General features: G+C 39.3%; 2 protein-coding genes and 3 long non-coding RNA genes across 8 annotated transcripts; 2 read left to right on the top strand and 3 right to left on the bottom strand.

The window, feature by feature from the left end:
- Positions 1-99,269: 99,269 nt before the first annotated feature.
- LOC144984598 (uncharacterized) lies at positions 99,270-101,524 on the bottom strand. Its single transcript, XR_013648396.1, has 2 exons — positions 100,862-101,524; positions 99,270-100,467 (listed from the first exon to the last, which is right to left on the bottom strand). It is a non-coding gene; the product is annotated as an uncharacterized LOC144984598 (long non-coding RNA).
- Positions 99,496-100,235, top strand: LOC144984597 (uncharacterized). Its single transcript, XR_013648395.1, has 3 exons — positions 99,496-99,637; positions 99,717-99,846; positions 100,022-100,235. It is a non-coding gene; the product is annotated as an uncharacterized LOC144984597 (long non-coding RNA).
- A 16,138-nt stretch (positions 101,525-117,662) lies between the features above and the next one.
- LOC105358171 (uncharacterized) lies at positions 117,663-156,642 on the bottom strand. Of its 2 annotated transcripts, none has more exons than XM_023964686.2 (2): positions 156,338-156,642; positions 117,663-119,161 (listed from the first exon to the last, which is right to left on the bottom strand). In XM_023964686.2, exons 1-2 carry the CDS (start codon positions 156,504-156,506, stop codon positions 117,813-117,815), a joined length of 1,518 nt encoding a protein of 505 aa, XP_023820454.1. In that variant the 5' UTR covers positions 156,507-156,642; the 3' UTR covers positions 117,663-117,812. The 2 variants fall into 2 exon arrangements, with proteins under 2 accessions (XP_023820454.1, XP_078789680.1); XM_078933554.1 differs by lacking the exon at positions 156,338-156,642 and adding an exon at positions 145,404-145,594.
- LOC111949010 (uncharacterized) lies at positions 141,584-145,036 on the top strand. Its single transcript, XR_002875029.2, has 5 exons — positions 141,584-141,750; positions 144,213-144,280; positions 144,359-144,438; positions 144,766-144,864; positions 144,992-145,036. It is a non-coding gene; the product is annotated as an uncharacterized LOC111949010 (long non-coding RNA).
- Positions 156,643-165,069: 8,427 nt separating the features above from the next.
- Positions 165,070-259,103, bottom strand: LOC110015767 (uncharacterized). Of its 3 annotated transcripts, none has more exons than XM_078933529.1 (28): positions 258,981-259,103; positions 258,703-258,759; positions 240,989-241,128; positions 240,800-240,904; positions 240,430-240,546; positions 239,231-239,274; positions 237,311-239,114; positions 229,725-229,901; positions 228,616-228,789; positions 227,970-228,143; positions 221,545-221,664; positions 218,741-218,819; positions 217,991-218,189; positions 216,060-217,851; positions 215,785-215,958; positions 208,573-208,746; positions 196,713-196,886; positions 184,553-184,684; positions 182,943-183,116; positions 180,935-181,108; positions 178,110-178,283; positions 174,283-174,456; positions 173,396-173,569; positions 172,357-172,530; positions 170,511-170,684; positions 169,272-169,448; positions 168,608-168,781; positions 165,070-168,381 (listed from the first exon to the last, which is right to left on the bottom strand). In XM_078933529.1, exons 3-28 carry the CDS (start codon positions 241,072-241,074, stop codon positions 168,345-168,347), a joined length of 7,131 nt encoding a protein of 2,376 aa, XP_078789655.1. In that variant the 5' UTR covers positions 241,075-241,128; positions 258,703-258,759; positions 258,981-259,103; the 3' UTR covers positions 165,070-168,344. The 3 variants fall into 3 exon arrangements, 2 of the variants coding, with proteins under 2 accessions (XP_078789655.1, XP_078789663.1); XR_013648386.1 differs by having other exon boundaries at positions 168,242-168,381; positions 168,608-168,701; XM_078933537.1 differs by lacking the exons at positions 165,070-168,381; positions 168,608-168,781; positions 169,272-169,448; ... (9 more) ...; positions 208,573-208,746; positions 215,785-215,958 and having other exon boundaries at positions 216,056-217,851.
- Positions 259,104-288,358: the final 29,255 nt, after the last annotated feature.

The raw sequence follows: 288,358 nt of genomic DNA, 5'->3' as shown, positions 1-288,358 counted from the left end.
TTAAAAATCATTTTGTGAGTCAAACGTGCCAAAAGTGTTAAAAAAGTATGTTTCTTACTGTTTGGACTTTCAAACTTACAATGTAACCATGGATGACACTTGTTTTAAACCACAAATGACAAAACGTGCTTTTGAGAGCGCTTTGTGCTTAAAAATCATTTTGTGAGTCAAAAGTGTGAAAAAAGCATGTTTTTGACTATTAAACATACACTTTGTCAAAGAATAACACTTTATTTAAATTAAAAATGACAAAACGTGCTGTTTAGAGTGCTTTGTGCTTAAAAATCATTTTGTGAGTCAAACGTGCCAAAAGTGTTAAAAAAGTATATTTCTGACTGTTTGGACTTTCAAACTTACAATGTGACCGTGGATGACACTTGTTTTAAACCACAAATGACAAAACGTGCTTTTGAGAGCGCTTTGTGCTTAAAAATCATTTTGTGAGTCAAAAGTGTGAAAAAAGCATGTTTATGACCATTAAACATACAATTTGTCAACGAATAACACTTTATATGAATTAAATATGACAAAACGTGCTGTTGAGAGAGCTTTGTGCTTAAAAATCATTTTGTGAGTCAAACGTGCCAAAAGTGTTAAAAAAGTATGTTTCTTACTGTTTGGACTTTCAAACTTACAATGTAACCATGGATGACACTTGTTTTAAACCACAAATGACAAAACGTGCTTTTGAGAGCGCTTTGTGCTTAAAAATCATTTTGTGAGTCAAAAGTGTGAAAAAAGCATGTTTATGACTATTAAACATACACTTTGTCAAAGAATAACACTTTATTTGAATTAAAAAATGACAAAACGTGCTGTTTAGAGAGCTTTGTGCTTAAAAATCATTTTGTGAGTCAAACGTGCCAAAAGTGTTAAAAAAGTATGTTTCTTACTGTTTGGACTTTCAAACTTACAATGTGACCATGGATGACACTTGTTTTAAACCACAAATGACAAAACGTGCTTTTGAGAGCACTTTGTGCTTAAAAATCATTTTGTGAGTCAAACGTGCCAAAAGTGTTAAAAAAGTATGTTTCTTACTGTTTGGACTTTCAAACTTACAATGTAACCATGGATGACACTTGTTTTAAACCACAAATGACAAAACGTGCTTTTGAGAGCGCTTTGTGCTTAAAAATCATTTTGTGAGTCAAAAGTGTGAAAAGAGCATGTTTTTGACTATTAAACATACACTTTGTCAAAGAATAACACTTTATTTGAATTAAAAAATGACAAAACGTGCTGTTTAGAGAGCTTTGTGCTTAAAAATCATTTTGTGAGTCAAACGTGCCAAAAGTGTTAAAAAAGTATGTTTCTGACTGTTTGGACTTTCAAACTTACAAAGTGACCGTGGATAACACTTGTTTTGAATTACAAATGACAAACGCGCTTTTGGGATCGTATTGTGCTTAAAAATCATTTTGTGATTCAAAAGTGCCAAAATGTGCCAAAATGCATTTTTGCTGGATTTCTAACAGTTTTGACAAGGTGACATTGAACTACAACTACAGATCACAAGATGTTCTTTTGAGGGGATTTTGGGCTCAAAATTCCTTTTGTGAGTCAATAGTGCAGAAACTCTGAAATCAAGCATCTTTCTGACTGTTTTAAAAAAGTGTTGTTTTATTTATCAACTTATGACATGTAACTCTCATCAAAGTGTTTTACTAAGTCAGTTGATGATGCTAATAGCTAAGCCAGCACCTTTAGACATACTAACATAGTTAACATTAGCATTTTACTTAATGTGTTCTTCTAAAAGAGTGTTTGGGATGCTAATCGCAATGTTAATATTTTAGCCACATTAGCATACCTAGCAAGAATAGGATTAGAATTTTAGTTAATGTGTTCTAAGAGAGTGGATGATGTTTATCGCAATGCTAGCACTTTTAGCCATAGTGCTAGCATTGTATAAATAGTAATAGTAATAGCATTTTAGTTAATGTGTTCTGAGAGAGAGGATGATGTTAATCGCTATGTAGCACTTTTAGCCACATAAGCATAGCAACGACAATAAGCATAATATGCATTTGCGCAATGTTTTTTTCTGAGAAAGTTGATCATAATCAACGCAACCCATACACTTTTAGCCACATTAACATAGCTAGCATAGTTAGCATGATCAGCATAGCCAGCATAGTTAGCATGATTAGCAATTGGAGCAATGTGTTTTTCTGAGAGAGGTTTTTTTTTTTTTTTTTTTTTTGAACAATTGTGATGATGCTAATCGCAATTCTAGCACTTTCGCCACATTAGCATTGCTAGAGTAAATAGCATTAGAATTTTAGTAAATGTCTTCTGAGAGAGTGGATGATGTTAATCGCTATGCTAGCACTTTTAGCCATATTAGTATAGCTAGCATAAATAGCAATAGCATTTTAGTTAATGTATTCTGAGAGTGGATGATGTTATTCGCTATGCTAGCACTTTTAGCCACATTAACATAGCTAGCATAGTTAGCATGATCAGCATAGCCAGCATAGTGAGCATGATTAACAATTGGAGTAATGTGTTTTTCTAAGAGAAGTGATGATGCTTGTCGCAATGTTAGCACTTTCGCCATATCAGCATAGCTAGCATAAATAGCAATAACATTTTAGTTAGTGTTCTGAGTGAGTGGATGATGTTTAACGCTAAGCTAGCACTTTTAGCAACATTAGCATATCAAGCACAGTTAGCATATTATGCATTTGGAGCAAAGTGCTTATGAGAAAGTTGATCATAATCATCGCAACCCTTGCACTTTTAGCCACATTAACGTAGCTAGCATAGTTAGCATGATCAGCATAGCCAGCATAGTTAGCATGATTAGTAATTGGAGCAAGGTGTTTTTCTAAGAGAGGTGGGATGCTAATCGCATTGCTAGCACTTTCGCCATATTAGTATAGCTAGCATAAATAGCAATACCATTTTAGTTCGTGTGTTCTGAGAGTGGATGATGTTTAACGCTAAGCTAGCACTTTTAGCAACATTAGCATATCAAGCACAGTTAGCATATTATGCATTTGGAGCAAAGTGTTTTTCTGAGAAAGTTGATCATAATCATCGCAACCCTTGCAATTTTAGCCACATTAACGTAGCTAGCATAGTTAACATGATCAGCATAGCCAGCATAGTTAGCATGATTAGTAATTGGAGCAAGGTGTTTTTCTAAGAGAGGTGGGATGCTAATCGCAATGCTAGCACTTTCGCCATATCAGCATAGCTAGCACAAATAGCAATAGCATTTTAGTTAATGTGTTCTGAGTGGATGATATTTATAGCAATGCTAGCACTTTAAGCCATATTAGTATAGCTAGCATAAATAGCAATAGCATTTTGGTTAACGTGTTCTGAGAGTGGATGATGTTTAACGCTATGCTAGCACTTTAGGCCACATTTTTGTAGCTAGCATAGTTAGCATGATCAGCATAGCCAATATAGTTAAAATGATTAACAATTGAAGCAATGTGTTTTTCTAAGAGGGGTGATGATGCTTAATGCTAAGCTAGCACTTTTAGCCACATTAGCATATCAAGCACAGTTAGCATATTATGCTTTTGGAGCAATGTGTTTTTCTGAGAAAGTTGATCATAATCGTCGCAACCCGTGCACTTTTAGCCACATTAACATAGCTAGCATAGTCAGCATGATCAGCATAGCCAGCATAGTTAGCATGATTAGCAATTGGAGCAATGTGTTTTTCTAAGAGAAGTGATGATCCTTATCGCAATGCTAGGACTTTCGCCATATCAGCATAGCTAGCATAAATAGCAATAGTATTTTAGTTAATGTGTTCTGAGTGAGTGGATGATGTTTATCGCAATGCTAGCACTTTAAGCCATATTAGTATAGCTAGCATAAATAGCAATAGCATTTTAGTTAATGTGTTCTGAGAGTGGATGATGTTTAATGCTATGCTAGCACTTTTGGCCACATTATCATATCAAGCACAGTTAGCATATTATGCATTTGGAGCAATGTGTTTTTCTGAGAAAGTTGATCATATTCATCGCAACCCTTGCACTTTTAGCCACATTAACGTAGCTAGCATAGTTAGCATGATCAGCATAGCCAGCATAAATTACATGATTAGTAATTGGAGCAATGTGTTTTTCTGAGATTATTTGATGATGCTAATCGCAATGCTAGCACTTTCGCCACATTAGCAGAGCTAGCATAAATAGCACTAGAATTTTAGTTCATGTGTTCTGAGAGAGTGGATGATGTTTATTGCAATGCTAGCACTTTTAGCCATATTAATATAGCTAGCATAAAAAGCAATAGCATTTTGGTTAATGTATTCTGAGAGTGGATTATGTTAATCGCTATGCTAGCACTCTTAGCCACATTAACATAGCTAGCATAGTTTGCATGATCAGCATAGCCAGCATAGTTAGCATGATTAACAACTGGAGTAATGTGTTTTTCTAAGAGAAGTGATGATGCTTGTCGCAATGTTAGCCTTTTCGCCATATCAGCATAATTAGCATAAATAGCAATACCATTTTAGTTAATGTGTTCTGAGTGAGTGGATGATGTTTATCGCAATGCTAGCACTTTAAGCCATATAAGTATAGCTAGCATAAATAGCAATACCATTTTAGTTAATGTGTTCTGAGAGTGGATGATGTTTAACGCTAAGCTAGCACTTTTAGCAATATTAGCATATCAAGCACAGTTAGCATATTATGCATTTGGAGCAAAGTGTTTTTCTGAGAAAGTTGATCATAATCATCGCAACCCTTGCACTTTTAGCCACATTAACGTAGCTAGCATAGTTAGCATGATTAGTAATTGGAGCAAGGTGTTTTTCTAAGAGAGGTGGGATGCTAATCGCATTGCTAGCACTTTCGCCATATTAGTATAGCTAGCATAAATAGCAATAGCATTTTAGGTAATGTGTTCTGAGAGAGTGGATGATGTTTATCGCTATGCTAGCACTTTTAGCCATATTAGTATAGCTAGCATAAATAGCAATAGCATTTTAGTTAATGTATTCTGAGAGTGGATGATGTTAATCGCTATGCTAGCACTTTTGGCCACATTAACATAGCTAGCATAGTTAGCATGATCAGCATAGCCAGAATAAATAGCATGATTAACAATTTGAGCAAGGTGTTTTTCTAAGAGAGGTGTGATGCTAATCGCAATGCTAGCACTTTCGCAATATTAGTATAGCTAGCATAAATAGCAATAGCATTTTAGTTAATGTGTTCGAGAGAATGGATGATGTTTAATGCTATGCTAGCACTTTTGGCCACATTATGATATCAAGCACAGTTAGCATATTATGCATTTGGAGCAATGTGTTTTTCTGAGAAAGTTGATCATAATCATCGCAACCCTTGCACTTTTAGCCACATTAACGTAGCTAGCATAGTTAGCATGATCAGCATAGCCAGCATAAATTGCATGATTAGTAATTGGAGCAATGTGTTTTTCTGAGATTATTTGATGATGCTAATCGCAATGCTAGCACTTTCGCCACATTAGCAGAGCTAGCATAAATAGCATTAGAATTTTAGTTCATGTGTTCTGAGAGAGTGGATGATGTTTATTGCAATGCTAGCACTTTTAGCCATATTAATATAGCTAGCATAAATAGCAATAGCATTTTAGTTAATGTGTTCTGAGTGAGTGGATGATATTTATTGTAATGCTAGCACTTTAAGCCATATTAGTATAGCTAGCATAAATAGCAATAGCATTTTTGTTAATGTGTTCTGAGAGTGGATGATGTTTAACGCTATGCTAGCACTTTAGGCCACATTTATATAGCTAGCATAGTTAGCATGATCAGCATAGCCAGCATAGTTAAAATCATTAACAATTAAAGCAATGTGTTTTTCTAAGAGGGGTGATGATGCTTAATGCTAAGCTAGCATTTTTGGCCACATTAACATATCAAGCAGAGTTAGCATATTATGCATTTGGAGCAAAGTGTTTTTCTGAGAAAGTTGATCATAATCATCGCAAAGAACAAAACGTGCTTTTGAGAGCACTTTGTGCTTAAAAATCATTTTGTGAGTCAAACGTGCCAAAAGTGTTAAAAAAGTATATTTCTGACTGTTTGGACTTTCAAACTTACAATGTGACCATGGATGACACTTGTTTTAAACCACAAATGACAAAACGTGCTTTTGAGAGCGCTTTGTGCTTAAAAATAATTTTGTGAGTCAAAAGTGTGAAAAAGCATGTTAATGACTATTAAACATACACTTTGTCAACGAATAACACTTTATTTGAATAACAAATGACAAAACGTGCTGTTGAGAGCGCTTTGTGCTTAAAAATCATTTTGTGAGTCAAAAGTGTGAAAAAAGCATGTTTATGACCATTAAACATACAATTTGTCAACGAATAACACTTTATATGAATTAAATATGACAAAACGTGCTGTTGAGAGAGCTTTGTGCTTAAAAATCATTTTGTGAGTCAAACGTGCCAAAAGTGTTAAAAAAGTATGTTTCTTACTGTTTGGACTTTCAAACTTACAATGTGACCATGGATGACACTTGTTTTAAACCACAAATGACAAAACGTGCTTTTGAGAGCGCTTTGTGCTTAAAAATCATTTTGTGAGTCAAAAGTGTGAAAAAAGCATGTTTATGACTATTAAACATACACTTTGTCAACGAATAACACTTTATTTGAATTAAAAACGACAAAACGTGCTTTTGAGAGAGCTTTGTGTTTAGAAATCATTTTGTGAGTCAAACGTGCCAAAAGTGTTAAAAAGTATGTTTCTGACTGTTTGGACTTTCAAACTTACAATGTGACCATGGATGACACTTGTTTTAAACCACAAATGACAAAACGTGCTTTTGAGAGCGCTTTGTCCTTAAAAATCATTTTGTGAGTCAAAAGTGTGAAAAAAGCATGTTTATGACTATTAAACATACACTTTGTCAAAGAATAACACTTTATTTAAATTAAAAATGACAAAACGTGCTGTTTAGAGTGCTTTGTGCTTAAAAATCATTTTGTGAGTCAAACGTGCCAAAAGTGTTAAAAAAGTATATTTCTGACTGTTTGGACTTTCAAACTTACAATGTGACCGTGGATGACACTTGTTTTAAACCACAAATGACAAAACGTGCTTTTGAGAGCGCTTTGTGCTTAAAAATCATTTTGTGAGTCAAAAGTGTGAAAAAAGGATGTTTATGACCATTAAACATACAATTTGTCAACGAATAACACTTTATATGAATTAAATATGACAAAACGTGCTGTTGAGAGAGCTTTGTGCTTAAAAATCATTTTGTGAGTCAAACGTGCCAAAAGTGTTAAAAAAGTATGTTTCTTACTGTTTGGACTTTCAAACTTACAATGTAACCATGGATGACACTTGTTTTAAACCACAAATGACAAAACGTGCTTTTGAGAGCGCTTTGTGCTTAAAAATCATTTTGTGAGTCAAAAGTGTGAAAAAAGCATGTTTTTGACTATTAAACATACACTTTGTCAAAGAATAACACTTTATTTAAATTAAAAATGACAAAACGTGCTGTTTAGAGTGCTTTGTGCTTAAAAATCATTTTGTGAGTCAAACGTGCCAAAAGTGTTAAAAAAGTATATTTCTGACTGTTTGGACTTTCAAACTTACAATGTGACCGTGGATGACACTTGTTTTAAACCACAAATGACAAAACGTGCTTTTGAGAGCGCTTTGTGCTTAAAAATCATTTTGTGAGTCAAAAGTGTGAAAAAAGCATGTTTATGACCATTAAACATACAATTTGTCAACGAATAACACTTTATATGAATTAAATATGACAAAACGTGCTGTTGAGAGAGCTTTGTGCTTAAAAATCATTTTGTGAGTCAAACGTGCCAAAAGTGTTAAAAAAGTATGTTTCTTACTGTTTGGACTTTCAAACTTACAATGTAACCATGGATGACACTTGTTTTAAACCACAAATGACAAAACGTGCTTTTGAGAGCGCTTTGTGCTTAAAAATCATTTTGTGAGTCAAAAGTGTGAAAAAAGCATGTTTATGACTATTAAACATAGACTTTGTCAAAGAATAACACTTTATTTGAATTAAAAAATGACAAAACGTGCTGTTTAGAGAGCTTTGTGCTTAAAAATCATTTTGTGAGTCAAACGTGCCAAAAGTGTTAAAAAAGTATGTTTCTTACTGTTTGGACTTTCAAACTTACAATGTGACCATGGATGACACTTGTTTTAAACCACAAATGACAAAACGTGCTTTTGAGAGCACTTTGTGCTTAAAAATCATTTTGTGAGTCAAACGTGCCAAAAGTGTTAAAAAAGTATGTTTCTTACTGTTTGGACTTTCAAACTTACAATGTAACCATGGATGACACTTGTTTTAAACCACAAATGACAAAACGTGCTTTTGAGAGCGCTTTGTGCTTAAAAATCATTTTGTGAGTCAAAAGTGTGAAAAAAGCATGTTTTTGACTATTAAACATACACTTTGTCAAAGAATAACACTTTATTTGAATTAAAAAATGACAAAACGTGCTGTTTAGAGAGCTTTGTGCTTAAAAATCATTTTGTGAGTCAAACGTGCCAAAAGTGTTAAAAAAGTATGTTTCTGACTGTTTGGACTTTCAAACTTACAAAGTGACCGTGGATAACACTTGTTTTGAATTACAAATGACAAACGCGCTTTTGGGATCGTATTGTGCTTAAAAATCATTTTGTGATTCAAAAGTGCCAAAATGTGCCAAAATGCATTTTTGCTGGATTTCTAACAGTTTTGACAAGGTGACATTGAACTACAACTACAGATCACAAGATGTTCTTTTGAGGGGATTTTGGGCTCAAAATTCCTTTTGTGAGTCAATAGTGCAGAAACTCTGAAATCAAGCATCTTTCTGACTGTTTTAAAAAAGTGTTGTTTTATTTATCAACTTATGACATGTAACTCTCATCAAAGTGTTTTACTAAGTCAGTTGATGATGCTAATAGCTAAGCCAGCACCTTTAGACACTAACATAGTTAACATTAGCATTTTACTTAATGTGTTCTTCTAAAAGAGTGTTTGGGATGCTAATCGCAATGTTAATATTTTAGCCACATTAGCATACCTAGCAAGAATAGGATTAGAATTTTAGTTAATGTGTTCTAAGAGAGTGGATGATGTTTATCGCAATGCTAGCACTTTTAGCCATAGTGCTAGCATTGTATAAATAGTAATAGTAATAGCATTTTAGTTAATGTGTTCTGAGAGAGAGGATGATGTTAATCGCTATGTAGCACTTTTAGCCACATAAGCATAGCAACGACAATAAGCATAATATGCATTTGCGCAATGTTTTTTTTCTGAGAAAGTTGATCATAATCAACGCAACCCATACACTTTTAGCCACATTAACATAGCTAGCATAGTTAGCATGATCAGCATAGCCAGCATAGTTAGCATGATTAGCAATTGGAGCAATGTGTTTTTCTGAGAGAGGTTTTTTTTTTTTTTTTTTTTTTGAACAATTGTGATGATGCTAATCGCAATTCTAGCACTTTCGCCACATTAGCATTGCTAGAGTAAATAGCATTAGAATTTTAGTAAATGTCTTCTGAGAGAGTGGATGATGTTAATCGCTATGCTAGCACTTTTAGCCATATTAGTATAGCTAGCATAAATAGCAATAGCATTTTAGTTAATGTATTCTGAGAGTGGATGATGTTATTCGCTATGCTAGCACTTTTAGCCACATTAACATAGCTAGCATAGTTAGCATGATCAGCATAGCCAGCATAGTGAGCATGATTAACAATTGGAGTAATGTGTTTTTCTAAGAGAAGTGATGATGCTTGTCGCAATGTTAGCACTTTCGCCATATCAGCATAGCTAGCATAAATAGCAATAACATTTTAGTTAGTGTTCTGAGTGAGTGGATGAAGTTTAACGCTAAGCTAGCACTTTTAGCAACATTAGCATATCAAGCACAGTTAGCATATTATGCATTTGGAGCAAAGTGTTTTTATGAGAAAGTTGATCATAATCATCGCAACCCTTGCACTTTTAGCCACATTAACGTAGCTAGCATAGTTAGCATGATCAGCATAGCCAGCATAGTTAGCATGATTAGTAATTGGAGCAAGGTGTTTTTCTAAGAGAGGTGGGATGCTAATCGCATTGCTAGCACTTTCGCCATATTAGTATAGCTAGCATAAATAGCAATACCATTTTAGTTCGTGTGTTCTGAGAGTGGATGATGTTTAACGCTAAGCTAGCACTTTTAGCAACATTAGCATATCAAGCACAGTTAGCATATTATGCATTTGGAGCAAAGTGTTTTTCTGAGAAAGTTGATCATAATCATCGCAACCCTTGCAATTTTAGCCACATTAACGTAGCTAGCATAGTTAACATGATCAGCATAGCCAGCATAGTTAGCATGATTAGTAATTGGAGCAAGGTGTTTTTCTAAGAGAGGTGGGATGCTAATCGCAATGCTAGCACTTTCGCCATATCAGCATAGCTAGCACAAATAGCAATAGCATTTTAGTTAATGTGTTCTGAGTGGATGATATTTATAGCAATGCTAGCACTTTAAGCCATATTAGTATAGCTAGCATAAATAGCAATAGCATTTTGGTTAATGTGTTCTGAGAGTGGATGATGTTTAACGCTATGCTAGCACTTTAGGCCACATTTTTGTAGCTAGCATAGTTAGCATGATCAGCATAGCCAATATAGTTAAAATGATTAACAATTGAAGCAATGTGTTTTTCTAAGAGGGGTGATGATGCTTAATGCTAAGCTAGCACTTTTAGCCACATTAGCATATCAAGCACAGTTAGCATATTATGCTTTTGGAGCAATGTGTTTTTCTGAGAAAGTTGATCATAATCATCGCAACCCGTGCACTTTTAGCCACATTAACATAGCTAGCATAGTCAGCATGATCAGCATAGCCAGCATAGTTAGCATGATTAGCAATTGGAGCAATGTGTTTTTCTAAGAGAAGTGATGATCCTTATCGCAATGCTAGGACTTTCGCCATATCAGCATAGCTAGCATAAATAGCAATAGTATTTTAGTTAATGTGTTCTGAGTGAGTGGATGATGTTTATCGCAATGCTAGCACTTTAAGCCATATTAGTATAGCTAGCATAAATAGCAATAGCATTTTAGTTAATGTGTTCTGAGAGTGGATGATGTTTAATGCTATGCTAGCACTTTTGGCCACATTATCATATCAAGCACAGTTAGCATATTATGCATTTGGAGCAATGTGTTTTTCTGAGAAAGTTAATCATATTCATCGCAACCCTTGCACTTTTAGCCACATTAACGTAGCTAGCATAGTTAGCATGATCAGCATAGCCAGCATAAATTACATGATTAGTAATTGGAGCAATGTGTTTTTCTGAGATTATTTGATGATGCTAATCGCAATGCTAGCACTTTCGCCACATTAGCAGAGCTAGCATAAATAGCATTAGAATTTTAGTTCATGTGTTCTGAGAGAGTGGATGATGTTTATTGCAATGCTAGCACTTTTAGCCATATTAATATAGCTAGCATAAATAGCAATAGCATTTTAGTTAATGTGTTCTGAGTGAGTGGATGATATTTATTGTAATGCTAGCACTTTAAGCCATATTAGTATAGCTAGCATAAATAGCAATAGCATTTTTGTTAATGTGTTCTGAGAGTGGATGATGTTTAACGCTATGCTAGCACTTTAGGCCACATTTATATAGCTAGCATAGTTAGCATGATCAGCATAGCCAGCATAGTTAAAATCATTAACAATTAAAGCAATGTGTTTTTCTAAGAGGGGTGATGATGCTTAATGCTAAGCTAGCATTTTTGGCCACATTAACATATCAAGCAGAGTTAGCATATTATGCATTTGGAGCAAAGTGTTTTTCTGAGAAAGTTGATCATAATCATCGCAAAGAACAAAACGTGCTTTTGAGAGCACTTTGTGCTTAAAAATCATTTTGTGAGTCAAACGTGCCAAAAGTGTTAAAAAAGTTGGTGTCTTACTGTTTGGACTTTCAAACTTAAAATGTGACCATGGATGACACTTGTTTTAAACCACAAATGACAAAACGTGCTTTTGAGAGCGCTTGGTGCTTAAAAATAATTTTGTGAGTCAAAAGTGTGAAAAAAGCATGTTAATGACTATCAAACATACAATTTGTCAACGAATAACACTTTATATAAATTAAACATGACAAAACGTGCTGTTGAGAGAGCTTTGTGCTTAAAAATCATTTTGTGAGTCAAACGTGCCAAAAGTGTTAAAAAAGTTGGTGTCTTACTGTTTGGACTTTCAAACTTACAATGTGACCATGGATGACAATGACAAAACGTGCTTTTGAGAGCGCTTTGTGCTTAAAAATCATTTTGTGAGTCAAAAGTGTGAAAAAAGCATGTTTATGACTATTAAACATACACTTTGTCAACGAATAACACTTTATTTGAATTAAAAATGACAAAACGTGCTGTTTAGAGAGCTTTGTGCTTAAAAATCATTTTGTGAGTCAAAAGTGTGAAAAAAGCATGTTTATGACTATTAAACATACACTTTGTCAACGAATAACACTTTATTTGAATTAAAAATGACAAAACGTGCTGTTTAGAGAGCTTTGTGCTTAAAAATCATTTTGTGAGTCAAACGTGCCAAAAGTGTTAAAAAAGTATGTTTCTGACTGTTTGGACTTTCAAACTTACAATGTGACCATGGATGACACTTGTTTTAAACCACAAATGACAAAACGTGCTTTTAAAAGCGCTTTGTGCTTAATAATCATTTTGTGAGTCAAACGTGCCAAAAGTGTTAAAAAAGTATATTTCTGACTGTTTGGACTTTCAAACTTACAATGTGACCATGGATGACACTTGTTTTAAACCACAAATGACAAAACGTGCTTTTGAGAGCGCTTTGTGCTTAAAAATCATTTTGTGAGTCAAAAGTGTGAAAAAAGCATGTTTATGACTATTAAACATACACTTTGTCAACGAATAACACTTTATTTGAAATAAAAACGACAAAACGTGCTGTTTAGAGAGCTTTGTGCTTAAAAATCATTTTGTGAGTCAAAAGTGTGAAAAAAGCATGTTTATGACTATTAAACATACACTTTGTCAACGAATAACACTTTATTTGAATTAAAAATGACAAAACGTGCTGTTTAGAGAGCTTTGTGCTTAAAAATCATTTTGTGAGTCAAACGTGCCAAAAGTGTTAAAAAAGTATGTTTCTGACTGTTTGGACTTTCAAACTTACAATGTGACCATGGATGACACTTGTTTTAAACCACAAATGACAAAACGTGCTTTTAAAAGTGCTTTGTGCTTAATAATCATTTTGTGAGTCAAACGTGCCAAAAGTGTTAAAAAAGTATATTTCTGACTGTTTGGACTTTCAAACTTACAATGTGACCATGGATGACACTTGTTTTAAACCACAAATGACAAAACGTGCCTTTGAGAGCGCTTTGTGCTTAAAAATCATTTTGTGAGTCAAAAGTGTGAAAAAAGCATGTTTATGACTATTAAACATACACTTTGTCAACGAATAACACTTTATTTGAAATAAAAACGACAAAACGTGCTTTTGAGAGAGCTTTGTGCTTAAAAATCATTTTGTGAGTCAAACGTGCCAAAAGTGTTAAAAAGTATTTTTCTGACTGTTTGGACTTTCAAACTTAAAATGTGACCATGGATGACACTTGTTTTAAACCACAAATGACAAAACGTGCTTTTGAGAGCGCTTTGTGCTTAAAAATCATTTTGTGAGTCAAAATTTTGAAAAAAGCATTTTTATGACTATTAAACATACACTTTGTCAAAGAATAACACTTTATTTGAATTAAAAATGACAAAACGTGCTGTTTAGAGAGCTTTGTGCTTAAAAATCATTTTGTGAGTCAAACGTGCCAAAAGTGTTAAAAAAGTTGGTGTCTTACTGTTTGGACTTTCAAACTTAAAATGTGACTATGGATGACACTTGTTTTAAACCACAAATGACAAAACGTGCTTTTGAGAGCGCTTGGTGCTTAAAAATCATTTTGTGAGTCAAACGTGCCAAAAGTGTTAAAAAAGTATATTTCTGACTGTTTGGACTTTCAAACTTACAATGTGACCATGGATGACACTTGTTTTAAACCACAAATGACAAAACGTGCTTTTGAGAGCGTATTGTGCTTAAAAATAATTTTGTGAGTCAAAAGTGTGAAAAAGCATGTTAATGACTATTAAACTTACACTTTGTCAACGAATAACACTTTATTTGAATTACAAATGACAAAACGTGCTGTTGAGAGCGCTTTGTGCTTAAAAATCATTTTGTGAGTCAAACGTGCCAAAAGTGTTAAAAAAGTATGTTTCTGACTGTTTGGACTTTCAAACTTACAATGTGACCGTGGATGACACTTGTTTTAAACCACAAATGACAAAACGTGCTTTTGAGAGCGCTTTGTGCTTAAAAATCATTTTGTGAGTCAAAAGTGTGAAAAAAGCATGTTTATGACTATTAAACATACACTTTGTCAACGAATAACACTTTATTTGAATTACAAATGACAAAACGTGCTGTTTAGAGAGCTTTGTGCTTAAAAATCATTTTGTGAGTCAAACGTGCCAAAAGTGTTAAAAAAGTATGTTTCTGACTGTTTGGACTTTCAAACTTACAATGTGACCGTGGATGACACTTGTTTTAAACCACAAATGACAAAACGTGCTTTTGAGAGCGCTTTGTGCTTAAAAATCATTTTGTGAGTCAAAAGTGTGAAAAAAGCATGTTTATGACTATTAAACATACACTTTGTCAACGAATAACACTTTATTTGAATTAAAAACGACAAAACGTGCTTTTGAGAGAGCTTTGTGTTTAGAAATCATTTTGTGAGTCAAACGTGCCAAAAGTGTTAAAAAGTATGTTTCTGACTGTTTGGACTTTAAAACTTACAATGTGACCATGGATGACACTTGTTTTAAACCACAAATGACAAAACGTGCTTTTGAGAGCGCTTTGTCCTTAAAAATCATTTTGTGAGTCAAAAGTGTGAAAAAAGCATGTTTATGACTATTAAACATACACTTTGTCAAAGAATAACACTTTATTTAAATTAAAAATGACAAAACGTGCTGTTTAGAGTGCTTTGTGCTTAAAAATCATTTTGTGAGTCAAACGTGCCAAAAGTGTTAAAAAAGTATATTTCTGACTGTTTGGACTTTCAAACTTACAATGTGACCGTGGATGACACTTGTTTTAAACCACAAATGACAAAACGTGCTTTTGAGAGCGCTTTGTGCTTAAAAATCATTTTGTGAGTCAAAAGTGTGAAAAAAGCATGTTTATGACCATTAAACATACAATTTGTCAACGAATAACACTTTATATGAATTAAATATGACAAAACGTGCTGTTGAGAGAGCTTTGTGCTTAAAAATCATTTTGTGAGTCAAACGTGCCAAAAGTGTTAAAAAAGTATGTTTCTTACTGTTTGGACTTTCAAACTTACAATGTAACCATGGATGACACTTGTTTTAAACCACAAATGACAAAACGTGCTTTTGAGAGCGCTTTGTGCTTAAAAATCATTTTGTGAGTCAAAAGTGTGAAAAAAGCATGTTTATGACTATTAAACATACACTTTGTCAAAGAATAACACTTTATTTGAATTAAAAAATGACAAAACGTGCTGTTTAGAGAGCTTTGTGCTTAAAAATCATTTTGTGAGTCAAACGTGCCAAAAGTGTTAAAAAAGTATGTTTCTTACTGTTTGGACTTTCAAACTTACAATGTGACCATGGATGACACTTGTTTTAAACCACAAATGACAAAACGTGCTTTTGAGAGCACTTTGTGCTTAAAAATCATTTTGTGAGTCAAACGTGCCAAAAGTGTTAAAAAAGTATGTTTCTTACTGTTTGGACTTTCAAACTTACAATGTAACCATGGATGACACTTGTTTTAAACCACAAATGACAAAACGTGCTTTTGAGAGCGCTTTGTGCTTAAAAATCATTTTGTGAGTCAAAAGTGTGAAAAAAGCATGTTTTTGACTATTAAACATACACTTTGTCAAAGAATAACACTTTATTTGAATTAAAAAATGACAAAACGTGCTGTTTAGAGAGCTTTGTGCTTAAAAATCATTTTGTGAGTCAAACGTGCCAAAAGTGTTAAAAAAGTATGTTTCTGACTGTTTGGACTTTCAAACTTACAAAGTGACCGTGGATAACACTTGTTTTGAATTACAAATGACAAACGCGCTTTTGGGATCGTATTGTGCTTAAAAATCATTTTGTGATTCAAAAGTGCCAAAATGTGCCAAAATGCATTTTTGCTGGATTTCTAACAGTTTTGACAAGGTGACATTGAACTACAACTACAGATCACAAGATGTTCTTTTGAGGGGATTTTGGGCTCAAAATTCCTTTTGTGAGTCAATAGTGCAGAAACTCTGAAATCAAGCATCTTTCTGACTGTTTTAAAAAAGTGTTGTTTTATTTATCAACTTATGACATGTAACTCTCATCAAAGTGTTTTACTAAGTCAGTTGATGATGCTAATAGCTAAGCCAGCACCTTTAGACATACTAACATAGTTAACATTAGCATTTTACTTAATGTGTTCTTCTAAAAGAGTGTTTGGGATGCTAATCGCAATGTTAATATTTTAGCCACATTAGCATACCTAGCAAGAATAGGATTAGAATTTTAGTTAATGTGTTCTAAGAGAGTGGATGATGTTTATCGCAATGCTAGCACTTTTAGCCATAGTGCTAGCATTGTATAAATAGTAATAGTAATAGCATTTTAGTTAATGTGTTCTGAGAGAGAGGATGATGTTAATCGCTATGTAGCACTTTTAGCCACATAAGCATAGCAACGACAATAAGCATAATATGCATTTGCGCAATGTTTTTTTCTGAGAAAGTTGATCATAATCAACGCAACCCATACACTTTTAGCCACATTAACATAGCTAGCATAGTTAGCATGATCAGCATAGCCAGCATAGTTAGCATGATTAGCAATTGGAGCAATGTGTTTTTCTGAGAGAGGTTTTTTTTTTTTTTTTTTTTTTTGAACAATTGTGATGATGCTAATCGCAATTCTAGCACTTTCGCCACATTAGCATTGCTAGAGTAAATAGCATTAGAATTTTAGTAAATGTCTTCTGAGAGAGTGGATGATGTTAATCGCTATGCTAGCACTTTTAGCCATATTAGTATAGCTAGCATAAATAGCAATAGCATTTTAGTTAATGTATTCTGAGAGTGGATGATGTTATTCGCTATGCTAGCACTTTTAGCCACATTAACATAGCTAGCATAGTTAGCATGATCAGCATAGCCAGCATAGTGAGCATGATTAACAATTGGAGTAATGTGTTTTTCTAAGAGAAGTGATGATGCTTGTCGCAATGTTAGCACTTTCGCCATATTAGTATAGCTAGCATAAATAGCAATACCATTTTAGTTCGTGTGTTCTGAGAGTGGATGATGTTTAACGCTAAGCTAGCACTTTTAGCAACATTAGCATATCAAGCACAGTTAGCATATTATGCATTTGGAGCAAAGTGTTTTTCTGAGAAAGTTGATCATAATCATCGCAACCCTTGCAATTTTAGCCACATTAACGTAGCTAGCATAGTTAACATGATCAGCATAGCCAGCATAGTTAGCATGATTAGTAATTGGAGCAAGGTGTTTTTCTAAGAGAGGTGGGATGCTAATCGCAATGCTAGCACTTTCGCCATATCAGCATAGCTAGCACAAATAGCAATAGCATTTTAGTTAATGTGTTCTGAGTGGATGATATTTATAGCAATGCTAGCACTTTAAGCCATATTAGTATAGCTAGCATAAATAGCAATAGCATTTTGGTTATTGTGTTCTGAGAGTGGATGATGTTTAACGCTATGCTAGTACTTTAGGCCACATTTTTGTAGCTAGCATAGTTAGCATGATCAGCATAGCCAATATAGTTAAAATGATTAACAATTGAAGCAATGTGTTTTTCTAAGAGGGGTGATGATGCTTAATGCTAAGCTAGCACTTTTAGCCACATTAGCATATCAAGCACAGTTAGCATATTATGCTTTTGGAGCAATGTGTTTTTCTGAGAAAGTTGATCATAATCATCGCAACCCGTGCACTTTTAGCCACATTAACATAGCTAGCATAGTCAGCATGATCAGCATAGCCAGCATAGTTAGCATGATTAGCAATTGGAGCAATGTGTTTTTCTAAGAGAAGTGATGATCCTTATCGCAATGCTAGGACTTTCGCCATATCAGCATAGCTAGCATAAATAGCAATAGTATTTTAGTTAATGTGTTCTGAGTGAGTGGATGATGTTTATCGCAATGCTAGCACTTTAAGCCATATTAGTATAGCTAGCATAAATAGCAATAGCATTTTAGTTAATGTGTTCTGAGAGTGGATGATGTTTAATGCTATGCTAGCACTTTTGGCCACATTATCATATCAAGCACAGTTAGCATATTATGCATTTGGAGCAATGTGTTTTTCTGAGAAAGTTGATCATATTCATCGCAACCCTTGCACTTTTAGCCACATTAACGTAGCTAGCATAGTTAGCATGATCAGCATAGCCATCATAAATTACATGATTAGTAATTGGAGCAATGTGTTTTTCTGAGATTATTTGATGATGCTAATCGCAATGCTAGCACTTTCGCCACATTAGCAGAGCTAGCATAAATATTAGTTCATGTGTTCTGAGAGAGTGGATGATGTTTATTGCAATGCTAGCACTTTTAGCCATATTAATATAGCTAGCATAAAAAGCAATAGCATTTTGGTTAATGTATTCTGAGAGTGGATTATGTTAATCGCTATGCTAGCACTCTTAGCCACATTAACATAACTAGCATAGTTTGCATGATCAGCATAGCCAGCATAGTTAGCATGATTAACAACTGGAGTAATGTGTTTTTCTAAGAGAAGTGATGATGCTTGTCGCAATGTTAGCCTTTTCGCCATATCAGCATAATTAGCATAAATAGCAATACCATTTTAGTTAATGTGTTCTGAGTGAGTGGATGATGTTTATCGCAATGCTAGCACTTTAAGCCATATAAGTATAGCTAGCATAAATAGCAATACCATTTTAGTTAATGTGTTCTGAGAGTGGATGATGTTTAACGCTAAGCTAGCACTTTTAGCAATATTAGCATATCAAGCACAGTTAGCATATTATGCATTTGGAGCAAAGTGTTTTTCTGAGAAAGTTGATCATAATCATCGCAACCCTTGCACTTTTAGCCACATTAACGTAGCTAGCATAGTTAGCATGATTAGTAATTGGAGCAAGGTGTTTTTCTAAGAGAGGTGGGATGCTAATCGCATTGCTAGCACTTTCGCCATATTAGTATAGCTAGCATAAATAGCAATAGCATTTTAGGTAATGTGTTCTGAGAGAGTGGATGATGTTTATCGCTATGCTAGCACTTTTAGCCATATTAGTATAGCTAGCATAAATAGCAATAGCATTTTAGTTAATGTATTCTGAGAGTGGATGATGTTAATCGCTATGCTAGCACTTTTGGCCACATTAACATAGCTAGCATAGTTAGCATGATCAGCATAGCCAGAATAAATAGCATGATTAACAATTTGAGCAAGGTGTTTTTCTAAGAGAGGTGTGATGCTAATCGCAATGCTAGCACTTTCGCAATATTAGTATAGCTAGCATAAATAGCAATAGCATTTTAGTTAATGTGTTCGAGAGAATGGATGATGTTTAATGCTATGCTAGCACTTTTGGCCACATTATCATATCAAGCACAGTTAGCATATTATGCATTTGGAGCAATGTGTTTTTCTGAGAAAGTTGATCATAATCATCGCAACCCTTGCACTTTTAGCCACATTAACGTAGCTAGCATAGTTAGCATGATCAGCATAGCCAGCATAAATTGCATGATTAGTAATTGGAGCAATGTGTTTTTCTGAGATTATTTGATGATGCTAATCGCAATGCTAGCACTTTCGCCACATTAGCAGAGCTAGCATAAATAGCATTAGAATTTTAGTTCATGTGTTCTGAGAGAGTGGATGATGTTTATTGCAATGCTAGCACTTTTAGCCATATTAATATAGCTAGCATAAATAGCAATAGCATTTTAGTTAATGTGTTCTGAGTGAGTGGATGATATTTATTGTAATGCTAGCACTTTAAGCCATATTAGTATAGCTAGCATAAATAGCAATAGCATTTTTGTTAATGTGTTCTGAGAGTGGATGATGTTTAACGCTATGCTAGCACTTTAGGCCACATTTATATAGCTAGCATAGTTAGCATGATCAGCATAGCCAGCATAGTTAAAATCATTAACAATTAAAGCAATGTGTTTTCTAAGAGGGGTGATGATGCTTAATGCTAAGCTAGCATTTTTGGCCACATTAACATATCAAGCAGAGTTAGCATATTATGCATTTGGAGCAAAGTGTTTTTCTGAGAAAGTTGATCATAATCATCGCAAAGAACAAAACGTGCTTTTGAGAGCACTTTGTGCTTAAAAATCATTTTGTGAGTCAAACGTGCCAAAAGTGTTAAAAAAGTATATTTCTGACTGTTTGGACTTTCAAACTTACAATGTGACCATGGATGACACTTGTTTTAAACCACAAATGACAAAACGTGCTTTTGAGAGCGCTTTGTGCTTAAAAATAATTTTGTGAGTCAAAAGTGTGAAAAAGCATGTTAATGACTATTAAACATACACTTTGTCAACGAATAACACTTTATTTGAATAACAAATGACAAAACGTGCTGTTGAGAGCGCTTTGTGCTTAAAAATCATTTTGTGAGTCAAAAGTGTGAAAAAAGCATGTTTATGACCATTAAACATACAATTTGTCAACGAATAACACTTTATATGAATTAAATATGACAAAACGTGCTGTTGAGAGAGCTTTGTGCTTAAAAATCATTTTGTGAGTCAAACGTGCCAAAAGTGTTAAAAAAGTATGTTTCTTACTGTTTGGACTTTCAAACTTACAATGTGACCATGGATGACACTTGTTTTAAACCACAAATGACAAAACGTGCTTTTGAGAGCGCTTTGTGCTTAATAATCATTTTGTGAGTCAAACGTGTGAAAAAAGCATGTTTATGACTATTAAACATACACTTTGTCAACGAATAACACTTTATTTGAATTAAAAATGACAAAACGTGCTGTTTAGAGAGCTTTGTGCTTAAAAATCATTTTGTGAGTCAAACGTGCCAAAAGTGTTAAAAAAGTATGTTTCTGACTGTTTGGACTTTCAAACTTACAATGTGACCGTGGATGACACTTGTTTTAAACCACAAATGACAAAACGTGCTTTTGAGAGCGCTTTGTGCTTAAAAATCATTTTGTGAGTCAAAAGTGTGAAAAAAGCATGTTTATGACTATTAAACATACACTTTGTCAACGAATAACACTTTATTTGAATTAAAAACGACAAAACGTGCTTTTGAGAGAGCTTTGTGTTTAGAAATCATTTTGTGAGTCAAACGTGCCAAAAGTGTTAAAAAGTATGTTTCTGACTGTTTGGACTTTCAAACTTACAATGTGACCATGGATGACACTTGTTTTAAACCACAAATGACAAAACGTGCTTTTGAGAGCGCTTTGTCCTTAAAAATCATTTTGTGAGTCAAAAGTGTGAAAAAAGCATGTTTATGACTATTAAACATACACTTTGTCAAAGAATAACACTTTATTTAAATTAAAAATGACAAAACGTGCTGTTTAGAGTGCTTTGTGCTTAAAAATCATTTTGTGAGTCAAACGTGCCAAAAGTGTTAAAAAAGTATATTTCTGACTGTTTGGACTTTCAAACTTACAATGTGACCGTGGATGACACTTGTTTTAAACCACAAATGACAAACGTGCTTTTGAGAGCGCTTTGTGCTTAAAAATCATTTTGTGAGTCAAAAGTGTGAAAAAAGGATGTTTATGACCATTAAACATACAATTTGTCAACGAATAACACTTTATATGAATTAAATATGACAAAACGTGCTGTTGAGAGAGCTTTGTGCTTAAAAATCATTTTGTGAGTCAAACGTGCCAAAAGTGTTAAAAAAGTATGTTTCTTACTGTTTGGACTTTCAAACTTACAATGTAACCATGGATGACACTTGTTTTAAACCACAAATGACAAAACGTGCTTTTGAGAGCGCTTTGTGCTTAAAAATCATTTTGTGAGTCAAAAGTGTGAAAAAAGCATGTTTTTGACTATTAAACATACACTTTGTCAAAGAATAACACTTTATTTAAATTAAAAATGACAAAACGTGCTGTTTAGAGTGCTTTGTGCTTAAAAATCATTTTGTGAGTCAAACGTGCCAAAAGTGTTAAAAAAGTATATTTCTGACTGTTTGGACTTTCAAACTTACAATGTGACCGTGGATGACACTTGTTTTAAACCACAAATGACAAAACGTGCTTTTGAGAGCGCTTTGTGCTTAAAAATCATTTTGTGAGTCAAAAGTGTGAAAAAAGCATGTTTATGACCATTAAACATACAATTTGTCAACGAATAACACTTTATATGAATTAAATATGACAAAACGTGCTGTTGAGAGAGCTTTGTGCTTAAAAATCATTTTGTGAGTCAAACGTGCCAAAAGTGTTAAAAAAGTATGTTTCTTACTGTTTGGACTTTCAAACTTACAATGTAACCATGGATGACACTTGTTTTAAACCACAAATGACAAAACGTGCTTTTGAGAACGCTTTGTGCTTAAAAATCATTTTGTGAGTCAAAAGTGTGAAAAAAGCATGTTTATGACTATTAAACATACACTTTGTCAAAGAATAACACTTTATTTGAATTAAAAAATGACAAAACGTGCTTTTTAGAGAGCTTTGTGCTTAAAAATCATTTTGTGAGTCAAACGTGCCAAAAGTGTTAAAAAAGTATGTTTCTTACTGTTTGGACTTTCAAACTTACAATGTGACCATGGATGACACTTGTTTTAAACCACAAATGACAAAACGTGCTTTTGAGAGCACTTTGTGCTTAAAAATCATTTTGTGAGTCAAACGTGCCAAAAGTGTTAAAAAAGTATGTTTCTTACTGTTTGGACTTTCAAACTTACAATGTAACCATGGATGACACTTGTTTTAAACCACAAATGACAAAACGTGCTTTTGAGAGCGCTTTGTGCTTAAAAATCATTTTGTGAGTCAAAAGTGTGAAAAAAAGCATGTTTTTGACTATTAAACATACACTTTGTCAAAGAATAACACTTTATTTGAATTAAAAAATGACAAAACGTGCTGTTTAGAGAGCTTTGTGCTTAAAAATCATTTTGTGAGTCAAACGTGCCAAAAGTGTTAAAAAAGTATGTTTCTGACTGTTTGGACTTTCAAACTTACAAAGTGACCGTGGATAACACTTGTTTTGAATTACAAATGACAAACGCGCTTTTGGGATCGTATTGTGCTTAAAAATCATTTTGTGATTCAAAAGTGCCAAAATGTGCCAAAATGCATTTTTGCTGGATTTCTAACAGTTTTGACAAGGTGACATTGAACTACAACTACAGATCACAAGATGTTCTTTTGAGGGGATTTTGGGCTCAAAATTCCTTTTGTGAGTCAATAGTGCAGAAACTCTGAAATCAAGCATCTTTCTGACTGTTTTAAAAAAGTGTTGTTTTATTTATCAACTTATGACATGTAACTCTCATCAAAGTGTTTTACTAAGTCAGTTGATGATGCTAATAGCTAAGCCAGCACCTTTAGACATACTAACATAGTTAACATTAGCATTTTACTTAATGTGTTCTTCTAAAAGAGTGTTTGGGATGCTAATCACAATGTTAATATTTTAGCCACATTAGCATACCTAGCAAGACTAGGATTAGAATTTTAGTTAATGTGTTCTAAGAGAGTGGATGATGTTTATCGCAATGCTAGCACTTTTAGCCATAGTGCTAGCATTGTATAAATAGTAATAGTAATAGCATTTTAGTTAATGTGTTCTGAGAGAGAGGATGATGTTAATCGCTATGTAGCACTTTTAGCCACATAAGCATAGCAACGACAATAAGCATAATATGCATTTGCGCAATGTTTTTTTCTGAGAAAGTTGATCATAATCAACGCAACCCATACACTTTTAGCCACATTAACATAGCTAGCATAGTTAGCATGATCAGCATAGCCAGCATAGTTAGCATGATTAGCAATTGGAGCAATGTGTTTTTCTGAGAGAGGTTTTTTTTTTTTTTTTTTTTTTTTGAACAATTGTGATGATGCTAATCGCAATTCTAGCACTTTCGCCACATTAGCATTGCTAGAGTAAATAGCATTAGAATTTTAGTAAATGTCTTCTGAGAGAGTGGATGATGTTAATCGCTATGCTAGCACTTTTAGCCATATTAGTATAGCTAGCATAAATAGCAATAGCATTTTAGTTAATGTATTCTGAGAGTGGATGATGTTATTCGCTATGCTAGCACTTTTAGCCACATTAACATAGCTAGCATAGTTAGCATGATCAGCATAGCCAGCATAGTGAGCATGATTAACAATTGGAGTAATGTGTTTTTCTAAGAGAAGTGATGATGCTTGTCGCAATGTTAGCACTTTCGCCATATCAGCATAGCTAGCATAAATAGCAATAACATTTTAGTTAGTGTTCTGAGTGAGTGGATGAAGTTTAACGCTAAGCTAGCACTTTTAGCAACATTAGCATATCAAGCACAGTTAGCATATTATGCATTTGGAGCAAAGTGTTTTTCTGAGAAAGTTGATCATAATCATCGCAACCCTTGCACTTTTAGCCACATTAACGTAGCTAGCATAGTTAGCATGATCAGCATAGCCAGCATAGTTAGCATGATTAGTAATTGGAGCAAGGTGTTTTTCTAAGAGAGGTGGGATGCTAATCGCATTGCTAGCACTTTCGCCATATTAGTATAGCTAGCATAAATAGCAATACCATTTTAGTTCGTGTGTTCTGAGAGTGGATGATGTTTAACGCTAAGCTAGCACTTTTAGCAACATTAGCATATCAAGCACAGTTAGCATATTATGCATTTGGAGCAAAGTGTTTTTCTGAGAAAGTTGATCATAATCATCGCAACCCTTGCAATTTTAGCCACATTAACGTAGCTAGCATAGTTAACATGATCAGCATAGCCAGCATAGTTAGCATGATTAGTAATTGGAGCAAGGTGTTTTTCTAAGAGAGGTGGGATGCTAATCGCAATGCTAGCACTTTCGCCATATCAGCATAGCTAGCACAAATAGCAATAGCATTTTAGTTAATGTGTTCTTAGTGGATGATATTTATAGCAATGCTAGCACTTTAAGCCATATTAGTATAGCTAGCATAAATAGCAATAGCATTTTGGTTAATGTGTTCTGAGAGTGGATGATGTTTAACGCTATGCTAGCACTTTAGGCCACATTTTTGTAGCTAGCATAGTTAGCATGATCAGCATAGCCAATATAGTTAAAATGATTAACAATTGAAGCAATGTGTTTTTCTAAGAGGGGTGATGATGCTTAATGCTAAGCTAGCACTTTTAGCCACATTAGCATATCAAGCACAGTTAGCATATTATGCTTTTGGAGCAATGTGTTTTTCTGAGAAAGTTGATCATAATCATCGCAACCCGTGCACTTTTAGCCACATTAACATAGCTAGCATAGTCAGCATGATCAGCATAGCCAGCATAGTTAGCATGATTAGCAATTGGAGCAATGTGTTTTTCTAAGAGAAGTGATGATCCTTATCGCAATGCTAGGACTTTCGCCATATCAGCATAGCTAGCATAAATAGCAATAGTATTTTAGTTAATGTGTTCTGAGTGAGTGGATGATGTTTATCGCAATGCTAGCACTTTAAGCCATATTAGTATAGCTAGCATAAATAGCAATAGCATTTTAGTTAATGTGTTCTGAGAGTGGATGATGTTTAATGCTATGCTAGCACTTTTGGCCACATTATCATATCAAGCACAGTTAGCATATTATGCATTTGGAGCAATGTGTTTTTCTGAGAAAGTTGATCATATTCATCGCAACCCTTGCACTTTTAGCCACATTAACGTAGCTAGCATAGTTAGCATGATCAGCATAGCCAGCATAAATTACATGATTAGTAATTGGAGCAATGTGTTTTTCTGAGATTATTTGATGATGCTAATCGCAATGCTAGCACTTTCGCCACATTAGCAGAGCTAGCATAAATAGCATTAGAATTTTAGTTCATGTGTTCTGAGAGAGTGGATGATGTTTATTGCAATGCTAGCACTTTTAGCCATATTAATATAGCTAGCATAAAAAGCAATAGCATTTTGGTTAATGTATTCTGAGAGTGGATTATGTTAATCGCTATGCTAGCACTCTTAGCCACATTAACATAGCTAGCATAGTTTGCATGATCAGCATAGCCAGCATAGTTAGCATGATTAACAACTGGAGTAATGTGTTTTTCTAAGAGAAGTGATGATGCTTGTCGCAATGTTAGCCTTTTCGCCATATCAGCATAATTAGCATAAATAGCAATAACATTTTAGTTAATGTGTTCTGAGTGAGTGGATGATGTTTATCGCAATGCTAGCACTTTAAGCCATATAAGTATAGCTAGCATAAATAGCAATACCATTTTAGTTAATGTGTTCTGAGAGTGGATGATGTTTAACGCTAAGCTAGCACTTTTAGCAATATTAGCATATCAAGCACAGTTAGCATATTATGCATTTGGAGCAAAGTGTTTTTCTGAGAAAGTTGATCATAATCATCGCAACCCTTGCACTTTTAGCCACATTAACGTAGCTAGCATAGTTAGCATGATTAGTAATTGGAGCAAGGTGTTTTTCTAAGAGAGGTGGGATGCTAATCGCATTGCTAGCACTTTCGCCATATTAGTATAGCTAGCATAAATAGCAATAGCATTTTAGGTAATGTGTTCTGAGAGAGTGGATGATGTTTATCGCTATGCTAGCACTTTTAGCCATATTAGTATAGCTAGCATAAATAGCAATAGCATTTTAGTTAATGTATTCTGAGAGTGGATGATGTTAATCGCTATGCTAGCACTTTTGGCCACATTAACATAGCTAGCATAGTTAGCATGATCAGCATAGCCAGAATAAATAGCATGATTAACAATTTGAGCAAGGTGTTTTTCTAAGAGAGGTGTGATGCTAATCGCAATGCTAGCACTTTCGCAATATTAGTATAGCTAGCATAAATAGCAATAGCATTTTAGTTAATGTGTTCTGAGAATGGATGATGTTTAATGCTATGCTAGCACTTTTGGCCACATTATCATATCAAGCACAGTTAGCATATTATGCATTTGGAGCAATGTGTTTTTCTGAGAAAGTTGATCATAATCATCGCAACCCTTGCACTTTTAGCCACATTAACGTAGCTAGCATAGTTAGCATGATCAGCATAGCCAGCATAAATTGCATGATTAGTAATTGGAGCAATGTGTTTTTCTGAGATTATTTGATGATGCTAATCGCAATGCTAGCACTTTCGCCACATTAGCAGAGCTAGCATAAATAGCATTAGAATTTTAGTTCATGTGTTCTGAGAGAGTGGATGATGTTTATTGCAATGCTAGCACTTTTAGCCATATTAATATAGCTAGCATAAATAGCAATAGCATTTTAGTTAATGTGTTCTGAGTGAGTGGATGATATTTATTGTAATGCTAGCACTTTAAGCCATATTAGTATAGCTAGCATAAATAGCAATAGCATTTTTGTTAATGTGTTCTGAGAGTGGATGATGTTTAACGCTATGCTAGCACTTTAGGCCACATTTATATAGCTAGCATAGTTAGCATGATCAGCATAGCCAGCATAGTTAAAATCATTAACAATTAAAGCAATGTGTTTTTCTAAGAGGGGTGATGATGCTTAATGCTAAGCTAGCATTTTTGGCCACATTAACATATCAAGCAGAGTTAGCATATTATGCATTTGGAGCAAAGTGTTTTTCTGAGAAAGTTGATCATAATCATCGCAAAGAACAAAACGTGCTTTTGAGAGCACTTTGTGCTTAAAAATCATTTTGTGAGTCAAACGTGCCAAAAGTGTTAAAAAAGTTGGTGTCTTACTGTTTGGACTTTCAAACTTAAAATGTGACCATGGATGACACTTGTTTTAAACCACAAATGACAAAACGTGCTTTTGAGAGCGCTTGGTGCTTAAAAATAATTTTGTGAGTCAAAAGTGTGAAAAAAGCATGTTAATGACTATCAAACATACAATTTGTCAACGAATAACACTTTATATAAATTAAATATGACAAAACGTGCTGTTGAGAGAGCTTTGTGCTTAAAAATCATTTTGTGAGTCAAACGTGCCAAAAGTGTTAAAAAAGTTGGTGTCTTACTGTTTGGACTTTCAAACTTACAATGTGACCATGGATGACAATGACAAAACGTGCTTTTGAGAGCGCTTTGTGCTTAAAAATCATTTTGTGAGTCAAAAGTGTGAAAAAAGCATGTTTATGACTATTAAACATACACTTTGTCAACGAATAACACTTTATTTGAATTAAAAATGACAAAACGTGCTGTTTAGAAAGCTTTGTGCTTAAAAATCATTTTGTGAGTCAAAAGTGTGAAAAAAGCATGTTTATGACTATTAAACATACACTTTGTCAACGAATAACACTTTATTTGAATTAAAAATGACAAAACGTGCTGTTTAGAGAGCTTTGTGCTTAAAAATCATTTTGTGAGTCAAACGTGCCAAAAGTGTTAAAAAAGTATGTTTCTGACTGTTTGGACTTTCAAACTTACAATGTGACCATGGATGACACTTGTTTTAAACCACAAATGACAAAACGTGCTTTTAAAAGCGCTTTGTGCTTAATAATCATTTTGTGAGTCAAACGTGCCAAAAGTGTTAAAAAAGTATATTTCTGACTGTTTGGACTTTCAAACTTACAATGTGACCATGGATGACACTTGTTTTAAACCACAAATGACAAAACGTGCTTTTGAGAGCGCTTTGTGCTTAAAAATCATTTTGTGAGTCAAAAGTGTGAAAAAAGCATGTTTATGACTATTAAACATACACTTTGTCAACGAATAACACTTTATTTGAAATAAAAACGACAAAACGTGCTTTTGAGAGAGCTTTGTGCTTAAAAATCATTTTGTGAGTCAAACGTGCCAAAAGTGTTAAAAAGTATTTTTCTGACTGTTTGGACTTTCAAACTTAAAATGTGACCATGGATGACACTTGTTTTAAACCAAAAAAAAGACAAAACGTGCTTTTGAGAGCGCTTTGTGCTTAAAAATCATTTTGTGAGTCAAAATTTTGAAAAAAGCATTTTTATGACTATTAAACATACACTTTGTCAAAGAATAACACTTTATTTGAATTAAAAATGACAAAACGTGCTGTTTAGAGAGCTTTGTGCTTAAAAATCATTTTGTGAGTCAAACGTGCCAAAAGTGTTAAAAAAGTATGTTCCTGACTGTTTGGACTTTCAAACTTAAAATGTGACCATGGATGACACTTGTTTTAAACCACAAATGACAAAACGTGCTTTTGAGAGCGCTTTGTGCTTAAAAATCATTTTGTGAGTCAAAAGTGTGAAAAAGCATGTTAATGACTATTAAACATACACTTTGTCAACGAATAACACTTTATTTGAATTACAAATGACAAAACGTGCTGTTGAGAGCGCTTTGTGCTTAAAAATCATTTTGTGAGTCAAACGTGCCAAAAGTGTTAAAAAAGTATATTTCTGACTGTTTGTACTTTCAAACTTACAATGTTACCATGGATGACACTTGTTTTAAACCACAAATGACAAAACGTGCTTTTGAGAGCGCTTTGTGCTTTAAAATCATTTGTGAGTCAAAAGTGTGAAAAAAGCATGTTTATGACTATTAAACATACACTTTGTCAACGAATAACACTTTATTTGAATTAAATATGACAAAACGTGCTGTTGAGAGAGCTTTGTGCTTAAAAATCATTTTGTGAGTCAAACGTGCCAAAAGTGTTAAAAAAGTTGGTGTCTTACTGTTTGGACTTTCAAACTTAAAATGTGACTATGGATGACACTTGTTTTAAACCACAAATGACAAAACGTGCTTTTGAGAGCGCTTGGTGCTTAAAAATCATTTTGTGAGTCAAACGTGCCAAAAGTGTTAAAAAAGTATATTTCTGACTGTTTGGACTTTCAAACTTACAATGTGACCATGGATGACACTTGTTTTAAACCACAAATGACAAAACGTGCTTTTGAGAGCGTATTGTGCTTAAAAATAATTTTGTGAGTCAAAAGTGTGAAAAAGCATGTTAATGACTATTAAACTTACACTTTGTCAACGAATAACACTTTATTTGAATTACAAATGACAAAACGTGCTGTTGAGAGCGCTTTGTGCTTAAAAATCATTTTGTGAGTCAAACGTGCCAAAAGTGTTAAAAAGGTATGTTTCTGACTGTTTGGACTTTCAAACTTACAATGTGACCGTGGATGACACTTGTTTTAAACCACAAATGACAAAACGTGCTTTTGAGAGCGCTTTGTGCTTAAAAATCATTTTGTGAGTCAAAAGTGTGAAAAAAGCATGTTTATGACTATTAAACATACACTTTGTCAACGAATAACACTTTATTTGAATTAAAAACGACAAAACGTGCTTTTGAGAGAGCTTTGTGTTTAGAAATCATTTTGTGAGTCAAACGTGCCAAAAGTGTTAAAAAGTATGTTTCTGACTGTTTGGACTTTCAAACTTACAATGTGACCATGGATGACACTTGTTTTAAACCACAAATGACAAAACGTGCTTTTGAGAGCGCTTTGTCCTTAAAAATCATTTTGTGAGTCAAAAGTGTGAAAAAAGCATGTTTATGACTATTAAACATACACTTTGTCAAAGAATAACACTTTATTTAAATTAAAAATGACAAAACGTGCTGTTTAGAGTGCTTTGTGCTTAAAAATCATTTTGTGAGTCAAACGTGCCAAAAGTGTTAAAAAAGTATATTTCTGACTGTTTGGACTTTCAAACTTACAATGTGACCGTGGATGACACTTGTTTTAAACCACAAATGACAAAACGTGCTTTTGAGAGCGCTTTGTGCTTAAAAATCATTTTGTGAGTCAAAAGTGTGAAAAAAGCATGTTTATGACCATTAAACATACAATTTGTCAACGAATAACACTTTATATGAATTAAATATGACAAAACGTGCTGTTGAGAGAGCTTTGTGCTTAAAAATCATTTTGTGAGTCAAACGTGCCAAAAGTGTTAAAAAAAGTATGTTTCTTACTGTTTGGACTTTCAAACTTACAATGTAACCATGGATGACACTTGTTTTAAACCACAAATGACAAAACGTGCTTTTGAGAGCGCTTTGTGCTTAAAAATCATTTTGTGAGTCAAAAGTGTGAAAAAAGCATGTTTATGACTATTAAACATACACTTTGTCAAAGAATAACACTTTATTTGAATTAAAAAATGACAAAACGTGCTGTTTAGAGAGCTTTGTGCTTAAAAATCATTTTGTGAGTCAAACGTGCCAAAAGTGTTAAAAAAGTATGTTTCTTACTGTTTGGACTTTCAAACTTACAATGTGACCATGGATGACACTTGTTTTAAACCACAAATGACAAAACGTGCTTTTGAGAGCACTTTGTGCTTAAAAATCATTTTGTGAGTCAAAAGTGTGAAAAAGCATGTTAATGACTATTAAACATACACTTTGTCAACGAATAACACTTTATTTGAATTACAAATGACAAAACGTGCTGTTGAAAGCGCTTTGTGCTTAAAAATCATTTTGTGAGTCAAACGTGCCAAAAGTGTTAAAAAAGTATATTTCTGACTGTTTGTACTTTCAAACTTACAATGTTACCATGGATGACACTTGTTTTAAACCACAAATGACAAAACGTGCTTTTGAGAGCGCTTTGTGCTTTAAAATCATTTGTGAGTCAAAAGTGTGAAAAAAGCATGTTTATGACTATTAAACATACACTTTGTCAACGAATAACACTTTATTTGAATTAAATATGACAAAACGTGCTGTTGAGAGAGCTTTGTGCTTAAAAATCATTTTGTGAGTCAAACGTGCCAAAAGTGTTAAAAAAGTTGGTGTCTTACTGTTTGGACTTTCAAACTTAAAATGTGACTATGGATGACACTTGTTTTAAACCACAAATGACAAAACGTGCTTTTGAGAGCGCTTGGTGCTTAAAAATCATTTTGTGAGTCAAACGTGCCAAAAGTGTTAAAAAAGTATATTTCTGACTGTTTGGACTTTCAAACTTACAATGTGACCATGGATGACACTTGTTTTAAACCACAAATGACAAAACGTGCTTTTGAGAGCGTATTGTGCTTAAAAATAATTTTGTGAGTCAAAAGTGTGAAAAAGCATGTTAATGACTATTAAACTTACACTTTGTCAACGAATAACACTTTATTTGAATTACAAATGACAAAACGTGCTGTTGAGAGCGCTTTGTGCTTAAAAATCATTTTGTGAGTCAAACGTGCCAAAAGTGTTAAAAAAGTATGTTTCTGACTGTTTGGACTTTCAAACTTACAATGTGACCGTGGATGACACTTGTTTTAAACCACAAATGACAAAACGTGCTTTTGAGAGCGCTTTGTGCTTAAAAATCATTTTGTGAGTCAAAAGTGTGAAAAAAGCATGTTTATGACTATTAAACATACACTTTGTCAACGAATAACACTTTATTTGAATTACAAATGACAAAACGTGCTTTTGAGAGCACTTTGTGCTTAAAAATCATTTTGTGAGTCAAACGTGCCAAAAGTGTTAAAAAAGTATGTTTCTTACTGTTTGGACTTTCAAACTTACAATGTAACCATGGATGACACTTGTTTTAAACCACAAATGACAAAACGTGCTTTTGAGAGCGCTTTGTGCTTAAAAATCATTTTGTGAGTCAAAAGTGTGAAAAAAGCATGTTTTTGACTATTAAACATACACTTTGTCAAAGAATAACACTTTATTTGAATTAAAAAATGACAAAACGTGCTGTTTAGAGAGCTTTGTGCTTAAAAATCATTTTGTGAGTCAAACGTGCCAAAAGTGTTAAAAAAGTATGTTTCTGACTGTTTGGACTTTCAAACTTACAAAGTGACCGTGGATAACACTTGTTTTGAATTACAAATGACAAACGCGCTTTTGGGATCGTATTGTGCTTAAAAATCATTTTGTGATTCAAAAGTGCCAAAATGTGCCAAAATGCATTTTTGCTGGATTTCTAACAGTTTTGACAAGGTGACATTGAACTACAACTACAGATCACAAGATGTTCTTTTGAGGGGATTTTGGGCTCAAAATTCCTTTTGTGAGTCAATAGTGCAGAAACTCTGAAATCAAGCATCTTTCTGACTGTCTTAAAAAAGTGTTGTTTTATTTATCAACTTATGACATGTAACTCTCATCAAAGTGTTTTACTAAGTCAGTTGATGATGCTAATAGCTAAGCCAGCACCTTTAGACATACTAACATAGTTAACATTAGCATTTTACTTAATGTGTTCTTCTAAAAGAGTGTTTGGGATGCTAATCGCAATGTTAATATTTTAGCCACATTAGCATACCTAGCAAGAATAGGATTAGAATTTTAGTTAATGTGTTCTAAGAGAGTGGATGATGTTTATCGCAATGCTAGCACTTTTAGCCATAGTGCTAGCATTGTATAAATAGTAATAGTAATAGCATTTTAGTTAATGTGTTCTGAGAGAGAGGATGATGTTAATCGCTATGTAGCACTTTTAGCCACATAAGCATAGCAACGACAATAAGCATAATATGCATTTGCGCAATGTTTTTTTCTGAGAAAGTTGATCATAATCAACGCAACCCATACACTTTTAGCCACATTAACATAGCTAGCATAGTTAGCATGATCAGCATAGCCAGCATAGTTAGCATGATTAGCAATTGGAGCAATGTGTTTTTCTGAGAGAGGTTTTTTTTTTTTTTTTTTTTTTTTGAACAATTGTGATGATGCTAATCGCAATTCTAGCACTTTCGCCACATTAGCATTGCTAGAGTAAATAGCATTAGAATTTTAGTAAATGTCTTCTGAGAGAGTGGATGATGTTAATCGCTATGCTAGCACTTTTAGCCATATTAGTATAGCTAGCATAAATAGCAATAGCATTTTAGTTAATGTATTCTGAGAGTGGATGATGTTATTCGCTATGCTAGCACTTTTAGCCACATTAACATAGCTAGCATAGTTAGCATGATCAGCATAGCCAGCATAGTGAGCATGATTAACAATTGGAGTAATGTGTTTTTCTAAGAGAAGTGATGATGCTTGTCGCAATGTTAGCACTTTCGCCATATCAGCATAGCTAGCATAAATAGCAATAACATTTTAGTTAGTGTTCTGAGTGAGTGGATGAAGTTTAACGCTAAGCTAGCACTTTTAGCAACATTAGCATATCAAGCACAGTTAGCATATTATGCATTTGGAGCAAAGTGTTTTTCTGAGAAAGTTGATCATAATCATCGCAACCCTTGCACTTTTAGCCACATTAACGTAGCTAGCATAGTTAGCATGATCAGCATAGCCAGCATAGTTAGCATGATTAGTAATTGGAGCAAGGTGTTTTTCTAAGAGAGGTGGGATGCTAATCGCATTGCTAGCACTTTCGCCATATTAGTATAGCTAGCATAAATAGCAATACCATTTTAGTTCGTTTGTTCTGAGAGTGGATGATGTTTAACGCTAAGCTAGCACTTTTAGCAACATTAGCATATCAAGCACAGTTAGCATATTATGCATTTGGAGCAAAGTGTTTTTCTGAGAAAGTTGATCATAATCATCGCAACCCTTGCAATTTTAGCCACATTAACGTAGCTAGCATAGTTAACATGATCAGCATAGCCAGCATAGTTAGCATGATTAGTAATTGGAGCAAGGTGTTTTTCTAAGAGAGGTGGGATGCTAATCGCAATGCTAGCACTTTCGCCATATCAGCATAGCTAGCACAAATAGCAATAGCATTTTAGTTAATGTGTTCTGAGTGGATGATATTTATAGCAATGCTAGCACTTTAAGCCATATTAGTATAGCTAGCATAAATAGCAATAGCATTTTGGTTAATGTGTTCTGAGAGTGGATGATGTTTAACGCTATGCTAGCACTTTAGGCCACATTTTTGTAGCTAGCATAGTTAGCATGATCAGCATAGCCAATATAGTTAAAATGATTAACAATTGAAGCAATGTGTTTTTCTAAGAGGGGTGATGATGCTTAATGCTAAGCTAGCACTTTTAGCCACATTAGCATATCAAGCACAGTTAGCATATTATGCATTTGGAGCAATGTGTTTTTCTGAGAAAGTTGATCATAATCATCGCAACCCTTGCACTTTTAGCCACATTAACGTAGCTAGCATAGTTAGCATGATCAGCATAGCCAGCATAAATTACATGATTAGTAATTGGAGCAATGTGTTTTTCTGAGATTATTTGATGATGCTAATCGCAATGCTAGCACTTTCGCCACATTAGCAGAGCTAGCATAAATAGCATTAGAATTTTAGTTCATGTGTTCTGAGAGAGTGGATGATGTTTATTGCAATGCTAGCACTTTTAGCCATATTAATATAGCTAGCATAAAAAGCAATAGCATTTTGGTTAATGTATTCTGAGAGTGGATTATGTTAATCGCTATGCTAGCACTCTTAGCCACATTAACATAGCTAGCATAGTTTGCATGATCAGCATAGCCAGCATAGTTAGCATGATTAACAACTGGAGTAATGTGTTTTTCTAAGAGAAGTGATGATGCTTGTCGCAATGTTAGCCTTTCCGCCATATCAGCATAATTAGCATAAATAGCAATAACATTTTAGTTAATGTGTTCTGAGTGAGTGGATGATGTTTATCGCAATGCTAGCACTTTAAGCCATATAAGTATAGCTAGCATAAATAGCAATACCATTTTAGTTAATGTGTTCTGAGAGTGGATGATGTTTAACGCTAAGCTAGCACTTTTAGCAATATTAGCATATCAAGCACAGTTAGCATATTATGCATTTGGAGCAAAGTGTTTTTCTGAGAAAGTTGATCATAATCATCGCAACCCTTGCACTTTTAGCCACATTAACGTAGCTAGCATAGTTAGCATGATTAGTAATTGGAGCAAGGTGTTTTTCTAAGAGAGGTGGGATGCTAATCGCATTGCTAGCACTTTCGCCATATTAGTATAGCTAGCATAAATAGCAATAGCATTTTAGGTAATGTGTTCTGAGAGAGTGGATGATGTTTATCGCTATGCTAGCACTTTTAGCCATATTAGTATAGCTAGCATAAATAGCAATAGCATTTTAGTTAATGTATTCTGAGAGTGGATGATGTTAATCGCTATGCTAGCACTTTTGGCCACATTAACATAGCTAGCATAGTTAGCATGATCAGCATAGCCAGAATAAATAGCATGATTAACAATTTGAGCAAGGTGTTTTTCTAAGAGAGGTGTGATGCTAATCGCAATGCTAGCACTTTCGCAATATTAGTATAGCTAGCATAAATAGCAATAGCATTTTAGTTAATGTGTTCTGAGAATGGATGATGTTTAATGCTATGCTAGCACTTTTGGCCACATTATCATATCAAGCACAGTTAGCATATTATGCATTTGGAGCAATGTGTTTTTCTGAGAAAGTTGATCATAATCATCGCAACCCTTGCACTTTTAGCCACATTAACGTAGCTAGCATAGTTAGCATGATCAGCATAGCCAGCATAAATTGCATGATTAGTAATTGGAGCAATGTGTTTTTCTGAGATTATTTGATGATGCTAATCGCAATGCTAGCACTTTCGCCACATTAGCAGAGCTAGCATAAATAGCATTAGAATTTTAGTTCATGTGTTCTGAGAGAGTGGATGATGTTTATTGCAATGCTAGCACTTTTAGCCATATTAATATAGCTAGCATAAATAGCAATAGCATTTTAGTTAATGTGTTCTGAGTGAGTGGATGATATTTATTGTAATGCTAGCACTTTAAGCCATATTAGTATAGCTAGCATAAATAGCAATAGCATTTTTGTTAATGTGTTCTGAGAGTGGATGATGTTTAACGCTATGCTAGCACTTTAGGCCACATTTATATAGCTAGCATAGTTAGCATGATCAGCATAGCCAGCATAGTTAAAATCATTAACAATTAAAGCAATGTGTTTTTCTAAGAGGGGTGATGATGCTTAATGCTAAGCTAGCATTTTTGGCCACATTAACATATCAAGCAGAGTTAGCATATTATGCATTTGGAGCAAAGTGTTTTTCTGAGAAAGTTGATCATAATCATCGCAAAGAACAAAACGTGCTTTTGAGAGCACTTTGTGCTTAAAAATCATTTTGTGAGTCAAACGTGCCAAAAGTGTTAAAAAAGTATATTTCTGACTGTTTGGACTTTCAAACTTACAATGTGACCATGGATGACACTTGTTTTAAACCACAAATGACAAAACGTGCTTTTGAGAGCGCTTTGTGCTTAAAAATAATTTTGTGAGTCAAAAGTGTGAAAAAGCATGTTAATGACTATTAAACATACACTTTGTCAACGAATAACACTTTATTTGAATAACAAATGACAAAACGTGTTGTTGAGAGCGCTTTGTGCTTAAAAATCATTTTGTGAGTCAAAAGTGTGAAAAAAGCATGTTTATGACCATTAAACATACAATTTGTCAACGAATAACACTTTATATGAATTAAATATGACAAAACGTGCTGTTGAGAGAGCTTTGTGCTTAAAAATCATTTTGTGAGTCAAACGTGCCAAAAGTGTTAAAAAAGTATGTTTCTTACTGTTTGGACTTTCAAACTTACAATGTAACCATGGATGACACTTGTTTTAAACCACAAATGACAAAACGTGCTTTTGAGAGCGCTTTGTGCTTAAAAATCATTTTGTGAGTCAAAAGTGTGAGAAAAGCATGTTTATGACTATTAAACATACACTTTGTCAAAGAATAACACTTTATTTGAATTAAAAAATGACAAAACGTGCTGTTTAGAGAGCTTTGTGCTTAAAAATCATTTTGTGAGTCAAACGTGCCAAAAGTGTTAAAAAAGTATGTTTCTTACTGTTTGGACTTTCAAACTTACAATGTGACCATGGATGACACTTGTTTTAAACCACAAATGACAAAACGTGCTTTTGAGAGCGCTTTGTGCTTAATAATCATTTTGTGAGTCAAACGTGCCAAAAGTGTTAAAAAAGTATATTTCTGACTGTTTGGACTTTCAAACTTACAATGTGACCATGGATGACACTTGTTTTAAACCACAAATGACAAAACGTGCTTTTGAGAGCGCTTTGTGCTTAAAAATCATTTTGTGAGTCAAAAGTGTGAAAAAAGCATGTTTATGACTATTAAACATACACTTTGTCAACGAATAACACTTTATTTGAAATAAAAACGACAAAACGTGCTTTTGAGAGAGCTTTGTGCTTAAAAATCATTTTGTGAGTCAAACGTGCCAAAAGTGTTAAAAAGTATTTTTCTGACTGTTTGGACTTTCAAACTTAAAAAGTGACCATGGATGAAACTTGTTTTAAACCACAAATGACAAAACGTGCTTTTGAGAGCGCTTTGTGCTTAAAAATCATTTTGTGAGTCAAAATTTTGAAAAAAGCATTTTTATGACTATTAAACATACACTTTGTCAAAGAATAACACTTTATTTGAATTAAAAATGACAAAACGTGCTGTTTAGAGAGCTTTGTGCTTAAAAATCATTTTGTGAGTCAAACGTGCCAAAAGTGTTAAAAAAGTATGTTCCTGACTGTTTGGACTTTCAAACTTAAAATGTGACCATGGATGACACTTGTTTTAAACCACAAATGACAAAACGTGCTTTTGAGAGCGCTTTGTGCTTTAAAATCATTTTGTGAGTCAAAAGTGTGAAAAAAGCATGTTTATGACTATTAAACATACAATTTGTCAACGAATAACACTTTATTTGAATTAAATATGACAAAACGTGCTGTTGAGAGAGCTTTGTGCTTAAAAATCATTTTGTGAGTCAAACGTGCCAAAAGTGTTAAAAAAGTTGGTGTCTTACTGTTTGGACTTTCAAACTTAAAATGTGACTATGGATGACACTTGTTTTAAACCACAAATGACAAAACGTGCTTTTGAGAGCGCTTGGTGCTTAAAAATCATTTTGTGAGTCAAACGTGCCAAAAGTGTTAAAAAAGTATATTTCTGACTGTTTGGACTTTCAAACTTACAATGTGACCATGGATGACACTTGTTTTAAACCACAAATGACAAAACGTGCTTTTGAGAGCGTATTGTGCTTAAAAATAATTTTGTGAGTCAAAAGTGTGAAAAAGCATGTTAATGACTATTAAACTTACACTTTGTCAACGAATAACACTTTATTTGAATTACAAATGACAAAACGTGCTGTTGAGAGCGCTTTGTGCTTAAAAATCATTTTGTGAGTCAAACGTGCCAAAAGTGTTAAAAAAGTATGTTTCTGACTGTTTGGACTTTCAAACTTACAATGTGACCGTGGATGACACTTGTTTTAAACCACAAATGACAAAACGTGCTTTTGAGAGCGCTTTGTGCTTAAAAATCATTTTGTGAGTCAAAAGTGTGAAAAAAGCATGTTTATGACTATTAAACATACACTTTGTCAACGAATAACACTTTATTTGAATTACAAATGACAAAACGTGCTGTTTAGAGAGCTTTGTGCTTAAAAATCATTTTGTGAGTCAAACGTGCCAAAAGTGTTAAAAAAGTATGTTTCTGACTGTTTGGACTTTCAAACTTACAATGTGACCGTGGATGACACTTGTTTTAAACCACAAATGACAAAACGTGCTTTTGAGAGCGCTTTGTGCTTAAAAATCATTTTGTGAGTCAAAAGTGTGAAAAAAGCATGTTTATGACTATTAAACATACACTTTGTCAACGAATAACACTTTATTTGAATTAAAAACGACAAAACGTGCTTTTGAGAGAGCTTTGTGTTTAGAAATCATTTTGTGAGTCAAACGTGCCAAAAGTGTTAAAAAGTATGTTTCTGACTGTTTGGACTTTCAAACTTACAATGTGACCATGGATGACACTTGTTTTAAACCACAAATGACAAAACGTGCTTTTGAGAGCGCTTTGTGCTTAAAAATCATTTTGTGAGTCAAAAGTGTGAAAAAAGCATGTTTATGACTATTAAACATACACTTTGTCAAAGAATAACACTTTATTTAAATTAAAAATGACAAAACGTGCTGTTTAGAGTGCTTTGTGCTTAAAAATCATTTTGTGAGTCAAACGTGCCAAAAGTGTTAAAAAGTATGTTTCTGACTGTTTGGACTTTCAAACTTAAAATTTGACCATGGATGACACTTGTTTTAAACCACAAATGACAAAACGTGCTTTTGAGAGCGCTTTGTGCTTAAAAATAATTTTGTGAGTCAAAAGTGTGAAAAAGCATGTTAATGACTATTAAACATACACTTTGTCAACGAATAACACTTTATTTGAATTACAAATGACAAAACGTGCTGTTGAGAGCGCTTTGTGCTTAAAAATCATTTTGTGAGTCAAACGTGCCAAAAGTGTTAAAAAAGTATATTTCTGACTGTTTGGACTTTCAAACTTACAATGTGACCGTGGATGACACTTGTTTTAAACCACAAATGACAAAACGTGCTTTTGAGAGCGCTTTGTGCTTAAAAATCATTTTGTGAGTCAAAAGTGTGAAAAAAGCATGTTTATGACCATTAAACATACAATTTGTCAACGAATAACACTTTATATGAATTAAATATGACAAAACGTGCTGTTGAGAGAGCTTTGTGCTTAAAAATCATTTTGTGAGTCAAACGTGCCAAAAGTGTTAAAAAAGTATGTTTCTTACTGTTTGGACTTTCAAACTTACAATGTAACCATGGATGACACTTGTTTTAAACCACAAATGACAAAACGTGCTTTTGAGAGCGCTTTGTGCTTAAAAATCATTTTGTGAGTCAAAAGTGTGAAAAAAGCATGTTTATGACTATTAAACATAGACTTTGTCAAAGAATAACACTTTATTTGAATTAAAAAATGACAAAACGTGCTGTTTAGAGAGCTTTGTGCTTAAAAATCATTTTGTGAGTCAAACGTGCCAAAAGTGTTAAAAAAGTATGTTTCTTACTGTTTGGACTTTCAAACTTACAATGTGACCATGGATGACACTTGTTTTAAACCACAAATGACAAAACGTGCTTTTGAGAGCACTTTGTGCTTAAAAATCATTTTGTGAGTCAAATGTGCCAAAAGTGTTAAAAAAGTATGTTTCTTACTGTTTGGACTTTCAAACTTACATTGTAACCATGGATGACACTTGTTTTAAACCACAAATGACAAAACGTGCTTTTGAGAGCGCTTTGTGCTTAAAAATCATTTTGTGAGTCAAAAGTGTGAAAAAAGCATGTTTTTGACTATTAAACATACACTTTGTCAAAGAATAACACTTTATTTGAATTAAAAAATGACAAAACGTGCTGTTTAGAGAGCTTTGTGCTTAAAAATCATTTTGTGAGTCAAACGTGCCAAAAGTGTTAAAAAAGTATGTTTCTGACTGTTTGGACTTTCAAACTTACAAAGTGACCGTGGATAACACTTGTTTTGAATTACAAATGACAAACGCGCTTTTGGGATCGTATTGTGCTTAAAAATCATTTTGTGATTCAAAAGTGCCAAAATGTGCCAAAATGCATTTTTGCTGGATTTCTAACAGTTTTGACAAGGTGACATTGAACTACAACTACAGATCACAAGATGTTCTTTTGAGGGGATTTTGGGCTCAAAATTCCTTTTGTGAGTCAATAGTGCAGAAACTCTGAAATCAAGCATCTTTCTGACTGTTTTAAAAAAGTGTTGTTTTATTTATCAACTTATGACATGTAACTCTCATCAAAGTGTTTTACTAAGTCAGTTGATGATGCTAATAGCTAAGCCAGCACCTTTAGACATACTAACATAGTTAACATTAGCATTTTACTTAATGTGTTCTTCTAAAAGAGTGTTTGGGATGCTAATCGCAATGTAAATATTTTAGCCACATTAGCATACCTAGCAAGAATAGGATTAGAATTTTAGTTAATGTGTTCTAAGAGAGTGGATGATGTTTATCGCAATGCTAGCACTTTTAGCCATAGTGCTAGCATTGTATAAATAGTAATAGTAATAGCATTTTAGTTAATGTGTTCTGAGAGAGAGGATGATGTTAATCGCTATGTAGCACTTTTAGCCACATAAGCATAGCAACGACAATAAGCATAATATGCATTTGCGCAATGTTTTTTTCTGAGAAAGTTGATCATAATCAACGCAACCCATACACTTTTAGCCACATTAACATAGCTAGCATAGTTAGCATGATCAGCATAGCCAGCATAGTTAGCATGATTAGCAATTGGAGCAATGTGTTTTTCTGAGAGAGGTTTTTTTTTTTTTTTTTTTTTTTTGAACAATTGTGATGATGCTAATCGCAATTCTAGCACTTTCGCCACATTAGCATTGCTAGAGTAAATAGCATTAGAATTTTAGTAAATGTCTTCTGAGAGAGTGGATGATGTTAATCGCTATGCTAGCACTTTTAGCCATATTAGTATAGCTAGCATAAATAGCAATAGCATTTTAGTTAATGTATTCTGAGAGTGGATGATGTTATTCGCTATGCTAACACTTTTAGCCACATTAACATAGCTAGCATAGTTAGCATGATCAGCATAGCCAGCATAGTGAGCATGATTAACAATTGGAGTAATGTGTTTTTCTAAGAGAAGTGATGATGCTTGTCGCAATGTTAGCACTTTCGCCATATCAGCATAGCTAGCATAAATAGCAATAACATTTTAGTTAGTGTTCTGAGTGAGTGGATGAAGTTTAACGCTAAGCTAGCACTTTTAGCAACATTAGCATATCAAGCACAGTTAGCATATTATGCATTTGGAGCAAAGTGTTTTTCTGAGAAAGTTGATCATAATCATCGCAACCCTTGCACTTTTAGCCACATTAACGTAGCTAGCATAGTTAGCATGATCAGCATAGCCAGCATAGTTAGCATGATTAGTAATTGGAGCAAGGTGTTTTTCTAAGAGAGGTGGGATGCTAATCGCATTGCTAGCACTTTCGCCATATTAGTATAGCTAGCATAAATAGCAATACCATTTTAGTTCTTGTGTTCTGAGAGTGGATGATGTTTAACGCTAAGCTAGCACTTTTAGCAACATTAGCATATCAAGCACAGTTAGCATATTATGCATTTGGAGCAAAGTGTTTTTCTGAGAAAGTTGATCACAATCATCGCAACCCTTGCAATTTTAGCCACATTAACGTAGCTAGCATAGTTAACATGATCAGCATAGCCAGCATAGTTAGCATGATTAGTAATTGGAGCAAGGTGTTTTTCTAAGAGAGGTGGGATGCTAATCGCAATGCTAGCACTTTCGCCATATCAGCATAGCTAGCACAAATAGCAATAGCATTTTAGTTAATGTGTTCTGAGTGGATGATATTTATAGCAATGCTAGCACTTTAAGCCATATTAGTATAGCTAGCATAAATAGCAATAGCATTTTGGTTAATGTGTTCTGAGAGTGGATGATGTTTAACGCTATGCTAGCACTTTAGGCCACATTTTTGTAGCTAGCATAGTTAGCATGATCAGCATAGCCAATATAGTTAAAATGATTAACAATTGAAGCAATGTGTTTTTCTAAGAGGGGTGATGATGCTTAATGCTAAGCAAGCACTTTTAGCCACATTAGCATATCAAGCACAGTTAGCATATTATGCTTTTGGAGCAATGTGTTTTTCTGAGAAAGTTGATCATAATCATCGCAACCCGTGCACTTTTAGCCACATTAACATAGCTAGCATAGTCAGCATGATCAGCATAGCCAGCATAGTTAGCATGATTAGCAATTGGAGCAATGTGTTTTTCTAAGAGAAGTGATGATCCTTATCGCAATGCTAGGACTTTCGCCATATCAGCATAGCTAGCATAAATAGCAATAGTATTTTAGTTAATGTGTTCTGAGTGAGTGGATGATGTTTATCGCAATGCTAGCACTTTAAGCCATATTAGTATAGCTAGCATAAATAGCAATAGCATTTTAGTTAATGTGTTCTGAGAGTGGATGATGTTTAATGCTATGCTAGCACTTTTGGCCACATTATCATATCAAGCACAGTTAGCATATTATGCATTTGGAGCAATGTGTTTTTCTGAGAAAGTTGATCATAATCATCGCAACCCTTGCACTTTTAGCCACATTAACGTAGCTAGCATAGTTAGCATGATCAGCATAGCCAGCATAAATTACATGATTAGTAATTGGAGCAATGTGTTTTTCTGAGATTATTTGATGATGCTAATCGCAATGCTAGCACTTTCGCCACATTAGCAGAGCTAGCATAAATAGCATTAGAATTTTAGTTCATGTGTTCTGAGAGAGTGGATGATGTTTATTGCAATGCTAGCACTTTTAGCCATATTAATATAGCTAGCATAAAAAGCAATAGCATTTTGGTTAATGTATTCTGAGAGTGGATTATGTTAATCGCTATGCTAGCACTCTTAGCCACATTAACATAGCTAGCATAGTTTGCATGATCAGCATAGCCAGCATGGTTAGCATGATTAACAACTGGAGTAATGTGTTTTTCTAAGAGAAGTGATGATGCTTGTCGCAATGTTAGCCTTTTCGCCATATCAGCATAATTAGCATAAATAGCAATAACATTTTAGTTAATGTGTTCTGAGTGAGTGGATGATGTTCATCGCAATGCTAGCACTTTAAGCCATATAAGTATAGCTAGCATAAATAGCAATACCATTTTAGTTAATGTGTTCTGAGAGTGGATGATGTTTAACGCTAAGCTAGCACTTTTAGCAATATTAGCATATCAAGCACAGTTAGCATATTATGCATTTGGAGCAAAGTGTTTTTCTGAGAAAGTTGATCATAATCATCCCAACCCTTGCACTTTTAGCCACATTAACGTAGCTAGCATAGTTAGCATGATTAGTAATTGGAGCAAGGTGTTTTTCTAAGAGAGGTGGGATGCTAATCGCATTGCTAGCACTTTCGCCATATTAGTATAGCTAGCATAAATAGCAATAGCATTTTAGGTAATGTGTTCTGAGAGAGTGGATGATGTTTATCGCTATGCTAGCACTTTTAGCCATATTAGTATAGCTAGCATAAATAGCAATAGCATTTTAGTTAATGTATTCTGAGAGTGGATGATGTTAATCGCTATGCTAGCACTTTTGGCCACATTAACATAGCTAGCATAGTTAGCATGATCAGCATAGCCAGAATAAATAGCATGATTAACAATTTGAGCAAGGTGTTTTTCTAAGAGAGGTGTGATGCTAATCGCAATGCTAGCACTTTCGCAATATTAGTATAGCTAGCATAAATAGCAATAGCATTTTAGTTAATGTGTTCTGAGAATGGATGATGTTTAATGCTATGCTAGCACTTTTGGCCACATTATCATATCAAGCACAGTTAGCATATTATGCATTTGGAGCAATGTGTTTTTCTGAGAAAGTTGATCATAATCATCGCAACCCTTGCACTTTTAGCCACATTAACGTAGCTAGCATAGTTAGCATGATCAGCATAGCCAGCATAAATTGCATGATTAGTAATTGGAGCAATGTGTTTTTCTGAGATTATTTGATGATGCTAATCGCAATGCTAGCACTTTCGCCACATTAGCAGAGCTAGCATAAATAGCATTAGAATTTTAGTTCATGTGTTCTGAGAGAGTGGATGATGTTTATTGCAATGCTAGCACTTTTAGCCGTATTAATATAGCTAGCATAAAAAGCAATAGCATTTTAGTTAATGTATTCTGAGAGTGGATTATGTTAATCGCTATGCTAGCACTCTTAGCCACATTAACATAGCTAGCATAGTTTGCATGATCAGCATAGCCAGCATAGTTAGCATGATTAACAATTGGAGCAATGTGTTTTTCTAAGAGAAGTGATGATGCTTATCGCAATGCTAGCACTTTCGCCATATCAGCATAGCTAGCATAAATAGCAATAGCATTTTAGTTAATGTGTTCTGAGTGAGTGGATGATATTTATTGTAATGCTAGCACTTTAAGCCATATTAGTATAGCTAGCATAAATAGCAATAGCATTTTTGTTAATGTGTTCTGAGAGTGGATGATGTTTAACGCTATGCTAGCACTTTAGGCCACATTTATATAGCTAGCATAGTTAGCATGATCAGCATAGCCAGTATAGTTAAAATCATTAACAATTAAAGCAATGTGTTTTTTTAAGAGGGGTGATGATGCTTAATGCTAAGCTAGCATTTTTGGCCACATTAACATATCAAGCACAGTTAGCATATTATGCATTTGGAGCAAAGTGTTTTTCTGAGAAAGTTGATCATAATCATCGCAAAGAACAAAACGTGCTTTTGAGAGCACTTTGTGCTTAAAAATCATTTTGTGAGTCAAACGTGCCAAAAGTGTTAAAAAAGTATATTTCTGACTGTTTGGACTTTCAAACTTACAATGTGACCATGGATGACACTTGTTTTAAACCACAAATGACAAAACGTGCTTTTGAGAGCGCTTTGTGCTTAAAAATAATTTTGTGAGTCAAAAGTGTGAAAAAGCATGTTAATGACTATTAAACATACACTTTGTCAACGAATAACACTTTATTTGAATAACAAATGACAAAACGTGCTGTTGAGAGCGCTTTGTGCTTAAAAATCATTTTGTGAGTCAAACGTGCCAAAAGTGTTAAAAAAAGTATATTTCTGACTGTTTGGACTTTCAAACTTACAATGTGACCATGGATGACACTTGTTTTAAACCACAAATGACAAAACGTGCTTTTGAGAGCGCTTTGTGCTTAAAAATAATTTTGTGAGTCAAAAGTGTGAAAAAGCATGTTAATGACTATTAAACATACACTTTGTCAACGAATAACACTTTATTTGAATTACAAATGACAAAACGTGCTGTTGAGAGCGCTTTGTGCTTAAAAATCACTTTCTGAGTCAAACGTGCCAAAAGTGTTAAAAAAGTATATTTCTGACTGTTTGGACTTTCAAACTTACAATGTGACCATGGATGACACTTGTTTTAAACCACAAATGACAAAACGTGCTTTTGAGAGCGCTTTGTGCTTAAAAATCATTTTGTGAGTCAAAAGCGTGAAAAAAGCATGTTTATGACTATTAAACATAACTTTGTCAAAGAATAACACTTTATTTGAATTAAAAATGACAAAACGTGCTGTTTAGAGAGCTTTGTGCTTAAAAATCATTTTGTGAGTCAAACGTGCCAAAAGTGTTAAAAAAGTATATTTCTGACTGTTTGGACTTTCAAACTTTAAATGTGACCATGGATGACACTTGTTTTAAACCACAAATGACAAAACGTGCTTTTGAGAGCGCTTGGTGCTTAAAAATCATTTTGTGAGTCAAAAGTGTGAAAAAAGCATGTTTATGACTATTAAACATACAATTTGTCAACGAATAACACTTTATATGAATTAAATATGACAAAACGTGCTGTTGAGAGAGCTTTGTGCTTAAAAATCATTTTGTGAGTCAAACGTGCCAAAAGTTTTAAAAAAAGTATATTTCTGACTGTTTGGACTTTCAAACTTAAAATGTGACCATGGATGACACTTGTTTTAAACCACAAATGACAAAACGTGCTTTTGAGAGCGCTTGGTGCTTAAAAATCATTTTGTGAGTCAAAAGTGTGAAAAAAGCATGTTTATGACTATTAAACATACAATTTGTCAACGAATAACACTTTATATGAATTAAATATGACAAAACGTGCTGTTGAGAGAGCTTTGTGCTTAAAAATCATTTTGTGAGTCAAACGTGCCAAAAGTGTTAAAAAAAGTTGGTGTCTTACTGTTTGGACTTTCAAACTTACAATGTGACCATGGATGACACTTGTTTTAAACCACAAATGACAAAACGTGCTTTTGAGAGCACTTTGTGCTTAAAAATCATTTTGTGAGTCAAACGTGCCAAAAGTGTTAAAAAAGTATGTTTCTTACTGTTTGGACTTTCAAACTTACAATGTGACCATGGATGAAACTTGTTTTAAACCACAAATGACAAAACGTGCTTTTGAAAGCGCTTTGTGCTTAAAAATCATTTTGTGAGTCAAAAGCGTGAAAAAAGCATGTTTATGACTATTAAACATAGACTTTGTCAAAGAATAACACTTTATTTGAATTAAAAATGACAAAACGTGCTGTTTAGAGAGCTTTGTGCTTAAAAATCATTTTGTGAGTCAAACGTGCCAAAAGTGTTAAAAAAGTTGGTGTCTTACTGTTTGGACTTTCAAACTTAAAATGTGACTATGGATGACACTTGTTTTAAACCACAAATGACAAAACGTGCTTTTGAGAGCGCTTGGTGCTTAAAAATCATTTTGTGAGTCAAACGTGCCAAAAGTGTTAAAAAAGTATATTTCTGACTGTTTGGACTTTCAAACTTACAATGTGACCATGGATGACACTTGTTTTAAACCACAAATGACAAAACGTGCTTTTGAGAGCGTATTGTGCTTAAAAATAATTTTGTGAGTCAAAAGTGTGAAAAAGCATGTTAATGACTATTAAACTTACACTTTGTCAACGAATAACACTTTATTTGAATTACAAATGACAAAACGTGCTGTTGAGAGCGCTTTGTGCTTAAAAATCATTTTGTGAGTCAAACGTGCCAAAAGTGTTAAAAAGGTATGTTTCTGACTGTTTGGACTTTCAAACTTACAATGTGACCGTGGATGACACTTGTTTTAAACCACAAATGACAAAACGTGCTTTTGAGAGCGCTTTGTGCTTAAAAATCATTTTGTGAGTCAAAAGTGTGAAAAAAGCATGTTTATGACTATTAAACATACACTTTGTCAACGAATAACACTTTATTTGAATTAAAAACGACAAAACGTGCTTTTGAGAGAGCTTTGTGTTTAGAAATCATTTTGTGAGTCAAACGTGCCAAAAGTGTTAAAAAGTATGTTTCTGACTGTTTGGACTTTCAAACTTACAATGTGACCATGGATGACACTTGTTTTAAACCACAAATGACAAAACGTGCTTTTGAGAGCGCTTTGTCCTTAAAAATCATTTTGTGAGTCAAAAGTGTGAAAAAAGCATGTTTATGACTATTAAACATACACTTTGTCAAAGAATAACACTTTATTTAAATTAAAAATGACAAAACGTGCTGTTTAGAGTGCTTTGTGCTTAAAAATCATTTTGTGAGTCAAACGTGCCAAAAGTGTTAAAAAAGTATATTTCTGACTGTTTGGACTTTCAAACTTACAATGTGACCGTGGATGACACTTGTTTTAAACCACAAATGACAAAACGTGCTTTTGAGAGCGCTTTGTGCTTAAAAATCATTTTGTGAGTCAAAAGTGTGAAAAAAGCATGTTTATGACCATTAAACATACAATTTGTCAACGAATAACACTTTATATGAATTAAATATGACAAAACGTGCTGTTGAGAGAGCTTTGTGCTTAAAAATCATTTTGTGAGTCAAACGTGCCAAAAGTGTTAAAAAAGTATGTTTCTTACTGTTTGGACTTTCAAACTTACAATGTAACCATGGATGACACTTGTTTTAAACCACAAATGACAAAACGTGCTTTTGAGAGCGCTTTGTGCTTAAAAATCATTTTGTGAGTCAAAAGTGTGAAAAAAGCATGTTTATGACTATTAAACATACACTTTGTCAAAGAATAACACTTTATTTGAATTAAAAAATGACAAAACGTGCTGTTTAGAGAGCTTTGTGCTTAAAAATCATTTTGTGAGTCAAACGTGCCAAAAGTGTTAAAAAAGTATGTTTCTTACTGTTTGGACTTTCAAACTTACAATGTGACCATGGATGACACTTGTTTTAAACCACAAATGACAAAACGTGCTTTTGAGAGCACTTTGTGCTTAAAAATCATTTTGTGAGTCAAAAGTGTGAAAAAGCATGTTAATGACTATTAAACATACACTTTGTCAACGAATAACACTTTATTTGAATTACAAATGACAAAACGTGCTGTTGAGAGCGCTTTGTGCTTAAAAATCATTTTGTGAGTCAAACGTGCCAAAAGTGTTAAAAAAGTATATTTCTGACTGTTTGTACTTTCAAACTTACAATGTTACCATGGATGACACTTGTTTTAAACCACAAATGACAAAACGTGCTTTTGAGAGCGCTTTGTGCTTTAAAATCATTTGTGAGTCAAAAGTGTGAAAAAAGCATGTTTATGACTATTAAACATACACTTTGTCAACGAATAACACTTTATTTGAATTAAATATGACAAAACGTGCTGTTGAGAGAGCTTTGTGCTTAAAAATCATTTTGTGAGTCAAACGTGCCAAAAGTGTTAAAAAAGTTGGTGTCTTACTGTTTGGACTTTCAAACTTAAAATGTGACTATGGATGACACTTGTTTTAAACCACAAATGACAAAACGTGCTTTTGAGAGCGCTTGGTGCTTAAAAATCATTTTGTGAGTCAAACGTGCCAAAAGTGTTAAAAAAGTATATTTCTGACTGTTTGGACTTTCAAACTTACAATGTGACCATGGATGACACTTGTTTTAAACCACAAATGACAAAACGTGCTTTTGAGAGCGTATTGTGCTTAAAAATAATTTTGTGAGTCAAAAGTGTGAAAAAGCATGTTAATGACTATTAAACTTACACTTTGTCAACGAATAACACTTTATTTGAATTACAAATGACAAAACGTGCTGTTGAGAGCGCTTTGTGCTTAAAAATCATTTTGTGAGTCAAACGTGCCAAAAGTGTTAAAAAAGTATGTTTCTGACTGTTTGGACTTTCAAACTTACAATGTGACCGTGGATGACACTTGTTTTAAACCACAAATGACAAAACGTGCTTTTGAGAGCGCTTTGTGCTTAAAAATCATTTTGTGAGTCAAAAGTGTGAAAAAAGCATGTTTATGACTATTAAACATACACTTTGTCAAAGAATAACACTTTATTTGAATTAAAAAATGACAAAACGTGCTGTTTAGAGAGCTTTGTGCTTAAAAATCATTTTGTGAGTCAAACGTGCCAAAAGTGTTAAAAAAGTATGTTTCTGACTGTTTGGACTTTCAAACTTACAAAGTGACCGTGGATAACACTTGTTTTGAATTACAAATGACAAACGCGCTTTTGGGATCGTATTGTGCTTAAAAATCATTTTGTGATTCAAAAGTGCCAAAATGTGCCAAAATGCATTTTTGCTGGATTTCTAACAGTTTTGACAAGGTGACATTGAACTACAACTACAGATCACAAGATGTTCTTTTGAGGGGATTTTGGGCTCAAAATTCCTTTTGTGAGTCAATAGTGCAGAAACTCTGAAATCAAGCATCTTTCTGACTGTCTTAAAAAAGTGTTGTTTTATTTATCAACTTATGACATGTAACTCTCATCAAAGTGTTTTACTAAGTCAGTTGATGATGCTAATAGCTAAGCCAGCACCTTTAGACATACTAACATAGTTAACATTAGCATTTTACTTAATGTGTTCTTCTAAAAGAGTGTTTGGGATGCTAATCGCAATGTTAATATTTTAGCCACATTAGCATACCTAGCAAGAATAGGATTAGAATTTTAGTTAATGTGTTCTAAGAGAGTGGATGATGTTTATCGCAATGCTAGCACTTTTAGCCATAGTGCTAGCATTGTATAAATAGTAATAGTAATAGCATTTTAGTTAATGTGTTCTGAGAGAGAGGATGATGTTAATCGCTATGTAGCACTTTTAGCCACATAAGCATAGCAACGACAATAAGCATAATATGCATTTGCGCAATGTTTTTTTCTGAGAAAGTTGATCATAATCAACGCAACCCATACACTTTTAGCCACATTAACATAGCTAGCATAGTTAGCATGATCAGCATAGCCAGCATAGTTAGCATGATTAGCAATTGGAGCAATGTGTTTTTCTGAGAGAGGTTTTTTTTTTTTTTTTTTTTTTTTGAACAATTGTGATGATGCTAATCGCAATTCTAGCACTTTCGCCACATTAGCATTGCTAGAGTAAATAGCATTAGAATTTTAGTAAATGTCTTCTGAGAGAGTGGATGATGTTAATCGCTATGCTAGCACTTTTAGCCATATTAGTATAGCTAGCATAAATAGCAATAGCATTTTAGTTAATGTATTCTGAGAGTGGATGATGTTATTCGCTATGCTAGCACTTTTAGCCACATTAACATAGCTAGCATAGTTAGCATGATCAGCATAGCCAGCATAGTGAGCATGATTAACAATTGGAGTAATGTGTTTTTCTAAGAGAAGTGATGATGCTTGTCGCAATGTTAGCACTTTCGCCATATCAGCATAGCTAGCATAAATAGCAATAACATTTTAGTTAGTGTTCTGAGTGAGTGGATGAAGTTTAACGCTAAGCTAGCACTTTTAGCAACATTAGCATATCAAGCACAGTTAGCATATTATGCATTTGGAGCAAAGTGTTTTTCTGAGAAAGTTGATCATAATCATCGCAACCCTTGCACTTTTAGCCACATTAACGTAGCTAGCATAGTTAGCATGATCAGCATAGCCAGCATAGTTAGCATGATTAGTAATTGGAGCAAGGTGTTTTTCTAAGAGAGGTGGGATGCTAATCGCATTGCTAGCACTTTCGCCATATTAGTATAGCTAGCATAAATAGCAATACCATTTTAGTTCGTTTGTTCTGAGAGTGGATGATGTTTAACGCTAAGCTAGCACTTTTAGCAACATTAGCATATCAAGCACAGTTAGCATATTATGCATTTGGAGCAAAGTGTTTTTCTGAGAAAGTTGATCATAATCATCGCAACCCTTGCAATTTTAGCCACATTAACGTAGCTAGCATAGTTAACATGATCAGCATAGCCAGCATAGTTAGCATGATTAGTAATTGGAGCAAGGTGTTTTTCTAAGAGAGGTGGGATGCTAATCGCAATGCTAGCACTTTCGCCATATCAGCATAGCTAGCACAAATAGCAATAGCATTTTAGTTAATGTGTTCTGAGTGGATGATATTTATAGCAATGCTAGCACTTTAAGCCATATTAGTATAGCTAGCATAAATAGCAATAGCATTTTGGTTAATGTGTTCTGAGAGTGGATGATGTTTAACGCTATGCTAGCACTTTAGGCCACATTTTTGTAGCTAGCATAGTTAGCATGATCAGCATAGCCAATATAGTTAAAATGATTAACAATTGAAGCAATGTGTTTTTCTAAGAGGGGTGATGATGCTTAATGCTAAGCTAGCACTTTTAGCCACATTAGCATATCAAGCACAGTTAGCATATTATGCATTTGGAGCAATGTGTTTTTCTGAGAAAGTTGATCATAATCATCGCAACCCTTGCACTTTTAGCCACATTAACGTAGCTAGCATAGTTAGCATGATCAGCATAGCCAGCATAAATTACATGATTAGTAATTGGAGCAATGTGTTTTTCTGAGATTATTTGATGATGCTAATCGCAATGCTAGCACTTTCGCCACATTAGCAGAGCTAGCATAAATAGCATTAGAATTTTAGTTCATGTGTTCTGAGAGAGTGGATGATGTTTATTGCAATGCTAGCACTTTTAGCCATATTAATATAGCTAGCATAAAAAGCAATAGCATTTTGGTTAATGTATTCTGAGAGTGGATTATGTTAATCGCTATGCTAGCACTCTTAGCCACATTAACATAGCTAGCATAGTTTGCATGATCAGCATAGCCAGCATAGTTAGCATGATTAACAACTGGAGTAATGTGTTTTTCTAAGAGAAGTGATGATGCTTGTCGCAATGTTAGCCTTTCCGCCATATCAGCATAATTAGCATAAATAGCAATAACATTTTAGTTAATGTGTTCTGAGTGAGTGGATGATGTTTATCGCAATGCTAGCACTTTAAGCCATATAAGTATAGCTAGCATAAATAGCAATACCATTTTAGTTAATGTGTTCTGAGAGTGGATGATGTTTAACGCTAAGCTAGCACTTTTAGCAATATTAGCATATCAAGCACAGTTAGCATATTATGCATTTGGAGCAAAGTGTTTTTCTGAGAAAGTTGATCATAATCATCGCAACCCTTGCACTTTTAGCCACATTAACGTAGCTAGCATAGTTAGCATGATTAGTAATTGGAGCAAGGTGTTTTTCTAAGAGAGGTGGGATGCTAATCGCATTGCTAGCACTTTCGCCATATTAGTATAGCTAGCATAAATAGCAATAGCATTTTAGGTAATGTGTTCTGAGAGAGTGGATGATGTTTATCGCTATGCTAGCACTTTTAGCCATATTAGTATAGCTAGCATAAATAGCAATAGCATTTTAGTTAATGTATTCTGAGAGTGGATGATGTTAATCGCTATGCTAGCACTTTTGGCCACATTAACATAGCTAGCATAGTTAGCATGATCAGCATAGCCAGAATAAATAGCATGATTAACAATTTGAGCAAGGTGTTTTTCTAAGAGAGGTGTGATGCTAATCGCAATGCTAGCACTTTCGCAATATTAGTATAGCTAGCATAAATAGCAATAGCATTTTAGTTAATGTGTTCTGAGAATGGATGATGTTTAATGCTATGCTAGCACTTTTGGCCACATTATCATATCAAGCACAGTTAGCATATTATGCATTTGGAGCAATGTGTTTTTCTGAGAAAGTTGATCATAATCATCGCAACCCTTGCACTTTTAGCCACATTAACGTAGCTAGCATAGTTAGCATGATCAGCATAGCCAGCATAAATTGCATGATTAGTAATTGGAGCAATGTGTTTTTCTGAGATTATTTGATGATGCTAATCGCAATGCTAGCACTTTCGCCACATTAGCAGAGCTAGCATAAATAGCATTAGAATTTTAGTTCATGTGTTCTGAGAGAGTGGATGATGTTTATTGCAATGCTAGCACTTTTAGCCATATTAATATAGCTAGCATAAATAGCAATAGCATTTTAGTTAATGTGTTCTGAGTGAGTGGATGATATTTATTGTAATGCTAGCACTTTAAGCCATATTAGTATAGCTAGCATAAATAGCAATAGCATTTTTGTTAATGTGTTCTGAGAGTGGATGATGTTTAACGCTATGCTAGCACTTTAGGCCACATTTATATAGCTAGCATAGTTAGCATGATCAGCATAGCCAGCATAGTTAAAATCATTAACAATTAAAGCAATGTGTTTTTCTAAGAGGGGTGATGATGCTTAATGCTAAGCTAGCATTTTTGGCCACATTAACATATCAAGCAGAGTTAGCATATTATGCATTTGGAGCAAAGTGTTTTTCTGAGAAAGTTGATCATAATCATCGCAAAGAACAAAACGTGCTTTTGAGAGCACTTTGTGCTTAAAAATCATTTTGTGAGTCAAACGTGCCAAAAGTGTTAAAAAAGTATATTTCTGACTGTTTGGACTTTCAAACTTACAATGTGACCATGGATGACACTTGTTTTAAACCACAAATGACAAAACGTGCTTTTGAGAGCGCTTTGTGCTTAAAAATAATTTTGTGAGTCAAAAGTGTGAAAAAGCATGTTAATGACTATTAAACATACACTTTGTCAACGAATAACACTTTATTTGAATAACAAATGACAAAACGTGTTGTTGAGAGCGCTTTGTGCTTAAAAATCATTTTGTGAGTCAAAAGTGTGAAAAAAGCATGTTTATGACCATTAAACATACAATTTGTCAACGAATAACACTTTATATGAATTAAATATGACAAAACGTGCTGTTGAGAGAGCTTTGTGCTTAAAAATCATTTTGTGAGTCAAACGTGCCAAAAGTGTTAAAAAAGTATGTTTCTTACTGTTTGGACTTTCAAACTTACAATGTAACCATGGATGACACTTGTTTTAAACCACAAATGACAAAACGTGCTTTTGAGAGCGCTTTGTGCTTAAAAATCATTTTGTGAGTCAAAAGTGTGAGAAAAGCATGTTTATGACTATTAAACATACACTTTGTCAAAGAATAACACTTTATTTGAATTAAAAAATGACAAAACGTGCTGTTTAGAGAGCTTTGTGCTTAAAAATCATTTTGTGAGTCAAACGTGCCAAAAGTGTTAAAAAAGTATGTTTCTTACTGTTTGGACTTTCAAACTTACAATGTGACCATGGATGACACTTGTTTTAAACCACAAATGACAAAACGTGCTTTTGAGAGCGCTTTGTGCTTAATAATCATTTTGTGAGTCAAACGTGCCAAAAGTGTTAAAAAAGTATATTTCTGACTGTTTGGACTTTCAAACTTACAATGTGACCATGGATGACACTTGTTTTAAACCACAAATGACAAAACGTGCTTTTGAGAGCGCTTTGTGCTTAAAAATCATTTTGTGAGTCAAAAGTGTGAAAAAAGCATGTTTATGACTATTAAACATACACTTTGTCAACGAATAACACTTTATTTGAAATAAAAACGACAAAACGTGCTTTTGAGAGAGCTTTGTGCTTAAAAATCATTTTGTGAGTCAAACGTGCCAAAAGTGTTAAAAAGTATTTTTCTGACTGTTTGGACTTTCAAACTTAAAAAGTGACCATGGATGAAACTTGTTTTAAACCACAAATGACAAAACGTGCTTTTGAGAGCGCTTTGTGCTTAAAAATCATTTTGTGAGTCAAAATTTTGAAAAAAGCATTTTTATGACTATTAAACATACACTTTGTCAAAGAATAACACTTTATTTGAATTAAAAATGACAAAACGTGCTGTTTAGAGAGCTTTGTGCTTAAAAATCATTTTGTGAGTCAAACGTGCCAAAAGTGTTAAAAAAGTATGTTCCTGACTGTTTGGACTTTCAAACTTAAAATGTGACCATGGATGACACTTGTTTTAAACCACAAATGACAAAACGTGCTTTTGAGAGCGCTTTGTGCTTTAAAATCATTTTGTGAGTCAAAAGTGTGAAAAAAGCATGTTTATGACTATTAAACATACAATTTGTCAACGAATAACACTTTATTTGAATTAAATATGACAAAACGTGCTGTTGAGAGAGCTTTGTGCTTAAAAATCATTTTGTGAGTCAAACGTGCCAAAAGTGTTAAAAAAGTTGGTGTCTTACTGTTTGGACTTTCAAACTTAAAATGTGACTATGGATGACACTTGTTTTAAACCACAAATGACAAAACGTGCTTTTGAGAGCGTATTGTGCTTAAAAATAATTTTGTGAGTCAAAAGTGTGAAAAAGCATGTTAATGACTATTAAACTTACACTTTGTCAACGAATAACACTTTATTTGAATTACAAATGACAAAACGTGCTGTTGAGAGCGCTTTGTGCTTAAAAATCATTTTGTGAGTCAAACGTGCCAAAAGTGTTAAAAAAGTATGTTTCTGACTGTTTGGACTTTCAAACTTACAATGTGACCGTGGATGACACTTGTTTTAAACCACAAATGACAAAACGTGCTTTTGAGAGCGCTTTGTGCTTAAAAATCATTTTGTGAGTCAAAAGTGTGAAAAAAGCATGTTTATGACTATTAAACATACACTTTGTCAACGAATAACACTTTATTTGAATTACAAATGACAAAACGTGCTGTTTAGAGAGCTTTGTGCTTAAAAATCATTTTGTGAGTCAAACGTGCCAAAAGTGTTAAAAAAGTATGTTTCTGACTGTTTGGACTTTCAAACTTACAATGTGACCGTGGATGACACTTGTTTTAAACCACAAATGACAAAACGTGCTTTTGAGAGCGCTTTGTGCTTAAAAATCATTTTGTGAGTCAAAAGTGTGAAAAAAGCATGTTTATGACTATTAAACATACACTTTGTCAACGAATAACACTTTATTTGAATTAAAAACGACAAAACGTGCTTTTGAGAGAGCTTTGTGTTTAGAAATCATTTTGTGAGTCAAACGTGCCAAAAGTGTTAAAAAGTATGTTTCTGACTGTTTGGACTTTCAAACTTACAATGTGACCATGGATGACACTTGTTTTAAACCACAAATGACAAAACGTGCTTTTGAGAGCGCTTTGTCCTTAAAAATCATTTTGTGAGTCAAAAGTGTGAAAAAAGCATGTTTATGACTATTAAACATACACTTTGTCAAAGAATAACACTTTATTTAAATTAAAAATGACAAAACGTGCTGTTTAGAGTGCTTTGTGCTTAAAAATCATTTTGTGAGTCAAACGTGCCAAAAGTGTTAAAAAGTATGTTTCTGACTGTTTGGACTTTCAAACTTAAAATTTGACCATGGATGACACTTGTTTTAAACCACAAATGACAAAACGTGCTTTTGAGAGCGCTTTGTGCTTAAAAATAATTTTGTGAGTCAAAAGTGTGAAAAAGCATGTTAATGACTATTAAACATACACTTTGTCAACGAATAACACTTTATTTGAATTACAAATGACAAAACGTGCTGTTGAGAGCGCTTTGTGCTTAAAAATCATTTTGTGAGTCAAACGTGCCAAAAGTGTTAAAAAAGTATATTTCTGACTGTTTGGACTTTCAAACTTACAATGTGACCGTGGATGACACTTGTTTTAAACCACAAATGACAAAACGTGCTTTTGAGAGCGCTTTGTGCTTAAAAATCATTTTGTGAGTCAAAAGTGTGAAAAAAGCATGTTTATGACCATTAAACATACAATTTGTCAACGAATAACACTTTATATGAATTAAATATGACAAAACGTGCTGTTGAGAGAGCTTTGTGCTTAAAAATCATTTTGTGAGTCAAACGTGCCAAAAGTGTTAAAAAAGTATGTTTCTTACTGTTTGGACTTTCAAACTTACAATGTAACCATGGATGACACTTGTTTTAAACCACAAATGACAAAACGTGCTTTTGAGAGCGCTTTGTGCTTAAAAATCATTTTGTGAGTCAAAAGTGTGAAAAAAGCATGTTTATGACTATTAAACATAGACTTTGTCAAAGAATAACACTTTATTTGAATTAAAAAATGACAAAACGTGCTGTTTAGAGAGCTTTGTGCTTAAAAATCATTTTGTGAGTCAAACGTGCCAAAAGTGTTAAAAAAGTATGTTTCTTACTGTTTGGACTTTCAAACTTACAATGTGACCATGGATGACACTTGTTTTAAACCACAAATGACAAAACGTGCTTTTGAGAGCACTTTGTGCTTAAAAATCATTTTGTGAGTCAAATGTGCCAAAAGTGTTAAAAAAGTATGTTTCTTACTGTTTGGACTTTCAAACTTACATTGTAACCATGGATGACACTTGTTTTAAACCACAAATGACAAAACGTGCTTTTGAGAGCGCTTTGTGCTTAAAAATCATTTTGTGAGTCAAAAGTGTGAAAAAAGCATGTTTTTGACTATTAAACATACACTTTGTCAAAGAATAACACTTTATTTGAATTAAAAAATGACAAAACGTGCTGTTTAGAGAGCTTTGTGCTTAAAAATCATTTTGTGAGTCAAACGTGCCAAAAGTGTTAAAAAAGTATGTTTCTGACTGTTTGGACTTTCAAACTTACAAAGTGACCGTGGATAACACTTGTTTTGAATTACAAATGACAAACGCGCTTTTGGGATCGTATTGTGCTTAAAAATCATTTTGTGATTCAAAAGTGCCAAAATGTGCCAAAATGCATTTTTGCTGGATTTCTAACAGTTTTGACAAGGTGACATTGAACTACAACTACAGATCACAAGATGTTCTTTTGAGGGGATTTTGGGCTCAAAATTCCTTTTGTGAGTCAATAGTGCAGAAACTCTGAAATCAAGCATCTTTCTGACTGTTTTAAAAAAGTGTTGTTTTATTTATCAACTTATGACATGTAACTCTCATCAAAGTGTTTTACTAAGTCAGTTGATGATGCTAATAGCTAAGCCAGCACCTTTAGACATACTAACATAGTTAACATTAGCATTTTACTTAATGTGTTCTTCTAAAAGAGTGTTTGGGATGCTAATCGCAATGTAAATATTTTAGCCACATTAGCATACCTAGCAAGAATAGGATTAGAATTTTAGTTAATGTGTTCTAAGAGAGTGGATGATGTTTATCGCAATGCTAGCACTTTTAGCCATAGTGCTAGCATTGTATAAATAGTAATAGTAATAGCATTTTAGTTAATGTGTTCTGAGAGAGAGGATGATGTTAATCGCTATGTAGCACTTTTAGCCACATAAGCATAGCAACGACAATAAGCATAATATGCATTTGCGCAATGTTTTTTTCTGAGAAAGTTGATCATAATCAACGCAACCCATACACTTTTAGCCACATTAACATAGCTAGCATAGTTAGCATGATCAGCATAGCCAGCATAGTTAGCATGATTAGCAATTGGAGCAATGTGTTTTTCTGAGAGAGGTTTTTTTTTTTTTTTTTTTTTTTTGAACAATTGTGATGATGCTAATCGCAATTCTAGCACTTTCGCCACATTAGCATTGCTAGAGTAAATAGCATTAGAATTTTAGTAAATGTCTTCTGAGAGAGTGGATGATGTTAATCGCTATGCTAGCACTTTTAGCCATATTAGTATAGCTAGCATAAATAGCAATAGCATTTTAGTTAATGTATTCTGAGAGTGGATGATGTTATTCGCTATGCTAACACTTTTAGCCACATTAACATAGCTAGCATAGTTAGCATGATCAGCATAGCCAGCATAGTGAGCATGATTAACAATTGGAGTAATGTGTTTTTCTAAGAGAAGTGATGATGCTTGTCGCAATGTTAGCACTTTCGCCATATCAGCATAGCTAGCATAAATAGCAATAACATTTTAGTTAGTGTTCTGAGTGAGTGGATGAAGTTTAACGCTAAGCTAGCACTTTTAGCAACATTAGCATATCAAGCACAGTTAGCATATTATGCATTTGGAGCAAAGTGTTTTTCTGAGAAAGTTGATCATAATCATCGCAACCCTTGCACTTTTAGCCACATTAACGTAGCTAGCATAGTTAGCATGATCAGCATAGCCAGCATAGTTAGCATGATTAGTAATTGGAGCAAGGTGTTTTTCTAAGAGAGGTGGGATGCTAATCGCATTGCTAGCACTTTCGCCATATTAGTATAGCTAGCATAAATAGCAATACCATTTTAGTTCTTGTGTTCTGAGAGTGGATGATGTTTAACGCTAAGCTAGCACTTTTAGCAACATTAGCATATCAAGCACAGTTAGCATATTATGCATTTGGAGCAAAGTGTTTTTCTGAGAAAGTTGATCACAATCATCGCAACCCTTGCAATTTTAGCCACATTAACGTAGCTAGCATAGTTAACATGATCAGCATAGCCAGCATAGTTAGCATGATTAGTAATTGGAGCAAGGTGTTTTTCTAAGAGAGGTGGGATGCTAATCGCAATGCTAGCACTTTCGCCATATCAGCATAGCTAGCACAAATAGCAATAGCATTTTAGTTAATGTGTTCTGAGTGGATGATATTTATAGCAATGCTAGCACTTTAAGCCATATTAGTATAGCTAGCATAAATAGCAATAGCATTTTGGTTAATGTGTTCTGAGAGTGGATGATGTTTAACGCTATGCTAGCACTTTAGGCCACATTTTTGTAGCTAGCATAGTTAGCATGATCAGCATAGCCAATATAGTTAAAATGATTAACAATTGAAGCAATGTGTTTTTCTAAGAGGGGTGATGATGCTTAATGCTAAGCAAGCACTTTTAGCCACATTAGCATATCAAGCACAGTTAGCATATTATGCTTTTGGAGCAATGTGTTTTTCTGAGAAAGTTGATCATAATCATCGCAACCCGTGCACTTTTAGCCACATTAACATAGCTAGCATAGTCAGCATGATCAGCATAGCCAGCATAGTTAGCATGATTAGCAATTGGAGCAATGTGTTTTTCTAAGAGAAGTGATGATCCTTATCGCAATGCTAGGACTTTCGCCATATCAGCATAGCTAGCATAAATAGCAATAGTATTTTAGTTAATGTGTTCTGAGTGAGTGGATGATGTTTATCGCAATGCTAGCACTTTAAGCCATATTAGTATAGCTAGCATAAATAGCAATAGCATTTTAGTTAATGTGTTCTGAGAGTGGATGATGTTTAATGCTATGCTAGCACTTTTGGCCACATTATCATATCAAGCACAGTTAGCATATTATGCATTTGGAGCAATGTGTTTTTCTGAGAAAGTTGATCATAATCATCGCAACCCTTGCACTTTTAGCCACATTAACGTAGCTAGCATAGTTAGCATGATCAGCATAGCCAGCATAAATTACATGATTAGTAATTGGAGCAATGTGTTTTTCTGAGATTATTTGATGATGCTAATCGCAATGCTAGCACTTTCGCCACATTAGCAGAGCTAGCATAAATAGCATTAGAATTTTAGTTCATGTGTTCTGAGAGAGTGGATGATGTTTATTGCAATGCTAGCACTTTTAGCCATATTAATATAGCTAGCATAAAAAGCAATAGCATTTTGGTTAATGTATTCTGAGAGTGGATTATGTTAATCGCTATGCTAGCACTCTTAGCCACATTAACATAGCTAGCATAGTTTGCATGATCAGCATAGCCAGCATGGTTAGCATGATTAACAACTGGAGTAATGTGTTTTTCTAAGAGAAGTGATGATGCTTGTCGCAATGTTAGCCTTTTCGCCATATCAGCATAATTAGCATAAATAGCAATAACATTTTAGTTAATGTGTTCTGAGTGAGTGGATGATGTTCATCGCAATGCTAGCACTTTAAGCCATATAAGTATAGCTAGCATAAATAGCAATACCATTTTAGTTAATGTGTTCTGAGAGTGGATGATGTTTAACGCTAAGCTAGCACTTTTAGCAATATTAGCATATCAAGCACAGTTAGCATATTATGCATTTGGAGCAAAGTGTTTTTCTGAGAAAGTTGATCATAATCATCCCAACCCTTGCACTTTTAGCCACATTAACGTAGCTAGCATAGTTAGCATGATTAGTAATTGGAGCAAGGTGTTTTTCTAAGAGAGGTGGGATGCTAATCGCATTGCTAGCACTTTCGCCATATTAGTATAGCTAGCATAAATAGCAATAGCATTTTAGGTAATGTGTTCTGAGAGAGTGGATGATGTTTATCGCTATGCTAGCACTTTTAGCCATATTAGTATAGCTAGCATAAATAGCAATAGCATTTTAGTTAATGTATTCTGAGAGTGGATGATGTTAATCGCTATGCTAGCACTTTTGGCCACATTAACATAGCTAGCATAGTTAGCATGATCAGCATAGCCAGAATAAATAGCATGATTAACAATTTGAGCAAGGTGTTTTTCTAAGAGAGGTGTGATGCTAATCGCAATGCTAGCACTTTCGCAATATTAGTATAGCTAGCATAAATAGCAATAGCATTTTAGTTAATGTGTTCTGAGAATGGATGATGTTTAATGCTATGCTAGCACTTTTGGCCACATTATCATATCAAGCACAGTTAGCATATTATGCATTTGGAGCAATGTGTTTTTCTGAGAAAGTTGATCATAATCATCGCAACCCTTGCACTTTTAGCCACATTAACGTAGCTAGCATAGTTAGCATGATCAGCATAGCCAGCATAAATTGCATGATTAGTAATTGGAGCAATGTGTTTTTCTGAGATTATTTGATGATGCTAATCGCAATGCTAGCACTTTCGCCACATTAGCAGAGCTAGCATAAATAGCATTAGAATTTTAGTTCATGTGTTCTGAGAGAGTGGATGATGTTTATTGCAATGCTAGCACTTTTAGCCGTATTAATATAGCTAGCATAAAAAGCAATAGCATTTTAGTTAATGTATTCTGAGAGTGGATTATGTTAATCGCTATGCTAGCACTCTTAGCCACATTAACATAGCTAGCATAGTTTGCATGATCAGCATAGCCAGCATAGTTAGCATGATTAACAATTGGAGCAATGTGTTTTTCTAAGAGAAGTGATGATGCTTATCGCAATGCTAGCACTTTCGCCATATCAGCATAGCTAGCATAAATAGCAATAGCATTTTAGTTAATGTGTTCTGAGTGAGTGGATGATATTTATTGTAATGCTAGCACTTTAAGCCATATTAGTATAGCTAGCATAAATAGCAATAGCATTTTTGTTAATGTGTTCTGAGAGTGGATGATGTTTAACGCTATGCTAGCACTTTAGGCCACATTTATATAGCTAGCATAGTTAGCATGATCAGCATAGCCAGTATAGTTAAAATCATTAACAATTAAAGCAATGTGTTTTTTTAAGAGGGGTGATGATGCTTAATGCTAAGCTAGCATTTTTGGCCACATTAACATATCAAGCACAGTTAGCATATTATGCATTTGGAGCAAAGTGTTTTTCTGAGAAAGTTGATCATAATCATCGCAAAGAACAAAACGTGCTTTTGAGAGCACTTTGTGCTTAAAAATCATTTTGTGAGTCAAACGTGCCAAAAGTGTTAAAAAAGTATATTTCTGACTGTTTGGACTTTCAAACTTACAATGTGACCATGGATGACACTTGTTTTAAACCACAAATGACAAAACGTGCTTTTGAGAGCGCTTTGTGCTTAAAAATAATTTTGTGAGTCAAAAGTGTGAAAAAGCATGTTAATGACTATTAAACATACACTTTGTCAACGAATAACACTTTATTTGAATAACAAATGACAAAACGTGCTGTTGAGAGCGCTTTGTGCTTAAAAATCATTTTGTGAGTCAAACGTGCCAAAAGTGTTAAAAAAAGTATATTTCTGACTGTTTGGACTTTCAAACTTACAATGTGACCATGGATGACACTTGTTTTAAACCACAAATGACAAAACGTGCTTTTGAGAGCGCTTTGTGCTTAAAAATAATTTTGTGAGTCAAAAGTGTGAAAAAGCATGTTAATGACTATTAAACATACACTTTGTCAACGAATAACACTTTATTTGAATTACAAATGACAAAACGTGCTGTTGAGAGCGCTTTGTGCTTAAAAATCACTTTCTGAGTCAAACGTGCCAAAAGTGTTAAAAAAGTATATTTCTGACTGTTTGGACTTTCAAACTTACAATGTGACCATGGATGACACTTGTTTTAAACCACAAATGACAAAACGTGCTTTTGAGAGCGCTTTGTGCTTAAAAATCATTTTGTGAGTCAAAAGCGTGAAAAAAGCATGTTTATGACTATTAAACATAACTTTGTCAAAGAATAACACTTTATTTGAATTAAAAATGACAAAACGTGCTGTTTAGAGAGCTTTGTGCTTAAAAATCATTTTGTGAGTCAAACGTGCCAAAAGTGTTAAAAAAGTATATTTCTGACTGTTTGGACTTTCAAACTTTAAATGTGACCATGGATGACACTTGTTTTAAACCACAAATGACAAAACGTGCTTTTGAGAGCGCTTGGTGCTTAAAAATCATTTTGTGAGTCAAAAGTGTGAAAAAAGCATGTTTATGACTATTAAACATACAATTTGTCAACGAATAACACTTTATATGAATTAAATATGACAAAACGTGCTGTTGAGAGAGCTTTGTGCTTAAAAATCATTTTGTGAGTCAAACGTGCCAAAAGTTTTAAAAAAAGTATATTTCTGACTGTTTGGACTTTCAAACTTAAAATGTGACCATGGATGACACTTGTTTTAAACCACAAATGACAAAACGTGCTTTTGAGAGCGCTTGGTGCTTAAAAATCATTTTGTGAGTCAAAAGTGTGAAAAAAGCATGTTTATGACTATTAAACATACAATTTGTCAACGAATAACACTTTATATGAATTAAATATGACAAAACGTGCTGTTGAGAGAGCTTTGTGCTTAAAAATCATTTTGTGAGTCAAACGTGCCAAAAGTGTTAAAAAAAGTTGGTGTCTTACTGTTTGGACTTTCAAACTTACAATGTGACCATGGATGACACTTGTTTTAAACCACAAATGACAAAACGTGCTTTTGAGAGCACTTTGTGCTTAAAAATCATTTTGTGAGTCAAACGTGCCAAAAGTGTTAAAAAAGTATGTTTCTTACTGTTTGGACTTTCAAACTTACAATGTGACCATGGATGAAACTTGTTTTAAACCACAAATGACAAAACGTGCTTTTGAAAGCGCTTTGTGCTTAAAAATCATTTTGTGAGTCAAAAGCGTGAAAAAAGCATGTTTATGACTATTAAACATAGACTTTGTCAAAGAATAACACTTTATTTGAATTAAAAATGACAAAACGTGCTGTTTAGAGAGCTTTGTGCTTAAAAATCATTTTGTGAGTCAAACGTGCCAAAAGTGTTAAAAAAGTATGTTTCTTACTGTTTGGACTTTCAAACTTACAATGTGACCATGGATGACACTTGTTTTAAACCACAAATGACAAAACGTGCTTTTGAGAGCGCTTTGTGCTTAAAAATCATTTTGTGAGTCAAAAGTGTGAAAAAAGCATGTTTATGACTATTAAACATAGACTTTGTCAAAGAATAACACTTTATTTGAATTAAAAAATGACAAAACGTGCTGTTTAGAGAGCTTTGTGCTTAAAAATCATTTTGTGAGTCAAACGTGCCAAAAGTGTTAAAAAAGTATGTTTCTTACTGTTTGGACTTTCAAACTTACAATGTGACCATGGATGACACTTGTTTTAAACCACAAATGACAAAACGTGCTTTTGAGAGCACTTTGTGCTTAAAAATCATTTTGTGAGTCAAATGTGCCAAAAGAGTTAAAAAAGTATGTTTCTTACTGTTTGGACTTTCAAACTTACAATGTAACCATGGATGACACTTGTTTTAAACCACAAATGACAAAACGTGCTTTTGAGAGCGCTTTGTGCTTAAAAATCATTTTGTGAGTCAAAAGTGTGAAAAAAGCATGTTTTTGACTATTAAACATACACTTTGTCAAAGAATAACACTTTATTTGAATTAAAAAATGACAAAACGTGCTGTTTAGAGAGCTTTGTGCTTAAAAATCATTTTGTGAGTCAAACGTGCCAAAAGTGTTAAAAAAGTATGTTTCTGACTGTTTGGACTTTCAAACTTACAAAGTGACCGTGGATAACACTTGTTTTGAATTACAAATGACAAACGCGCTTTTGGGATCGTATTGTGCTTAAAAATCATTTTGTGATTCAAAAGTGCCAAAATGTGCCAAAATGCATTTTTGCTGGATTTCTAACAGTTTTGACAAGGTGACATTGAACTACAACTACAGATCACAAGATGTTCTTTTGAGGGGATTTTGGGCTCAAAATTCCTTTTGTGAGTCAATAGTGCAGAAACTCTGAAATCAAGCATCTTTCTGACTGTTTTAAAAAAGTGTTGTTTTATTTATCAACTTATGACATGTAACTCTCATCAAAGTGTTTTACTAAGTCAGTTGATGATGCTAATAGCTAAGCCAGCACCTTTAGACATACTAACATAGTTAACATTAGCATTTTACTTAATGTGTTCTTCTAAAAGAGTGTTTGGGATGCTAATCGCAATGTTAATATTTTAGCCACATTAGCATACCTAGCAAGAATAGGATTAGAATTTTAGTTAATGTGTTCTAAGAGAGTGGATGATGTTTATCGCAATGCTAGCACTTTTAGCCATAGTGCTAGCATTGTATAAATAGTAATAGTAATAGCATTTTAGTTAATGTGTTCTGAGAGAGAGGATGATGTTAATCGCTATGTAGCACTTTTAGCCACATAAGCATAGCAACGACAATAAGCATAATATGCATTTGCGCAATGTTTTTTTCTGAGAAAGTTGATCATAATCAACGCAACCCATACACTTTTAGCCACATTAACATAGCTAGCATAGTTAGCATGATCAGCATAGCCAGCATAGTTAGCATGATTAGCAATTGGAGCAATGTGTTTTTCTGAGAGAGGTTTTTTTTTTTTTTTTTTTTTTTTGAACAATTGTGATGATGCTAATCGCAATTCTAGCACTTTCGCCACATTAGCATTGCTAGAGTAAATAGCATTAGAATTTTAGTAAATGTGTTCTGAGAGAGTGGATGATGTTAATCGCTATGCTAGCACTTTTAGCCATATTAGTATAGCTAGCATAAATAGCAATAGCATTTTAGTTAATGTATTCTGAGAGTGGATGATGTTATTTGCTATGCTAGCACTTTTAGCCACATTAACATAGCTAGCATAGTTAGCATGATCAGCATAGCCAGCATAGTGAGCATGATTAACAATTGGAGTAATGTGTTTTTCTAAGAGAAGTGATGATGCTTGTCGCAATGTTAGCACTTTCGCCATATCAGCATAGCTAGCATAAATAGCAATAACATTTTAGTTAATGTGTTCTGAGTGAGTGGATGAAGTTTAACGCTAAGCTAGCACTTTTAGCAACATTAGCATATCAAGCACAGTTAGCATATTATGCATTTGGAGCAAAGTGTTTTTCTGAGAAAGTTGATCATAATCATCGCAACCCTTGCACTTTTAGCCACATTAACGTAGCTAGCATAGTTAGCATGATCAGCATAGCCAGCATAGTTAGCATGATTAGTAATTGGAGCAAGGTGTTTTTCTAAGAGAGGTGGGATGCTAATCGCATTGCTAGCACTTTCGCCATATTAGTATAGCTAGCATAAATAGCAATACCATTTTAGTTCGTGTGTTCTGAGAGTGGATGATGTTTAACGCTAAGCTAGCACTTTTAGCAACATTAGCATATCAAGCACAGTTAGCATATTATGCATTTGGAGCAAAGTGTTTTTCTGAGAAAGTTGATCATAATCATCGCAACCCTTTGCAATTTTAGCCACATTAACGTAGCTAGCATAGTTAACATGATCAGCATAGCCAGCATAGTTAGCATGATTAGTAATTGGAGCAAGGTGTTTTTCTAAGAGAGGTGGGATGCTAATCGCAATGCTAGCACTTTCGCCATATCAGCATAGCTAGCACAAATAGCAATAGCATTTTAGTTAATGTGTTCTGAGTGGATGATATTTATAGCAATGCTAGCACTTTCGCAATATTAATATAGCTAGCATAAATAGCAATAGCATTTTAGTTAATGTGTTCTGAGAATGGATGATGTTTAAGGCTATGCTAGCACTTTTGGCCACATTATCATATCAAGCACAGTTAGCATATTATGCATTTGGAGCAATGTGTTTTTCTGAGAAAGTTGATCATAATCATCGCAACCCTTGCACTTTTAGCCACATTAACGTAGCTAGCATAGTTAGCATGATCAGCATAGCCAGCATAAATTGCATGATTAGTAATTGGAGCAATCTGTTTTTCTGAGATTATTTGATGATGCTAATCGCAATGCTAGCACTTTCGCCACATTAGCAGAGCTAGCATAAATAGCATTAGAATTTTAGTTCATGTGTTCTGAGAGAGTGGATGATGTTTATTGCAATGCTAGCACTTTTAGCCGTATTAATATAGCTAGCATAAAAAGCAATAGCATTTTAGTTAATGTATTCTGAGAGTGGATTATGTTAATCGCTATGCTAGCACTCTTAGCCACATTAACATAGCTAGCATAGTTTGCATGATCAGCATAGCCAGCATAGTTAGCATGATTAACAATTGGAGCAATGTGTTTTTCTAAGAGAAGTGATGATGCTTATCGCAATGCTAGCACTTTCGCCATATCAGCATAGCTAGCATAAATAGCAATAGCATTTTAGTTAATGTGTTCTGAGTGAGTGGATGATATTTATTGTAATGCTAGCACTTTAAGCCATATTAGTATAGCTAGCATAAATAGCAATAGCATTTTTGTTAATGTGTTCTGAGAGTGGATGATGTTTAACGCTATGCTAGCACTTTAGGCCACATTTATATAGCTAGCATAGTTAGCATGATCAGCATAGCCAGCATAGTTAAAATCATTATCAATTAAAGCAATGTGTTTTTCTAAGAGGGGTGATGATGCTTAATGCTAAGCTAGCATTTTTGGCCACATTAACATATCAAGCACAGTTAGCATATTATGCATTTGGAGCAAAGTGTTTTTCTGAGAAAGTTGATCATAATCATCGCAAAGAACAAAACGTGCTTTTGAGAGCACTTTGTGCTTAAAAATCATTTTGTGAGTCAAACGTGCCAAAAGTGTTAAAAAAGTATATTTCTGACTGTTTGGACTTTCAAACTTACAATGTGACCATGGATGACACTTGTTTTAAACCACAAATGACAAAACGTGCTTTTGAGAGCGCTTTGTGCTTAAAAATAATTTTGTGAGTCAAAAGTGTGAAAAAGCATGTTAATGACTATTAAACATACACTTTGTCAACGAATAACACTTTATTTGAATAACAAATGACAAAACGTGCTGTTGAGAGCGCTTTGTGCTTAAAAATCATTTTGTGAGTCAAACGTGCCAAAAGTGTTAAAAAAAGTATATTTCTGACTGTTTGGACTTTCAAACTTACAATGTGACCATGGATGACACTTGTTTTAAACCACAAATGACAAAACGTGCTTTTGAGAGCGCTTTGTGCTTAAAAATAATTTTGTGAGTCAAAAGTGTGAAAAAGCATGTTAATGACTATTAAACATACACTTTGTCAACGAATAACACTTTATTTGAATTACAAATGACAAAACGTGCTGTTGAGAGCGCTTTGTGCTTAAAAATCACTTTCTGAGTCAAACGTGCCAAAAGTGTTAAAAAAGTATATTTCTGACTGTTTGGACTTTCAAACTTACAATGTGACCATGGATGACACTTGTTTTAAACCACAAATGACAAAACGTGCTTTTGAGAGCGCTTTGTGCTTAAAAATCATTTTGTGAGTCAAAAGCGTGAAAAAAGCATGTTTATGACTATTAAACATAACTTTGTCAAAGAATAACACTTTATTTGAATTAAAAATGACAAAACGTGCTGTTTAGAGAGCTTTGTGCTTAAAAATCATTTTGTGAGTCAAACGTGCCAAAAGTGTTAAAAAAGTATATTTCTGACTGTTTGGACTTTCAAACTTTAAATGTGACCATGGATGACACTTGTTTTAAACCACAAATGACAAAACGTGCTTTTGAGAGCGCTTGGTGCTTAAAAATCATTTTGTGAGTCAAAAGTGTGAAAAAAGCATGTTTATGACTATTAAACATACAATTTGTCAACGAATAACACTTTATATGAATTAAATATGACAAAACGTGCTGTTGAGAGAGCTTTGTGCTTAAAAATCATTTTGTGAGTCAAACGTGCCAAAAGTTTTAAAAAAAGTATATTTCTGACTGTTTGGACTTTCAAACTTACAATGTAACCATGGATGACACTTGTTTTAAACCACAAATGACAAAACGTGCTTTTGAGAGCGCTTTGTGCTTAAAAATCATTTTGTGAGTCAAAAGTGTGAAAAAAGCATGTTTTTGACTATTAAACATACACTTTGTCAAAGAATAACACTTTATTTGAATTAAAAAATGACAAAACGTGCTGTTTAGAGAGCTTTGTGCTTAAAAATCATTTTGTGAGTCAAACGTGCCAAAAGTGTTAAAAAAGTATGTTTCTGACTGTTTGGACTTTCAAACTTACAAAGTGACCGTGGATAACACTTGTTTTGAATTACAAATGACAAACGCGCTTTTGGGATCGTATTGTGCTTAAAAATCATTTTGTGATTCAAAAGTGCCAAAATGTGCCAAAATGCATTTTTGCTGGATTTCTAACAGTTTTGACAAGGTGACATTGAACTACAACTACAGATCACAAGATGTTCTTTTGAGGGGATTTTGGGCTCAAAATTCCTTTTGTGAGTCAATAGTGCAGAAACTCTGAAATCAAGCATCTTTCTGACTGTTTTAAAAAAGTGTTGTTTTATTTATCAACTTATGACATGTAACTCTCATCAAAGTGTTTTACTAAGTCAGTTGATGATGCTAATAGCTAAGCCAGCACCTTTAGACACTAACATAGTTAACATTAGCATTTTACTTAATGTGTTCTTCTAAAAGAGTGTTTGGGATGCTAATCGCAATGTTAATATTTTAGCCACATTAGCATACCTAGCAAGAATAGGATTAGAATTTTAGTTAATGTGTTCTAAGAGAGTGGATGATGTTTATCGCAATGCTAGCACTTTTAGCCATAGTGCTAGCATTGTATAAATAGTAATAGTAATAGCATTTTAGTTAATGTGTTCTGAGAGAGAGGATGATGTTAATCGCTATGTAGCACTTTTAGCCACATAAGCATAGCAACGACAATAAGCATAATATGCATTTGCGCAATGTTTTTTTCTGAGAAAGTTGATCATAATCAACGCAACCCATACACTTTTAGCCACATTAACATAGCTAGCATAGTTAGCATGATCAGCATAGCCAGCATAGTTAGCATGATTAGCAATTGGAGCAATGTGTTTTTCTGAGAGAGGTTTTTTTTTTTTTTTTTTTTTTTGAACAATTGTGATGATGCTAATCGCAATTCTAGCACTTTCGCCACATTAGCATTGCTAGAGTAAATAGCATTAGAATTTTAGTAAATGTGTTCTGAGAGAGTGGATGATGTTAATCGCTATGCTAGCACTTTTAGCCATATTAGTATAGCTAGCATAAATAGCAATAGCATTTTAGTTAATGTATTCTGAGAGTGGATGATGTTATTTGCTATGCTAGCACTTTTAGCCACATTAACATAGCTAGCATAGTTAGCATGATCAGCATAGCCAGCATAGTGAGCATGATTAACAATTGGAGTAATGTGTTTTTCTAAGAGAAGTGATGATGCTTGTCGCAATGTTAGCACTTTCGCCATATCAGCATAGCTAGCATAAATAGCAATAACATTTTAGTTAATGTGTTCTGAGTGAGTGGATGAAGTTTAACGCTAAGCTAGCACTTTTAGCAACATTAGCATATCAAGCACAGTTAGCATATTATGCATTTGGAGCAAAGTGTTTTTCTGAGAAAGTTGATCATAATCATCGCAACCCTTGCACTTTTAGCCACATTAACGTAGCTAGCATAGTTAGCATGATCAGCATAGCCAGCATAGTTAGCATGATTAGTAATTGGAGCAAGGTGTTTTTCTAAGAGAGGTGGGATGCTAATCGCATTGCTAGCACTTTCGCCATATTAGTATAGCTAGCATAAATAGCAATACCATTTTAGTTCGTGTGTTCTGAGAGTGGATGATGTTTAACGCTAAGCTAGCACTTTTAGCAACATTAGCATATCAAGCACAGTTAGCATATTATGCATTTGGAGCAAAGTGTTTTTCTGAGAAAGTTGATCATAATCATCGCAACCCTTGCAATTTTAGCCACATTAACGTAGCTAGCATAGTTAACATGATCAGCATAGCCAGCATAGTTAGCATGATTAGTAATTGGAGCAAGGTGTTTTTCTAAGAGAGGTGGGATGCTAATCGCAATGCTAGCACTTTCGCCATATCAGCATAGCTAGCACAAATAGCAATAGCATTTTAGTTAATGTGTTCTGAGTGGATGATATTTATAGCAATGCTAGCACTTTAAGCCATATTAGTATAGCTAGCATAAATAGCAATAGCATTTTGGTTAATGTGTTCTAAGAGAGTGGATGATGTTTATCGCAATGCTAGCACTTTTAGCCATAGTGCTAGCATTGTATAAATAGTAATAGTAATAGCATTTTAGTTAATGTGTTCTGAGAGAGAGGATGATGTTAATCGCTATGTAGCACTTTTAGCCACATAAGCATAGCAACGACAATAAGCATAATATGCATTTGCGCAATGTTTTTTTCTGAGAAAGTTGATCATAATCAACGCAACCCATACACTTTTAGCCACATTAACATAGCTAGCATAGTTAGCATGATCAGCATAGCCAGCATAGTTAGCATGATTAGCAATTGGAGCAATGTGTTTTTCTGAGAGAGGTTTTTTTTTTTTTTTTTTTTTTTTGAACAATTGTGATGATGCTAATCGCAATTCTAGCACTTTCGCCACATTAGCATTGCTAGAGTAAATAGCATTAGAATTTTAGTAAATGTGTTCTGAGAGAGTGGATGATGTTAATCGCTATGCTAGCACTTTTAGCCATATTAGTATAGCTAGCATAAATAGCAATAGCATTTTAGTTAATGTATTCTGAGAGTGGATGATGTTATTTGCTATGCTAGCACTTTTAGCCACATTAACATAGCTAGCATAGTTAGCATGATCAGCATAGCCAGCATAGTGAGCATGATTAACAATTGGAGTAATGTGTTTTTCTAAGAGAAGTGATGATGCTTGTCGCAATGTTAGCACTTTCGCCATATCAGCATAACTAGCATAAATAGCAATAACATTTTAGTTAATGTGTTCTGAGTGAGTGGATGAAGTTTAACGCTAAGCTAGCACTTTTAGCAACATTAGCATATCAAGCACAGTTAGCATATTATGCATTTGGAGCAAAGTGTTTTTCTGAGAAAGTTGATCATAATCATCGCAACCCTTGCACTTTTAGCCACATTAACGTAGCTAGCATAGTTAGCATGATCAGCATAGCCAGCATAGTTAGCATGATTAGTAATTGGAGCAAGGTGTTTTTCTAAGAGAGGTGGGATGCTAATCGCATTGCTAGCACTTTCGCCATATTAGTATAGCTAGCATAAATAGCAATACCATTTTAGTTCGTGTGTTCTGAGAGTGGATGATGTTTAACGCTAAGCTAGCACTTTTAGCAACATTAGCATATCAAGCACAGTTAGCATATTATGCATTTGGAGCAAAGTGTTTTTCTGAGAAAGTTGATCATAATCATCGCAACCCTTGCAATTTTAGCCACATTAACGTAGCTAGCATAGTTAACATGATCAGCATAGCCAGCATAGTTAGCATGATTAGTAATTGGAGCAAGGTGTTTTTCTAAGAGAGGTGGGATGCTAATCGCAATGCTAGCACTTTCGCCATATCAGCATAGCTAGCACAAATAGCAATAGCATTTTAGTTAATGTGTTCTGAGTGGATGATATTTATAGCAATGCTAGCACTTTAAGCCATATTAGTATAGCTAGCATAAATAGCAATAGCATTTTGGTTAATGTGTTCTGAGAGTGGATGATGTTTAACGCTATGCTAGCACTTTAGGCCACATTTTTGTAGCTAGCATAGTTAGCATGATCAGCATAGCCAATATAGTTAAAATGATTAACAATTGAAGCAATGTGTTTTTCTAAGAGGGGTGATGATGCTTAATGCTAAGCTAGCACTTTTAGCCACATTAGCATATCAAGCACAGTTAGCATATTATGCTTTTGGAGCAATGTGTTTTTCTGAGAAAGTTGATCATAATCATCGCAACCCGTGCACTTTTAGCCACATTAACATAGCTAGCATAGTCAGCATGATCAGCATAGCCAGCATAGTTAGCATGATTAGCAATTGGAGCAATGTGTTTTTCTAAGAGAAGTGATGATGCTTATCGCAATGCTAGAACTTTCGCCATATCAGCATAGCTAGCATAAATAGCAATAGTATTTTAGTTAATGTGTTCTGAGTGAGTGGATGATGTTTATCGCAATGCTAGCACTTTAAGCCATATTAGTATAGCTAGCATAAATAGCAATAGCATTTTAGTTAATGTGTTCTGAGAGTGGATGATGTTTAATGCTATGCTAGCACTTTTGGCCACATTATCATATCAAGCACGGTTAGCATTAGGGTTGTGCCGATGGACGATATCATCGTCCATCGTGATGGGTGACTGACATCCCGATGGAGAGACCACCATCGTGATGCCACGCCCCCGCCACGTTGCACGTTGACACCATAAGCTGCGGTTACATGTACAAAATATCTTGATGGGATCAATGGTCGGATTAGAATCCAACCGTGTACATGGGCCCAGAAAAATGTTTTCAGAATATAAAAACGTTCACTAAGGTCACAATTTCGGTCGGAATAAATCATTCGCACACGCGCAGTATTCGCACATGCGCAGTTTGAAAACCGGAAGAGGATACAACTTCCGCCGAGCGGCTTTTTTTCCAAACTTTATTGAAGGTAACAATTCAATACAAAACGATAACAGCGCCGAGCGGCTATATACATTGACATGTCAGCTCGGTAAAATACGAGACGATCTTCTAAACGTGCTTTTAATAATGTTACGGTTATTATGAAACACCTGTTCGCTCATCATTTGAATTTTAATCCGTGTGGTCAGTGCTTTTTCTGAACGTAGCCAGGATTAGCAGTATGCTAACACACGGGCTAACAACATTAGCTTTGGAGCTGCGGGACGGATCGCAGTCTTAAATCTCCCAAACATACCGCTCATGTACCCCCCCCCCCCTTCCCATCAAACATAAAGCTGTAAGTCCGCCCTCCGCCGGTCCACTTCGCTAGTTAAGTGCGGGAGCGGACTACTTCTTTTCTATTTTGCTTGTTACTTTTTCTGTTAAAGTCACTTCCCTCAGTTTATACTGGATCATCGCGGATTAACCATTAGTTGGGAAATAAAATGAAAAAAGCAAAATAACGAATAGCAGTTATATAAGAACGAAAAATGTAAAAATACCCCCCCCCCCCCCCGACGATGTCATCGTCCATCCCGATGGTTGACAGCAAACATCGTCAACGGCCAAATTAGGGGACATCGCCCAACCCTAGTTAGCATATTATGCATTTGGAGCAATGTGTTTTTCTGAGGAAGTTGATCATAATCATCGCAACCCTTGCACTTTTAGCCACATTAACATAGCTAGCATAGTTAGCATGATCAGCATAGCCAGCATAAATTACATGATTAGTAATTGGAGCAATCTGTTTTTCTGAGATTATTTGATGATGCTAATCGCAATGCTAGCACTTTCGCCACATTAGCAGAGCTAGCATAAATAGCATTAGAATTTTAGTTCATGTGTTCTGAGAGAGTGGATGATGTTTATTGCAATACTAGCACTTTTAGCCATATTAATATAGCTAGCATAAAAAGCAATAGCATTTTGGTTAATGTATTCTGAGAGTGGATTATGTTAATCGCTATGCTAGCACTCTTAGCCACATTAACATAGCTAGCATAGTTTGCATGATCAGCATAGCCAGCATAGTTAGCATGATTAACAACTGGAGTAATGTGTTTTTCTAAGAGAAGTGATGATGCTTGTCGCAATGTTAGCCTTTTCGCCATATCAGCATAATTAGCATAAATAGCAATAACATTTTGGTTAATGTGTTCTGAGTGAGTGGATGATGTTTATCGCAATGCTAGCACTTTAAGCCATATAAGTATAGCTAGCATAAATAGCATTACCATTTTAGTTAATGTGTTCTGAGAGTGGATGATGTTTACCGCTAAGCTAGCACTTTTAGCAATATTAGCATATCAAGCACAGTTAGCATATTATGCATTTGGAGCAAAGTGTTTTTCTGAGAAAGTTGATCATAATCATCGCAACCCTTGCACTTTTAGCCACATTAACGTAGCTAGCATAGTTAGCATGATTAGTAATTGGAGCAAGGTGTTTTTCTAAGAGAGGTGGGATGCTAATCGCATTGCTAGCACTTTCGCCATATTAGTATAGCTAGCATAAATAGCAATAGCATTTTAGGTAATGTGTTCTGAGAGAGTGGATGATGTTTATCGCTATGCTAGCACTTTTAGCCATATTAGTATAGCTAGCATAAATAGCAATAGCATTTTAGTTAATGTATTCTGAGAGTGGATGATGTTAATCGCTATGCTAGAACTTTTGGCCACATTAACATAGCTAGCATAGTTAGCATGATCAGCATAGCCAGAATAAATAGCATGATTAACAATTTGAGCAAGGTGTTTTTCTAAGAGAGGTGTGATGCTAATCGCAATGCTAGCACTTTCGCAATATTAGTATAGCTAGCATAAATAGCAATAGCATTTTAGTTAATGTGTTCTGAGAGTGGATGATGTTTAATGCTATGCTAGCACTTTTGGCCACATTATCATATCAAGCACAGTTAGCATATTATGCATTTGGAGCAATGTGTTTTTCTGAGAAAGTTGATCATAATCATCGCAACCCTTGCACTTTTAGCCACATTAACGTAGCTAGCATAGTTAGCATGATCAGCATAGCCAGCATAAATTGCATGATTAGTAATTGGAGCAATGTGTTTTTCTGAGATTATTTGATGATGCTAATCGCAATGCTAGCACTTTCGCCACATTAGCAGAGCTAGCATAAATAGCATTAGAATTTTAGTTCATGTGTTCTGAGAGAGTGGATGATGTTTATTGCAATGCTAGCACTTTTAGCCGTATTAATATAGCTAGCATAAAAAGCAATAGCATTTTAGTTAATGTATTCTGAGAGTGGATTATGTTAATCGCTATGCTAGCACTCTTATCCACATTAACATAGCTAGCATAGTTTGCATGATCAGCATAGCCAGCATAGTTAGCATGATTAACAATTGGAGCAATGTGTTTTTCTAAGAGAAGTGATGATGGTTATCGCAATGCTAGCACTTTCGCCATATCAGCATAGCTAGCATAAATAGCAATAGCATTTTAGTTAATGTGTTCTGAGTGAGTGGATGATATTTATTGTAATGCTAGCACTTTAAGCCATATTAGTATAGCTAGCATAAATAGCAATAGCATTTTTGTTAATGTGTTCTGAGAGTGGATGATGTTTAACGCTATGCTAGCACTTTAGGCCACATTTATATAGCTAGCATAGTTAGCATGATCAGCATAGCCAGCATAGTTAAAATCATTAACAATTAAAGCAATGTGTTTTTCTAAGAGGGGTGATGATGCTTAATGCTAAGCTAGCAGTTTTGGCCACATTAACATATCAAGCACAGTTAGCATATTATGCATTTGGAGCAATGTGTTTTTCTGAGAAAGTTGATCATAATCATCGTAAAGAACAAAACGTGCTTTTGAGAGCACTTTGTGCTTAAAAATCATTTTGTGAGTCAAAAGTGTGAAAAAAGCATGTTTATGACTATTAAACATACAATTTGTCAACGAATAACACTTTATATGAATTAAATATGACAAAACGTGCTGTTGAGAGAGCTTTGTGCTTAAAAATCATTTTGTGAGTCAAACATGCCAAAAGTGTTAAAAAAGTATGTTTCTTACTGTTTGGACTTTCAAACTTACAATGTAACCATGGATGACACTTGTTTTAAACCACAAATGACAAAACGTGCTTTTGAGAGCGCTTTGTGCTTAAAAATCATTTTGTGAGTCAAAAGTGTGAAAAAAGCATGTTTATGACTATTAAACATACACTTTGTCAAAGAATAACACTTTATATGAATTAAATATGACAAAACGTGCTGTTGAGAGAGCTTTGTGCTTAAAAATCATTTTGTGAGTCAAACGTGCCAAAAGTGTTAAAAAAGTATGTTTCTTACTGTTTGGACTTTCAAACTTACAATGTAACCATGGATGACACTTGTTTTAAACCACAAATGACAAAACGTGCTTTTGAGAGCGCTTTGTGCTTAAAAATCATTTTGTGAGTCAAAAGTGTGAAAAAAGCATGTTTATGACTATTAAACATACACTTTGTCAAAGAATAACACTTTATATGAATTAAATATGACAAAACGTGCTGTTGAGAGAGCTTTGTGCTTAAAAATCATTTTGTGAGTCAAACGTGCCAAAAGTGTTAAAAAAGTTGGTGTCTTACTGTTTGGACTTTCAAACTTACAATGTGACCATGGATGACACTTGTTTTAAACCACAAATGACAAAACGTGCTTTTGAGAGCACTTTGTGCTTAAAAATCATTTTGTGAGTCAAACGTGCCAAAAGTGTTAAAAAAGTATGTTTCTTACTTTTTGGACTTTCAAACTTACAATGTGACCATGGATGACACTTGTTTTAAACCACAAATGACAAAATGTGCTTTTGAGAGCGCTTTGTGCTTAAAAATCATTTTGTGAGTCAAAAGCGTGAAAAAAGCATGTTTATGACTATTAAACATAACTTTGTCAAAGAATAACACTTTATTTGAATTAAAAATGACAAAACGTGCTGTTTAGAGAGCTTTGTGCTTAAAAATCATTTTGTGAGTCAAACGTGCCAAAAGTGTTAAAAAAGTATGTTTCTTACTGTTTGGACTTTCAAACTTACAATGTGACCATGGATGACACTTGTATTAAACCACAAATGACAAAACGTGCTTTTGAGAGCGCTTTGTGCTTAAAAATCATTTTGTGAGTCAAAAGTGTGAAAATAGCATGTTTATGACTATTAAACATACAATTTGTCAACGAATAACACTTTATATGAATTAAATATGACAAAACGTGCTGTTGAGAGAGCTTTGTGCTTAAAAATCATTTTGTGAGTCAAACGTGCCAAAAGTGTTAAAAAAGTATATTTCTGACTGATTGGACTTTCAAACTTACAATGTGACCATGGATGACACTTGTTTTAAACCACAAATGACAAAACGTGCTTTTGAGAGCGCTTTGTGCTTAAAAATAATTTTGTTAGTCAAAAGTGTGAAAAAGCATGTTAATGACTATTAAACATACACTTTGTCATGAATAACACTTTATTTGAATAACAAATGACAAAACGTGCTGTTGAGAGCGCTTTGTGCTTAAAAATCATTTTGTGAGTCAAACGTGCCAAAAGTGTTAAAAAAGTATATTTCTGACTGTTTGGACTTTCAAACTTACAATGTGACCATGGATGACACTTGTTTTAAACCACAAATGACAAAACGTGCTTTTGAGAGCGCTTTGTGCTTAAAAATCATTTTGTGAGTCAAAAGTGTGAAAAAAGCATGTTTATGACTATTTAACATACACTTTGTCAACGAATAACACTTTATTTGAATTACAAATGACAAAACGTGCTGTTTAGAGAGCATTGTGCTAAAAAATCATTTTGTGAGTCAAGCGTGCCAAAAGTGTTAAAAAAGTATATTTCTGACAGTTTGGACTTTCAAACTTACAATGTGACCATGGATGACACTTGTTTTAAACCACAAATGACAAAACGTGCTTTTGAGAGCGCTTTGTGCTTAAAAATCATTTTGTGAGTCAAACGTGCCAAAAGTGTTAAAAAAGTATATTTCTGACAGTTTGGACTTTCAAACTTACAATGTGACCATGGATGACACTTGTTTTAAACCACAAATGACAAAACGTGCTTTTGAGAGCGCTTTGTGCTTAAAAATCATTTTGTGAGTCAAAAGTGTGAAAAAAGCATGTTTATGACTATTTAACATACACTTTGTCAACGAATAACACTTTATTTGAATTACAAATGACAAAACGTGCTGTTTAGAGAGCATTGTGCTAAAAAATCATTTTGTAAGTCAAGCGTGCCAAAAGTGTTAAAAAAGTATATTTCTGACAGTTTGGACTTTCAAACTTACAATGTGACCATGGATGACACTTGTTTTAAACCACAAATGACAAAACGTGCTTTTGAGAGCGCTTTGTGCTTAAAAATCATTTTGAGAGTCAAACGTGCCAAAAGTGTTAAAAAAGTATATTTCTGACAGTTTGGACTTTCAAACTTACAATGTGACCATGGATGACACTTGTTTTAAACCACAAATGACAAAACGTGCTTTTGAGAGCGCTTTGTGCTTAAAAATAATTTTGTGAGTCAAAAGTGTGAAAAAGCATGTTTATGACTATTAAACATACACTTTGTCAAAGAATAACAATTTATTTGAATTAAAAATGACAAAACGTGCTGTTTAGAGAGCTTTGTGCTTAAAAATCATTTTGTGAGTCAAACGTGCCAAAAGTGTTAAAAAAAGTATATTTCTGACTGTTTGGACTTTCAAACTTAAAATGTGACCATGGATGACACTTGTTATAAACCACAAATGACAAAACGTGCTTTTGAGAGCGCTTGGTGCTTAAAAATCATTTTGTGAGTCAAAAGTGTGAAAAAAGCATGTTTATGACTATTAAACATACACTTTGTCAAAGAATAACACTTTATATGAATTAAATATGACAAAACGTGCTGTTGAGAGAGCTTTGTGCTTAAAAATCATTTTGTGAGTCAAACGTGCCAAAAGTGTTAAAAAAGTTGGTGTCTTACTGTTTGGACTTTCAAACTTACAATGTGACCATGGATGACACTTGTATTAAACCACAAATGACAAAACGTGCTTTTGAGAGCGCTTTGTGCTTAAAAATCATTTTGTGAGTCAAAAGCGTGAAAAAAGCATGTTTATGACTATTAAACATAGACTTTGTCAAAGAATAACACTTTATTTGAATTAAAAATGACAAAACGTGCTGTTTAGAGAGCTTTGTGCTTAAAAATCATTTTGTGAGTCAAACGTGCCAAAAGTGTTAAAAAAGTATGTTTCTTACTGTTTGGACTTTCAAACTTAAATTGTGACCATGGATGACACTTGTATTAAACCACAAATGACAAAACGTGCTTTTGAGAGCGCTTTGTGCTTAAAAATCATTTTGTGAGTCAAAAGTGTGAAAAAAGCATGTTTATGACTATTAAACATACAATTTGTCAACGAATAACACTTTATATGAATTAAATATGACAAAACGTGCTGTTGAGAGAGCTTTGTGCTTAAAAATCATTTTGTGAGTCAAACGTGCCAAAAGTGTTAAAAAAGTATGTTTCTTACTGTTTGGACTTTCAAACTTACAATGTGACCGTGGATGACACTTGTTTTAAACCACAAATGAAAAAACGTGCTTTAGAGAGCGCTTTGTGCTTAAAAATCATTTTGTGAGTCAAAAGTGTGAAAAAAGCATGTTTATGACTATTAAACATACAATTTGTCAACGAATAACACTTTAAATGAATTAAATATGACAAAACGTGCTGTTGAGAGAGCTTTGTGCTTAAAAATCATTTTGTGAGTCAAACGTGCCAAAAGTGTTAAAAAAGTATGTTTCTTACTGTTTGGACTTTCAAACTTTTAATCTGACCATGGATGACACTTGTTTTAAACCACAAATGACAAAACGTGCTTTTGAGAGCACTTTGTGCTTAAAAATCATTTTGTGAGTCAAACGTGCCAAAAGTGTTAAAAAAGTATGTTTCTTACTGTTTGGACTTTCAAACTTACAATGTAACCATGGATGACACTTGTTTTAAACCACAAATGACAAAACGTGCTTTTGATAGCGCGTTGTGCTTAAAAATCATTTTGTGAGTCAAAAGTGTGAAAAAAGCATGTTTATGACTATTAAACATACACTTTGTCAAAGAATAACACTTTATTTGAATTAAAAATGACAAAACGTGCTGTTTAGAGAGCTTTGTGCTTAAAAATCATTTTGTGAGTCAAACGTGCCAAAAGTGTTAAAAAAAAGTATATTTCTGACTGTTTGGACTTTCAAACTTACAATGTGACCATGGATGACACTTGTTTTAAACCACAAATGACAAAACGTGATTTTGAGAGCGCTTTGTGCTTAAAAATCATTTTGTGAGTCAAAAGTGTGAAAAAAGCATGTTTATGACTATTAAACACACACTTTGTCAAAGAATAACACTTTATTTGAATTAAAAACGACAAAACATGCTGTTTAGAGAGCTTTGTGCTTAAAAATCATTTTGTGAGTCAAACGTGCCAAAAGTGTTAAAAAAGTTGGTGTCTTACTGTTTGGACTTTCAAACTTACAATGTGACCATGGATGACACTTGTTTTAAACCACAAATGACAAAACGTGCTTTTGAGAGCACTTTGTCCTTAAAAATCATTTTGTGAGTCAAACGTGCCAAAAGTGTTAAATAAGTTGGTGTCTTACTGTTTGGACTTTCAAACTTACAATGTGACCATGGATGACACTTGTTTTAAACCAAAAATGACAAAAAGTGATTTTGAGAGCGCTTTGTGCTTAAAAATCATTTTGTGAGTCAAACGTGCCAAAAGTGTTAAAAAAGTATATTTCTGACTGTTTGGACTTTCAAACTTACAATGTGACCATGGATGACACTTGTTTTAAACCACAAATGACAAAACGTGCTTTTGAGAGCGCTTTGTGCTTAAAAATCATTTTGTGAGTCAAAAGTGTGAAAAAAAGCATGTTTATGACTATTAAACATACACTTTGTCAACGAATAACACTTTATTTGAATTAAAAACGACAAAACGTGCTGTTGAGAGAGCTTTGTGCTTAAAAATCATTTTGTGAATCAAACGTGCCAAAAGTGTTAAAAAAGTATGTTTTTTACTGTATGGACTTTCAAACTTATAATGTGACCGTGGATGACACTTGTTTTAAACCACAAATGACAAAACGTGCTTTTGAGAGCGCTTGGTGCTTAAAAATCATTTTGTGAGTCAAAAGTGTGAAAAAAGCATGTTTATGACTATTAAACATACACTCTGTCAAAGAATAACACTTTATTTGAATTAAAAATGACAAAACGTGCTGTTTAGAGAGCTTTGTGCTTAAAAATCATTTTGTGAGTCAAACGTGCCAAAAGTGTTAAAAAAGTATGTTTCTTACTGTTTGGACTTTCAAACTTAAAATGTGACCATGGATGACACTTGTTTTAAACCACAAATGACAAAACGTGCTTTTGAGAGCACTTGGTGCTTAAAAATCATTTTGTGAGTCAAACGTGCCAAAAGAGTTAAAAAGTATGTTTCTGACTGTTTGGACTTTCAAACTTACAATGTGACCATGGATGACACTTGTTTTAAACCACAAATGACAAAACGTGCTTTTGAGAGCGCTTTGTGCTTAAAAATCATTTTGTGAGTCAAAAGTGTGAAAAAAAGCATGTTTATGACTATTAAACATACACTTTGTCAACGAATAACACTTTATTTGAATTAAAAACGACAAAACGTGCTGTTGAGAGAGCTTTGTGCTTAAAAATCATTTTGTGAATCAAACGTGCCAAAAGTGTTAAAAAAGTATGTTTTTTACTGTATGGACTTTCAAACTTATAATGTGACCGTGGATGACACTTGTTTTAAACCACAAATGACAAAACGTGCTTTTGAGAGCGCTTGGTGCTTAAAAATCATTTTGTGAGTCAAAAGTGTGAAAAAAGCATGTTTATGACTATTAAACATACACTCTGTCAAAGAATAACACTTTATTTGAATTAAAAACGACAAAACATGCTGTTTAGAGAGCTTTGTGCTTAAAAATCATTTTGTGAGTCAAACGTGCCAAAAGTGTTAAAAAAGTTGGTGTCTTACTGTTTGGACTTTCAAACTTACAATGTGACCATGGATGACACTTGTTTTAAACCACAAATGACAAAACGTGCTTTTGAGAGCACTTTGTCCTTAAAAATCATTTTGTGAGTCAAACGTGCCAAAAGTGTTAAATAAGTTGGTGTCTTACTGTTTGGACTTTCAAACTTACAATGTGACCATGGATGACACTTGTTTTAAACCACAAATGACAAAACGTGATTTTGAGAGCGCTTTGTGCTTAAAAATCATTTTGTGAGTCAAACGTGCCAAAAGTGTTAAAAAAGTATATTTCTGACTGTTTGGACTTTCAAACTTACAATGTGACCATGGATGACACTTGTTTTAAACCACAAATGACAAAACGTGCTTTTGAGAGCGCTTTGTGCTTAAAAATCATTTTGTGAGTCAAAAGTGTGAAAAAAAGCATGTTTATGACTATTAAACATACACTTTGTCAACGAATAACACTTTATTTGAATTAAAAACGACAAAACGTGCTGTTGAGAGAGCTTTGTGCTTAAAAATCATTTTGTGAATCAAACGTGCCAAAAGTGTTAAAAAAGTATGTTTTTTACTGTATGGACTTTCAAACTTATAATGTGACCGTGGATGACACTTGTTTTAAACCACAAATGACAAAACGTGCTTTTGAGAGCGCTTGGTGCTTAAAAATCATTTTGTGAGTCAAAAGTGTGAAAAAAGCATGTTTATGACTATTAAACATACACTCTGTCAAAGAATAACACTTTATTTGAATTAAAAATGACAAAACGTGCTGTTTAGAGAGCTTTGTGCTTAAAAATCATTTTGTGAGTCAAACGTGCCAAAAGTGTTAAAAAAGTATGTTTCTTACTGTTTGGACTTTCTAACTTAAAATGTGACCATGGATGACACTTGTTTTAAACCACAAATGACAAAACGTGCTTTTGAGAGCACTTGGTGCTTAAAAATCATTTTGTGAGTCAAACGTGCCAAAAGAGTTAAAAAGTATGTTTCTGACTGTTTGGACTTTCAAACTTAAAATGTGACCATGGATGACACTTGTTTTAAACCACAAATGACAAAACGTGCTTTTGAGAGCGCTTGGTGCTAAAAAATCATTTTGTGAGTCAAAAGTGTGAAAAAAGAATGTTTATGCCTATTAAACATACACTTTGTCAACGAATAACACTTTAGTTGAATTACAAATGATAAAATGTGCCTTTGGGAGCGTTTGTATCTAAAAATCATTTTCTGAGTAAAAGTGCCAAAAGTATTAAAAAAAAGTATGTTCTGACTTTTTGGACTTTCAAACTTACATAGTGACCATGGATAACACTTGTTTTGAATTACAAATGACAAAACGCGCTTTTGGGATCGTGTTGTGCGTAAAAATCTATTTGTGACAAAACTGTTCAAAATGCATTTTTGCTGGATTTCTAACAGTGTTCAACTTACATTATGACAATGAATAATACTTGTCTTAAATCACAAATGACAAAACGTGCTGTTGAGAGCGCTTTGTGCTTAAAAATCATTTTGTGAGTCAAACGTGCCAAAAGTGTTAAAAAAGTATATTTCTGACTGTTTGGACTTTCAAACTTACAATGTGACCATGGATGGCACTTGTTTTAAACCACAAATGACAAAACGTGCTTTTGAGAGCGCTTGGTGCTTAAAAATCATTTTGTGAGTCAAACGCGCCAAAAGTGTTAAAAAATTATATTTCTGACTGTTTGGACTTTCAAACTTACAATGTGACCATGGATGACACTTGTTTTAAACCACAAATGACAAAACGTGCTTTTGAGAGCGCTTTGTGCTTAAAAATCATTTTGTGAGTCAAAAGTGTGAAAAAAGCATGTTTATGACTATTAAACATACACTTTGTCAACGAATAACACTTTATTTGAATTAAAAACGACAAAACGTGCTGTTGAGAGAGCTTTGTGCTTAAAAATCATTTTGTGAGTCAAACGTTCCAAAAGTGTTAAAAAAGTATGTTTCTGACTGTTTGGACTTTCAAACTTAAAATGTGACCATGGATGACACTTGTTTTAAACCACAAATGACAAAACGTGCTTTTGAGAGCGCTTGGTGCTTAAAAATCATTTTGTGAGTCAAACGTGCCAAAAGTGTTAAAAAGTATGTTTCTGACTGTTTGGACTTTCAAACTTAAAATGTGACCATGGATGACACTTGTTTTAAACCACAAATGACAAAACGTGCTTTTGAGAGCGCTTGGTGCTAAAAAATCATTTTGTGAGTCAAAAATGTGAAAAAAGAATGTTTATGCCTATTAAACATACACTTTGTCAACGAATAACACTTTATTTGAATTACAAATGACAAAAAAGCGCTTTTGGGATCGCAATGTGCTTAAAAATCTTTAGTGACAAAACTGTTCAAAATGCATTTTTGCTGGATTTCTAATAGTGTTCAACTTACATTGTGACCGTGGATAACACTTGTTTTGAATTACAATGACAAACGCGCTTTTGGGATCGTATTGTGCTTAAAAATCATTTTGTGATTCAAAAGTGCCAAAATGTGCCAAAATGCATTTTTGCTGGATTTCTAAAAGTTTTGACAAGGTGACATTGAACTACAACTACAGATCACAAGATGTTCTTTTGAGGGGATTTTGGGCTCAAAATTCCTTGTGTGAGTCAATAGTGCCGAAACTCTGAAATCAAGCATCTTTCTGACTGTTTTAAAAAAGTGTTGTTTTATTTATCAACTTATGACATGTAACTCTCATCAAAGTGTTTTACTAAGTCAGTTGATGATGCAAATAGCTAAGCCAGCACCTTTAGACATACTAACATAGTTAACATTAGCATTTTACTTAATGTGTTCTTCTAAAAGAGTGTTTGGGATGCTAATCGCAATGTTAACATTTTAGCCACATTAGCATACCTAGCAAGAATAGGATTAAAATTTTAGTTAATGTGTTCTAAGAGAGTGGATGATGTTTATCGCAATGCTAGCACTTTTAGCCATATAAGCACAGCTTGTATAAATAGTAATAACATTTTAGTTAATGTGTTCTGAGAGAGAGGATGATGTTAATCGCTATGTAGCACTTTTAGTTACATAAGCATAGCAACGACAATAAGCATAATATGCATTTGCGCAATGTTTTTTTCTGAGAAAGTTGATCATAATCAACGCAACCCATACACTTTTAGCCACATTAACATAGCTAGCATAGTTAGCATGATCAGCATAGCCAGCATAGTTAGCATGATTAGCAATTGGAGCAATGTGTTTTTCTGAGAGAGGTTTTTTTATTTATTTATTTATTTTATTGAACAATTGTGATGATGCTAATCGCAATTCTAGCACTTTCGCCACATTAGCATTGCTAGAGTAAATAGCATTAGAATTTTAGTAAATGTGTTCTGAGAGAGTGGATGATGTTAATCGCTATGCTAGCACTTTTAGCCATATTAGTATAGCTAGCATAAATAGCAATAGCATTTTAGTTAATGTATTCTGAGAGTGGATGATGTTAATCGCTATGCTAGCACTTTTAGCCACATTAACATAGCTAGCATAGTTAGCATGATCAGCATAGCCAGCATAGTGAGCATGATTAACAATTGGAGTAATGTGTTTTTCTAAGAGAAGTGATGATGCTTGTCGCAATGTTAGCACTTTCGCCATATCAGCATAGCTAGCATAAATAGCAATAACATTTTAGTTAATGTGTTCTGAGTGAGTGGATGATGTTTAACGCTAAGCTAGCACTTTTATTAACATTAGCATATCAAGCACAGTTAGCATATTATGCATTTGGAGCAAAGTGTTTTTCTGAGAAAGTTGATCATAATCATCGCAACCCTTGCACTTTTAGCCACATTAACGTAGCTAGCATAGTTAGCATGATCAGCATAGCCAGCATAGTAAGCATGATTAGTAATTGGAGCAAGGTGTTTTTCTAAGAGAGGTGGGATGCTAATCGCATTGCTAGCACACTCGCCATATTAGTATAGCTAGCATAAATAGCAATAGCATTTTAGGTAATGTGTTCTGAGAGAGTGGATGATGTTTATCGCTATGCTAGCACTTTTAGCCATATTAGTATAGCTAGCATTAATAGCAATAGCATTTTAGTTAATGTATTCTGAGAGTGGATGATGTTAATCGCTATGCTAGCACTTTTGGCCACATTAACATAGCTAGCATAGTTAGCATGATCAGCATAGCCAGAATAAATAGCATGATTTACAATTTGAGCAAGGTGTTTTTCTAAGAGAGGTGTGATGCTAATCGCAATGCTAGCACTTTCGCCATATTAGTATAGCTAGCATAAATAGCAATAGCATTTTAGTTAATGTGTTCTGAGTGAGTGGATGATGTTTATCGCAATGCTAGCACTTTAAGCCATATTACTATAGCTAGCATAAAAAGCAATAGCATTTTAGTTAATGTGTTCTGAGAATGGATGATGTTTAATGCTAAGCTAGCCCTTTTAGCCACTTTAGCATATCAAGCACAGTTAGCATGTTATGCATTTGGAGCAATGTGTTTTTCTGAGCAAGTTGATCATAATCATCGCAACCCCTGCACTCTTATCCACATTAACATAGCTAGCATAGTTAGCATGATCAGCATAGCCAGCATAGTTAGCATGATTAGCAATTGGAGCAATGTGTTTTTCTAAGAGAAGTGATGATGCTTATCGTAATGCTAGCACTTTCGCCATATCAGCATAGCTAGCATAAATAGCAATAGCATTTTAGTTAATGTGTTCTGAGTGAGTGGATGATATTTATTGTAATGCTAGCACCTTAAGCCATATTAGTATAGCTAGCATAAATAGGAATAGCATTTTGGTTAATGTGTTCTGAGAGTGGATGATGTTTAACGCTATGCTAGCACTTTAGGCCACATTTATATAGCTAGCATAGTTAGCATGATCAGCATAGCCAGCATAGTTAAAATCATTAACAATTAAAGCAATGTGTTTTTCTAAGAGGGGTGATGATGCTTAATGCTAAGCTAGCACTTTTGGCCACATTATCATATCAAGCACAATTAGCATTTTATGCATTTGGAGCAATGTGTTTTTCTGAGAAAGTTGATCATAGTCATCACAACCCTTGCACTTTTAGCCACATTAACGTAGCTAGCATAGTTAGCATGATCAGTATAGCCAGCATAAATTGCATGATTAGTAATTGGAGCAATGTGTTTTTCTGAGATAGGTGAAGATGCTAATCGCAATGCTATCACTTTCGCCACATTAGATTGGCTAGCATAAATAGCATTAGAATTTTAGTTCATGTGTTCTGAGAGAGTGGATGATGTTTATTGCAATGGTAGCACTTTTAGCCACATAAGCCTAGTTATCAGACTTATGCTAATCATGCTGATTAACATTTTGAGCAATGTGTTTTTCTGACGGTTGATGTTGATAGCTATGCCTTTATTTTCCGCCACATTAACATAGCTAGCATAGTAAGTATAATAAGCATAAGTCAAAAGTGTGAAAAAGCATGTTTATGCCTATTAAACATACACTTTGTCAACGAATAACACTTTATTTGAATTACAAATGATAAAACGTGCCTTTGGGAGCGTTTTGTATTTAAAAATCATTTTCTGAGTAAAAGTATTAAAAGAAAAGTATGTTCTGACTTTTTGGACTTTCAAACTTACAAAGTGACCATGGATAACACTTGTTTTGAATTACAAATGACAAAACGCGCTTTTGGGATCGTGTTGTGCTTAAAAATCTTTTTGTGACAAAACTGTTCAAAATGCATTTTTGCTGGATATCTAACAGTGTTCAACTTACATTATGACAATGAATAAAACTTGTCTTAAATCACAAATGACAAAACGTGCTGTTGAGAGCGCTTTGTGCTTAAAAATCATTTTGTGAGTAAAACGTGCCAAAAGTGTTAAAAAAAGTATATATCTGACTGTTTGGACTTTCAAACTTACAATGTGACCATGGATGACACTTGTTTTAAACCACAAATGACAAAACGTGATTTTGAGAGCGCTTTGTGCTTACAAATCATTTTGTGAGTCAAACGTGCCAAAAGTGTTAAAAAAGTATATTTCTGACTGTTTGGACTTTCAAACTTACAATGTGACCATGGATGACACTTGTTTTAAACCACAAATGACAAAACGTGCTTTTGAGAGCGCTTTGTGCTTAAAAATCATTTTGTGAGTCAAAGGTGTGAAAAAAGCATGTTTATGACTATTAAACATACACTTTGTCAACGAATAACACTTTATTTGAATTAAAAACGACAAAACGTGCTGTTTAGAGATCTTTGTGCTTAAAAATCATTTTGTGAGTCAAACGTGCCAAAAGTGTTAAAAAAGTATGTTTCTTACTGTTTGGACTTTCAAACTTACAATGTGACCGTGGATGAAACTTGTTTTAAACCACAAATGACAAAACGTGCTTTTGAGAGCGCTTTGTGCTTAAAAATCATTTTGTGAGTTAAAAGTGTGAAAAAAGCATGTTTATGACTATTAAACATACACTTTGTCAAAGAATAACACTTTATTTGAATTAAAAACGACAAAACGTGCTGTTTAGAGAGCTTTGTGCTTAAAAATCATTTTGTGAGTAAAACGTGCCAAAAGTGTTAAAAAAGTATGTTTCTGACTGTTTGGACTTTCAAACTTACAATGTAACCATGGATGACACTTGTTTTAAACCACAAATGACAAAACGTGCTTTTGAGAGCGCTAAAAAGTATGTTTCTGACTGTTTGGACTTTCAAACTTAAAATGTGACCATGGATGACACTTGTTTTAAACCACAAATGACAAAACGTGCTTTTGAGAGCGCTTGGTGCTTAAAAATCATTTTGTGAGTCAAACGTGCCAAAAGTGTTAAAAAGTATGTTTCTGACTGTTTGGACTTTCAAACTTAAAATGTGACCATGGATGACACTTGTTTTAAACCACAAATGACAAAACGTGCTTTTGAGAGCGCTTTGTGCTTAAAAATCATTTTGTGAGTCAAAAATGTGAAAAAAGCATGTTTATGACTATTAAACATACAATTTGTCAACGAATAACACTTTATATGAATTAAATATGACAAAACGTGCTGTTGAGAGATTTGTGCTTAAAAATCATTTTGTGAGTCAAACGTGCCAAAAGTGTTAAAAAAGTATGTTTCTTACCGTTTGGACTTTCAAACTTACAATGTGACCATGGATGACACTTGTTTTAAACCACAAATGACAAAACGTGATTTTGAGAGCGCTTTGTGCTTAAAAATCATTTTGTGAGTCAAAAGTGTGAAAAAAGCATGTTTATGACTATTAAACAAACACTTTGTCAAAGAATAACACTTTATTTGAATTAAAAAATAACAAAACGTGCTGTTTAGAGAGCTTTGTGCTTAAAAATCATTTTGTGAGTCAAACGTGCCAAAAGTGTTAAAAAAGTATGTTTCTGACTGTTTGGACCTTAAAACTTAAAATGTGACCATGGATGACACTTGTTTTAAACCACAAATGACAAACGTGCTTTTGAGAGCGCTTTGTGCTTAAAAATCATTTTGTGAGTCAAACGTGCCAAAAGTGTTAAAAAAGTATGTTTCTTACTGTTTGGACTTTCAAACTTACAATGTTACCATGGATTACACTTGTTTTAAACCACAAATGACAAAACGTGCTTTTGAGAGCGCTTTGTGCTTAAAAATCATTTTGTGAGTCAAAAGCGTGAAAAAAGCATGTTTATGACTATTAAACATACACTTTGTCAACGAATAACACTTTATTTGAATTAAAAATGACAAAACGTGCTGTTGAGAGAGCTTTGTGCTTAAAAATCATTTTGTGAGTCAAACGTGCCAAAAGTGTTCAAAAGTTGGTGTCTTACTGCTTGGACTTTCAAACTTACAATGTGACCATGGATGACACTTGTTTTAAACCACAAATGACAAACGTGCTTTTGAGAGCGCTTTGTGCTTAGAAATCATTTTGTGAGTCAAACGTGCCAAAAGTGTTAAAAAAGTATGTTTCTGACTGTTTGGACAGTCAAACTTACAATGTGACCATGGATGACACTTGTATTAAACCACAAATGACAAAACGTGCTTTTGAGAGCACTTTGTGCTTAAAAATCATTTTGTGAGTCAAACGTGCCAAAAGTGTTAAAAAGTATGTTTCTGACTGTTTGGACTTTCAAACTTAAAATGTGACCATGGATGACACTTGTTTTAAACCACAAATGACAAAACGTGCTTTTGAGAGCGCTTTGTGCTTAAAAATCATTTTGTGAGTCAAAAGTGTAAAAAAAGCATGTTTATGACTATTAAACATACACATGTAAGTTTGGACTTTCAAACTTACAAAGTGTCCATGGATAACACTTGTTTTGAATTACAAATGACAAAAAAGCGCTTTTAAGTCAAAAGTGTTAAAAAAACATGTTTATGAATAATAAAATACACTGTTTCAACGAATAACACTTTTTATGAATTACAAATAACAAAACGCGCTTTTGGGATCGCAATGTGCTTAAAAATCTTTTTGTGACAAAACTGTTCAAAATGCATTTTTGCTGGATTTCTAATAGTTTTCAACTTACATTGTGACCGTGGATAACACTTGTTTTGAATTACAAATGACAAAACGCGCTTTTGGGATCGTATTGTGCTTAAAAATCATTTTGTGAGTCAAAAGTGCCAAAATGTGCCAAAATGCATTTTTGCTGGATTTCTAACAGTTTTGACGTTAAAACTTGCAAGGTGACATTGTACTACAACTACAGATCACAAGATGTTCTTTTGAGGGGATTTTGGGCTCAAAATTCCTTGGGTGAGTCAATAGTGCCGAAACTCTGAAATAAAGGATCTTTCTGACTGTTTTAAAAAAGTGTTGTTTTATTTATCAACTTATGACATGTAACTCTCATCAAAGTCAGTTGATGATGCTAATAGCTAAGGCAGCACCTTTAGACATACTAACATAGTTAACATTAGCATTTTACTTAATGTGTTCTTCTAAAAGAGTGTTTGGGATGCTAATCGCAATGTTAACATTTTAGCCACATTAGCATACCTAGCAAGAATAGCATTAGAATTTTAGTTAATGTGTTCTAAGAGAGTGGATGATGTTTATCGCAATGCTATCACTTTTAGCCATATAAGCACTGCTAGTATAAATAGTAATAGCATTTTTGTTAATGTGTTCTGAGAGAGAGGATGATGTTAATCGCTATGTAACACTTTTAGCCACATAAGCATAGCAACGACAATTAGCATAATATGCATTTGCGCAATGTTTTTTTTTCGGAGAAAGTTGATCATAATCATCGCAACCCATACACTTTTAGCCACATTAACATAGCTAGCATAGTTAGCATGATCAGCATAGCCAGCATAGTTAGCATGATTAGCAATTGGAGCAATGTGTTTTTCTGAGAGAGGTGATGATGCTAATCGCAATTCAAGCACTTTCGCCACATTAGCATTGCTAGAGTAAATAGCATTAGAATTTTAGTAAATGTGTTCTGAGAGAGTGGATGATGTTTATCATAATGCTAGCACTTTAAGTCATATTAGTATTGCTAGCATAAATGGCAATAGCATTTTAGTTAATGTATTCTGAAAGTGGATGATGTTAATCTCTATGCTAGGACTTTTGGCCACATTAACATAGCTAGCATAGTTAGCATGATCAGAATAGCCAGCATAAATAGCATGATTAACAATTTGAGCAAGGTGTTTTTCTAAGAGAGGTGTGATGCTAATCGCAATGCTAGCACTTTCGCCTTATTAGTATAGCTAGCATAAATAGCAATAGCATTTTAGTTAATGTGTTCTGAGTGAGTGGATGATGTTTATCGCAATGCCAGCACTTTAAGCCATATTAGTATAGCTAGCATAAAAAGCAATAGCATTTTAGTTAATGTGTTCTAAGAATGGATGATGTTTAATGCTAAGCTAGCCCTTTTAGCCACATTAGCATATCAAGCACAGTTAGCATATTATGCATTTGGAGCAATGTGTTTTTCTGAGAAAGTTGTTCATAATCATCGCAACCCCTGCACTTTTAGCCACATTAACATAGCTAGCATAGTGAGCATGATCAGCATAGCCAGCATAGTTAGCATGATTAGCAATTGGAGCTTGTGTTTTTCTAAGAGAAGTGATGATGCTTATCGCAATGCTAGCACTTTCGCCATATCAGCATAGCTAGCATAAATAGCAATAGCATTTTAGTTAATGTGTTCTGAGAGAGTGGATGATGTTTATTGCAATTGTAGCACTTTTAGCCATATTAGTATAGCTAGCATAAATAGCAATAGCATTTTAGTTAATGTATTCTGAGAGTGGATGATTGTTAATCGCTATGCTAGCACTTTTGGCCACATTAACATAGCTAGAATAGTTAGCATGATCAGCATAGCCAGCATAAATAGCATGATTAACAATTTGAGCAAGGTGTTTTTCTAAGAGAGGTGTGATGCTAATCGCAATGATAGCACTTTCGCCATATTAGTATAGCTAGCATAAATAGCAATAGCATTTTGGTTAATATGTTCTGAGAGTGGATGATGTTTAACGCTATGCTAGCACTTTAGGCCACATTTATAAAGCTGGCATAGTTAGCATGATCAGCATAGTTAAAATCATTAACAATTGAAGCAATGTGTTTTTCTAAGAGGGGTGATGATGCTTAATGCTAAGCTAGCACTTTTAGCCACATTAGCATATCAAGCACAGTTAGCATATTATGCATTTGGAGCAATGTGTTTTTCTGAGAAAGTTGTTCATAATCATCGCAACCCCTGCACTTTTAGCCACATTAACATAGCTAGCCTAGTCAAAATGATCAGCATAGCCAGCATAGTTAGCATGATTAGCAATTGGAGCAATGTGTTTTTCTAAGAGAAGTGATGATGCTTATCGCAATGCTAGCACTTTCACCATATCAGCATAGCTAGCATAAATAGCAATAGCATTTTAGTTAATGTGTTCTGAGTGAGTGGATGATATTTATAGCAATGCTAGCACTTTAAGCCATATTAGTATAGCTAGCACAAATAGCAATAGCATTTTGGTTAATGTGTTCTGAGAGTGGATGATGTTTAACGCTATGCTAGCACTTTAGGCCACATTTATATAGCTAGCATAGTTAGCATGATCAGCATAGCCAGCATAGTTAAAATTATTAACAATTAAAGCAATGTGTTTTTCTAAGAGGGGTGATGATGCTTAATGCTAAGCTAGCACTTTTGGCCACATTAGCATATCAAGCACAGTTAGCATATTATGCATTTGGAGCAATGTGTTTTTCTGAGAAAGTTGATCATAATCATCGCAAAACATGCTGTTGAGAGCGCGTTGTGCTTAAAAATCATTTTGTGAGTCAAAAGTGTGAAAAAAGCATGTTTATGACTATTAAACATACACTTTGTCAAAGAATAACACTTTATTTGAATTAAAAATGACAAAACGTGCTGTTTAGAGAGCTTTGTGCTTAAAAATCATTTTGTGAGTCAAACGTGCCAAAAGTGTTAAAAAAAAGTATGCTTCTGACTGTTTGGACTTTCAAACTTAAAATGTGACCATGGTTGACACTTGTTTTAAACCACAAATGACAAAACGTGCCTTTGAGAGCGCTTTGTGCTTAAAAATCATTTTGTGAGTCAAAAGTGTGAAAAAAGCATGTTTATGACTATTAAACATACACTTTGTCAACGAATAACACTTTATTTGAATTAAAAATGACAAAACGTGCTGTTGAGAGAGCTTTGTGCTTAAAAATCATTTTGTGAGTCAAACGTGCCAAAAGTGTTAAAAAAGTTGGTGTCTTACTGTTTGGACTTTCAAACTTAAAATGTGACCATGGATGACACTTGTTTTAAAGCACAAATGACAAAACTTACTTTTGAGAGCGCTTTGTGCTCAAAAATCATTTTGTGAGTCAAAAGTGTGAAAAAGTATTAAAAAAAGTATGTTTCTGACTTTTTGGACTTTCAAACTTACAAAGTGACCATGGATAACACTTGTTTTGAATTACAAATGACAAAAAAGCGCTTTTGAGTCAAAAGTGTTAAAAAAAACATGTTTATGAATAATAAAATACACTGTTTCAACGAATAACACTTTTTATGAATTACAAATAACAAAACGCGCTTTTGGGATCGCAATGTGCTTAAAAATCATTTTTGTGACAAAACTGTTCAAAATGCATTTTTGCTGGATTTCTAATAGTGTTCAACTTACATTGTGACCGTGGATAACACTTGTTTTGAATTACAAATGACAAAACGCGCTTTTGGGATCGTATTGTGCTTAAAAATCATTTTGTGAGTCAAAAGTGCCAAAATGTGCCAAAATGCATTTTTGCTGGATTTCTAACAGTTTTGACGTTAAAACTTGCAAGGTGACATTGAACTACAAACACAGATCACAAGATGTTCTTTTGAGGGGATTCTGGGCTCAAAATTCCTTGTGTGAGTCAATAGTGCCGAAACTCTGAAATAAAGCATCTTTCTGACTGTTTTAAAAAAGTGTTGTTTTATTTATCAACTTATGACATGTAACTCTCATCAAAGTGTTTTTCTAAGTCAGTTGATGATGCTAATAGCTAAGCCAGCACCTTTAGACATACTAACGTAGTTAACATTAGCATTTTACTTAATGTGTTTTTCTAAAAGTGTTTGGGATGCTAATCGCAATGTTAACATTTTAGCCACATTAGCATACCTAGCAAGAATAGCATTAGAATTTTAGTTAATGTGTTCTAAGAGAGTGGATGATGTTTATCGCAATGCTAGCACTTTTAGCCATATAAGCACAGCTAGTATAAATATTAATAGTATTTTAGTTAATGTGTTCTGAGAGAGAGGATGATGTTAATCGCTATGTAGCACTTTTAGCCACATAAGCATAGCAACGACAATTAGCATAATATGCATTTGCGCAATGTTTTTTTCTGAGAAAGTTGATCATAATCATCGCAACCCATACACTTTTAGCCACATTAACATAGCTAGCATAGTTAGCATGATCAGCATAGCCAGCATAGTTAGCATGATTAGCAATTGGAGCAATGTGTTTTTCTGAGAGAGGTGATGATGCTAATCGCAATTCAAGCACTTTCGCCACATTAGCATAGGTAGAGTAAATAGCATTAGAATTTTAGTAAATATGTTCTGAGAGAGTGGATGATGTTTATCGCAATGCTAGCACTTTAAGCCATATTAGTATAGCTAGCATAAATGGCAATAGCATTTTAGTTAATGTATTCTGAGAGTGGATGATGTTAATCGCTATGCTAGCACTTTTGGCCACATTAACATAGCTAGCATAGTTAGCATGATCAGCATAGCCAGCATAAATAGCATGATTAAGAATTTGAGCAAGGTGTTTTGTTAAGAGAGGTGTGATGCTAATCGCAATGCTAGCACTTTCGCCATATTAATATAGCTAGGATAAATAGCAATAGCATTTTAGTTAATGTGTTCTGAGTGAGTGGATAATTTTTATCGCAATGCTAGCACTTTAAGCCATATTACTATAGCTAGCATAAAAAGCAATAGCATTTTAGTTAATGTGTTCTGAGAAAGGATGATGTTTAATGCTAAGCTAGCCCTTTTAGCCACATTAGCATATCAAGCACAGTTAGCATGTTATGCATTTGGAGGAATGTGTTTTTCTGAGAAAGTTGATCATAATCATCGCAACCCCTGCACTTTTAGCCACATTAACATAGCTAGCATAGTGAGCATGATCAGCATAGCCAGCATAGTTAGCATGATTAGCAATTGGAGCAATGTGTTTTTCTAAGAGAAGTGATGATGCTTATCGCAGTGCTAGCACTTTCGCCATATCAGCATAGCTAGCATAAATAGCAATAGCATTTTAGTTAATGTGTTCTGAGTGAGTGGATGATATTTATAGCAATGCTAGCACTTTAAGCCATATTAGTATAGCTAGCATAAATAGCAATAGCATTTTGGTTAATGTGTTCTGAGAGTGGATGATGTTTAACGCTATGCTAGCACTTTAGGGCACATTTATATAGCTAGCATAGTTAGCATGATCAGCATAGCCAATATAGTTAAAATCATTAACAATTGAAGCAAAGGCTGTGTCCGAATTACCGCCCTAACCACTATATAGTGCACTATATAGTGCGGTCGCCATTTTGTAGTGCTGTCCGAATCTACAGTTCAAAAATCATGTGCACTAGAAATTTCCCCGAATTCTCTACGAAAAACCAGTGTGGATCGATGCAAAGAGTGACAGGAGAGTCTGTTAAGCTTACCTGAGTTTAAAATATTGTTCACAAAATGTAACATCGTCGTTGTTTTTGCAATTTGTTTAATAAATGCATGAACAAAAATGAATTATTTACATGCATTATTTAAATCTGAGCCATTTTTAACAATCTCAAAAGAATTTTCATATAAATATCAAATGTACATATTTACATTTTCGTTTTATGTTAACATTTATTTTTATACATCTTAACAATAATCCTGGTCTTCTAGAGTCATGTATGTCACAGTTGGAGCTGAAAGGAAAGCAGAGATCTGTCCTCGCAGACGGACGCCACTTTACCCGTCCTACTGGTTCCTGGTGTGGCTCAACATCTGTGGCTCCCAGCAGTCCCCTTCCCTGATGCACAGATTGTGCAGAACTGAAATGCAGGCAATGATTTTCATTGCAAAGGTTGGTTTTACTTCCAGTGCCGCCAGAAGTATTGCTCTCCTCCTCATCTTCATAATGCCAAATCCTCTCTCCACCACAGAGCATGCCTTGGCGTGGTGCTGGTTGTAACGGGCCTGAAACGCATTCCTCATGGGTTCCCTGTAGGGTGTCAGCAGCGTGATGGGATGTGCAATGAGGGATACCCACCATCACCCAAAAGGATCCTTCAGGTGGGTAATGTTTTATTTACATAAATTGGGCTTTTTACGTAGAACCTGTGAACTGTGGACTGATCCTTGATTCCCAACAAAAATATCTCTAAATTTGGCATTAGTCACATACAGCCTGCAGTTGAATGGAATAAAAAAGCTTCCTGTTAAAATAACAAGCTGCATTTTCTTTTAGGACCTTTATTCTTATGTGGCAGCCATCAATGCTCCCTACGACCTTTTGGAAGGTGGAAGACTCAGCGAGCTGCTAAAAAACCAGAGTTGACTAATGGCAGTTCATTCCCACTGGATGCTGGGTGACCCTGCTCATCAGCTGGAGGATGCGGTCTGCCGTCCTGTGGACAACGTCGCTCGCAGTGGACCGTGGCATGTCAAAGGCTCTGGTTACCACACCGTAAGATGTGCCACACGCCAGCCAGAAAAAAAAACACAAAGACCTCAGTCTCCTGTACACCCCCCAGAGTGTGAGGAAACCGAAGCTGCTCTACCAGATGCTCAATGGTCCTGCGGGTCAACCGATCTGCGGTTCTGCCGGTCTGGTCTTGCGTGGGACTGACCGTCAGCGTGAAGGGCCACGACAGACACCTTTATGTTGGCAAAGCAGTAGAGACGTGGAAGACCCTGTAAAATAGAAAAATAATTATTTCATTGAGAAAATTAAATCTGATTTTTTTGAATTTTACATTTTATTCTAATGTCTTACATTTTAGTTTATGACGTATTTATAAATGCTGGAAAATCTCGTGTTTTTTTTTTTTTGGCTGGGTTTTTGGATTTTTATATAAATATTTAAAAATTAAAGTATTTTTGTTTTAAACAAGTGATATGGATTGACTCTGAATAAAAAATACTAAACTTTGATCTCACAAGTGTTTCATGTAGTTAGACTATACAGTTCATAGTCCAGTGTTGAAAAATAATGTTAAACTCTTACCCAGCAGACTGTGTAACCTTGAGCACAATTAGAAACAAATGCTTAAATTGAACTAATAAAAAAACTTTAAGTTTAACTCACAAGTTGTTCATGTCTGGCCAGGGCATCCAGAGGAAATCTTCTGAGACGTCTGCTTCTCCTCCTTGCTGTCCTGTAATGCTGCATATCTGCTCGTTTCTGGTTTGATCTCACGAAAAACGGTTGAATCATTGCCAGGAACACGGACAGATTCATATATAAAGCTATTTTCAGTAACGTAGAAGATAAAACTACAGAAAAAAAATGCTTCGTCGCAAGAGCCCGTAAATCGTTCAGCGGCACAAAAATAAATATTGCCATGGACTAATGACTTGAGGGTTTATTTATCAACTAATACATAAAAGCTACACCAATGTGTTTGTAATTTTATTATTTATAAATCAGCCACGTTTTCCATGATCAGAACACAGCAGATTCATAAATAGTCTTCATAAAATGTTTATATTTATTATATTTTTACTTTGACAAATGGGTGGCATTCTCGGCGTTAAATAGAAGTAGTTCCCCTCCAGACCAGGTGGTGGCGGTAATGCGCCACTTTGTTTTCGTGCGGAGCGCCATTTGAAAACACCCGAAAGAGAAAACTAGTGAGCACGGGTGTCCGAATTGCTTTGAAAATTCAGAGAACTATATAGAGAACTATATAGTGCCGCACAATATAGGGTTTTAGTAGTTAGGGGTTAGGGCGGTAATTCGGACACAGCCAATGTGTTTTTCTAAGAGGGGTGATGATGCTTAATGCTAAGCTAGCACTTTTAGCCACATTAGCATATCAAGCACAGTTAGCATATTATGCATTTGGAGCAATGTGTTTTTCTGAGAAAGTTGTTCATAATCATCGCAACCCCTGCACTTTTAGCCACATTAACATAGCTAGCATAGTCAACATGATCAGCATAGCCAGCATAGTTAGCATGATTAAAAATTGAAGCAATGTGTTTTTCTAAGAGAGGTGTGATGCTAATCGCAATGATAGCACTTTCGCCATATTAGTATAGCTAGCATAAATAGCAATAGCATTTTAGTTAATGTGTTCTGAGTGAGTGGATGATGTTTATCGCAATGCTAGCACTTTTAGCCACATTAGCATAGCTAGCACAGTTAGCATAATATGCAGTTGGAGTAATTTGTTTGGAAAAAGTTGATCATGCTGAACGCAATGCTAGCACTTTTAGCCATATTACCATAGCTAGCATAATTAGCATTAGCATTTTAGTTTGTGTTCTGAGAGAGTGGATGATGTTGATCACTATGCTAGCATTATTAGCCATATTAGCATAGCTAGCATAGTTAGCATTAGCATTTTAGTTAATGTGTTCTGAAAGGGTGGATGATATTTATTGCTATGCTGGCACTTTTATTCACATTAGCATAGCTAGCACAGTTAGCATAATATGCATTTGGAGCAATGTTTTTTTATGAGAAAGTTGATCATGCTTATCGCAATGCAAGCACTTTTAGCCACATTAGCATAGCTAGCATAGTTAGTATAATTAGCATAGCTAGCATAGTTAGCATTAGCATTTCAGTTAATATGTTCTGAGAAAGCAGATGTTAATCGCTATGGTAGCACTTTTAGCCACATTAGCATAGCTAACACAGTTAGCATAATCTGCATTTGGAGCAATGTTTTTTTCTGAGGAAGTTGATCATGCTGATCGCAATGCTAGCACTTTTTGCCACATTAGCATAGCTAGCATAGTTAGCATAATTAGTATAGCTAGCATAGGTAGTATGTGTTGTGTTTCTTTGAGAGGGTTGATGTTGATCATAATGCTAGCACTTCTTGCCACATTAGCATAGCTAGCATAGTTAGCACAATTAGCGTTAATTTGGTAGGGCTTTTTTTTTTAAGTGTCTATTTCTATAATCACCCCCCTCCCCCTTTTCATGTTGTTGTTACAGACACCATTGTTACCTGTTTCTTATTGGAAACCTGCAATCCTACCCTGCATCTGCAAAAGGGGAGATTCCCCAACAGTGCACTGGTATAAGTATATATATATATATATATATATATATATAGAAGGAAAAAGAAATCCGTCGCTTTGAGATTTCTTTTTTTTAATTTATTTATTTATTTATTTATTTATTTATTTATTTATTTTAGATTTCTTCTATGTGTGTTCTTAAAGTCGGGAGAATGACCAGAGAATGCGAAAGGAGTTTTTATTGTCCCTAACAAAGAGCTCTAAACAAAATAAAACAGATCGATCTGGGTTCCCAAATCCAAAGCCTGCAAAACGTAAGAAATTACATGCAAATTTACATGCAGCTGCCTGGGAACAACGGAACTTCCTTGAGTGTCGACTTTTGGTCAGGATCTCCTCCCCCTGAAGCATGATGGCGGCCGAATCTCCGCCTCTGGCTGCTCGGATTGGCTGACAGAGAAGCCGACCTACTTCCTTCAGTCCATACTTGGAATCACAGCATCTGTTGTCCGTTCCGCCTGTCTGGTGGGGGGGGGGGGGGGGTGTCAGCAATCAACTGAATCCCCATCTGGCCCACCAGCAAATGGACAGGAGATATCCTGCTGATATGTGCGTGATAAGTCCGCTCGATGTTTTACATGCAAAGGTTCCCAGGACTAGAGTCCTTTGATCAGATAGTGAAACTCTGACCAGTTCAATTTCCTAATCTTACAGGAAGATCTGCAGTCTCTTCAAAGGGGTCTACAAGAGAAGGTTTGCCTGCTAGAGCCATAAACCACAAAAGGAATGTCACAGAAGAATAAGCTTTTAGGGTTCAAAGGGAGTTTAAAACACACACCAAGAAATTGAGATTAAAACATCAATATTATAGAAAATAAAACATAACATTTGTTTCTTCAATATATATATATATATATATATATATATATATATATATATATATATATATATATATATATATATATATAAATAAAAGGGTTCAGAGAGTAAATCCTTTCTCTCATATTATATCGCAAAGCCTCCGGACGGGCATTTCAAGGACGGAACTTTCTTGTTCGACGCTCTACACCATCTGTAGTTTCCTGAAACTATCTCCCTAGGCTTTGTTTGCAGCTGCACCATAGCCTCGGGCAAATACAGCAAAAAAGCGACCGTAAAAGTCGAGCGAGGAAAGTGGTGTTTCTTTGTTTTTTTTAATTTAATTTTTATTTAGTTTTTTTTTTTTGGTACCTATAGGTGGACTTTATTTTTGCGAATCAAACTTGTGGCACTAAGTTCGTTTCATTTTTTTTTCTTGAAATGTCATTTTTTCTTTTTTTTTTTACAGTGCTCAGGTCACCAAAGTGCCCGTGGAGCAGGTTAACGAAACCGTCGTATGCAGTACTGAGGGGATCTACCCATTACCCAAACTGTCCTGGTCCACCGAGCATCTGACCAACAGCACTTAAAATGCCAAACCCACCATCCGGCAGACTTCACTGCTGCTCTACAACATCTGTAGCTTTCTGTTGCGTGTTTGCCCGAATGCCCTCTTACATTCACACCCCAAATGGAGACGGGATTTGGTAGTGGTTAGAAATATACAATTTATTAAAAACTTAACACAAGTTCCATAAAAGAGATGTTTACAGTATACTTGGACAGTTGGACTGCGCTTCAACACTGAATGAGGGTGGCTGCCTCCAAGGACTCCTCAACCCCACTGCACTGGTGGGTAGCCAACTAACAATGCCAAGGGACATCGCCAATCCAACCCTCGGCAGGAGTACCTGCTCAGGGCCCAAATACTCAAACACACACCACAAGTGTTGAACCTTTCCTGCGCGATTACTTCTCTTTTCCGACCGTAGTCAGAAACACATGGGAGATTTCCTCTGGGTTCTCTTTTCCGTTCTGAACCCTCAGCCTCCAGAGTGGGTTAAGAAAGACTTCAAAACTTTTGGGGGAGACACCTTATTTTTAATTTACTGTTCTCTGACAGTCCCCTGCTCCGCGCTCAGACCCCCTCTCTCTCCTTACACACACACACACACACACGCAAGCACGCGCGCGCTCACACACACACACCGTCCCCATCATACACGCCCCCCAAAGACATAAACGGCTTCTAGCCTGTTTCATAGCAACGGTGTCCCGCTTCATTAGTTACCGTTTGCGTCCGGACCGGACATAACAGCGGTTTCCAACTACGGTCTGAAGCCTGAGGCTGAAAGGTAACATGCTGACAGCAAAATCAGCGCACAAAAAGCACCTTAATAAGTCATGTGATCTCAGTTGGTGGTGTCCTGAATTGATGTCACTGAGGTACGACTCGCATTTACTGGGGAATATCCGATTTGTCTGCTTACATGGCACATGCAAATGCACGTATCCGATTCGTTTCCGATTTATTTCCACATATGAGAGAGGCCTGTATCCGATCTGAGAAAAACAGAATCCATGCGCTTTTGTCCTGCTTACACGTTCACCGATCATATCCGATCTGTGCCATGTGAGAGGAAAAAAACGGAATTGGGTCACTTGAACCATGCAGTGTAAAGGCGGCCTAAAAGGACACAAAGACAGTTTAAAATGGATAAAACAAGGGTGTCAAGATTAAAAAATTAAAAACAATGACTAATAACAGTAGAAGCAAAACAGCAGTGGCAACTCTGCTGGAAAAAGACAAATAAGATAGTTTTCCCTGGGACAAACACATGTTTACAAACACTTATGTTACCTCTCATGCCCCAGGGTCAGAACTCATGCCACCACCTGTTCATATAAATACAATTTAAAATGTTGCAACCTCAAATGCTGACAAACTTTAGTAAAAGGACTCAAAAGCTTAAAAACTTTGGTAAAAAAAGGTCCACATGTCAAGCTCACCCACCAAAGTCAAACCAGGAAACCACCATCTAGCTGGGACTCCCACAGCTGCTATTTATCAGCCTCATGGGCCAATCACAGCTCAACAGACAGGTGCTGGTCATGAATGGTACACTATGAGGAACAAACTACCACCCACAGCCCTGCCTGTCACACGTGGTGTGAGGCACTTTGATGCTTCTGTGCAGTCAGGTCGCTAAGTAAAGTACTGATTTGGGAGGATCATTGGCTAATATTATTTTGCTTACCAGTAAGCGAAGGCGGCGCGGAGAAGGTGTACAATGGCATCTATTAGGAACAGTGCTACGCCTACGGAAACTGGTTCGATCCGTCCAACGGAGCCTCCTCCATCCAGTTGGACTTTGAACGCACACACCATCGGCGAGTCCTAGGTTCGACTGACAGAGAATGTTACAGCAGACTACGACTACACCCACTCACAAAAAAGACGAGAAAGCGACGAGGGAGGTGGAAGGTGAATTGCTGAGGGGAACACTTGGGCCGCGAAACAACAGCGTGGCACTGAGTTCCGGGTTTCGTTTCGCAGCAGCTCCTGTTACGAAAGTGCACGTTAGAGGTAAGATCTATAGCCCAAGCCCGAGTCAGAACCCGACCCGGCCCGAAATTTGGGGACTAAAATGACAACTCTTTAGGCTCGGGTCGGGCCGGGCTTCTCTCTCGCTGACTTTTTTATTAAATATACATTTTGTTAGCAGCTTAGCTTGTCCCCCCCCTTGTGCTGTGTTTCTTTGGTGTGACTGTGGTTGTCAGGGAGGTGACGCAGCGACGGAAGGAGGCGTTGCCTTGGGGCGCTCAGGGATGACGCAGGTGCGCGGGAGAGGGAAAATGGAGGGGCTGTTTTGCTGCATGTCTGCATGTGAATGAGAACGTGTTTGGAGACGTTGTGCTGTAAAAGTTGATCCGACCAAAGAAAATAAATGGCTACAGGCCTATTCCGAAGCAACGGTGTCCCGCTGAATTTGTTACCGTTTAAGTCCCGACCGGACTGGAGATCATAACAGCGGTTTCCGACTACGGTCCGAAGCCTGATGCTGAAGGTAACAGTATATAAAAATGTAGACTAAAACGATGTGTGGATACTAAACTAAGAATACTTGTTATAAATAAAAAATTTGGTTAAAATAGAGAATGCGCTGTAAGGTAATTGCCATATAACTACTACTAAACAGGAAGCGCAGCTGCAGTATTTCTCCGGGTAATTAGCAAGTGCGCATCAAGATCTCTCTTTCACTCTTTTTGTCTGGCCTCTTATTCTGCATTTATCATGATCATAAAAATATGTAGGTTAATTTAACCTCAAGAAATCTTGGGTTTTTGCCAAAAATACTATGGGATAAATTGAAATTTCGGGTTTGCTTCGAGCTCGGGCCTGCAAATCAAGTAAATTGGTCGGGCTGGGTTGGGCTTTAATGCCTGCGGGCCTGGGTCGGGTCGGGCTGGATTTTCTAGGCCCGATCTTACCTCTAGTGCACGTGGAGCAGGTTCGGAGGGGATCTACTCGGAACCTGAACTGACCTAACAAACTCTGACTTTCTGAATGAACTTGGAACTCCTCTCCCATCTCTCATCCCTCTCACTCAATGTTATAATGATGGGTGATTTTAATGTTCACTTTGACAATAGCCTTCCTCTCACCAGAGACTTCAGCTCATGTTTGGACAGCTTTAACTTCACCCTGCATGTCAGTTCTCCTACTCACTCTAAAGGACATATTTTGGATTTAGTTTGCTGCTCTGGATTAACCCCCACTAACTGCTCTGCTGGGTCATTATCACTATAAAGTGCCTTTGGTGTCCCCATGATTATTACTCTTTCATAAACTAAACTAAGCAGAATAACTAAACTCTGACTTCTTACCATAACTGACCCAAGACTTGCACACAAATCAGTCAAATAATGTGGTTCTTAAATTGTGATTTCTTTAGTTTATGCAATTTTTTTTCTTTGGATGTATGCAATTTTGGTATGTCCCACATGGTGTTTTGCTAACTTCAGGGTGTGTAATAAATGGTTAAATTATGCTAAATTAAAAAAAAAAAATTGGTACACATTTCATGTCACAGCACAGTACTTCAGGCAAATTAGCATTTGGAGCAATGTGTTTTTCTGAGAGAGGTGATGATGCTAATTGCAATGCTAGCAGTTTTTGCCATATTAGCATAGCTAGAATAACTTGCATTAGCATTTTAGTTAATGTGTTCTGAGAGAGTGGATGATGAGAATCGCTATGCTAGCACATTTAGCCACATTAGCATAGCTAACATTTTTAGCATTAGCATTTTAGTTAATGTGTCCTGAGAGAGTGGATGATGTTAATCGCTATTGTAGGAAATAATCTGTCGCTTTGAGATTACTTTCCTTGCGTGTTCAAAAAAGTCGAGGGGAAGAAACCACGGGACTCCACTGGATTAAGTTTAACAAATTTATTCCCTAACAATATTTCTAAAAACAGTAAAACAAAACAAAACAGATCATCTGGGTTCTCAAAGTTTCAGAGCTTGCACAGCGCCAAAATTACCAACGTCTTAACATGCCAGCCTGTTGAGAACAAGGGAATTTCCTCCGTCCAGCTGTTTTAACATGTCGGTTTCAGTCTCCTCCTCTGTAACACAGCATGGCGTCCAGACTCTTCCTCTGGACGCTCGGATTGGCTGGCATGGAGCCTGCCTACCTCCGTCAGTCCATATTTGGAATTACAGCATTTGTTCCTGGCTTCCTGCTTCCAACGTCCAGGGGGGTTATTTCACAGACGGACATCTGTCTGACCACTAACTGTGTCCCCATGGGGGTCCAGCACAGTCGCCTGGATCCTTCTCCGCAGGCAGTCAGTTCCAACTCTTTGTCCTTCTCATGTGAGTTGGCACTTTCAGGGGTTCCCATGATTTGAATTGAACCCTGGAGATAATTTAATTCTGGTACATGTCAGATCTACCGTTAAGCTTCCAGATGGTCTTAGAAGATCAAAGACTGTTTTCTCCTGAGGGGTATGAGTTCGAAGCTGCAGCATCAAAACCTCTTTACATATGCAATTTTCAGGAAGTCCCTTTGAAATTCAAAGGAACCACACACAGTAAACCTGAAGGAAACCTTCAATGAAATAAAGATAAGATAAAAGCCTAGGAGAAATGAGGACCACAAAAATATAAAATTCCTTCACTATGCTAGCACTTTTAGCAACAGTAGAATAGCTAACATTGTTAGCATTTTAGTTAATGTGTTCTGAGAGAGTGGATGATGTTTATCGCTAAGCTAGCACTTTTAGCCACATTAGCATAGCTAGCACAGTTAGCATAATATGCAGTTGGAGTAATTTGTTTGGAAAAAGTTGATCATGCTGAACGCAATGCTAGCACTTTTAGCCAAATTAACATAGGTAGCATAGTTAGCATGCTTAGCATAGTTAGCATGATTAGCATTTTGAGCAATGTGTTTTTCTGAGAGAGTTGATGATGCTTCTCGCAATGCTAGCACTTTTAGCCATATTACCATAGCTAGCATAATTAGCATTAGCATTTTAGTTTGTGTTCTGAGAGAGTGGATGATGTTGATCACTATGCTAGCATTATTAGCCATATTAGCATAGCCAGCATAGTTAGCATTAGCATTTTAGTTAATGTGTTCTGAAATATATATATATATATATATATATATATATATATATATATATATATATATATATATATATATATATATATATATATATATATATATATTGAAGGAAAAAGAAATCCGTCGCTTTGAGATTTCTTTTTTTTAATTTATTTATTTATTTATTTATTTATTTATTTTAGATTTCTTCTATGTGTGTTCTTAAAGTCGGGAGAATGACCAGAGAATGCGAAAGGAGTTTTTATTGTCCCTAACAAAGAGCTCTAAACAAAATAAAGATAAGATAAGATAAAGATACTTTATTGATCCCAGCTTGGGAAATTCAGTTGTTGCAGCGTCGGCGTTAGGCTCAAGATACAAACTTACACACAATAGATGACAGAGAACCAAAACAATCAATCGGAAAGAAACATCAGTGAATTAGCACAGTCGTATTGCATGCCACCTCAGGAGAGAGAAAATAGACGGACCATAAATGACTTTATCTATTGCACATGGATGACAAGTTATAGAGTCCAATGGAGTGAGGAATGAAAGATCTCCTGAAGCGGTTTGTGTGACAGCGAAGCTGCCTTAGTCTGTTGGAGAAGGAGCTCCTCTGACCGTCCAGTACAGGATGGAGAGGATGCTCAGGATTATCCATGATGGATACCAGTTTATTTAAAGTCCTCCTCTCCATCACAGATTCAAACGTGTCCATTTTGCAACCAATTACAGAGCCCGCTCTTCGGATCAGTTTGTTCAGTCTATTGTTGTCCCTAGCAGATATGCTGCCCCCCCAGCAGACCACCGAGAAGAACAGAGTGCTGGCCACAACAGACTGGTAGAATATTTCAAGCATCTTGCTGCACACGTTGAAGGACCTCAGTCTCCTCAGGAAATGGAGTCTGCTGCTGGCCTTCTTATACACAGAAACAGATCGATCTGGGTTCCCAAATCCAAAGCCTGCAAAACGTAAGAAATTACATGCAAATTTACATGCAGCTGCCTGGGAACAACGGAACTTCCTTGAGTGTAGACTTTTGGTCAGGATCTCCTCCCCCTGAAGCATGATGGCGGCCGAATCTCCGCCTCTGGCTGCTCGGATTGGCTGACAGAGAAGCCGACCTACTTCCTTCAGTCCATACTTGGAATCACAGCATCTGTTGTCCGTTCCGCCTGTCTGGTGGTGGTGGTGGGGGGGGGGGGGGGGTCAGCAATCAACTGAATCCCCATCTGGCCCACCAGCAAATGGACAGGAGATATCCTGCTGATATGTGCGTGATAAGTCCGCTCGATGTTTTACATGAAAAGGTTCCCAGGACTAGAGTCCTTTGATCAGATAGTGAAACTCTGACCAGTTCAATTTCCTAATCTTACAGGAAGATCTGCAGTCTCTTCAAAGGGGTCTACAAGAGAAGGTTTGCCTGCTAGAGCCATAAACCACAAAAGGAATGTCACAGAAGAATAAGCTTTTAGGGTTCAAAGGGAGTTTAAAACACACACCAAGAAATTGAGATTAAAACATCAATATTATAGAAAATAAAACATAACATTTATTTCTTCAATATATATATATATATATATATATATAAGAGGCTGTTTTGCTGCATGTCTGCATGTGAATGAGAACGTGTTTGGAGACGTTGTGCTGTAAGAGTTGATCCGACCAAAGAAAATAAATGGCTACAGGCCTATTCCGAAGCAACGGTGTCCCGCTGAATTTGTTACCGTTTAAGTCCCGACCGGACTGGAGATCATAACAGCGGTTTCCGACTACGGTCCAAAGCCTGATGCTGAAGGTAACAGTTTATAAAAATGTAGACTAAAACGATGTGTGGATACTAAACTAAGAATACTTGTTATAAATAAAAAATTTGGTTAAAACAGAGAAGGCGCTGTAAGGTTATTGCCATATAACTACTACTAAACAGGAAGCGCAGCTGCAGTATTTCTCCGGGTAATTAGCAAGTGCGCATCAAGATCTCTCTTTCACTCTTTTTGTCTGGCCTCTTATTCTGCATTTATCATGATCATAAAAATATGTAGGTTAATTTAACCTCAAGAAATCTTGGGTTTTTGCCAAAAATACTATGGGATAAATTGAAATTTCGGGTTTGCTTCGAGCTCGGGCCTGCAAATCAAGTAAATTGGTCGGGCTGGGTTGGGCTTTAATGCCTGCGGGCCTGGGTCGGGTCGGGCTGGATTTTCTAGGCCCGATCTTACCTCTAGTGCACGTGGAGCAGGTTCGGAGGGGATCTACTCGGAACCTGAACTGACCTAACAAACTCTGACTTTCTGAATGAACTTGGAACTCCTCTCCCATCTCTCATCCCTCTCACTCAATGTTATAATGATGGGTGATTTTAATGTTCACTTTGACAATAGCCTTCCTCTCACCAGAGACTTCAGCTCATGTTTGGACAGCTTTAACTTCACCCTGCATGTCAGTTCTCCTACTCACTCTAAAGGACATATTTTGGATTTAGTTTGCTGCTCTGGATTAACCCCCACTAACTGCTCTGCTGGGTCATTATCACTATAAAGTGCCTTTGGTGTCCCCATGATTATTACTCTTTCATAAACTAAACTAAGCAGAATAACTAAACTCTGACTTCTTACCATAACTGACCCAAGACTTGCACACAAATCAGTCAAATAATGTGGTTCTTAAATTGTGATTTCTTTAGTTTATGCAATTTTTTTTCTTTGGATGTATGCAATTTTGGAATGTCCCACATGGTGTTTTGCTAACTTCAGGGTGTGTAATAAATGGTTAATTTATGCAAAATTAAAAAAAAAATTGGTACACATTTCATGTCACAGCACAGTACTTCAGGCAAATTTTATTTTCATAATGCTATTGAAGATTTTGCGCTCGTCCCTGACATTGCTGTCCACCCTGTCATTTTGGGATAACTGTCTCTCTAAAAAAAAACTGCAAATGTTTTAGGTGACACCACAACCAGCATTTTGTGTTTCTTCACTGGAGACTGAAACAGTGGCTAGTTGCAGAGTAAATATTTACACTTTTGTAAATGTCATGGTGAAAAGTCATTTCATATAAAAGCCTTTCCTAAATTTAAAATATATACATTAAAAAGTACACAGTCTACTTGCTAACTGAATCATGTTGCTAAGTGAAGATCCACAATGTGCTCAATAAATGCTAACATTAACCAAAAATGTCCAACCTGTCATTGTCCACCCTCAGAAAACCTTCTTTGACAGGGTGGACATGGTTCATGACAGGAAAGACATTTTGATAGTTTATGGCAACAAACTAATAATGTTACATATTACAACAGCTCCTACTGACATTTTATTACTTAAATTTCCCCTTGTGAGATTAATAAAATATAATTGAATTGAATTGAATAACAATAAATAACAGTTTATATCAGTAAAGGTTGCTAACGATACATTGAAGAAGTTGCATATGAGATTTGTCTCTCAGCATATTGGCCACATTTCAGACACCTCCTTTCTCAGACCCTTTTGGGTAGTATCACAGTGAAAAGGGAGACAACAACTAGAGAGTATGAGTTCGCCACAGATTTCCAGGAGAGGCTACTCCATTTTAGGCGCCATGTTTTCAACATTAATGGCAGTGTGATGCCTAAAGGAAGCTCAGGAGCAGCTTGCAGCACAATAACTCCCTCTTGCATATAGATTTTAGAGAAAATTACTCATGAAAGTACAGTGAAGAAATACAATCTGTGCATTTTCGAGGTTCACATAAGCAGGCCAGTCTGGACACTGGAGTGCTCTACATCACTGGTGAACAAGCACCACATATCTTCTGCTTCATATCAACCTCCAGAAGACATGACCCTGTCGCCATCTGGGCTCACCTTGATTCAGTTCTGAAGATACTGAGAGAACCTCACCCACTAGCTAGCATAACTTCATTTTTACAGCGATAGGCCTGCAACACAGCATCAACAAAAGGGAAATTTCTTCTACCTCTCAACAGAACCCTACAAGTATGGGTTCAAACAAATAACATGGAATTTCTTTGAGGCTAGTGATGGCAAGGGTTAGATGGTGTGGATGGAGCCCTCAAGAGGTCAGCAGACCGGATTGTAGCCCATGGAGGAGACATTCCTGATGCCCAAAGCTTGTATGAAAAGCTGAAAAGCCTGGAGACATCTGTTGAGCTGCTCTATGTCCCAGAGAGTGATGTGAATCCAAGACTGAGGTACCTGCAATAGCTGCCATAAAAGACTGCTTGGAGATGTGTCTCAGTGATATTGTTCTTGTTGTTTTTTTCAAAATGAATGTTTGACTGGCTGCACGGTGGCGCAGTGGTTAGCGCTCTTGCCTCACAGCAAGAAGGCCCCTGGTTCAAGTCCCAGCTGGGGGACGTGAAAAACAACATGAATGGGGGACCTTTCTGTGTGGAGTTTGCATGTTCTCCCCGTGTATGCGTGGGTTCTCTCCAGGGTCTCCGGCTTCCTCCCACCGTCCAAAAACATGCTTAATAGGTTGATTGGCAACTCTAAATTGACCATAGGTATGACTGTGAGAGTGAATGGGTGCGTGATTGTGGATATTCTACCCTGCGAAAGACTGGTGCCCTGTCCAGAGCGTCCCCTGCCTTCGCCCATAAGTGGCCAGGATAGGCTCCGGCAGCCCCGTGATGCTGAAAGGGAAAAACGGTATAGAAAGTGAATGAATGAATGTTTGACTTTCACTGTGCACATTGATGTTCAGAGGTTATCTCAATAATACCACATGAATGGCTAATTTTTGGTGTTTTTCGACATAAAGGAAGAGTGGATCACCTGATAATTTCCCCCTACATGGGAAAGGGACTTCTGGTAGTAATTTTCTTTCATTAATTGCATAATGAGGTAATTTAACGACCTTTTAAAAATGTGTCCACCCTGTCATAGCCATTGTCCATCCATGCCGTGCTACTGTCCACCCTGTCAATTTTCTATTCAAAGAAAATAAACAATTTGTTTCTACAAAATAGCAAAACTATGTGTGATTTCTTTATTAATACATATGGGCCAAGTGGTTTTGGTTGAAACTTTCACCAGATATCTTTGTTCTTAGATTTTATTTAGAAAAGAAAGTACAATTCTTGCTGATTTTGTATGGTAACAATATTGTTTGCCCTAATTTCATTACTATCTAAATACTTTTCTTATTAGCTAATACACAGTTTTGACAAAGGGACCAAGTAGCTTTCTGAAAATATAAATTTTATACCCATGATCTAATTACAATGTATTTAATCTACTCTGAAATCGTCCATGACATTTTTTACTGTTTGTGCGTGCATTGTCTGCTTGCAGTTAATTTATAAAAAGAGTGGGAGCTTGACCAACATGCATTTCTGACAGCACGGCATCCACCTAACACAATAAATGTGAAGTTAAATGGGAAATCCCATATTTTTTGGTGGGATATTGGGAAGTCTCAAAGGCACCTTATGGTGATATTGACCCTGCTGATGAAATTCATGTAACTGATCATTTTCTTGTGTCTTTTAACATCTCCATCACTTTATCTGTCACTAAACCCTCCCGTCTCATTTCTTTTTGTAATGTTAAAAACATCAATATTATTGCACTTTCCTCACTCGTACCTGTTGAACTCGTCTCCTCTTACAACAACCTTCTTTCTGATTCTCTCAACTATCTTGCTCCTGTCAAAACTCACCCTGTCTCCTCCAAATCTGCTTCCTGGTTCACCCCTGAGCTCCGTCACATGAAAGCCAAAGGTCGCCAGCTAGAGCGACTCTTTAACCCTTGTGCTATCCTAGGCACGTTTACGTTGGGTCATCTAGACCCAACGCTCAGTGCGCTGAACCTTTTTTCTTCAATGATTTGTGAACTTCACTGGTGTCCATGGATAACATGAAATCTTTCCACTTTTATCCACCTTTGTCATGGTAGGGAGAACACATCAATGCAAGGGTGGGGTCATCTAAGATAGCACAAGGGTTAAAGTCAGGGTAAGTTAACCTTGCTTTCTGGAATACCCCTCTGCTTCAGTCTCAGCTCCTCCTAGTGATAGGAATTCCACTTCAGCTGCTTGTCAGTTTTTCTGCTGATTCCGCCAAGTTGTGGACTGTGACTGCTTTCACAACGTGCTAATGGTGAATGAGGGACACCTGTGTGGGAGGGCGTGGTCACACACAGAGCAGGGAGGTTGTTATTTTCTTACAGAAAACCAGTGCGCGGCCTGCGGGGGGCAGATAGAGGACTATTGGAATCAGAGTGTGGAGTTCCTGACGCTGGGGCTCAACCTGCAGAACAGAGAGAGGACGTTTGGAGCCAGCGTGTGGAGTCTGTGACGCTCGGGCATGGCCTGCTGTCTGAGCCAGAGGCGCGTGGTCCGTGACACTTGGGCGCATTCTGCCAGGTGCAGGCAGGAGGAGAGCTTGGAGCCAAAGGTGCGCAATCAACGACACGGAGGCAGCAAAGCACCGCCATCACTGGTCTTCATTGCGTGACCCCGAAAGGGACTAAACGGAATAGAAAATGAAAATGAATGAAGAAAAAAAAAAAAGAGTTCATTGTATTGAAATGTTTATTTTTGATTTGAAAGAAAATGTATAAATTCTTGTCTTAGAAAATAACTATCTTTTTAGAATAAATATAAATAAAGGATATTTTCGGCACACATGTCCAACTCTTATTTCAATATTAACTTCTACCTCCTTCTAACCCTTGTGCTATCCTAGGCACTTTAACATTGGGAGTTGGGTCATCTAGACCCACTAGACAGTGCACAGAACCTTTTTTCTTCAATGATTTGTGATCGTTACTGGTGTCCATGGATTACATGAAATCTTTTCAGCTTTATCCACATTTGTCATGGTAGGGAGAACACGTCAAATTAAGGGTGGGGTCATCTAAGATAGCATAAGGGTTAATTAAATTATTGCATCCAGGGCTCCAGACTGCGAGCAATTGGTCGCATTTTGCGACCAAAATTTGAGAGTGTGCGACTGAATTTTACATCCAGTCGCACATGTGCGACCAGTAAATATGAAGGTTTAATGTTACTGCAGCCCGGCAGTTTGTATGAATGACACTTTTTCATTGTCGTGCACGGAGCTGACCAACCAATCACAGTGGGGTATATGACTCTTGGGGGCGTGACAGTGACGGGGTTTGAAAGCAGGACACCTGACAGCCCCCTCCCTCCCCGGACCACATGAAGGAGTTCCTTACTTTCCTTTTGAACGTATCTTTTCGCTCGTAATTTTCTAAATACATGCAGTCCATGCTGAACTTTTCTCTGGGCCGCACAGACCCGGAGGAAGGTTTAGGTTTTGGTTACGGCGCATCAAACGGGTTACGGCAGCACACCGCTCCCGCGGGAGTCGGGTCATCTGAGGAGAATAAATGTCCCACACCTACATGCGTGACAGCCAACGGGGCTTGAACTTTAAACACGTGCGGGCAAAAACAACATTAGTTTTAGACACACTGAAAATACGTGGGGAAAATGCAACGATAGACGTGTTTGAGATGAACCGGCACCTCGCCTGGATCGTTGGGGACACCAGGCGGGGGGGGGGGGGGGGGGGGGGGGGGGGGGCTGTGAGATGAAGGCGAATCTGCAGCAAGACTGAAGGACAACAGTTGGAGTTGTCCTTAATATTCAATTTAGTTTTAATATTATTCTCCCCCTTAGTATGATCTGTGTTATTATATATTTTATGATTATTTTAATGTTTTGTGATGTATGTAGCCTTTTTTAATGAATTGGTATTTTAAATTATTTTAATTAATCACTCCACTACAAAAACCATCAGGACACATGTCCCATAATGCATTGTTTTGTAGTCTCTAGTTTCCAGCTGTGTCCGGGTAGGTTTGCCCCTTGCTCCCACCCCTTTCTCGCGATATTTTTGTGATGATTGACAGTTGATGTTGGAGCAAAAACAAACATATATGTCTCACACCAGGTGATCTGCGCAGCGTTGAGTCCACCTGGGTGATCTCAAACACGCTTGTTGTGCATCTTGGCTGCACCTATTTGGTTTCACAAAGATAAATTTCCATCAGTTTTCTTTACTTATTTGTACTGTCATGACAGCGATGGTCCTGTCAGTTTACCTTCTTGTTGCATCTTCAAAAGTGCAGAATAAAATGTGACACTGCATTTGAAACAGCACATTGTAATTTCTGCATCTATTATTAAAGTATTTATTAGTAATACAGTGGAAATTAGTAGATTTGGTTAGAATGTTGATTTACGGTATGCGCCCCTAAATTTTCTGGTTGCGCCCCTAAATTTTTCAGTTAGGGGCCACTGTGCTCCTAGTGAAAAAAGTTAGTCTGGAGCCCTGGCATCAATGTGTAGTTTATCATCATGTGGCTTTGTGTACATGAAATAAAAGCTCAAGTTGTTTTCATAGTTGATTTCAGCTCATCATGTATGCTGGGTCTGGTGTCTTAACTTCTTGACAGCAGTTCATAGAGTTTTAATAGGTTCAGGAAAGTTAGTAAAGGAGCCTTTGGCAGAAAGATGCTACATCCTGTTGAAAAATAAAATCTACATCTCAACATAGCTTGTCAGCAGAGGAAGTGCTTCAGAATCTATTGCCTTCTACTAACTCAGACTGAAACAATTACATCACTGACAAGAGACTTCTCCCCTTTATGAGTTTTTATGTGTTTTTTTAGATGAAATCTTTGACTAAACCTTTTGTTACATTCTTTACAAGAAAAAGGCTTCTCTCCTGTATGAGTTCTCATGTGTGTTTTGAGATTAGATACACTACTAAAAGTTTTATCACATTCTTCACAAGAAAATGGCTTCTCTCCTGTATGAGTTCTTATGTGTTTTTTGAGACTAGATTTTTGACTAAAACTTGTATCACATTCTTCACAAGAAAAAGGCTTCTCACCTGTGTGAGTTCTCATGTGTATTTTAAGATTATAAATTCGATTAAACCTTGTATCACATTCTTTACAAGAAAAAGGTTTGTCTCCTGTGTGAGTTCTCATGTGTGATTTGAGACTAGATGTTCGACTAAAACTTGTTTCACATTCTCCACAAGAAAAAGGCTTCTCTCCTGTGTGGGTGCCAATGTGTCTTTTCAGATCAAATCTTTGACTAAAACTTGCATCACATTCTTTACAAGAAAAAGACTTCTCTCCTGTGTGAGTTCGCATGTGTCTTTTTTGACTAGCTCTTTGACTAAAACATGTATTACATTCCTTACAAGGAAAAGGTTTCTCTCCTGTGTGAGTTCTCATGTGAAGTCTGAACTGAGATGACCAACTAAAACCTTTACCACATTCTTTACAGACATAAGGTCCTTCATCAGAATTAGTTCTCATGTAGACAGACAAATTACTAACTATTCTCGAACTTTTACCAGACTTTTTATAGGAAAGTCTCTTCTTGCACGGGGGTTGTATGCATTGCTTATTCAAAGTCTCCTTGAGTTTTTTACTAACATCTGAGTCACGCTGATTATCTGACATGTGAGAGCTGTCCACATTTTTGTCATGACTTTTGTCTTTTTTATTCCTCTGATCTCTGTTCAGTGAGTCTGTCTCTCCATCTGTTGCTGATGATTCTTCATCCCGACTTCCTTCTTGATCCTGGTTATTACTTACAAAGCTTTGCTGACTGTTTAGACCTGCTGTATTGTGCTCATTTTCCTCATAGGTAGGAGTCTCCATCAAGTCATCAGTCTCCTGCTTCAGATTAAGCTGCTCTTCATCCCGATTGATGCAGAGCCATTCTTGCTCCTGTTTCAACTGTGGAGGGAGACCTTCTTGCTCCACGTCCATCTGTCGAGGTGCTGGTTCCCCCCATTCCTCTTCAAAGGGTGGAAGGTCTAGATCCTCCTGTTCCTCTTTAATCTGTGGAGGTTCTTGTTCCTTCTGTTCCACTCTGGGGTTCTGCTGGTTGCAGAGATCTACCTTTTCACTCACATAATAATGGGGGAGGACTGCAAGGACACAAACACAAAAATTAGGCATTTTATACTTTTTAAGAACTTTGTATTTCCTCATTAACAATAAAAATCTAAAACACATTCAGAAGTCATAAAGTTTAAATCTTTAATCAAAAAAATTGAATTTTTGTTCTCATTCAAAGTTACAACATTAAAAGGCATCATCTGGAACTGGAGGACACTATAGGTGGGTGTGCCTTTACTCTGTACCCTGGGAACAGTGGGGGGACTGTTTACTGGCAGGACTTGGGCCTGCGCTCTCTGGGCCCTATAATGGTACTTCCAACTCTGGCTGGTGTCAGATTGCTAAAGGAAGCAGATTCCCTTCATCTGTTTCTGTGCGTGGGTCTCTGTAGGTTCCTGGCTGCTACTACCAATTCGCTTTCTTTTGGGACTTAACGTAGGGGTAAGCATTTTATTTATTTATCCTATTTCTCTTCTATGTCTGTCTTTCTTTAGTCATCCTCCAACGTGTTTAACCCTTCTATTCTCGTACTTGTGTCCCCCATCACCACTGTCCTAATTTCCCTCTCTTTTGTCTGGTCCAAAAAGAAATGTTAATAAATATACTTTAAAATTATGTTTGATATATTGCGAGACCCAAAGAAAACGAGTGTTGTGATTCAACCTGGTGGTACCTGACTTACCAACCTCTTTGGTTGGTAGATCTACGATCTACACCTCAGAAAATTCTTTATTATTCATTATCCCCCATTTGTCTAACACAAGAGACACATTATCAGCCAATAATGGACAATATGAAGTCATGCCGATAATTCTGATAAAACAAATCCTAGATAAAATGGACCGATAACTAAAATCTTTAACTGTCGTCGCTTCCTCACTTACCACTCTGTATTTACTTGTGCCGGCAAGGTGTCTGCTTACCCCGCCCATTCTGCAAGCTTCTGTCGCATGCAAGTGACGTCACCTCTCAGCCCCTGCACCAGAAAGCTCTGTCTGCAACATGGTGCAGCACTCAACCATATGGGATTATTTCACCGTGTCTGAGAGCAACGACTCGCTTGCTATTTGCAAAATTTGTTCGATAGGAGTGCCACGAGGAGTGAAAAAAAGGTCAAGCTTTAACACCACAAATTTGATAAGCCATTTAAAAATTCACCAACGCGATCTGTGGAAAGAATATGAGGCTGCCGTTGCTAGCGCCAGCGCTCCTACAGGGAAAAAAAACAAACGGAAAGCCTCTGGGTAGATGACAATTGACAAAGCATTTGACAAGTGGAAAAAATTAAACAAGAATTACCAACGAGCTAAGGAGATAACAGTTAAAATTATGAACTTAATAGCATGTGCTGACAAGCCATTCTCTTTCGTGGAGAAGTTAAGTTTTCGGCAGCTGATAAACTATTTGGAGCCACGTTAAGAAATACCCAGCCGTCGTTTGACACCTGTTTACCTGAGTTGTTGCGACACACATTCATTCTTTACTAAATGATAAAAGCGCAAAATATGTCAGTCTTACAACGGCCATCTGATGTTAGCCAGGTTAGCATGCTTAGCATGACTGCTCAATGGCTAGTTGAACATTACAACATTCACACAGCCACAATCCACACAAAGGAACTTTCTGGATCCCACACTGCCCAAGCGATGCGCAGCGCTTTGAAAACATACTTCAGCACTGGAACATAGGAAAAGAGACTGTATGTTGTGCTGCGGGACAATCCACGCAATGTGATCAAAGCTATGGAGTTGTGTGGAGTGGCTAGCTTGGGATGCATGGCTCATACTTTACAGCGCACAGTGAATGAAGCTTTGCCAAGGCAAAGGAGTGTGTCAAACTGTATTGCAGTAGGGCAAAAAGAAGTTGGCCACTTCAGGCATTCACAAGTAGCCACTTCAACTTTAGCATAACACCTGCTCGACTCCAGCAAGATGTACCCACTCGGTGGAAAAGCTCATTTTACATGCTCAGGAGCCTATTGCAGAAAAAGAAAGCACTTGCAGTGTATGGAATTGATAATAACTTACCTGCAACACTGAGCCCAGTGCAATGGAGCCTGATTGAGAACATGCTTACAATTCTGGATCCCTGTTAACAGCTGACAAAAAACATCAGCAAAGCCAACGCTACAACCGCTGATGTGATTCCTGACAATCTCTTTGCCGAAAATTCCTTTTCAATTTATCCTAGGTGTGTGCCAATTTTGTTGAGGTTTCGGGTATGTGGCAGGGGTCAAATTTTCGATCAACGGATCTGTTAGAAACGAGAAACGTAATGAAGAAAAACAAAGCAGAAACACTATAGAGGTTTTTGCGGTTAGGATTTCCTCTGTATTTCAATGGAGCCTCTCTTTTACTATAGGCTGGTCATGTCTTTTTGGCTTCATACCCTTCCTTTGGGGGCTTTTTGGGGCAGTTTTGTGTTTTTGTCGTCATTTCTGCGATTACAACTTGGATGTTTTTGCGGTGATGTTGCGTGTGTTTGTGTGTTTTTTGTTGCGTTACACAACTGTCATGTCGTTTTGTGCTTTGGGCAACGTTTGATGTGATTTTTTGGCGTTATGACGCGTTTTTTTAACGTTTTGAAACATTTTAAGGGCCAGATGGTTAGCATTAACTGAGAAGGAGGAAGATCTGTTAAAAGATTTCCCTGAAACTCTGTGGTCTAAAGGACCCACAGATGTAGGTTTAATTAAAGGTGCTTTACCAGTTCAGATTAGACCAAAAACAGAATATAGACCATGTGTTCGACAGTACCCCTTTAAAACCAGATGCACAAAAAGGTATTAAACCAGTAATTAAAGATTTAATAGGTGCAGGAGTAATTATAAGTTGCAATAACTCCCCATGTAACACTCCTATATTTCCAGTGAAAAAACAGGCGCCCTCCACTGGTTGGAGGATGGTACAAGACTTACAGGCGGTGAACAATGCAGTTATTCAAAGAGTGTGCCAGACCCCTATACATTACTGAACTTGGAACTATAGGATGCAGCCGTCTTCACAGTTGTAGATATCAGTAATGCATTCTTTTCTGTGCCTGTCCACAAGGACAGCCAGTACTGGTTTGCGTTCACATATGACGGACAAAGGTACACTTACACCAGACTCCCCCAAGATTATTGCGAAAGCCTTACTATTTATTCTCAAATAATGATAGCGAGCATGGCAAAATCCCAACCTCCAGGGGGAAGTCAAATACTAATTTATGTGGATGATGGTCTGATATCATCACCAGACAAAAAAAACTTATATGAATGATTCAGTGGCACTGTTAAAACATTTAGCTGATGAAGGCCACAAAGTCAGTAAAAATAAATTACAGCTGTGCAGGGAACAGGTAAAATATCTTGGTCATATTTAAGCGCAGCAGGACGCACAATTATGGAAGAACGGAAAACTCCAATTCTGCAAGCACCAAAACCTCTCATGAAAAAGCAAATTCTGTCATTTTTAGGCCTGACAAATTATTGCAGGAACTGGGTACCAAACTATGCTGAAATAACGGCTCCCCTTCAAAGGTTGATGTATGAAGAAAATGAAAAATGAATCCCCCTGCAAACTGGACACAAGAAGCAGACACGGCCTTTTGTGATATAAAACGGGTTCTGGTGTCCAGCACAGCCTTAGCGTTACCTGATTATAGTAAACCCTTTGTACAAATGGTAGACTGCAAAGGTAATTTCATGACCTCAGTTTTAGTCCAACAACATGGAGACAAAATGAAACCAGTAGCTTATTTCTCTTCAAAATTAGTGTGGCATGTGTATTGCCGCATTGCGTTAGGACAGCAATTGCGGCATCAATGACAGTAGAAGTAAGTGCAACAATAGTACTATTCCACCCACTGACCCTTAACGTTTCACATGCAGTTTTAGCATTACTTTTACAGACGAACTTAACTTTTTTGTCGCCTGCGTGACTCTTATCCTGCATGGCCACAGTACTGTTCTAACCGCACCTCACGATAGAATGTTGCACCCCCTTGGACCCTGCTAAGTTGTTGCCACTTCCTTATGATGGAAGTGTGCATGATTGCCGAGAATTAGCAGAAAAAACAGCACAGAGCAGACATGACCTAATAGATCGACCACTGACGAAAGGTGAAATACTTTATGTAGGTGGTACTTCAAAGAAAAATGTGGAGATTGACAATGAAATACTTAAAGACAGGCAACAACAGAGTTGGGAACCTGAAAAAGAGCACTGGAAAAAAACATAACGCTAAACTCCTAAATGGTATATATGTATGACCAGACAACAAACCTATTTTAAATATATAAAAAAATCTTTATAAATGGGCAGCTATATTGACCAATGGGGTGACCCATGTGTCAACGGGAGGAATGATGGAACAGGTAAACATACGTTGGATTTAATTCTTATTCAACCAAATTTTATAGGAGCATGTAAGCACAATGCTCAGGGAAATCTTAGACCAAAACAAGGGAAGTTTCCAACTCCCCAATATCTGTTTCAGGTTATAAACATGGACTTGATAGAATTAAAAGGAAAAAAATACTGTCTGGTCATAATAGATGTATTCTTAAAATGGATTGAATTGTTCCCAACAAAACATCCTGGTGCAATAACAGTAGCCAAAGCATTATGAAAAGATATATTAACTCTGTATGGTATACCTGGGAAAAAAATAAATAAATAATAATTATTATTTATAGTGACAATGGGTCTCATTTTGTTAATCGAATCATAAAAAGGATAGGAACTATGTTTCACATTAACACAATAACAAAGAAGGATGCCCACTCCATCAGCCCTTTAATTAAGTGCTTGGAGGAATTACAAATTTGGATGGCTCTTAAATTTTCTCTCCCTCAATGAGGAAAAGACAGAGGTGATTGATTTGGTCCCAGTGTCAACAGTGAGTCACACCCCATTTCTCTGAGCTCTCTCACTCAATCTGTTACATCTACTGTCACAAACTTAGGAGTGAAGATGGACAATTGTTTTAATTTGGACAAGCAGATCAGTTCGGTGGTGAGATCCAGCTTCTTTCCGTTAAGGCAGCTTGCTAAAGTCAAATCGTTTTTTATCAAGAGAGCACTTTGAGACAGTAATCCACGTCTTTGTTACAACTCGGCTAGATTACTGTAACTCTCTTTACTTTGGTGCCCCTCACTCATCTTTGTCCCGTCTCCAACTGGTGCAGAACGCTGCTGAACGCTTGCTAACTGGAATGTGGAAGAGAGAGCATATATCACCAGTTCTGGCCACCTGTCCATTTTAGAGTTGGTTTTAAAATTCTTTTATTTGTTTTTAAGTAATTAAATGGTTTGGCTCCACCCTACCTCTCTGAGCTGCTACAGCTGCCTTCTCCTTCCAGCTCACTTAGATCAGCTGAAAAGCTGCTCCAGGATGTGCAAAGGACACAGCGGAAACTCAGAGGGGATAGAGCATTTGCCGTTGCTGGCCCCAGCTTGTGGAATGCACTCCCTATGCAGATTAGGAATGCCCGTTTGTTGAATGATTTTAAATTCAAATTAAAAACCCACTTTTTCTCCCTGGCATTTAACTCGGTGTGAGTTGATGTTTTTATTGGTTTTATTTATTTCATTGGTTTTATTTATTTTTAGTTAATTTATTGATTTTATGCTGTTTTAGTTTGTTGTTTTGTTTTATTCTGCGTTGTTAAGCCCTTTGGTCATCTCCTGATGTTTTAAGAGCGCTTTATAAATAAAGTTGACTTCACTTTACATTGACTTAAAGAATCCCTGTCCCTACCGCCCGCAGAGTGCTGGGTTAGTAGAAAGACTGAATGGTACAATTAAGAATGGGCTGAAGAAATGTATTGATGAAACTGGACTCAGTGCCCAGATTTAGTGAAACTGTACATAAAGTAACAATAAAGTAACACACACCGGGACGAATATTCGCCAGGCGTTATTCGCCAGCGTTTTTCGTCACGTTTTTTGTGTTCACACCCAGGCGATTTTCGCTGACGATGAGCCGAGCGAACATGCAGTTTCATTCCCTGAAATTACATGGCGCTTAATGTAAACAGAAATACTCCTGTACACAAGGTGGCGCTGCGCAACTTTGCGCTTCTTAAAGTCGCTTTTCACTCAGAAGAAGAGAGCAAGTATTTATGCACTTGTCAGAATCATACAAAGAAAACGTGAATATTTCAAGCACCAGTAGCTCCAACTGGTGCTTGGTTCGGGGATATTTTAGAATGTCCGTCATTATTTCTTCGCGGCAGTGTAGACGCTACTTGGCGTCTATCTTCTTCGCTGGTATGTGTGCTCAGCAAGGCAGTTTTGTGTTTGAGCGCCCCCAAGTTGTGTTTTACTGTAACTTCAGATGCTCCAGACACATGTACAAAAGCGCCATTCTCATTGGTCAAATAGATTTCGACGCGGCGCGTCAGACCAAAAAAACAAACCCGAGGCATTTTTTAAGAAGTGACGCTTTGACGCGTGGCGTTTTTTCACGTCGGTGTGCACACTCACATTGGTGCCCTTTGTTTAGTCACGAGGGGTTAAACGTCGGCGAAAATCGCGTGCGAAATTCGTCCCGGTGTGAACAGGCCTTTACCAGTACCATAAGGCCTAACACCTTATGAGACCCTTTTTGAAAGACCTTACAGGTTACCACAGTTTGAAAACCAATGGGAGACTAATGAAGAAGCATACCTGGCTGACTATATGAGGGCAATTTTAGAGAAACAAAGAGAAATCTTGACTGATGAAAAACCTTTTGCCCCTCAGCAGGAAAACCAGCTTTTAGAACCAGGGGCCTCATTTATAAAACTTTGCGTAGGATTTGCGTCAGAAATGGCGTACGGATGAAACATAGGACGTGCGTACGCAAAGAAATATTCGGATTTATAAAACCGTGCGCACGCACATCCTACGCATCTTTCCCTTAATAAATCACAACCGATTCTAAATGCAGCGCAGCTTTTTGCGGCTTCATGACACGCCCATATTTGTCCATAAATAGTCCGTGAAACGCCCACAAATGAATATTCATTGATTGCGGAACCATGGCAAACACCGAGAGGAAATCAAAAAAACGTAACTTCACTCAATGTGAAGTAAAAGTTATCGTTGGCGAGGTGGAAAAGAGGAGAAAAGTGTTGTTTGGAGGGCACAGTGTGGACATTACTAATGCCAAAAAGGCACGTGAGCGGCAAACGGTGGCGGACGCCGTAAATGCTGTAGCCTCACAACCATTCGAGGTTGTGAGGCTACAGCGCTCCATCGGGGGGGGGGGGGGGGGGGGGGGGGGGGGGGGGGAGAGAGACGACGACGACACCGGAGCGCCAGATGCATGCGCCGGGGGGACCGGAGCGCCAGATGCACCGGGTGACACGCGTGGTTCCTCCGAGTGCTCCTCTGTAACGCCGGGCCCAAAAGCCCGCAGAGGTCCAACAGGACGGCTGGAGGAAGTCAGAACCGGCTCATAAGCCACTCGTCCTCATTTGCCAGCACGTCTTCTTGCTGTCTAAAAATGCGTTCACTCCGAATTCTTCCATTTGCCACATCTTCTAAGAGCGTAAGATCAGCCATTGTGCGTCATTACGCATTGTGATGGGGCATTTTATGAGCTACAGATGGATGTCGGTAATAATCCACGTGGAAATGGGAAATTGATCTGCGCAAATGTAATTTCTTGTTGCTTTCTGAATGGTTGAGACATACGCCATACATTGTTTTATCAAAAATAAAACAAACTAAAGGCATATGCATGAATACCATACTTCCATAGCTTATGAAGAAATGTTTTAATATGAAAACAACTTTCCCCAGTGGATAATTAGTACGTCCGTCCGCACGCCCACACCTTTGTCTGCTCCTCCAGACGGACACACTGACGAGAATATCAGTTTTGTACATTATTTTGTTCTGTTAACTATATTATTTATGAGGATGAATTGCACAACATGCCAATATTGCAGAACATATTTCACTTTTCTTTTTCCAAATAAGTGTTCATTTGAATTTCTGTTGTAATTTTCGTTAGATTGTTTTGTTTGTTTCACTGCTGATCGGTCCAACGGGTGTTCGTGTAGGCTGTTAATTGTAAGTCTTGCTTTGTGAAGTCTTCATGTTATTTCTGAGAGGCAGGATTGTCATTTTCACTTTCACGTGTTTCTTCCATCTGCCGACGGCGTCGCCGTTTCTCATTTCACCCGTTTTTGTGCGTACGCCTGGGTCAGAGCTTGCGTGGAGGACCGCACATTTTCCCGTCAAGTTTGCTTTTTATAAATCTCAACTATTGCGTAGAGAGTGGCGTACGCCTTCTTTTGTGCGTACGCAACGTTTATAAATGAGGCCCCAGGTGATTGGGTGCTGATGGGAAGCATCAAGGAAAAACACTGGTATTCACCCAGGTGGGAGGGGCCATACCAGGCACTGATGACCACTCCTACTACAATCAAATTCACTGAAAGATCCACTTGGATTCACCTGATATATTGTATATATTATAAAAAGGTCATCTCGACTGGAAACTCCAAGGTGGAAGGTGAGCTAAAGTCTGATAATAGGGTGGACTCAGACGTTTAGAGTCTGGGTAGACCCGAAAGTCAGTGAAGCCCCCTGTAAACCCACCGACCCATTTAGACGAAAGAAAAAAACAAAACAAAAAACAGTTGGTCGAGATGGTAAACCAAGGTTTTCAAATTTGTGTGAATTGTATTGTTGTTGTGATTGTAACCATTGTAATAGCGTGACTTATCTGGCAGTACTGGCGCCCCCCTGGGTATGAAAATGGAACAACCCTTTCAACTGAGAGGAGGACTGCAAGTCCACCCACTCATGTTTGCCCAAAAAGACGAATGGCTAAAGAAAACCCACTAAACCCAGAGAATGCTACTACTATTTTTAACTTACAACTCTCGAAACCGAATTCTGTTACCTTTTTCTGTGTATCCTATATCGGTTGATGTTTTGGTTGCTAAAATGTCTAGTACTTATCCTCACAGATGGAGACCTCACCATAAGCGAGAAGTGTGGCTGACAGAAACTGACCCTACTGACATAGACGCCATAGGGGTTCCTCGTGGAGTACCAGATGAATGTATATTGATTAATCAGCTGGGAATCTTCACTCTTTTGGTGGTGTACGATTGACAAAAGCGTGGACGGGATCAACTACATCCACTACAACGTACAAAAAATTGGGTAACTGGACACGAAAAGGGTTTGAAGCTGTGCATGAACAGCTTTCTGTTACATCTATTATGGCACTCCAGAACAGGATCGCCCTCGACATGCTGATGGCTGAAAAGGGTGGCGTGTGCACCATGTTCAGTGAACATTGTTGCACGTTCATTCCTAACAACACTGCTGCAGACAGCAGTCTCACCAAGGCCATAGAGGGCCTTCGCACTCTCAATGGTGGAATGAAGGACCATTCTGGTGTTGATACCACCTTGTGGGACTCCTGGCTGGGTGTGTTTGGGAAGTACAGCTTACTGTTAGCTTCCACTTTGGTGTCCAAGCTATATTTATGGCCATCTTGACCTTGTGTTGATGCTGTTGTATTCCTTGCCTGCGTTCTTTGTGCAATCGTCTCATCTCCACAGCTATTACACCTGGAGAGACCCAGCTGCGTCCCCTCTGTGTAAGTGTCTCCAAGACACACCTAGACAGCCTCTAAACCTAAATCCAATAGGAGTGGGCCAAAATATATCGATATGTATCGAATTACATAAATGCCAAAAATTGAAAGGGCGTAAAGACAACTAAGCGGGCGTATTTAGAAACTGAGTGAGTGAACCTTAAAACTGTGATGGCGCAATTCTAACCAAGCGACCCCGTTTTTTACAACTGAACGGCTGAAATCCTAACTGAGCAGTGATCCTGCTCGGTCAGTTCTCTTTTGCGCCCTCACCTGGATTTACGCTCAGTGTTAAGGGGGCGTTTTTGTCACTTGGGGGCGGTATTCAGTGGTGTGTTTGTCACATAGGGGCAGGAACCTTTCTGGTTGATCTGATTGGCTGAAATTTGCATGCCAAGCAGTGGGGCGGGACTTTAATTTTGGGGCTTTAATAGAAATCGAACAGCGGCTGTAGCGTGGATTAAAAGCATTAAAACGGTAACAAATGCAGTGAATTTCACATGAGAAAAACATACAGAACAGAAAAACCCGCTGCACTTTCTTACCTTAGTTTTGGGTCGTTGGTTAATGTTTTAATCCACGTTACATCCGCGTTTTTTTTTCTATGATTGCCTCTAACAGGGGGGGACAAACAAGTTTGACACAAAGAGCCGACATCTCTAACTCTGATAGTCAAAGAGCCACACCACACACTGACCTGCCAGACAGACACACAATTAAAGCCATGTTATTTCCCATAACCCCTCCTCTCCTTAAAATACAACAGCACTGGATTAAACAGCGCCGTTTCAGTTCTCAGTGTTTTTTCTGTATTTAACATTAACACACATACCGGTGAAACGTGCATGCTGGTGTGTGTTTAAAAAAGGCAGCGAGCGCAAAACTGAGTTGGTTGTGATTTATTTTTTCAGTCATCAATCAGCATTTATAATCCATCAAAGTCCTCATCTTCTGTATCTAAAACAGCTGGACTACATCTCTATCAAACATGCCAGCTTCCCTTTCCTCATCATCAGAGTCCGTCTCTTTGCTATACGGATCCAAAGAACAGTGAAAGCAGACACCTCAGGCCAAGTTTAAGTCCTGCAGTCCCAAATTAACTTGCCGGCGCTGCGTCCCGGTGAGGGGGGAGGAGGATGGCTCTTTTCACGGTCATCTGCTGGAAGTTGCAGCGCTCAGCCTCGAGTCGATCTTCCAACACAGGCCTTTCCTTTTCCGCGGAAACTCAGCTGCTGCTGCGTGTTCTTGTCTTGTCGGAGTTGGTTTTCCAGCGTCCTCACTTCCGAACCATGGATTCATTATTTTAAATTCTCTGGCAGTTGAGGTTCGATAAGTTAGAAAGATCTTCACAGATTCGGATTTCCTGCTTCAATAACTCTTCTGATCAACGTTCAAATGTGTCAACAAGTATCTCAATCCTTTTGCATTAACACAGAGAGTGAACCACAAATGCATTTCTGAAGAAAAAAGATCGTTTTTTGCCTTTTAATCAGAATTGTTCGCTTTAAGCTGTGAATGCAGACATGCAGCAGCCGGCTGCCAAGGGACCGTCAACAAAGTGCAACCTCTGTGAACTGTGAAACACCACTGTATAAAAATCAATAATCTTACAAAAAAATCATAAAATGATCATAAAGCATATTATTGTTACAATACATATTTTGTAGGAAAGTCCATCTTCATTTTATCTTGTTGCATATACTTTTTCAAACTTTAATAAATATGAATCATGACTAAAGTTATCAGTAACTTGACATGACCTTATTGTCATACTAAAATAAAGAATGTCAATAGTTCACTTTGTTTATTTATAGGAATTTTTCATATTTACAAATGGATCAGATGTGGTCAAAAATCCTCAATAGCTCTGAAGATGCCAGAATTTTTTTTTTTGCATAATCTTTATTTTAGTAGGAAGATATAACATAATAAAATAAAATAAGGTCATGATTAGTCAGTACAGGAAGTTTTGTGTCAGTAACTACAGCATGTGACATAATCTTTGTTGCAGTAGGACAATAAGGTCATGATTAGTCAGTACAGGAGGTTTGGTGACAGAAGCTTTAGTATCTTCAGAGCTATGGTGCATTTATGTTATGATTCATGTCTCTATAAAATTTTAACTTTAACTTTCTAACAAAATTTAGTATAATAAATAATAATGTAGCATGACTATGCTGACGAGTCTTCATTACCAGTTCATATAAATATAGACATTTATTCACTTTTTAAAAGTTCACTGATTTTTACACAATGGTGTTTCACAGAGGTTGCACTTTTTTGACGCTCCCTTGGCAGCCGGCTCGCTGCTCTGTTTGCATTCACAGCTTGAAACGAACAATTCTGATTAAAAGGCAATAAAAACGAACTTTTTTCTTTAAAAATGCTTTTGTAGTTCACTCTCTGTGTTAATACAACATTAGTGAGATACTTGCTGACACATTTAAACGTTTATCAGAAGAGTTATTGAAGCAGGAAGTCCGAATCTGTGAAGATCTAATTTAACCGAACTGCAGCTGCTCTATTCCCGTGGTCCTCCGCGTAGCTGATAGCTGCAGTTTAAACTATGCCTCATAATCGTGTCTCTTTGCATTTCCAGGGTTTCCAAACAAAGTTGTTCTGCATTATTCACATATCTGCTCCTTTGTACTATGGGGGGGGGGGTCTTCTTTCACGGCCTTATGGTTGTGAAAGTACTGAATATAGAAAATATGATAAAAGGCAGAGAGCCGCACGCAGCTCAAGAGCCGCCTGTTAACCCCCCCCCCGCACTGAAAAATGAAGGTCCCGCCCCTCTGCCTCGCAGATAGGCCATGCAAATTTCAGCCAATCAGATCAACCAGAAAGGTTCCTGCCCCAAAAGTGACAAAAACGCCCCCTTAACACTGAGCGTAAATCCACATGAGCGCGCAAAAAGGAATTGACCGCGCAAGATCACTTCAGGGTTAGAATTGCGCCTGCGCGGTTTTAAGGTTCACTCACTCAGTTCCTAAATACGCCTGCTTAGTTGTCTTTACGCCCTTTCAGTTTATGGCAGATTTGTAATTCCATAATATGGTGATATATCGTGATATTTAGTCCCGTGATTGATTCTCGATGCATTTTGATCAAGTATTTGATCAAGTATTTTTATCTACACTTGAAGACTCTGTAAAACGTTATATTAATAATCCTTTGGTAAGACGATTCTTCTTTTTTTTTCTGCTTTAAACTTGTTCTGTACAACAACTGAGCAAACAGATTAGACCTGTAGGCCTTTTGTGTTGGACAGGTTCTACTATCACAAAAAGAGGTTATGTATCTTTGAAAAGCCAGAGTGTAAATTTGTATAAACTCCTTTTTGTTTTTTTTATTTATTTGTTACATTTAGTGTGTGTGGGGATGGAGAGGGGAAGAATGTGAGGGGGTGGGGGTGGGGGTGGAAGAGAATAAAAGGAAGAGAGATGGAGAATGTGGGGGATACAAGCACTGATTTGAATAAGTTATTATATTAAGCTGTGTAACAATTATACCAGATCTGCTGGAAAGACAAACATTACATCCAAAGGTGATATTCTGACAAGAAAATAGGCAAAAGATATCTGTCCATCAATACACTGTGGGTTATTAGCCAGGCGTAGTCCTGCAGGACAGGCGCGCTTAGCCGTACCAGGCGGCAACCATGTGGACCACGGGGCGCGGGCCAAGGATGAAGCCAGGGCCCCGAGAACCCATGAGCCACCCACCACACAGCCGACGCCCCATCTCCGCAAGCCAGGCCCGGCACCCAACTCAAGCAACCCAGAGATCACCGTGGAACCACAGCTCCACCCCCCCACACCCCCCCACTACTCTACAACCCTCCTCACCCGCCATATTATCCGACCCCTCCTCCCATACCCCTCCTAATGCCCTCCCCACTCTGCAATGCGGAGGGAGAGCCGCAGAGGATCCCGGTGAGCCAGCCCCCAGCTCTGCCCCACCCATGCACTCTCGCACAGATGCCCCCCACCCCCCGTCGCCACACAGCAACCCCTTCTGGCCGATCGACCCCCCAGCCCCGCACGCCGGACCACCACTGCAGCCGACAGGATACCCACAAGCCTGGCCGCCCTGAGAGGACCAGGCGGGCGAAGACCAGCCGCCCCTCACCGACCCGACCGATGTATGGTGGTGTGGGTGAACTGTGTGTGTAAAAAAGACTTGACTGACAGGTAGATTGGCCAATCGTACATCCTCTGATGCATACGTCACTGCACATGCTTGTTTAAAAACACTGAGCGCAAACTCTCTGTCATGAGAAAGTCTCTTCTGTCCTGCAGCACGTCAAGTCCCCGGCAGAAGACCACTCCGGACAACCGAAGTGTTTATTGAAGCCGCCCCGCGTGTCCTCCTGCTATCAGCTCTGCAGTTCTCGCCCGATAAATACGAGCTCATTAAGGAAGCTGTTTTTTACGTGGCACGCGCTTCGAACGGAGCCAGCAGCGCCTTTGAAATGCCATGATGCTCCCCGCATTGCACAGTTTACAGCAGAGCATGACAAATGATAGTCGCTGCTTTCTGTCTTTGTGATAAAACGCCTAATCTGTTAATACAAAAGTATCTTTGTGTAGTCGTACTGTGTAGTTCTTAATTATCAGTGTATAAAGAACAATGTTCAAATAAACATGTTACTAATAAACATAACTAACAAACATTTACTAATAGTGTTTTTATATATATATATATATATCTTCTTCCACTTTCGGCTTCTCCCATCAGGGGTCGCCACAGCGAACGAGTCGCATGGTAGATTTGGCAATGTTTTACGCCGGATGCCCTTCCTGACGCAACCTTCTCAAACCGGGCTTGGAACCGGCAGAGGTAGAGAAGGGAACAGGGAGCAGCCCGGAGTCGAACCCTGGTTTCACGAACGGAAGGCGCCGCAAACCAGCACGAGCTAAACCGGCTCCATATATATATATATATATATATATATATATATATATATATATATATATATATATATATATATATATACACACACACACATACATACATACATACATATTTTATAGGTAGATCTTCAAGGCATTGTCGATTCAAAAGTAGCTCACACGGCAAAAAAGTGTGAGCACCCCTGCACTAAGCCTTAAACTGAATGTCAAAGAATCAAAGGCAACTCCAAATACTAGGGGTGCTCCGATCAGGATTTTTAGGGCCGATCACCGATCCCCGATTGCTGGAAGCTGTATCACCCGATACTGATACCGATCACCGATTACAGGGTCTATTTGAAGCCTTCTATTTATCATGTAGCATAATTTTTTAAACAATATTTAACAACAATGCACATTAAGTATTACAATTAAGAGAAGACAACGCATCATGAATTGACAACTGTGTATTTATTTGGAAGCAACATTTCCAACAAATTAACTTAGCAGCATGTGTTTGGTTATTAGGAACAACTTAGGACTTGACTAATACAACTTTCCTGGAGAATATATAAATAAAATAAGATAAGACATAACATCTGAGTCTTTAAATTTAGCTTTAGGCTACTTTTAAAACTGCAACAAAAAAGGCTATAGCCAAAATATTGTTTTAAGTCAGTCAGACATTGGTTATTGAAATATTTACGCCCTGGCAGAGTGCAACATGAATCTAAATAGGACATGAGTCGCTGGAACCCTTCGTCTTCCACAACAGACAGAGGCTGGTGATCTAGGCAAATGAATTCCATTATTTTGTCTGATATCTCTTTATGCTTCTTACTGTCCCTGCTGTAGGGTTGCTTTCTTTGAAATGTCTCTGTTACTGACAGCTGAGTGAGTGGCGCTTAAGTTGCTGAACTGTCTCGCTCTCTCTTTGCGCTAGCTAACTTTGAAAACTGCTCATATTCCTTTACGTTACTAACCTTCAAATGTCTGATGAGGTTGGTGGTGTTAAAATGTTTTGCGTGCTTTCCGCCTCATGGGATTTGCTTGGTACACACGTTGCAGATTGCTAATGTATTATCTTTTTCGCACACCACGTAGAATTGCCAGACCGGTGAAGCCATTTTTAGCAGCGCGTAAAAAAATCGTCTCGCGAGTTTTGCGTCATCTGATCGGCTTTTCTGGATCGGCCTTTATAGAGACGGCCGATCAAACATCCAAAAGCTATAATCGGCCGATTATGATCGGCGACCGATCAATCGGAGCACCCTTACCAAATACCTGAATCTCAGACTCAAATGCAGTATAATGTCAAAGTACTTAATTTTGTTTCTCTTTACAACACTGTAAGCAGTAAGTATATTTCTAGTCAAAAGCTAAATGATCTCAGTAATTTAGTTTTATTTAATTTTTCAATTATTTAATTTAATTAAATAACTTAAGTAACTAAAAAGTAAATGTAACTTTGCAACTTTAAACAAGTTACTCTGCAAATCTGAACAACTAAACTCAACTTTATTTATATAGCACTTTCATACAACAGTAGTTGAGACAAAGTGCTGAACACAATAGTAAGAGACAAACATTAAAACATGTTAAGGGGGGAAGAAACACAGAGGGAGATAAAACTATAGAAAACAGTAAACAGTTAGAAAAACAGTGGTCTCATACTGGGTTAAAAGCCAGGGCATAAAAAAGGGGTTCTAAACGGGTTTTAAAAATGGACAGTGAAGGGGCTTCTCTAATGGCCAGCGGCAAAGTATTTCACAGCTTTGGAGCGGCTACAGCAGAAGCTCTGTCCCCTCTGAGCTTCCGTCTGGACCTCGGTACCTCCAGAAGCATCTGATCATCTGATCTAAGGGCACCGGGCCAGCGAATAGGGAGAAAGAACCTCAGAGAGGTACAGCGGGGCAAGACCGTGTAAAGATTTAAAAACAAGTAAAAGAATCTTAAAATGAATTCTAAAATGCACAGGCAGCCAGTGAAGCGATGGTAGGATCGGCGTGATGTGGTCTCTCTTGCGTGCTCCAACCATAAGACGAGCAGCTGCATTTTGAACACGGAGACGCAAGAGAGACGACTGGCTGAGTCCAAGATAAAGAGAGTTGCAGTAATCCAGCCGGGACGTAATGAAAGCATGGATTACTGTTTCAAAGTGTACAGGTGTTAAAAAAGGTTTTACCTTAGCCAGTTGACGAAGGCTTAAAAAGATTAACGTCACTACAGAGCTTATCTGTTGGTCCATCCTAAAATTACTCTCCAATTTAACACCCAAGTTAGAAACAGTTGATTTTAAGAAACCCGTCAGGGAGCCCAGATCAAATCGGGGACGGTCCACTAAAATCATTCCGTCCAAAAATTACAACTTCTGTTTTCTTTTCATTAAAACTCAAGAAACTTAGGGACAACCAGTCCTTAATGTCATGGAGACATGACAGGAGCTGCGTCACAGAGAGATTATCCTTTTTAAGCGGCAGATAAATCTGACTGTCGTCAGCGTACAGATGAAAGGAAATGCTGTGTTTTCTTAAAATGGACCCTAAAGGTAACAGATATAAAGAAAACAAAAGAGGTCCCAAAACCGATCCTTGTGGGACCCCATAGGAAACCCGAGCTGTGGTGGTTTCATAACCACCTAAACTGACACACATGGTTCTTTCCGCCAGGTAAGATTTGAACCAGTCCAGTGCAGTACCTTGAATCCCCACCAGGTTCTGAAGCCTAGAAATTAAAGTGCTATGGTCTACGGCAGAGGTGGGCACTGAGGGCCGCAGTCCTGCATGTTTTCCAGCATACCCTGCTCTGGCATGTTCTGATTGGCTGGACACACCTGAACCAGGTAATCAGCCATGAGTAGGGCAAGATTATTGGCTGGACACACCTGAACCAGGTAATCAGCCATGAGTAGGGCAAGAGTATCTGGAAATCATGCAGACACACCGGCCCTCGAGGCCTGGAATTGCCCACCCGTGGTCTACGGTGTCGAATGCTGCAGTTAGGTCCAGCAGACCTAGAACAACATAATCTCCAGCATCATTGGCCAAGAGAATGTCGTTGCTGACTCTTAGCAGTGCCGACTCCATACAGTGCAGGGGTCTGAACCCAGACTGGAAGACTTCAGGAATTTTATGTTGGTTTAAGAAATCCTTCAGCTGTGAGTAGACCACTTTCTCCAAGAGTTTAGAGATATAAGGCATCTTGGAGATGGGTCTAAAATTGGCCAGTACAGCACTGTCCAGGCTGGGTTTTTTAAGTATCGGCTGAACCGTTGCATGTTTAAAGGTGGAGGGGACGACACCAGCAGCCAGACTGCTGTTGATAATAGAAAGGACCGTCTGTGCAACACTGGGGAAGACCTCCTTGAAAAACTTAGGAGGGATGGAGTCTAGGGGAGAACCTGATGGCTTGCTTTGACTGACTAATTCTTTTAAAAATTGAAGAGACGCTGGCTCAAATTCTCTAAATAAAGCTGGGGAGAGAACACAGGTCGAAGGGTCGGAGGAAGGTAGAGTAATGCCAGCCCTTATATTTGATACCTTATTGTTAAAAAACTGTAAAAACATATTGCACAGGTCAGTGGAAGCTTCTAAGGAACCCGCCTGTGGAGGATTAAGATGATAGACTCTTATCATTTTAAAAAGCACCCGTGGGTTATGCTGATTAAGAACAATAATATTAGCCAAGTACTCTTGTTTAGCAAGTTTTACAGTGCCCTGGTAAAAGTGCCAACAATTCTTCAAGATTTGTAGTGAGATCTGCAGTTTGTCCTTCCTCCACCTGCATTCAGCTTTTCTACAGGCCCTCCGAGCTGCCCGGGTTCTCTCATTGAACCAGGGCTCAGGTTTAGGACGGGGCTTTAGTGTCTTTAGAGGAGCCACAGAATCCAGGATGCTGATGCAGGAGGAATTGAACTAGGAACTCAGCTCAAGAACATCAGCAGCAGAGGGAGGGACAACGAGGTGGTTAAAAGCAGAGGAAAACTGACCAGGAGTGGAAGAGTTAAAAATCCTGCGGCGCTGAGGAGGGGCGGTAGATTTAACAGCAGTGCGTGAAAGTCCAGCTTCAAAAACTACAGGCATGTTGTCTAAAACAGCTATGTCACAGATCTCAATGTTAAAAACAGGTAGTCCATGGGAGAAGACGAGATCCAGTACGTGTCCTTGTTCATGAGTGGTTCCAGACACCCACTGAACAAGATTAAAAGAGTCAATGATCTCTAAAAAGTCCTTCACCAAAAGCTTTTCAGGGCAACACACATGAATATTAAAATCCCCAACAATAAGAACACGATCGTAAAGTGGCATCATTTCAGCCAAAAAGTCAGAAAATTCCTTCAGAAAATCTTTGTTGTACTTGGGAGGTCTGTAAACGACAGCGCACAGCACCGGGTCGGACCTCCCCACCTCAAAAGAAGTCCTCTCAAAGCTGGGCTATGATGATAGCACACAGTGTCGTTTACACTTAAAATCGTTTGTAAAGACAGACACATAGGGCTGTGACAGTGTGGGATTTTTTATCACCATCGCTGTGATGAAGCAGCAAGAGTCATGGTGTCTGTCGGGACTCTTGATGCCCCCCCCACCCCAAATCCTGCGGCGCACGTCGCGCACTCAATAACGCATGCAGCTTGCAATGGAAATGAATACAATGGAAATTAATGAGAACGCAGTATATTTATTATCAAACTTACAAATAACAGTAACAACAACTAAATAAATAACTTAACTAAATATACAGGTAAACATTAGCAACCTTTGAGAACAAAAAAATGGAACAAAAATGAGCAGCTGCTGCTGCTTTTATTTGCCAATCTTCATGTTTCGTGACAGGAACACCAACATGTTAACCTTGTCAGGCTTGAGAGAAGACCTTAACAGGGTAACGATGTTGCCAGCCGCACTAAACACACGCTCCGATGGCGTGCTTGTTGCACAGTCAGTCAAGTATTTCCTTGCAAATCTTTTATAGCAGAATCGAGCCTGATTATCCCGCCACCAGGCAAGCGGATCAGAGTGCAGATCCAGGGCCTCCTCCTGCAAATACTTCGTTACTTCACGGACTCTTTTTGGAACCGGATTGGAGGATTGTGCTCTTCTCTTTCCAAGCAGGTCCGCAAGTTTCTTTTTTTTCGGAGGAGAAGGTGACGCACTTTCTCCTTCTCCCTCTCCAGCCACAGCAGCACTCATTGCAGCCTCTCCACCCCCGATATCACGCCGGTCCTCGGGCATTGCCAGCATCTCCTCCAGGAGCGCATTTTTAGTGTCATGTTGAGGGTTGATGTCCGCCTTGTGCATGGGGCAATAAATGACGCCTTTTCCAACAGTTGCTGTGATGCAGGTGCAGTATATTTGTCTTTCAAGACTTCAATCATCTTCTGTTTTATGTTGCGCGTCAACTCCGTGTCTTCATTGGTTGGCAGCAAAATATCCTCAGTTAATAATTGCAGGACTGGTAAAACAGAGGACGCTGTAACGGTCTTCTCGGAAGACTGCGCATCTGTAAAATCTGCTACCTTTTTCAGCGCTGCATTGATGGATTCTAGCACTTCGATGTCCTGCCACGTCGGAATCAAATGTTGGCTGCGCCGGTCATCCATCAAAACCCGCTTAATGGCTGGGATTTGCTTCAGAATGCGCGGAACCATTTTCTGTTTTGTGCCCCACCTTGTAGGACAATCCTATGAAAACATTAAAACAGTTGTAATGCCCGATAAATGATTAGGCTAAGTTTTTTGTCCTGTGCAATAAAATATATTCTTTTATACACCGTGACCGTGCCGCTGTCTACAGTCCTCATAAACATATTAACAATAATTAGAAATAGCATTTCTTTATAGATTACTTTTTTGTTATACTTTTGAGTTTAAAATGAATTATACAGCAGGTTTTATCACCGTTTGCAACCCTTTATTACGTAAATTGTTCAAAGTTTCAACACGTTGCGTCTGGACGAGTGCGTTTTTTTTCACAATCATTGAGTGTGTTACCTGAAAGAAAAAAAAAACTTCTAAGAAAGTAGATTCAAAGTTTAGCGCACAACTCACCAGAACTAAGCCGTGTTAGGGCAGGTTGTGCTCCACTTGCTCTTTCTGGAGCTTTTTCTTCTTCTGCCAGCTCTGGGAGAAAGCAGTCACCAAATTTCTGCAGACACCCATCGCTCGGGCAGTGCAGTCCTTTTCTGACTTCATCGAATTGGTGACGGCTAAATGTAGATTATGTCCAAAGCAATTTAGCCATGTCCAGCCAAGCTTCCGGACGGCAGCCACAATATTTGCTCCATTGTCCGTTGTAATGGAGATCAGTTTCCTCTCATCCAGGGACTACTCTTGGAAGGAGGATCTGAAGGCTTCTGCCAGGTTGTCAGCTGTGTGGCTTTCTGGCGTGAACACAGTCTCCAGGCACTTTGATTTTAGTTCCCAGTTTGCGCTCTGATAATGCATGGTCAGGCTCATGTATGGCATGTTGTTTACGCTTGACCACATATCAGCTGTCACTGAGAAATAATCGAGTATTTTTTTTTCTTTTTCAAAATTGTTTTTATTGGATTTTAGAGCAGCAATATTAAACACATGATAACAACAATGATTACACTTTTTTTCCCTCCCCCCATTGAAACCTAGAACAAAAGGGAAAAAAAACAAAAAAAAAACAGAAAGGCGATACATAATCGAGTATTTTAACTCCTGTTTCACGCTGTCCTTCACTGACAGATACTTTTCAGGGATCGCTGTTTGAGAAAAGTCCCCTGGTCAGGAAGTACATATTGCTTGTCAAATTCATGTAACATGGCTTTGAACGCTGGCTTCTCAGCGGTACGAAATGGCACCATTTCCTCAACCAAGTAACGAGTGACACTGTCAGTCAGTGCTCGCCACCGATTACTGCCAATTTGGTACTTCACTCCTCTTGCAAAGGCCTCGGAGACTCCCAACTGTCGCTGCTGGCCTGAGGTAGATGGTCTGCTGCTGGTGCTCCCAAGTCCGGCAAACGCCACAGGATGGTTGATTTGCAGATGGGATCTTAAATTTGTCGTATTTCCTCTGGAGACGGAAACTTCTGTACGACATATTGCCTTGTCCAAATTCACCGGCTGTCCCTTGTCAGCCAAGGTGTGTCCAAATATCCGACACAGTATTGGATTTAGAGACTAAATTCATTGCCATTATTATTCTCGAGCGCACGAGCGATATATGGCGTATACCAAATGAAGCTACCGGTAGACATACTTGCTATCAAAATCTAACTAAGTCCAACTGTCTCAGTTACGCTATTTGTTTTTTATGCCTGTGTTTGTGCATTTAATTTAAAATTATCTGTAAACAGTACAAATACTAAAACATGGCAAGCAGTTAATTAAAATCAGACACTCATTAAAAAAGCCCCCCATAATATGTGTAATGGGCTGTCTCTCCCTTGCGCTGGAGGACGCAGGCTTTTTCCACACAGGACAAGAGGACTCGTATATAAAAATTAAATTATCAGCAAAGAGGAATGTGGTTAATGTTTTTATTATAGATCAAATCATGCACCATATGCGTACTAAAAAAAACAACAACAAAAAAAAACGTGCGGTGATGCGGTTATCGTCACAGCCCTACAGACGCAGTCCCTCCTCCCCGACCAGACATCCGCGGTGAGCTAAAGTATGAAAATCCAGCAGGTAAAAGATCCACAAGAACACTGTCCTCACCGGGAGATATCCAGGTCTCGGTAATAGAGAGGAAATCGAGGCAGCGGGAAAGGAGGAAATCCCTCAAAATAAAAGTTTTGTTCACCAGCGATCTGGCGTTTACCAGGCCGAATCTGGAAGCAGCGGCAGCCTGTAGGTTGTGGGACGGAAGCGACCGGGAGAGCTACGACAGGTTCCCGGGATTTACCCCATGCCGGTGGGGGCGAGGAGAGCAGGAGCGGCGGGGATGGTCTCCTCCATCGAAGCCAGCAACAGGAATAATGCAGACGTCAGGTGGATCCAGGGAGCGCCAGGACAGCATGGAGCGGGGAAATAATCCAAAGCCTGTTCGGGAAGAGGACGGGAGCACGCCCAGATGCCCTTCAGCTTCACAAGGCGGCCCCCGCGCTTGCCGCGTTTCCAATGACGCTTCTGCCGCAGGAAGAGGGCCGACGCCCTGAGCAGGTAAGCTGGGATGCCCGAAGGCAGAGGAGGTAGTGTTTGGCAACCATACAACTTGGAAAAACTTAGATCAGAGTTGGTAAATTGATGATCCAAAAGAAACTGACGATATACCGTATGTATCTTCCGTGTGTAAAAATATTTTGTGCTGAAAAACTTCGCTTTTGTATAAAACTTCAAGTAACCCAGAAACATGTCATCACCTAACGGACAAACGTCGAGCAGTGACTTGAACGCGGTAAACAGCAGGACGTGACCGTACAGAACAAATGAAGTGCGTGGAGGGGATGGGGGATTGGGGGGTGGAATCCACGGCACACGTCTGTGCAGAACCGGGGCCTGTGATCCGTATGGATCATGGATCATCCGCGCAGCCTAGTAGCTTCTCCTGGGATTCGGTGTCAGACCGTAAAACCTCATCACCCGCGAACCTCATCACCCGCGGGACGTCATCACTGCGGACCCACACTTTATTTATTTGAACTTACAGAGGACTCGTATGGTGTGTGATTTGAACTATAAACATATTCATCTTTGCTAATTATTGTGTATTCTCGTGCGGTTATGGACAAATGTTGGACACCCTGGGCACTATGTCAATTAGGTTTCTTTTAGGTTCTACGTGTTGGGCGGCCGCGGCGTCACTCCCTCCCGATTCCCCCGCTGGAGCGGCAGACGTTACCCCCCACGCCGTGGGGCCTGTGTAGCGCGGGCAGCACGGGGGTCCACCGGCAGCTGCGCCCGAACCGCACAGGGTCCGAACGTCGGCTCCCCTCTCGCTAAGGGCGCCGGAGGAGGGAAAGGAGAGGCGAGGAGCCTGCGGGGCGAGGGTGGAGCGCAGGCGTCCCGATGTCTCTGCACTTCTGTCAAAAGTAGCAGGAAAATATACGTCTGGATGCGCTACGAGCTCTCCATGGGAGTGTGAATTCAGTGCGGCAGGAAACATCGTCAGCCCGTTAAGATCCTCAGTGATAGCTGACACGGTTATCATGTTGGTGTTCTGGTCACGTAACATGAAGACAGACAAATAAAAGCAGCAGCAGCACGATTCACTAAAGCAGCCAAACAGACAAACACGTGTTCACTTTTTTTTTGCACTTTAAAAAAGGTTGTTAATGTTTAGCCTATGTTGAACCTTTCCTGCGGTGACTTTTCTTTTTCTGACAGTGGTCGGAAAACGTTGGCGGATCTTCCTTTGGGGTTATAAGCTACATACGTTCTTGAGTTTGCCACTCGGCCGCTGGGGGGTTTTGTGTTGGGCAGGTGCCTGTATTCTAGAGCATTGGCCAGAACAGCAATGTTACTGTAACCCAGGGGTCGGGAACCTATGGCTCGCGAGCCATATATGGCTCTTTTGATGGTCACATGTGGCTCGCAGACAAATCTTTATAGTTTTTTTTTTCATTAGACCAGTCCTTCTCGGGCGCGATGCGATGCCAGAGGCGCGCAGTAGTAGCAGTGCTTAGAGAGAGAAATCTACGCCAGCGCTATCAGTTACTATTATCTATTATTTCACAGAGTTTGTACCAGCTGGAAACCTGTGAATTGCCGTGCCTAAAACTGCGCGCTCCCGTCTCTGAGAAAGAGCGCGCAGATGCGGGGAAAGGATGTGTGAGGGAGAAAGCAGAGGGTGGGGGTGAGGTGTTGTGGGGACAGGCTGCAGGTGAATCGCGCTGGGATTGTAAAAACGTAAAACCCGCTGCCCGTCACTCACTGCGGCGTGTGAGTGTGTGTTTGGCTCCCCGTCTGCATGTGATCAGTCTGTCTCACATCTACAGAACATTCAGACCTAAGATCACGTTTCAAGTCTCAACGCCTGAACGAAGCAGAAACTCACCACGTATCAACCAGACTAGACCATCAGCAGAACTACCACGAGAAATACTCATCATTTATTAGCAACAGAATAACAATGTTATTAAAAAGAATCCACAGACTTATTGTACTTTAAAAATGTTGAAATTAAATCAAATGCACACATTCATTTGTATATTTAGTTTTAAACAAATTGTCGCGGACTGAGTTGGATGGCTGTTGGGCCGCGTTAAAAGTTCTGGAGTTCATTGAACGCGTCAAGCAGAGATCTGATTGGCCCTCAGTTCTGTCGCTCAGCCTGTTGTTAGGTAGTTTGGACCAATGGGGTTCAGCTATGGGCCGAATAAGGGAAATGGGAGGGGCTGCAGCGGTAGCAGGGGAATATAAAGTTGGGAGAAGCGCTCTCGTGTCGGCAGGAGAGATTCAGGAGTTGCTGAATTTATTGAACGGCGTTTGTTGCGGTCTGCAGTAACCAGAATAAAGAACTTTAAAAGAGGTTAAGTCTCCGTGCCTCAGTGTGGGGAAGGGACACTACATTATTGTATGGCTCTATCGAAATTACATTTCAAAATATGTGGCATTTATGGCTCTCTTGGCCAAAAAGGTTCCCGACCCCTGCTGTAACCTAACAGACTTCTTCTTTCTTTCAGATTCTTGTCCATCACAAACACAAGAACCTCGGAGAGCAGCTCCAGTGGAAGGTCAGGGCAGATGACAAGTATGTTTCTTTCTCACTATCGTTTTAGGAAAATTGACAAGAACTCCAGTCAGTCATAAAATATTGTCTTTTTTTTAGCTTCAGAACACCGCACAATGAGGAGATGACGGCAGCAGTGAAAGATGTGGAACCAAATTGGAGTTTCCACCAAGTTAGAAGTAAGCACCAACATGAAGTTGGATTTACACAACTCGCCATAAGTTAGAGATAATGTAAGAGACTCAATGTCAATAATCAGTGTTACTTTCTTTTCAGAGATTTTTTGAATAGGATTGCAATTGTATTAATGTGATAGACGGCTCATTTAGTGTTTCCATGTTTTAAGACCAAATACTAAGTTACAATAACGATATAGCATTGACAATGGATAATTAAGATAAGCCACTGTGACAGTTTACATGGCACATTTTAAATATTCCACTTTGGAAACATGTTTGCAATATGTTGACCTCATCTTCTGTACATTTCATATTTCCATCGACTAGGACCTTGCAATCGAGCTATTGACAGTCTCAAGTGCAAAGAGAGAGAATGGAGATAGAAGCAAGGAGGAGGTCAAAAGGAGGACCAGTCAGCATGATCAGGTGAGTTGTCCTATTTGTGACCTTGTTTCATTTACTCAGGTCATGCATGGTCCAGTTGAACTGTCTGTGTGTGTGTATGTTGTTTCCTCTGATTAAAATAATATTTTCCTTTCCTGTTGGTCCACAGCTCTTCAAAAAGAGGGTCAAAATTGCTGAGAAGATTCTCAATCAAGAGGATCTGTCATATATAAAAAGAGCCAATGCAAACTATGTCAGCGACGAGGAAAGTGACGAGGACAAACCATCTTATTATCAAGCCTCGCCAAAGTGGCGCTCCACTAGGCTAACCAGGGTAATGCTGAAATGCCATAAAGCCTGGGATGAAAACTAGAGGAGTGGAATCGAGCCAAAATTACGCATGAGACACTCAACTGGCTTTACTGAAGGAAACCCACCACCAGTCAAGAGCTGCTATCTGGCAGAAGAGAAAAAAAGGATGCAGGTTTGATTCAATGAAGTTCATTGTGTCTATAAGTTCTATTAAGCACTTAAATTGTTTTTTTTTATCAGACACTGGGTTTGTTTTGTGTAAAACCTACCGACATGTTTCGGCGGAATGCCTTCCACCTTCGTCAGGGTCGTCATCAGATGGTGGCGTGTGACGTCTTTAAAAACAGCTGATTTGTGACTGAGGCGGAGTCACCTGTCAAACTTTGACAAGTGACTCCGCCCCTTGATGTCCGTCTTTCTCTGGAGGATGTTGCTCCAGGTGTGAGAGAGCAGGAAAGCCCCCTCATCCCGGTTCATGGAAGAACACAGCTGGAGCGGGAACTGCAGGACTTCACACAGCGACACTCGCTTGACAAAGAAACAGAGGAAAACCTGAGAGGACATCTACGCAACGTGCACAGCAGTGAGTACGAAAAAACAAAAACACGCCACATAGAAAAACTTGAAAAACTAATAGCCAAAGCAGGAAAAAAGCAAGAACTAAAAAATACCATAAATGATAAATGGATTTCCAACCCATCAAAACACACACTATCCGAAGCTGAACGCAGTGTATTATCACACGGATTAAACTACGCCATAACCCCAAAACAGATCCCGCATGAGGAGTTCATCGTAGCCACCGAATTAGCATGTGAAAAAATACAGGACCCAGGAGAAAAAGCAGCACTACGCAATGAAATAGCAGGCATTCTCAAAACCGCAAAACTACCACCTAGTAACATAACCAAAGAAGAAATGGCAGCCATCCACAATCTGAAAAACAATAGAGAAATCACAATACTACCAGCAGACAAAGGCAGAACCACAGTCATCATGGACACAGAACAATATGAAAAACAAATGAATGAGATGCTTCAAGACCGGAACACCTATGAGGTCCTGAAAAGAGACCCCACAGAAGCAAAGAAGAGAAAACTCAAGACTGTACTCAAACAGTTACAGGAGGAAAAGAAAATAGACAAACAAACCTATAACCATCTCATACCAACAGCCAGCATCATCCCCCGGATCTATGGCACTCCAAAAATACACAAACCTGGAGCACCACTAAGGCCCATAATAGACAGCATGGGATCAGTAACATACAACCTATCCAAATTCATCGCAGATATTTTGAAACCCCTCCTAGGAAACACAGATTACCATTGTGAAAATGCAAAACAGCTGGCAGAAGAACTCAAAAACACAAAGATGGAAGCAAACGAGATATTCATTTCACATGACGTAATATCATTATTCACCAGGACTCCAGTAGAAGCCACACTACAAATAGTGCAGGAACAGTTAACAGCAGACAAATCACTAAGGAAACGCACAAACCTTACAGTTAATGACATTACACAACTCCTCCAGTTAATTACTACATCCACGTATTTCCAATACCGCAACACAATTTACAGACAAAAAGAAGGCTTTCCCATGGGCGACCCACTATCAGCCACAATGTGCAGCTTTTTCATGGAGGACCTGGAAAAGAGAGCAATAACATCCGCACCAGAGCACTGCCGTCCAACCTTGTGGAAACGCTACGTCGACGACATTCTGGAAAAGATCAAAGCAGGACACACGCAGGAGATCACAGACCATTTGAACACGATGGACGATACGGGACAAATCAAATTCACACATGAAGAGGAAAAAGACAACTCCATCAACTTCCTGGACATCAACATCAGACACATGGAAAACAAAGACATAAAAATAAAAATACACAGGAAACCAACTCACACAGACCAATATTTATTATGGACCACTCACAAAATATCTGTCGTAAGAACCTTGTTTGAGCGTGCAGAGCTGGTAACGGACGGGGAGGACAAAACGGAGGAGAAGAAACACATAAAAAATGCACTAACCAGGTGTCAATATCCTCAATGGGCCATAAAAAAGGGACAAACACAGGTGGAGCAGAGGAAATGCAAGGAAGTAGAGAAGGAAAAACTGAGGAAAAAAACAGAAAACAAAGGAATGGTTACATTGCCATACATCAGAGGAATCACAGAACGCATCCAAAGAGCCATGAAAAAGCATCACATCAGCACCCCAGTGAAACCGTATAAAAAACTCAGGCAACTACTGGTTCACCCAAAAGATAAGATTGAACAAAATAAAAAATGCAATGTCATTTATGAAATCCCATGTCACACCTGCAATAAAACATACATCGGAGAAACAGGACGCTCCTTCATCACAAGAAAAACAGAACATCAAAAAGAATGCGAAAAGGAAACAAACAAAATACTAACAAGAGCCAGACGACAACAGGCAGTTCAAAAAAACATGAAATCAGCCATAACGGATCACTGCAAACAAGAAAACCATATCATGGACTGGGAAAAGGCCAAAGTCCTCCGCACCGAAGACAACAGACACCGCAGATGGATCATGGAGGCGGTGGAGATCAGAAAACGAGCCCACACTTCCATGAACCGGGATGAGGGGGCTTTCCTGCTCTCTCACACCTGGAGCAACATCCTCCAGAGAAAGACGGACATCAAGGGGCGGAGTCACTTGTCAAAGTTTGACAGGTGACTCCGCCTCAGTCACAAATCAGCTGTTTTTAAAGACGTCACACGCCACCATCTGATGACGACCCTGACGAAGGTGGAAGGCATTCCGCCGAAACATGTCGGTAGGTTTTACACAAAGAAAAACCCAGTGTCTGATAAAAAAAAACAATTTAAGTGCTTAAAGGATGCAGGTTTGTTTGTGGTTTTTGACTTATTTATTTATTTTGTAATAAAATATTTTTGAGTAATACCGGTTTTCTGTTACCTTTTATTTCTTATATATTTTTGAGATGACTGGTATCTTGAAATATCCTGACTTACATCACTAGTGTTTGTTCTTCAGATATGTCTGCTGGCCATATGTTCCAAATCCTAACTTCAGATATGACTAGTATAAGGACATCAGATATCAACAGATGACATGGATAGAATCTGGAAATATCCTGACCTTGGATATCACTAGTGACGCATCTGATATCTGGAGAGAATCTCATCTCCAGATTCTATCAGAATAAAAGTGTCCCATACTCGGAGTTGATATGCTCAGGACATGAACTTAGAAACAGTCATGTCCGGAGAGTATCCACTGTAGATATCACCAGATATGGGGTATTTCTGAGGATATCCAGACAAATATATGTCCTGATTCTGGGGGCTTTTGCGCAGTGTGTATGCTTGGTATGTCATCAACAGGTGCTCAAAGAATACAACATTCAGCACCACGTCATTTAGTGTATTTTTGGTCACTATTGATGAAAGCATCAATACAGATATTGCACAACTGTGCATATTTATTAGAGGTGCTGAAGAGACCGTCACAGCAGAGTTTCTTGAGTTGAGCGACACAACAGCTGATGACATAGTTAGCTCTCTAGTTACTGTGCTGGATAATGTTGGAGTGAATTGGTCACATGTCAGTCTGGTCACTGATGGCGCCCAATCAAAGGTCAGGAAGAAGGCAGGTGTTACCACAAAATTCTGGCAGCAAACCAGGAAAAGATTCTTCGACTTTTCCTTGTGTTTTGCTCACTTGAATGACAGTAAATTAGTTGCTGCACAGGATCTGAATCATGACATTGACGGCCGGGTGAAGTTTAAGGAGAGAAAGGAGGTTAACTCAAAACTCTTATGTTTACAAATGTGATGGCTAGACCTCCAGGACCACAGAGTCCTGCGTGATGTTCACGGAGAATTTTATTAACAAGGACTGGGAAATGAAGTAGTATGTCCTACAAACCTGAGCTATGCACAGATCCCAATTCAATTCAATTCCTTTTATTTATCTTTCCCAATATCACAACAATAGTCATATCAATGGGCTTTTTAATAAACATGAAATCATGAAGAACATAAAGTCATATAATTTAATAAGTTAATAACGAAACAGAACTAAACAGACGATGCTAAACTACTGGTAGGCATCCCTGCCCTTAGACCCCCTCTTCTCCTCAAAGCAGCGGTAGACGAGTGGCGTCTTGAAGCTAAAAAGCCTGTGGTTCTAAAGAAATACACAAACATATAAAACATAAATCACATGCAGCTGTTCCCCAAATGCTTTGTTCACAACATGTTGAGGTTAGGGTTAGTTTTTTCTTAGCTCTGCTTTCTTAGCTCTGCTTCCTGTCTTATTGTTAAGGTTCTCGCTGCTGTCTTAGTCTGAGTTTGATTTACCTTGACACAATCTCCCCTTGATCGTTTGCACCAGTGTCCTGTCAGTCCTGTTAGAATATATATACATGTCTTTTCACTGCCTTCCTCTGGTGCTGGTACATACTGTCTGCTTCCCTGTCAGCATGTTTACTCCACCACTTGGTTCTTTGGTTTTCCCTGCTTGGCTGCGCCTTTTTTATCCAAATAAATCCCTTGTCCTTGGAACTGCCTGCCTCCGATCTCTGCATTTGGGTCCTTCACCAACCCCTCCACGCAACACAGGAACATGTGTGAAAAATATAAACTGGAAACCCCGAAGTCAAAATTGGAAACCCCCTGAAAGTGGTAAAGAATGAGAGAGCAAAGGTCCTTTGAATAACTTCAGAGAGAAAGTTCACCTCTTACCTAGGGCTGTGACGATAACCGCAACACCGCACTTTATTTTTACGTTTTACATATGGTGCGTGATTAAACTATAATAAACACATTAAACGCATTCATCTTTGCTGATAATTTCCTTTTTCTCCTAGTCCTGTGTTCAGACTTTCCTTCTTTCTTTCAGACTGTTGTCTCCTTTTCTCCCACCGCGCCTGTCACTCTCTCTCGTAGGCGCGCGCTCTCACTGTCTGCTTCTGCGCTGCACGTGGCACACGGCTCCCTTTACTCACACAGGCGGGCGCTTTCAGGAGCACACATCCTCATTCTATAACAGAAGTTTCCGTCTGACGAGGAAATACGACAAATTTACTGCGTTTTAATTATTAATTTCCATTGTATTCATTTCCATTACAAGTTGCGTGCGTTCTTGAGTGCGCGACACGGCCGGAGGGGGGGGGGGGGGGGGGGTATTACTGTTCTCCTTCACTCCGTAACACCAGAGAGCACAGGTGAAACTCGCGTGCAGCTCCAGATCGGTCCACTGCAGAAGAATCAACACACACCCCCAACACACGTGTGCGCGCCTTCCTCCTATTCCTACACAAGATGCTCCGCGCTCACACACACAGTCAATCTACAACACCTTTAGTTAGTTCACAAGTTAGATAGGTAGTTGTTAGTTGTTACTGTTATTTGTTAATAAAGAATAGTACGTTGTAATTATATTTATTTCCGATGCGGCCGCCGGGGGATTTTTTTTGGTGGGGGGCTGCAGTTAACCGTGACACCGCGCCCCCTGGTGGTTCATCACTGCGGTGATCAAAAATTCGACACTGTCACAGCTCTACTGTGTTCGGAAATCGAATTAAAAAAAATAAAATCTCCTATCTTAGTTTTTAGTTTTTTATTTATTTTAGGCCATGTCGCCCAGCCCTACAGTGCAGTGATAAAGAACATTTAAGCTATGTGACCGGAACTTCTTTTTTAGGCGTGAATTATCCCTTTTTAATGCACACCCAGCAGCCAATCAGAATCAAAAATTCACCCGGACTGTGGTATAAACACGCTAGAACAATTTTTATACACGATAAAACAACGCTTTTCACACCCGTCATGTGACAAGATGGCGTAAATTACCTGTTACTTTTAAAACGTGAGTTTTAAAAAAGTGTTTTTCTTTCTGTGCACGGCCAAAACTCTGTTCTTTAACATCATTTTTCTTTTGCCATATATGTCTGGAGCCAGTTGTGCTTCAGTCTCCCTCACGCACACAGTGATTCACCTCACTGTTCTTGGCCTGACTAAACTCACAAAGCACTCTTCAGTGCTCGTTTGGTTTTCTTCCGATAGCTTTTATCTTGGTTTATTTAATTTACAGGATCAACAAAGATGCGGAGAGGAACCGAAGCATTAAGAAGGTAACGAGTGCAGAGCTCCTGTTAACACCGCGGTCAAGTGAGCCGACATCTGTGGAAGTGCGGTCGCGCTAGCCGTCACTGACTTTTTGCATGCGCGTTTACATCATAGTTTACGGTGCAAACGGCCAGCAAGCTGAAAAGACGGTAAAAAGCGCTAAAATCCCCCTTGTCACAGTTACTCATTATCAAATAACATGTACTGTGCTCAGAAATCAATGAGAGATATTGCAGCTGTATATTGTCATTTGATGTACAGATTTATTCATTTATATTGCACGTCTGACCATTCTATAATGAACTACTAAGAATAATGTGTTTGTTTGAAATATATGCAATCAGACAGATTCTAAAAGTGAGTTTGAACACTAACAAGAGTGTTTTGTGTGTTGTTGAGCATGACATTGAATGGAATGAAACAGAAATAAAGATTCTCCACGTAAAAGGGCACATATGGTCCTGTAATATGAATTCATTCTAAAGTGGCTTCTGTCTAAGATTACACAAAACTTTCAATGGATTACTGTTGTTAATGATGTTCATAATCATCACAGCAAGTTTGAAGAAAATTTACTGTATAAATTAGAGATATTGTCATAGTCTCATTCAGTCAGCATATAACATGGAAACCACCCAAAATGCCACTGTATTAAAAGATTACACAAAAGTTTCACTGGATTATTGTTGGTAAGAATCTTCACTAATATCACAAAGGTCTCCAGACTAACTTTTTTCACTAGGAGCACTGTGGCCCCCAACTGAAAATCTTAGGGGCACAACCAGATAATTTAGGGGCGCATGCCGTAAATCAACATGCTAACCAAATCTACTAATTTCCACTGTATTACTAATAAATACTTTAATAATAGATGCAGAAATTACAATGTGCTGTTTCTAATTCAGTGTCACATTTTATGCTGCACTTTTGAAGATGCAACAAGAAGGTAAACTGACAGCACCATCCCTGTCCTCACAGTACAAATGGTAAGCAAAATACCATACATTTAGAATAAAAAATAGTGCTTAGTAACAAAGTGATTACCGTAGTAACCTTCCGGTCATTTCACAGTTACAAACAATACTTAACTGTATGTAAACATTAGGGGCACTGGCCAATAACATTCCACTAGAACATGTAGGTCTAACCAACTTGAGCCTTTACTCACTTCCCCTTCGAGCAGATTTTCCTGTGTTCCTCTAGGACAGGGGTGTCAAACTCATTTTGGTTCGGGGGCCACATTCAACCCGTTTGATCTCAAGTGGGCCGGAGCAGTAGTGTAAATGCAAAATAACAGCTTTATTCTTGTTTTTTTTACCCCACTGGAAAACATGCCTCAACCAACATGGTAGCCTAATCATTTCGTATTACACATTCATTCACAGAGGCCAATGGATGTTAAATAAAATTAATTTCACTTTAAAAAATATTGGTTTATTTAATTTTATACAGCCTGAATATTTTAAATCTGACACTGAAGCAATCCTGATAATAAATTCAAGAGGGGCTACAGAAAAAAATGAAACATCTTTCTAAAATGTAAACATCCAAACAATGCCAACATTACACTAAATTAAACTTGTAAACATTTGTGAACATAAGAGTTTGGAGTTAACCTCTCTCCTGAAACTCCACAAGACCGTCAATATCAGGATTCAAATCCTGTGCAGAAACACATTTACTGTCATTCAATTGTGGAAAACACAATGAAATGTCCATTATTATTATCATTCATTATTATAAGAATGTTTTCCTGGTTTCTGCCTGAAATTTGTGGCAACACCTGCCTTCTTCTTGACCTTTGATGGAGCGCCACCAGTGACCAAAATTACTTTATGTGACCAGTTCACTTCAACATTGTCCAGCACAGTAACTAGAGAGCTGACTATGTCATCAGCTGTTGTTGTGTTAATCAACTCCAGAAACTCCACTGTGAGTCAGTAAATCTGGACTGAACTTGGATTTATTGAGATTTAAGGTGGAGAAGTCAGAGAGGATGTGCTCCCAATTTTGAGTCTGTGTTGAATGTTTTTTTTTAAAGTTCACTCTTTAAAACACAAATCAGTAAAGGAGAAACAAAATTCAGAAACCAGCCGTGCATGAGAATCGTTTGGTCGGGGTTGAACGCCGCCGCGCGCCTAACCGTAACCATAACCTTAATCTTCCTCTGGGTCTGCGTGGCCCAGAGAAAAGTTCAGCACTGACTGCATGCATTTAGAAAATTACAAGCAAAAAGATACGTTCTAAAGAGGAAAGTAAGGAACTCCTCAATGTGGACCCCTGCTGTAGACTCTGGCACTGGTACACTAGCCGCAGGTCGGAAGAACAAATCAATAGTTCGCTTGCTCATAGCTCAGACGCACATATCAGGTTGTGATGATATTTGTCTCTGTTTCCTTCCCACAGATGTTTACACGCGATCGATTGTCTCTAGGCCCTTCCCCCTCAACACATTTTAGCCACTTACAGTGACCATTCCTTCTTCTTTTCACACGCATTGGCCGCTAAAACGTAATTTCTCTAAATTTCTGCAGTCAATATTCTTCAAACTTGCTGAGATGATCATGAACATCATTAACAACAATAATCCAGTGAAATTTTTGTGTAATCTTTTAATAAAGTGGCATTTTGGGTGGTTTCAATGTTATATGCTGACTGAATGAGACAGCCTGAATGAGACTATAATATCAATATCTCTAATTTTATACAGTAAATCTTCAAAATTGCTGTGACAGGGCTCCAGACTGCGACTAAATGCGACCAAAATTTGAGCGTGCGCGACTGAATTTTACATCCAGTCGCACATGTGCGACCAGTAAATTTGCTTCCCCCACCCTCTGTATTTTTTATACATTAAATGTGGAAGGGGCACGTCAATGATCGATGAAATGAGCAATAAGACGCGAGCGCACACGCACGCAAACACATACTCATGAGACGCGAGCACACACTAGCGTTTCATTGAGTGATGCCTGAGGCGGCCAATGCGTGTGAGAAGAAGGAATGGTCACTGCAAGTGGCTAAATGCGTGGAGGGGGGAGGGGCCTAGAGACAATCAAGTGCGTGTAAACATCTGTGGGAAGGAAACTGAGACAAATATCATCACAACCTGATATGTGCATCTGAGCTATGAACAAGCGAACTATTGATTCGTTCTTCCGACCTGCGGCTAGTGTACCAGTGCCAGAGTCTACAGCAGGGGTCACATTAAGGAGTTCCTTACTTTCCTCTTTAGAACGCATCTTTTCGCTCGTAATTTTCTAAATGCATGCAGTCAGTGCTGAACTTTTCTCTGGGCCGCACAGACCCAGAGGAAGGTTAAGGTTATGGTTACGGTTAGGCGCGCAGCGGCGTTCAACCCCGACCAAACGATTCTCATGCACGGTTGTTACGGCAGCACATCGCTCCCGCGGGGGTCGGGTCAGCTGAGGTGAATAAATGTCCCACACCTACATGAGTGACAGCTAACGGGGCTTTAACATTAAACACGTGCAAGCGACAGGCGACAGCACGATTTAGTCTTAGACGCACTTAATACACGTGGGGAAAATACAACGATAGACGTGTTTGAGATCAAACAGCGCTGCGCCTGGATCATTAGCAAGACCAGGCCGGGTGGGAATGAAGGCGACTCTGCAGCGCTTACTCAACTACAAAAACCATCAGGACACATGTCCCATAATGCATTGTTTTGTAGTCATCAGTGCAGCTTTCAGTCAGTGCAGTACTAAATTTCCAGCTGTGTTCGCTCAGGTTGCTGCCTTGCTCCCACCCCTTTCTGGTGATATTTTTGTGATGATTGACAGGTGATGTTGGAGCAAAAACATTCGTCACACACCAGGTGATCTGCGCAGCGTTTCGTCCACCTGGGTGATCTCAAACACGCTTAATGTGCATCTGGGCAGCACATATTTGGTGTCACCAAGATACATTTCCATCCTATTTTTTTTTTAGCTTTTCTCTGATCTCAGGTATCAGTAACAATTGTTCTGATCTCCAGTGAACAGCGGCTGTTCTCTAACGAACCACAGTTTGAATTCAGTATAAAAATATAGGAGTGGATGACCGGCTGCTCTACAATAAATTGTGACCCGGGTTTAAATGTGCAAAAAGTCATAACAAAGAAAATCCAAAAGTGGTTTCTGAATTTTGTTTCTCCTTTACTGATTTGTGTTTTAAAGAGTGATTTTTAAAAGAAAAACATTCAACACAGACTCAAAATTGGGAGCACATCCTCTCTGACTTCTCCACCTTAAATTTCAATTAATCCAAGTTCAGTCTAGATTTACTGACAATCATCTTCATCCACACTGAGGGTCTCAGCTGTTTGGGAGGAAGTGCTGCCAAGAGTACAGCAGTAAGAAGAAGACAAGAGAAGAACCATTGATGGATTTACAGAACTGTAGAATTGGAGTCTTCTTTTGTGTTTAATAGTTAAAACTCAACAGTGTTAACTGAACCTTGTTAATAAGGATGTTTAAATGAGAAAACAGCAGATATAGAAGACTGAATAAAACAAGAGTTGATGCCAAGGAAGCTGTGCAAACATGGTTCAGGCAGGATAAAAGCTCTAGGAGGCCAAATTACAAGGGCTGGCCTTCTGAACCTCCTTGAGCAGGGGTGTCAAACATACGGCCCGCGGGCTGTATCCGGCCCGCCAGGTGGTTTAGTCCGGCCCACAAATGAAGAGTAAAAATAATAAGTTTATTTAAAAAAAGAAAGCAAGTTTCTAGTCCATTCCTGTGGTGAGTTATGATTTTTAAAGAAATAACCGAAATGCGCAATTCCGCCAATAGGGGGAGCAAACGAAAAGCTAAACAGGTGAAATAACATAACTCTGCATGTGCCAAAAAAGAAACCTAACAGCTCTGTGTCTGGGTAGGCAGTAGTTTGGTTCCCCGTGAGCCTCACCACTGAAGGATGATCAGTAGTGACACACTAATGACCAAAACGTTGTCAAAAAGAAAAAAAAAGTTGAACTGAAGTCCTGAGCTTTCCAGGAAAATGGAAAGCGTTTTATTTGTTCACGGACTAGGAAGACTTTATCTCCGTTGTTGAAGAGAACATACCTATGGCGTGCAGTTGAAGCTGTGGTTTCCTGGTGATATCCAGTCTGCGCTGACGACAGAGCTCCTCCTCGTACTGGGTGATGGTTTCTTCACAGTGTCTGAAGATTTCTTCAGCAACAGCAGCTAGTCGCTCGCTGATAAACTCTCTCAGAGACTCAAGTGAAGACATCGTTACTGCAGCTGCTCCATAAACTCAAATTTACACACCGACGTCCTCTTCACTGCAGCTCCAATCATCTGCTAGTCTCACAATCAGCCACTTCACATTTCTCACCTAGTCCTTTTCACTCATTTACAACAATCCTGACTGTTGTAGCTCGACTCACATATTGATATTTGTGTCAAAGAACCTCACGAACGGCCTACTACAACACCGCTATCTTCTATACACATGCTAACGCTGCTAGCTGCCGCCTTCTCGACACGGCATCAATTTCCCCCCAACCGGAAGTGTCGTTCAGTGGTGATTCAAGTAGACGGCAAATCACGTGACTGATGGAAACCAGACCTCATTACGACACATAACTTGTCTCGCGCTTCTACATCGGCACCCAGGCTTATTTTTCTGCAAAATGTACACATTTCAATTCCCCCTGACACATTCAGATTATTTTTGTATTATGTTGTTTGTCAATAAAATATAAAAAACAAACAAAAAAGCGGCACCCAGGCTTTTGTTTTGTTCTTTGTTTTTGTGAAGAGCTGTGCCTTGCATCATTGTGTGGTTGTTTCTGCGAGATTTTTTTTTAATGATTATATTAAAAAAATAAAAAAAATAAAACGTTACCCAGGCTTTTTAACTTGCCGAAACATTGTTACCATTTTGGGTTCATTGTTGTGATGGGAATCCCGGCTTTTCTTAGAGATTCGGCTGTTTGGATGGCTCCCTTCAGCTTCTTTTGGCTCCCGAACAACTCTTTAGGTTGTTTTGTTGCTTTATTTAATTTATCAACAACATAAGATTTTGCACAAAATGAATAACAAATGTAAAAAGTGTTTCAAATGTTTTATCTATTCCTTGCAGATAAAATGTTCAAAATAGGCGGTTAAATACAAAATCAGCCATTTACAATTCAACTTTTAAGTACTTGCATTTTTTGTAAAAGTACTTGCTTTTAAACAAATTTGATGCGAATCAACACAAAACACTGAAACTACAATCAGAATAAAAGTTAAAATGTTAAAGCCAAAAAGGACTTTTATTCATTCTAAAGGTTGGCATTAAGAAATATCAAAAGTCTCAGCTTTGGGTAGCTGGTCTGGATTCTCTGTATTGATTTTTCCTGTTCTGTAGAAGATTCCCTCAGATTTATGGAAGCGATTCTTTAGCATAATTAAGTATAAAAGTCAAAACCAGAAATGCTTTTTCATTTTCAAAATGAAGCTGCATTTTTGACTTAAAATTAAAATGAAAAAGCAATCCACCAAAATGCTTTTTCAGTTTCTTCTTCAACACGGCTTATTCTGTCACTTAATTAAAATAATAAAGAAAATGGTATTTGACATTTCATTTTCAAAAAGTTCTCTAGTAAATGTGTAGCAAAATTCCTTTAGAAATATCTAATTTGATCATTAAAATGGATTAACAGAAATGCTTTTTAATTGTCAAAATGTAACTGCATCAAATGACTCAAAATTAAAATGAAAAATCAAGACTTCAAAATGCTTTTTCATTTTCTACTTAAAAACTGCTTATTCTGTCATAATTAAAACAAAAATGCAAAGACTGGATTGCATTTTCATTTTAACATCCACCCTGCGAACACTATCGCAATATTCAATTCAAAAAAGCATTTCCAGCGAGGCGGCGCGGCGAAGACGTCAGTGCTTTCTCCGTGTGTCCATCTGGTAAGAGACACAGACATGCTAGGAGCAGTGTAGCTTTGTGTTAGCGGCAGAGAAGAGAGCTTTGTGTTGGTTGTGAACTTCTGATGATTTTACACAGCTTCTCAGGACAACGTGGAAACACAAATTCATATGATCAGATCGCAGCATTTCCGCCTTCGGCGATTGGGAGCTTCGGATCGATGGGCTTCGCGCTCCGCCATGTGAAGGCAGCTGCCAGTCTGAAGAAAAAAAGCTTGTCCGCGGTGCGTCCGAAGGAGGACTGCAGAAGGCATAAATGCTGCTACGTAGTCCTGAGAAGCTGTGTACAATCATGAGAAGTTCACAACCATCACAAAGCCATCTTCTCTGTTGCTAACACAAAGCTACACTGCTCCTAGCATGTGTCTCTTAGCAGCCGGACACAGGGAGAAAGCACTGACGTCATCACCCCGCCCCCGAAATGCTTTTTTCGAATTGAATATTGCTACAGCAGGGGTGGCGAACAAGTTTGACACCAAGAGCTGAATTTTTTCACTGAGAGTCAAAGAGCCACACCAATGACCTGCCAAGATGTACACACACAAACACAAAATTAAAGCCGTATTATTTTCCATAACACACTCCTCTCCCTACAATACAACAGGAAGTATTGTACTTGTGTTTATTTCAAGGAAAGTGTCCACTCTCAATACACACATCAAATGCAGCTTAGCCAGAGTTAACACAGCGACTACCCTGGAGGTCAGGTACCCCCTCCACACACACAGGCACCTCTCTCTCATCTCACACTCTCTCTCTATCTCACTCTTTTCTCTGCCTCTCTCTGACACACACAACTACTCAGTGACGTGCAGGGATGTTGATGCCGGAGAGGCATTGACTCCTCTGAAGTCTGATTTATGATGATAAAAACTGAATATTTCCCTATTCATCCAAGAGTATTTAACTTGTAATTCTTTGTATCTCAACATTCATCTTTCAATGACCCTTACACCAACAAATACACAAACATCTGGACAGAGCATCCTTCTGGTGTTCAAGTAATTCATATTCACAATAAAACATTAAGATGTGTGTAGATAGTTATATCTCTTTCCTCGTGACTTTGGCTCAGACGTATGGAGTCCTATACTGTTCATAATTAAATAAATAAATATTTAATTCAATAAATAAATATGACCTCATGCAAATACACAATCAACCAATAAATATCTCATAAATATATTAAAAGGTCATGAAATGGTGAAAAAGCTGCCCACAGATTTTAAATTAGCCATTATATTATTTAATATATTTCATTTTGCTTTAAAAACCTGTTCATTATTTTAAACAGCATTTTAAAATACTCATTTTTAATCATGTGGAATATTAATTATAATTCTACGTCTTTTTTCAGAACCTCGTATTTCAAAATCAATATTTTCCAAAGTAGCTTTGTTTTTATTTCATGTTGCTGTTTTTCACAATGGCGTATTTATTTCATTAAGAGCTTTTTAAGGAGAATGGATCTGTCTGTCAATCAGTGAAAGTGGGTGGGATTTAAACGCTCATTTGCTGATCCCTGGAAATCGACTCATATTCCTCGATACCCGCTCTGCGGTGTTCCAGTCAGAGAGATGACATATTTCAGCGATATCCGCGCGGCTTTGCTGACATTTGATACAAACTATCTGTCTGCAGCAAAATATGCAAACATGGACGACTCTGTTTTTGTAGTTTGAGGGTTCGTGTGGACCAAAGGAGCTCCGGTCGTCCACGTCTCGAAGTCCCCCGTGAAACACTCCTGACTCTTACGCCATTCACTTAGAGCTCTCCTTTGCTCTGCAGCTAACAACTCTGCTGTCTGAGCTCACAGATCCAGTCTGACGTCATCGTGCCTTACACTGTGCCGGCTCGCAGGAGGAGGCCAGCTGGCGGACGGACAGAGAGTCAGACCAGGCAGCAGCGGATAGCGGAACAAGCCTCCTGGACCTAATGATATTTTTCTATTTTCATTGAGACAATGATTATAAATCAGGTCCTCTGGTTTTATTTTTTCCCTCTCAGGGAAAATGTTGAACCTACGACGGAGTTTTAGGGCCACGGTGAGGAAAAAAAATTCTGGCCAACGTGGCGAGATTAAAGTCGTCATGTCGACTTTAATCTCGTCATGACGAGAAAAAACTTGACACAAAGTTTCGAGAAAAAACTCGTCGTGTCGAGATAAAAGTAGAAATAAAGTTTCGAGATTAAAGTCGCAATGTTGCGCGCGAAAGAAAAAAACTCGTAAATTTACGAGATTATTGTGGAAGTAAGCATGCAGAGCAGGTGAACGCCGTGCAGCAGCAGAGCAGACCGACTAAACTTTGTTGAACAGGTGAGCTGAATGTTAATTGATAACGTTCCAAATGTCTGGAGGCTCATTTGATTGATTTACGATTCATTAAAGTTTTATTTATTGATGGTTGGTTTGCAGGATCACTGCAGCCCGATGAAGCCATCGGGTGTCCCTGCAGCTGCTTGCTTGAATCCTTTTTTCCTCCACCAAAGACCAGATCTCTATGTTTGTGTGATGCTTCCGTCTGAGGAGGAGAAGCACTTTTTGCCTTTTTCAACGTTGTAATGCTAATATAACAGACTGTTTTCATTCATCTTTGTTTTTTAATGATCAAACTAAATAATTCATCTGCAGGAGGGGGCGTATGTAACACTGTTTACTTCCGCATTGGTGATCGGATGACAGGTTCATGACGTAATGTTACAGATAAACTTCAGGTGATGTGAATGAAAAAAAGAATAAAGGCTGCAGCGATCCTCTACACCCAAACGGGTCTCTGAGCTCCTTATTTTACAAATGAAAGTCCGCTTTACTGACACTGAACCCCGGAAAGACTGCTACACGGAAAAAAATCTGATTCTGAGTCGCCAAAAGACTCAGAATCTCTTTGTTTTAAACCTATAATCCGGAAATAAAGCTTCACAAAAGGCTCCACATATTTCATCTTCAAGCTAGGCTCCTATAAACAGACAACTTCGGGGTTTTCTCCTTGTTAATCTGACTTTTTTCCCGTAAATTTACGAGTTTTTATCTCCTAATAAAATTACTTTTTTTTGGTGGCCATAAAACTCTGTCGTAAACTCTGAAGTACAAAGCCACTAGCTCACTAACATTAGCCATAACACTGAATACTGAAAGACTCAGCTTCACTGCTCTCGCGGAACATTGCGACTTTAATCTCAAAACTTTATTTCGACTTTTATCTCGACACGACGAGTTTTTTCTCGAAACTTTGTGTCGAGTTTTTTTCTCGTCATGACGAGATTAAAGTCGACATGACGACTTTAATCTCGTCATGTTGGCCAGAATTTATTTTCCTCACCGTGGCCCTAAAACTCCGTCGTATGAACCTTTCGTGCGATGACGTTTCTCTTTCTGGTTGTAAAACGCATGGGAGATCCGGGGTTTGATTTGAGGATCACTTCCCCGTTCCGATGCCTCAGAGCGGGTTATTAAAAGATTCAGTCTTTATACTTTGTAGGAAACCTTTTTTTATTATTACTTTTCCGGCGAACTGAACAACAGACCCTTGACTTGCGCTCACACACACACTTTTGCTCTGGACGCTCTGATTTACACGTAATTTAAGAGGTAGTTTCAGTGCAGGAGCTGAAACAGAGACTCTCTGGGATGATCTCATGAACTCAAACATGGAAACATTGTTATCATGTAGAACTATTCAAACTAAATAAACCTGATCTCTTAACACTCTCCATGTGCATTGTGCATCCATGCATTTTAAGTGAGATAAACACAGCCACAGCTCCAAGTGGCTATCATTGATTGACAGAGTCCTTCTCCTGAAAAAGCTCTTCATGAAATAAATAAGTCATTCTGAAAAACAGCAACATGAAATAAAAACAAAGCTACTTTGGAAAATATTGATTTTGAAATCCGAGGTTCTGAAAAAAGACGTAGAATTATAATAATATTCCACTTTTTTTTTTTTTTTCCGGTTCCGGGTTACGGGCGGCATGCGTGGCATGCCTCTCTGCGAATACAACTATCTTCAAATTACTTAAAAGGTTGATTTTCCCCAAAAAAGAGAGCTGACCATGCCCCCGAAGAAACCCCAGGAATACGAAGACCTCAAAAAGACTCTTGACATTATTCAAGAAACGCTGAAAAGTTTTATGGAACAAGTGTCGGCTAAGCTAACGCCACTTTGGGAAATGATGAAAGAGTTCCGAAGATTTCGGGCTCAAAACGAGCAGCGAGAAAACCGGGTCGAGATTCTGGAGAAAAGACTAGACGATGTGGAACAGCAAGTAAGGATGAATAATGTAATTCTCACTGGAGTAACGATCATCAAGCCTCAAGCGAAACTGAATGCAGGAGCAAGCACTGCTAATGCTAGCGGTAGCGTAGCTAGCAGTGCTAATACGGTGATCGGGGAAGAGTCTTTGGAGCAGCAAATACATTCATTTCTCACATCTAAAGGGATTTCCCTGGATCTCAATACCATCGAGACCTGTCACCTGCTCCCCAGGAGAAAGGAGACGGATAAACCAGCGATCCTCATCAGGTTTGTGAATCACAAACACAAGCTAGCTTTGATGAATCAAAGGAAGAATCTGAAGGGATCTGCTCCTTATCTGAACGACCATCTGACCAGAAGGAATGCTGAAATCTCAAAACATGCACGGCTTCTCAGTAAGCGTAAGCAGATTGAGAACACTTGGGTTGAAGGCTGCAGGATTTACGTCAAACCGCTCGGTCCAGAGGACCGATCCAAGGTTCTGGTTGTGAAAACCATGAAGGACTTTGAAAAGTGTTTAATCACAGTCATCTGAAACAACATGGAGTAATAAACCAAAGAGCCAAATAATTTCAAGAAATATGACACCTGGATTCCTCACTTTCTCTGTAAGTCTGACGTAACCTGAATAAAAGCAGAGTTCTGACCTGCAGACAACTTGACCTCAACTTTCACCGTCGCTGATATCAGCTGAAGAAGGATATGGACCTGAATCTAATGTCTGCAGACATAACATCGAAGAGAACTATTAACTCTGTTTAAACCCAGAAGTACGGCTGTTATCAGTAAAAGAAGAAATACCAACCTTGGACAATCGACAGTTATGGACCCTTTTACTTTTCCCCTACAGCATTACTTTATTATAAAAAATAAAAATAAATAATAAAAATACAAAAAAATATTAAAAAAAGTAAAACAAATGATTAATCACTTATTGAAAATTGTTAAATTGATTGACTTTTAATGATATTACTTCACTTTCTCCAAAAATTGATAAATTGATTCAAAAATCTTTCCTAATGTAGCATAATTTTGCACATGTTTTTAACTTTTGATACCTGATGAAATTTTGCTATGAAAATTCCTGAAACAGTGTTGTGTCTACTTTACTGATATAGTATTATGTTTTATTCATATGAATGGCTTTTATAAGTAACATAATCTGCATATATTTCAGATGACTGATCTGCATTTGCCATGTTGATTTCTAAAATAGTTATTTTTGACGTAATACTTAAGTAATTCTTCTTTGTCATGTGCTTTATCGATATCTTATGATTTTTAATTCTGTCTGATAAAAACTGGGAACCGGATATTGATAGATCATGTAATAAAATGGTTATAGTATAACGGGGTGGGATTATATAAGTTCGCTTCCTTCCACTCCCTTTCAAGCAATATTTATTAATATGTCTAATTATCCTAAGTTTGATTAGTTACTGTATGAATGTATAACTGATGATTATATTGCTGTTGTGTATTATTTCTACCTAATTGCTTGAAATAAACCATTTCAAATCAAAATCAAAACATGAATAAAATGAATATTTTAAAATGCTGTTTTAAAATATTGAACAGGTTTTTAAAGCAAAATGAAATATATTGAATAATATAATGGCTAATTTAAAATCTGTGGGCAGACCATTTCATGATCTTTTTATATATTTATGAGATATTTATTGGTTGATTGTGTATTTGCATGAGGTCATATTTATTTATTGAATTAAATATTTATTTATTTAATTATGAACAGTATAGGACTCCATACTCTGATACTCCAAGGTAGTCAATTTTGTAATGTTGTGTGGCTTAATTCTATGGAGAACATAAACAATAAATGACCAATTTATTGAACCAATATCAGCTTGAACCAAAAGATTGACAATGGACACACTGACATTTTTCTGTGTAGAGTTTTGACCCATCACATTTTCTGCTGCTCTGATCACCTTCACTTTTGTAGCAGCCTCTGTGTACATTAAACAACTGGTCGCTGCATTTCTTGCTGAGTCGGCTTGGTGTCTGGGAATGTGACAGAATAGCAGAAGCGGCTGTGCTGAAGGGACCAGTCTGGGTCTTGGTTTGTTTGGAGTCAACAGTTTTATTTTTCGCAGTCCAACATGTTTTCGATTACAACTCCCCCCTACTGAGCAACACCTCTGCTTATATAGCCCTGCCCCGATTGGTTCAAACCATTACCGAAGGGATGCAGGGTTAACAGCAAAACACCCCTTTCAAAATGGTTTCAGCTGAATATTCAAAATGGCTGCCAAGCAGCTTAACAAATATTTGTCCAAATATGCCCTGGTGAGGAAGCAGGTGACAGAAAACCAGGTAAAATCAGGTTGACACGTTGACACACACAAGTAACAAATGCCACTTTGTTACAGGGAACAATGGTCACAATGCTGTTGTGTGTATGTCTGTGTAGTTTTTGCATGTATTTTTATTTAGAAAATGTTCTTCTATAAAGGGATATTTTACTGTGACCTTAATTTGTTAAGATCTTCAAAACCTTTTTCAAATTTTGCTGTGACCTAGTATTAAGACAAAGCATACAAGAGAAATAATACTTAAAACGTAATGATCTAAAAAAAATACAAACAAAAGTTTTATCCGTAAAAGGTACTTTTAATATTCATGTTTTCCTTAACTAAAACATTTATTTTTAAGAGACTGTGATGGTTTTAATGTACAAGTCAGATTAACCTTACATGTTTGATTGGAACATCGTACCATGCTCCCATGCATCATAGAAGCTTTTCCTTGACATCTATTAAAAAACAGAATATAAGAAAAAGATAACATTTGAAAAACAAATATATTAACAGCTGTTCAATGATGATGGATAAAAAAATATGACTCGTTAGGATACATCTTTAACTAGCAGAGTACAACAATATTATTTACATTTTGGTCAGACTTCCTACTGACCAATTTCTTTTTAAACATAACTTTTCCGTTTTTCTGCATGGCTTTTTTCCCCCTCTAGATTCTGGAGCTACTGAACTTATGAATCAAACTCTGTACAAACAAAAGACAAAAAACCACGTTCTCTTTCTGTTGAGCTCTTCCACAAACAGCATTGAATCATGGGAGAATTTCATAACGGTAATGCCAGAAAGTCTGTATCCCAGTTTTCAAAGGGCTGAAAAAAACATGTTTAAAAACGATGATCATGGAACAATGAAACATTAAAATTAGATGATAAAAATGAAAAAAAAAATGTTTTAAATTAAGAAAGATAGTATCCCAAAAATTATTAAATTCAAAAATAATAGAAGTAAAATAATAAAAAATAAAATGCAAAATTAACATTTGCAGACGTAAGCAGAAATGACATGAAGAATAAAGGCCTTTAAACTCAGCTAAAGTGTATTGAGGTTCTGGGACACCAGCAGCTTTGATCTCAGTCCACTTTGTGTGATTCTCAAAGGTCTGGTAAAGATCAAACAGAACTAAAATCCAAAGTCACAGAGATGTAGAATAAGCAGGGCAGAAATAAGGTGGTCTTTCTTTGGTCAACAGCCATGTTGCAATTTTCTGGACCAGCTGAAGGATGTTCAGAGAATGCTGGTCCATTCTGTCGTACAAAGAGGCGATGGAGTCCAAGAAACAACAGAAAAGACTTAATGTCCTTATCAGATGAGAGAATTACCAACACATATCATTCAAAGGAACAGTTTCTGGACAGAGGAAATGCAATCTTAGGCCTGGGCGATAAATCAATTGAATGAATTAATTCAAATTTTTTGTTACGGGCGATTTCAAAAATAACTAAATCGACAAACAACAACATAGCACACACGAAACGGCAAGCAACAGCATGGCTACCAGTGAGAGTGGGAAGTTTGTTCCCAAGAATGGAATAAAATCCTCTGTTATTTGGAACTGGTATGGGTTTGTGCCACACACGTGGAGGAAGAGACCCCACACTGCAAAATTTGCTTAAAGCCCAAAGGGCACGCGCCCAGTCCTCTTACACATGCAGCGCCCAGACACACATACGCATACTCATTCTACAACTTATTTATTTAGTTAATTAGTTAGATAGTTAGTAGTTAGTTCTTACTGTTCTTTGTTAATAAAGAATACTGTGTTGTAATTATTACTTGTACAGCTGGAGGAAAGAAAAGAGACTTGTTCTTTTACCGTATTTTCCGGACTATAAGTCGCCCTTTTTTTCATAGTTTGCCAAGGGGTGCGATTTATACTCCGCAGCGACTTATATTAGAAATAAATTGAAATAAATACATTGTTAACCCTCCTGTTATGTTCATTTGTGAGGAACAGAGATGATGTTCCTGGGTCAATTTGATGTATGAGGTATGTTAAGTGTTAAGAGTATGTTAAGTGACTCAGAGAATCAGCAAACTTTTTTTTACAGTAAGATCTTGAAGGCTAACAACATAATATTCTATTTTCCAATGATTTCATAGATTCAGAAATGCAATAAAAATGACAACTGTTTCTACAAATACAGGATGAAAACAGAATATTAGTTGGCCAATGATGCTTCATGAAAAGAATAAATAAATAGGTTTGAGAAAAAATTACTGTGAAATTATGAGATAAACAGTTTGCTTTGATTGTGTCATATGAGGTTGTAAAAGTTATTAGGTCTTGGTCTTAGATCTTGTCGAATAAATTTGCGACTTATAGTCCAGTGCAACGTATCTGTGTTTTTTTATACCTTATAATGCATTTTTGGGCTGGTGCGACTTATAATCCGGAGCGACTTATAGTCCGGAAAATACGGTATTAACCCGCTGTGGAGGCTCCGAGGGTCCGAACGGGGAAGTAAACCCCAAATCAAATCCCAGATCTCCGCTGCATTTTCCGACCACGGTCAGAAATGTCGTCGCAGGAAAGGTTCAATATTTTCCCCGAGAAGGAAAAATAAAATCAGAGGACCTGATTTTTAATCATTGTGTCAATGAAAATAGAAAAATATCATAAGGTTCAGGAGGCCCGAGGAGGCTTGTTCCGCTTTCTGCAGCTGGCCCTCAGTGGAAGGCACGACGTGACGTCAGACTAGATCTGTGAGCACAGACAGCAGAGCTGTGTTAGCTGCAGAGAAGAGCTCTGAATGGCGTGAGAACGAGAGTCAGGAGTGTTTCAACGGGGGACTTCAAGATGTTGATGACCGGAGCTCCTCTGTGTCCACACAAACCCTCAATTTACAAAAACAGAGTGGTCCATGTGTGCATCTTCTGCAGCAGACAGATTGTTTGTCTCTATTTGATCCTCTAATGTCAGCAAAGCTGTGCAGATATTGCTGAAAAATGTAATCTCTCTGACTGGTACACCACAGAGCGGGTATCCAGGAATATTAGTGGATTTCCAGAGAACAGCCAATGTGCGTTTAGATCCCACCCACTTTCACTGATTGACAGACAGACTTATTCTGCTAAAAAAGCTCTCCATGAAATTAATAAGTCATTCTGAAAAGCAGCAACATTAAATAAAGACAAAGCTACTTTGGAAAATATTGATTTTGAAATCCGGCTTCTGAAAAAGAGACTTATAATAATATTCAACATGATTAAAATGAATATTTTAAAATAATGAATGGGTTTTTAAAGCAAAATAAAATATATTAGATAATATAGTGGCTAACTCAAAATATGTGTGAAGGATTTAAATAATTTAATTATGAACAGTATAGGTCTCCATACTTCCCAACACTCCAAGTTAAAATGAGAAAATGAAGTGCAGTTTTCAATCAGTCCACCAGGGGAGCTGCAGCACCACAACTTGATGCAGAGAGAGACGATGGAGCTGATCTCAGTTCATGCTGCAGCTTTAACGTTCATCTCCACTTCCTCAGATTCTTCCATCACTCTTCTCCCCACCTCAGAGGAACATGCCCCAGTCAGAACATCTCAGCAGACCAGCTGCTGCTTCTCTTCTCTGCTCCACCTGGAAGAACATGCAACTCCTCATAACTACCACTGGCAAGAGAATGCAGTGAAATAGAGATGAAGGACTCTCAAGGTATCAGTCAGTGTTCAGCTACGGACAAACCGGGCATGAAAGATGTATTCAAGAACATCTGGCAAGCTGCAGTTTCATAGGATGTTCTAACTAACTAACTTCAGGACAAAAAATCTGGAAGCAGCTGGACTGACTTGAACCCTCTACTGACCTCAGTATCTGTAGCTTGGAATTTGGACTCTCCACCAGATCCTGCAGCTGCTTAACATCTGAATCCTGCAGGCTGTTGTTCCTCAGGTCCAGTTCTGTTAGGTGGGACGGATTGGATTTCAGAGCTGAGACCAGAGCAACGCAACTGATCTTTGACAAACTGCAGTATCTCATCCTAAATCCGGAAAAAATATAAAATTAAGTTTAAAGATAAAATTCAAGTTTTCTAATGTTCAATTCCTCTAAACCGAACCAGACAAACAAAGGTATGGCAGCAGTGTAAGGCCTTTGAACTTCTGAGGACCAAAAATGAACGAGTATGTAACCCCCCAGTGAACATATGTGTGTGGGCCCTCACTGATAATTATGTGGGCTCAAAGTGCATAGGTATTTGTTGGTAGCATTATGTGGGTCCTAAAAGCGATTGAGGCGGAAAAGGTGTGCATGGGCTTCGACTGGGTAAAACAATGTTACTGTTATTATGTGGGCTAGGTGAGCATGGTTTTCAAGAAGAACAGTGCCGCCCTGTCTAAGCCTGCCTCCTTCCAAAATGACTCAAATCTGTTTGTGAGTTTCACAAATGAGCTTCAGTTTGTAATGAAGCATAGAAAATCTAAAAAAAACAACAACAAAAAACAACAACAACAAAAAACAAGATAATTGACCTCAAAGTCAACAGTCTGCAGGAAGGATTCTCCAGAAAACCACACAAATGAAGAACTCCTGAGTCATGCACTTCTCTGTTCCTGCTCAGGTCCAGTTCTGTCAGGTTGGGCGATTTAGACTTCAGTGCTGAGACCAGAGCAGCACAGCTGATCTCTGACAAACTGCAGAACTCCAACCTGTAAACGGAAAAAAAAACAGTTGAGTTCAAAGAAAAAGTTACAGACTTTTATCCTTCCGTTTTTCTAAAGGGCTCAGAACTGAAGAGGCTCTGAAAATCTGCAAAAAAGTTTAAACATGTGAAGCAACAACAGATAATCAAAAGAAGCCAGCAGAGAAAAAGAATATTCAGGAACCTACAGGACAACATGCTGCCGCTTCAAATCTGAATCTTTGAAGAGAACAAGCAACAGCAGGAAGATGGTGCTACAGATCAGATTCAGAATTTGGACATTTCTGATCAATGATTTATGAAGATCATCTCTGTCAGGCATATGGACCTATGGCAATGCAAATGCTATGAATTCAGTTCAAACTTACTCCAGCATAATAATGGATTAGATTTATCTGCACTTTTTCATGGTGCTCCAAGTGCTTACAATTTGTCCATTGTTCATTCATACTTGGTGATGGTAAACTACTGATGTAGCCACAGCAGCCCTGGGGCAGACTGACAGAGGTGTGGCTGCCAGTTTGCGCCTTGTACCATCACCGGACATTCATACACATTCACACACCAGTGGAGCCGCACTGGAGGTAGGGTGGGTGAAGTGTGTTGCCCAATGACACAACAACACTTGGGGGGAGTGGGGATCGGACTGTTCTACCGTCTGAGCCACTGCTGCCGCATGAAGATCTCACAACAAGCAAAGGGATATCTGCTTCTGCTATTATTGGAATGAGCCTGAACTTCAAGAAAACATGAACCTTCATTCATATCACATCACTTTGATTTACAAAGGAGCTTTCCTTATAACTGCAGTAAACAGGTTGAAGAAGAGGTAACTGCTTCAGATATTTGTGAAAAAAAGTAAATATTGACACTGGCAATGAGAAGGAAGAGGTAAAGTAACATTAGATTGTGTCCCAGAGTGAATATGCCAAAGGTCAGAAAAAGAAAAACAGCCAACAGCATATAAATGGTCAGCATGCAGGAGCAGAACATCAGTATTATGTCTATAGCTTAGAATCAACACAACTTCATGATATGGATCTGAAAGCAACTGAAATCGGAGCCTGACCGTAGAGTCTGGAGTCTGCAGTCTGGACTCTCCAGAAAACCACACAAATGAAGAAATCCTGAATCCTGCAGGTTGTTGAGACTCAAGTCTATTTCCGTCAAACTGGAAGGGTGGGACTTCAGAGCTGAGCCCAAAGCTTCACAGCTAACCCCCGACAAACGGCAGTACTTTGACCTGATAATAAAAAGACAATTGTTTATGTGAACGATGTGAAGTGGATCACGTGTATTTAAGTGTTCCATGTTTATAATGCATTTTTATTTCAAGTGCCTTTCAGGTAATAGGTCACTTTACAAGGTAAAAAATAAAAAAACAAACTACATTAAAACATCAATAAGAAATTAACAGAATAAAAAATGAATAAAACGTTATAGATCAGAATAAAAAGCTGAGAGGTTTAGCCCAACCTCTCTGCGTAAAAATAGTTTGTTATCAGCACTGACTAGGAAATAGGTTCTTCTGATAGTCCACTGTAAAAATGACTTCCTGACCTCTGCTGACTCCAACATGAAGCTTCAGCAGTCTAGTGACAAAAATCCAGCGGCACACCAGCATCCAAAAAAAAAAAAAAAAAGCAGTAATTCACTGTCTGTATTGATCGACAGCCCCCCCCCCCCCCCCTTGCAATCTCACGTGGATTTTTGTGATAATTGTGGCAGAAAAAGCAGGAAGTTGCAGCTGTTTTTTTCTAAGACATGAAATAAAAGTTAAATTAGAAAAATTTAGAAACTGTTTGTTTGTTGTAGTTCACATGGACGACTCATTGTGCGCTTTCCCTTTAAGACAATGGATCATGGGAGATGTAGTGTGAAAACTGCCGAAAAAAGGCAGAAAGACTCGCGTCTCTGAGCTTCATTGTTTTGTTGTCTTGTTCCACGGTCTGACACCGGACTCTGTGGAAAGCTACACCGCTAAAGACGAGCTTTAGCTGGTATTTTTGTTGGAACTGAGCGACTTTATCAGCAGAATTAAGAACAAGGAAGTGAAGACTTTAAGCACTTCTGATTGGTCAGACTGATCACATGTGATTAAACCTTCAAGAATGATTGGCGGAGACTGTTAAAGGGGCGGGACGTTTCCTTACACAGTTGTAGCTGCAGCTAACTCGCGGTACCGTCATTTTTATCAAAATGTCTTTAATAGAATTAAATAAACACAAAGAAAAAGTAATTTTAAGATCTTTTATATTCCTAACTACTCAGTGTTTTATCAGGGCCTGTTTGGATGAACAAAGAGCTGATTTCCTGGAGATGGAAAATGTTTTTAGATCATTGAATGAGGACAATTTCCCACGGCACACTTGACCATCTCCCACGGCACACTAGTGTGCCGCGGCACACTGGTTGAAAAACACTGGTTTAGTGGACGTTTGCTAATAATTCATGCCCTGACTTAAGAGTGTGTGACTCATTGATTGCATTTTGTTTTTTTGCTTTCCTACCTGCGCTCACACTCGTGTCTGTGTTGGTGTGTACGTGCAAGCTAACATGCTTTGATGTGTCTGACTTTTAGACACATAGAAAGAAGTCTTCTGCAGCTCAGACTTGACTTGTGGAAAAGTTGGGTTTGCTACAGAACAAATTTTGAGCCGAGAGAGAAGCAGCTGTCTGTCATGAACACCATGACTTTTCTTGTTGCAACAGGAAACCAATTCATGCTTCTGTGAGTGAAGAGAATTACTTTCTATGGATATCTTGTGTCTTTTTATCAAAGTTTACACATAAAACCATTGATATACTGTGATCTGGCTTTGCAGCACCGAATTGACATATTAAAACATGTTTCCATTCAAACATGACCTGCTACGGTTTTCTCATCTTTCAAGGAATTCTTTTTGTTTACTGACCTCAAAGTCTGCAGTCGGCAGTCTGGGCTCTCCAGAAAACTGCACAAATGAAGGAACCCTGAATCCTGCAGGTTGTTGAGACTCAAGTCTAATTCTGTCAAACTGGAAGGGTTGGACTTCAGAGCTGAGCCCAAAGCTTCACAGCTAATCCTTGACAAACTGCAGTTCTCCAGCCTAAAATTCAGACAGAAAGAGTGTGTGTAAATTGATTGAGGTGGTTAAGGTGTCTAAAGGATGTTCAATGTGCAGCTCAGCATCTTGATTTATGAATCTGTCTGATTATAGTCCCACAGATTGAGTATAGCGTTCTGATGTTTCTGCTGTCAGTACTGACTCTAAAGTGGACTCTTCTGAGCTCATGTCTGTTGTAAGAAATGACTTCCTAACATCGGCTGACTCCATCATGAATTTTAACCAATTCTTTAATTTCTCTTCTTTTCACCAAAACCTGCCTTTTTTTCTCTGTTTTTTCTTTCTTGTCTTTCTTGTGACACTTTGTGTGAATGTACAAATATATCAAGTTATTTAACCCCATTAATGATAAGATAAAAATGATGTTCAGTTCATCAAAGAACTGAAATACAGTTAAGTTTGCAGGATTTTGTTGACTTGTTCCTTTGAGTCTGTAATTATTTTCCGTGGATTTTGTTCCACACTAGTCCATCCAAGTATGGATGCCTCATTACTCACAGGAATTTGCTCATCCACTTCATATGCATTTCTCTGGATTAGGATAAGGTTTTCAGCCACTTCTCCAGTGGCACCCTATGGAGGGTACTCTGTGAGCATGGGGTTTGGGAAGCTTTCTTTACATAGCTGACAGTAAGTTAGATGTGCTCCTGTGACAGCATTGGCCTCTGGGAGGGCTATCCTCTATTAGCAGTTCTGTTCATTATCTTTATTGATAGAATTTCTAGGCACAGCAAGGGGACAAAGGGGAACTGGTTTGGGGACCACAAGATATCCTCTTTGCTTCTGTAGATGATGTCCTGATGCATTGACATCAAGCCAAGATCTCCAGCATGCATTGGGTACTGACCTCAGAGTCTGCAGTCTGCAAACTGGACTCTGTAGAAAACCACACAGATGAAGAAATCCTGAATCCTGCAGGCTGTTAAGACTCAGGTCCAGTTCTGTCAGATTGGATGGGTTGGACTTCAGAGCTGAGCCAAGAACTACACAGCTGATCTCTGACAATTGACAGTTCACCAACCTGAAAACAGATAAGTGTGTGTGAATGATGTGATGTGGAGGCCAGGGGTTCAATATGCAGCTCAGCATCTCTGTGTATGAATCTGTATGACAAAATACAGACATAAAAGTTATTTATGGTTCTTGTATCAGTACTTTTGATATTTATAAGCCAAGATGATCAACTTATGTCAAACAGACTTTAATTTGTAGCAGATAAGGACACACAGCATCAAACAGCCCGGGTATAATGCCATATATTTTTACGTAACTTCCTCAATTATGAGTATTCAAAGGTAGACCTCTTTAAATATATCAATATTTTGTCTGTAAATGAGACATTTCTGAACACAAGTCCCCTGTAAGAAATGACTTCCTGACTTGAGGTGACTCTAACAATAAGCTTTGGCAGACTGCCACTAATCCAGTGGTCTCCAAAAAGGGCATGCTTTGCTGTGTTGATTTTTGAAAAAGTTGAGTAGTGAAAGTACATGTTAGCATCCTAAGCTAAGAAAGAAGTGTCTGTCAGTCCTGAACACCACTATTTTTCTCCTTGCAAACCCAGTTGATCCATTTCATTTCATGTGTGTTCTCACCTTTTCTCTTTTTATCAATGTTTAAAACAAAACAATATTGAATAACAGCAAAACATCTTCTCAGCATCAGTCCTATTACTAAACATTAGAAAATTCTTCATCCGGTTTGGTTTTTCTCATCATTTTGGGTTTTACTGACCTCAGAGTCTGCAGTCTGCAGTCTGAACTTTCCAGAAAACCACACAGATGGAGAAATCCTGAATCCTGCAGCTTGTTGAAGCTTATGTTCAGGTCTATCAGGTTGGATTGGTTGGACTTCAGAGCTGAGTCCATAGCAGCCCAGCTGGTCTTTGACAAACTGCAGTACTTCAACCTAAAAGCAGAAAAGTATGTGTTAATTGAACTATGTGAAGTGAATCAGGTGTGTTCAGGCATTCAATATGCAACTCAGCATCTCTGTGAATGAATGTGTCTGATGACAATCAGACTACAGATTTCTAATGGTTGTGCTGTCAGTTTTGTAAAACCTGCATCCTCCAAATACTCTTTTGCTTTTTAGTTTTTTTTTAAAAGTCAAATCATTTAAGTTTGATCATAGCATCATCTTAACCCTCAAAATCTAAACTTTCCATAGTTAAATGATCAGCAAGTTACAAATTTAGACTCACCAATCTTAATGTCTGAACTTCATGAGTCTCTTTTGTCTATGCCTTACAACAAAGCCACAGGGCCTGACAGCGTTCCTGCTGAATTTTCAAAATTCTGGGAACAATTGAACAATTTGTTTTTATAAAATTGTTACACTTATTAAGGAAAACCAATCACTGCGACTGAACATTAATTCAACCAATATAATCCTTGTTCTTTAACCAGAGAAAGATCCCCATTTTCCTTCAAGCTTTACTCTCTTCTCTTTAATCAAAACAGACCTAAAAGTTGTTACAGAGAATAGACAAAAAAATACATTTCGCACATAAATAATTTTTATAAAACTGCATAACAGAAAAAGTTTTTTTTTAACTTTAATGACCAAGTGTCATTTGTATAATTAACCAGGCCCTCCAGATGTTTTCCTAGTTGCCGTCTGAGGTTGTTTCCCAGATCTTCTTCTCGTTCTATCCAGCCAAAATTCTTGTGGCCCTTGCTGGTCTATACAGTCCCATTGACAACAGTAGAGTCCCGAGATAGGAAGATCAGTGGTTTTCTTCTGAGCTGGCTGGGCCTTCCACTTAGTCTTACCAGCTCAGTGTTGTATGGGACAAGAAATATCCTGCAATTGCCTTTCAGTGGCCTCAAGGAAGAATTCATGGTGGAACACACCAGAGAAGTCATATAGTATAGGGACTCCAGGGATGGCAAGGTGTCATCAGCCGGTTTTGAAATGAGGACAGGAAGGTAATGGAAGGCTGGAAAAGGACTGGAGGAGGCAGAGTCACGCCTGAGACAAAAGGCACTGGTGGGCACTGTGGTGACAGGCGAAGCAGGTTGGGGCTACTTCCCAAAGACTCTGGTCAGCAAGGCCCATGGCAAGGAAAGACGCCGACTACTCCAGGGAGAGGTCTGAACAGGTGTGGCGAAAGATTGAGTTAGCAGGGAAACGGGACTTCGGAAGCTGGGAGCATGGACTAGTTGGGAGAGTACACTGCAGCGCTGGATTACCTGGACAGATGTCTTGCAGACAGACTTCCAACGGGTCCGTTTCCTGGTACAACCTGTCTATGATGCCCTGCCAAGCCCAGCAAACCTCCATGTCTGGGGGAGGAGCGAAACACCATCCTGCCTTCTTTGCTCTGGAAGGGACTCTTTAGAACATCTCCTGAGCAGCTGCCCAAGGGCTCTGGCTGATGGTTGCTACTAGGGGTGTGCATTGGCAAGAGTCTAGTGATACGATACGTATCCCGATACGCGCCCCGTGGTACAATACATATTCTGATATTTTACCGAAACATATTTCCTTTCTGTTTTTTTTTAAAATATGACTTTGAAAAAATTAAACCTGAATTTTAATGTCTTCCACTGTAATAAAATGGTCAAATTCAGTTTATTTAATGATTACAATGTTAAGCACTGCAATTGTATCTCATATATAAGTTAGGTTTACCAAAGCAAATTCATAGTGCTTTTATTTTGGTAAGTTAAAATATAGAAAGGGAACAGTCAACATCACACACGGAAGTAACTGGTGACGCTCCTCGCCATGATCTGACGCTGTCTGCCTTTTATCAGAGCATTGTATACATCCCTTTGATCCAACAGGTCGTGAACTTAGAATCTGTTGCTGGGAGGTTCTGCAGAACTTTGGCCCACTTTGCAGATAGCATTTTAGCCGATGCTAAGCGCATTAGCCGCTGCCGTGCTTCACTCATATTTATCTGTGCCGCTAAAAAGCACAGCAATCCACGTTTTTATATCTTACTGGCAACAACATGGCTCAGAGTTTCTGTTTGGTATCCATTCAAGTAAAAACTAAGTAGTTCATGTCTCATAACAACAGAACAAGCTGCCTCTGGCTGCAGTCTTCCTGTTGTTTTGTGCAGAGAAGAGCTGCTCAAAGAGGCTCCGCGTGCTGTGCTGCCAACTAGCGGTCGGAGGGTGAAGTGGACAAAAAGAGTCAGACACTGAAGGACGCTCAGAGATAATTAAATAAATATCGTCCTGGCAGCATTTTGAATCGATAGAAGTATTGAAAAATGAAGTATTGCGATATATTGCCGAATCGATTTTTTCTTACACCCGTAGTTGCTACCGCTGGCACCATGACCAGGTGCTTAAAGCACTTGCTGAGAGTTTAGCATCAGCCATTAAAACCAGCAAAAACCATCGCGCTCCAAAGAAGGCAGTCCCCTTCTTCAAAGCTGGAGAATAACCTCAGGCGCGGCCACAATTAACAACAGGCCTCCTCCACAAAGCCTCGGACTGCCAGCTGCAGGGCCTACCTAGAAAAACAGCTATGGTTCCCTCAGCACATTGTAAGTACAAATCTCCGCCCAGACATGATAGTTATCCCTGAGGTTTCAAAACATCTGATCATGCTGGAACTTACGCTGCCCTGGGAAGAGCGTATTGTGGAAGCAAATAAAAGGAAACGCGCTAAGTACCAGCAACTGGTGGAGGGGTGCAGGGAGAGAGGCTGGATAACTTTCTTTGAGCCTGTAGAAGTTGGCTGTAGAGGCTTTGCGGGACGTTCTCTTTGCAAAGTCCTCTGTCGGTTAGGCAGGGCCATTCAAGAAGAGAGCCATTCAATCTGTGAGCGAAGCTGCAAAGACGGCTTCGAAGTCGGGGTCTGATCAACTCCGGCTAGGTTGCCTGGGTGAGGGTGTATGATGTTGTGAGACCCAAAACACCACATGATCTCAGGATACATCATTGAGGATGCGTCCCAGCGCATCCATGAGTTGTTTCTTGAGTGTTTCTTTTTTCCCTTCTTTGAAAAATACTTAATATTCCACTTTTTAAAACTACATATGAAGATAATCTGGTGACAAAACTCCAATAAAATGATCTGCCTGTACTTTAAAAACTTTTTTTTTGCTTTATGACATTTTCAGATTTCCTGAAGGTAGGTCTGTTGCAATGCAAAAGCAGCAAATAAAGGGGAGCCACAAAACCCAGCGGTACATCACTGTGTTTAAAAATTTCCTTCCTGACCCCTCTTCCTAGTTATGTTCACCGTCTGCAATGAGGCAGCAGTGGGTTGTCGAGCTCTGATTGGAAGATTGCAGATTCAATTCCCGTCTTGCCCGCCCATGACATAGATACAAAGACATAGAACACCAAATCCCTCTGGTGAATGGGATTGCGACTGTAAAGTGCTTTGGGCCCTTGAAGAATTTACAAAAGTGCTATACAATCATAAGCCATTTGTAGGAAAAAGTCATGAGGTAAAGTTGTTTAGAAATTCATTTGACAGTGGCATTAAAAACAAGCTGTGAACCAGCTTTGCGGTTTTCAGAAAATCATACATTAAAACATCAAAAAAATTTCTTCTAATCCTGCACCTTCAGGGAGTTTTATTTACATACTGACCTCAGAGTCTGCAATCTGCAGTCTGGACTCTCCAGAAATCCACACAGATGAAGAAACCCTTGATCTTGCATCTTGTTAAGACTCAGGTCCAGTATTGTCAGATTGGATGGGTTGGACTTCAGAGCTGAGCCCAAAGCTTCACAGCTTATCTCTGACAAACTGCAGTTCTCCAACCTAAAAGCAAACAGAAAAATGTTTGTGAAGTGGATTAGGTACCGTTACTGTTTACTGAAATCATGAATGAATGTTTTCTGAAGATCATCAATCATTACTAGGCACCGGATTTTGTTAATTCAAGAGAATCTATCTGATCAGAGCCGGATTTAAAACACTGTAAAACTGTCAAATGAATGAACTCAGTAGTGGTGGGATTATATAAACTTGCTTCTTCCCACTCCTTTTCAAGCTATAAATCAAGCTCTACTTATATTTCAGTTAATGATTACTGTATTTAATTAAGCAAATGTTATTTAAGTGACATTTTTATTTTATTTTCTGTATTTTTAATCAATGTATTTCATCATTTCTGTAATGAGTTTGATAAATATGTGTAAATTCTTTATTGCTTTGACTACAATTCTTGAAATAAATCAATAAAAAACAATCAGGTGGGGTTATGTGTTCAATGTGCAGCTCAGCCTCTCTGGAGAATAAATAATCTGTCTGACATGGTAATGTTGTCAGTACTGATTGAAATGGGCTCTTCTGAACACAAAAGTTCCCTTTTAAAAATTACTTTCTGACTTGATCTGAATCCTGCATGACGCCTCAGTACTCTGACTCTTATCGAGTGAAAATCTGCCAAAGCTACAAACTGCAGCTCCAAAACCTGTTGAGCATATGTTCCTGAGAATAAAGAGGATAGATATTATCAACTTTCTTTAGTTTTTTCCACAAAGTTAACTAAAAGAACATTTAAAATAGAAATTAGTTTAATAATTCCTACCAGATTAGTGTTATTTTAATCTACAACTTTGTCAAAAAATAGTGTCTCCTCTTTTTTCTGTGTTCTTGTGTCTACAGCCCAAATACTCTAAAAAGACTATTTGGGCTGTAGTTGGAAAGATGTACTTTTTTGCGTTGTTCTAACTTAACTATTTAGTTTGGTGAAAACAAATCATTTTTTTAGTTCATTCAACTTAAAAATAACAAGTTGTTGTCTCACATAGTTATTTTACTTTCAATCAACTTAATTCAATTAAGTTGGTGTAACTTTGGTGTGAAGCTGTCAATGCGTAATGATGTCATAACGTGAGGCAGCGCAAGGAATTATGGGATACCAATGTCTTTGCCTATCTGGGCAGATTGGAGTTTAAGTGTGAGTTTTTGTCCATGGGTTTTTTGTTATCTAGCTGTTTTACTCTGTTTGAACTAGTCAGTTAAACTGTCATGTTCATTTATTTCTGCACCATGAGTTACAGTTTGGTAGAGGATGATGACCAACGCCCTTGTGTGGTAAAACACCCTAAGTCCCAAATATTAAAGACAGAGTTCGCGACATGTGAGCTCCTGCCTTGTAATGCGAGACATTGCTGAGTCATTCATGTCTTTGATATGAAAATCACCAGGCCCTGTGGTGGAAACTTTAGAATAATGTGTCAATTTAAATTGTATCAACAAAATGGAAAAACATTTTCTTTAAGTTAGATCAACATATCAAATTAAGTTGGAAAGCCATAAAAAATTAAGTTGAATAAACTTAATTCAATTAGGTGTTACCAATTGAAGTGATTCAATTATGTTGGATCAACTTTTTTCTTTTTAGAGTGAAGCTGTCAGTAAACTTCCATTATACCATGGTCCGGGTGAAAACTCTATTCTGATTGGCTGCTGGTTATGGATTAAAAAGTGATTTACCACAGTGACTACCATGCAATGGCTTTTCTAAAAACAAACAAACAAAAACAACTGCAGAAGGTGAACTTTCTCTCTAAACTGATGCTTTATGTAACCCATCAGGATGATCAGCATATATTTATTGCTTTATATCGCTGAATCTTGACTGCAGCACTGGTGCGGCGCATTGTCACGGTAACTTGACAACGCGCCGCACTGCGTAAAAAATAGTCCGCTTTTCGTGAAAAAAGCAATTACCATTCGGAAAAAAAACAAGAATTAGGGACTAAAAACGGGTTAATATTTACTTCTTTTGTAAGTGACCATGGTATAAGCGGGTTAATGGCCTTCGAAGTGTGCATTGTCACACACTTCGCGGAAGCTACGCAACGGACGGTTCAGGCTTCCAAGGGGTACGTTAAAAAGTGATAATGAACACTTCGTTGGCCATATACCCTTACATATAGCGAATTTGCACTAAGAAGTTTTACCAGCATCAACACAAATACAACTTTGTCCTCATCCATATTTTCTCTAAAATCCTTCGAGGACACAAAAAAAGTCTGCGTCCTCTAAGAAATTGTTTAACACTCATCTTTCTCAGTTTTCTCTTACAGTGGTAAGGAGTTTTGGATTTATTTGAGGAACTACAGAAAAAGTTAATTTTTTTCTTATCTTTCTGCTCTGTTTTAGAAGTCTTCTTGTTGTTCCACTTTTTATAACCAAACAAGAGGATATTTGGGAGACACTCGTACAAAATGATCTGATTGTTACAACTGAGCATCATATTTGTCATTTCCAGTTTTCCTAGAAGTATATCTGTTTTGAAGTTGATGCAGGTTGTAAAGAAGAGCCAGAGCAGCAGGTGGCACATAGGTGCTGTGTAAATCATTCCTCTTATCTTTTTATTTATTTATTTTCCCTTGACTTTGTTGGAGGTGAAGTATAGCTTTTAGAGAACTTTTAGGGAGTTCGGCTTATTTACTGACCTCAGAGTCTGTAGTCTACAGTCTGGACATTCCAAAAAACCACAGAGATGAAGAAATCCAGAATCCTGCAAATTGTTAAGGCTCAGGTCCAGTTCTGTCAGATTGGATGGGTTGGACTTCAGCGCTGAGCCCAGTGCTTTACAGCTGATCTCAGACAATCTACAGTTCTCCAACCTGAAAGAACCAAGTAAAGTAACTGTGAATGATATGAAAAAGATATAGTTTTCAGGCACTTTAACGTTGGGAGTTGGGTCATCTAGACCCACTAGACAGTGCACTGAACCTTTTTTCTTCAATGATTTGTGATCTTCACTGGTGTCCATGGATTACATGAAATCTTTCCACCTTTATCCACCTTTGCCATGGTAGGAATAACACGTCAATATAAGGGTGGGGTCATGTAAGATAGCGCAAGGGTTAAGATGTAAATTGTAAAAATGTTCATGCACAATTTTTTCTTGCTGCGAGCAATGGATCATAGCCACTTAAAAACAAATAAGGGTTTGGTAGGTGGGACATTTTTTCAAGAACCCTTTCAAATCCTAAAAACTACACAAGGAGCCCATTAGTGCTGTTCTTGTGATAAGTGAGCACTCCTTGAGTACAGAATGACTGTTACAAAATAGGAGATTAGACACTCAGACTGCACTTTGTGTGGGCATACTATAGGCCAGTGTTTTTCAACCTTTTCTGAGCCACGGCACACTTTAACCTTAAAAAAAATCCCGCGGCACACCAGCATCCAAAAATGAAAAAAAAAGGAGAAACTCATAGTCTGTATTGATCTACAGCCCCTGCACAATCTCACATGCATTTTTTAGATAATTGTTACAGAAAAAGCTGGAAACTGTAGCTGTTTTTTTTCTAAAAGATGCAATAAAAGTTAAGTTAGAAGATTTAAAAACAGTTTGTGTGTTCGTTAGTTTCAAGACGTTTAACAACAGATCTCCTTTTGCGCTGTCACTCTCACAACCCAATGCATCATGGGAGATGTAGTGCATAAAACGGCCGAAGTTCGGTTTTCGGAGCTTCATTGTTTTGTTCACTTATTCCATGGTCTGATACCAGATTCTGTGGAAAGCTACACCGCTAAAGACGAGCTTTAGCTGGTATTTCTGTTAGAACTGAGCGACTTTACGAGCTAAATCGGGACAAGGAAGTGAAGACTTTAACCACTTCTGATTGGTCAGACTGATGACATGTGATTAACCCCCCCAACACGGGACTTTTCCAAACTACAGCCGATGGTGCAGCTGAATCGCGGTACGTCATTCTTATCAAAATGTCTTTAATAAAATAAAATAAACGCAAAGAAAAGGTATTTTACGATCTTTTATATTCCTAACTCCTCAGTGTTTTATCAGGGCCTGTTTGGATGAACAAAGAGCTAAAATCCTGGAGATGGGAAATGGGTTTTTAGATCAGTTAATGAGGGCAATTTCCCACGGCACACTTGGCCATCTCCCACGGCACACTAGTGTGCCGCGGCACACTGGTTGAAAAACACTGCTATAGGCATCCTACAAGCCCTTATGTATGAAGCAAGGGACTAGAACTCCAACCTTACTAACAACTGTGTGGCATAGGAGTACCATACAAATCATCACTCATACCTCATGAGTGCTTGCAACTTATTTTAGCCTTACAAGTACTTTACAATACACTGATCACACTTACAATATGCAACTTCTCCCCTCTACAACCCCCCAGACAACACAAAAACACCTATGTGACTATGTTCTTGGGGGTTTCTTTCAGTGCCTGTTTAAAAAATCATCCTTTCATTGCATCTTTTAAAAAGGAAACATTACCGTGAAGACTAAAATTAAACAAAGTTGTTTATTTGAGTTTTAAAATCTTTGTTTCCTTTTAAATTTACATTATGGTCTTTGTTTATTGGAAGTAGATCTGTTTTAGGCCCAGTTAGGAGGTAAAGAAGAACAACAAATGCCGGTAGGACATCAGTGTGTTGGAAACACTGCCTCCTGACTTCAGCTTATTTACTGACCTCAGAGTATGCAGTCTGCAGTCTGGACTCTTTAGAAATTCACAGAGATGAAGAAATCCTGAATCCTCTAAGTTGTTGAAACTCAGGTCCAGTTCTGTCAGATTGGAGTGGTTATACTTTAGAGCTGAGCTCAGAGCTTCACCGTTAATTTTGAAAAAACTGCAGTTTTCCAAACTGAAAACAGACAGAAAAGTGTGTATGAATAGTGTGAAGTGGATCAGGTGTGTACAGGTCCTTGACTCAGTACGATGCAGAGACAGGAATCCCTGTCCTGACTGAGGAGTGTGGCCTCCATGAGAGCTGCAGATCTGCTTCTGGAGGGTTACACAATTCTTTCGGGCTGCAGTGGCTTAGGCAGTTGAACAGGTCGTCCAATGATCGAAAGGTCGACGGTTCGATCCTCGCTCCCCCCAGCCAACTGTTGTTGTGTCTCCTTGGGCGAGACGTTTCACCCTCCTTGCCTCCAGTGAGGCTCCACTGGTGAATAGGGGTATTAGAAAAAAAACGATTCTGAAATATATGGCAATGGTTCATGTGGCGAAACAATATTTATTTTATTATTTCTGAGTGTCCTTCAGCATCTGACTCTTGTTTTCCACTTCACCCTTCGACTGCTAGTTGGCAGCAGCGCACACAGAGCCTCTTTGAGCAACTCTACTCTGCACACATAAAACAGGAAGACCTTGGCCAGAGGCAGCTTTTTTTGTTGTTATGAGACATGAACTACTTAGATTTTACTTGGGATGGATACCAGATTGAAACTCTGTGCCATGTTGCTGCCAGCAACATACAAAAACATGGCTTGCAGTGCTTTGTAGCTGACTCAGATAAGCACGAGTAAAGCACTGCGGCTGCACAGCTGCTAATAGACTAATGCACTTAGCATCAACCAAAATGCTATCGGCAAAGCGGGCCAAAGTTCTGCTGAACCTCCCAGCAATGGGTTCATCGACCTGATCGATCAGGTCGATGAACTATAATCCATTGCTGGGAGGCTCTGAAAAAAGGCAGACATCGGGGCGATTACCGTTACTAGTTTGCTTCCACGTGTAAGAAAGCGGGGTTGCAGCGCGACAGTGCAGATATGTAAACAAAGCATTTTTGTCACATTAAAGGAACTTTCCTTCAACCAGTCATGCTGCCTCATCATTACACATTTTGTTGTTCCTGGAAAGAATTAGTGCCCCCAATCATACTTGTACAACCTTATTGGTCAAGGCACATTCATTCCATTTTTTTTTTAAATGTATTCTGTGGTGGTATCAGATAATGCTGACTGTTCCCTTTCTATATTTTAAGTTACCTAAATAAAAGCACAACAAATTTGCCTTGGTAAAAGCAACTTATATCTGAGATACAGTTGCAGTGCTTAAACTTGTGATCATTACATAAACTGAATTAGACCATGCTGCTCAAGCAGATGCCATCTTGTCAGTCAGAGCAGAGAAAAGCAGCAGTCTGTGATGAACAGCATCATTCTACTCTTGCTATCAGCTAAATTAGCTTACAGCCTTGAAATTACATATGTTGAAAATTTGTCCACTGAAATGGCATAGTTCTTTACCTGATTGATTATTTTTATCCATCAGGGGGTTCAGCTTTTTACTGACCTCTGAGTTTGCAGTCTGCAGTACTGAAGATTGTTGTTTCTCAGGTCAAGCTCTGTCAGATTGGATGGGTTGGACTTTAGACGTGAGACTAGAGCTTTACAGAAGATTTCTGTCAAACTGCAGTTCTTCAACCTGGAAGCAGACATGTAAAGTATGTGTGAACAGTGTGAAGATGATCATTTGAATTTAGGTGTTCAACACACATAGCTCACCTCTCTGTGTGTGAATCTATCTGATAACCATCAGTCTTCAGAGTTTTGATGGTTTATTTATCAATACCCAAAGCCAATCACTTTTGTTTTTGGGGGGTTCAGAAGGCAGGGTATCCAAAATGTTACACAGGTAAAAGTAGCTCTACTTCCCAAAAACATTGCTCAAGTAAAGTAAACTGTGCGGTTATGGTTTAGATCTTGTGTTTTTGTTTCTGTGTTTAATTTTGCTTTTGTTCTGTGCTGGTTTGCTGCAACTTCTTCTGGATGCCCTTCTCACCCGGGCTCCGCTGGAGATGGTCACAGCTGCCTAGAAAAATTTTATTTAGGTGTCATTCTTTGAGGTGGTGTGTTTTTTTAAGATTAAGTTTAAGTCAGTATTTAAGGTTCACAGATTCACTCCTACGCTACTGTGGTGAAGTTAGTTTTAGGTTGGATATTCGACAGACATTCAGCCCGGATCCCCAGCGGTGACTTTTAAGGACCGTCAATAAATTTATGAGTGAATTATCAAAAATTTTTGTATTGTATAGTTTAACATTTTTTTCCAATAGCTTCCGACCCAGGTGACCCAACACGTCCAAACATATCCCGAATTGTGACATTGAAATACCAAAATAAGACACACTACAGTTTTCATGGAAGTCATATTATTTTGTTGTACTGTTGTGCCGGTCACGTGCACGTTTGGTCTGCTGTCGGAGTTCCGCAGGCTGCAGGGGTTACTGTCAGAGCTGGCATCACAGGGAATTAAATCAATCCCCTTTGCCTGCTTTGGTCAAAATAGGGTTGAGCACGGGTGTTTCTTTTTGCCTACGGGTCCTTTTATCTGGCAGTTATGTTGTTTCCCCCTTAGTCATTTCTTCCTGTTGTGTTCCTTTTTAGCACCATGAGTGTGGGAGGTGGAGAGGGTGATGACACCTGTGCGATGTACAATGTTTAGCGTGTCAAAATAAAAGTGCAGAGTACATCTTATCACATGTCTCTGCCTTTACTGCAACGTTGCTGCAGTGTGTGTCCGCCACACATAACATACTGGTCCATGACAAATTTGCCAGACATCAAACCGATCTGTGGTGCAATAAAGGTTGGGGACCGCTGGAATAAACCATTTCATTTTATTTAACATATTACATAACAAAATTGGCTTATTGATTTGAGCACACATTTAGTTAATTTTGTAATAAAATTTGAGTTCTGTCTGAGGACTGATGCTCGGGCAGACAGAGGCAGGAGCTGGGAAACTTCCTGATGATGTTGCAGTGGGGGGAGATGAAGTAGTTCCCTGATGACGAGGAAAGGCAGGAGCATGGACTACTTCCTGAACACTTCTATCTGGAGAAGATGGAGGGGGAAGACAAAGATAATTCTTATGTTGGACTACTGTTTGTATTTTCTGGATATGTTAAAACTTGTTTTGAAGTACAAGTTCAGTTTCTTAGTTAAAGCGTTAATTTACTAGTAATTTACTTCTTTATTTAATATTTAGGTGTTAAATATTTTGTATTTGTGATTCCCTCCCTATTGTGTCATTGGCCTGATCAGCAAATATAAAATCTCCCTTATGTTTCCTGTTGGTGGGTCAGTTTTTGGTTCAGTTGGTTTTAGCTTTTGTTATTGATTCACTCAGTTACATTTTTGCTAAGTTGACTCCATTTAAATTTAGGCCCATGTCATTTTTGTGTTGGGTAAAATAAAACCCCTGATTTGAAGATCTTTTTTGTCCTGTGGCTCAATCTCTGCCGAGCGGACCCTGACAATAAGGAAATGCAACCAGGTCAAGTGAGTTACACTAATTTAACATGGTTAATGTTGGGAGGGGCCACTAAGTGGCACTGTTGTTTTTTTTAAGACTTAAAGCTGACAGGCCAGTTTGTTGTCATGGGTGTGATGAGGTAACAATTTGAAGGTCCTATTTCAGCACATCTGCTTTGGCGAAGAAGTGATTAAAAGATTTTGGCGCAGGCTGGTAAGGGCCGGTCTTTTGCGATCAATTATCTGTGAGTTTTAGGTTGTTTTTTTTTTTATTGTTGTGACATTGTGTGTTGGCATAATACTGTGATCATGTAAATGATCAGTGGCCTCTATTGTGTTTTATTCAAGTAAGGCCACTGCTGTTGTCTTGTTGGGGATTTTCCTTATTTGTTTCATCTTCATCTTGTATTTTATTTTTGCTGCACAACCAAATCAAGCCAAAATTAATGCTGTTCCCTTTCTCTGGAATAGTCGGGAAATAAAATACCCACATAATTTTTAAGCCCCTTGTGTCTGAATTGACATTTCACACTTGGCAACAAATATTTTTTATGATTTCTTTTATATTAAAAACTCAATGGTAAGCAATTAAAGTTAGGTTGTGTTTTTAATAGCTTTGGAAAAATTAAAAGCTTCCAAACCAGTTGACCCAACAAGTAAAAATGTATGGTAAGCTAGTGCCACAATTCGGGATAGCATTTGGCTATTTAAGTCACAGGGTTTGATAAAAAATTGCTAACAACAATGTAAACCTGCCCAGGTTAAACGAAGATCAAATCACAAATTTAGACTCTCCGCTCTCGTTGTCTGAGCTTCATGAAGCTCTGTTACTTATGCCTAATGGTAAAGCACCAGGGCCTGACGGCTTTCCTGCAGAGTTTTATAAGGAATTCTGGGAACAACTGGCACCAACATTTTATAAAACGGTAAAATTTATCAATGAAAGCCAATCTCTACCACCTAACATGAACTCCGCCAACATTATCCTTCTTCTAAAACCAGACAAAGACCCCACTAGTCCTTCAAGCTATCGCCCTATTTCTTTAATTAATGCAGATGTAAAAATTATCTGCAAAGCACTAGCACAGAGAATAGAAAAAGTCACTCTTCACATAATTGACTTTGATCAAACTGGATTCATCAAAGGCAGACACTCGGATGACAATGTCCGCAGACTCGTTAACATAATAGACTTTGCCACCATCAAAAACCAGGAAATGACTGTACTATCACTGGATGCTGAAAAAGCCTTTGATAGAGTAAATTGGAAGTTCCTTATTGCTGCCCTCCATAAGTTTGGGTTTGGAGAATCATTCATCAATTGGATCAAAATATTATACCACAACCCCAATGCATCAGTTAGAACTAATAAACAGACTTCCAACAGGTTTTTTCTTGGAAGAGGAACCAGACAGGGTTGCCCACTCTCTCCTTCTCTTTTTGCTATATTTATTGAGCCTCTAGCTGCAGCAATAAGACAGAATGAGAGCATTAAAGGAATTAAAACCAAACACAGCCATCATAAAATGAGTCTCTATGCAGATGACATATTACTGTTTTTAAGTAATTTACATTCTGTAAATGAAACGGCAACAATCATTAATGAATTCTCCTCTATATCAAACTATTCCATTAATTGGAATAAGTCTGTTTTATTACCACTGAACAATAATGCGGAGCAAAGACTCACAATACCAGTTAAATCAGGAAATATCAAATATCTAGGTATCAATTTTTCCCCCAAACTATCAGAACTGGTGCAGCTAAACTACACCCCATTACTGAAAAACATACAGGACGATCTAACACGCTGGACCAACCTGCCTCTGTCCCTTATGGGCAAGGTAGCCACGGTTAAAATGAAAATCTTACCCAAAGTTAATTATCTCTTCTCAATGATTCCCACACAACCGCCATTAAAATGGTTCAAAACATTAGATTCATCCATATCAAGCTTTTTATGGAACAATAAACCTGAAAGAATTAGTCTAAAAACTTTAAAATCTGCAAAAAGCTGTGGAGGATTAGAATTACCTAACTTCCACAATTACTTTTTGTACTTACTTACATCTTAAAATGGTTAAAAAATAATCCAGAAACCAACTCATGGTTAGACTTGGAACAGGCGTTATGTGGAAAGATCAACCTGTCAGAGCTACCATTTATTAGCCAAACAGTTAAAAAACAGGATTGTTTCAAAAGTATTAATATAAATGCCACTTTAACAGCCTGGTGGGAATTTCTCAAAATATCAAAATCATCAATTCAACCATGCAAAATGACACCCATCTGGAACAACCCAGGCATCCTCATAAACAAAAAAATTATCCACTTCCCAGCTTGGCAAGCAGGGGGCATAAAACAACTAGAGCACATAATTATTGATAGAAGATTCATAACTCCCCAGGAACTTCAAGACAAACATGGAATAAATAACTTCTTGGAATATCAGCAACTTAAATCAATTATTACTAAAAAGTTTAAATACAGAGACAACGATTTAAAGCTACCAGATGTAGTTACCACTCTGATCAATTTCTCAATGAATAAAACTCTCTCCAAAATATACAAACTTTTATGTAATTTAGATAATAATATTTCACTTCCGACAACAAAATGGGATGCGGATTTGAGCATCAGCACAGATGAAAGCTTTTGGTCAGAACTTTGTCTAAACACCTTTAAACTGACAAAAAGTCCAAATCTGCAGCTAATCCATTTCAAAACTCTACACAGAATTTACTACACTGGACAGAGGATGTTCAAGATGGGTTTCAGCAACTCAGACATTTGTCAGCACTGTGACGGTAATCTACCCGACAATTACATGCATGCACTATGGTTCTGCACGCCTGCCCAGGCTCTCTGGCAGCAGGTATGTGCCGATCTATCAGTCTGGCTTAAGGTTTCAATTACAGCTTCACCGTCACTTTGTGTGCTTGGTGTGCTTGGTGACATGAGTGCCATCGATGTAGAAGGAGGATTAGGCTCTATCATTTTCATAACTCTTTGCATTGCTAAAAAAACTTTTTAATAAATTGGAAAAGCAAGAAAAATATAAATATAAGTCAACACAGAAATCTGCTGCTTGATCATATCAGCTTGGAAAAAATGTCAGCCCAAGGTTCAAGTAACTTTGAAAGAATTCGGTCTCTCTGGTCTCCCATTGCTAACTCCATGACTTAGGGGGTGGGGGGGCCTGGTCGTCGTTGCTCCTTGCCCTTCTGCCGTGGGCCGGGGTGGGGGTCGGGGCCTCCGGTGCCTGGCGGGGGGTGGTGGGGGCTCTGTTGGTCGGGGGGTCGGGTCCGGCGCCTGGGTGGGGCGGGCTGGGGTGCTGCGTGGTCCTCTGGGCTTGGGTGTGGGGGTGCGTGGTGGGGGGGTGGGGTGGTGGTCTGAATTGGCTTGGGGGGGTGGTCCCTTTGCCTGTGCAAACAGCAAAGGGACACCCCCCCCCCCCCCCCCCCTGCTCGGGGGGGGGGGGGGTGTCGGGCTGGGATCGGCCCTTCCCTGGCTCTGGGGCGGGACGGGACAGCCCTCTTGGGGCCCCCGGTCGCTCTGGGTGTCATCCGCTTCGGCTGCGGGGTCTGGGGTGGGGGTGGGGGTGGGGTCTTGTCGGCCCTGTCCTGTGGGGGGGCATTCTGGGGGAGGGGGGGGGCAATATTGGTACGAGGCAGGGGGGGTTGACGGGTCGGGGTTTCTGCTGAGGTTTCCTCGGCCGGTTGGCTGCCTCGGTCCCGTCGAGGCCTGACCAGAGCTCTTCTAGGGCTGGCGTTTGGGGGTGGGGGCCTGGGCTTGCTCCGGGGGGGGGTGGGGGGGGTGGTGACGCTTTCTGGCTCCTCTCTCTCTGTGTGGGGTGGGTGGTGCTGGGCCTGGGGTGTCGGCGCCTCCGGGGGTGGGGCCCCTGGGCTGGGTGGGCCTGGCCCCCTTGCTGGGGGGGGGCGGGGGACAGCTGTTTGACCACCGGGGGACAGTCTACCAGCTGTCCCCAACTTACCCCCTTCCTCATATAACCTCATATTAGGGTGAGGGGGTGGGGGGCTTAGCCTGCGATGGGCCTTGGGGGGGGGGGGGGTTACTAGGCAGTGCCCCCCCTTCTATGGTTGCCGTATGGAGTGGGCCCCCCCTCTTTCGGTTTTATTTGCACCTTAGACATGTAGGGCCCTTGGTAGGGGGGGTGCTTGGACATCACTGCCAGCAAGCAGCAGATGTCCTCCTAGCACCCTATCCGCCAATTTTAACCGCACCTTAGACATTTAGGGCCCCTTGGTGGGGAGGGTGAGGGGACGTCACTGTGAGTAATCAGGAGATGTCCCCTTAGTGTCCTACCCGCCAATTTTAACTGCACCGCCCTTAGTACACACACCCCTCCCCCCTCAATATATACATCCCAACATAAACACACACACATGCACACACACACCCTCTCAAACACACATACACACATTTTGCAAGGAAGGTGGGACCTAGGACCATCTGTCCCCTACCTCTTCCCTGGTGGGGGGTACGGGCCCCTTTGCAATGGCGGCTGTGTCCCCGGGGTGCCGGCTTCCTGGGCCCGGCGGTGCTCTCTCCGCGCTGTGGGGGGGTTCACATTACATCTGAGCCGGGGGTGTTCGTGTCCCTGGGGGCTGGGTTCTGGTCCCTGCTCCTGAGCGCTGGGCCGCGCCAAATTTCCAACTGTGGCCGAGCCTGGTCGGGCCATATTTACAACACCCCTTGTGCGCCCTCTTTGTTCCCCGGGGTTACCCCTCCTGGGCGGGGGCGGCAGGCCCCTGCCTTGCTCCTCACTGGACCAACCGTGGGCCGGGCGGGTGGCTGCCTGTAGTGCGGAGCGGGTCTCCCTTGGGGGGTCCTGGCTCGGACCTGGGGTAGGGGCGGGGGGATGCCTGGAACTCCTGGGTGGTGGTGGGGTGCTCGTCTGGGGCTGTGGGCGTCCTTCTCCGGTGGGGCCCTGCGTTGGGCGCTCCCGGCGTGGCGGGGGGGCTGCTCTCCTGGTTGGGCTGGGGCGGCGCTCTCTTTCCCTCCGTGCCTCCTTGCTCTCTGGCTCTGGGGGCCTTGCGGCGGTCCTGCTGGCCCTGGCCTGGGTGGCGGGCTTGGTCGCCCGGGCGGCGGTTGTTCCCTGCCGGTTCCCGTGTGGCGTTGGGGGGATTCCGGCTGCCGCTGCTGCTGCGGTGGGGGTCTTGGGGTGGGGATGGCTGGGCACTCTCCCTCCTTCTTGTCACGTTCCACCATCCATTTTAGAAGAACATAAACACTCACCTGAGCACAGGTGTTAGCTCACCTTTGCACGACAACAGTTTGCATGATTGAATGGTTTTAAGGCATAAGTATGCGTGTGAACACTATCTGTTTTGTGTACATGTCGACAGGTGGACATTTTTGCAGCTAGCAGGTGTGATTATAACATTTGAGTGTGTGTGTGGATAGGCCCCGCCCTTTTTGTAATACATTTGAACCTTACCATAATGATTAACAACCAGTAAACTTGTTGTTTTATGCTGCTTCATGGTCTTACCCCCCTTCCCCTCCTATTATCACCCTCCTACCCCCCACTCCCTCTAACGTCCCTCTCTCTTCTTCCCCTCTTTCCTTTTCCGTCCGGTCCAACACCAAAGATTTTCAAACATGATTGAAATTAATAAAGTTTGGCCTCAATTACAAAAGGGGTTTATTCAGACATACCTTTGGTTTGTCTGAAGATTAATAACCCCTCTTGTTAAAGTAAAATATGTCCAACACAAAGAAGCCCTCAGCTCTCATCTGTCTGCCTAGCTGTTGGACAGGACATTAAAAAAAATTGCTAGAATCAATATGCTAAACCTTCAGTACTTTAATATAAATAATTAATTTGAGATATGTATAATCTATAACTGCAAAAAATGTAGTGTGTCTGTTGTTGGTATGTCCGTGCCACAATTCGGGATAGAATTTGGCTGTTTAAATCAAATCAATAGGATGATATTGAAAAAAAATATGTAAACCATAAGTATTTCGGCATAAAAAATCATATGAAAGATGTGGTATTTATCATTGCAAACAAAGTTGGTCTGTCTGATGTTGATACATCAAAATCACAATTTGGGAGATACTTGGACTCCCTATATCACATGATTTAGAAGCTTTTGGAAAAAAATATCAAATTTTTCTTGTAAAAAAAAAAAAAAACTTTCTTCTTCATTTAATCACAACCTAAGGAAATGTTTTATTTTATGTTATTTCATTAAACAAATCATTTAGATTATAATAGAGTTCAACAAATATTTTCATTATACCATGCACTCGTTTATTTGGACATCTGGGCCAAATGTCTGTTGAATATCCAACCTAAAACTAACTTCACTGCGGTTCCTAAATTGCCAAATCTTTGTATCATCGTCACAATCTATCTTCTCCTTATCGAGTCTCTAATGCTTCATGGCATAATCCATTTCTAGCCCTAGGAGTTTGTCCCTCTCTTCAAGTTTCTGCTGTGTTCTTCTTGTTCGCTACTACTACTCAGGAATGTCATGGGTGTTTGCAGAGTTGTTGTCACCCGTTTCAGGAGATGCGCAGCCCACTGCTTGTGGGGGGAATTCCACTTCTTTTAATACATCATCTGCTCAGCCTGCCATCTCGATGGTGGGATCCTTAATTCTTCACTGTTCAGGAAGTCCCCGGAATAAGCAAGAAACTATCGTTGAGTAGGACTATCATTAATCTTCTGTTTTTGTCTAACTTTGAGGATCTCATAGCAACTGGCAGCAACTTAACAAATCCGAAAACTCTCCAGATACATTTTCTTGACTTTGTCCTACCATTACCCATTTCTATAATGTACATATGACAACAAACCCTTTGAAACAGTCTGGGCAGGCATTGCCAGTTAGCGCAAAAAATGATTTGTTTATTGTAGATGGCCAGTTACTACACATTCACATTGAACCAATCATTTTGATTTGATTTGATTTTTTTTTTATTGATTTATTTCAAGCATTGTAGTCAAAGCAACAAAGAATTTACACACATTTATCAAACTCATTACAGAAGTGATCAATTACCAATTCCTCCACACACCCCAACTTTCTGTTCATGAACGACGATGTTCCACCATATTGTGCCAGAATTGTTAAACCTGGACGTCAGGAAGTCAGACTGCCCCATATGGTATGGTAAGTAGCAATTTTAGGCACGGGCAGAACAGGCAGCTGCCTGGGACAGCAATTCAAAGGGAGCACAAGCTCAGGGTTAGGGGAAAAAAAGAAAACTATGATTTTCTAAAGATAAGAATTCATTAGTTTAGCTCTGACTGATTAAACTATAAAAAACTGTGATATCATGGTGTATGAAATAGCCTAAAACCAGTGAAGTAGCACCCTTGCAGCTGCAAGCACTCCTGTCTGCATAGAGCAGGGGTGGGCAATTTTTTTAACTTGGGGGCCTCATTGGGTTCTAAAATTCAATAGAAGGGCCGGACCAGAAGCAGATGTGTGGAGTGAGAATAATATAACATGGAATGTAGATGAAAACATTTGGATTGAAAATTATATTCTAAAACAGAATATTCTAGAGTTTATAGTTTAAAACTCTTGTTCCTATTTTAGATCTATTTGGTACCTTCAAGGTTGTAAAGTACTACATGAATAAAGTTTCATTCATTCATGAAATCTTCTTTCTCTTTCGGCTTTTCCCATCAGGGGTCGCCACAGTGAACAAGTCGCATGGTAAACTTGGCAATGTTTTATGCCGGATGCCCTTCCTGACGCAACCTTCTCAAAGCAACCGGGCTTGGGACCGGCACAGAGGTAGAGAAGGGAACAGGGAGCAGCCCGGAGTCGAACCCTGGTTTCACGGACGGAAGGTGCCGCAAAGCAGCACGAGCCAAACCGGCTCCCCCATGATCCTTTTCTTGAAATAAATAATATTATTTATGACATAAAACAATGACCAAATAACACTATGATTTTCACAGACAAAATTTCAGGAAAAATATACTAATACATAAAAAAATAAAAAATAAAATAAAATAATGGATCTTCTCCCATCATAATTCCGCAGAGACTTTGAGCTCATCACGCATCTCACAGTTTGCGCAGCTGCACTTCTGTTTCTCATCCAGTAATAAGGAAAAGCACATTTCTAAGTCTTCTGATGCAGCTAAGCATATATCTGCTTTACCTTTTCAAAATTACAAAGTTCCCTCGTTTATTGCAGGAGTTACGTTCTAAAATGCTACGTACACCCATCACAGTGCCCTTCCCACTGCATGTTCTCATCCCTTAGCCAGAGGAGGGCCCGGGTGCTCAGGCTGCTGCTTCATCATTAATCAGCCATGATCTCTCTCTTCCCATGTCCTCTACATGTGAACCGCACCCTCCACCTGCAGAATGTGCCCCCCACCACATCACAGAACATCAGGTGAGGAGGGAACTGCAGAGGGAGCATGTTATTGCTACAAGAGAAGCTAGCAGCAGCGTTGCCAGAAACTTTGTCTTTACTACGGTTCTCCTTCCTCTAAACACACACAATATGAACACACACTCCTCCCTCCGCTCTGACACCCCCCTCTGTCGCTGCACGCGCGCTCCTCTCCTCTCCTTTTTTCCGCTCCGTCCTGTGTGTGGGTGTGTGTTGGGGACTGCACGTGCCTGTGTGACAGGACAGAGCGGAAAAAAGGAGAGGAGAGGAGCACGCGTGCAGCTCCCTCCACAGCTCACTGTGACATTACTTTCTGTTAGGTAGTTAGCTGCTCAGCCCAGTAGAAATTTCAGAATAAAAGCACTTCAATTGCTGCTTTACTTCCATTGTGAGTTAATGTGTTGTGAGGTAAGCTAATGTGTTGTGTTGTGACCCTTCTGGGCCATGAGTTAATGTGTTGTGTTGTGAGTTAATGTGTTGTGTTGTGAGTTATTGTGTTGTGTTGTGAGTTAATGTGTTGTGTTGTGAGTTATTGTGTTGTGTTGTGAGTTAATGTGTTATGTTGTGAGTTAATGTGTTGTGTTGTGAGTTAATGTGTTGTGTTGTGAGTTAATGTGTTGTGAGTTAATGTGTTGTGTGTTAAGTTAATGTGTTGTGTGTTAAGTTAATGTGTTGTGTGTAAAGTTAGTGTGTTGTGTGTAAAGTTAGTGTGTTGTGTGTAAAGTTAGTGTGTTGTGTATAAAGTTAATGTGTTGTGTGAAAAGTTAATGTGTTGTGTGTAAAGTTAGTGTGTTGTGTATAAAGTTAATGTGTTGTGTTGTGACCCTTCTGGGCCACCGTACATTCTCCTGAAAAAGCTCTTCATGAACTAAATACGCCATTCTGAAAAACAGCATCATGAAATAAAAACAAAGCTACTTTGGAAAATATTGATTTTGAAATCCAAGGTTCTGAAAAGAGGCGTAGAATTATAATAATATTCCACATGATTAAAATGAATATTTTAAAATGTTTTAAAATAATGAACAGGTTATTAAAGCAAAATGAAATATATTGAATGATATAATGGCTAATTGAAAATCTGTGTGCAGGTTTTTCCCAATTTCATGATCTTTTTATATATTTATGAGAGATTTATTGGTTGATTGTGTATTTGCATGAGGTTATATTTATTTATTTAATTAAATATTTATTTATTTAATTATGAACAGTATAGGACTCCATATTCAATAAAGATTATTTAAATAAATGTGTTGAACAACAGTACCTGGCGCGACCACTAGAAGTCTCCAAAACACGTTTAAAATAATCAGCCCATTAACAGAAGATTTAAAACACATTCATAAAACACTATAACTTTCACTCATAACAGAACAGACTGAAATGAGCTGAAAAAAAACTTTTTCCATGGAACTGATATGATATTCCAAATTTTTATAACAGTCTTTGTATTTTATATTCTTTAAGCAACAATGATCAAAACCAAAGAAAAAAAAAGAACAAATATATCTAAATCTGTGTAAAGATACTAGTAATAGAGATATTAGTTTCAAGTTTTTGTCAATACTTTGTGTAACCAGATGCTTCAATATTTAGTAAAATGTTTGTTTTTAATATTTAAAGAGTTTTTTGAAATGTCTATCATAAGAGGCAGTTGATTATATGTATAGATATAAATAAAGACGCAAGTACTGACATCTGACATCTGAGTAGGTAGCAGAAGATCTCTAGTGAAAAGATCAGCACGTTCTTCACCTTAAACATTCTTCTCATTCTTCAATTAGTTCAGCTTTATTACTGACCTCAAAGTCTGCAGTCTGCAGCCTGGACTCTCTAGAAAACCAAGCAGATGACGAATTCCTGAATCCTGCAGGTTGTTGTGGCTCAGGTGCAATTCTCTCAGATTGGACGGGTTGGACATCAGAGTTAAACCCAGAGCTTTACAGCTTATCTCTGATAATCTACAGTTCTTCAACCTGAAAGCAGACAGTAAAATGTGTGTGAATGGTGTGAATATATCAAAGTGGATGAAAGGCTTGTGGCATTCAGAGGTTGCTGACCATACATGGCAATAAATGCTTTCCAAACCAGCTAAATATGGGATAAAAATATGGGCACCAAGTGATGCAAACACCAGGTATGCACTGGACATGCAGGTTTACACTGGAAAGCCGGTTGGAGGAGCCCCAGAAAAGAATCAGAGCACAAGGGTTGTGCTCGACGTGGCACAGGGTCTCAGGGGCCACAACATAAACTGTGACAATTTTTACACGAACTACAATTTGGGTAAGGAGCTTCTAAAGAGAAAGCTAACAATGGTCGGCACTGTCCGAAAGAGCAGGCCTGAACTCCCTGCCGAGCTGCCAGTAATCAAGAACAGGGCTATTCCATTTTCCGTGTTTGCCTTCACAGACACCACAGCCCTGGTGTCTTACTGCCCTAAAAAGGGAAAACAAAATGTGCTCATGGGCACTATGCACAAAAATGCTGAAATCAGCAAAAGAGAGGACCAGAAACCAAGCATAATCCTTGTTGGTGGAATCGAAATGCCAACAATAAGGATCAACAAGGACAACTTGGACAAAGTAATATTGTCCTACAGCAACAAACGAATGACTGCACACTGGCAATTGGTCATCTTTAATACCGTGATTGACGTTCTGGCCTACAATAATAATAACAATAATTATTATTATTATTATCAAATTTATTTTGTTCATTTATTTGTTATTATTTAACAAAGAGTTAAATAATTACTATTTCTAAAGATCAATCTGTAAACTGTGCAAGAACTACAACTTCCAGTATTACAGGTAATGCATTGCTGTTAAATCAACAGCTTCAAAATATCTGGGGCCTGTTGCACAAAAGTAGGATAAGGGATTAAGCCAGGATATCTTGGTGATCCTGGCTCAATTGATCCCCAATCCGGTTGCACTAAAGCTGGATAGGGGGCAGGAGGATATGTTATGGTATAAATTACCATGGAGATTTATTCTGTGGAGCTAGCCTGCTCCAGACCAGGCTAAATTCCAGGATCGATTTAATCTCATCCCTAACGTCAGTCAGCAGTCGCCACAAATGGAAACCAATAGTTATTTCACTGCTCACTATACATTGTTATCACATATAACTAGACCCACTGTCATTATTTAAACGTTTGTGATCATTAATTTCAATCATTTTGGATAAATAATGAGTTTTAGATGATGTTGCTATCATTAGATAATTTACAGTTTCCCATAGACTATAAGGCTATATGTAAAATGATAGAATATCACAGAGGGGAAAAAAAGACAAGTCATAATATTGTAACCAGTTGTTTTAAAGGAGGATAGTTGTTAAAATGACAGATGTGGGGCATTTCGTGAAATTGTACCTCAGTATGGTTTCATAAACGAAGACATGCTGATGTGCCAGAATATGAAGTATCACATTGTCATGAATATCAAAACTGTAAAAAGAATATGTTGCTTTTCTGCAGAAAGAACCAGTCTCATAAATTTATGACTTTATCCTTTTTCCTCAGTGGGGCCCTAGTACTCTGTCATACAAAATAATACACATTCCATTAAAATATGAAAACACAATGTGTAACATTATGTTCCTTTTTTGAATAAGGATAAAACAAAGCAGGTAAACTACACTCAAAAAATGTTCACTTTGAATGAACATAAAAAAATTATGGAAATGATTTCCACATGATTAGATAGCGTTACTTGAACAAAAATGAATCATATTGGTCCTACTTAATGTACTTAGGTTCAAACTAATAAATTTAAGTTGATTCAATCTAAATACTGCAGTTGGACCCAACTTTAAATTAATATTGTTGCTCACTCTCAAAAGATAAAAGTTGTCGATTGACAAAAAGCTCTCCAGCTTTGATGGCCGCCTCAATTTGCTGGAGATCCTCCATAGAGAATTTCAAGGTCTGCGGGAGTCTCTGGAATTCAGCCAGCAGCAGGTGCGGGAGCTTGCAGCGGAGAACCAGGCCCTCAGAGAGACCGTGAAGACCCTGGGCAATGACACCGCCCGTCTCTCCGAGGAGAACCGATCCATAAAGGAAACCCTCCTGGATCTTCAGTCGAGGAGCATGAGGGACAATCTAGTGGTCGCGGGGGTTCCAGAGGAGGCAGGAGAAGACCCCGAGGCCACCGTTAGATCCTTTTTACAGGTCCACCTGAAGCTCCCCAAGGAGGAGGTGCAGAAGATCTCCTTCCACAGGGTTCACCGCCTCGGAGGAAGAAGGTCCGACCACCAGCGCCCGCGTCCTATTGTGGCTAAATTCGAACATTTCAAACAGAAGGAGTTGGTGAAGGGCCGCGGACGGGAACTGAGAGGCACGCATTACAGCGTTAATGACCAGTTCCCGGCAGAAATCCTCCGTAGAAGGAAGATCCTGTTCCCGCTGAGGAGGAAGCATCTTGCTGCTGGTTCGAGAGCGATTGTGGCCGTTGACAAACTTTACGTGGACGGCCGGCTGTTCCGGGACCCGGAGATCACCCCCTGGCTGTGCTGAAGGCTTTCAGATCCGCGCTGAGAACATCTGCGCTGCCCAGAAGAAACCCGCTAAATTTACCTCAATGAATGGAAAACAGGATCATCAATAATCCACACCTCGATCTCAGGAAAACAGTCTTTTTTTTTTTTCGTCACCTCAGTCCCACTGATGTTTCTATTGTTGTTTTGTTGTTGTTTTCGTTTTCCATTCTATCTCTTTTTTTCTTTCCTTTACTCTCCCCCCCCCCTCTCCCCCCTCATTATATGTAAATCACCTGGAAGCAACTCATCCTCGGTAAGTATTTATTTATGCACGGAACGGGCGCGCGCACACACAAGCGCACACAGGGGCGTGCACATGCGATCCCGCACACACACGCCGACATACTGCAATCACCTCACACAGGCTCTCATAGGACGCACGCGACACGCAGCTCACATAGCCAGAAAACGTTCACGCGCACAGCGCTTCTCAATACGGGCACGCGCACACGGACTGGTACACAAGCACTACTTAACTCTACACCTTTTCAGTCAGAGCAGTTATGAACAGTCTTAACATCGTTAGCTGGAATGTGCGTGGACTTGGCTCTGAGCCAAAGAGACTGAAAGTGTTAAATCACCTGGATGGTCTAAAAGCAGATATAGCTCTACTGCAGGAGACCCATTTATCAAATTCTTTGGATCACCTTATGTGCTGCTTACAATTTCCAGTTATATACTCTGCCAGTTACAACTCCAAACAACGAGGAGTTGCTGTTTTAATTAATAAAAATCTTAATTTTACTCATAAGGATACAGTTACTGACCCAGAAGGCAGATTTGTAATCATTAATATATCCATTCAGAATAAGGACTATTGTATAGTGAGTGTTTATGGTCCTAATGTTGACGACTCTTCCTTCTTTCACAGATTCTTCACCTCACTCTCAGTCCACTCTGACTCCACAATCATTATAGGAGGAGACTTCAACCTTGTTTTGGACCCTGAACTTGACAGACTCAGCACAGCAGCAAATCAGCGTACATGGCGATCTGCAAGTATTCTCAAGCAGTACATGAATGATCTGGGTCTCTGCGACGCGTGGCGCTCATGTCACCCAAACACTAAAGGGTTCACCTTTTTTTCTCCAGTTCACTATTCACACTCCCGTTTAGACTATTTATTAATCAGTAACTCTCTTTTAAAAAATATTCAAAGCTCCAATATCCATCCAATTATTATCAGTGATCATGCACCAGTCTCTGTAAACATTTCTAGGGAAAAATCCACACCCTCTGGTACAACCTGGAGGTTTAATACGTCTCTGTTAAAGGACCAGGAATTTCTTGAATTCTTTAAAAAAGAGTGGGCAACCTTCTTAGACTTCAACAATACTCCAGACATCCCACCGTGCGTTCTTTGGGAAGCAGCAAAGGCAGTCATGAGAGGGAAAATCATTTCTTATTCAACGCACAAAAACCGCAAAGAGAAAGCAGATTTATTAGAATTAGAAAATAAAATCAAAACCCTGGAGACTGCTTATGCTGCTTCTGCACAGGAGCACATTCTGAGAGATCTGAAAAATTTAAAGCTGCAGTTAAATGACATCATTAATAAACAAACACAATTTCAAATACAAAGGCTACGACTTGAAAGATTTGAAAACTCTAATAAATCTGGCAAATTTCTGGCTAATCAGCTTAAAATTAACAGAGAAAAATCATCAATCACCTCTATTATGGACCAAACAGGAAATGTCACCCATGACCCGGTCAAAATTAATAACGCATTTGAAAACTTTTATAAAAACCTGTACACACCGCAGATCAATCCGTCAGAGCAAAGTATTGACTCATTTCTTAATAATGTAAACCTACCCAGGCTAAATGAGGATCAAATCACAAACTTAGATTCTCCGCTCTCGCCGTCTGAACTTCATGAAGCTCTGTTACTTATGCCCAATGGTAAAGCACCAGGGCCTGACGGCTTTCCTGCTGAGTTTTATAAAGAATTCTGGGAACAACTGGCACCAACATTTTATAAAACTGTCACATCTATTAATGAGAGCCAATCAATGCCACCTAACATGAACTCAGCCAACATAATTCTTCTTCTAAAACCAGACAAAGATCCCACTAGTCCTTCAAGCTATCGCCCTATTTCTCTAATCAATGCAGATGTAAAAATTATCTGCAAAGCACTAGCACAGAGAATAGAAAAAATCACTCCTCACATAATTCACTTCGACCAGACTGGATTCATCAAAGGCAGACACTCGGATGATAATGTCCGTAGACTAGTTAATATAATAGACTTTGCCACCATTAAAAACCAGGAAATGACGGTACTATCGCTGGATGCTGAAAAAGCCTTTGACAGAGTTAATTGGAAGTTCCTTATTGCTGCCCTCCAGAAGTTTGGTTTTGGAGAAGCATTCATCAATTGGATCAAAATATTATATCACAACCCCAATGCATCAGTTAGAACTAATAAACAGACTTCAAACAGGTTTTTTCTTGGAAGAGGAACCAGACAGGGCTGCCCACTCTCTCCTTCTCTTTTTGCTATATTCATTGAGCCTTTAGCTGCAGCAATAAGACAGAATGAGAGCATTATAGGAATAAAAACCAAACACAGCCATCATAAAATTAGTCTTTATGCAGATGACATATTACTGTTTTTAAGGAATTTACATTCTGTAAATGAAACAGCAATGATCATAAATGAATTCTCCTCCATATCAGACTATTCCATTAATTGGAATAAGTCTGTTTTATTACCACTCAACAGGAATATGGAACAAAGACTCACAATTCCAGTTAAAACAGGAAATATCAAATATCTGGGTATCTACTTTTCCCCCAAACTATCAGAACTGGTGCAGCTAAACCACACCCCATTACTGAAAAGCATACAGGACGATCTAACACGCTGGACCAACCTGCCTTTGTCCCTTATGGGCAAGGTAGCCACGGTTAAAATGAAAATCTTACCCAAGGTTAATTATCTCTTCTCAATGATTCCCACACAACCACCATTAAAATGGTTCAAAACATTAGACTCATCCATATCAAGCTTTCTATGGAACAACAAACCTGCAAGAATTAGTCTAAAAACTTTAAAATCTGCAAAAAACTGTGGAGGATTAGAATTACCTAACTTCCACAAATACTTTCTTGCAAATAGATTACAATACATCTTAAAATGGTTAAAAAATAATCCAGAAACCAACTCATGGTTAGACTTGGAACAGGCGTTATGTGGAAAGATCAACCTGTCACAGCTACCATTTATTAGCCAAACAGTTAAAAAACAGGATTGTTTCAAAAGCATTAATATAAATGCCACCTTAACAGCCTGGTGGGAATTTCTCAAAATATCAAAATCATCAATTCAACCGTGCAAAATGACACCCATCTGGAACAACCCGGACATCCTTATTAACAAAAAAATGATTCACTTCCCAGCTTGGCAAGCAGGGGGCATAAAACAACTAGAGCACGTAATTATTGATAGAAGATTCATAACCCCCCAGGAACTTCAGGACAAACATGGAATAAATAACTTCTTGGAATATCAGCAACTTAAATCAAGTATTACTAAAAAGTATAAAATTAAAGACGACGATTTAAAGCTACCAGATGTAGTTACCACTCTGATTAATTTTTCAATGTATAGAACTCTCTCCAAAATATACAAACTTTTATGTAATTTAGATAACAATATTGCCCTTCCAACAAAAAAATGGGATGCAGATTTGAGCATCAGCACAGATGAAAGCTTCTGGTCAGAACTTTGTCTAAACACCTTTAAACTGACAAAAAGTCCAAATCTGCAGCTAATCCATCTCAAAACTCTTCACAGAATTTACTACACTGGACAGAGGATGTTCAAGATGGGTCTCAGTAACTCAGACATTTGCGAGCACTGTGATAATAATCTACCCGACAGCTACATGCACGCACTGTGGTTCTGCACTCCTGTCCAGGCTCTCTGGCAGCAGGTATGTGCCGATTTATCAGTCTGGCTTAAGGTTTCAATCACTGCCTCACCGTCACTTTGTGTGCTTGGTGACATGAGTGCCATCGATATAGAAGAAGGATTAGCATCTATCATTTTCATAACTCTTTGTATTGCCAAAAAAACTATTTTAATAAATTGGAAAAACAAGAAAAATATAAACATAAGTCAACACAGAAATCTGCTGTTTGATCATATCAGCTTGGAAAAAATGTCAGCCCAAAGCTCAAGTAACTTTGAAAGAATTCAGTCTCTCTGGTCTCCTGTGGTTGACTCCATGACTTAGGGGGTGGGGGGCTTGGTCGTCGCTGCTCCTTGCCCTTCTGCCGTGGTATGGGGTGGGGGTTGGGGCTTCCGGTGCCTTGCGGGGGCGGTGGGGGGCTCCGTTGGTCGGGGGGTCGGGTCCGGTGCCTGGGTGGGGCGGGCTGGGGCGCTGCGTGGCCCTCTGGGCTTGGGTGTGGGGGTGCGTGGTGGGGGGGTGGGGTGGTGGTCTGGCTTGGCTTGGGGGGGTGGTCCCTTTGCCTGTGTTGGGGGGGGTTGGCGGGGGGCCCTGCTCGGGTGGGGGGGGCCCAGCGGCGCCGGATGGGCTGCCCATCTGCACCTGGGGCTGGGATCGGCCCTTCCCTGGCTCTGGGGCGGGACGGGACAACCCTCTCGGGGCCCCCGGTCGCTCTGGGTGTCACCCGCTTCGGCTGCGGGGTCTGGGGTGGGGTGGGGTGGGGGGCTTGTCGGCCCTGTCCTGTGGGGGGGCGTTCTGGGGGGGGAGGGGGGGCCCATAATTAGTACGGGTCGGGGGGGCTAGCGGGTCGGGGTCTCCGCTGAGGCAATCAGTGGTTGCCTCGGCCGGTTGGCCTCCTCGGTCCCGTCGAGGCCTGACCAGAGCTCTTCTAGGGCCGGCGTCTGGGGGTGGGGGCCTGGGCTTGCTCCGGGGGGGGGCGACGCTTTCTGGCTCCTCTCTCTCTGTGTGGGGTGGGTGGTGCCGGGCCTGGGGTGTCGGCGCCTCCGGGGGTGGGCCCCTGGGCTGGGTGGCCCTGGCCCCTTTGCTGGGGGTGGGCTGGGGGACGGCTGTTTGACCACCGGGGGACAGTCTACCAGCTGTCCCCAACTTACCCCCTTCCTTATATAACCTCATATTAGGGTGAGGGGGTGGGGGGTCTAGCCTGCGATGCGCCTTGGGGGGGGGCTACTTGGGAGTGGCCCCCCTCCTATGGTTGCCGTATGGAGTGGGCCCCCCCTCTTTCGGTTTTATTTGCACCTTAGACATGTAGGGCCCTTGGTAGGGGGGGTGCTTGGACATCACTGCAAGCAAGCAGCAGATGTCCTCCTGGCACCCTACCTGCCAATTTTAACCGCACCTTAGACATTTAGGGCCCCTTGGTGTGGAGGGTGAGGGGACATCACTGTGAGTAATCAGGAGATGTCCCCTTAGTGCCCTACTCGCCAATTTTAACTGCACCCCCCTTAGTACACACACCCCTCCCCCTTCAATATATACATTCAAACATAAACACACACACATGCACACAAACACCCTCTCAAACACCCATACACGCACACACATTTTACAAGGAAGGTGGGACCTGGGTCCATCTGTCCCCTACCCCTTCCCTGGTGGGGGGTGCGGGCCCCTTGGCGATGGCGGCCGTGTCCCTTGGGTGCCGGCTCCCTGGGCCCGGCGGTGCTCTCTCCGCACGGTGGGGGGGTTCATATTACACCTGAGCCGGGGGTGTTTGTGTCCCTGGGGGGTGGGTCCTGGTCCTTGCCCCTGGGCGCTGGGCCCCGCCAAACTTCCAACATGGCCGAGCCTGGTCGGGCCATATTTATAACATCCCTTGTGGGCCGCCCTTTTTTCCCCGGGGTTCCCCCCTCCTGGGCGGGGGCGGCGGGCCCCTGCCTTGCTCCTACCTGGACCAACCGTGGGCCGGGTGGGTGGCTGCCTGGAGTGCGGAGCGGGTCTCCCTTGGGGGGTCCTGGCTCGTACCTGGGGTCGGGGCGGGGGGATGCCCGGAACTCCTGGGTGGTGGTGGGGTGCTCGTCTGGGGCTGTGGGCGTCCCTCTCCGGTGGGGCCCTGCGTTGGGCTCTTCCGGCGCGGCGGGGGGCTGCTTTCCTGGCTGGGCTGGGGCGGCGCTCTCTTTCCCTCTGCGCCTCCCTGCTCTCTGGCTCTGGGGGCCTCGCGGCGGTCCTGCTGGCCCTGGCCTGGGTGGCGGTCTTGGTCGCCCGGGGGGCGGTTGTTCCCTGCCTGTTCCCGTGTGGCATTGGGGGAATTCCGGCTGCCGCTGCTGCTGCGGCGGGGGTATGGGTGTGGGGGTGGCTGGGCGCTCCTCCTACTTCTTTTCACATTCCACCATCCATTTTAGAAGAACATAAACACTCACCTGAGCACAGGTGTTAGCTCACCTTTGCACTAATAGTTTGCATGATTGAATGAATGAAAGATTTCACACTAGTTGGTTTAAAGGCATAGGTATGCGTTCGTGAACACTATCTGTTTTGTGTGCATGTTGACATGTGGACATTTTTGCGGCTAGCAGGTGTGTTGATAATATTTGAGTGTGTGTGAACAGGCCCCGCCCTTTTTGTACTACATTTGAACCGTACCGTAACGATAAACAACCAGTAAACCTGTCTGCTCTATGCTGCTTCATGGTCTTACCCCCCTTCCCCTCCTATTATCACCCTCCTACCCCCCCCTCTCTCTTCTTCCCCTCTTTCCTTTTCCGTCCGGTCCAACACCAAAGATTTTCAAACATGATTGAAATTAATAAATTTTGGCCTCAATTACAAAAGGGGTTTATTCAGACATACCTTTGGTTTGTCTGAAGATGAATAACCCCTCTTGTTAAAATAAAATATGTCCAACACAAGAGGCCCTCAGCTCTCATCTGTTTGCCTAGCTGTTGGACAGGACAAGTTAAAAAAAAAAAAAAAAAAAGATAAAAGTTGATCCAGCTTAATTGAATCACTCCAATTGGTCACACCTCATTAAATTAAGTTTATTCAACTTAAATTTGAATGACTACCTAACACAATTTATGTTGATATTAATTAATTTTTTGCTTTAATTTTATTTATACATCTGACAATGATAAGGTTTTCCAAAGTTTCAACCAATGGGTCTTTTAATTTTCACATCAAAGACATGAAATGCGCAGTAATGTCCCACATGACAAGACAGGAGTTCAAATAATGCAAATTCTGTTTTAAGTTACATGAACAGTTTACCGCACAAGGGGTTTGGTCATCATTCTCTCCCACACTCTATCATGGTGCAGAAAAGAAATAAAACATATCAGTTTAAATCACTCGTTAATACAGAGTAAAACAGCTAGACAATAAAACCCATGGACAAAAACTCACACTTAGACCCCAATCTGCCCAGATAGACAAAGAAAATGGAATCCCACAATTCCTAGCGATTACTAATGTATCCAATTCAACGGTATCATGTTGGATCAACATGATTGAAATTAGTAACTTTTAAATGGATTATTTTTATGTACGATCGACATGATTCATTCACGTAAGATTAACAAACATAACATTTTCTGGTTGAAATGAAAAGTTACATTTTCATAAAATTAATTGGCTGGTAATTTAATTTAAAAAAATCTTGAGTGTGCTTTATCACTGTGGCGGTGTTGCCTTTCTTCTTAATTATATCTTTTACCTCCTCGTATGTCTCCATGAGGATTTGTGCTTCCGACGGGGAAAGGTACGCGGCTCTAGTTGCCATGGTAAATCAGTTTATCTGTGATCTGTGGAGGGGTCTGTTTGAGTGAGCCGTGAGCGCGCACCTATCCAGGATTGGTTACAGCTGGCTTGATGAATCCGTGTCTGCTCATCCTGGCTTGGTCTTTGTGCAACCAATTAAGCCTGGACGCACATGTTTTGGATTCATTGAGCTCAGCTCAGTCATTTATCCCGGATGTCTTAATTCTACTTTTGTGCAACAGGATCTTTTCCAATTCAAAACACATCAAAGTCTTCTTTCCCATTCGGCTTGTCCCATTAGGGGTCGTTACAGCGCATCATCCTCACTTTCGAGGACTAGTCGCATGGTTAACTTGGCAATGTTTTAAGCCGGATTGCCCTTCCTGATGCAACCCTCTCAATTAAACTGGGCTTGGGACCGGCACACAGAAGTAGAGAAGGGAACAGGGAGCAGCCTGGATTCGAACCCTGGTTTCACGGACAGAAGGGGCCGCAAACCAGCACGAGCTAAACCGGCTCCCCCTAAACACATCAAAGTGCTGAACAAAAAAAAAAATCCATCTACCTTAAACACACAAAAAAGACATAAGCAACACTTTGTAAAAATATACATAATGAAAATAGTTAGAAATTAATAATCCGTCCGACCGTCATAAATACCAGCATCCTGCTTACTGCAGCAGTAACCCCAACAGATCCTCTCCATGTTTTGTAGAAAGATGAGGATTCATCCCTTTTCTTTTCTTAAGTCTTTTGCTCAAAGGTTACAAAAACAAACAAATTTGAAACGTTTTTTTTTCCAAAGTCTTAAGTGTCTACAAAGAGGCTCTTTCATCTGCTGCTACCCTCAGCACAAACACAGCTTAATCTTTGTGCATGTGTTTTTCCTGGAATTGTGTGAAGACAAAGACACAAGTCTGTTTTCTGAGAGCTGCTGCTTCAACACTTACCTTCTGGTGTCAGCTCTTCCAGTGCAAATTGTTTTGTTTTTATGTGAGGAACCTCAGAGAAACTGAGACTTCCTGTTATCATTAGAAGCCCAACACTGTCACTGATGCTCTGTCATCTGGAGGGAATGTTGCAGCTGCACTTCTGACAATCCTACTTCCTGCTCAACCTCTAGCAACGCTTCTGAGGAAGCCTTATTTTTTGACACAAACCTCAAAAGAAAAAGAAATGCGTGCCTAACTGAAAAGATTTTGACTGATATGAATATACAGATACAACTTCAATGTAGTTTAATTAGTCCAATCTGTCACTTTTTCTGTATCTCTTTTTCCACATTAAAAAAGAACATGAAGGAAGGAAAGCCTTTTGAGAAATTCATAAGACAGCTGCACTGACTACATGATGTAATCTGGCTTTGCAGCAGTAAAATTAGACTGTTTTAGAAAATCTTCCAGCGAAACAAAGTTCTTAACAACGAGTTAAGCTTTTTACTGACCTGAGAGTCTGCAGTCTGCAGCCTGGTATCTTCAGAAATCCACATAGATGAAGAAATCCCAAATCCTTCAGGTTGTTACTGCTCAGGTCCAGTCCTGTCAGACTGGACGGGTTTGACTCCAAAGCTCTGCCCAGAGTTTCACAGCTGGTTTCTGACAAACTGCAGTTCTTCAATCTGAAAGCAGAAAGAAAAGGGTGTTCAGGATCAGTCATGGCAGCTGGAGTTCCAGCTTGGTTTGGACTCAGAAGCTTTCAGCATCAGCACTGAACCAGAAAAACCTATAGGTTAGCAAACAGCTCAGTGGTTTCTGTTTAAAAATTTTAAAGTAGAACGTTATCAAGCTTCTCAGTCACAACATGAGAGTTTGTCAGCAGAAGAAAATGAAATAAATGTTTAATTTACTATTAATTGATGATAACAATTATACTGTATAAGTGTGGAGAATATAGAAACCTATTACAACTGTGTAGAAAAAACAAACATATAAATCATCACAACAAAATAAATTTAACAGATGAGGAAAACATGAAACAGTTATGAAAGATTCAGAAAAAGAACTTTAAATTAGAAATAATTCTGTATTTTGCATGACTGAAAACATTTGTCAGGATTTGATTTTTCATGTGTTGCCTTTTCTAAAGTGTCTGGTACCATACAGAGATTTTAAATTTAATCAGATTGTTTTGATTAGGAGTGTCAAATTATTTCATTAATCGCGATAATTTAATTACAGAAAAATTACCATGTTTTTTTAATCACGTTGAACTTGTTTTTAATCCATAACTATTGTCATGTTCTCAAATATAAAAAACAAAAATACAAAAAACTGTTTACTTGCATGAACATATTATTTGAACTCAGCTGAAAACGCATCTTAACATTGCTCTCAGTGTATGTCAAGGTGTATGTGTGCATACATAGGTCTTTACAGGAATAACGCAAACAAGCCCACAAAACCACAGCTATTACATTAGACCTTTTATATAAAGGACAAAGCCAGACGAGATGTTCGTTATCATAAATTAATAGGGTATGTAGAGGGCTAATCGCAACAGCCATTATGGTCTTATTCCCAGCACTGATTTCTGCTGATTATCCTCTCTGTTACAATTTCCAGTGATGCCAAGTCTAGGTTTGAGTCGTGATTCACGCAGGCCTCTGGTTGCCTAATGGAGATAATCAGAAATTCTCAAACTAAACGTAAAATTGGTGTGCAAACTTGCTAAGTCGATCTCAGACACTGTAATCTTCTCTGGTCCCCTGTTGAACATAGTCAGTAGCCGCGTTTACATGGGTAAAAGTAATCAGAAATGAACGCCTGATCGGAAAGAAAATGCGTCATGTAAATGCGCCGTTCGGAATACTCTGCCCCGGTCAGACTCGTTCGGATCAAAATTTCTTTCCGATCGAGATAGGTGGGTTATACCGATCGTTTATCCGATTGTGGAGCATGTAAACGGCTCATTCCGATTGTGTATCACTACTGCTCTGGTTTACGTCACGCATAGATGGTGTTTCGCTGAGAGAAAGCTTTGGAGCTCATACGGGACCGACCAGCTGCTCTGCGGATGCCCTGTGAAAAGCGCAGCTCCGCTCTCGCCCCGCTGGCTCTCCCCTCTCTTTCATCCCTCACGAGGGAGATGCGGGGAGGATGCGTTTCCACTGACGTCTGGACCCGGCACCCGAGCTCTGCGTTCGGGTGAGCCTCTCTGAGCAGAGCAGCCGGATTAATTAATGTGTTTGAGGGGAGGGTGCTTTGTTACGTGTGCGTTTTGTTATGTGTGAGAATTCGGACTGCGAGCCGAACCGCCGCTCTGGGTTAGCGGCTGCTGGAATCACGAGGACAGAGCAGAGCTCGAGCCGCCAGCTTACAGCGGCTTTGGAGCAGTGTGTGAGCTTTTCAGGGCAGAAATGCCGCTCAGTCCTTAGAAACTGTTCGAAAGATCACATGGAATTGTGTTTCCAGTTGTGCGCCGACAAAATAAAGGCTGATGTTATTCCCAGACATTTACGTGCAGCCAAGCTGCAGATTGCAGCGTTTCCCGCATGGTCCTCGATTTTGTGTCCATCAAAAGGCTAATGTTGTTAGCCTCTCCTAACACTGGGTTCTTCTGCAGCTCCGTTCTTCCACAAAAAAAGCACTGACCACACGGATTAAATATAAAATGATGAGCGAACGGGCACTTCATAATATTCATAACATTAATAAAAGCCCGTTTGGAAGATTGCCTCTTTTACCGAGCTGCTGCATAAATACATGTGACAGCAAAGGTTTGTTTACAACGGGACACATTTTCCTTCCGGTATTTTCGACACTACTGCGCATGCCCAAATGATTTATTCCGACCGAAAGTGTGACGCATGTGAACATTTCTTCTAATCGGAAAAAGGTTTTCTGATCCCATGTGCACGGGTGAATTTTAACCCGACCATTGATCCGATCAAGATATTCTGCCCATGTAACCGCGGCTAGTGATGAAATGTCCACTTGCTTCTCATCACTTAACATCTGGATAGCTACATGGTGCCCAGAAAATGCTATTGGAATGTAGACAATTGGAGAGCATTTTGGGGAAATCCAGGTATCATGCAGAAAGATGGCATCTATCCAACGCTGGACGAAGCCGCTCTCCTTTCTATAGGAACATTTCTGCTAGCATTAGTCGTGCAACCTGATAACCCAGGGACAGGACCCAAGCACAGAGCAGCACTGTTAACTCTCTTCTGAGCTTCCTTTAGCACTGGTACAAACCCAATGCAGGGATAGTCAAGCAGGTCCTAGCTTTAACTTATGTGCTGAAAGGCAAGTAAATGGAATGAGTCACAGAAACCCAAAATGACTACATACTAGTACTCTCAATAACAAGCATAATTATGATTTGATTAAATGTGGTTTCTTAAACATTAGATCAATTTCCTCAAAGTCCCTCTTAGTCAATTAGTTTATAAATGATAAACTGAATCTATTAGCCTCAACAAAAACTTGGCTACAACAGGTTGACTATGTTAGGCTGAATGAAGCAAGCCCACCAGTTATAACTATCAGAAATCCAGGATTTCAAAAAAGAATGTGGTTTAGCAGTAATATCACAGTCTAGCTTACTTCTTAACACAAAAGTTAAACACGTTTATTACTCGTTTGAAAACATCACATTCTCTATAAATCACCCGAAACAGAAAGATTCAAAAAGCAGTTTTATTCATAACTATTTATCTCCCTCCAGGCCCATACTCAGAAGTTTTATTTTAACTACTGTTTTAGATTCTGATAAAATTATAATTGTAGGGGATTTTAATAGTAGTTAAATAGTTAAAAGTACAGTTGGAGGTAGAGCCCCTTAGCCACCAAGCCCCTGTTTTATGGAATAAGCTCCCAGCTCATGCAAGAGAGGCTGACACAGTTTCTACATTCAAAGTTAGACTTAAAACATTTAACTTTGGACAAGCTTATTGCCAGGCTAGCTAGTAATCACAGAATATTTAACTGATTGCTCCCCCAACCACACCTACTATAATGAAGTTTGGGGGACTAATTACAATTTTGGTTACATCCATTATACATATTGCTCCGCAGAGGGAAGATTGCTTCACAAACCGGGCCAGGGCGACCCATCACATTATTACCACAAGTCTTATGACCTTTTTAAACATTCACCACCGTGATGTGTGGAAAGAATATGAAGCTGCCATCACTGATAGTATTGTTATCCAAAAAATGTAGGTATTCTAGTATTATTATTATTATCACCATCCGCTATAAGTACCATATTGCTTAGAACTTACTTTTAACATGTTTTAACTAAAAGAAATTTCAAAAACAATTAGTTGTTAGCAGGCTGCTAGAAGTTCTTATAAAATAACCCAGTGGTTCTCAAACTTTCTTCAGTGATGTACCCCCTTAGAAATATATTTTTAGTCAAGTACCCCCTGACACGGGCAAAACATTTTTGGAAGAAAAAAGAGGTACAGTGCTGTAAAGTCAGATTTATTCAAGCCAAACAACAGTGAACCTGACAAAAACATTCATATGGCAAACATTGCATGTACAAACAAAAACGAAAAACAGAAGACGTTGACCACCAGAAGGCATAAAACCAGTCAAAACTCAAATGTGCAAAATGCTGCTAATAATAAATAAAATAAAAAATATACATGAATAACAAAAATCTGTTCACAGAAATAAATCTATAACTTAATTATAAATAAATAATATTTAGTTTACAAAATAAATTAACTTAATAAATAAAGATTTGCTCACAAATAATAATTAACGTTAACTCTTTTAGGATAAAAAAAAAAGAAGATTGCATTTGAATCACTTTGCATTGAACATTTGACTTGAATTGAACATCATGTAACAGGCAGTGATTTATGAACAGGAAAAACATGTACTCAATACATTTCAATGAGAAATATGAGCTTGCACCTCACTGAGGATCTTTTTCATTCTTGGTGGCAAGGAGGCAACTGCAGTGATCAAGCTCTTCTCCAGGCACAGTCTGTTTCTTTGCTTCGTTTTGATCAGCATCATTGCTGAGAAGGAGGCCTCACATAAATATGTGGATGCAAAGCGTAGCAGCTGCTCCAAAGCTTTCTGTCCCAGCTCAGGGTGCTCCTGCCTCACACACAGCCAAAACTGCGTGAGAGTGGATGCACCAAACTTCATTTGCAGACCACGGTCAGATGCTACTTCCATCAGTTTTTCCTGATGAGTGACAGGAAGTTTGCTTCTGTTTGCTTCAGACAAGAAAAATGGGTTTATCACCCAATCCAGCTGCACAGATTTCTCATCCATGTCAGGAAAGTAGGAGTGAAAACCACTGATCAAGTTAGCCAAATGTCCCACTATGACTAACTTCACCGGAGCTGTCCCCACATCCTCTTTTGAGAGAAACACATCCAATTGAGGAAAGCAGGTGAAATCCTCCTGATCACATGCCCTTTTCCACATCTCTGCTTTCTTCAGGAAACCACCCACCTTGTCATACAGGTTCACGATGCCAGTGTCCTTGCCCTGTAGGGACATGTTCAGTTCATTCAGTTTCCTGAATATATCTGCCAGATAGCAAAGCTTTGCAAGCCAGTCCGTGTTCTCAAACATGGTGGCATGGGGTGATCCGTGCTCTGTCAGGAAGGTGTGAACTTCAGCTCGCAACTCAAACAGCCTGCTCAGTACTCTTCCACGGGACAGCCAGCGTACTTCAGGATGCAGGAGCAGTTCTGTGTGTTCAGCTCCCGTATTTTCACAGATGCTGCGGAACAAACGTGCATTAAGTGGCCTTGACCTGATGAAGTTTATAACTTTAATTCTGTCGTTCAAAACATCGTGCAATACAGGGCTCATTTTCTTGGACGCTAGCGTTTCCCTGTGTATCACACAGTGCGTCCACTTGATGTTGGGATTTACTTTTTTAATCCGTGTTATGAGGCCTTTCGCGCTGCCCGTCATTGATGCAGCCGCATCTGTGCAGACGCTGCTGCAGGATTTCCAGCTGATAGCGTTTCTGGTGAAAAACATGTTAACGACATTAAAAATGTCCTGTCCGGTTGTTCGCCCCTCCATTTCTTTGCAGAATAGAATGTGTTCACAGATGTCGTCCGTGTCGATGTATCTCACAAATGCAACAAGTTGCGCATGTCCACTCACATCTGTGTATTCATCCAGCTGCAGTGAAAATGAGTCTCCAAGTTTCCCCACAACTTGTTCGATAATGTCTGTGCCCATGGTATCTATTCTGCGGCAAACGGTGTCATTGGACAGAGGCACCGTTTTTAATGTATCTGCTGATTTTTTGTCCAGCATAGTTTCGGCCAATACCACAGCGGCGGGGAGCAGTAGGTCTTCCGCTATGGTGAAGGGTTTTTTGGATTTAGCAACAAGCAAAGACACTGCGTAAGAAGCCTCCAAGGCTTTGGCTGATGTAGTGGAGACTTTTCGCATTGTGGCTTGGGATGACTTGAACTCAGAAAGTTTTCTCCTGAAGAACTCTGGTGCCTTACCAACGTGACATGCATGTTTTGTGGTGAGATGCCGCTGGAGGTGTGCCGGGTTCATGCTAGCGTTTGCTAACTTTTCCCCGCAAAAAAAACACAGTGCCTGGGGTGGCTCAGAGCTCGTGGACGTAAATCCCATTAAAACATAATCTTCATTGTACTTTCTGGACTTCGTCGCCTCTTGTTTTGTTTTCTTTTTCACTTGTCCATCTGTACTTTCAGCAGCATGGCTGCTGCGCTTTAACCACGCCTCCATAGTTACAGTGTTATGGTCACGACAGGTCGTTGATGAGTGCGTGCCGTCAGTGGGTCAAACTAACTTGGTGTGTGTGTGTGTGGGGGGGGGGGGGGGCACAGTTTTATTTCAAAGGATATTGAAACTAATTACTGAATATAAAATTCAGTGCATGAACGCATATTTATATTTAATCGAACTTTTTACAAAATAATTTTTCTCAAGATTATTATTAGGATGAGCCCACTGATTTAGATAGATATTTTGAAAAGCGTCACGTACCCCCTGCAGTACCTCCACGTACCCCCAGGGGTACGCGTACCCCCATTTGAGAACCACTGAAATAACCGGTATGAAGCCCATGAGATGACTATTGTTGTAATATTGGGCTATATAAATACAATTTAACTGTATTTAATTGAACTAAACTGTGTAATATAGGATGTCAACATATATTATGGTATTAATAAGAGGTCTGTGGTCAATATTTTTTGGATTGATTAGAAAAGTGTTGCTGTTTTTATGTGTTAAATTTGAGCACACTTGACCTGATGTTTTGTTCTTGTTTTGTTTTTTCTTAATTGTTCAAGACTGAAACAAATACACATTGTTGGTGTAAAAGTAAAAGTTGGGAAGTTATTTTAGGAAAACTTCATAAAGTCTTTTTTTTTCTTGCAATTTGATCTTATACTGAGCCACAATGTCATGAATTTAATTGACAATATGAGGTGAGGTGTTTTAATTATTAGGTTAAAAATAATTAAATTTAAAAAGTAGCTTAATCAGAATAATACACTACAAGTCACGATTACTCATCAGACAATTTTGTTTTTTGCATGACAGCACTAGATTTAATTATACTTTTATACAACTTCACTATTGTGTTGTCCCCTCAGTGATGTTCATCTTACATCTATATCAGAGAAAAACGTACAGGAACTGGACCTAAAAGTTTAATCAAACCTCATTTAATCAAACCTGACCTGAGAGTCTCCAGTTCACAGTGTGGACTCTCCAGTCCACCAGAAAGAAACTTCACTCCCGAGTCCTGCAGCATGTTGTTACTCAGGTCCATATCTCTGAGACTGGAGGACTTGGAGCTGAGAACTGAGGACAGAGCTGCACAGCTTCTCTCTGACAGGTTGCAGCCACTCAGCCTGAAGAAAACAAAGTAAGACAGCAGTTATTCTATCTTTAGTTAAAAATCTTTGATTAAATACATTTGTTCACCAATTGTGATCTTCATGAGAGTTCTTACAGAGCTTTGTTGGAGGCTTTGATCACTGGCAGCAGCCTCAAAAGAGCCTTATCTGAAGCACAGTACTTCTTCAGGTCAAACACTTCAAAATCTTTTTCTGATGACAGTAAGATGAAGACAAGAGCCGACCATTGAGCAGGAGACAGTTCATCTGTGGAGAGACGTCCTGACCTCAGGGACTGTTGGATCTCCTCCACTAGAGAACCATCATTCAGTTCATTCAGACAGTGGAACAGGTTGATGTTTTTCTCTGCAGACAGATCCTTACTGATCTTCTTCTTGATGAACTGCACTGTTTCCTGATTGGTCTGTGAGCTACTTCCTGTCCGAGTCAGCAGACCACATAGGAGACTCTGATTGGTATCAAGTAAAAGACCCAGGAGGAAGCGGAGGAACAAGTCCAGGTGTCCATTTGGACTTTGTAAGGCCTTCATCACAGCACTCTGGTAGAACTGGATAGAGCTGGGTTGTTTCAATTCAGAGATTTGTGACTGTTCCTCCTCCATGAGGTTGATTCCAGATGTAATGAAGGTCAGGTGGACATGAAAAGCAGCCAGAAACTCCTGAACACTCAGATGGATGAAGCAGAATATCTTGTCTTGGGACAGCCCTCTCTCCTCTCTGAAGATATGTGTGAACGCTCCTGAGTACACAGAGGCTGCTATGATATCAATGCCACACTCTTTCAGGTCGGATTCATAAAAGATCAGGTTGCCTTTCTGCATCTGCTCAAAAGCCAATTTTCCCAGAGACTTTATCATCTTCCTGCTCTCTGGACTCCAGTGAGGATCTGTCTCAGCTCCTCCGTCACACGTGACCTTCTTGACTTTGGCCTGAACCACCAGGAAGTGGATGTACATCTCAGTCAGGCTCTTGGGCAGCTCTCCTCCCTCTCTGCTCTTCAGCAGATACTCCAGAACTGTGGCAGTGATCCAGCAGAAGACAGGAATGTGGCACATGATGTGAAGGCTTCGAGATGTCTTGATGTGAGAGATGATCCTGCTGGCCTGCTCTTCGTCTCTGAATTTCTTCCTGAAGTACTCCTCCTTCTGTGGCTCATTGAACCCTCTGACCTCTGTCACCATATCAATACATCTAGAAGGGATCTGACTGGCTGCTGCAGGTCGTGTGGTGATCCAGAGGTGAGCAGAGGGAAGCAGGTTCCCCCTGATAAGGTTTGTCAGCAGATCAGCTACTGAGGTGGACTTTCTAGGATCATTTAGGATCCAAGTCTTGTGGAAGTCCAGAGGAAGTCGACACTCATCCAGACCATCAAAGATGAAGATAACCTGGAAGTCTTCAAAGCTGCAGATTCCTGCTTCTTTTGTTTCTGGGAAGAAGTGATGAACAAGTTCCACCAAGCTGAACTTCTCCTCTTTCAACACATTCAGCTCTCTAAAAGTGAATGGAAATATGAAGTGGATGTTCTGGTTTGCTTTGCCTTCAGCCCAGTCCAGAGTGAACTTCTGTGTTAAGACTGTTTTCCCGATGCCAGCCACTCCCTTTGTCATCACGGTTCTGATTGGTTCTTGTCTTCCAGGTGAGAGTTTAAAGAGCTCCTCCTGTCTGATGCGTGTTTCTGCTCTGACAGCTTTTCTGGATGCTGCTTCAATCTGTCTGACTTCATGTTCTTCATTCAGCTCTCCACTTCCTCCCTCTGTGACGTAAAGCTCTGTGTAGATCTCATTCAGAAGAGTTGGGTTTCCTGCTTTTGTGTTTCCCTCAAACACACTATAGAACTTCTGTTTCAGCCCTGTTTGGACTTTATGTCGACAAATTGAAGCAGAAGATCCTGAATGAAGACAACAAACAGAGTAAACCAATTCTGCTTACTTAATTAAGAATATTGGAACCAATTTAGTTTCATGTCTTGAAATATCTGTACATCTTCATTTATCAAGCTGGGGAAACATTCAGAGAAATCCTCTTACTGCTCTGCAGTTGATCAGCCAATTCCTCCCTCTTCATTCTCCTCAGGAAGGTCTCTGCGATGTTCATCAGTAACATTCTGCTGCTCCTCTGCTCTTCTTCCTCACCCTCCAGCTCCTCCTCATCGTCCCTCTGACTCAGAAGTTTCTGGATCTTCTTCAGCTCTTTCTTCACAAAAGTGACAATGTTGTCCTCCAGTAGCTGCAACAGAATACTGTTTGAATGAGCCAATCAGAGTGAAATCATGGAGCCCAACATCTGCTCCATGTTGAAAATACAGTACCAATCCACTGATCAAGAGAAATGGAGATGACTGTGAACAGAATGATTAAAAAGTAGCTTTCTTTCATAATTCGTTTTGGTATCTGACAAGTCAGTCTAACACTTCTTTTTGTTCCCATTAGCAAACTCTGGATACCAAAATGAATGTTAAAAGAGAAAATTTGGTTAACTAATTAACCCTAAAACATAAGTGAAGTAACCTTCCTGCTTAGAGCGAATTGTGGTGTTTTTATGTACACTGAGGAGGAAATGGTAATGTCTAATTCCTTGACAAGGAGGCCCCTTCCTCTAGAGTTGACATCACCTTCTGTTTGCCAGTCAGTACTAGCGTAATTTAAAAAAAAAAAACTTCTGTGGACGGTGCACAAGGACTTATCCCATAGTGATATTCCTCTGTATTTTGTATTACTTATTAATGTAACAGAGAGCTAATAATTATTTCATAGCATAACATTATTGTGCATACTGACCTGAAATATGGAGTCCTGTTGTGTTTGATGTGGCTGGGCAGACTGCCCACTGGAAGTTTCCAAGCTCTGCTGGTCCACACTGTGGAGAATCACCAGGAATGAGCTCCATTCTGTCTGTGCTAAAAGGTTTTAAACCACACTAACTGGAGTCAGGTCAGTTCACCAATTAACAGCTAGGTTGTTAAACAAAGAAGTCTGTCCACAATCTCCTCAATGTTCACACTATTAAAACTTTAACAAAATCCCTAATTCTCCATAAATACCGTTTGATGTGTATTTTGCAGAAACTGGTAAAAATTAGTCATCTAGACCAGTGATTCTTAACCACTGGGTTGCAGCCCAATCTTGACCAGTGAGTGCAAAGTAGTGGGCCGCAATAGTAAAATCTGTTCTGAATCTATGAGCCGCGGGACCTGAATACAGTCTCCCACCACCTGGTGGTAGTGATGCGTCAGTCAGGTGTTGTAGCCCGCATCAATATGTAGCATAGTTGAGTCACTAAAAATATTACGGCAACGCTACAATGACGCATAACAAAGAGACATGACCGGAGGAACTTTGAGATTTTATTTTGGAACGCACAATAGTGTACATCGCCCAACCGTTATCATTGTCTTCCTTCCCCACACTCATGGTGCAAAAAAAAAAAAAAAGTAGTAAAAACAGGATGAAGGGTGAAATAACAAAACTGCCAGATGAAATGACACACAGGCAAAAGAAACACCCACGTTCAACCCTATTTTGAACAGAGCAGTCATAGGGGATTGTATCCCATTATTCTCTGTGCTACCAGACCTTTCGGACCTGTCCATCAGAATTAAAAATACAGATCGATGATGCACCCCACTTTTCTGTGTTTGGATACACTGGTGAATCCCAATAGACAAGCTCACCAGTCAAATGACACCACAGGACCTGTCATCACATCTCATCTGTAAGTCTATTTAACCTTACAGCTGAGAATTGCATTTGGTGTGAATGAAACAAAAGAACAATAGAATTTGCATTTTTAATTTTGCAGAATCTTGAACTTTCAGTATTAAGCTATTTTCAAGTGGAAATGCATTTTAAGAAGATGAACATCGAACATGAACAGCAGTGCCATTATTTAGTACAAAATTGCTGTAAACAGGATAAAAAATGAATAAGTCTAGTAGCTGCCAGGCACATTGGTATTAACTTTTGAAAAACAAAACCATAGCCATTGCTTAATTTAAAAAATAGATGTGAATCAGATATTAATTCTGTGAACAAATTATATTGTCTGTCAAAAATAAATGACACCATTTAGTGCAAATGTGGTGTAAACAAAAATAAAACTCTCCCAAAAAAATAAAATCAAGTAGCCAGGAACTTTCCTTTAAGTTATTTAAGACATAAACTGCTTTCAAAATAAATGATCAGGGATAAAATAAATTAACTTAAAGTGCATCCAAAAGTAAACATCTTTGTGAACAAAACGTTTGGGGAAAAGCTGCATGCGATGTATGTTTAAATGTTCATGTTTTTCTGGAGAACCACAGGCTTTTAGCGTCAAGACGCCGCTCGTCTACCGCTGTTTTGAGGAGAAGGGGGGTCTAAGGGCAGGGATGCCTCTCTTTCTTCCGTTTCCATCTCAACCATAGCTCTGGTCTGGGTGTACAGTGCAGGGATCATTGTTTCAGTATTTCTTTTTTTTTTTTTAACTTGTCCTGTCCAACAGCTAGGCAAACAGATGAGAGCTGAGGGCCTCTTGTGTTGGACATATTTTATTTTAACAAGAGGGGTTATTCATCTTCAGACAAACCAAAGGTATGTCTGAATAAACCCCTTTTGTAATTGAGGCCAAACTTTATTAATTTCAATCATGTTTGAAAATCTTTGGTGTTGGACCGGACGGAAAAGGAAAGAGGGGAAGAAGAGAGAGGGACGTTAGAGAGAGGGGGGGGTAGGAGGGTGATAATAGGAGGGGAAGGGGGGTAAGACCATGAAGCAGCATAGAGCAGACAGGTTTACTGGTTGTTTATCGTTACGGTACGGTTCAAATGTAGTACAAAAAGGGCGGGGCCTGTTCTTTTAAATCTGAATCCCAGTCTGTGTACCTGGCTTGTACCACTACACTTGCTGTCTTAGGAGCACTTGTTTCCCTTTCATTGAAGTTTACAGGGATTAATTTTGGATTCTATATATATTTTTTAAAGTTGTGAGGAGTTTAAAGAACCATTCCAATGCAATTATGTGTTTTTGGTGTTTTTAATATGTCTTTGTAGCATTTTTCTCGTGATGATATGTAAAAATGTAAGAATAAAACTGCATTTTTATGAATTTCTTTACTCAAATCGGGATAGAACAGGAGCAGATAAAAACCCACAGGTTGAAAAAGGTCTCAGTTGTGACGCATCACTAAAATGGGTGGGCCAAAGTCTCCCTGCTTCGCTCTATTCTGATATGTCCACTTTCAGACAAATAGATCCATTAACTTCTTAATTTTCCTCATTTAAACTGGCATCTGGATAAAAACTGTATGGCTGGATAGCTCTGCCATTGCTCTTCATTTTTCTTTTTTTTGTTGCACTTTAAATGTTAGCTTGGGTTTGTGATGGGTTGTGAGATAGGGGGACAGTGTAAACAAAGGAATGAAGGGATATCAGTGGAGGGTTATTTTTGATGAAGCTTACTTCAGCTGAACTACAGCCGAAGACGACCAAGTCTGTCAAACCAGAAAAAGATTAGGAATAAGTGAAACTTTAACACACCAATAAAACCCAAGACAGCTTCATGCTGAAAGCTGAAATCAACTTTGATTGATAGAAACTGTTTCTTACTGTGAGTCTGAGGGTTCCGATTCCGATCTGTCAACTTGAATATTATCCTTGGATAGGTCAGTCTTTTCAATTCCATTGCTGGTTGTTGCAGACAGGACTCTCTGTGTGAAGTACTGTCCTCTGCAAACACAAACACACTCCAGTGTTGGAGAAACTTCTTTAAAATCAACAACCACTGACTGTAATGTAAATGTGAAAAATAAATTGTATTTCTGTTAAAAGGTGTAAAAGTTTGGTACAACCACACAGATTAACTCAAAAAATGTAACTCCAGTTCATACTTTAAAAACTGTTTAAAAATGTGGTTCCTGGTATTTACTACGGTAAGGTGGGAATCAAACCTTCCGATCAGTGGTCTTCTGCTGCCTCACAGCTGCCCATAGTGAAGATTAAAAACCTTCTCCTTCAAAGGCCTACCAGAACATACTCCAAGATTCTCCCTGACCCTTCTCCACCAAAGCCATTTGCCGCGATGACAGCTTTATGACAACATGTCATGCTCCTCACTAGCCTCACAATGTTATTTTAGTGCAATGCGTTCCTGTCTTCCACAAGCTTTAAACATGCAGTTTTGCCGGATCACTTAGGGATGGGATACGATTATCCAATTTTTGTTTCAGCTGGTCGAAGATTTCTTAATGGGGTTCATGTCAGGGGACATTGACGGCCACACCATATGAAGTACTCTCCATTCCTGTAACAATTCTGGCAAGATGTGGTGGAGCGTTATCATCCATGAATTGAAAGTTGGGTGTATGCTGGTAGAATTTGACATTGGTGGTGGGCTCTGTGATATCTCTGACGTAAAAACATACAAAGACTGGGCCATCTACAGTAAAAAGATTTGTTTTCTCACTGACTAGTAATGCCTGCCCAGACTGTTGCACATCCTCCACCAAAATAAACGCTGGGGACAATGTTGACCAAGACATAGAGGCTGTGACGGTATCTGATTTTTGATCACCGTGGTCATGAACCACCAGGGGGCGCGGTTTCGGGGTTAATCGCAGCCCCCCCCCCCCAAAAAAAAAAAACAAAAAAACAAAAACAAAACAAAAAGAAACACAAAATCCCCCGTGGCCGCATCAGAAATAAATACAATTACGACGTAGTATTCTTCATTAACAAATAACAGTAACAACTAACTTCTTCCTATATAACTAATAAACTAACTATATAGCCTATATTGGTGTTGCAGATTGAATGTGACTGTGTGAGCGCGCTGCGTCGTGTGTAGGACTAGGAAGAAGGTGCGCGCACACGTGTGTGTTGGGGGTGCGTGTTGATTTTTGATTCGGACCGCTCTCTAGCTGCACGCGAGTTTCACCTGTGTTCTCTGGTACAGACATCTTCTCAGAATATTATGTATTGCCCAGTAATAAACAGACTGCAGACACTTTGTCACCTTTCCAGTGGTAGCGATAGCCATGAACCCTGACACCCATGAAGAACGCAGGGCAAGAGGCTCCGCCTTTGTTTATACAGGCACGTAACGTTGTGCTGCACAAAATAATTCCCAAACAAAACATGTAGTCATATTCATCGAAATCTAACAGCGCCCATTCATGTTTGGTATTACAGAGTGAAGGAGAACAGGGGGGGTATTCCAGGAAGCATGTTTAAACTAGCCTGACTTTGAGCCTAAACTCTGGCTGAAATCCGCCTGAACTTGCTTACTCGGGGTATAAGGGTTCCAAAAGACCGGATATCAGTTGGCATAATTACGCTTGACTTGGTAACCCTGGGTTATTGCACATGCATAGCGAGTACATAAAGACATTCTCAATGGTTTGCCGATTTCCGGAGTCGCCATGGAAGAAAAAAAAGAGCGCTACACTTCAGTGAGACGGAGTCTGAGACTTTAATGACGGCATATGAAGATTATACGTCCATCAAAAAAGTAACACGGCTTGTGACGCATATATATATATAACGTATCCAATTTTCTCAACTTAAATAAATTACTTCTATTGGTAACAAGTAATTGAGTTAAATTTATTTAACCTAATTTCTTATGTCTATAAAACTCAATAATTGCTTATACAACTCAAATTTACATATTTATCTAACTAAATGTCGTATTACTCCAATTCAATTAATATTTTTTCCATCTTAATTAATTATAATTCTTGAACTCTCATATGTCTAAGATTGAGCCGGCAGATATACTCATTTGTATAACAATAAAAAGAACGAAACAATATGTGCAAAGTACATATGTTCATTTAGGAATTTTCCAACATTATCAATACAGCATTTGACTGTAAGGGTGCTATATAAACTCATCATCCTCTCCCTCCCTCTCACTCATGGTGTAAAGGCTTAAGCATAGTAGGACAAAATAACTCAGCAAAACACGGTAAAACAGCTAAACAACTAAACTCATTTGGTCAAAAACCCAAACTTAAACCCAAAACCGTCCAGACAGGGAATGGTATCCCACAATCCCTTGGAGTGCCGATCTAACAGCAGCACCAAAGTTACACCTACCTAATTGAATTAATTTCAATGAAAGTAAAATAACTGTCTGAAAACTACGAGATATTTATAAGCTGACTTAACTCAAAAAATAATTTTTTCTTAACTGAAGCAAATAATTAAGTTAGATTAAAGTAAAAAGTTTATTTTTCCAACATCCATATGTGGTCTTATCACCCTCTCACAATGTGAGGAAATTGTTTTATTATTATCATTGTGTAAATGTATTTGTGTAAATGTATGTTTACACAAATACACAGTGGGAAAAAGTATTATCTGAGCTTCTTCATCCACAAAATCATCTTCAATTGGACACGCCATACTGCTTCACCTCTCTGAAAACAAACTAACCTTCAACGAAACCTGCTCCAGACCAGGTTATGTTCAGAGCATGAGTTTCTGAAACATACCTCCATTTCTGGAACCGAAAGCTGAGGTTATCAACTTCCTTAGCCTCAAACTTACCGTGGGAGCTAGCATAACCTGCTTTCTGGAATACCTCCCAGTAATACCCCCCCCCCCCACACACACACACAAACAAAATCCTCCGGCGGGGGGCCGTGTCGCGCAGCTTGAAATGGAATTTAATACAATGGCAATTAATAATTAGAACGCAGTAAATTTGTTGTATTCCCTCGAAGACGGAAACTTCTGTTGTAGAATGAGGATGTGTGCTTCTGAAAGTACACGCCTGTGTGTGTAAAGGGAGCGGCGTGCCACGTGCAGCAGAGGCAGTGAGAGCGCGCACCGACGAGAGACAGTGAAAGGCGCGGTGGGAGAGAAGGAGAGAACAGTCTCAAAGAAAGAAGGAAAGTCTGAACACAGGACTAGCAGAAAAAGTAAATCATCAGCAAAGATGAATGTGTTTAATGTGTTTATTATAGTTCCAATCACGCACCATTTGCTGAACTTTCAACAACAACAAAAAAATGCGGTGATGCGGTCATCGTCACCCCCCTACCTAGACATATCCCTCACCTCACCTTCTCCAGCATAGCTGATGGCTATCATTTCTGTGTAATGTGACTCAACACTTATTATATATTGGGTGGTAGAACATTGTTGCATTGCCGAGGTCACATGGTTTTGTGCCCACTGATAACAGTCACGGTAAGTCTTGTTGTCAGTGGACACACTTGCAACAGTTGTCTGGCATTCAGGTCAAAGCAGTGGAATCAGTTGGGAATTATTTGTTTGGAAACCCTAACACCCTTCACATCTCAAAAAACAGGCTTGTGGCTGTGTCGCATTTGTAAAACAATGTCTGAGTGCATAGGTCCTTGGGTACTAGTCATTGTTGTGGTCTTTCACTTGCAGGGCTCCACTCTTGGGTCTGTCACAAAGTCTGCCAGTATTTCTGTGCCCTGATGAAGGTCTTCTGATGACACTTTGCGACATACCAATTTCACCTGCAACAGTGGCTGCCTACTATTAAAGGGTGGGCACGCCATGGCGCTGAACATTCATTAAACAATGTTGTGTGTTTATGGCTGTTTGAATGTTTAACTTGAAATGACTTACTGGCAAAAAGCAGCTTTTCATAGTCACAGAATGTTGAAATTGATGTAAAAAAAAATGTGTCTTGAAGATTTTATTTTGTTTTGACTCCAATAAGTAGGGCACACTGTATACAATGAGACATTATGTGGAAAACACAAAATAAGGTAAGTCCATCCCCCCAGTACAATTACCTTCTTGTCCCAAAAATCTGTGAAGTGAAACAAACACTATATGTGACATCCACTGAGTTTTTCACAATATACCTAACTTATTGTAGTAGTGTATTTTCACCAGGGGAAATCTGTCTGAAAGTTTTAGTGAGCATTTGTGCATATTTAAGGGATTAGATCTGGGTCTAAAGTTGGAGAAAGGGAGCTATATTAAAAATAAACGTGACCAAAATAGTGCCCTTCGACCACTTTATAGTGCCTTATGGGCTACATTTCTTGCCTCAGTTGCTATTACCTTATGCCAAAAAAAAAGAGCATGTTTGGAAAACACATGTTTTAGAGCAGGGGTGTCCAACTCATTTTCACTGAGGGCCATATCAGCATAGTGTCTGTCCTCAAAGGGCCAGATATAACTAATACATGTAACTAAAGGTAATGAAAAATAAATGTAACTACTCCTTAATGTTAAATAACTCATTATTTATTATAACTTTTAAAAGTGACAATTACAGTTGCATAGAAAACATATGTTTGCTTGTTCCTTTAGCATAAATCCTTTTAAATTAGATTCTGTCAGGTTAGGTTATTTGGACAGTGTTTATGTCCTAATGTATAGTTGCCCAATCCGATATTTCAAGTCCAATTCCCCCAGATATGAATAAATACACACCAATTTTTATTTTTTACTCTAAGAAATTAAAAACGTTTATGCTCTTTCGGGCCACATACAATGACACGGAGGGCCACATTTGGCCCGCGGGCCTTGAGTTTGACACGTGTGTTTTAGAGAGTAAAAACACAGAATTTTGTTTGGCTCTGTACAATGCTTCGGTAAATGCTGTGTTTTTCAACCTTTTCTGAGCCACGGCACACTTTAACCTTAAAAAAAATCCCGCGGCACACCAGCATCCAAAAATTTAAAAAAAGAAGGATAAACTCATAGTCTGTATTGATCTACAGCCCCTCCACAATCTCACATGCATTTTTGAGATAATTGTTGCAGAAAAAGCTGGAAACTGCAGCTGTTTTTTTCTAAAAGATTCAGTAAAAGTTAAGTTAGAAGATTTAAAAATAGTTTGATGTGTGTTCGTTGGTTTCAAGACGTCTAACGACAGATCTCCTTGTGCCCTGTCACTCTCACAACCCAATGCATCATGGGAGATGTAGTGCATAAAACGGCCGGAGATCGGTTTTCGGAGCTTCATGTTTTGTTCACTTGTTCCACGGTCTGATACCGGATTCTGTGGAAAGCTACAGCGCAAAAGATGAGCTTTAGCTGGTATTTTTGTTAGAACTGAGCGACTTTACGAGCTAAATCGGGACAAGGAAGTGAAGACTTTAACCACTTCTGATTGGTCAGACTGATGACATGTGATTAAGCCCCTCAAGAATGATTGGTGGAGACAGTCAAAGGGACGGGACTTTTCCCAAATACAGCCGGAGCTGCAGCTGAATCGCGGTACGGTCATTCTTATCAAAATGTCTTTAATAAAATAAAATAAACGCAAAGAAAAAGTATTTTACGATCTTTTATATTCCTAACTCCTCAGTGTTTTATCAGGGCCTGTTTGGATGAACACAGAGCTGAAATCCTGGAGATGGGAAATGTTTTTAGATCAGTTAATGAGGGCAATTTTCCACGGCACACTTGACCATCTCCCACGGCACACTAGTGTGCCGCGGCACACTGGTTGAAAAACACTGGGTAAATGCACACATTGACAAGGTCAACAGTCCTCCAGGCTTAATATGGCTTAATTTTTGCCAAATGTTGGCAAATATTTGTCCTACCGCGGCCGTGGTGCAGCGGTAGGGCGGTCGACCCATGATAGTAAGATTGCAGGTTCGATTCCCGCCTTGCACGCCCATGAGTCGAAGTATCCTTGGGCAAGACACTGAACCCCACCTTGCCTCTGGTGGTAGGCGGGCGCCTGTGTTTGGCAGCGGAGCAGCCACCAGTGTGTGAATGTGTGTGTGACTGGGTGAATGGGTCTGTGACTGTAAGGCGCTTTGTCCTTGTAGGAAGAAAGGCGCTATATAAGTATACGCCATTTACCATTTACCATTTTTCACTTAAACATCACAGCTGAGAAAACTCTACTTAAGTGAAGAAAATCAGAGGAGATGATGTGATGAAGATTGAGAACAAGAAAGACAATTGCAACACTCCCTGTCTGTGTCGACTAACCCTCCCCCCCAAAAAAAACATAAAAAGAAAAAGTTGCGTGGGTCAGAAATCAACGAGTTTCAGTTCTCTGACAAGAAAAGAAAACTGACCTCAGAATCTGCAGCTTGCAGTGTGGACTCTCCACCAGATCCTGAAGCTGTTGAACATTTGTTTCCTGCAGGTAGTTGTACCTCATATCCAATTCTGTCAGGTGGGATGGGTTGGACTTCAGAGCTGAGACCAGAGCTTCACAGCTACTTTCTGACAGATTGCAGTTTTTAAGTCTGAATCAGGAACAAAAACTTGAGTTTAAAGACAAAGGGTATATATTTGTCATTCTTTAGTTCACAATCTTCCTTCCAAATTCTTCAGATCTTCAACTAATTTTACAGACACAGGATGGTCAAAGTAATAAAACTTATTTGATACAAATTATTTCAGTTTTAGCTGTTTACGTGTTTGTGTTTTTTGTCTTTCTAGTTGAATTAAAAATTTGAGAAACAATGAAAAAAAAATCCAGAGTAAGAACTGAACTGCTAGAGATTAAACCTATTTGTTTTTGTTTAGTCATTTCCAGACCTCTTGAAAGTAAAGAGACAACACCATGGTGCACACATTCTCTAGAATTTCACTAGACAATCCGGCTTTGCAGCAGTGAAATGACACCTCTTCAGAAAATATCACAAAGAAACTTCAGAAAGTTCTTCACCCTGTATGTTCTTCTCATTCTTCAGTGAGTTCAGCTTTTTTACTGACCTAAGAGTCTGCAGTTTGCAGTCTGGACTCTCCAGAAAACCACACAGATGAAGAAATCCTGAGTCCTGCAGGTTGTTGTGGCTCAGGTCCAGTTCTGTCAGTTTGGACGGGTTGGACTTTAGAGCTGAGCCAAGAGTTTTACAGCCTTCTTCTGACAAACTGCAGACCTTTAGCCTGAAAGCAGACAGAAAAAAATGTGTGAATGGTGTGAAGTGGATCAGGTGTGTTCAGGTCTTCAATGTGCAGCTCAGCCTCTCTGTGTATGAATGTGTCTGACAACAATCAGAGTGCAGAGTTCTAATGATTGTCCTGACAGTACTAACTGTGAAGAGTAGTCTTGTGAACACAGGTCCACTTCAAGACATGACTTACCAACTTCAGCTGACTCCAACCTGAGCTTTAGCAGTCTGACTGACTCTAATCTAGTGGATGTATAAAGGAAATTTCCTCTGTGAGGTTCTCAGAATGTTCCCATCACAGACCTGCAGGTCATCTGTGCTCACACTTATGTACGCACAAAATGTTTGTATGTACTCACATACTCACAAGCACTGATGTGTCCGATTTGAACTTGGCTTTTGAACGCTTTTAGGCAGGTTTGATCAGGATGACTAGTTTGAGTTCCTGTTTCTTTTATGATACTTTAAACTCAATTGCTCTTCAAAGCATGAAATATGTTAAATCTTTGGAAAATCCTAAAATTCTTGAACCCTAATCTTTCAGTTTCAGTGAGGAACAGCAAAAGAAGATGTTCTGACCTTTTTTTATTTTTTTATTTATTTGAATTAGGACAATAAAACAATGTTTCAGCAGCTGCTTTAACATAAATATGCCAGAATTAGCACAGGAGCTAAATTTCATCTGTTGTCCTAGGACAGGATAAAAATATCAACAATTACATTTACAACACAATGAAATAGCACAATATTAGAGGTAAAAATATTTACAAAGGTTATTACAATAAAAAGCAAGTCTAAAAATTCCAAGACAGTCACAGAAAAACAACAATAACTAATGTTTGCAGGACTGGTTTGTTTTTAGCCATCGTTTAAGAGCTGTTTGGAAGGTAGGGTAGTTTTCCCAGTTCCTAATGTGCTGTGGCAGCGTACCTCAGAGTCTGCACTCTGCAGTTTGGATTCTCCAGTCCAGAAGACAGAACCTTAATGGACGAATGTTGGAGGTGGTTATAGCTCAGGTCTAGTTCTGTGAGATGGGATGGGTTGGACTTCAGAGCGGAGTTCACTACTTCATAGTCAGACTCTGAGAGTCCACATGATTCTCCAAGTCTGTAAAGAGAAACAAAGACTGAAACAGGTGATATTCTGTTGATGACAGGTGTGATGTTCAAGTTGGGCACTTTGTTTTGTTTTTTTGTCAGGATTCACACCCCCTGGTCCTGCAGCTATTAGCAGATGCACCTCACCTGTGCACACTGCTATTTAAGACATGTGTGCTCCACTCTTGTTAACAGATAGTGGTCAATTGTCTTGCTTTATCTATAGTACCTATTTTGCTAGTATTCTGCACCCTTTTAAACGCTCACGTCTTAGACCTTCGGACCCGCTTCTCGCCCTCCGGTATCTCTGCTTCAGATCTGCCTACCCACTGTGCCTCTGACCAACGGCTGTGTCTTCTGTTTTAAATCTTTTCCTGCCCTTAATGGATTCTTCCACCTTTGCTGATGAGACTGATGCTGTTCAATCTCTCGGGTCCTGAGCTTTGTTTTTGGATTGTGAGGAGTACCGTTAAGTTTCCCTCCACTGTTTTTCTTTTGCATTTACTCAGCCATCTGACTGCATCTCTCTCACAAAAATGCTCTCAGACACCCTCTACTGTCTTGAGAACTTTGTGACTGATTAAATAAACTGCTACTTTCTCAACCCTGAGTCACTGCGTCTCCAAATCTCACACCTTTCTCAATCCCAACTCATTGGTTTTACAAATCTGACACATTTATTAAGAATTATTCTTCATCATTAAAGATTCCCCTCATCAGTCTCTCTTAAACCTTCATATTTGTGCTACTTTCATCTGCCACTAAACGTGGGAAGGAGAAGCTTCATGGAGCTTCCTGCTGTCTTTAGTTTGTCAAGAATCTGTGGCCTTGTCTATACCTCAAAATTCACTGCAGAATATCTGAACCACAAAAACTGTGAAGATGATTGAATGTTAACAGTTTTTTATTTTTTATGTTTACTGGTAAACAGAGAATAAGTTTAATTTGTTTTTTAAAAGCTGACTTTTTATAGAGGGTTGGGCTGTTTTCATAAACATTTTAATGTCTTCTTTTTTTCTGCTCTGAATTTGTAAACAACTTTATCCTCCTATTCTGTTGCAGAACTTTTAATCCAGTTTTATCCTCAAATCCTGAAGGCAGAACATTTAAGAAGGTTCTCTTGGTGGAAAGAGAGAAAAGTGTTTTTTTCTAAAAAAGAAAAACATGAAAACTATACTTTATGACAGGTTTATTCGTATAGAATTGAAAACACCTCCCATCGGGGGGGGGGGGGGGGGGGGGGGGGAATTGTAGGTTTAGAAGATCACAATGTCTAGAAGGAAAATTTAAAGGTTCTATATCATGCTATTCTAAGCCTTTCCGGGTAAACCATATACCTTTAGTACACTCAAGAATTTTTTTTTATGAAATAGACGTTACTTTTTCAAGCTCATTTCCCTACACAGAAGTGAGTCGACTTGATCACTGAGGCACCGCCTTTCACTCCCTGTGGGTGCTATCCATTTCATGATGTCAGCCGAAAGCTGGCCTCGGCAGCGTTTCTGCATTTTGCACATAAAAATAAACATCCAACTTTTGCAAAGATGGATGTGCCTATTGTGCATATTAACTAAAAGCGTTTTGCCAATGACTGCTAGCTCCACAGAGAAAGTGTTTGTGTGTGTGGGTTAGCCCGGGGGTGGTGCTGGCAGCACAGACTTGGAATGGGCTGTTTTCCACTTGTCTATGTCACAATAAGAGGAGCGACAAATTTTTGTGAATTGAGATGGGCTGGTACTCGGAGATGACTGAAATTAGCAAACTACCGCTTTAGGGGTATTTTTCATGAGGAAATTACATAACACACTTAAAAGCTCAAAAAAGGTTGATTTTAGTTCATTTTTGATATAGGCCTTTAATATCAATCAAAGTGGCTTAACAGTTTTGACATCTAGGAGTTGTGTTACCAAAAGCATTTAGTACTATTCAAAAATATTTTGACAAAATTCATTAGCATATGTATGAATGTTTGGCTTCAATGAAATTTATCGTAGAGAAACTGCATGAACTTGTTTCTGTCTAAAGGATTTTGCTTCAAATGAGCTTTTTTTCTGTTAATATCAAACACTAGCTGGCCTTCTGAAATCAAGAATCAGAAGGAAACCCTGAATTTAGACTAAATGAATACACAATTTCTAAAAAGCAGTTTCAGAACCAGGACCACTTATTGTGATTGATAGATCCATGATATTTGCTTGAAAAAGAAACTCCTGCATTAGTTGAGTTCAGGCTCAAGAGCCATTTATTTCTCCAGGAGATCCTTCATTCATTTTTCATTTTCTTAACCGTTTTATCCCTTTCGGGGTCACGGGGCTGCTGGAGCCTATCCCGGCCACTTGTGGGCGAAGGCAGGGGGGACACCCTGAACAAGTCGCCAGTTTGTTGCAGGGTAGAATGTCCTCACTCACACACCCATTCACTCCCGCACTCACACCTAGGGTCAATTTAGAGTTGCCAATTAACCTATGAAGCATGTTTTTGGATGGTGGGAGGAAGCCGGAGAGAACTCACGCATGCACGGGGAGAACATGCAAACTCCACACAGAAAGGTCCCCCACTGATGTTTCACGTTGTTTTTCACGTCCCCCAGCCGGGACTTGAACCGGGGGCCTTCTTGCTGTGAGGCAAGAGCGCTAACCACTGCGCCACCGTGCAGCCCTCCAGGAGATCCCAACAAAGCAAAAGTTCCACTTCTGAATTTATATTGAAACTTAATGATGATATGTGAAATGGTGGGGTCTGCTGTTGGGAAAGGGTTTGAGATGCTTGATCAGTTCGGGTGTTAATTGAGACAATAATGGGCAGCTCTAGCTGGTCGAGAGCCAATTCTCTGTCAGTCCCGGTTCAGAGCTCATGCTGGGCGTGGGAAATTGGATTTGCCGCTGGGACTGGTACCTACTTGGCCACCATTCTTTTTTGTGGGGTTGGTGGATTATGCCTGGGGAGTTGGCTTTCATTGCAATGCGTCAACATGGCAAGAAAGGCCGGGGACCCAATGTTTGGTGTGGTTGACAGATGGATGTTTCAAACAAACTTGAAGTCAGTCTGGACGCAATCCCTGAACTCCTGTTCTTCCTCACATGACAATTCATTAAGCTGTTGGGGGGTACATTTGCAATACATTTTGGGGGTTTGGTTGCTTGGCAGTGGTTCTTACTTCCTTGGTAGCCATTATGCTCTCTCCCCTCTCGGTTTCAATCACACATCAAATATGCATAGTTCTTTTTATAGGAGTGCTTAGACATCACTGCAAAAAAGTAGGTAGCTTTACAGTATCCTGCCTACCAATTTTTACTGCACTTTTTTTCGACACATTCACCACACTGCACACACTTTACACATGCTCTCTGTGTACACATCGTCAATGTTTCTTTTTGCTTGTTCAAAAGTTTGAAAATCTTGAAATCTGAGTCTACTTTGCATGAGAGAGGCCTGGCTGATCCAGGATAATTAGCTTGTGTCTTCTACAGCCGATAACAGAATTTGACTGTTCCTTACTCAGTTTAAGTTTCCATACATCTGTTTTTTTTTTTTTTCAGTTTATGACCGGGTTTCAAAGCGTGACATTGATCGTCATCTTTTTGGTTTAATTGGTTGATCTCACTCTTGACTATAATCCCACAAAATTCCTAACTTTGTGCAAAATTTCCTTTAAAATAGCTGCTGGTTTGAGGGCAAAAGGTAGTAACACCATATATTGATTTGGATTTTTTATTTCTGTTGTTTAATGAACTTTCAATCTTTGTAATCTAATTACTCCATAAATAGATTGAAAAGTCAACATAATACTTCGTCACTGAAGTAATCAATAATTAATACTCCAAAATGGAGCCACCAGTGATCTGGTTTAAGGGCAGTTATCTCGTTCACAGAATCATAATGGTTTGGTTAAATTTCCTAGAACTGATCTTTTGTGTTTACTGATCTAATGATTGAGTTAGAATTACATGTGTGGCTGCAAACCATTTAATGTGGCAAATGTGCAAAACAACAACTTGGGTAAAGTAAAAAATAAAATAGCCTTTATCTATGCATGTCTTCTTGAAGCTCTTTGGGTGGACCTGGCTAAGAAAAAGCAGTAGAACCATAGTGTACTTTGCAATTGTTATTTAATAGCTCTTTTAGAGACCAGCTTTGATTTTTTTTCTTTGAGTTTTTTTTTTGACAACTTCTCCTTTAGACAGTGTCATGGTGCAGGGTGGCTTGAGAGCCGGTTGGACCCAGACGCAGAGGCGGAGGCATGAGGATCAGGGGCAAAGGGGTTTAATGCGAAACACAAACGAAAAGCGCTGCAGAGCAGGATCTCAGAACTGAAACATAACTCACTGTGACGTGGCAAGAGAACAAGGAACTTGGCATGACAAGACGAGAACACCAGAACAGGAACACTAATGGACCAACACAGGAGGAAGGCAGAGACAAGACTTAAATACAGACAGGGCAGACAAGACACAGGTGGACACGATCAGGGCTGATGGGGACCAAAGGAAGTAAAACTCAAGAAAACAGACAAGACAGGAGACTTTCAAAATAAAACAGGAAACAGAAACAAGACAGAACAAGGACCAAAAACAAGACAAGTTCAAATCATGACAGTACCCCCCCCTCAAGGAACCGCTCCGAGGTTCCAAAAGTCACATGAGGGGGGGGCCCCGGAGGACAAACCTCGACGGGCACAAGAGTCCAGAGGACGGCCGGGGGTCCGAGCGGTCCGGCGAGGCAGGTCCGGAGGACGGCCGGGGGGCCGAGCGGTCCGGCGAGGCAGGTCCGGAGGACGGCCGGGGGGCCGAGCGGTCCGGCGAGGCAGGTCCGGAGGACGGCCGGGGGGCCGAGCGGTCCGGCGAGGCAGGTCCGGAGGACGGCCGGGGGGCCGCGCGGTCCGGCGAGGCAGGTCCGGAGGACGGCCGGGGGGCCGCGCGGTCCGGCGAGGCAGGTCCGGAGGACGGCCGGGGGGCCGCGCGGTCCGGCGAGGCAGGTCCGGAGGACGGCCGGGGGGCCGCGCGGTCCGGCGAGGCAGGTCCGGAGGACGGCCGGGGGGCCGCGCGGTCCGGCGAGGCAGGTCCGGAGGACGGCCGGGGGGCCGCGCGGTCCGGCGAGGCAGGTCCGGCATGAGAGGCTTGGAGGCGTCGTCAGGCGTGGAGGCGTCGTCAGGCTTGGAGGCGTCGTCAGGCTTGGAGGCGTCGTCAGGCGTGGAGGCGTCGTCAGGCGTGGAGGCGTCGTCAGGCGTGGAGGCGTCGTCAGGCGTGGAGGCGTCGTCAGGCGTGGAGGCGTCGTCAGGCGTGGAGGCGTCGTCAGGCGTGGAGGCGTCGTCAGGCGTGGAGGCGTCGTCAGGCATGGAGTCAGGCGTGGAGTCAGGCATGGAGTCAGGCATGGAGTCAGGCATGGAGTCAGGCATGGAGTCAGGCATGGAGTCAGGCATGGAGTCAGGCATGGAGTCAGGCATGGAGTCAGGCATGGAGTCAGGCATGGAGTCAGGCATGGAGTCAGGCATGGAGTCAGGCATGGAGTCAGGCATGGAGTCAGGCATGGAGTCAGGCATGGAGTCAGGCATGGAGTCAGGCATGGAGTCAGGCATGGAGTCAGGCATGGAGTCAGGCATGGAGTCAGGCATGGAGTCAGGCATGGAGTCAGGCATGGAGTCAGGCATGGAGTCAGGCATGGAGTCAGGCATGGAGTCAGGCATGGAGTCAGGCATGGAGTCAGGCATGGAGTCAGGCATGGAGTCAGGCATGGAGTCAGGCATGGAGTCAGGCATGGAGTCAGGCATGGAGTCAGGCATGGAGTCAGGCATGGAGTCAGGCATGGAGTCAGGCGGGTCGGGCCAGCAGTCAGGCTCTGGCGGGTCGGGCCAGCAGTCAGGCTCTGGCGGGTCGGGCCAGCAGTCAGGCTCTGGCGGGTCGGGCCAGCAGTCAGGCTCTGGCGGGTCGGGCCAGCAGTCAGGCTCTGGCGGGTCGGGCCAGCAGTCAGGCTCTGGCGGGTCGGGCCAGCAGTCAGGCTCTGGCGGGTCGGGCCAGCAGTCAGGCTCTGGCGGGTCGGGCCAGCAGTCAGGCTCTGGCGGGTCGGGCCAGCAGTCAGGCTCTGGCGGGTCGGGCCAGCAGTCAGGCTCTGGCGGGTCGGGCCAGCAGTCAGGCTCTGGCGGGTCGGGCCAGCAGTCAGGCTCTGGCGGGTCAGGCGTGGAGCCGAGCTCAGGCGGGTCAGGCGTGGAGCCGGAAGTGGGGACCGGTCGGGGTTCCGGCGGAACCCCCCTGGAAGCCGGGACGGGTCGGGGCGCAGGCGGCACCCCCCTGGAAGCCGGGACGGGTCGGGGCGCAGGCGGCAACCCCCTGGAAGCCGGGACGGGTCGGGGTGCAGGCGGCAACCCCCTGGAAGCCGGGACGGGTCGGGGTGCAGGCGGCAACCCCCTGGGAGCCGGGACGGGTCGGGGTGCAGGCGGCAACCCCCTGGGAGCCGGGGTGGGTCGGGGTGCGTCCGGGACCACCACTGAACGTGGTTGTGGTGCATCCGGGACCACCACCGGAACATGACGGGGATGGGGTGCATCTGGCACCACCACTGGAAAGCGATGTGGTGCGTGCCGGACCACCTCTGGAACAGGAAGGGGACGGCGGGGACGACGGCGACGACCCCCCCTCAGGGCAAGACGGCTCCCTGTGAAGTCCAGGTGGCTCCCACTCCAGGCATACGAGGCAAACTGGGCCTGGTCAAAAACCCAGTAAGACCTCGTGCGCTCGGCTTCCTGACAATAAGCCTCTAGGAGCTGCATGTCCCGCTCTGCTGGGTCCAAAAAATATGGTTGGTCCATTCTGTCATGGTGCAGGGTGGCTTGAGAGCCGGTTGGACCCAGACGCAGAGGCGGAGGCATGAGGATCAGGGGCAAAGGGGTTTAATGCGAAACACAAACGAAAAGCGCTGCAGAGCAGGATCTCAGAACTGAAACATAACTCACTGTGACGTGGCAAGAGAACAAGGAACTTGGCATGACAAGACGAGAACACCAGAACAGGAACACTAATGGACCAACACAGGAGGAAGGCAGAGACAAGACTTAAATACAGACAGGGCAGACAAGACACAGGTGGACACGATCAGGGCTGATGGGGACCAAAGGAAGTAAAACTCAAGAAAACAGACAAGACAGGAGACTTTCAAAATAAAACAGGAAACAGAAACAAGACAGAACAAGGACCAAAAACAAGACAAGTTCAAATCATGACAGACAGATTCTTATTTGATTTATTTTTTATCATTGCTTTTGGTTTCATAATTTAAAGTAACTGAAGAAAATCTGAGATGATGCCAGAATCATGTGAAATTTTGAACAAAGAGGTGGAGCTTTGTTTTAGACTAAGGAGAAGGCTGGAGGATGAATGTTGAATGAATATTAATCTGATATATCATGAAATATACTTGTGGACTCACATGAACTTTCTGCAGTTCCTCACAGCTGGTATCAGTCTCCTTTTACCCTCGTCTGATGTGTTGTACTGGTTCAGGTCCAGTTTCTCCAGAGCCTCCTCTGACATCTGCAGAGTGTAGGCCAGAGCTGAGCAGTGGATCTCTGACAATTTCTTATTTGACTTGTTCTCCGAATTTAAGAACTCTTGAATCTCCTGATAAACCAAGAGGTCCTTCATCTCCATCAGACAGTGATAGATGTTGATGCTTCTGTCTGGAGAGACTTTTTTACTGCTGATCGTCTTCAGGTTGTTAATGGCTCTCTGGATCGTTCCTGGGTTATTCTCTGTTTGACCCAGCAGGCTTCCTACGAGTCTCTGGTTGGATTCCACAGTTAGGCCATGAAGGAAGCGGACAAACAGGTCCAAATGTCCAGTTCTACTCTGCAGTGATTTCTCCATGACTCTTTTCAGAAACTCATCCAGGGATGGGTGCTTCATGTCACACATCAGGAAGTCCTCAATTATCTTTACCTTTCTGTTGGAGTAACAGTGGAACATGTAGACTGCAGCCAGAAACTCCTGAACACTCAGATGAACAAAGCTGTAGACTGGTTTCTGGAAGATCTCACACTCTCTTCTGAAGATCTCAGTACAAACTCCGGAGTACACTGAGGCCTCTGTGACATCCAGACCACAGTGCAGTAGGTCTTCTTGGTAGAACATGATGTTTCCTTTCTCCAGATGTTCAAATCCGAGCCTCCCCAACTTCAGAAGAACTTCCCTATCAGCCTTTGTCTGCGCTTGTGGACTTGTCTCATGTTCCTGCTGGTACTTGTTCTTCTTTCTCTTTGTCTGTACTATCAGGAAGTGTGAGTACATGTCAGTCAGAGTGGTGGGCAGCTCTCTTCTCTGCTCTGTGGTCAGCATGTTCCCCAGAACCACAGCAGTGATCCAGCAGAAGACTGGAACTTCACACATTATGTAGAGGGACATGGAGCCCTTGATATGGGATATGATTCTGCTGGACAGCTCTTCATCTGGGAATCTCCTTCTGAAGAACTCCTCCTTCTGAGCATCATTGAAGCCTCGTACTTCTGTCAGTCTGTCCACACATGAAGGAGGGATCTGATTGGCTGCTCCAGGTCTGGAAGTGACCCAGACCAGAGCGGAGGGCAGCAGATGTCCCTGGATGAGGTTAATGAGCAGCACATTGACTGAGGACTTCTGTGTGACATCAGACACCACCTGACTGTTGTTAAAGTCCAGTGAAAGCCTGCTTTCATCCAGACCATCAAAGATGAACAGAAGTTTGCAGACAGACAGCTGTTCTACTGGGATCCTGTGTAGTGTTGGATAGAAAAGTTGGATCAGAGTGAGAAGACTGTGCTGCTCATCTCTGATCAAGTTCATCTCCCTGAACGAAACAGGAACCACAGCACTGATGTCTTGGTTCTCCAAGCCCTCAGCCCAGTTCAGAGTAAACTTCTGCACCAAGAAGCTTTTTCCAGCTCCAGCAACTCCGTTGGTCAGAACCACTCTAATGGATCTGTGTTGGTCAGGTAAGACTTTGAAGATGTCTAAGATCTTGACTACAGTGTTGTGGAACTTGTTGTGTGTGGAGGTTTTCTCCAACTGAGTCCCCTCATGTTGGGTGTGAACCTCCTCTCTTAGTCCTTCTGTGATGTAGAGCTCAGTGTAGACCCTGTTGAAGTATCTTCCGGCTTCTTCAGTTCCTTCAGCAACATTTTCATTTCTCCTTCTCAGACTGGTCTGATGTTGAACAAGAAACTCCTCCAGAGTTACATCTGCTGAGGGTGCAAAGAAGGCTAAGGTTGGAGAAAAAAAGTTTTTCAGGTGCTGTGTTTTTCAACAAACGTTTTCAGAAGAGCCCATAAGCGAACAGATGTTTATGTTAACTTTGCATACTTCTGCTACAACTCACCAGTTCTGTGTCTTTCTACTGATTGTGGGCCACTCATCATCTCTCTGTCAACACAAAGGAGAAAGAAAAAAGGGAGTCAGTTGAAATTAGCAGACTAATTCTGGATCAGAGAAGTCTGGCTTCTTTAGATCAACATCCAACTTTTGTTGTCTGTGATTCTGAGCTCTGCGTCATAGCTTTTCATTTTTCTTTTATCTTTTTCTCTTTTTTTACTCCTAACAGTTTCTCTTGTGTTTTAGATTCTTTTTATGTCTTTTTTACATCACTAAACACTGATTCCAGCTCAGTAACATGGTACGCTATCCTGCTGGAAGTAGCCATCACAAGATGGGTACACTGTGATCATAAAGGGATAAATAAGATCAACAGCAATACTCAGGTAGGCTATGGCATTGTAATGAGAATCATTTGGTACTAATGGGCCCAAAAAGTGCCAAGAAAAACCCCCTCACCATCACTCCACAACACTACCAGCAGCCTGAACCATTATTATAACGCAGTATGGATCCATACTTGCGTGTTCACACAAAATTCTGAGCCAAACATCCGAATGCGACAGCAGAAATCGAGACTCATCAGACCAGCCAACATTTTGCCAATCTTTTATTGTCCATTTTTGGTTAGCCTGTGTGAATTGAAACCTCAATTTCCTGTTCTTAACTGACAGGAGTAGCAGCTGATGCGGTCTTCAACTTTTATAATCCATCTTCCTCAAGATTGGTCATGCTGTGCGTTCAGAGATGCATGCCTTAGTTGTAACAACTGGTTATTTGAGGTTTTGTTGCCTTTCTATATCAGCTCAAACTAGTATAGCCAGTTTCCTCTGTCCTTTCGCATCAACAAGGTATTTCCACCCACAGATCTGCTGCTTAGAGGGAAATTTCTCTTCTACTGACTATTCTCTGTAATCAACCGTTTCTGAAATACTCAGACCAGCCCATCTTGTCACAAACAACCACACCATGTTCAAAGTCCCTTTAATACCTTTCTTCCTCATTCTGATGCTAAATTTGAACTGCAGCAGATTATCTTGACCTTGTCTACATGCATGCCTAAATCCATTGAGTTGCAGCCATGATGCTCCCAGTGAGTCTGATCAGAGAGGTCAAGAACTGAACCAAACTCAAGTCATTCAGCTGAAAACTATATTATTCATTTGAACTATTATCCAGGCTCCTTTAACTCTGACAAACACTTACTGTTCCACTCTTGAACTGCTGTCTTTGAAGTCATAATCTAAATCCTTTGAGAAGTCACTCCTGAAGGACACACAGCTGGGTTCATATCCAGGTCTAAATCCCAGCGCCTCTTGGATCCTGATAGAAAAAAGAAAATTAAATAAAAACTAATTTCTTCTGCTATGAAGGTTAAGCAGATTATCATCTATGTTGAAAATTTGAACTCAGATCAGGAACTGACTGTTCTAAAGTGAGAGAGTTTGTAAAAACACCACCATGTGATAGCTATAAACCTTTGTATGCAATTATTTTAATTGCCGGAAAGAAAACTCCAATTCATCAATTATTGTTCATCTGTTGAGTCCCTAAGATGGATTTGACAAACACCTACTGTTTAACTCTTAAACGACTGTCTTTGAATTCTATTAAATAGTCCTTTGAGAAGTCACTCCTGAAGGACACCCAGCTGGGTTCATATCCAGGTCCAGTTTGGTTCCTGTGAAGAATGAAGGTTCCTGATGAGAGTGTTGAGCTCTGACATGGAAAAGAGTGATGGACAGTTAAGAGATGTTCATTTCACCTCTGAGCTTTGCTCTGGCCCTCTTCCTCATACAGAGTGCTTTTAGTGGTTGGGGTTCCTTCCTCTATTTCATCACACTGATCCATTCTTCTGGATTCACTGGGTCCACATCAGCTCACACACAAACATTCTCCCTTCATCTGTAGAGAAAACAGACATCAACTCTAATAATTCTACAGCCTCTCTTATAAGATAAACACCCATGACCTGATTTGCATTACATCCAATATGCATTTAAGTTTATGTGGTTTGGTGTTGGTTGCTATGGATACAATTATTATTTGGTCAAAATAATCACTTGGCTAATAATTGTTCACACATGATGTAAAACGTGTTTTCATTCATGTATGTTTATAATATGAATATGATTTTATTTATTCACTCCAGATGAAAAAAGAACAAGAAGATTTTTAACTAATTTAGTAAAGGTTGTCATTTTAAAACACATTTATACCATATTTCCTTCTTTCTGTGAGTAATGATCTGCCCTGTAGAACTGTGAAAATAAAAGTAGCAGGCTTGATAGCTGATCGTAGCGACTGACTTAATTTAGCCAAAACATAACCAAGGTATGGTTGCCTGCCCCAAACACCTCAAAAAGAATAAGACCTGGGGCTTCCTCAATTCCTTTCCCCTAGGTCTTCCTGGGATTTCAGGAATCAAGTACAGTGAACTAGACACCCAGGTGCAACAAGAAGAGACATCAGCACTGAAAAAAAATCAACCCCCAACCGTAACAGCTGTCTGTCCTGTTTTGTGGAAGATTCAGGTTGGTAGTGAGGCTGGTTCTACATAAAAAAAAAATTCTACGCCACCTTTCTTTTTCAGTGAAATTACAAATGGTTCCAGATTTTACTTTCTCCCCCGTTTCTGTGCTGTCTCTTCTTGTTTCCTGTTGTTGGGTCTCTATCTCAGTCTCTTTCTTTTACTTGATTCAGTTGTGTGCTGCTGCTGTGTGTATATTTAGTTTATGTATGGGGTCAGATCAGAATCAGTTTGAAGAAATGTCAACAGGATTGAGATAACTGAAAAACGAATGGATGACCAGGAGCACAACTGCAGGATTAATGACATGATTATCCTCAGATTTAAAATCAAATCCCTATGCGCATGCAGTGACCGCCGATAACGGTAACAACCAGCAGGAGACAAGCTTTCTGGAGAAACAGGTGGAAGAGTTTTTAAAGTCCAAAGGAATTTCTCAGGACACAAACAATGTAGAGATCTGCCAACTGCTTCCCAAAGCAGCGATCCTCTTAAAATTTGCTAACCGAAAACAGAAAGCAGCTTTATTGGAGCAAGAAATCTGAAAAAAAAAACTGTTTGTAAGGATTTTGTGGTTAAGTTTGATTTTGTTGTTCTTGCTCATGTTTTTGGTTTCCTTTTTGTCAGTCGCACCAGTTTCAGGTTCGTGACCCACAGCTGTCTTCAGTTCAGTTAATTGCCCTCAGAGTATACAAGTGTCTTGGTTTCTATTCATCCTTGTCAGGTCATCTGGGGCCTGTTTCAGAAAGGAGGTTCAACCAACTCTGAGGTTAAACTTGAACTCTGAGTTGGTCAATCGAGAGATTAACAACTCTGAGTTTTCTGTTTCAGAGAAGCTGATCGGAGTTAGGTCAATCAACTCTGAGTGGACTGATTCGGAGTTAAGCGTGCGCACCGCGACTATAAGAAGCCATTATCAATGGAGCGCAGATATCACGAGTCACCATGGCAACCGTGAAAAAAAAGAGGTCTGCGTATTTTTCGCCAGCTGAACTTCAACTTGACGTGCTGCTGCAGAGTTGCAGTGAATATGAGCACATATTCCGGAAGAAAAGCAACACCGCTGCATCTGCAAAACAGAGACAGTTAGCGTGGAAAAACATAGCTGTTCAAGTTAATGCGTAAGTTTGCATTTAAATCATTGTTATAAAATATTGGCTGTAATAACTTTCTAAATAGCGTAAGGTGTGAAATAAAAATGGCGATATTTAGGTGTACTTTTGAAGTGTCATTCCTGGTGTAAATGCATGAAATGCTGCATAGTGTACAGAACCAATCTGGGGGGAAATGCATTTAACGTTGGTAATGTTTAGAGGACTTTTTTGTTAACCTTCCCCTCTTGCAAACGTTGGTCAGTTTAATATTAATACATGCAATTGTGTTTTTAAAAGTGAACTTTTGTCTAAGACTTCTCCTTTTTTTTTACTCGTCTTTCCGACCGTGGTCAGAAGCGCAGGGGAGATTTCCTTCAGGGCCGAAGGGAATTCTCCTTCGGGGTTCACTTCCCGTTCGAAACCCTCAACCTCCAGAGTGGATAAAGAATGACTCCAAAACAGTTATTCTGGTAATGACACCTTCTCTTTATTTAACTAAGTGCTCCGTCCTCCGAACACACAATATATTCCACGCACACACCTCCGCTCCGTGCTCACCCCCCCCCCCCCCCCCCCCCCATCTGCACCTGCACTCGCACCCCGCTCAGCCCACACACGCTGCAACACTACCCTTGTATTGATCGAGTGGAATAGGTTTATATGGGATTAAGAAAGTAAGCAGTACTAGCAAATTGTGTTTCCAAAAAGTAATTGTTACATTAATCTAATTCAATGTTCCTGATTTCATTTTCATGTAGATGCAATCCTGCAGGAATTAAAAGAACATGGCAGCAGCTAAAAATGAAGTATAAAAACATAATTCAATCAGGTCAAATTTGAGCATGTCATGGATGTAGGTTTTGTTGACAATATTTGACATATGAAACATCTACATAGCAATACATATCTAATGTTGTTTTCATTGTATATATGTAATTGACTGCAACGAAAAACGGTAACGCTCCAACAAAAACGTATGGAGAAATGACAAAAAAATCGAGTCTTCTCAAAATCCTCGTACGAGGTAAATGTAATTCTCTACGAATTAATGCAGCCTCCTCGTCTATTGGGTCCTCCAAAAAGGACAAGCCATTCTTGTCACTTAGACCGTCTCTGTGTGACGGAAATGTGGGCAATGAAGGTTAAAGCGAAAAATACCGCTTCGTCTTTAAAAAGGGGAGGGGACCAGCAGAAACCTTGAGTTTAGCGGATAAAACCTGCTCCCGACCAGGTTAGGTTCACAGCATAAGTAACCATGGACACTGACTCCGAGTATAAGTTACGTCTCTTTCAGAAACGGGTTTGACTTACTCTATTTACTCTGGTTTAACAAACCTCCCATTCTGAAATGGAAAACCCAGGGTTTCCCTGATTTCAGGGTTAACGCACTCAGAGTTTACACTTAACCTCCTTTCTGAAACAGGCCCCTGCTCTGTAGTGTCACCAGTTTGTTTCTCCCCATAGTTTTGTCATGATTCAGTTTTTTATTCAATGTTTTATTCCCTCACACCAAGCCAGGGGGGTATTCCAGGAAGCATGCAAGCACTACCCTGACTTTAACCCTGAATGTTGTTTGTTTTTCCAGTGTAGGAGGATTAGCCTTCTGGCCAAAAAGTGTAGTGAAAGCGATTACACTTTTGGTTTTACTGGGAAGCGGCAAAGAGAACTCTGATACACCAAATATCACAATTGAGGCTTCGGGAGCAATGTTTGCCCCCAATGCATCAGAAAGAAGTTGAAAAACGTTGTGCCAGAAGGCCCTCAGTGTCATATATGTGACAGTACCAAAACATATGTGACAGTGTACCTGGTTCCCTTTCACAATGATCACAATTAGCATTAAAGTCTGGTTTGATTTTAGCTAGCTTTACTTTGGACCAAGCAGCCTGTGAACCACCTTGATTTGTACAACCCTTTGTCTTAAGCATATTGAGGATGAATAAATATTCTGAAGAGCAGTCTGCCATACATCCTCTGATAGGTCTGTAGCCAAATCTTCTTCCCACTTTCTTTTGGTATGAGTCAATGGATCTGTGTTTGATGAGTTGATTGCTGTGTAGATTTTGCTGATGAGTCCTTTTGATTCTGGATTAAATGTAAAGACGTTTTCAAGAAGTGAGTCTGGTGGTCACGAGGGGAAATGGGTGAATATGGTAGATAGAAAACTTCGAAGTTGAAGGTATCTGAAGAAGTGGACATCGGGAATTCTAAATTCATTTTTTACTCTGTAATGAATCAAATTGACCTTCGATGAACAGATGGTTCAGGGTTCTCAAACCATTTGCGGACCAATGTGTAAAAGAGTTATCAGTTATAGAAGGCATAAATATAATATTATTCACAACTGGGGCATATATTGACATATTTTTAAGGCCCAGGCTTCTCCTAAATTGTGCCCAGATTTTAAGTGAATGTTTAACTACTGGGTTCTGTGAAATTTTGTCAAGAGATTGTGACAGTGGTATTGTTGAGCAAAGCAGAGAATGTAAAGAGGCAGATTGACATGGCATTCATTCAAGATTTAACCATTTATTATCCTTATAACTTGATGTCTCTAGCCAATAGAGCAATGTGCGGATATTGGCAGCCCAGTAATAGTATTGGAGATTGAGAAGTGACATTCCCCCATAATCAAAAAATATTTGTGAATGCGAGCGGTCTTTCCATTCCATATAAATGATGAAATCAGTTTGTCTAGGTTAGAAAAGAATGTTTTTGTTAAAAATAAAGGTATCAACTGAAAAAGATATAGAAACTTGGGTAGGATGTTCATTTTAACAACATTAATTCTGCCTCCCAAATAAATTGGTAAGGATTGCCAGCATTGCAGGTCTTGTTTTACACCATCTAACAATGGAATGAAGTTTGTTTTGAACATATGTTTATAATTGCTTGTGATCCAAATCCCTAGATACTTGAATTTATGCCTGCTTAATTTAAATGGTGTGGAATTTGACACATCTTTTAGTGCAACAGGATTTATGGGCATCAGTTCACTTTTGTGCATATTTATTTTGTAACCTGATATTTTTCCAAACTCACGCAAAAGTGTCAGTAAATGAGGAAGGCTGTGTAGTGGATCCGATATATATAGTAGTGTGTCGTCCGCATACAGAGACACTTTGTGTTCAGAATCTCCTCTCTGAATACCTTTAATAGAATCATCACCTCGAAGAGTAATTGCCAGAGGTTCAATGACCAAAGCGAATAATAAAGGTCAAAAGGGGCATCCTAGCCTTGTTCCATGTCCCAGCTTAAAAAAAGGTGAAAGATTACTATTGGTACGAATTGTTGCGACTGGGGTATAGTAGAGAATACATATCCATGATATAAACCTTGGGCCAAAGCCAAATTTTTTAAGTGTATAAAAAAGGTAGTCCCACTCCACACGATCGAATGAAAAGAATGACGATCTTTGATAAACCCTGTTTGATCATTAGCTACGATAGAGGGCAGAACAGTTTCCAAGCGATGTGCTAGTATCTTAGCAAAGATTTTACTATCTACATTCAATAACAAGATAGGCCGGTAAGAACTGCACTCTAAGTGGCTTTTACCTTTTTTATGTATTAAAGAGATAACAGCCTGTCTCATAGTCTCTGGGAGTGAACCTGAGAGGGAGGAATCGTCATAGACTGAAAGTAATATAGGGGACAAATCTTTTGCAAAGGTTTTGAAAAATTCACTTGGGAAGCAATCTGGTGCTGGTGATTTCCCGCTTTGCATAGAATTTATGGCCTTCTGAATATCATTTCTTTTAAAAGGTCTCTCCAGATTTTGAGATACGTCCTCATCTACTCTGGGCAGATTAAGCTTGCTAAAAAACTTGTCAAAAAATACTTGATCTTTTTTAGATTCTGAGATGTATAACTGTGTATAATATGCATGAAACCTTTGATTAATCTCTAAAGGTTCAGTTAACTTCACATTCTGTTCAGTGTTGATTTCTATAATAGCCTGAGCCACTTGCTGATGAAGGAGCTGATGGGCGAGTGTTTTACCTATCTTTTCCCCATGTTCATATGATTTATATCGACATATATTTAAAAGATTTTCAATCTGCCGTGTTGTCGACAGTTTATATTCGGTCTGAAGAGCTAGGCGCTTTTTGAACAGTTCAGGTGAGAGGGAGCTAGCATATCATCTAATTGGAGAATATCATTTTCAATCCTCTTAATCTTCTCAGTTAGAACTCTTTTCATTCTAGCACTATTAAGATATGATTTGGCCTCTAAGGTATGCTTTTAATGATTCCCAAATTAAGCCAGATGACATTCCAGGGGTGTTATTACGCGTGATATATTCCTTAGATGACATTCCAGGGGTGTTATTATGCGTGATATATTCCTTTATTTCCTTTGAAATAAATTTAACAAATTCTCTATCTGAAAGCAGTTGAGTATTAAATCTCCATGGTCGATATTTACTACCTGGACTTGGCATTTTCAATGTCATTAACAAGGGTGCATGGTCAGATATAACTATTGCTTGGTATTAACACTTATTGACTAGAGAAAGTAGGTTGCTATCAAGGAAAAAAAATAATCAATTCGGGAGAAAGTTTTATGTACTGGTGAGTAGAAAGAGTAAGTTCTGCTATTGGGATTCTGGAATCTCAAGACGTCAAACCTTACATATGTTTTAAGAAGCTTTTTGATCACTTGTGATGCCTGTGATGGTTGTGTGGATTTAGGCGAACTACGGTCAAGGGAAGGAGTTGGTACACAATTTATATCACCGCCGAGGATGAGATGGTGCGAATCTATATTTGGTATTCGGGAAAAAATTCCAATAAAAAAAAACAGCATTGTCCCAATTAGGAGCATATGTTTGCCAGTATAACAGGAGCATTATTCAATCTTCCCACTACTATCATATATCTTCCAGACGGGTCAGCTTCTTAAATTAAAAAATTAAATAATAAAAAAAAGGGAGGAAAAGGTATGGCTCATTCCGATCATAGTTTACCTATTTATTCAGATTGCCATCCTTTTAGTAATCATATAAAGTATGATTTGTGTATGACAGATGAGCATTTCCGTCCATCTCCCGGTGTGACAAAAAACCCACAGGAATATCAAAGATGAGTAAATAAAAATTGAGAGAAAAAAGAATAAGAAAATAAAAAGTAAAAAATGATCACTTCTCAAAGAATATTTTTCGTCACATACGTCATGGCTTGTGCTGCATCCCGAAATCGTTTTTCAATTCCATTGTGTGTAATCAGCAGCTGTGCTGGATGAAGCAGCCCATAATGCACGTTCTCCCGTCCACGCAGAAGCTTTTTTACCTCATTGAAAGCTGCCCTGGCACTGGCTACACTCGGTGGATAATCTGGAAAAATGAGGAAGGTGGCAACTTTGTAGAGGAGAGGAGCTGCAGCTCGGGCACGGCGGAAGATCTCAGCGTAATCCTGATCATAGTGCATCTTCACGATGATCGCTCTGGCTTTCCCATCATGGTCTCGTCTCGTTTCCCATCTTGTCTCGTCTGTAGAGCGCAGTGGCATCTGTCAATCAGCACTTCTTTATCGATTTTCAACACCTCTTTGAGTAGTTGCAGATTGAATCGGGTGTGGTCAGGACTTCCTCGGGTACATTCAATATGTGAATGTTTGATCTCTGCATGCGTCCTTTCATGTCCGCACACTGTTCTTGGAGGATCGATACGTTTTTTTTCCAGCTGCTGGACAGATTTTTGTCAAGTTGAAATGTCATCTGAACAGCCTGAAAGTCCTCGCTCCATCTCTGACACCGTTGATTGAATTGCATTCAACTCTGACCGCACTGTGGCGGTGTTGTTGGCCTACTCTGTTCGGACCGCTTGCATCTCCATTTTCACCTCCCCGAACTCCTTCGCTATAACATTTGGGAGCTACGTCTGGAAGAGCTGGGCAATTTCTGTTTTGATTGAGGCCAGTATGTCACTCTTCAGATCTAGAAATCCTGCCTCAGACAGTTCACACGGCTCCATTGATGCTCCTAGCTCTTCAGGTGGTGTGCTAATGGAGCTAGCTGAATCTGAGCACATTTTGCTAGCAGAGGCAGCCGCGGCAGCTTTGCCTGTATATTTATATTTGCGGAGACCACTCGCCATCTCAGCTTGCAGAATAAAATCCAGGCGATAAGAAGAGAAGATAGGTTGCTCAGTTGCACAACTTTTCTTGGCACTTTTTAGAGTATTCTGGTTCTTTTTTGCTAATTTATGCAGAGCACGCTAAACATGCGACCTACTCCATTGCCTGCTCGCTAGCCGTTACTAATATCATAATCTTATATGAAACTTGGTTCAGCCGTGACAAGGACACTATGAACTTGTTTCAGTGTTTCAAAACTTTTAAAATTTGCTGATGACACAAATATAATCTATTCTTGAGACAACCTATCAATATCAGAGTTAATAATTCATAATAATAATAGATACTTTATTTATCCTACAATGGGGAAATTCTTCTCTGCATTTGACCCATCCCCTGGGGGAGCGGTGAGGTGCAGCCAAACTACACTCAGGAGGCAGTAGCGTTAAGGGTCTTGCCCAAGGACCCTCACTGGGTGATGTTAATTGCTCGCTAATGATATGGTAATTGGCCCAGTACCATTGTTAATTCCCCTCCAGGAATTGAACCCTGGATTCCTGCGGGGTAGCCTCACACCTTACCAACCGAGCAACCCAGCCGCCAAACAAACAAAGTAAAATAATGGATCGATTCCAAAAAATTATCCTTGAACCTAGATACAAGATAAAACCAAAGTAAAGTTTTTTTGGTACTTACAATGCTGTAATGTTTGGTGAATCAAGCTATTGCTTTTGTAATGTCCCTGCCGCTGTCCGTAGTTCTGATTTACGACTGTCGCAAAGCAGTATATTAAAGTACGTCATCTGAACGACTCCCTCGTCTCATCAATGACCCTTATAAACCTTATCAGCAGGAATTAAGATACGTTACATGGTGTCAGAACGCTGTCAAGAACAGTAAGAAACCTACGCAGCCATGACGATGCAGTTTGACCACCCAAAAATCGACTGGGAAGCGGCGGATTTGTTCCAAGAGTTTGAAAGGTTTAGCAGGCACGTTAGCTTCGTGTTCGCGGGTCCTCTGTCCGCGCAAGAGCCCAAACAGAAGGCGGGCTGGCTTGGAATGTGGCTCGGCGAGCAAGGGAGAGAAATCTGGTCAGACAGATATTTTGGGGCGAGTCCATGGAGACATTTAAAAACAAATAGGAGAATTTTAAAATCAATGCGTAAGCGAACTGGGAGCCAATGAAGAGATGCTAAAATGGGAGTGATATGTTCTTGTTTCCGTGTACCAGTTAGAAGACGGGCAGCTGCATTTTGGACTAACTGCAAACGAGCAAGTAATTTCTGGGAAAGCCCAACATAGAGAGCATTACAGCAGTCCAAACGTGTTGAAATAAAAGCATGGATTAAAATCTCAAAGTCATGGCGAGAGAGGAGAGGTTTAACCTTGGCCAGTTGTCTCAGGTGAAAAAAACTGGATTTCACCACTGAGTTTATATGAGCATTAAAAGTTAAATTGCTATCCAGTTTCACACCTAGATTTGTTGCTGTCTGTTTCAGGTGATCATTTAAAACGCCTAAGTCGACATGTGCCTTAGAGACGTCACTTGGACCAAATAGCAGAACCTCTGTTTTTTCCTGGTTTAAGTGCAAGAAGTTACATGACATCCATGTCTTAATGTTATCAAGACATTCTAATAACTGGTGAGCAGAATATGCTTCTTCCTGTTTTAACGGTATGTAAATCTGACTGTCGTCAGCATAGAGGTGGAATGAAATCCCGTGTTTGCGGAGAATAGACCCAAGTGGAAGCAGGTACAATGAAAAAAGAAGAGGCCCCAGAACAGAGCCCTAAGGTACGCCACATGTGAAAGTTGCTCCACGGGATTCTGCACGTCCAAGACGGAAACAGAAGCTCCTCTCATTTAAGTACGATCTGAGCCATTCTAAAGCACTACAGGAACACTACCAGGTAAATACACAATAAAAATTGATCCAGATGCCAAGCCTGTTATACATCCTGTGCGCCGACAGCCTGTTGCACTCAGAGCTAAGATAGTGAAAAAACTGCATGAAATGGTGCAAGATGGCTATATCACAAAGGTTGACCAACCAACCGACTGGGTGAGCTCTATGGTAGTAGTCACAAACAAAGACAAGCTTAGAATCTGCATCGATCCAAGCGACCTGAACAATGCTATAAAGCAGTCATTATCCCATGCGCACAATAGAGGAAGTTGTGTCGACAATGCCCAATGCCAAGGTATTCTGGGTCCTAGATGTAAAATCAGGCTTTCTCCAGATTGAGCTAGATGACCCATCGCCGTTCCTAACAACCTTCAACACACCCATTGAAAGATTCAGATGGTTGAGACTACCATTTGGTATCAAATGCGCTCCTGAAATATTCCAATGCATTATGGATCAAATGCTAGAGGGCATTGGTGGAGCCACAAGTGTGATGGATGACATCCTCATAGCAGCGCCAACCCTAGCAGAACACAACAAAATTCTAAAGCAGGTTGTGCAGCGAGCCACGACTTATAATTTGAGGTTAAACTTCAATAAATGCCACATTCGTCAGTCAGCTGTGCCTTATGTGGGACACTTAATAACAGCTGATGGGCTAAAACCAGACCCAGTGAAAACTGAAGCTGTTAGGTGTATGCCGCCCCCTACAGACAAGGAAGGTGTCCGACGGTTCCTGGGTTTTGTGACATATCTGTCAAAATTTATTCCGAACCTCAGCGAAATCGACGCACCAGTAAGGCAGCTTACAAAAAGAGATGTGGAATTCATGTGGCAACCAGCGCAGCAACAAGCCTTTGAGAAGCTCAAGGATGTTTGCACGAACCCCCCTGTACTGAAATTCTTCGATGTGTCAAAACCTGTGGAAATATACTGTGATGCAAGCAGCACCGGACTGGGAGCTGTGCTGATACAGGACGACCGACCAGTAGCCTTTTCATCACGGTCAATGACAGATGCAGAGACGCGTTATGCGCAAATTGAAAAGGAGATGCTCTCCATTGTCCATGCCTGCACCAAGTTTCACCACTATATTTTTGGAAAACATGTCACAGTATTCAACGACCACAAGCCACTCGAGGACATCTACAAAAAGCCGCTGCTGTCCACACCACTGCGTATCCAAAGAATGCGCTTGCGACTTCAGTGGTATGACATCACAGTCAGGTACAGGAGAGGCAAAGATATGGAACTGCCAGACACGCTGTCTCGAGCTCAATTGTCAGACAAAACACCAGAGGCAGGAGGTCTAGAGTGTGTCTCCATGATCAACTTTCTGTCTGTGAGTGAAGAGAAATACTCAGAGCTGCAGACACGAACTAACAATGAACTGAGTCTGCTCCAACAGGTCATTCAGCATGGCTGGCCGGAACACAGAAGAGAGGTGCCCACCCCTGTGCAGCCATACTCGGACTCAAGAAGTCAACTAGTGGTAACAGATGGCATTGTCTACAAAGGTATGCGTATTGTTGTTCCCCCCACCATGCAAACAGACATGCTTCGCCTCATACATCAGTCCCACTTGGGAATGGTGAAAATCAAACAGCGTGCACGCGAAGTGTTATACTGACCAGGCATGAGCGCCGAGATTGAAAACATGATCAAAAGCTGCCCAAAGTCTGCTGAAGTGCAAAACCGACTCCCCAAACTTCCTCTAATGCCAACAGAAACACCGGAACTTCCTTTTGAAGTAGTTGGCTCCGATCTGTTTGAGTTTGAGGATAAGCATTACATCGTACTTGTGGATTATTATTCAAAATTCATTGAAGCAGACAAGCTGAAAGATCAGCGCAGCAGCACTACTATTGAGGCACTAAAAGCTCAGTTCAGCAGGCATGGCATCCCTGCCATCCTAAGAACAGATAATGGTCCACAGTATACATCGGCAGAGTTCAAGGAATTTTGCCAAAGCTATGGAATCCAGCACAAAACATCATCGCCACACACTCCACACTCTAATGGTGAGGCGGAAAGGGCAGTATAAACTGTTAAAAGACTGTGGAGCAAAGCAAAAGACAAATATCTCGCATTATTGGACTACCGCACAACACCACTCGAGTCTGTAGGACTGTCACCTGCTCAGCTGCTAATGGGCAGGAGACCTCGCAACAACTTACCTACAGCCAGAGCACTGCTCAAACCCACGTCCTATGATTCCAATAAAGTGAAATGGTTACTAGACAAGACAAAACATATCCAGAAGCATTACCACGACAGAAGAGCGGCCAGCACCAAGCCAGAGTTACAACCCAGAGATGAGGTCAGGATGGCGCCACACCCTGGAAACCAAAAATGGTCCCCAGCAGTGGTCGTCCGACCACACAGTGCTCCACGCTCCTACATTGTGGACGGTGAGGGAAGGCTGTTCCGTCGAACCAGACAGCATCTCCGCACGAGCACAGCTGCTGCCAATATATCGCGCCATACCATGCCCAACGAGGAGCCCTGGTGTGAACCTGCAGGGACGCCAGAAGCTAAGGAGGAGCAGTGTGCAGTGGCACCCTCAGAGCTACCATCTCAACCCTCAGTGGTTCCCCAGTGTTCTACATCACAAAGGAGCGAACCATATCGCACCAGACGTGGCAGAGCTGTAAAGCCACCTGATAGACTAGACTTGTAATCCGGCTACATCCAGTGCCAGATAGTATTCAGGGACAGACGTGACGCAGACGTCTGATGGAAGTGAAGTGCTGGTAACCTCTCCTTCCTAGATTAGTTCATAAATGCTGGAAAGCTTGTTTATGATTATTATTTATGATTTGTTGGGTTATTTCAGAACATTTGAGCTCCATGTTAGAGCACCAGGACAGCCTTTAGTTTGTTATTGTTGATAATCGTATTTATGTTTTTTTTTTATAACTGAGAAAAGGGGATGTAATGTTTGGTGAATCAAGCTATTGCTTTTGTAATGTCCCTGCCGCTGTCCGTAGTTCTGATTTACGACTGTCGCAAAGCAGTATATTAAAGTACGTCATCTGAACGACTCCCTCGTCTCATCAATGACCCTTATAAACCTTATCAGCAGGAATTAAGATACTTTACAAATGCCAATACTAGTTCTCAATTAAAAATAATAATATCTGAATTGAAAGTGTTATAGAAATAAAATTGTTGGAGTTTTTTATCGATAACAAACTTAGTTGGAAACCACGCATCAGACACATACAAACTAAAGTTCCAAAAAGTATTTAAATCATAAATAAATCTTAATATATTATAATACAACAGTATATATTTATTATACTGCTCCATAATATTACTATATTTCACATATTGTATATAAATTCTGGGAAGTATGAGAACACTACATCCTCTCATTTTAGATCAAAAACGAGCCATCAGAAGTGCACATGTGTTTTTTTGATCTATGCATTTCATCAGTTCTGGAATAAGTTTGATAAATTTGGATGAAAAAAAATGTGACTGGATCTTAAGCTGAAGAATTACGACTCAAAATTCCGGCTGCACTGTCCAGTGCCAAACCACCACCTTCCAATCTTTCCTCAGATGAAAGAAAGGGCTTGACAGCTCTGGAAAAGGACCACAGTATCAACATTTTACCAGCGGATAAGGGGAGATGTACTGTGATCCTGAATGCGGTGGACTATGAAGCCAAAGTTAACAACCTACTCAGTGACACCACCACATATGAGGCACTGAGAAGAGACCCAACCAGCGGCTACAAGAAAAAGGTTATAGACTGCCTACAAAAACTTGAAAAAGATCAAGTCATCAACAAGCCTCTATATTACAGACTGTACCCGGATAATACCATTCCATGCATCTATGGCCTCCCAAAAATCCACAAGGAAAGAATACCACTGAGACCCCTTGTTGGCAGCATTGACTCAATAACTTACAACATGGAAAAACACCTGGCTACTATTTTGGCCCCTCTTGTTGGTAACACAGAGCATCATGTTAGGAATTCACAAGATTTTGCAAAAAAAAGTCAAACATCTTCAGCTGGATTCTGACGAGACGATGGTGTCTTAAGGCCCGTACACACCGGGACGAATATTCGCCAGGCATTATTCGCCAGCGTTTTTCGCCACGTTTTTTGTGTTCACACCCAGGCGATTTTCACTGACGATGAGCCGAGTGAACATGCAATTTCATTCCCTGACATTAGATGGCGCTTAATGTAAACAGAAATACTAATGTACACAAGGTGGCGCTGCACAACTTTACGCTTCTTAAACTCACTTTTCCCTCAGAAGAAGAGAGCTAGTATTTACGCGCTTGTCAGAATCATACAAAGAAAACATGAATATTTCAAGAGCCAGTTGCTCCAACTGGTGCTTGGTTTGGGGATATTTTAGAATGTCCGTCATTATTTCTTCGCAGCTGTGTAGATGCAACTTGGCGTCTATCTTCTTCGCTGGTATGTGTGCTCAGTAAGGCAGTTTTGTGTTTGAGCGCCCCCAAGTTGTGTTTTACTGTAACTTCAGAAGCTCCAGACACGTGTGCAAAAGCGCCGTTCTCATTGGTCGAATAGATTTCGACGCGACGCGTCAAAAAAAAAAAACGAACCCGAGGCGGGTTTTTTTTTTACGCTTTGACGCGTAGCGTTTTTTCGCGTCGGTGTGCACACTCTCATTGGTGCCCTTTGTTTAGTCACGAGGCGTTAAACGTCGGCGAAAATCGCACGCGAAATTCGTCCCGGTGTGTACGGCCTTTATACTGGTTTTTCTTTCTTGTGCATGGTCGTTGTTTTCGGTTATGTTTTGTGTCTTAGTGATGTCTCTCTAGTTTAAGTTCCACTTTGGTTTTGTTATTTATTGCAATAGTGCCTGAGCATTTAAGTTTGTTACAAAAAACGGTTCCGGGTTACAGCACGGACACGTGTTGCTCACAGCGGCTATACAACTATCTTCAAGTGACTTTAAAGTTGAGTATCTCCAAAAAAAAAAAAAGAGAGCTGACCATGGCCAATGAGAAAAAACAATTAACAGGTGACTGATTTGGCCTTAAAAGAATGTTTGACAAGATCCAAGCTACATTGCATCCTTTCATGGAGCGACAACCAGGCTAAGCTAACTCCTGGAAGAGTTCCGAAGACTCTGAGCTCAAAACGAGCAACGAGAAAACCGGGTTGATAATCTGGAGAAAAGACTGGACGATGTGGAACAATTAGCAAGATTTGATAATGTCATTATCACTGGAGTACAGATCAAACCTCGGAAAAAGCTAAATGCAGCTAGAGTTAGCAATGCCAATGCTAATAGTGCTAGCATTCCTAGCGGTTCTTCTGAAACGGGGAGCGACAGAGTGTCTCTGGAACACCGAGTGGAATCATTTCCAACGTCTAAAGGAATTTCCCTGGATCTAAATACCATTGAGACCTGCCACCCGCTTCTTAGGAAAAAGGAGACAGATAAACCAGCAATCCTCATCAGGTTTGTGAATCAAAAACTCTATCTCAGCAATCTGAAAGAATCTGCTGTTTATCTGAACGAACATCTGACCAGAGCGAATGCTGAAATCGCTAAACATGCCAGGCTTCTCAGGAAGCTTAAGCAAATTGAGAACACTTAGGTTAAAGGCTGCAGGATTTACGTCAAACCAATCAGTCCACCGGAGAGGTCCAAGGTTCTGGTTGTTAACACCATGAAGGATTTGGAGAAGTGTTTGATCACGGATGTCTGAACCAACATGCAGTAATAAATCAAAGAGTCAAAAATAATATCAAGAAATATGTAGCCTGGGATCAGCACTTTCTCTAAAAGTCTGAAGTGACCCTAATTTTTAGCAAAGTTCTTAACTGCAGACAACTTTACCTCAACTTTCAGCGCCCTGATAACAGCTGCAAAAGGATACAGATCTTAATCTAATGTCTGCAGACATAACAGCGAAAAGAACTTAAAAATTCTGTTAAACCAGAAGGACGGCTGTTAATCAATAGAAGATGAAACACCAACCTTGGACAATCGACAGAATATGGATCCTTTTTTTTTCATATTTTATTTTATTTCACAACATTAGCTTATAATTAAAAAAATACAAAAATAAAAATAAAATAAAGATAAAAAGAATGCTTAATCAATTATTGAAGATGATTAAAATGAATGAGTAATGATTATATTACTTCACTTGCACCCAAAATTGATTCATGATTTTTCCTGATGAAACTTATTTTGCACATATTTTTAACTTTTGAAACTTGATCAGTTTTTGCTATGAAGATTTTTGAAACAGTGTTATGTCTATTTTTCTGATATAGTATTATTTTTTAATCATGTACATGATTTTTCTAATGATTACAATCTGCACATATTTTAGATAACTGATCTGCATTTGCTATTTTGATATCTAAAATACTAATGTTTATTTTTACATAATAATTAAGTAATTCATCTTTGTCATGTGCTTTATTGATACCTGAGGATTCTTAATTCTGTCTGATTAAAGTTATGAACCGGATAATGATAAATCATGTACTAAAAATGGTTACGGTAGAACAAGGGTGGGATTATGTAAGTTTGCTTCCTTCCACCTCCCTTTTAAGCTGTATTTAATTTTATGTCTAATTATCCTAAGTTTGATACGTCTTTGTATGAATGGATAACTGATGATTGTATTGTTTTTGTGTGTTATTCTTACTTGTGTGCTTGAAATAAAACCATTTCAAATAAAAAATCAAAATCAAACCAAACCTTTCATTTTTCAGCTGTCATTCAAATAAATGACTACACTGACTGTCTTTAATCACTACCGGCTTAATTATTATTTATATTACTATAACATAATATCAACTAAGTGCAATCACAGGCAACACGTGATGGCAGCAAAAATGATCAATCATTACAGTCCAATGTGTGTAAACACTGAGTTTTGTGACCACACAGTGTGGTATAATGTTCTAAAAATATTCCCTTTGTATGATTTTGTTGTGGAAAAACAACAGTGAATCAGATTGTTTAAAATGAACTAATATGGACAATAAATCAATTCAGCCACCACAGATTATGATATGAATTGAATTGGTGTTAAAATGAATCATTACAGCAGTAATGCACATAAAAGCAGTTGAGAATTGATCTTGACTGTAGATGTAGACCAGGTTTTGTGGAAAAATATTTTAACTGATCAAGAACCCGATGAATGCAGAAAATGCACCTTTCTTTTTCTTTTTTTCTACTAGTTTTAGCTTGTACATGTTCACCCTCACTTGCAATCTTCCTTTTGAACAATCGTCCTTGCTTTGTTCTTCTCAGTTACTTTTTCTAATAGAAATGAATTTCTTTGCCGAATGTTTTACTTTTATTTTGAACTATCAATTACAGTAGTGTTCAGAAATCTGGGTGAATAATTTACTGTTTTTCCTGTTCAGTTGCAAACAACCACCATAATTTGCACAGAAAAATGCCCACTTGACTGTGAATGAATAGAATGTCCCCATGCAACAAGTCAAACGAACCCTGAATGACACGCATGTGCTTGTTTAAGGAAGCGACAGAATTAGCAGATAACGTGAGAAGGACGAGAGGGACGTAAATCATTTTACGAAGTGATGACACTAAAAACCACAAAGACGTTAAAATGATGAGGTTAAGTGCTGCCTGGTTTACAGCTTTAGCAGCATTAAGTGGCAGTTTTAGGCAGCAGCTGCTTTGGTATGTGTGTTAAAGCAGAAAAGACCAGCCGTACGGTACTGCGTACCGGCCCCAAATCTTATACTGGTAAGTAGTACAGGGCCTTACCAGTTTACAATTAGCTGTGTTCTTAGATTAACTGGTTACTCTATATAGTGTCCTTAGGTGTGGCAGTGTTACTGTGTATGAGTGTGAAATTGTGACTGCGACAGACCTGTCCTGGGTGTACCCTTACTTCGCCCAACAGTAGCTAGGATAGGCTCTGGCATCCCTGTGACACCAAAGGATACATAGTGGGTTAAGGAAATGGATGGATGGAAAAATTTAAAAATAAAAAAGCCTTTTGTAAAGCATAATGAGAAGACCTTGCAGTGAATTAAGACAATATTCTCCTAACATTCATAAACAAACAGTTAAGTAAGTGAAGACAAAGTTCAAGAAACAAACAAATTTCAATTTCTGCAAAGAAGAAGAGGAAAACTCGCCACTCACCGTGTGAATGCAGATGTATCACAGATCAATGACTATGAACCAGGAAGAGTTCACCTGTGATGGAGGCGAGGCCACACAGGTGGGAGGGGCAGCAGGTGGAACAGTTTTACCTGCAGCTTGAGGCTGAGGTGGAAATTTTTTTATTAGATTTTTGCCTAAAATATACTCATCCTACAGTAAAAAACAAAAATCAATATTTGATCTTGGTTGACATCAAAACAGAGCATGGGGAAACTACTTTCATGAGCTGTTGGATTTTAGTAAACTGACCTGACAGCCAAGAGCCGGGGATCCCAACACATCTTTGCCTGGGGGTGTCTGTGTCCCTGTGGTGTAGGTTCTGGTCCTTGCCGTTGAGCGCCAGCCTTCTCCAAAATTCCAACTGTGGGTGAGCCTGGAGGGGCCATTTTGACAACATTCCTTGTGGACCCCTATCCCTCTTGGGTGTCCTCCTCCTGGGCAGGGGTGGCCAGCCCCCGCCTTGCTCTTTTCTGGACTAACCGTGGACTGGGTGGGTGGCTGCATGGAGTGTGGAGCGGATCTCCCTTGGGGGGGGCCTGGTTCGTGCCTGGGGTTGGGGTGGGGGATGCTCAGAACTCCTGGGTGGTGGTGGGCTGCTCATCTGGGGCTGGAGGCGCTCTCCAGGGGTGGGGCCCCGCGTTGGACCCTCCCGGCGGGGGGGGGGCTACTCTTGTGGTTGGGCTGGAGCTTGCACTCTCTGTCCCCAATGCCTCCCTGCTCTCTGGCATTGGGGGCCCTGTGGTGGTCCTGCTTGCCTTGACCTGGGTGGTAAATGTGGTTGCCCGGCAGGCTGTTGTTCTCTATCTGCTACTGTGCTGGTTTTGGGGGTTCCTGGCTGCTGCTGTTGTTGCTGCGGCAGGGGCCTTGGTGGGGGGATGACAGGGCACTCGCCCTCATTCTTTTTACATTTCATCTTTAACCTTAGAAGAACATAAACACTCACTCACTTTGCACAAATAGTCTGCATGACTGAATGAAATGATTCACTTGTGTTAGTCTGAATGCATAAATATGTGTGTGTGAAGATTAGTTGTATTATGTACATTGTTGACATGTTTGCTTGTGAACATTCTCCTGTAGTTGACTGTGGACCTTACCTCTGGCTCATCTGTGCTCCTGTACCTGACTTTGTACCTCGTCTCTGCTCCTGCTCTTACATTTGGTTGTAGAGCCAAATGATGAGCCGTCCCCTACTCATCTGGATGAAGCCCATCTGTGGACTATTTGAATATGGAGCTGTAGAGTTAGATAAGGTAATTCTCTCTAATAGTTCTGGTATATCACCTGTCTATCCTGGGGGAGGATCCCTCCTTCATGTGGACACCCCTGAAGTTTGTTCTTTTTTTCACGGAATCCTTTTTTTCTTTTTAGAGTTTTCCTTACCGAAAAGGAGGGTCTAAGGGCAGGGATGGCCAGTTTAGTTAAGATTGTTTAGTTTAGCCATTACATCTTGAATATGACTTCATGTTCTTCATGATTTCATGTTTACTACACAATTACCAGTATGAAGCCTATTGAGATGACTGTTGTTGTAATATTGGGCTATAAAAATTTTTTTGAATTGATTTCCTTATGGTTTTTGTCCCGTTTAAGTGTATTTATTGAATGTTAACGTTTCGGCCACTAAGTCCAGCTTGCTGCATTTTGGCTCCTACTCCTCCAGTTCCTGACAGATGCACTAAATTTTATGGTTTGGATTTCTTTGCCTTAAGTTTTGGCTTGCATTTTGTTTCTGTTATGTTTGAGTTCTGTTTCCTGATTTATTTTAAAGGTTTCCTACTTGTCTCTCGTTTTGAGTTTCACTTCCCTGGTCCCAATCTCTCCTGATCGTTTTCAACTGTGTCTTGTCAGTTCGGTTTGTATTTTCCATGACTGTCTTCTTCCTATTTACTTGGTTTGGCGTCCCTGCTTGACAGCGCTTTTGTATATAGAAATTAAAACCCTTTGTACATGGAACCACCTGCCTCCTCGTCTCTGCATGTCAAGTCCTTCATCAACCCTCCCGACCTGACACTAAATGTGACTCCTGTTTTAGGATTCACAGCCAGCTAAATTCTCTTTTGCATCTAATCATCTTCACACAGGCTCCTTTTTAAATTAATACAGAGAGGAACCTCTAAAAAGAAGGAATCTGATGATCAGAAATCTAAAGGTTACTGAATAAAAGACAGAAAACAGGTCCAAGAAGAAACCTGACACCACCTAATAACAGCTGACAGTGGGGGGGGGGGGGGGGGGGGGGGTCTGGTTGATTCTAACAAAAGACCCACAAAAAAAGGTAAAACTCCCATTAGTTGTCTCAGTCCTATGTGTATGAAATTCACTCTCTGCATTTGACCCATCTCCTGGGGGAGCAGTGAGCTGCAGGCAGCCACGGTGTGGAACCCTTTGGTGGTTTAGCTCCGATTCCAACCTCTTAATGCTGAGTGTCAAGCAGGGTGGCATTGGGACCCATTTTAAAGTATTTGTTATGACTTGCCCTGGATTTTAACGCACGATCTTCTAGCCTCAGGACAGTCACTCTACCACAAGGCCACTGAACAGAAAAGAAAGGTAATTTGTGTGTGTGACTTTAGTTCAGCAACATCTTCATTGTGTCTGCTGTGTGTAATTCCTGCTGCTGCACAGGAACAGAGAAATGAATGTTTGCTGATTCTTTTCCTGTTTCTGACCAAAGCAAAGAGAAGCAGCTGAAGACAAGCTGACCTAGACTGGTTACGAGCAAGTGCATGTGTGGATCCTGACTCGCCAGAGGTAAGACACAGGCAGATTCAAGTCTGAGTGTGAACAAGTCAGAACAAGCAGTTGGAAGATGAGATTTTATCAGCAAATGGTAAACTGAAAGAATGTGGATCTTCCAGATCTGTCAGAGCTACCAGGAAAAACTCTGAAATCTGTCAAACTCAAAGATTCAGTGATGAAAGATCTGGGGGAGCAGAAAAACACACAAATTTATTAATGCAAGAAATTAAGAAAGACTCAAGAAAACACAAAAAAGTGAAAAAAGAGTGATAGGTTTGTTCTGAAAGTTTAAAGGATCAAAAGACTAATGTTCTCTCATCAATCTGCTTTCCTAGCAGCTTTCTTACAGAGAGGAAAAGCAGAGGTCTGAGTTCAGGAGATTCAGCTTCAAAACAGTTTTGGAAAAAGGAGTTGTAATAATGACCATTGTGATGATGAGGGAAGGAAGCTGATGAAGGACAGTCGGAATTTTTATGTTGTTGAACAAAGTTTACTGTACCATTTTCCACATAAGCCAGTTGCATCACGGGACATTCAAGACTAGACAAGAAGGAGGAGTTTCAAGATCAAGATCTTATTGCCGTTTGCACATACAGTACATCAGAATTTCTCTTTGGCTCAGGTCAGGGTGAATGAGTTTGCATATAAACAGGAACTGTGTGGATACTCAGATACCCATGAGTCCATGTCCTTATGTCCTAATAAGCCCCATAATAATCAAATGCCCATTAGGGTCACTGTAGTGATGGATAATTTCCCCAAGAAATTTATCCTTTAAAATCAAAACACCAGCCATTTTTTTAGAACCATGAGCTCCCCATATTTCTTTACCCCACTGACTTTTCCAAAAGTTTAAATCTTCCTTTGTGCTATGAGACTCCTGAATAAAACAAAAATCACATTTAAATTGTTTGATGAACAAAAAAACTGCTTTGTGTTTCAAAATATTTCTTAAACCCCTGGCATTAAATGAAAGAAACGATAAAGACATGAACAATAGAACGAATTCTCAACAGGGAACAATAAAGAGAAATATCAACTTCAGAAGAGTGCTTCTTACTTTAAGAAACACGTTAGAACTCGAGCTTCACTTACTCAAAATATAAACATGTTTAAAGCCTAATAATGTCATTAAAAACTAAGTGACGTGAATAGTCACATTTTAACAACCAAAATCAAAACAGAAAGATTTTAATTAAGATTTTTGCAGACACCTTGAAGTTAAGTTTTCTACCAAAAAGGAGTCAGATTGGTGTCCCACATCATCCACAGGATGGTATCATGGTGAAGTTTAGGTAGATGGGGGCAGGAACAACTTGGTGCCGTTGGCGAAGGCGCGTCCAGCAACGAAGTAAGCCGTTTTGCCTTCAGCCCGAGCATCTCTCACCAGCGGCCAAATGAGGTGTCGTTTCTCCCGGTCTGAAGCGATAAGGTCTTCAGAGAATCGCATGTTGTTTTCTTTCAGGTATCTGGACTTTTTGGCTGCTTTCCAGACAGCATCTCTCAGGGCGCGGGTGGAAAATTGGAGGATGATGTTCCGTGGCGTGGTCTTATTAATGTCCCTCCTTCCAAGTCTGTGCACGATGTCGAGTCCTTCATTTACCTTGATGTTTTCATCTAGTAAGGTTTTCTGGCTGATGGTGATGACTTTAGCTTTCACATCTTCGGTGTTGTTTTCTGGAACCCCGGCCAGCCGCTCCAGAATAACGCTCCAGAATAACGCTCCAGAATAACGCTCCAGCTCTTCAATGCGACTTTCACAGGACCCCATGCACTGTTCCCCCTTTTTAACTTTTGTGTCCATCCCCCTTCATTTTAGTTTTCATTTCCTTCAGTTCCTCCGAAAGGAAATCAATAGTTTTTTTCAGAGCCTCAATTTTCATACAGTTCTCCCCCACCATCTTGTCAATGGAGTCAGATCTTGAGTTAATGAGGCAAGAGAGTTTGGAAACAATGCCTTCAGGATCTTCGATTTCAGAAGCTTTACCTTTTTTCAGAAGTGGGGACTTCAGTGGCGTATCAGGGAGGGGGGTCAAAGTGAAATCGTCAGCTTCCGTTGAGTCTGTTGCAGCCGCTTGGTTAGCATAGTTGTGTGCGTCTATAACACAGCCTTTTGTGGGAAGACTTTCTCGCTCTTTCCATTTATTTTCGGGTTTTGGCATGGTGGTGATATAAATATACGGTTGTTGTTGTCACAGTCTTTTTAATTTTGGCTTTAACAAGGCTTTTTAAGCGGAGCTCGAGCGCGAGTGTCTTACCGAGACGCCATCTTGGCCGACCCCAAGTAGCCAGCATGTTTAAACTACCCTGACTTTAAGGCTGAACTCTGGCTGAAATCCGCCTGAACTTGCTTACTCTGGGTATGTCGGTTCCAAAAGACCGGATATGAGTTAGCGTAATTACGCTTTAATGGTAACCCTGGGTTAATGCACGTGCATGTCAAGTACATAAAGACATTCTCAATGCGTGGAGAAAAAAAAGAGAGCGCTATACTTCAGTGAGATGGAGTCTGAGATTAATGACGGCGTATGAAGATTATACGTCCATTAAAAAAGTAATACGGCTGGATCCGCAACAGAAAGAGTTTCTGCTTGTAGAAAAAGAACAAAGTAGACACACGAGTTTCTGATCTTGTTTCCATTTTCCTTGTGACACATATATATATATATATATATATATATATATATATATATATATATATATATATATATATATATATATATAACTTATACAATTTTGCCACCTTAAATGAATTACTTCTATTGGTATCAAGTCATTGAGTTAAATTTATTCAACCTAATTTCTTACGTCTATAAAACTCAATAAATGTTAATACAACTAAAATTTACATATTTATTTAACTAAATGTCATATTACTCCAATTCAAGTAATCTTTTTTCCATCGTAATGAATTATAATTCTTGAACTCTCATATGTCTAAGTTTGAGCCGGCAGATACTCATTTTTTTAACAATAAGAAGAACAAGGCAGCACGTGCTTAATGCGTACATTCATTTAGGAATTTTCCAACATTGTCAATATAGTAATTGACTGTAGTGGTGCTATATAAACTCATCATCCTCTCCCTCCCTCTCCTTCATGGTGAAGAGACTTGAGCAAAGTAGGACAAAATAACTCGGCAAAACACAGTAAAACAGCTAAACTAAACACATTTGGTCAAAAACCCAAACTTAAACTCAAATCCGTCCAGACAGGCAAAGGGAATGGTATCCCACAATCGCTTGCACTGCCGATCTAACAGCAGCACCAAAGTTACACCTACTTAATTGAATTAATTTGAATGAAAGCAAAATAACTGTCTGAAAACTACGTGTTATTTTTAAACTGACTTAACAAAAAAAAAGATTTTTAATTATCTTAACTGAAGCAAATAATTAAGTTAGATCAAAGTAAAAAAGTTTATTTTTCCAACATCCATATGCGGTTTTATCACCTTCTCACGGTGGAAAAAGTATTATCTGAGCTTCTTCATCCACTAAATCATCTTCAAATGGACACGACATGCTGCTTCACCTCTCTGAAAACAAACTAACCTTCAACTAAACCTGCTCCAGACCAGGTTATGTTCAGAGCATGAGTTGCTATGGCAACTTGACATATCCTGAAACATACCTCCATTTCTGGAACCGAAAGCTGAGGTTATCAACTTCCTTAGCCTCAAACTTACGGTGGGAGCTAGCTTAACCTGCTTTCTGGAATATCCCCCAGGTTATGTTCAGAGAATAAGATGCCATGGCAACTTGACATACCCTGAAACATACCTGAATTTCTGGAACCGAAAGCTGAGGTTATCAACTTCCTTAGCCTCAAACTTACCGCAGGAGCTAGCATAACTTGCTTCCTGGAATACCCCCCTGGTCCAGGTAATCAGCAACAAGCAATTCTGGGAGAGTTGGAAAACAGGCAGGCTGGTAGATCTCAACTACCAGGGATGAGAAGCCCAGGGTTAGATTCATAAAAGATTAATTAGAATAATTATTTACAGGTCATGACTAACTAATCACACCCAAAAATGAATCGCATGACAGCATTAATAAATATGTACCTTTGCAGAAACTCCAGGGTTGAAACCACCTCAGTTGGATAATTACTGTTAGAGCAGAAGTAGCTCCCAAACATCAGATGAAATGACCTCCTAACCTGTCCTAAACTCAGATCAATGGATAAAGTAAAAATGTCACTCATGAACAGTATACAAAGACAAAACTTAGAAGTAGGTGAAACTTGACTTACCACATATAATAACAGTTGGATTCAACAGCACTTGCTTCAGCTGGACCTAGTCTGCATCTTCTAGAAGAACATGGCATCCTCCTCATTAAAGTAGCAGAGCAGCATCTTCTGAGCAGACACTCTGCTCTCCTCGCATCATCTGCAGCCTTTCTAGAGTCTGTAAAAACCTCATTTAATCATTTCTGCAATAAGAGTGCAAACCATTTCCTTCCTTAGTCTTGGGCCAGGTCTCTTTCCCCTATCCAAAGACTGCACAAATTCCTCTGGAGACTTCTCGATGGAATTTTAAAGCTGTCCTACCAGTGTATACACAGTCCTGGGCCACTGAAAAATGTGGATGATGAAGTTCTCAGTGACAATAACAATAGTGATGATGATTGTACTGGTGAGGTCTCAAAAGATGATGATGTGCTGTTCTCTGGTGTTTGGCCTGCAGTGAAAAACAAACAAACAGTATGAGTGTATTAATTATACACTGTATTGTCAGTGTGTTACCCATTCACGTTTATATCCACTCATGAGCATTAGAAAAAACTCATTTGTAATGTTTGACTCACATTTCAATTTCCAGGCAGCAAGAAGTTTCTGGGCTTGAACAGGTCTCAAAGCTGGCAGCAAGTCAGACTCTTCTATGAATTGTAGATCCTCATACAACTCCATTCCAATGGAGTTGGGGAGCTGGTTTAGCTCGTGCTGGTTTGCGGCGCCTTCTGTCCGTGAAACCAGGGTTCGACTCCGGGCTGCTCCCTGTTCCCTTCTCCACCTCTGTGCCGGTTCCAAGCCCGGATTGAGAAGGTTGCGTCAGGAAGGGCATCCGGCGTAAAACATTGCCAAATTTACCACGCGACTTGTTCGCTGTGGCGACGCCTGATGGGAGAAGCCGAAAGTGGAAGGATACAACTCCATTCCAATGGACTGCAAGTGTTCTTCTAGGACATTTTTTGTTGGTTCTGGTAGGACTTCCATAATGGCAGTGTGGAGGAACGTAGGTTCTGATTCACTCATTTTCACGTGTAAAGAATTGGGATCACCTTGAATCAGAAAGGAATTATATACAGAACAAAGTAAGATTGGAATAGTTTATTTAAAATGTGATTTATATGATTCCCTAAATCCTCAGACATATCAGTGTTGACATTTGTTGGTGTAGCTACACCTGTGCTCTCTAAAACATCCCCACCATCACTGATAGAGGGCTGAGAACACGTTTCCCTATAGTGAAGTTTTCAGATGAGCATGCTTTATGCTTCCCAGATATGGGAGCAGTAATTGAGGTCTTTACTTTAAACACATGTCCGTAACCAGTTTCAGAAGATGACACGGGCCAACCTTCTGGATTATTAACTTTTAAATGAGATAAAAAGGTCTTTTACACATACATAGTGAAACTGCACATTTTGAAGTTTGCAATAATCAAAACCGTCAGTGGTGCAGTCACATTTAGCCCCCTAAATGTGACTAACATTTACTTCCTTAAGTAAGTCACTGCGGATACCGTTCGCACATGTTCAGTCTCCCATTGAAAAACTTGGCTTCTGCATCGGAAAATTTACGTAGTTAATATATACGTCACAGTACATTTTGGGACAGCGTCTACTTCGACTTTCATTCAGAAAAGTAAATTGTATTTACCGGACATTTTTGTGAGCCAACCAAGGTTTTTTCTGATTTTGGGTCGATCTCTCAGCTTCATGAAAGTTACAAGGTGAGTAAAATCTCCAAAATAACATTCTAATCAGTAAGGAAACATTGGGAAACCCCCAGAATTCGATTCTACAGACTCTATTCTCTATAGAGACGTTTAGAATTATGTAAATTAGCGCGAAAATGAGCAATCATTTGCTAAAAGAGGCACATTATTATTTTCCTCACTTTTACAGTAACACTACAAGGGCAAAGTTAAATTGATCACTGATTTTAGAGAGTTGTAAGAAAATACCTAGAAAAACTAGTTTTTTTGAATTAAGGGTTATTCTGTTAAAGTAGATAAATATGTCTGCTATTTACAATTTTTGTGCTATTTAATTTAACCATGTGAAAGGCCCTTGCCTCGTCCTTGGCCCTTGTCTCGGTGTCCGGCGCCCGGTGGCCCCCATGGCTGCCGCCTGGTACGACTAAGCGCTCCTGTCCTGTGGCCTGGGGGCCCAGACGCCAGGTTCGCCTATGCCTTTGGGTACCCCTGAAGGGGGGCCTTCTCTGCGCCTGGCGGGGTTGGGATGGCAGACACTGTATCTGCAGCATTGTTGGCACCTGAGCAGCTGCTTTTCTCTTCAGAGGAACCTTTGGATGGTGAATATGGAGTCCTATACTGTTCATAATTAAATAAATAAATATTTAATTCAATAAATAAATATGGCCTAATGCAAATACACAATCAACCAATAAATATCTCATAAATATATAAAAAGATCACGAAATTGTGAAAAACCTGCACACCGATTTTAAATTAGCCATTATATTATTCAATATATTTCATTTTGCTTTAAAAACCTGTTCATTATTTTAGAACAGCATTTTAAAATATTCATTTTATTCATGTGGAATATTATTATAATTCTACTTCTTTTTTTCAGAACCTTGGATTTCAAAATCAATATTTTCCAAAGTAGCTTTGTTTTTATTTCATGTTGCTGTTTTTCACAATGGCGTATTTATTTCATGAAGAGCTTTTTAAGGAGAATGGGTCTATCTGTCAATCAAACCAGACAAGGCGGAGACACTTTTGTGATTGGCTACTCCTTTACTCAGACATGAGCAGCAGCACCCTGACTACATCGGTCGAAGATGTTTCAGCGAACGTGACAGCGCGATGCCCACTCCTCAACACTAGGGGGAGTATGCACCTCAACACATCCACAGTGTTACCAGAAATTGGGCAGTTTTGGTTCTAAATTTGCGGATAAAAGTGGCTTTGGGCGAGTGTGCATAATTCAGGTGATTTTGTGATCTGTTCTGCAATTTTCATCTTCTCGTGAACATCTAGTAGTGGTCTAAGTTAGGCTGAGTGGTCGTTGGAGTTCCACAAAACTTCTATGAACTTGAGTTCATTAAACACAACATGCCGCGTGTGGGAGGAGCTAGCAGCCAACTCTTTAGCCTGATAGCCACTTGGAGATGTACCTGTGTTTATCTCACTTAAAATGCATGGATGCACAATCAATGCACATGGAGAATGTTAAGAGATCAGGTTTATTTATTTTGAATAGTTCCACATGATAACAATGTTTCCATGTTTGAGTTCATGAGATCATCCCAGAAAGGCTCTGCTTCAGGTCCTGCAGTCAAACTACGTCAAAATTACGTGTAAATCAGAGAGCCCAGCGCAAAAGTGTGTGTGTGAGCGCAAGTTAAGGGTCTGTTGTTCAGTTCGCCAGAAAAGTAATAATAAAAAAGTATATCCAAAGTATAGAGACTGAATCTTTTAATAACCCGCTCTGGAAGCATCTGAACGGGGAAGTGAATCCCAAATCAAACCCCGGATCTCCGCTGCGTTTTACAACCAGAAAGAGAAACTTTCGCAAGAAAGGTTCAACATTTTTCCCGAGAGGGGAAAAAAACAGAGGACCTGATTTATAATCATTGTCTCAATGAAAATAGAAAAAATATCATAAGGTTCAGGAGGCCCGAGCAGGCTTGTTCCGCTATCCGCTGCTGCCTGCTCTGACTCTCTGTCGGTCCGCCAGCTCGCCTCCTCCTGCGAGCCGACATAAGGCACGATGACGTCAGACTGGATCTGTGAGCTCAGACAGCAGAGCTGGTATGGCATGGCTTGCCATAGAGCTGTTAGCTGCAGAGCAAAGGAGAGCTGAGTGAATGACGTGACAGTCAGGAGTGTTTCACAGGGAACTTGGACACGTGGACAACCGGAGCTCCTTTGGTCCACACAAACCCTCAAACTACAAAAACAGAGTCGTCCATGTTTGCACATTTTGCTGCAAACAGATAGTTTGTATCAAATGTCAGCAAAGCCGCGCGGATATCGCCGAAATTTGTCATCTCTCTGACTGGCACACCGCTGAGCGGGTATCGAGGAATATGAGTCGATTTCCATGGATCAGCAAATGAGCTTTTAGATCCCGCCCACATTCAATGATTGACAGATAGACCCATTCTCCTGAAAAAGCTCTTCATGAAATAAAAACGCCATTGTGAAAAACAGCAACATGAAATAAAAACAAAGCTACTTTGGAAAATATTGATTTTGAAATCCAAGGTTCTGAAAAAAGAGGTAGAATTATTATAATATTCCACATGATTAAAATGAATATTTTAAAATGCTGTTTTAAAATAATGAAAAGGTTTTTAAAGCAACATGAAATATATTGAATAATATAGTGGCTAATTTAAAATCTGTGTGCAGGTTTTTCACAATTTCGTGATCTTTTTATATATTTATGAGATATTTATTGGTTGATTGTGTATTTGCATTAGGTCATATTTATTTATTGAATTAAATATTTATTTATTTAATTATGAACAGTATAGGACTCCATAGGTGAAAGAGAAAAGATCCATGGGGAGAGTGGAACAATCAGATTAGTTCGAACTGTGTGCGAGGTCCTATCCAAGGGTTGTGATGAGAAATCAGGTGTTCACAGACACTGGAGAACACATTTGGAATGAATACATCTTTCCCAGCACCTCCCACTTATCTTAAACTTTAAAGGTAACAGGTTCAATATCCTTTTTTTTCCTGGTGGTTTTTTCTTAATTCAGCACATTATTGAGTGCTTGAAAACAACAAAGGACCCAAACGGACTTGTCAAAAAAGTTCTGAAAGATGCTAAAAATGAATACTACCTCGCAGGTTGCAAGGGTCTTTAGCTTTTGCAGAAACTTGTCACCACTCCACTGTGGCGTCTAACAGAAGGAGATGGACACATCCTTGACCTAAACACGTCTTACAAAACCTTAGTCCATTTCCTTTGAGAGTACTCTGAGTACTCTACTTGCCTTCATGCAAGGGGCAAGTCCCTTTCCAGACCACCTCATTGAAAAGGATGAAGTTTTGCAATCTCTCACCAAGAAAAGTGATTATGATGAACTCTGTGGTCAGTTGCTCCAACCAGCACTGCTTGCCCTCAAAACTTACTTGGAAAAATATGTCAAGGAACATCTTCCTAGGGGGAAATTTTGGGATGCAGGACAGCATGTGAGAAGCAGCTCCAAAACAACAAGAATCCAGAAAGGATATTCGATGTGTTAGACTATCTTGTTTACCATAGGTCAAATGCATCTGCTGTTACAAATGAAGCATATCTGATTTACTCTTACAATAAGACATCAAAGTGGGTGTCTCAGTTATCTCCTGAAAAGCTGGAACAACTAGTGGGTTGTAAAAAAAAGAAGAAAGGAGCTGGAGGCTAAATTCAAAGCAAGGGAGGCCAGCATCACAAAGAGCCATAAAGAGAAGCAACAAAAAGCAGCAGATGCTTTGGCAGAAAGCAGGAGAAAGAAATTAGAAAAGAAGAAGAACTTGACTGAAATAATCATTGATGCAGGTCTTTGGCAATCAGAGGAGGATGTTGATAGTAAAATGGAGAAGTGTGCTAGAAAGCCCAAGGAAAAAGGACCATCCCATTCTTACCAGGTAAAAGGGTACGCCACTCATTTGCAGATGGTGAAGTATTAAAAGGTTATGTCCCAAGTCCCTGGATTTCCATCCTGGTTTAATATAATTTATGAAGGAGATGAAGCTGTGTAAAGCTACAAACTGATGGATGACTACAAGGATGGAAGTCTGGAGGTCATCATTGAAAGTTCATGACTGTTGCTGGGTTATTGAGTATTGTCGATGTTTGTTTGTACTTTTTGGCTAACTTTCTGCAATGTCCTGTTTGGCAAATTCAGTTTCTGATTTGTGAAACCTTCCTCTGATTTGTGAAAATGTGAAATAGCTTGATTTTTATCGCATTTTACGCACTGAGTCCACCTTAGACCAGGTCCTGTTCAAAAACAGCTATGTGAAATAGTATCATGTTATCGCATTTTATGCAATTTAATTATAATAGGGACAGGGAAGGACAACTTAAAGCAAAACACCAAAACAGGAACTTTAAAGTAAGTCAGAAAACAAACCAAGAAAAAAATTGAACAAAAAAACAAAACTTAAATCAGGGGTACATGCTAACCCTGACCATAACTATGTGTCCCATCTGACATCTGTTTCCCAGTTTCTTTTGTATGTTGAGATTTTGATGTCGCCTCGTCCGCCCTCCTTGGATTCCTGTAGTCCATAATAAAAGTACCAGCAAAAGTGCCAGCTTTTGTCTGTGCCCAGTCTGTGGAATGCAACAAAGTGATTTTGCGCACCCAGGTGATATGTTATGGCCACCGGCTCGTACCTGTGTAAACAAATGCAATATTACAATCCAGTATAAAAAATAATAGTTTTAAGGAATTAAAAAATACATTTCCCCCCAAACTTCAGGAACAGGACCAGGGGCCTCATTTATAAATGTTGCATACGCACAAAAGAAGGCGTACGCCACTCTCTACGCCATAATTGAGATTTATAAAAAGCAAACTTGACGGGAAAATGTGCGGTCCTCCACGCAAGCTCTGACCCAGGCGTCCGCACAAAAACGGGTGAAATGAGAAACGGTGACACTGTCGGCAGATGGAAAAAACACGTGAAAGTGAAAATGAGAATACTGCCACTCATAAATAACATGAAGACTTCACAAAGCAAGTCTTACAATTAACAGCCTACACGAACACCCGTTTGATCCATCAGCAGTGAAACACACAAAAAAATCAAACGAAAATTACAACAGAAATTCAAATGAACACTTATTTGCAGAAGGAAAAGTGAAATATTTTCTGCAATATTGGCATGTTGTGCAATTCATCCTCATAAATAATATAGTTAACAGAACGAAATAATGTCCAAAACTGATATTCTCGTTAATGTGTCTGTCTGGCGGAGCAGATATAGGTGCAATTAGACAGACAGACAGACGGACATTTTAATTGTCCACTGGGGAAAGTTGTTTTCATAGTAAAACATTTCTTCATAAGCTACGGAATCATGGTATTCATGCATATGCCTTTAGTTTGTTTTATTTTTGATAAAACAATGTATGGCGTATGTCTCAACCATTCAGAAAGCAACAAGAAATTACATTTGCGGTGATCAATTTCCCATTTCCACGTCGATTATTACCGACATCTGTTGCTTGTCAGATGTAATTAAATGGAGGGAAATAAAATGCCCCATCACAATGCGTAATGACGCACAATGGCTGATCTTGCACTCTTAGAAGATGTGGCAAATGGAAGATTTCGGAGTGAACGCATCTTTAGACAGCAAGAAGACTTGCTGGCAAACGAGGACGAGTGGCTTATGAGCCGGTTCCGACTTCTTCGAGCCTTCCTGTTGGACCTCTGCGGGCTTTTGGGGGTGCGTCACCCGGTGCATCTGGCGCGTCGGTGTTCCCCCTGCGCCTCAGTCACCACTCCACTTAAAAGGAATTCCCCAATTATTGCCGCCAGTCTCTCATCAAGAGGGTTCAGCTCCCACCCCCACCCGTGGCAGACACACTTTGGCGATGCACCGCCAGACGTTTTTTTTTGCCTCGACTTTGATGTCCGACCATTTCTTTTTTATTTTGGCCACGGTCCGAGGTTGTGAGGCTACAGCATTTAAGGCGTCTGCCACCGTTTGCCACTCACGTGCCTTTTTTTGGATTAGTAATGCCCACACTGTGCCCTCCAAACAACACTTTTCTCCTTTTTTCCACCTCGCCAACGATGACTTCTACTTCACATTGAGTGAAGTTACGTTTTTTTGACTTCCTCTCGGTGTTTGCCATGGTTTCACAATCAATGAATATTCATTTGTGGGCGTTTCACGGACTATTTATGGGCAACTATGGGCGTGTCATGAAGCCGCAAAAGCTGCGCTGCATTTAGAATTGGTTGTGATTTATTAAGGGAAAGATGCATAGGATGTGCGTGCGCACGGTTTTATAAATCCAAATATTTTATATGTGCGTACGCACATCTGACGCAAATCCTACGCAAAGTTTTATAAATGAGGTCCCTGGTCTGAGGTGGACTCAGTGAGTATAATGCGATGAAAAACAACCTATTTCACAAATCAGAGGAAGGTTTCACAAATCAGAAACTGCGTTTAATGTGTTCTTTAGTATCTAAATCTTAATTTAATCCAGGTTTGACCAGTGTAGGTCCAACGTTTTTTGCACAGGACCTGGTGTAAGGTGACCTCAGTGCGTATAATGCGATAAAAATCCTTCTATTTCACATTTTCACAAATCAGACAAAGGTTTCACAAATCAGAAACGGTGTTTAATGTGTTCTTTAGTATTTAATGCATAATTAAATCCAGGTTTGAGGAGTCCAGGTCCAGTAGTTTTTGAACAGGACCTGGTTTTAGGTCATCTCTTGGTGCGAAAAATGCAGTGGAATGTTCCTTTAGTGCCCTCGCGAATCATAAGCTGTGAATCGGAAGACAACTTCATTTACCTTTGTTTACCCTAATTAAATGAATTAATCAGTTAAAAAAATGTAAAATTTGCTGAAACACCCTAATAATGTCCTGTGAAAATTGGACAGTGTTTGGAGGAAAAATGGGAAAGATGTATTATCTCGAAAAAAAAAACATTTTTGCCCATTTATATTTTGTATCTGTTAACAAGGTTTCCCATTTTTTTCTGTTCGCAAAACTGATAATTAAGACTTAAGATTTTAATAACTTGCTTAATTATAAGTCTATTAAGCAATTTTTTTTCATTTTGGTCAGAGTTGAAAGCTTTATCATCTGTGGTCACATTTACTTCTGTCTGGGCCTTAAATATTTTTGGCTTCTGAGGAAGTGTCTACCCACAGACAGAGTTAGTTAGTTAGCACTGGCGCATTTGGAAAAATATCCAGGCTCATTCCTGTCAACTCTGCAGTGCAAGAAATAACCTTTCAATTTGTCTATGTTTTTTTACAAAAAGCACAAGTTATCGTTTTTTTTTTATTTAATTACTTACAGCCTGTAGGAAAGAAATCTTCGGCTTTTCAGTTCTTTCCGTACATGCGTGTTCGATAGTCGAGAGTGGTAAAGCAAACAAGGATTCAACCGGATTAAAAATACACGAAGTTTATTTCCCTGACAATAGTTCTAGAGCACAGATTAAAACATTAATGCAGATATATCTGGATTCTCAAGTAAAGATCTACTGACGCACAAGTTACATGCGAATTACTCGTAGATTTTCCTAAGAACAATGGAAAACTTTAAAACCAGTCTTTTTAAGATGTGTTTGAATCTCCGCCTTCCGGAAAGATCATGGTCGCTGGATCTCCGCCCCTGGTCGCTCTGATTCGTCAGCCGGTATCCCTCGTGCTTCCACCGGCCAATAGCTGAAGGTTACCAGCTCCGGATCCGCTCCGCCTTTCCAGGGGTGGGGGCATTTCACCGGCGCACACAATCCATGATCAAAAGGAGTCCTCCTCTGGTCCAAAGTAAATCATACCAGCCAAACGAATACTCCATCGCCGGCACGAGATCAGAGGTCAGCTTCATCCTCCACATGAGAACACGAATCTGAACACTTTCCCAAGGATAAGGTGTTCAACCCAGATAGTAGAAATGTAGTCCATGACATATTTATTGCGTCTCTGGAAACTCCTAGATTTGCACAAAGAAGTCCTAGTTGCTGCTGCAGCTACAAAGCACAAGTGAAGGTCACTGGAGAATAAGTCCTGTTGAGTTCAAAATGAGTTCAATCAACACTAAAGATAAAGCTATAACATAATGAAGAATAAGATATTAAAACATACATTTTCTACAAGCCCCAGCGACAGCCACAGAAGTCTTCACTGACACAGACGGAGCTAGCTTAAAACACCTTTAGCATGCACCTGAGTTTGAAGAACGAAATCGCAAACTTACCGTGCAAACTCCAAAGATTTTACTTGAATCTTTTCCAGACAAGCAAAACAAATGTCGAAGATTCATCCCACGGATTGTAAAAACACCGCAAAAATATGACAGCCGCACATCAAAAGTCTCCTGTTCTCTGTACTTCTCCCGCTTGCAAACTCCTGCCCATTAGTGACGTCAGCCAGTTTTCCTTCCCACTGTGATCAGAAATCTGTGTCGCTTGAGGCTGTGATACAATTTGAAATTCAAATCTGGTTACGTCAGACTTCTGTTTGTTCAATATGATGCAAACTAAAATAAAGAAAAAGGAAAATATTTTTAGCTGTAAGGGTGCCTTTTAAAGACAGAGATAAATTAACTCAAACTGCACCACCCTAAACGTTTTATTCATTCATCCAATCATTCATTTACTTTATTTAATTAGTTTCAAATGTACAATCTATTTTTTACTGAAGCTGATCCAAATTTGATCCCAAATGTCCTTTATTTAGTTTAGACATCAATCTGTTAAATTTCATATACACACCAACATAACTTACAGAACAAAAGTTTGGACACACCTTCTAATTTTGAAGAAGAAAAACATTTCATGACAATGAAAATTGTAGATTCACACTGAAGGGCATCAAAACTGTGAATTAACACATGTGGAAATACACTGACCCAAAAAACACAAACGCAATACTTTTGTTATTGCTCCCATTTTTTATGGTATGAACTCAAAGATGTGAAACATTTTCCACATACACAAAATAACCAGTTCTCTGGAATATTGTTCACAAATCTGTCTAAATCTGTTATAGTGAGCACTTCTGCTTTGCCAAGACAATCCATCCCATCTCACAGGTGTGCCATATCAAGATGCTGATTAGACAGCATGATTATTGCACAGGTGTGCTTTAGACTGGCCACAAGAAAAGGCCACTCTGAAATCTTCAGTTTTGTTTTATTGAGGGGGTCAGGGGACTCAGACAACCAGTCAGTATCTGATGTGACCACCATTTGCCCCATGAAGTGCGACACATATCCTTCGCATAGAGTTGATCAGGTTGTCTATTGTGGCCTGTGGAATGTTGGTCCCCTCTTCTTCAATGGCTGTGCGAAGTTGCTGGATATTGGCAGGAACTGGAACACGCTGTCGTATATGCCGATCCAGAGCTTCTCAAACATGCTCAATGGGTGACATGTCCGGTGAGTATGCTGGCCATGCAAGAACTGGGATGTTTTCAGCTTCCAAGAATTGTGTACAGATCCTTGCAACATGGGGCCGTGCATTATCATGCTGCAACATGAGGTGATGTTGTTGGATGTACAGCACCACAATGGGCCCCAGGATCTCGTCACGGTATCTCTGTGCATTCAAAAAGCCATCAATGAAATGCACCTGTGTTCTTCGCCCATAACATGTGCCTGCCCTGTAGCCCTCAAGTATCCGTGTATCCACAACTCGATCCACAAGATTGACATCAGAAAACCGCTCACCCACATGACGCCACACACGCTGTCTGCCATCTGCCCTGAACAGTGTAAACCGGAATTCATCTGTGAAGAGAACACCCCTCCAACATGCCAGACGCTATCGCATGTGAGCATTGCCCACTCAAGACGGTTACGACGACGACATGCTGGATGTGGAGGTCTTGGGCTGGTGTGGTTACACGTGGTTTGCGGTTGTGAGGCCGGTTGGATGTGCTGCCAAATTCTCGGAAACGCCTTTGGAGACGGCTTATGGTGGAGAAATGGACATTCAATTCCCTAGCACCAGCTCTGGTAGACATTCCTGTTATCAGCATGCCAATTGCACGCTCCCCCAAAACTTGCGACATCTGTGGCATTGTGCTGTGTGATACAACTGAAGATTTAAGAGTGGCCTATTCTTGTGGCCAGTCTAAGGCACACCTGTGCAATAATCATGCTGTCTAATCAGCATCTTGATATGGGACACCTGCGAGGTGGGATGGATTGTCTTGGCAAAGGAGAAGTGCTCACTATCACAGATTTAGACAGATTTTTGAACAATTTTTCAGAGAACTGGTTATTTTGTGTATGTGGAAAATGTTTCACATCTTTGAGTTCATACCATAAAAAATGGGAGCAATAATCAAAAGTGTTGCGTTTATATTTTTGGTCAGTGTATATACATAACAAAAGAGTGTGAAACAACTGAAAATATGTCATATTGTAGGTTCTTCATAGTATCCACCTTATGATTTGATCACTGCTTTGCACACTCTTGGCATTCTCTTGATGAGCTTCAAGAGGTAGTCACCTGAAATGTTTTTCACTTCACAGGTGTGCCTTGTCAGGTTTAATTAGTATGATTTCTTGCCTCATAAATGGGGTTGGGACCATCAGTTGTGTTGTGCAGAAGTCAGGTGAATACACAGCTGGTAGTCCTACTGAAAAAACTGTTAGAATTTGTATTAAGGCAAGAAAAAAACCTCCCACACCCCGGGGTCGTAACAAGGGTCTAGGGGTATGATTCTCGCTTCGGGTGCGAGAGGTCCCGGGTTCAAATCCCGGACGAGCCCCCACTTGTTACGACCCCGGGGTGTGGGAGGGAAAAGGGAATCAGCAATACAACAGATCCGTATTAACTGATTTATTCGGAGCAGTAAGCTACAACTGGTTCTGTCACACAGATATCCTCCCACATGGGATCACAACGTGATGTAGACACAGTTGACAATAATCAAAGAACACATGCCCGTAAAAAGAAGCATTCAGACATGGCAAGGATAAGTAGAAATCATTCTAATGTGTCAAGAACCGAAACGAAACACAAATAAGTGCACAGAACACAAATGGCGAGCTGAAGAGTCAGCCGCCCTGGTGCTTGGGCCACGTCAGCTTATGTGTCCGTGCCTCCAGCGCAGAGGGGCGGGGCCGACGCTGTAGATGGAGTGACAGGCCAACCAGGACGACGAGGCAATGACGTCCAACCTAGAAGAAAGGAGATGGGCCGATCGCCTCCCAGATACCACCGCGTTCAATTAACATAACTAATAATCCAAAACAAGAAGAAAGCTCATCCACCCCGAAAGACTCGGCACGTAACACTGTGGAAATGCACCTATGATGAAAATTTTAGACCCCTCCATGTTTTCTAAGTGGGAGAACTTGCTAAATCATGGGTGATCAAATACTTGACCTCACTGTGTGTGTCTGTGTGTGTGTATATATATATATATATATGTATATATATAAAAAAGAGGTTCAGGAGAAACAGGTACACAGAGTTGTTGTTTTCTGCCCCCAACTGGACTGAGTTGGCAACCGGATCCTGTCATTTTTCAAAATAAATGATTTTTCAAAATAAAGGATAGTTCAGACTAATAATAAAAGGAGTACAGCATTAAATATGGACTCACCAATGCGCCTGCTGTTTTTCAGTGTTTGATTAATGACGTGTTCAAGGACATAATTAGTACTTTGTTTTTGTTTATCTGGATGCTATTCTAATCCTCTCTCCAGATCTCGAGACCCACGTGCAGCACATCAGAGCCGTACTCCAGCGCCTTCTTGAAAACCAACTGTATTGCAAGGGCGTGAAATGTGAATCCCACATCATACAAACTAAGTTCCTCTGCCATGTAGTTACACCTGGGTCCGTACAGATTGATGGGGATAAGGTAAATGCTGTTGTACACTGGCTTGTTTCTACCGGGCGTAAACAACTCCAGCGCTTCCTAGATTTTACCAATTTTTAAAGACAGTTCATCAGAAGCTTCAGTGGCATGGGTGCACCCCTCCATAGGCTAACTTCAGCGAAAGTATGTTTATCTAGGACAAGAAAGCAGATAAGGCATATACCGAGCTGAAACAACGTTTCTCTGCAGCTCCCATCTTGACTCAGCCTGATACCTGCAAACAATTCGTTGTGGAGGTGGATGTGTCTCAGTCAGGAGTAGGGGCTGTTCTGTGTCAGAGAGTTTCTCATAATAAAGTCCATCCCTGCGCGTATTTCTCCTACAAGCTCACTCCTGCATAAGGAAACTACTACATAGGGAATAGAGAACTGCTCGCCGCCTCAAGTTGGCTCTTGAGGAGTGGCGTCATTGGCTGGAGGGGGCTGAGAGACCTTTTTTGTGTGGACCAACCACAAGAACTTAGAATACATTCTGACTGCCAAATGCCTGAATCCTCTGCCAGGCTCAGTGGTCTTTGTTCTTTGATAGGTTTAACTTCACCTTCTCTTTTTTTCCAGGCAGCATGAACACCAAACCGGATGCTCTGTCACGTTTATATCAGAGAGAGGAGGGCGAGGACTCTACCACAACCAGCGCCATTCTCCCTGCTAATCTGGTTCTGGGTGCAACCAGGTGGACCTTGGAGTGGAAGGTCAAGGCTCCAGTTCCAGATCCTACATGTATACCTTCAGGTTGTCCTCCAGAGTGTCAATCCTGAAATGGGGACATTCTTCTTGTTTGCTTGCCACCCAGGAGTGTCTAGGACTGCCTTCCTGGTGGCTCAAAGATTTTGGTGGCCCACCATGTCCTCCAACATTAAGGCTTTTGTCGCCTCATACCCCCTGTGTGCCAGTGTTTAGAGTCCCAGGACTTCATCCTCTCCCAGTTCCTTCCAGACCATGGTCCCATGTGGCCATAGATTTAAATACAGGTCTGCCCAGCTTTAAGGGAAAGACAGTCATCATGACAGTTGTGGACAGATTCCTTATGTTAGTTCATGCCATACCGCTGCAGAGATTACCGTCTGCCAAGGAGATGGCAGTAGTGGTCATGCAAAATGTGTTCTGTCTGTACAGCCTTCCTCAGAATACAGTCTTTGGCCGTGGGCCCCAGTTTGTAGCTTCCTTTTGGAAGGAATTCTGTAAACTGTTGGGGATCCAGATCAGTCTAAGCTTCAGTTTTAATCCTCAAACCAATGGCCAGGTGAAGAGGTTCAACCAAGATCTGTAGACTACACTATTAGCTTTGTGTTCCAAAAACCCCAAAACGTGGTCATCCCAACTACCCTGGGCCCACTATTCTCATAACATGCTAATCAAGTCCACCAGGTTTTTCACCCTTTCAGGCAGCATATGGCTACTAACCATCCCTCTTCCCGCACCAAGAACAGACTGCCACAGTTTCGGGTCCTGTGGCATTTGTAAGGCACTGCCGACGAGTCTGGGAGAACTTTAGACACCAGATGCTAAGGTACCAGGAGAGGCTTACCGCAGTCGCCAACCGCCAGAGGCGTGCTGCTCCAGAGTACAAGGTGGGAGACAAAGTATGGCTCTCTTCCACAGATATTCCCCTCAAGGAGGGTTCAAGAAATTTGATTTCCGCTATATCAGACCATACCCTATTGTTAAGGATCAACTGCTCTGGCTCAAGCTTGGTCTTCCCCGCACCCTCTGGGTCCACCCGGTGTTTCATGTGTGCAAACTAAAGCCTGCTAAGGACTCCCCTCTTCAGCCTACTCCGGTGCCCCTCCTGCACCTCTTATTGTGGATGGAGGCCCTGTTTATAACATCCGGGAGCTCCTCGCCTTCAGGAGAGTGGGTCGGGGTATCCAGTATCTGGGGAACTGGGAGGGTTGATTGTCAATGGGTGCCTGAGCGTTACATTCTCGAACCGGACTTAATTGCCCGTTTCCACCAAAACCACCCTCATCGGCCTCATCGGGGTCCGTCTGGGAGCTGGACTTTGAGAGGGGGGTTGTGTCAGGATTACAGCTAAGCAGCAGCCTCCCCCTTCCTCCTTCTTAGCACTCACCTGGTTGGGTGTTTAGGTTTCTGTATTTGTGTTTTTTTGTTGTTGCAGTGTCCTGTATTGTCATGCCGGTCACCCCTCTATTCTGTTCCACATGTGTGGTGGATTTTTCCTTATTAAGTCTTCTGGCTTCCTAATCCCTTGGATCAGAATCCTTCCTGCTCCTGAGTTCTTTCTGGTTACGAGCCGTAACAGCCGAACCCTTCTCCGGGCCACACACTATAACAAAGCACCTTCCCTGCCTGCGAATGTAACCGGATCACTTCTGCGTTGTGTTTAGGAAGTCAAAAGATCTCGGGACACAGCAGCACCCTTGGAGACCACCTCCGTTTATTGCGTATCTGACAATTTTCCAAAAAGAAAATAAAAATCACGGTGTTAGCATCCCGTATTAGCTCCTCTCCCGCTGGACAGTAAAACAAAAAGGGCCCGCTAACACATACCTGACAATTTTCCAAAAAGAAAATAGAAATCACGGTATTAGCATCCCGTATTAGCTCTTACATGAGGGTGAGAGGTAGAGGGAGCACAGAACATGAACAGGAAATTCTTATTCTGAAATAAACAGTTAACATCTACAAAGGTTTTTATGTTTTTCATAACAGATTCCAAATAATAACAGTATATGGGACAATAATTAACATAAAATGAGGATTCATATGGCTAACATTACAGGACACCCACCTCTCCCGCTGGACAGTAAAACAAAAAGGAGAGAGGGAAAGAAAGCGCCAACCTTATAAAGAGAAAACCAGCGAAGAAGAACACATTAAGGAGGGGCTACAAAACCCAACACAGAATACAATGGGGGAAAGAAACTTAGAGACAGTCAATATTTTGTGTAATTAAAATGAACAGATCACGTCCTGTTACACGAACACTAAACTACGAGACTCCAGCTGCTCTACTCAAAGACACGGCTCGCTCGTGTGGAGCAGCAGGTTGATTCTAACAGCCACAGATCTTTTTACAAAGTGGGTTGTGGCAAAATATCTCTATAAACATTACAGAGAATAATGTCAGACACAAGTTATGACAGAAAAGAACTTTAGGTTACAAAAGGAAACGTTAAATGAAAATATGTATAGTCCGAGCAGATCTCGACGCTATGTAGTGTGACGTCGTCTTTAGTCGAAGGCCACTGACCAGAACCCCGAACAGTTATTGCAGGCCAAATAGTTTTAGTACCTATAGCGGAAATGGATGAAGAGGGGGTAGGCCGCACACCTGGTTCTTAAGTAGGACGCGGAACAGGTGAGTTTAAACTTTTTTCAAGGTGGCGGTGCGCAAGAGTGCAGCGGCTCTTAGCTCTCCAGCATGGATTTATTTTGTTTTGTTGTGTGTGTTTAATTTACTTTCAGAATTTTGCGACGCCAACTTTGTCGACCACCGCCGGTACCTGATAGACCTTGTTCTGAGGCACACTCAGCCAGTAACAGGAAACTTTCATCAGTGCCATAACATTCCAAAGGAAATAGTGAGGCTACTGGGATCTCCGTGGATAGTCAGCCCATCCGACAAAGTCGGAGGAGAAAGAGGAACAGTGACGTGCGGTGAGGTTGATGTCTGGTGAGGCACTGAATCCTCTGGAGTCAGATTTACAACAATGAAAGAACTAAATATTTCACCATTCATCCAACGGCAGCTAACAGCTTATAAAATACACACAAGAATATATTTGTCCTACAGAGAATAATTATAGATGGATAGAACACTCTTCTTGTGTATAAATTATTCATATATACTGTAAACAAATTAAAGAATAATACAGATGTTTTCAGCACACATTTGACCCTCAGTAACTATTTCTGGTATTTTTCCAACTTCAAATTCTGGAGCTTTAATCAGTTATCAAATTTTGTCTGTGAAAATGATCATGAAAATAAAATAAATGATTTTACTTACATTTTTATCCACTAACTCCTATGCTATTTTAAAAAAGCAAACATTGAAAAACATGTTTGTCCTTACTTTTTGACTCCATGTGTTGATCCTTCTCCACAAAACGCTCTTTGATCTGTTGGAAAAATCTTCCTTATTTTCCTTTATTTTATGAGTTTCTCCCTCTCAATGAAGACAGACGTTCTTAGTTTTTCCACGGCAGCAGTGTAGCTACAAAGCAGCTGTCAGCTCACGTCTGCCCCCTGCTGGTGAGGCATGCCTCACCTAACGCCCACTCTGCAGGCCTAAAGCAGCGTTTCCACCGCACGTCTGTGTTAACATTGAGCCCTACCGTCAGAAGTGAGGCACAGTGCTGTCGAGCCTCACCCGGAGTTTCCGCTCCGTCTTTGATCGCGCAACACTAAAATTTGATTTGATTTGATTTGACTGAAAATTTATATTTAACACAGATCAGTGGAAAATAATATTTACTTAATTTACCTTTTTCTATTTTACCATGATTATGACAGGTGAGGCTCTGCCTCACTTGCCTCACCTGACCGCACGTCACTGGAGAGGAAGCAGAAGCGAGGCTGCTGGTCTGGCCCAGATGCTAAGCTAGGTAAACAACTGCACAGACCCGCTATTCCATGCCTCCTCCTCCCAAATGCGAGATCCATTATCAACAAAATGGACGAACTGGAGCTACTAACAGCCAAAAACAACTTCACACAGGACTGCAGTCTGATTGCAATCATGGCTACAACTGCGTATCCCCGACATCCCGATTGAGGCAGCTGGCCTCAACTACATCGACAGGACAGAGACCACATCTCGGGTGGGGGGGGGGTTGTGTTTATGTGCACAATGAATGGTGTAGCAACAGCATGATTACTGAAAGACACTAGCTGCGTATACATGGGCAAAAGTAATCAGAAAGAATGCCTAATCGGAAGGAAAATGCGCCATGTAACCACGCCGTTCGGAATACTCTGCCCCGTTCAGACTTGTTCGGATCAAAATTTCTTTCCGATCAAGATAGGTGGGTTATGATGATTGTTGATCCGATCGTTTTTCATGTAAACGGTTCATTCGGATTGTGTGTCACTACTGATCTGGTTTAACGTCATGCCTGTGACGTCTGTGACGTCTGGGCCCTGCGCGGTCCAGGCTCAGGCGCTGGTGGACTGAACGCACTGTGTCTCTGAGCAGAGCAGCCGTATTTATAACTTTGTGTTTTTTAGGGAAAGGGAGGATGCGTTTTGTTGTTTTGTTATGTGTGAGAATTCGGACTGCGATCCGTCTCGCCGCTCTCGGTTAGCTGCTGCCGGACTCAGGAGAACCGTGTGTCCGAGCAGAGCTTGGACTTCCAGCTCACACAGCGGCTTTGGGGCGTTGTGCGAACTGTTCAAAGCAGAATGTCGCTCAGTCCTTAGAAACCGTTCAAACAATCACGTGGATTTGTGTTCCCAGTTGTGTCCCAACAAAATAAAGGCTGATGTTATTCCCACATACTTATGTGTAGTCAAGATGCTGATTGCGGCAATATCCCGCATGAGTTTTATGTTCATCAAACAAGGCTAATGTTGTTAGCGTGTGTGTGTCAGCCTCTTCTGGGAGCTCCATTCTTCCACAAAAAAAGCACTGACCACACCGATTAAAAATAAAATGATGAGCGAACAGGCGCTTCATAATATTCATAAAATTAATAAAAACATGTTTGGAAGATTGTCTTGCATATACCGAGCTGCTGCATAAATGTATATGACACCAAAGGTTTGTTTACTGTGGGACTCATTTCCTTTTCCGATATTCTCAACACTACTGCGCATGCCCAAATGATTTATTCCGACCGAAAGTGTGACCCATGTAAATGTTTGTTCTAATCGGAAAAAGGTTTGTGCACGGTTGAATTTTAATCCGACCATTGATCGGATCAAGATATTTTGCCCATGTAACCGCAGCTAACGTTCCTCAGACTTGGAGGCTCTAGCCATCTTATGCAGGCCCTTCTATCTTATGAGGGAATTCACAGCTGTTCTAGTGTTAGCTGTTTACATCCCACCAGATGCTAACACTAGCAAGGCTCTCAGCCTCCTGCTAACTATCATCAACAAGCAACAGCTCGCCCACCCTAATGGACTCTTGATTATTGCTGGGGATTTCAACCAAGCACATCTTAAAACAGTGCTCCCCAAATTCACACAGTATGTGAAGTTTACCACCTTGCCACCAGAGAAGAAAACACTTTAGACCATGTATACTCCAACATAAAACATGCATACAAAGTCAATCCCCTCTCCCAGCTGGCTGGCTCAGATCACCTCTGCTTGTCCCTCACCCCCACCAACACCCCCCTAAGAAGTCATACAAAGCCAGAAGCAAAGACAGTATGGATTACGGAATACAGGACACACTCTACAGCCAAAATCCACAAGAACACACGGACACAGTCCTTTCTTACATAAACAACAGAATAAGCAATGTGACCGTGGAAAAAAGGATCACAATATTCCATAACCAGAAACCAAGGATGACCAGTGAAGTGAAATCCCTCCTAATAAAATGGAACATCGCCCAATACAGCACAGCCAGATCCGCTCTAAAAAGAGGCAGAAAGCATCCTGACGTAGTGCATCACAGCCTGGCATGCAGGATGCTCCCAGACAGGAAAGAGCTGCAGAGGGTGATCAACTCGGCCCAGAAAATCACCTGCTACCCACTACCCAGCCTAGAGGACATTGCCAGCTCTCACTACACGAGCAGAGCCAGAAAAATTAAGGACTGCCACCATTCAAACCACCACCTGTTCCAACTGCTACCGTCAGGCCGGCGGTACAGATCACACAAGGCTCAAACAACACACGAGGCTCAACAGACTAAAGAACAGTTCTTTCCCAGAGCATTCAACGTCCTAAACAACATGTGAACCATAAAAATAAAACCCATAAACCACTGTAACAACCGTATATTGATCAGACCTCTGGTTTCGGGTTCGCGAACGGACACGTTTTTTCTGCCGGCTGCTCTCAAAGATTTTCAAGCGACTTAAAAGCTGTTTAAAGAATGAGTGACTTCAAAGCTGATTATTTCTAAGAAAGACAGCCGACCATGGCCCTGAAGAAAAACCGAGCAACAAGTATGTCGTTTCATCTCTGCCATAAAGTGAAAGGGCGTAAAAACAATTGAGCGGGCGTATTCAGGAACTGAGTGAGTGAACCTTACAACCATGCAGGCGCAATTCTATCCGAGCGACCCCGCATTTTAAAACTGTACAGCTGCAATCCTAACTGAGCGGGGATACTGCACGTTCAGTTCCTTTTTTCTCACAAGGTTTTACGCTCAGTGTTAAGGGGGCGTTTTTGTCACTAGGGATGGGTATCGTTAAGGTTTTAACGGTACTACTACTCTTATTGATACTGCTTATCGATCCGGTATTTTAACGGTACTCTAATCAATACTTTTTGAGATGGAAAAATAAATATATAACAAATTAAGAACATTAAGTGTTTTATTTCCAGGGGTCAGCAACCTGAACCTCTCAAAGAGCCATTTGGATCAGTTTCCCACGGAGATGAAAGCACAGGGAGCCGCAACAGTACAGTAGGTGTGTTAGAAAAAATGTTTTTGCAGATATATCGCGATAGTTCATTTGGCACTTCTTGTATTGATTCAAAATGCTTTCGGGATACTTATTTAATTATTTGTATTCTTTATTAGCGTAATGTTTCCTTTGATCTTTTGTCCATTTCCCACAACCTTGAATAGAATTTTCCGTCTGTCAAACAACAGAGTGAGATGATGGAAACAAATTCACTTTGATGCAGACTACTTTCTTTTTTTGTCTTTAAATCCAGTAAACCCCAAAAATTATATTAATTTGATGCATGACAACTATTATTAGTTATTAATTATTATAAATTATTAGGAAGCAGCTGTTAGTTTGTTGCGGGTCTGGAACCGCCTTACAGGCCTCTCTACCTGTTTGTTGTTTCCCTGCGTGCAAACCCCCCCCCTCCCCGCAGCGTGTTCACAGACAGCGCAACATACGGTCATCGTAGCAGCAAGGTGACAGGATGGTAGGGGCTCCTTGACACAAACTTAATAAATTTTGCGCGGAAATGGGTTTTTCTAGTCTAGGGAGATAAAAGGATTTTTTTGGGGGGCGCTCACGTGTTCCCTACAAGATCGCCACTGACTGTGTGTGTGCTGCCTTGTCTTGTGTGTGTGTGCGCGCGCGCGCCGTGTACTGTCTGAACAACAGCCCCGCCCCCCGTGCACATAGCTAGCCAGACAGACCTCTCTTCTTCAGCGAGGATAGCGGAATTAATATCATGATTAATTAACGGAAAATGGAATGACGTGGTGAGTTAAATATGGCAGATAACGTTTATATCTTGTGGGACACAAAAAAAGTGACTTCTCCGGTACCGATAGCAGCACCGTTCAGGTCAGATCTTAACGATACTGCGGTCTTAAAGAATGTTGCCCCGGGGCTCGTTCAATACCGGGGCACGGTACCCATCCCTACTTGGGTGCAGTAACCTTTCTGGTTACTGACTTCTGTTGTGGATGTGGGCATTTCAGACCATTCATATCTGTTTTTTAAGGTGCATGACTGCATAATTGAGAAACTCCCTGAGAGAATCATTAGAAGGCGCCATCTAAATCCTGAAGTGGCTGCAAACTTTATCTCACATTTGGAAAATCAGCCACCATCTCTTTCATATCCAACTATGGACTCATCGATTCAACACTTTAATAATAAACCCACCACAATTTTGGACAAAGTTGCCCCATTAAAATTGCAAACAGTTAAGGAGAAAGCTCCACCTCCTTGGATAACGGAAGATATTAGGAAACTCAAA

This window comes from Oryzias latipes, chromosome 2 (genome assembly GCF_053564925.1).
Source record: "Oryzias latipes strain Hd-rR chromosome 2, Olatipes_Hd-rR_3.1".
NCBI classification, from domain to species: Eukaryota; Metazoa; Chordata; class Actinopteri; order Beloniformes; family Adrianichthyidae; genus Oryzias; species Oryzias latipes.
This window is presented reverse-complemented; position numbering and strand designations above follow the sequence as displayed.

Bases quoted from the DNA above. Each gene is read 5' to 3' on its own strand.
- LOC105358171 (XM_023964686.2), bottom strand. From the start codon at position 156,506: ATGTCTTCACTTGAGTCTCTGAGAGAGTTTATCAGCGAGCGACTAGCT. The intron at 119,162-156,337 runs GTATGTTCTCTT...GTGTCCTTGCAG, and splicing joins GCTTCAACTGCACGCCATAG to TCCTCCCCCATTATTATGTG.
- LOC110015767 (XM_078933529.1), bottom strand. From the start codon at position 241,074: ATGGATCAGTGTGATGAAATAGAGGAAGGAACCCCAACCACTAAAAGC. The intron at 240,905-240,988 runs GTGAAATGAACA...CATTCTTCACAG, and splicing joins GGCCAGAGCAAAGCTCAGAG to GAACCAAACTGGACCTGGAT. The intron at 218,190-218,740 runs GTCAGTATGCAC...ATTCTGTTGCAG, and splicing joins AACAGGACTCCATATTTCAG to CTACTGGAGGACAACATTGT.